Here is a 237,137-nt window from a genome sequence, read left to right as displayed (position 1 = left end):
TTATCGCTGTATTCAAACCTTAATCCAGCTGGATTTAAATTTAATCCAATCAGATTAATTTGACCGTTAAATTTAAATTTTGGATTAAATCCGCTGCCAACACCAAACATATTTAAAATTGTAAATATAATTTGTTGGAACTAAGCATGACCTTTGTTACTTCACAGACACACTCAAAATTGAATTTGGAACTCAAAAGAAATTTTCAAAAAATTAATTTGCAATTTTTATCACTTTCTTTATGAACGCAAAGTAGATGTTCCTTCTGTGATTTTATTATCTATTTTCTTTCATACATTAGACGACAATATTTTAAATATTAATAATTTTAACTAAAAGAGATTTCATTTTTATTATACATATACATATAAATCTTAATGCAAAAGAACCTTTCTCTTGTCATTTATCATCAAATTAATTTTATTATCTATCTATACTTTAAATGAAAAAATTTTATAAAAAAATCTAGCTTGTATGGATAAAAATTTATGAGAAAAAAGGATGGACAGTAATCTAATTTATTATAAGTGTTGTAAATTATCAATTTGTGTAATGATTTAAAGGTAAAATATTTAAAAATAAATGTAAGTTAGCAAAAAATCATGCATAAAAATCGGGTGTTTGACTTCTTTTTGGACTTGGGTCTCTGGATTTCAGCTTGTCACTTGGATGTTGCTTGAATGTGTCTGTGACATCAACTTTTTAATCTCTGGATTTAAATTAAATCCTACGTTAATCCAAACATTCCTTTGTTCTCTGGATCTTAGAAATTTGTTTTAGAACCTCCCTCACAATCAATGTGATTCATACCCTCTCTTAGAATGGGCCTACAACTGACTATAGCTATGAATACATTGCTGTCTATTACCAGTCTCCTTCCAAAAGTCCTTTTGTCACCTACTGGATCTTTCGCCTTTATCAAATCCAGACCAACATCTCCTTACAGTTACCTTATTTATCAAAATTAAACAGCAATCCAGCACCTTTTCTTTGCAAATATACTTTATTAATTCAATAATCAATAGCTTATTTTAGTCATACAGCATAATATTTCAGATAATTTTGATTAGACAAAATAAAACAAATAAATCTCTTATACAAAAGATAATGATGAGTTTCTTAAACTTAGTAATCAGGCTTATCATTCATAGCTCATAACTTTTTCTTGGCAATATAAAATTTTCGATTTGATAAACAAATGACGTAGCTAAATTCTTCATAAGCAATTGTTATTCGTTGTACAGAATTCTTTGGGAATACTGAAGGATCGAGGCTGGAAGTTAAGATAATGATTATTAAAGAAAATAAAGATGAATTAATGATTTTTTACCTTGGAGCTGAATTTATCAATTTAAACAATATTCCACTGGTTCTTTCGTCATTCTCTAGTTCTCCGCTACTTGCTAAAACTGCTCCATCCTCTGTCATCACTAGATATCCTAATAGGTTGGGTCCAATAGTGTTAAAAATATTCATTTTTAATCAAATTTTGAAATTTTTTTGTCAATAAATTTTTTGTTTATTTTTTTTTCACGAAATTTGACGAATATGCCAGACAGACAATTAATAGCAAAATAAATGATCTAATGGGAAATTGTTAATGTTTCGTTAAGATTTTGAATTAACGGTAGTTTTCAAGCATGCCCTCATTTGTTTACAAAAAGTTTAGTTGAATACCCTTCGTTGAATTAGATTCTTTGTGAAATTTTGTTAATTCTATTGTATCCAGTGAAATACACAATTTACAGCCATGAAGCCAAGTAATATAATTGTATTAAAGTTTACAGTTTTGATTCCTGTTAAGCTATTTATCAATTTCTTATAAGAAAATTTCCTTAAAATTTGTTTACATTTGGTCTCCTGGATGTCAACAAAGATCCAGCTAAGCCGTCAATAATATTTTTTGAGGATTAGAAACTAGATGAATATGCAGTCGGAATCAAAATTTTTTACCCTATTTGTTATTTTTTTTGCAACATAATTTAGAAGTTTTATTTAATTTTGTTAGTAAATATGCTCCAACCAGATCCTTCCTTCCACCTAAAAGTGCAAGATCCAGTACATTCCCTCGACTTTCTCAGCCAGCAGCTATTAACCGGATGTGCAAGTGGCAAAATCAAAGTATTTTGTTTATCTGTAAGTTTTGATGACATTTCTTTTTTCGCATGATTTCTAAAAATAATAATTATTTTAATTTATTCAGTCACTTCGATCGAATTACGAACTAAAGGCAAGCTCAAGTCCAATCGTTTTTATTTCATCAAATACCGAAAGTCTGATTTGTCAGGATCGAGCTGGAATCGTTAAAGTTTATGACTTACAAAAGAATGGATATGTGATAAATACTGAAATACAAACAAATCATACTGGATTTGCAAGATCAATTAGACTTAATGGCGAGAAGGATATATTACTTACACCAAATGATTCATCTGATATTAATGTTTTTGATGTTCAAAACATCTCCACTGTTCCTATCCATAAATTATCTTTCACTTCTGAAGAAACAGGTCAAATTATGTGTATGAGGGAACTAAATTTTTCGACTGATTCGTCATATTTACTTGCTGGCTATGAATCTGGACACTTGGTGTTATGGGATCTAAAAGAGTTTAGAGAAATTCATTTTATTAAATATGATTTTCCTATTTGTAATGTTGATTATGATTCAAGTACAAATCGTGGAGTTGTGTCGTCACCAACAATTCATAAAATTCATGTTTTTGGAATTAACAGAATGAATTTAGAATTACAGCAACGAGATGCTGAGAGCATTGAACTACAACACAACGAAGGTAAAAAAGTTGCTGGCGTTAGCTCATTAAAGATTCGTTCTGATAAGAAATGTCTCTTTGTTGGATCATGCGATGGCGTTGTGGACATAGTTTCATGGAAATCATTAAGAAAATTGGCAACTTTAAGGAATCATCGCAGTGAAATTTCAGATATTGCATTTTCAAATACACAAATAGACAATTTCAAATCAAACTTATCAGCTATTGGATCAATTGATGGAAGTGTCTCACTTTGGGATATTTATTATAAGAAAAGTTAAATGTATAGACTGAATGAACGTGTATTATGTTGTTTTACGTACTCGTCTAAGACACGTTAAATCAAAAAAATAAATATATATGCTATAAATTATCTATAAATAATCCAAATGGATTCGCTGACTTGTTACAGATTATGTCAACGCCAGTATTGATTTCAAGAAGTGACACTAAAGGCATGTGACAAGAGGAGAGGAAATGAGGAGAATATTCTGAATCGTGACTCATAGCTTATCAATTAAGCATTAACAGCAGACAGCATGCGACACACATTTTTAAGACGCACTTGTCTGAAAGGAACAGCTTCATCTTGTGATACTATTTTAATAAAGTACACCTAAATCAATAGAAGTAAAACTGCTTAAAACCTTCAAAATTGCTCTAACTATTTCAAGTGACTATACTGGAATATTTCATATTAATATTCAATTAATTCCATTCCTGATTCTATCTGTGGATGATGAAATATTAACAACATTTTCTCTCAAATCTCAACAACTTCCAATAACTTCAAGTCACTGCATTCCTGAGAGATTCAAAAGGTCAAGTGCAATTTAATTAATTATGATACATCCCAAAAAATCCAATTATTAAAGCTTAAAGCTCATCATCCTCAACACCACCAACATACATAAAATAATTCAAGTCACGCAACAACCCTGAAAAACATCAACAACAGGTAAATTTTGAATCAACAGGTTTCAAACACAATCACAGATAAACGTAAAATACATTCTTGTGCCGCTCATAGGTATCAGTTGAATAAAAAAAATAATAAATATTTTTTCTCAGTCTCTGCTTTCATATGTTGAGTTTGAGTTGAGTTCAGTTTCATTCCAATCGCTATCCACATCGGACGTTCGTTGGAGGTAAAAATTGCTTTTGCGAAAAAAATAAAAAGCAGCATTAAGTGTCGACTATTTTGGATAATTTAACAAGCAAGTGTGTATATTTTAGAATCGGAGAAAGAGACAGTCAGTCAGTGTATATAAGAAAAATAAGATTCCGTGATTACATATTTGAGCTTTTGCAAAAACAACAGCAAGAGATTGTTTAATAAACGCAAAAAAAAAAGAATGTTGATAACACTTTTCCTTGAATAAATTACACACATTTAATGGTCATTTATGTTTCGTGAATATCTTTAACCAATTTTGTGCACAAAATTAAAAAAATAACAAAAAAAAAAGTGTGAGAAAGGAACAAGAAAAGATCAAAATATTTAAAGGTATATAACGTTTTAAATTCTTGCATGTGTAAATTCCTGTGACGATTGAAGGAACTGATTATTATTATTATTATATTGTTGTTGTAAAAGAAATTTTTTTCATCTCCCGTACATAACAAACGGGTTTAGAATGGGGCTCGTTTTTTAAATTAAAAATTTTATATACACATATACAGGAGATACAATATACAGGAATGCCTGAAATTTTTATTTTTATTTCTTCTCTGGATATCCATTAATAACATTATGTACTTTTTTACATGAATGAAGAAAGAATATAAAAAAAATAACAATCATTTGATGCTTCATCAATCTACGAAATTTGACGTGTAGCCGTGTAGCATGTTCAAAGAAAAAGAATTGACTTTAAAAATTGTTTCTTTTCTCTTGTTTGAATCATAAAAAAAAGAAGAACAATAAAAAAGGATTCAAAATAAAAAAAAATCTCAAAATATTGGTGCTTAATGATGAGGAGAATGAGAGACATAGAATAAAGAATTTTTTGGTGGTTGGAAGTAATTAACTGAAATGATGTTAATTTGTCTGTGCTTTAAACAATTCAATTATTGTGGATTTTTTTTTTCGACATCTTCAAGTATTTTATTTGTTTTCTTATTTTGAGGACACTTGCCAAGTCTGGAATAATCATTTGATTGTTCAAAACTGCTCAATTGTTTAAAATGCATTTGTATGGTTTTGTGACACAAAGAGGGAATTCAAGGGATTTAAAATTCATTCAAATTTCAAAGCATTTCAAATGTTTACTGAAATTTATGTTGTATGGTTTTGAAAAAGGAATTGTATTGTTCTGAATAAGAAATTGTAAGGTTTTCAAAAATTCTAATTCAAATCAAATTCGTTACAAAATTCAAATTCAAATTCAATCGGTTACAAAATGCAAAAGTAATCTGTTACAAAATTCAAATTTAATCCGTTACAAAACTCAAAAATTGAATTTTAAAATTACAAAAATCTTAAAACCTGTCCAATTACCCAACAAGTCACCAAAATAAACCCCTAGACATTACAAATGATTGTGTTTTATGTGATTGAATTGAATAGCATTCAAAAAAATTAATTAAAAAGATATGGCTTTAGTTAATTAAAACAAAATGTTCAACAAAAAAAAGAGACGCAAACTTATTTTGGAATTAAAATGCAAATAGAGCCTCATAAAACATTTAAAAAAATTATTTTTTCTCATCTTGGCGCGTGTATTTCGACAAAGAGAAATAAGATGGGCAATGCCTAGCACGAGATGAAAATTGGAGTGGAAATAATTAAAAATATTAAAGAATAAATTTATCATTTGGCTAACCCTGATGCTTACATATTTTTTGGATATTCCATATTACACGGGTCGTATGATTAATCATTTAGTTTTTATCTTCTGTGTTTTCACTAAGTGAGTCTATCAACACCACAAGCCTGTCTTGATAATATCAGTTAGTTATGCACTAAAAACATCCAACAGCAGCCTGGAGACTGCAGTTCAAAAAATTGTTTCTTCTCTTATCTAATTACAACCTGATATTTAATATTTGCCTGCCTCTAGACTTTAAGCTAGCTCTTTTCTAATTAATTTGCTTCAACGAACCTCGAAAAAAATGGGAAAAGAAAGAAATTTTCTTTATATTTTTTCGTTATTTATGATTTTTTATTTAATTTACTTTCTCCACAAACTGTACATATGTACATACCTTAACTTATTTTTTTTTGCTTTATTTTCATACATATTTTGCCGGAAAAACATTTAAAAAAACACAAGCAGACACAATATTCCAATAAAATAAGAATATACACAATATTGAGCATAATCAATAATAAAATGTATAAGTGCCCGATAAATGAGGTAAAATGGAAATTTTTCATAAGGTTTCATATCCATTATTTTTATTCCCTCCGAATCATATGTGAGATTTTTTAATGAAAAGTATATAAAAGTGAAATGTACTTAATGATTTGTCCAATAACAATGAGCAGTAGTTAAAAAGTCATTAACGATGAAACACTTTAATGTCTTTTTGCCTTTACACTATCTCTGTTTTTATCTCGGAAATTGATTTACGTAAGCATTATAATTGTTAATTTAACGGTTTTTTTGTAATTTAAATTTTCTGCATCTTTGTTGTTAATTGAAGCGAAAAAGTAATGAAAAATTCCTGATATTTTTTTTATCTTACCTAATTACATTGATGGTTATTGAGATTTTCCGATCAATAAACTTTGAAATTAATAGCTTTGAGTTAAATGATCTGATTCTTATGTTATTTACTAGATAAACTATCAAAAATAAAATTTAACGGTTCTAAAAAATTCAAAATCTTTGCATCTCTTTAAATGATGCGAGAATTCCAATAAAATTCCAAAAATAACCTCATTGACTTTAAATTGAGATTTTAAGCAGTTTTAAGCTTCATTTAAGTAACAAGAAGAATCAAATAACACAAAATTCTACAAGACAAAGTGGGCGTAAATCTGTTGCTTTTTAATAAACAAACAATTATCTTCAAAATATTTGTCAACAAAGCATTAGAAGTAGAATACATTACAGTTAAAAAATGATTTGACGTTTTAGCGACCTCACAATCCCAATAAGATCTAATGGATCCACCCAGTCATCAAGACAAAATTTTTAAGCAAACAAAGGCAGTAGTGCCGTTAAATTTGCACAAAAAATTTAAATTACCATTTAGAAATAATATTAAGCTACCGAGGTAAGATGAAAGAGTTGAGGAAGAGAAATAAAAAGGCTGGAAAAAACACAAAATTGCATCTCATATATGTGATATTTCACGAAATCTTGTTTTGTTAGGAAATCGATCTTGGCGCGCTAAATGCTTATGATGTAACGAGAAAAATATGCTGGCTTGTTCCCGAGAAATATTTCTTCTATATAGGCACATGTATTCGTATCGTGTGAGAAATAAGATGAGTTGAAATATAAGAATTCTTCGTGCTGCGTTTAATACGAGTAATGTGCTTGACTTGGTCATTTTTATTATTTTATGCATATTTTGTCCTATAACTTGTTGTAGGTTTTACGACAGTTTCATTCCGATACATAAATTAAGTCTGCCTTTGACAAAAAAGAAACTTTCTAATCTTTTTCGTCTACATTTCCATTTTTTCGATTCATAAACTGCATTTCCTAACATCTTAATGCTCATATTTACGTACGAGATAAGTTTCTGTTTGTTTTATGGATTATAACAATCAGTACATTGTATTCACGGCTAAACATCAAGAAGGTTAAGAAGAGTAAACAGAGAAAAAAAAAAAACTGAGTATACAGTGGCAATTACTTAGAATAAATTAGTTGCGTCTTTAATTTCCTTTGTACTACATTGCCTTGTTGTATTAATTATACTAAAGTAACAAAAATTAGATCCTACAAAGAAATATTTGCATGATTAATATAAAACAGGATTGAAAGAACATAATAAAATATTCAAGTACATCACATGATCTATAATTCAAAGTCCTCATCAGGTTTTTATTTGTTTGCTTAGCAATAAATAATTCACAATTCGACACTTATAGGTCAAATATAATTTAAGTTGATTAATTGAAAAATTAATAACGGTAATAAATTATTTAAATTCTAGAACCATACAATCAATGACATTTATAGGGTTCGCGTGATAAAATTTTCAAATTTAAAATGAACGTTAAACACGATAAATAAAATTTCATCGGCAATAAAAGTCAATCTGATGAAATTTGATTAATTTATGCATAATTGAACATTCGATTCACAAAATGAGATTAGAAACTTTGTTTTTTATTGCACAAAATGTGTTTTGCCATAAAGGTTTTACAGCTAAACAGCACGCTGTAATTTAAGCTCAATATTTACTAATTTGCAAATTTATAAAAAAACACACCATAGATAAAGTCCATCCAATACGTTACGCAACTATAAATTCGCTTCATTAATAAACTTTTTTTATGAAGTCACATATTGTACTTTACTTAATTAGTGTGTAAAAAATGGAAAGAAAGAAAATTTCTCCACAACAACTTTAAATTGGACATTAAAGTCGCTAGTTTTCTATTACGACGAAGTGTCAAGTGATTGTCAAAATATTCGCAATGATTTCTTTATATGCTTCCTAAAGCACAAACTTAGTCAACTTAACATACATTTCTTAACAGACATACTCTTACCTCTCTCCTTTCTTTTGAACTTCTTTTTTTACAGATCTGTTGCTGCTGCTGGATTGTTGTTGGATGCCATTCGACAGAAAATAGCTGCAAGGCATATTCATAAATGTATAAATTTTAGTCATTTACAGCACCGAGATAAAATATCAGCAATAAAAATAGTAGGAACGAAATTCTTTAGAAAAAAAGTATAAATAGAGACTGAAGAAGTGAAACAAAATTGAAGCAGCACAAGACGATAAAGGAAAGATTAAGAGAAACATAAGAGACCTATGGAGTGCTACGGCGGTGGTAGTATAGTTAGTGCCATATTTGGCACAATCGCTGTTATTGCCTTGTTGGGAGTGCTAGCATGGTGGATTTACAAAAAATATTTCTTAAAGCATCAAAAAGGTGGGTGACACTTTTGACTTTTTTTACATTACTTCTTCTTTTTCTAACATTTTCCGCTGCTTTGCGTCTCGCGCATTGTAAAATTTTCTCATCGATGTGTTAATAGCTGATGATGATATCACTTGAATGTATCTAATGTGGTGATTTAAGTGCATTTTTGTGAAGAGAATTCTGTTTATTAAAACAATATGTAAATTAAATGAATCGATATCACAAAACGAAAAAGATTTGTCCACCTATACACAGCTGTGTGTCGTCTATTCATGTAAATTCATTAGTTCCTCGTGTTCCGGTAAATTTCTCTTTTTCTGCCTCCTTCTGTTTGCTTTCCTCTCTTTCCTCCAGTTTCTTACTCTTTTTCAATCATCAATTAACATCATAATGTCATTATGTCCTCTCAAAGCCTAATACTCATAATATTGTGAATGGGACAAGCTGCTAAAGTAATGTTAATGAAATATACAAGCTCATTTCTATGGAAATTTCTCGATGAGGAGACGTATGAGTGGGTAATAGTCGTTAGCCTGTGGTATGATGGAATGAAATTCAAGTTTTTACTTTTCATGACTGACTGTGCAAATGCTCAATTATTTTTTTGAGAGTATGTAAACCACTCAACACGGCTGGTGCTTTTTTAGATAAGCTATATTAAAATCTATTTTATTGATATATTCTTGTCAAACTGTTTACCTGCTTTGAGGCATTTTTTATTTACTTTATATCTGCAAATCCTAAGTCAATTTTCTATGAAATGAGGATCAAATTAATTCCTGATTTTCGAAAGTTTTGATGTCAGCAATCATTTCTAATCATTTTTATGTGATTCACTTCACTGTTAGGACTTTACATTTTCTATAATTCAATTAAACTTTAAAGTGCTTTATTGTATGAAAATTCACGCGGTTGGACAATCTTTGTCACTAATGTAGATCCATGAGAAAGCTACATAATCTTAATAAGATTCAAATTTCTAAAAATACGTTATTATTGTAATCAAAACATTCACTTATCATTCAATTTCAAAGCATGCTTAGGTCAGCGACATTTCAAAGCATACTTATCGTATTTCCATGAAAAAGAGATAAAAACAAAATACAAAAAACGAAATTATGGGTAGCAACAGTTTTAACGGTTCAATGACTGACACGCATAATTATGTCCATTTATTGATTGGAGGAATCAAATCTGGTTATCACCTTCTTCTACTCATTTACTTCAATTTACATTTCGCCCTATTTAATTTGAACATTTTCGAGTTTGTTAATTGATTTCTCGACTATGAATCAAAAGATATTGATCAGGTGTTTGATTTAATGAGGATAGACATGCAGTTTATGCATAAATTAGAAAATATTTAGGAGAAAATGCTAAAAGATCAAAAAATGAAAGATTGCAGACAATAAAGAAGAAAAGATTGTCGATTAATTTATCAAGATATTGACTGTGGAAAGAAAATACAGCCAGAACTGTCAATTGAATCGTCATGGGTGATAAAACAAATTTTATCCGCTTCTTCTTGCTCTACGGCAGTGGTGAGCAACCTTTCATTATTCGGGCAGCACTTTAGTAGAAAGCCTCGACCAAAACCTCACACGGTATAAGGTTCTTGACAATCCCAAAATATTTTAGGGACGCATTTGTGTACCACAGCACACAGGTTGCCTATCACAACTCTACCGCATATTTCTGTCCATTTTCTTTGAATTATCCTACTCAGTATGCGAATCACAGACATTATTTTAAGGCTTATGAAATGCGCAACACTACCGAAAATATTAACACATTAAACATTTAAGCAAAATAGTAATTCGTGATCATATGCTGTTGGAACAAGCCACAACAAAATATTATTGCCGAAGCTCAATCTCATATTGCGCAGAATTATGTGTGTCGTTTATGACACGCAATTGTTTAACGCATTCCACAAAAAAATATAAATAAAGAAATAACTTTCCACTAGACGACGACCGATAATTATGTTTAACCTTCATGTTAAAGCTATGTGCAGTTAGTTAGACTTATTAAGTATGTTATGAAATTAAATAATGATGATTAGCAATTTCACCCGCTACGAGTGCATAAACATCTTCGCTTCCCTGTTATTTTCTTTCTTTCTGAGTCTTAACTCTTGACTTTTAGAGACATCGAGAGAAATTTCACTTTTAATATTTCTTTTATTATATGTGGTGTCATCTCTTAAAACTATAAGTTTGCATAAGCTATTATATTTATTTAACGATTTCTTGTTTCGCTGAAATTTTCTCTTCAAATTAATTTTACAACCTTATTTTATATACATCCAAACTTTGTGTCGCACATTCTTATCTCATTATGAATTTTGGCTGTAATTATATTACCTTATCATTTTTTAACAATCGACGATTGTTTTATTTTGAATTTGAATTATTTTCCGTCAATTTTTGCTGCTTTGTTTTGTTTCTGTTTGTTTGAATTTCGGTGAAAGTTCTTTTGGAATTCGAATGTTGAACCTTATTGACGTGACTCAGCTAATGAGTAAATTAAGCTGAAAATGTCGCTTTTATTAAAGCAGATAGCATTGAGTTATTTGTGTGAATTTGAATAATTTTGTCAAATTTTACTTCCGAGAAGATGAAATCATTTTGAGATGAACGAATTTGTATACTAGGAATGCATTCCTGAGGTGATTAGAAAGTTCTGAGATGACTAGATAGTTCTGAGATGACTAAAATTTCTAGGAATTTTTCAATAATAATGCATTTCTGAGGTAATTAAATTGTTCTGAGATGAACAAATTCTGAAGTGACTTTCAACTTCCCAAATTCCAAGATGACACAATTGAAAAATGTTCAATTTTTCCCAAAATGACAGAAAATGAACAAATAAAACTGATTTTGCTACTTAGATAAAGTCAATTTTTTAAAATTATTGCAACTTTTCGTTCATTTCAACACTACCGCTCATATATTTCAGTAAATTCTTAACTTTCGACATTCAATAAAGGTTAAATTCGTGAACTTTCCATTCAACATCAAAAAACCTTGAAACTAGGTGAAAATTACATTGCGGAAAATTTTTCAATTCGGTATTTTTCGCCATCAATATTAATTCGTAATATGTTTACTCAGTTCCAGTCATTAATTTTGGCACAAAAATATGCCAAATCTCGACATAGATCCATATTAAACAATTTTAATAATTCCCTTTGTTCTCAACAAATTGCTTTACATACTAAAATTAAAGTAAATCTCCATTGCAGGTTGTAAAAATGATCAATAATAATTAATCTTATGATCTCATTGAGACTTCAAAATAATTCTCAACATATCTGGCATCTAAAATCGCCATGTTTACTTAGGAAATACCAACCAGAAATCGTGTATATTTCTCATTATTCTAGCCACGTATGTTCTCATATAGAATATAAGGTTTTGATATATTTGTAACGACAGAATTTATTTGACCTTGTAATAAAGCTAATGAGAAGGGAAATACTGTTTTAGTGACATATAGTAACAACAGTTATGAATAAAAACAATTTGATGATAACATGACATTAAAATAATTTTTATTGCTATTTGTCACAGTTGTCCGCAAATTACTGTTAATATTGTTACGGTCGATTGTCTGTCTGGTGACTTTTATTATTTATGAAGGATAAGAATCAAACTGTACAATTTTAAAATGTTTGAGGTTATGTAAAATTAATCATTTGAATAAAATTGAATTCAATGCTTTTAAAACCAAAGCGTTTCATCATCTTCAAAAGATTATTACAACTGTAGCTGGAAGTAAAATAATAACAAACGACGCATTAACAGCAATACTCGACACTTACGTGTAAATTATTTAATTTCTTCAATAAATATTCATTAGATCATCTGTTTGAGTAATTGATACATTTATGATATAATGCGATCTATTAAAGAGTCACACACTCTCTCTATTTTTCTTTTCACCATGTTGTGCTTACTGTTGTACACATGATACATATCTACATAATAGACATTTTTTACCATGAGACTTCATGCCGACATGCTGTTGCCTTTAATTTAATTTCAAGTTTAAGTCCAAAACATAAAATTGACAACTGATTTGAAATTTGATTCATCACATACCATTATAATCGTATTTGACATGCCAATTCTAATGTGCCGTGAGACAAAGAACGAGAGAAGCAGTAATCAGCATCTCGATATATATGCAGAATGAGAATTATACCAACATTGTTGATTATTCAGTCTTGTTAATTCTTCTACATATTCATCATCATTAAAAAGCAACAAAAGCTTATCTCTTTTATTTAAATCAAGAATATTTTTCAAAAATTACTTGCTGCACTGCTGTGTGTGATTAAGAAAACCACAAAAGACCGAACGAATTATAAGCATGAAAAGCGTGAAATAAAATTTATTAAAAATATAAATTTTTACGTTATGTCAATGTTCATTTCAAGACAAATTTGTTATTTTTCGTAATGCTGCACTGACTTATGCTACATGTTCGAGGTATTTTAAATATAGACGTGAGAATTGGTTGCCTTAAAAATACCTTTGAAGGATAAATTAGTCGATGGCCGAATTATTGACCGAAATATTGCATAAATTCCGATGCTTCTTCAAATAGATACATTGTAAAATCATTTACCAAAGGACGAAAGGTTAACGCTTGTCACGGATCATTTAAAAATTTTAATGACTTCTCATGAATATTCATGACTTTACGAAAAATAATTCAAACATTTTTTACGATACATTACTCAAATAAAGCTCATCATTATAGATTCAAATGCTATGGGATTTATTATGACGGTGTCCAATTACTTGTCAAATACAAACCGATATACCGTAAATGACTATTTTAGTATCATATTAAACAGATGTCAAATGAGGCATTTAAATTTTATTACAGGTTAAAAAAGCATAATTTGTTTGTTTTGGCTAGATTTCTAAGAACTTGGACATTATTATTAATGTTTTAGAAGGACATTGACTGCTAATAGCATGGAATTTGATAATTTTAACTATTTTAATTGTTATAATTTAGATTTTTACTAAAACTCAGATCTTAACTGTCAAAATGGTTTTGAAATTTCTTCGTTAAATTTTTGAACTTTAGGGATTGTAATTTTTTGAACTGATTTGATCTTCAAAACAATTGGATTTAAATTTAAAGAAATTTTCCCAAACAAACTCAGATTAAATAATATTACAATATTCCAACGATTAGGCAGGCTTCTATTATTAAGGAATGCGTTACGGAAAAGGTATATAAAGAGGTAAACATCAAAGCATTTCATAAAATAGGATAAATTTGCATAAAAATAAAATTAACCTGAACTGGATCTTATCAAAAACATAGTTACAGATTAAATTTCACGTTAAAATGCTTTCAATTCGCTTCAGGTTGATATTTTAAGAAAAATAATCAGTACTCAAAGAAAATGTTGATTGAACTTGTTAAATCAAGTGAGCTTTGAATACTTTCAGTCAATAAATCTTGTAATTCATCAAAATAATACAAAACGATCATTTGCAGCCGCAGAAATCAATAAGACAATAAAAAAAATCAGTAAAACATTAGAAAACAAAGACAGATAATGCAGAAAATTATAGCTTTAGACAGTCGAACTTTCTATTCATTATTTCGAGTCTGAAATTTGATTTCAAAAAGGGCCCATCAATCAAAATATTTATTTCAAAAATTTTGAAATTAAAAGGAATTAAAAATCACTTTTCTCAATCAATTTAGACGATTTTCCAATTTAAAATAAAACTGCATTTAGAAACATAAAACAAAAAAAAAAATTAAAAATATTTTTCCAATAACTATTAAATATTTACACATGCACATTAAATGTAATTAATTTTTTTCCACATGAACTGCAGTAATTAATGAATAGTTTTATTTTTCTCCTCATATTTCAATCCACATATTTAAAAAAAATGTTGAAAAACATGTATAGTGAAAATATTGTGTGAAAATTCATTGACTTGTGAGCATATTAAATAGCAATTCATTGATATGTAGCAGTAAAATTTCTTTATGGACTTCAATTAAATTGGAATAATAGTACCACGTATTCATTTATCAAACTTAGCCAGCTGTATTGTCCATATCATACGATGATTGTATCGCAACATAAAAAGTAAAAATTGAATGGACATGATTATTGAGTCACATGAGTTGATACTTGCATATATTATCTGTTATATGTAATTTATTATTATGCCACCACTGCATTATTACTGCTCTCTATACAGATTCACGCTTATTAAAGCGATCATCATCTCTCTCCTTATTTAGCAGTCAAGAAAGTGTCGTAAAGTAATTTTCCATTTTTAACGGATTTCTAAAATTTGAAAAAAACTAACCTCAAATTAGCAGCAAAAAAGCGGAAATGGTTAAAGGAAAGTTCTTGTTCAATTCGGATGCCTATTCAAGTCACTCCAATTCGTCTATGGCTAGGTCTCTTAAAAATTGAATTGTTATTCATGAAATACAGAAATAAAATATAACCTCAAAAACATCCTTTCTCATTAAATTCCATAAGTCAGGCAATAAGCTTGATTGATTCTTCAGTAACGCTTCATTTCCATGATGGCATTAATTAGCTTAAAACCCCAAAATACCAGCAATATTCTTAAATTTCTCATAAATTAAGACATGCTGTCTGTAAAAATTGAATGTACACGCGCAATTATTTCGCAAAAAAAAACATGCTAGAAATCGAAAATTATGGACCGATGCTGTGGTACACCAGACTTTTTCTACATTTTCACAATAATGATGATAAAATGTATATCATGAAGTCAATCACATCATCTCTCATGAGATTTATATACAGTGAAGAGAAAACGCTTTCATCTTTATTATTATGTTAATAGCCATCATGATCATTATCATCTGATGAACTTGATCTGTTTGTTCCATTCCAGTGAATTTTGTTTGTTGAACAAAAAAAAAAAATGTATTTCATGTCTATAAATATATTTTGGTAGTGAGCAAGAGAGATAACCGCACTTACCACAACAATATAATATTATAACACAATTAAGACACAAGTTTTAGTTCAGGAATCCATAAAAGTTGTAAACGTTGGAACAAATTATAATTTTTTTTTTATTGGAGTTCCATTCCACACAGCAATTGATGTGTGAAAATAATAAAGCGCAATTTTATGTAATTGAAGACGGATGAATTGATGATTTAAGAATTGAAACAAGACACGAAAAAATTAATTAATCGTTTAACAATTCCTATTGTTAGTAAAGGGGGATGTTAAGCTCTTCATTATGTTCCTTCCTTAAACATACGATCGACCACAAAGGTTAGTGACAATCAATGTCGAGACGCGCGATAAATGTCGCATAAAATGCACGATTTTTGAATGCTACATAAGTCATGATACTCAATTTATCTAGGAAGCTACATGTGGTACACGATTCTGCGAATTGATTATGTTGAAATCTGCAAATAAACTTGTAATTGAATATTTTTTTGCATAATTTTCATGTACATCACAGTTTGTAGCCCTTCTATTAATGTCTTTGCCTACTGCGTAAATATCCATCAGCTTAAGCCTTCAATTCAATTTAGCAAGCTTGGTTGTTGAACTTGGTGCTGTGATTTACTGCTGTCTATCACTGTGCTGTTTATTTTTTTTCCTTTCCTTTATTTATGTTTTCAGTTTCATTTGAAAAAACATAAATTCTCTCTCTTTACTTTTCTTTTCATTTTCATTCATTCACTCATATGTGAAGTCATGGGCAACATCATAAGAGTTATAGGCATCATGCTCAAACATACCATTGTTGCTATTATAACATACTTTTAGCGCACTTTTTTGTTGAGCAAATGAGACACTGCATTTTTCTTGAAAATTGTGGACACAATTGTTTGTTAAATGGGCTGGTTAGAAAGCTTAAAGTTGACATGGCTTGCTTGTGCCATTCTTTTGAAATAAATTAAGTGGTTGTTTGATTAGGAAAATGGTTAAATAAAGAGAAATTTGGGAAATACTTTTTGAAGTGGAAGAAATTTTGCAAAATATTATTTGTTTAATTTTTAAAAGTCGTTAGGATTAAATGTAAACAATAACTTTATAATTTAGAATTTCCCATAAGAACTACGTAAAATGCGCTAAAAATCCATTCAATCTGATCGCAGCATCAACTCTCGAGCTAATTTTTGTTCAACATTCTTCTTATTTCTTCAATTATACACTTATTACGATCGCTAATTGCATCAAGTTGTGAATTGAAAGCAAAAGTATATTTTGATATAGCATAATGTATGTGTAATATAATATTATAATAACAATATCGATTGTGTATGATACTTTAATGCTCAGTCTGTAATTTTCTCTAATTAAAATTGGAAGATACCAGAAAATTTCACTTAGGTTACTTAGATTATAAAATTAAATTAAAACAGAAGAAAAGAAGAAAAATTAAAAATAATTTTATGTAACTGTGCATTAATCTACATATGATCATAATAAATTCAATAGGTTTAATTAATTTATAATATTACCACACATATACACAATACCATACATGTCATACTCAACTCCCTTATGTAAAATATTAAAAAAAAAATTGCATGTATACAAAGAATTATTACCATAAAGAACTAACTAACGTTGCGAGCTAGAAGAGAAGTCATAATCATTAAATTCAGTCAATGTTTAAATGTGTCACTATGCAATTTACTAGCTGTGAGACCTTCAAAGTGCGCCTTTTTTCTAAAAGCAGCTCTTTTCACTGTAACAAAAAACAAAAAAAATCATTAAAATTCCGTAAAGTTAATTTTTTATTTAATTTGTGAATAGATTCCGAAATTTTATTTTGTTGTTTCATTGAAATGGCATGGCATGGCATGGTGCTTTGCTCTCTCACTAAATACCGTGCCCAACTTACTTACTCACTTGATTTTTGTGCGCGCACTTGCTTCATAACAAAACATGAAGGAAGAAAGACATAAAATAAGTAGAGGTTCCGCACTAAGCCTACGTAATCGATTGAAAAATTATGTTAGTTGATTAATTTATGCTACATGTCATCACATAATTTGAAGATCTATCCAAGATTAAGTCTAAATAATTACTCAAAATGAAGATTTTGACAATAATAGAGACGTTGTACAAATGTTAGATGTTTAATGCTGATAAGTCCCTTCCCCAAAAGATCAAATCATAAAACAAAACACACAACTGGCATGGAACCGCTAAACAATAAACATTCGCATAGTCAAACAAATATGAATACGAAAAATTGTATTTTTGTATGTTGCTTTTTTTGTTCGATTTCGTAAGAATCGTTCAAATGTTACTTCTTGCATGAATAAAAATCACATTTTCGAACATATTTGTCGGTTTGGAATTATCGCATCAATAATAATGTACGGTGTAATGACATGACGAAATACACCTTAACCGATGTTCGTTTAATGCACTTTGTTTTCGATGCGAAAAGCGCAACATATACATAGAAATAAATTTTGTGACTGACTAAGTCACTCAATTGATAGAAAAGCTTTTTAATCTTAATCTATTGAAGAAATCTCTTTCAATTTTCAATTTAATAAATAATTTTTCATTATAAAAAAAATATTGCAATTCATTGTGGAATGTGGCGAGTTTTAAGTAGTTGTGCCATGTGCAATGCTATTCATTAAACTTCAATTTTTTATATTTCTTTCACTTTAATCATTTCTTTTTTACATTTTAAATATTTATTTAAGTATTTTTGCTTATAGACATTTGGTCGACGTTGTCATTTTTGCGCCTAATTTAAAGCGAATTCTCACGTAGATTGCTGAATTAATTTTAACAATTAAACAAATATGAATACACTTCTGTGACTTTAATTAAATAGTGAAGTTAAACATTGAAATTGTTTTCTTTGCACATCAATTGTTTATTTTATGTGTGATACGAAGAATGGATTGTATTCTCTTATTTTATATGGCTTTAATTGAGTCGTAATGGAAATTTCCCAAGTTTTTCATAGAAAGCTTTGATAAAAAATTATATTCAAATTTTTTGGCGGGAATATTTTGGTCTGTGATGTTTATTCTTCGAAGTTCAAATTAATACTGAACTTTTGTATAAAAAGGGGTTTCAAACTATACACAGTAAATAATATTCAAATCTCAAATGAACGTTATAGCGTCAATAATTGTAATTAAGCAAATTTTCATATTCTGACAATTCAATCAGTAGAAAGATAAGCAAAATCGCTCATATCAATTAAAAACAAAGTTAACATCGCTATCAAACTTGACAAAATCATTGCAATGTCATCAACAAGTTTAGAAACGTAATAAACAATGATCTCACTTGAATCTTAGATCATCTCAGCACAGATAAGTATCTAATATATAGCTTTGAAACACGTATAGAAATCAAATGGGACAAAAAATATGAGAATTATTTCTTGTCATAAATTATCCATTTACAGCTATAGATATTTTCATAAATTTATAGTTTGTGTCGCTTTCAAAAATGCACTATTGACCATCATATCAACTCATATGTACAATGAGGCACACAAAAAAAAGTGTGTTGCATTCATGAATGTTAATTTATGAAGATGGGGAGACATGGCACACATGTACTTACTTACTTACAAGTTTATTAGTAGAAAACTTTCTGCATATGCTTTACTTTAATTTTTTTCATATTTTTTTAACCAGAAACAGATTAAACAAAAGGAATTTCCTTTACTTTTTCGTTGTGTCATTTATTTCGGCGTGTCTATACAAGCTGTTATTACCACGGCTTTACCTTTATTTTCATATTTTTGTTTTCATTTCGATAAAAATAAAAATGAAAAGTAAAAGTTGATCGAATGCGTTGATCTTTTATATAATTTTCACGAGTCAGGCTCATACATATGTATAAAAATAAGATGAGAGTTATTTTCTTTCTTTCTTTATGCCTCTTGGTGAGATTATCGACCGACCAAATGCATTCAATTCTTCTTCCGCTGTGGTATTAATTCAAAAAAAATATTTATTAAAAAGGAAAACAAGATGAAAATTACAATCAATTAATTGTTACCAATTTGAATAATTTCATCATAAATATTTAAATTTTTTTCCATCTCTCTTTCCATCTTTCATTGACTGTTGTGACTCATTGACGGAGAGTTAGAGAAACAGGTAGACTAAGATTCCAAATATTACTTCTTTTATTAATGACAGCGCATTTAATATCAATAATCTATAATAAATTATGGCAAGGGATCCGAAAAAAATTAGAGAACATGTTTGATTCTCGGGCAAAATGTCGCAATTGCATTATCAACTTGATGATGCTATAACTCTTAAACTATAACAGATAGTATAGACATGTTATATATCGTTGGAATTGACATCCAAAATGCTATCTATTGATACTACTTTGAACCGGTTCAATCGGTTTAAACGGTTCAAAAACCGGTTCAAAGTTGAAAAACTAAGAACTTTAATAACTTTTTCAAAACTCAATAAAAAGCTTTGCTTTAAGGCTCCTTTTGAAGCTTTTAAAAATGCTCACAACTTGTAGGAGCTAGATTTTTGATTTTCGACTTGTGACGTTATTTATGAACCCTCAAATGTTGTAAATTTGACAGCTAATAACTCATGAGCGGTAAGTAATACAGTATTGTTGCTTATCTTAAAAAATTGCATTTTGATACTGCTTTTATGATATGAAGACATATTTAGGATATATTTAAATGTTTTGTCACAAATCGAATACATGTGATTTATAAGCACTCACAAATTAACATTTTTATTAAAAAATGTCCGAAAACCAAGTTGTTTCTAAATTTTTTTTCTTTTAACATAGAAAGCATTGAAATTGCTTTAAATTGAAGTATTAAGTGATTGGGGTCCATCCATCAATGATGCCAAAAAATAGTTTTTTACATTTTTTGCTCAATTTTTTGAAAGTTTTTAAGAATCCAAAAGCAGATTCATAATCAGTATTTAAAAACCTATCCAACGATGTATCATATGCTATAATTTAGCTTTTAAAATGGTTAAATATTAAAAAATATTTATTCGAAATTTTTTACAACAACAACAATGAAATCGGTTCAAAAAGTTGTTTATGAAAAAAATCATTTTAACTCTATTGAAATATAGCATATGATACATGGATAGATAGGTTTTTAACTACTGATTGCGAATCGGCTTTTGAATTTTTAAAAACTTTCAAAAAATTGAGCAAAAAATGTAAAAAACTATTTTTTGGCATCATTGATGGATGGACCCCAATCACTTAATACTTCAATTTAAAGCAATTTCAATGCTTTCTATGTTAAAAGAAAAAAAATTTAGAAACAACTTGGTTTTCGGACATTTTTTAATAAAAATGTTAACTTATAAGTGCTTATAAATCACATGTATTCGATTTGTGACAAAACATTTAAATATATCCTAAATATGTCTTCATATCATAAAAGCAGTATCAAAATGCAATTTTTTAAGATAAGCAACAATACTGTATTACTTACCGCTCATGAGTTATTAGCTGTCAAATTTACAACATTTGAGGGTTCATAAATAACGTCACAAGTCGAAAATCAAAAATCTAGCTCCTACAAGTTGTGAGCATTTTTAAAAGCTTCAAAGGAGCCTTAAAGCAAAGCTTTTTATTGAGTTTTGGAAAAGTTATTAAAATTCTTAGTTTTTCAACTTTGAACCGGTTTTTGAACCGTATGAACCGATTGAACCGGTTCAAAGTAGCATTAATAGATAGCATTTTGGATGTCAATTCCAATGATATATAACATGTCTATACTTTCTGTTATAGTTTAAGAGTTATAGCATCATTAAGTTGACAATGCAATTGCGACATTTTGCCCGAGAATCAAACACATGATAAATGGATCCACATTAATCATATTAAAAGAACAGACTCAAAATATTGTTATTTGGTTGCTGTACAGAAGCGATCTTCTTAACCTTCGAATTAATGATGGTGCTAATATAACAGAGCAACAGCCTACTATGCGAAATTCTTAATTATAAACTACCATTATTCTCTTATTGGCATACTTTATATGGTTAGTAAGAAGACATAATCGAATTTTTTGCACAAAAGAATCAAACAATAGTCAATCGGCCAAACAAATGCCGAACTCGTCTTCAGAAAAAAACTGGTTAAAAAAATTAGAAATTTTTTGTGCATTTTTTTATCTTTCTTCCTTCGTTGTCGATTACAACGTTACGGAAATTTCTACATAACTAAACAGATAAAGATATAGACACAAAAAGACGATTCAATCGAAATTGCTTTTTGTCTCATTTGTTTATGAATATTATTGTACGTCATTTGAATATTTTTGGATATTGGCAATAATCATAATAATTTTATTTTATTTCTTTTGACAAGTCTGAACAAAAATTTTTGGTATGGAAATGTATTCTCGGCAAAATAATCGTCTAGATTAGCAAGTCTATAAAAATTCAATACAAAAGTGCGCATCAAAAAGATCTCACGAGACTATCCACTTTTCATTTCATTTTTTCAATCTTTTGTCTTCATTTCCTTCAAGGGGAAATATGTAATTTAATTTACGTAATGTTATTTTCAAATTAAAATTTGAAGAATGCAGGTGAAATGTCATGGACTTACAACTCTCCTCATATCTCATTTTTGATGTACGACAATCATTTATAATGTGTAAAAGATGAGTTGAAAATCAATAGTAAGTTATTTATCTTGGATGATCAAAAACGCATTTGAAAAAGACAATACAAAGCTTACTAGATGGTTAAAAAATTAAATTTGTAAAGATTGAATTATGAAAATATTTATTTAGAGTTGAATTTCTGTTTGTTGTTTGATTTATCTTTTAAGTATCTATGATTCGATATGTTGACTGAGATTGCTGCTGAACCGATCAAATAACAAAATCCGATTGAAATTTGCAAAAGAATTTTCCCGCCAAAAAAGATTGTTTACATTTTTCTCAATTCTCTTTTTGACCAATTTAACTCTTACTTTCTACTTAAATATTCTCCAAACTGCCAAGAAAGCTTATTGATGAAAGCATCAATGCAAAGTGAACAATAAGACACATTAACTTCATAGCTTTGAGCTAAATGGATTAGAGATTCTCCAAAAAAAAACTCATGACTAGATATTTCAATCACGATAAATGCGTCGTCCAATTGCAAAACAATTCAATTTGCAGGTAAAAGTCATCTATCTTACATTGAATGGAATCTTTTTTTACATTAAAATCACATTGATGGCAATGACGATGATGACACACTAACTGATCTTTAGTTAAGTTATTGAAAAGAAATGAAAATTCGTGAATTCCATCGAATTTTTTACTTCTCCTTTATTTACTTCTTCTTTTGTCTACTTTAAAAACAATCTTCATTGAATCATCGTAAATAATAAGCTGAGTAAATAAATAACGGCAGCAATAACAACAGCAATAAAGAAATTTTCAGATGGTCGGTTTTTGTTGACGTGGGAAAATGGAACGAAGCTGCATGTTTATGTTGTTTTTTATGCACAGGAAGAATCCTGAATGCATAAAAATAAAAGATTTTTTTTGTTTATTGCTTTATTAGTACCTGCCACATTGGTAATGACATTTTAATGCAATGTCTCAATACTGTAAGGATCTACCTACCTTATTTATGACAAACAGTAGACGACAAAAAGGAAGATAATTCTTAGAGACTGATTTACATAATATTCATATTTGTTTATGTTTGAAATTTTATGACTCATTCTTGTATAATTTGCCTTGCTTGTGGCTCACAGTATGAAAGTGAAAGGTTCTCAGACACGAATATGTTCCGAGAATTGGCCTTTATTTAGTAATATTGCATGTACATCTAACTGACCTTTATGTCCAGTCTACTGTTTAACAAATAAAATAAAGAAGATCCCGGAAGATCAGAGCGAGGAATTAACACGAAAACCTTTGTCTTCTGACACTTTTTGGAAGATTTTTGTTTCTTAAGAAAACAATCAAGGCCTTAAATTTATATTTATTTGGGTTTAAAAATTATGCAAATTTATTTATTTTGGTTATCTTAAAATAAGACAAAAGGAAGGGAAACTCAATTGGAGGTGTCTGCAGATGATTTCGCATTTCCAGGAAAGGTAGCAAAATTGCAAAAAATGCATTTGAATATTCAGGATGATAGTTATCGTGGGCTACTTCTGTTTTCTCTTAGTATTAAGCTGCTGATTATGTAACTAACCACGCAAAATGAAACTGAAAGCTACTCAAACTATTTAGCATTTGAATATTTTAAGCAAAAATCAGAGATCGAAGTTAGAGTTGCAAAATAGGTTCCTGTTACAGGCAACTTTGACTTCTTATCTTAGAAAACCATACAAATTGTAAGGTTTTTGTCTGTGACAGGTGCCTGTTTTGCAACTCTGGATCGAAGTCGTCTTGAGTTCACCAAAAATCCATTAAGATTTGCATGTATTTTTTTTCTGCTGGCACTTGTGAAGTATATCATTTCATATAAATTTCAGTTGATTCTTAACAATTTGTGACGATCAAGTTGGCTTCGAAATCTGACAAAATCTTTACAAATGCTCCAAAAACCATTCAACTGTCATTAATCAATCTAAAAACCATACAAATGTAATAAAATTCAAATTTTATGCGTCGGTTAAACTTAAAATGAAAAGAAATTTTTTAATAGCCATTTTAAAATTAATTAAAAACTTCCGTGATCATAAAATCAACATGATAATCGGTAAAATATTCAAAGAATGTCCCAACCCCCGAAAATGTAAATATTTTTATCTATGATTCATTGATAGATATTTTTCGCCGATGACACACGATTGTCGATTTCTATAGGAAATCGCTGCCCAGCCAAAAGTGAATTTCACACCTCGATTTTTGCAATAAAAATTTAAAAAATTCTCACAAGAAATAAAAAAATTATGTAAAAAATTCTTTAAGCTGACACAAGTATGTCCTCAATTTCCTACAACTGGCTATGTAATAATTGCTGTAAAATGTGACAGAAATTCCTTAAACATTCCTTAAATCTCTAGCCAGTTAGTAAAGAATAATAATGAAATGAAAAATCTCATTCAAAGTTTCAAGGTAAACGACTTGCCAAGCTACAGCTTTGCAAATTTTTCTTCTGTTGAGTGAAATAAAAATAAAATGTAGAATTATGGAAAATGCTTTAAAAGAATTGCATCTCACATGATCGGCAATTATATGAAACATAAAAATGTTACAAAAGTTCTCGTGTTTGATTGAAGAACTTTAGCGCATTTTACAAAGTTTTACTTATTTAACGGTTTTTTGAAATTTGAATTTTTCAACAGTTTTTGTAAATTTTGTTCAAAAAGTTGTTTACTTTTGTGCTGAAATACAAAAATCATTAATTATTGTGTTAAACATACTTTTAAATACTTGATGAGTGGCTTAATCGATAGTAAAGGTGGTAATAAACCAGATAAGAGTCAAGCTTGACTTCTAGCTGAACAAAGTGAGTTAAAATAAAGCAAGTTTTAAAAAAACACGCTAAAACTAAGTTAGCAATCAAATAAAATTATAAACTCGACTAGTAAAGAGATAATTATTACTTCATAGACACTACTCATCATAACTGCGTCATGTTTTTGCTTCCCAACAAAAATGTTTATACCTCTGGCGGTACTCAATGAAGCTAATTACAAAACCACAGATAAAAATACAAAAATATTTTATTCAATTGACCGAATGACTGAATATCAAATTCATCACATTAGTTTCTCCTTCAAAATTCATCACCTGGCCATAAGATACAAGTATATTAATATAAATAATTTATTAGTAAAAAGCGAAATCATTTTGACACATTTTAGTATGTGTCCGTAGAGTCAAGTGCTTTTATTGAAAAGAAAGAAAGAGACTTAAGAGATCAAAAAGGCGAGAGAGTTGTCCGATGAACCGAAAGTGATTATAATGAAAATGAAATTTTTTGTTTCTCTATCGCTTAAGTGAAAGAAATCCGACATGTACACTACGTACGACTAACCAAAGCAAATCATTAAAAAATATTATGATGAAATATTCTGGTCGGCAATTTGTTAAAGTCACAGACGTGAAGGTGTCTCGGCAGTGTAATGGTTAGTTTTGGATATTAATCTATGTATTTTGTGTTGTTAGATGGAATGGTCTGTAAAGATTTTGAAGATATGACTCAATCGACGACAATACTGTCTGCAAAACAAAACAATTGACTATAATTAATCTTTAAGAACTGGATTATGTCTTGCCAAAATAATTTCGAGTTTTTATTTCATTTGAATAATTTGACAAATGTTCTTTATAGACTATTAGGAATTACGGTTCTTAATTCTAAAATATCTTTTGGTATATTGAGCTTTGATCTTGATGTCTGTCTTGAAGGCAATTTTTGCGGCTTTTGAGGTTTCTATTCTTGTTCTTCAAGTTTTGTCTTTTATTGTTTTAGAATAGCACAAGTCGGTTAATCGATCTAAGAACTGGCATCAGGCCGTGGTGTCACTAGCATGGTGCCAGATTTAAATCGAATCCGGTACTAATTCAAAGTAACGTTTGTCTGGGATCGGTGTTTGGATCGACTCCCAAATTGGTGTAATTTTGGTCAACTTTACTCAGATCCAGTGAAAGTTCATTTTTGTTGGAAATATGGCCAATCTAAAGGGAAGATCCCCGAAAAGTACAAATCGGTTAATCGATCAGAAATCATATCCCAGGCCGGCATGACTCTGACTTGTTGCCAAACTCGGCTTAAATGCAGCATCCTGCCAGATTCACACCGGCTAATTGCTGGATTTTGGATTAATTGATCCAATCAAATTCTAGGTTAAGTTCATTATTTTTATTGATTTCTAAGAAACTCGTCATTTTTGTTTAAAAAATTGCCAAATAACAATAAGATTCAGTACAAACATCCAAAATAAATCTAGTAAATTAAGCAAAGCTGCCAATTCTTGTGCTCTCTTCAACAAACAATCAATATTGTTAAATGAAGTGCAAATATCTCTTCCAAAAAGCCTTCAACAATCATGAAGAATTTCCTAATGAAACACTCAAACCTTACAGATATATTGATGGGATGAGAATGACATGGATTGTCATGTTCTTAGCAGAAAGCGATATATCCAATCTCGCGTACACAAAAAAAACGAATATGAAATGTGATCTTTGATGATCCAACAACAGCGTCAAGCCAAAAAATTCAGCTTTTCGAATATTTAAAAATAAAAAATACCTTTTTTGTCGCTCAAAGAGAAACCTGATGAGTAAGACAGGTTATGAAAGAAGGAGAAGAAATAAAAAAATGAATGTAAGTAAAGAGTCACAAAGAAAGGAGAAAACTTGAACTTGAAAAATAAAATCATCCATACACGCAATACAGCGATAAAATAATTTGAATATGTATAAATTATATGTTTCTGTGGCACATCTCATATGTATGTTGTGATATTAATTGTGGTGACTTTATCACGGATCGATCTGATCATGATAATCAAAATAAAAATTAAGTTATTGTGTGAATGAAATGAAAACTTTTTCGATTTGTTTTGAAATTAATTTTTTTGAGATCTACAAGGCTTTGGATTTTGAAATAAACAGCAGAACAGAAATAAAATTATATATTGTAGATGACTTCATTGAAGATTGATATTTAGTTGCCGGCATTTTTTAAGATGGGTTGAAATTATATTTTTTGGCGAATGAAGATTCTCTGTTTGTTTTGTTTACGAAATATAGTATTTTGAAAGGTCACAACTGTCTTGAAACACATTAATTATGATGTGTAATAGGAAATTCTTTAATAATTGAGAATGAAATTAGCAGTTACGGTATGATTTTAACAGATCTTAATTAAAATAACAAAAAAATGGATCTTTGATGTGATTTTTTGAACTTAAAATTTTTCAAATTTGAAATATCCGTTAAACATACATTAATTAAAGAACACGATTCTATGCATCGTAAAATGAAATAATGAGTTAATAATAATACACATCCTTCAATTCAACCTGCAAAAGTCGATATATTCAATGAATACATCAGCTTCTAAACAATAAAGAACAATACAAAAACATTGCTACATGAATAAGAAATACGAATAGTTTGAACGATCGTAAAATAGGAAATCAGAAGATAGTCAATCAATGTGCATGATGAATACTAAATATACTGGATATATGAATGTACTTTAAATGACTGTGACTATAATGATTATTAGATTTTTACACTTCTTTTCATAAAAACCGAGTGTATGTGCTTCGTTAGTCAGCTTTTTAAACACATTGATTCTTTAATCTACATGACTTCAGAAATGTTGAGAGGGTGTGGCTCTTTAGAAACATATAAAAATTCCACTATAATTCAGGAAATCTAAAAGGATCACACTCGATCATCATTACATGAGATTCACTTAATAAGAACCGAAGAAGTTCAGTCAATCTACAATAATTATTTTTTTTTATTCTCATTTCAGATACAAAACTTGTTCCAGACGACGATCCCGAAAACGCTAAGCATGAGTTTGCTTTCGATAATCTAGCTTTTAAAGGTAAATATTGCTATTTTCAGTATGATATCTCTCACGCGCGTCACTTAAAGTGATTCCGATAGAACGGTTTAGTCAGAATTCTAAAGAAATACGTTAAAATCAACTGTATTTAGACCAATAGCTGTAAAATTGATTATATTGAGTATTTATTTGCATATTTTTGTTGAAAGCTTTGTTGAAAGTGTATCAACTGTCGTTTCATATTCAAATTGTATTTAGAACTTCAATTGGTTGATTTTCCCCTTTTATAGTAGTTTTGATCCCTTTGTGAACTCCGAAGAATTAACATCTTATTATATTTTCGTCCAGTTATTATTTACCAGATTAGAACTTATAAGTTCCTTCATTTACAAGTTATCGATGTGATTTCAACAGTCACTTCTTCCAAGCACATTCCACAGTACACAAACTCTGCCAAATTCCACGCAATATTCACTCTTTTATGAGAATTTTTAACCATAATGTGAATTCGAAATATTTTTATATTCTTATGTGTACAATGAATGTGTGGAGCAAGAAGAATTAAAATTTAAAAAAGAAGAAGACACACGAAAGATTTCGATGAATGTCTAAGAAAGGAAACTCGCCCATTAATTTACATTTATGTCATAAACGACGATTGAACAGTTGGGATCAAGATTTTTTTTGATGATCTTCTTCTTCTTAATTCTCGTAAAATCTCCTTTGCATCGTTCATTTATGCATGATATGCCTTCAAAACATTTCATTCCTATTAAGAGCTCGCTTTCATGTGTAGGCGTAATTAATTAATTTTGATTTGAATATTTTTCTGTTCCTATTCTGATCATTAAAGATTCTTCTTTTTCGTAGTCTTGCGTGTTGAGTGCTTATTCTGTTGAAATTCTAAGTATAATGGCAATTATGAGATGAGATAGGCACAGCTAATAATGAGAATAAGTTAATTTTTTTGAGTTAAGCTCAATGGTCGCCTGTAACCATTAAGTTAATTATTTAAATCACCATAATTTGCAGCAATTGTAACCAACTATTCATGAATCATGTAAAGAAATTTTTTATTTCTGCAACAACAACAATCAAGTCAGTAGAAAGAGAGCTTTCGATTCAATTTATCAGCTCTTGTCAGTTGACCATACAACCGGTTATTTTTGTGAAATTTTTTTTTATAAACATTTTTATTTTTGTTGATCATTTTTTTCAAGTTTATTATCAATGAAATACGATTTATAGGGTATTTAACTTTCCTACGATACAAACATGTGAGTCTATTCATCCGAAAATTGATTTTTTATGCAGATTTGCTTTGTTACTCACATATGTTTGGTGACAATTCCTTTCTTTTTTTGATAAATCTCTTTTGACTGAATTTCGATGCGGGAAATTAGATATTATTCGTGATCAATTTGTCCTAATCTTTATTGACTGTGCGCTTGACATTGTGTAGATTTGATAGTGCGATTATTATTAATTGATTTAACAGAATTAAGATATCAAGATTAGGTAAATTGATTAAAATTGTGAAATTCAAGTTTTCAATATCAAGTTCAAAATTTGAACTTTGAATAAAATTCGAAGTATTCAAAAATTTAAAATCCGTTGAACTTAACTCAAGTTCAAAATTTGAACTTTGCGAATAAGATTCAAAGTTTTCAAAAATTCGAAATCTGTTGAATTCTACAGTCATTTAGAAACTCACTGACAGCTCACATCAAGTTCAAATTTTGAACTTGTCGAATAAAATGCGAAATATTCAAAATTTAAAATCTGTTGAATTTAACGAACATTTAGAAACTCGCCGGCATTTCACATTATTGCCTATTACCACTCACTTTATTAAATTTTCAATGTTTTATTGGCATTTATTTGGTCACTTCTTATATTTACAATAAGATAGACTCTATGTATGGAATAAAAAGTGAAATGGAGTTGGACGAAAGATCATAGATAGTAATAAAAATAATAAAATATAAAGAAGAAAATGAATGAAAATTATATAGAGGTGTATTTAAATATAGATAAAAATCAATAGATGAATAAAATGAAAATTAAAAGTGAATTTTTAATTTGGGTGATATTTGAGAAATTAATTAATTTTTACTATCTATCGAAATATAATAAAATATAGAGAAATTTCTTATTTCCTTAAATTAATCATAACAATCATTTTTACGACTCTTTTGTCACAGGTGATGGAAATAAATTGAATGCAAATTGGACATTGCCTAAAACTGCAACCACAAATGATAAACGAAAGCCACTAGATGACAGCTATGCGGGCGTAAGTTAATTTATATGATTTAGTCTAATGGAAAATTTAATTAATTTTTTGGTTGTTGCTGTTTAGATGCCAGCACCAAGATTGGTGTCTTTAAAAGGATCAGACTTCACAGGCTTAGGTATTGAAGTCTATGGAGGCTTAAAAGATGGAATATTTGTTAAGAAAATTGCACCTCAAGGACCAGCATCTGGCCACATAAATATCGGTAATTATAAAGCTTAAAGACATTCCTGGTAACGCACTGTTTGTAGCTAATGGCTAATGTGTGTTATTTGCAAAAATTATTAAAATTATTAAGCTACTCAAAAATGGCATTGTGTCGATAACTGTTAATTGGAATGATTATTTCAACACAAATGGCCACTTCCTGTCTTCAATATTATTTTACTGTCGACTCAGTCGGTGTTCTACAATATTATAATCGACCTAATTAAAAATGAATTTTCTGTTCTGTCAAGTCGACTTATCATTATCATTATCATTTAAATTCAGGTGATCGCATAACAAGTTTGACAATTGACTTTCGGCATATTGTTCAAGAGGATGCAATGACTTTATTAAGCTATGCATCACCATACAATGTCCAATTGGAATTAATAAATGGCAACAATAAATTGAGGTCATCGGGATCATCAACAGCTGATACAGCAAGTCCAAAGCCTGGTCGACAATCACCACTTGTACATCCATTAGTCAGATCGAGTAGCCAATCAGATTTAAATACGGTAAGCTAATGATTATGTCCATTAAAATTTTAATTGCTTAATTTTATTTTTGTCCACAAAAAAATAGATTGAAAGAAATTCCCGAAAACAACTCGGCAGCAATGACGACAAAGATTATCCAACACTCAAAATGGATAAGAATAACGAGGCAGCAGCCGCGGCATCAGCAATGACAGATACAAGTGTTGGTGAAAATGAAAAGAAGAGTCCATCATTATATCAGCAATTTAAGACACGAATTGCTAAAATAGAGGAGAAATTTCAGACGAGATCGCATGACAAAAATAAAATGCAACAAGAGACAATGAATATGGAAGAAGGAAAGAGTAATGACAACATGATGAAAACAAAAGAAGACGAAGAAGTAATTGCAGTTGATGCACAGGAACCTGATCAGACAAAGAAGGGATTGAAATTTGGCATTCGTGTATTACCGGCAACAATGAATGAGAAAATATTTGGTCGATCCAAGAGTAAGTCACCAAGTCCACCAGTCCAAATGGAAAATGAAATGGAGAAATCGAATGACGTAAAAATTGATGTTGATCAAATTGATGGAAGTAATAAAATGACGACGGAGGTTACAATTGAATGTGAAAATTTTAACAGACAAGGAAGCGTCACGTCAAGTGTTAAAAGAGATGCAAATGGAATACCACAAGAGTTACCATCATTTATGGCTAATGCTGCATATGCGGCAAGAGAAGGTCGTAAGTCATCGGCAGCAAATATTGATGCAGAGATGAGGAAGTCAAAAGGTAAAGCACCACGTCCACCAATGGTCTCAGTTGATCTTAATGAAAGTACACAGACAATGGACACAAATTTGACAGTATCAGTCGCAGACATATCAACAGAATCAATTAATAATATGACAGCAAATAACATGAATAATGTCAATATGGAAATTGAGGATGAACTCGATAGAATTACGGAAAAGTATCTGAATCAAAGTAAAGACAAAATGAATTTCTCTGATAATTTTGCAAACTCAAGTATGCTTAACAATACCGAAGGGAGTGTTACATTGTTTGACAAAATTGAAGAATTAAAAGATGACATTGATGATGTTATATTGCGTCGTAAAGAACCAAGCAATAGTTCGACGCCCAAATGCGATAGAAAAGAGCTAAATAAAGACTTTGCCTTGAATTCATCAGATCTTGATTTATCGAATTATGGTAATGGAATGGAAGTGCTTAATACAAGCGATATCACGGTACATCAATCTAATAATGTTGAAGATGACGTACAGAACGATGAAACACGACGTGCTGCAAGTTTGGGTGATTTATCATTAATGAAGAAATCTTTGACCGAAAAAGACTGCAATAATAGCAGTACATTGGAGCGAGCACAAAGTTTAGATATTACCGATAATAATAATTTGATTCCTAAACAATCATTGGCATTAGGACTATCGAAACCAACAGCTGATTTGACAGTCATTAATGGTGAATCAGATCCAACAATTTATACAATGACAAAAGCAGATGATGAAGAAGTGATTAATGAAAATGGCACAAACAAGACAGACCAAACAAAAATGAGCACGTACGAGTCAGAAACGAATATTCCGGATGATATAAAAGTCACACGTTATCCAATAACTATCGGAACAATGGAGAGAGAACCAAAATCAGACGTTTTGAAGAAAATCCTTGGTACACCAACTAACGTTGCCGCCAACATGCAAAAAATGAATGAAATGGAAATTGCTGCACCCTCAATTACTTTAAATAATCATGTTGCAACATCTGAAAATGTGCCAATGACATGCAATACTATTAGCAATTCAACTGTCGTTACCATTGAAAGTAATTCACGAATTATAGATCCCGCTATGGATGAATTGTCTGTTGACACATTGGAGCAACAACCTGTTAGCCTTACACTTGTTAATAATACAATTGATATAAATACAGCAACTGATCCCAATCACATGTCACCAATCTTCTCAAGTGATTTTAATGGCGTAAATAGCATTAAGATCTCATCTGTTGAAGTTAAGCCAATAACGACCACATCCACTATCATTAAAAATGGTAAGCAGTTGTTTGATGATTAGTTTAACTTGTTTCTATTATGAATGGGGTACCACTTTGTCTGTCTGTTTGAGAATCCTTTAAAATGACCGTTATTTTTTCAAATATTTTTTTGAACTTTAATTTTCAAATATTTTCTGACCGTTTCTTTTCAAATATTTTTTGACGGTTATTTTTCAATTCTTGACTTTTTCAAATACCTATTCTGGGCAAATTGCGCTTACGTCCATTATTAGTGATAGACCATGACCATGCCAATTCCAAACTAATCTATTGTTTATTGGAAAATTGATTGATTAATACTTTCTACGCATTAATTTATTTGCAGATGGATTTTATGTAAAAGAAAATGTAGTTACGATTTCCACAGACTCACAACCATCATCGATTCAATTTATTGATGATGTTAAATTAGATTTTAACATGCAAGTCTTGGATGATTTCGAGAAAGAAGATAAAATGATGAAAGATGATTTTAAACCGAAGATTATTGAGGCAGAAATCAAAGAGAAATTGAATGGAAATCATGCAGATATTGATTCCGAAATAAATAATAACAATGTATCCAAAACAACCATTAGTCATGAAGGTGCAAATAATCAACACCAAATGAGCAAATTCCTCACAGAAATTGTTTTTAAAGGTGCCGATGATTCAGCAATTGAGGATATGGCAACATCTGAAGAGACAGCAACCCTAACATCATCAACAATGTCAAATGCATCTTCAGAATCTTCATCAACATCTCCGCCAATTTTAACATCCACAAAAATGATGACCCTAACAAATGTTCCATTATCTACAGCTAATTTCATCAATAATGAACGAAATCACATAGAGAAGAACTTTATACCACAAAGTAATGAGATCAAATTCACAACAACTGTCTATGAGAATTCTACGACAAATATGAATGGAAATCATCGAGAACCAACAAAGAGAATATCACAAATTGAACAAATAAGACAGAACTTTGAAAAGTCATCACAGGAAGGAACAGCACCAATACCAGTTGCACGACGATCCTCAGCTCCATTAAACACACCGAAAACACCGTCCAAAATACCAGTATTTAGTAAGAAGTCATCACCGACAAATCGAACAAGTAGCAATAAGATGAACACGAGCAGTAGTTCCGATAGTGTTGGTTAATTATGTACATTAAAAATGTGAACTAATGCAAATATTTACTTAAATTATGTTAAACGTAATATCCTTAATAATCTTAATTGAATCAATTATGATACATCTAATACTTTTTGCAAGAAGAAAACGGAAACATCAAAATTATGACATAAGCTGTCTACCTACGTCTACATACTATTTTCTTAAATCAGACATTTCTAATACCTAAGTTAAACATTATTATTTGATTAAATTGTTGCAATTTTGTTATTACTTATTTTTCTTTTACCTTAAAAACATAAGCCTACATAAAATTATGTATCTATGTTATAAACAACAACAAAAAACTTCATGTAATGCAGAGCAAGTGAAAAAAGAAACGAAAGGAATTTGAGTCAGATTTTTTAAAAATGGAAAGCCATAATTCTGTATTTTCAGATGTAGTTTTACTGTATACCTTAATCAAGAAAAAAAAAATTATTAATAAATGTTAAATTTATATTTTTTTACTTATTTGTACGTAGTTCTTGATATGCTTTATCTAATATCCTTTTTGCCCATTCATCATATGTCTCTTCTGCCTCATGTCTTCTAGTATGAACTGGTTCTTGTACATCTTCAATACTTTCAGGTACATTCTCTTTTACAGCCTCTGATTCTTTCTTGGTGCTTCCTTTTGCCTTCTTGTTGAAACTGCTTGTCCACTTTTCCCATGACTTTTCCATTGTACCCCATTGGCTGTGAGTTAAATTACTTAAGTTGAGGACATTCTTTTTGAGAACTTTGACATTTTCATATTTGCATGCAAAATAGACGCTCATGACAAATACTGCTGGATTTATATCTTGATCTTCGTACGTTTGTTGCTTCATATAATCTTTAAATATCTCTTTTGCTAATTTTTCGACATTATTTGTATGTGTTATGCTTAATTTCCTGATGACTTCATCTATTGTAAGCTTCTTATTGAGATCCAGTACTTTTTGCAGAATTTTTTTGTTCTTATTGTAAATTGACTTTTTCAGACATGATTGCTGTATTGCCAAACTCGTTTCTGCAAATGGATAATTTAGTAATTCACAGCTGATGTCTAGGCATAAAATCACTTTTGCATTTTCATTCATGTGCTTCAATATTTCACTCGATTTCGCTTTAATTAACTCTAGAATTTCAATCGCTTTGCTGGAAGTTGAAATATTTTTTAAGTATTTGGATTAAATTGGTTTATTGATATAATCTTACCTGATTAATCTGTCGTTATGGTTCATTCCGAGCTTCAGAACCATTTCATTAAAAATTTTCTGCTGAATACTGGCCATTCTCGTTAGAATTAAATAAATTAAATTTTCAAAAATATTCTGATGTTTCGATTAAATTGGCGGGAAAATGTTAAACCATTCAAAATTGAAAAATACGTTAATGTTCAAGTGAAATTTACGAAAAATAAATTTATTATAATTAAGTTTTAGAACGGATTGAACAGAGGAGAATAATTTTAGTGATTATATCACATAGGTATTTTGACTTTTAATCATCTGCAAATCGTTCATCATTAATGTTCATTTGCTCCATATCCTCTCCATCCAAAAAGTTGTCATCCTCATCGGATTCTTCCATTTCTGGTCGTTCTGGATATCGTGACATTGCATAATAAATGTTATCAACATCATCGATGTTATCGGGAAGCATCTAAATAATTTAATTATATTAGTTTAATGACTCAATATTGAAATACAACAAAAATTCTTCATACCCAAAACTCAGTTATTGGCGAATCCTCATCACAATCTATATATTCCTCATTTTCATCATCATCACCATTTTCCTCATTGTCATGAATCTCTCCATTTTCAGTTCCATTAGCGTGATTTCCAGCTTCAACTGGTTCATTATTTGTTGGCCATACACAATCAATCATGAAATATATTGAACGAACATTTTCAGTACTAATAGCTTGTACGACAATTTTGTCCCATGGAATTGAAAATCCTTGTGAATTAGAGTCATCCTTTCTCCATGCTAATTCACTAGAATTGAATAAGAAAGGATTAGAAACGATTTAAAGCATGTAATTTTTGTTTACAATACGTTTTTGTTATAATTAGCTCTCCACGCTCAAATTCACCATTATTGATGCGCAACTTCATTTCCTTATTGAAATACTCAATATCATCTTGTTCATAATGAATTCTTCCAATTGATATCATCTTCCAAAACACTAAATAATTAACTCTTCAATCTCACCGGTTTTTTAACGAAAACTTTTTCTAGGGGAATGTCAACTTTCGTGAAATTTTTTAAAAACATTCGTTAAGTTTTAAATTTTTTCTTCAAAATTTTCATCAACACAAACAGTAAGCTTTTTATTTAATTTAATTAAGTGCAGCGTGTAATGGAAAATGAAAACAATAGAAGAAGGAAGTCAAAATCACGACAACCAGAAATAAGGTCACTGACAGGACAAAAAGAAAGCAGAAAAGTTGAAAAAATAAAGAAACAAAAGCAAAAATTTCAATGGAAAAAATATTTAATCTTCCTGACATCCTTAATTACATTAATCATAGCATTTATTTTATATCAATTAAAATATGGAAGCTGTGAATTTTGGAGTTCTTATGAGAGAAACTACAATAAAATCGTTTATGGCGATGAAAAGTATTGCTATCGGAAAATTAACACAGATCTCATAAATGAGAAGTTATTAGAGGAAATTGTTGGGCAAGATGATGCAATAAAATTAATTAAAGGCAGCCTGAATTTAGCAAATAATGACGAATACATCCAGATGATATTTCATGGATCTACAGGAATTGGAAAGACTTTATCATCTGAAATTATTACAAAGAATTATCCAAATCCAACGAATGTCCAAAAATACATTTGGAAAGTCCACGAATTCTTCAATTTAATTGAAATCGCTAAATCAAGACTTTCGAAATGTGGATTTAATTTAATTATATTAGACGACTTAGAGATTAATGAATACTCAATTGATTTTTTGAAAAGCTTCGAAGATCAATTACGTGATGAAGCTAGAAGGAACAACTTTAGAATAGTACTACTAACAATATTTAAGGATACATTGACTGACGAGATCAAAGAAGACTTGAGCAATTTTGTGATTATAGACTTTAATCCACTCTCCAAAGATGATTTTATTAAATGCATCGAATTACACTTAAAACTATTCAATATTACAATGAATGCACAAGAATTTGAGGAACTGAAAGAAATCGACTATAGTTCATCAGGCTGTAAGCTTATTTCCAAAAAACTAGTTTCTGTTTAATAAAGCTTTATTAGTATAATAGTAAGGAATAAATTATGTGGATTCAATTTTACTTATTCTTCCAGGAAACAAGCTTGGGAAATAATAACAAGGCTCATCATCACATTGACTGTCAACCCAAACAAGACCTTCACTGATTAATTTATCTATAGCTTGTTGAGTTCTCAGTTCATTCCATCCTAATTCCTTCATTAATAATGTTTTTGTGATTGCACCATTCTCGGTATTTGCTGCTGTGGTTAATGCTTTTGTTTCCTGTAAGTTTAATTCTCCAGGAATTGATTGAATAATGTATCGATTCTTTCCTAAAGGATGTACTTGGAAGCTATTGCCAAAAGCTTTCAATTTCTTTGTTGCTAATAATACATCTTCTGTGGTAATTTCTTGCTGCTTCTTTTGACGACGAGACTTTGCAAGTCTTTCCTTAATCTCACTTAATTCCATCATTCCACCTGTCGATTCTGCAGATGCTAAGCAAATTTCCACAATCTGTATGCTTAATTCGAAATAGAAGTCGCCCATTCCTAATACACTCCAAACTCCTTTAGAACTTGACAATGGATCCACACTAATTAATAGAAATCACCATTAATTATAGTTATTACTATACTGTATCAACAAAATCTTACCCAATTGCTGCACACATCTCTGTAAATTGTCTTCTGAATGTCGGGTTCTTCCTGATTTCTGACTTGTATTTATCGGAAAATTCTTCTAAATTTTCTTTCAAAGAACTGACTTGTTTGCTCATTTGTTCAAACTGTGAATCCTGCAACTGTGTTCCTTTGTCACGGAACTTGTCAGCTTCAAGCTTCTGTTTTTGGATTGCTCCAACTCCTGCTCGTCTTCTCATTTTGCTTAATTAATGATTTTGAATTTTCAACAAAATTTTGTAAATAAACAAGAGGGGCAGACAAAGTTTTGAATTTTATTTGGCAGTTACGGTTAGTTCATGTTTTACTGATTTTATCACCATATGTTGTATGATGTGTATCATAAGGAATAATAAGAGGTAGGGGTTGAAAAAGCTATTATGAAATTAATTGATATTGTTGAGTGTAAAGTTAAAAAATCTTTGAGAAAACCATAAAAATTCATAAAAATCTTGGTGTTATATGGTTTTGACCGAAACATTTGTATGGCTTTGTAAATTATGAAATTTAAATCTATTTCATCCGTTAATAAGCAAAATTTGAATGACACGTGTTATCAAAGCATAGAGACACAAAATCAATCAAATTGAATAGGAAGACATCAATGATAATACCTTTTAGTGAGGTCTGAAAAAATCAAAGATAGACGATGATTCGGCAGAAATTGAATTGGAGCGATTTAATCGTCAGGAAATAAAGCAATAATATTAAATGCTAATAGCATTAATTTAACGCAAACATGACATCAAAATATTTATAATCGAACGAATGTAAAAAGTCCTGTAATGTGATGCCGGAAAAATGAAAATGATGTTTACAATTTACACTATATCATCGATGAAAACCAGCCAGTCAAAAAATTAGGGGAGAGATAAATGAGCGAATGTATAGGAAGAAGAGTCAAATGAATCGATTTGCCTATAAAACGTTATGTAAGTAAAATAATAAAGGTGCTAAATTAGTACAAATGTCAATATTCAAACAATCCATAAAAGAAAGAAATACAAAACTTTTTTTTCGCTCGCGCGACTTGAATCAATTAATTTTCATCTAAAACATTCAATCGACCATAAAAGGAGTCTTTCATTCTCTCATAAAACTGTTCCAATCCTAATTAATTTTTCGAAACTAACATAAAAATGCTAAATGTTTGTTCATTCGTTCAATTTTCGTTGACAATATATTTTTTTCCCTTTTTTTTATCAATCTATCATGGAGTCATTTAGTATATTTAGTAAGAAGACTAATGACAAAAATTAATGATGATATAGACTGGAAAAAAATAGTGATTGTCTACATTTCGTGCCCAATTGCTTTAAAAATTATCAATCGATTTCATCAATCTCTCGCTTGTTATCAGTTTAAGTATGTTTAACCTATTTCCATATAATGCATCTATTTGCTGCCATTAAGAAGTGACATGAGAAATTTGCCACAATTTCCTTTCACTATAATTTTCTCATTCTTCGCCTTAACGATGTTCTTTTTGATGTTTGGTCTGGTTTATTGGAATGTCATTTTGTCTTGACTGGATATACAGTTTTACACAATGAATTGCAATTTACAAGTTTCTCGTAAATTTTAAAAACAAATTGATCAAAGTAAACATTAATTTGGCGCCTAATTTTGCTATTAAAGGGGAAATTTCTCGCAAATTCTTCTTTATTTTTTCAGAACTTCATAAGGAAAGGACGTCGATCTTCATAGCATTTTGAAGAAATTCATAAAATAAGTTAGCAAACAGCGAATAATATCGATTAATTAATAATAACCGTAACCGTGCTCCTATGAGGATTAATACTCAAGTTGAGAATATGGAACTTCAGTAATTGAACTGCAAATGTACGACTTCAAACTATTTTCTGCAGTAATCTCGTTTGGCTTCATCCTGCTCAAAACAATCAAACTAATCCTGCTCAGCGACACATCACCCTTCATTGGAATATAATTTAACAAAAAGCTCAGGAATCGATCTAATCTTTGATTTCGATCTCAATCCTTCCAAATGAAATATATGCGAAAATGATGGGAGCCAAAAGTGTCTTCTCAGAAGTCATTTCAAGGGCCTGATTGCAACACCCGAAATAGATGAGATGGACGAGATTCTGTAATCAATTTAAAACTGAAGTAAACTAAACTGATCACAAATGCAAACATTTAATTTGTACAAATTAGATTCTCAGATTCAGCAACAGAGTCATATGGAAAGCCTTTTGTTATAGCCTAAACTCCACCATCATAGGAACATGATTACAGTAAGTAAGTTGATATCAAATATATGCTAATAAGAAGGACATTAAAATAATATAATTGAAGTCATAAATAACCTCAAACATTAATCTTCATTATTGACAAAGAATTATCAAATTTAAATACAAAAAGGCCGTTAAAATTATTTAATGAGTAATAAAATAATTTGAATAATATTGCGCTATATTCATGCATCTCTAATGACATAGCTTCACCTTATTTTATTCTATAATGAGGGTGTGTGTTATTTCGCTTTAAATTTCTCACAAGGAGTAAAGGACAGAAATAAAAATGATAACAAAATCGTAGCTGTCAGTGCTTTTCAATATCATTATTACATATCCTTTTACATTTGGTTACTTGGATTCTCAATAGCTTTGTTAAATGACAAAAAGAAAAAGAAAAAATCAATGGTTTATTGCCACTGATAAGGACGAAATTAAATTCATGCTTCATGAGGGAGAATCATACATTCTTTTTTGTGTATTTTTCTATGAAAGTAAATGACAAGTCAGTAACCATTTTCATACACACCTTAGTTTATACGGTCTTTTTTTTCTGTATATATTCATTTAACATATTTTTCAGGCTTGGTTTTTTCACCTCATTCTCTGCACTAAATTAACTTCTAAGCCTTGGATACCAAAACGAAATTTATATATATAAATTGGAAAGGATGAAGAAGAAAAATGTAGGAGAGACAGCGTAAAGTAAAAAAAAAATTGAAATTAAGGTGAGGCGATGGACAAACATATTACATTGTGGCTGTTTGTAGTTTTTCCACTTCAGGATGAACGGCGTGTCCGACTTTTATCGATTCATTCTATAAATGGTATATTATGCTGCCTTCTATTGCCAACTCCTCGCAAATGAATCATGATGGAAGGTTCCATCACGACATATTGAGGTGCGGCTAAGCAGCACAACGAAATGTACATATAATAATATATCCTTATCCACCTTACCTGTCCATCATTTATTGCCAGTGCTGTAAATTCAATTAGTTAGTTCTTTTTTTTCAATTTTCTTTTTTTATTATTATGGAAAATTCAGTTCCTATCAAGCGAAAATCTCTTCATATGTTATGAGCCATGCGAAAATTCAAATTGTTCTCTCATTAATTCCGATAGAAAATAGAGAAAAGGATAATAAGGAATATAGGGAATAATAATAAAAAAGGGCGATAATGAAATTTTCAATTTGTGCCGCAGCGTAAATTTTTTATGACATTTTATTATCCTGACATTTTTGCTAAAAATGATTTTGTTAACCCCTCGTCCTTAACATTTTAACTCGCTCATAATAGCACTTAAATGTCAATAGACAAGTTAATATTGCCATTCATAATTCGTTACTTTCTTAAGCTTCTCATTCTCATCTATTTTCACCCATCCACGGCACATCATAAGTAAATTGAGTAAGAATAATGATTTGATGATTCATCAAAGGGATATATGGTGATGTTGTAAAGCATATTATGTATGAAGAGCGAAAAAATTGTGTCAATTGATGCTTTTTTTTTCACCATCATCATCATCATTGTCGTCGTTACAGCTAACTTTAATGCTAATGATATGGATGCACAGCCATACATGCCATATATGTATATTTATATTTGAGATGATAAATGGATAAATTTGTTGATAGAGCAGAGATTCAATTGTGACGATGATGATGAATACTTTTTTTTTCAATCCTAACAATCAATTTCTTCTCATATGACCGCAAAAGAAAAATCTATCTCGTTATTGATGTGAGCAAATTAGCTGTTGTTGATTGAATGACTTTTGAAACTGTTTTTAACGAACTTTTTAAAATTTGAAAAGTGTTTCTTGGAAGAAATTGAAAAATTGAATTCAAATAAACCGTTAAATTTTGAATTGACAATTGAGATTGAATTTAAATTTTTTAAATTTGAACATTGAGATTGAGAATTTAAATTGTTAAATTTTAGAATCATTCAAATTGACTTTTGAGATTTTTTTAAAATTTAAAAAGTTTTTCCCCAAAGAATTTGAAATTTGAATTTAAATAAATCGTTAAACTTTAAAATTATTCAATTTGACATTTATTGCCAATCCTCACGCTATTCACTTAAATCTCATAAAACGACAAAGTAATCAGCAATATACCATTTCAACCAAATTGCAAAAGTGCACCAAAGCGTCATAATGTGCCTTCATTAATGATATAATTTAAAAAAAATTCTCTATGATTATGCAATAATCATAAAAATAAGGGCATAATGACGTCAAAATGGCAGTAAATGATGAATAAAGAAAATCAAATTTATGATGCGAAAGATTTTAATAAAGCCTGGAAGTTTTTTTTATCGAGCATTCTATCCACATATCAAGTCATTGCTTTCTTCCTTTCTCCATATTCACTTATTTTGTCGAATTGGAATTGGGATTGTTTTGTGTGTCGGTACTTTTAAGCTTATGAAACAGGTGTGGATATTTATTATAAACAAAACATAGAATGAACAACAGATATGCATCCGGCAATAATTTATACTTCAAGTTTCCAATCCAATTATCCATATGTACACTTAGTGATGATTACTTGAAGTAGCAGAAGCTTATCAATTTAACGATAAATTACTGCTTGAACCGTTTGTCCATTCTTCCAATATATGAAGTCACATTATGGGCTTGTGAACAAACTAATTGAAGTAATTGCGATTCAGCTGACTGTTGTCCGTCCAAACGAATTAATTGATAGCCAACTATTTTATTGACCATTTTCGTCTTTCAATTTTTTGTATTTTGTGTTCTTTTTTTCGTCATTTTCATTTTCATTATATTAAAAACAGCAGTAGCTTATATACAGTTGATTCTCTTGTGATTCGAGTCACGCAAAATATATTCTTGTTTTTTATACATTTTTTGAGGTTCATTACTTAGTCAACTTTAGTAAATTTTTGACAAACATGCGACAAATCAAATGAATGGAAAAGAACTAAAAAATGTGACAAATTTCAAAGTGCAATAATGTGTCACAATACTTTTATTTACTTTATTTTGCATAGGCTCGAATATTCATTCTGTTTGAATAAATATTGCACTAGTATGGGCTTACAATTAAGCATGACTCATGCCATGAGAGCTAAATGTTTACAAATAAATGAAAAAAATTAGAAAAATCTCTCACTGTAGCTGTATAAGGCGCAGTGTGAGTCAATTTTCATTAATTAATGAGAGTATTAAGCGTTGTTGTTGGAATTTTTCGTGTACAAATTACATTTAACACTAAAAATAATATAAATTTTTAACTGTTTTTTTATATTTGAAATTTTCAAGCATGAACTGAAATGAATTGAACTTAAATTTCTGAACGAAACATTATAATCGAATTAGAAAAAAGCGTGTTAAAATCTGAATTGTGCTTGTATTTCGTGTTTTTAGACGTTGATAGCAGCCATAAACTAGAGGAACGTCATCAACATACTTAATTGAACAACAATTTGATAGAGGAAATCCAGTATTCATTAAAATCAGCTCAAAATTTTAAAAATTTGATAACAAAACATTAAGCTACCATTGGAAATTCTCGATTAGCATACTTTGAAATGTTGCATTCATGTTGACAAGGCAGTTGTATCTTTAGAACCAAGTATCTTCCAATTGGTTGTTTCCGTCAAGTGGTTGTCTCTTGGTAAGTATACCACCTCGTCGCTGTAGTGGTCACATTTCAATGTGTGGCGATCGTGATTCCGAATAGCACAATGTATTCGCCAGGACACTAGTACGTCGTGTTATTAATCGTTAGATCCAAAGTTGTCCTGACGGCTGATTTCAATCCATGTTTTGCGGTTCGGAGATGATTTGAGATGAGAAAACACTAATAGAACTCGAAATGATCAGAATTTTTATATCTGTAGATTTAAAAGGAACGAAACTTCATGTTTCATACATAATAGTCCTTAATACATTATAAATTTATTCAAAAGAAAAGAATTTCATCATCATAGTTACTACCTTCAATCCATTAATTTCATATAATTCAAATAAAAACAAAAAAATATTAAAACGAGCAAGCATATTGTATATTTCTCTTGAGGATCATAAAAATAGCAAAAGCTGCATGCACGACAACTCACATAATTTAGAAAGAAACTGCTATAAAATTATTTTACATTATTATTATTATTTTATGAGAGTGAGTATGTATCAATTGGGAGAAGTCAGTAAGAATTCCGAGAATCAACAGAAATTCAGAAATAATAAAAAAAAAAAAATATCGAGCGAAGAAGAAGCTAGCATGAAAAGAAATGTGCATTCTCTCTCGCTCTTCTCAAATAAAATATCGAATTGGAAAAAAGTATGTGCTGTGTGCAATATGAAAATATAATGTTGCTGCTTATGATTATCCACATTGCGTATTCACAAGCGCAAATTCTCTCTCATGTGCATTCTCTCCTCTCCTCATATAGAAGAAAGAAAAAAAAAATTGTAATACAAAAGAATTTATTTCAATGTTATAAAGATTTTTGTTTTGTGATATTTCAGTTTCTGGAGTGGTCGTTCGCGCGCGTGGAGAAAAGTCGCGGTTCAATATATACAAAAAAAAATTGTATATAAATTTTTTTCTATTCCTAAATCGTCGTCACACAACTCAAATCGACTGTCAAGTTAGTTGCTTTCAGTTGCTCGTGGTGAATAGTCGCATTTCTTGAAATGGTGGCGACATTAGCACATAGTTGAAGTTTAGTTTATAGTGTATAAGGCTTCTCATTATATTTCCTTTTTTTTATAACTGTTGTGTTTTGTGTATAAAAAGATAAGAATCTCTAAGTCCTTTGCACGATGGACATGAAACATAATAAAGAAGAAACGAGAAACTTAGAAACCGTGAAAGGTTAGGTGACCAAAACAAAAAAACTTTAAACATTAAAGGTTCTTTTCTTTTACCCAATTTTTTTTCCTTTTTCCTTCATTCCTTTCCTCTTAACAACACACGAAATTATTTTTATATATATTTATTGTGCGGTCTGTAATTGGAGCGCTCTGAAATCATAACGTCAAAGCGTGCACAAATGGAAAGGCTCATGGAAAAAGTGTAAGAATAATAAAATTGCCTCAATTTGCACGTTTGTTTTAGACGAACTATAAAAAGTTTGCTTGGTGCTATATACCTTTAACATAAATGTAGAATGTCCTTCAAGCACACATACTATTAATGGAGAAAATATATATCGGAAGGTAGAACTTTATAATTTCTTATCAGTTTTGCGAAAATCTTCCTCTGTGAATTTTCCATTCAATTTTCTTTCTTTTTTCTATTTGCGATGTAAGAAACTTGTTGATTTTTTCGTTCATTCCTTTCGTTTCTTTCATTTTCATTTTCAAATGTTTATGACTTTGTTGTCATCGATTTTCCAAAACCCCGTCTGCAATATTATGTCTTTCCATTTCATTCCTTTTTTTTTGTTGAATCTACTACTCACACTCTTTCCCGACTTCAAGCTGTTTTTATGATCTACATTTTTATTTTTCACAAGATGCTGTGTCGCCAATATATTTTTTTCTCTGTGCTGTTGCTCTTGTCGAAGAAGCATAAACGTTAAATTACTTTAAATGCGAGATGAGAGATAGAAGAGTAAATTGCGCAAAATATTATGAAAAAAAAAGTATTGGTAAATTGACTATCTCCGTTCGATACTTATTAGTTTTTGTCATTACGAATTCATATTTGGAAATATTTGAAAAAGCACTTCTTTGAAATTCAACGAGTGTACGTACCTAAATTTAGTCCGGCCGTTTTATTCATGATAATGGGCTATTCGTGTACATTTTGACTTGACTTCCTCAGTTAAATGTTATTAGTTTCCTTCCTAAATGCTAATTTGATTGTTTTTCTGTCCCAAATTTGTTGATTTTGCAAAATTGTGTTTACTTAAAACTTTCGTTAAAATTTGAATTTTTGAAATCCGTTAAACACTTAAATTCATTAACAATTCAGTAATGAGATTCAAATGGCAGTAAACAATCACATAGTTAATGTCAATACTTATTCAGTAAAATGCCATAAATAAAGGAGAAAAATATGTGTGTCATAAAAGCGTTCACAGTAATTTTCAGCATGAAAAACAAGCAGCATACTCGCACATATATTTTCCTCCCTCAGTCAACAGCAACAGACAAGACAAAAATAATTGTTAATTTACAAATGAAAAGAATATGTTAAATCAAAATAAAATAAAAAAAAAAGTTTTGCAATGGCACACAAAATAAAGAAAAATCAAAGATTTATTAAGACACACTGATGACTCATTCTCATACTCAAATTGTATGTATATATACACACATTTGAGTCTTGAAAGGCGGCAGTGGCAGTGAATTTATATGAGAGAATGGCTGAATGAGATAGCAATAGATGAGAAAAAAAAAGAACTTTGCGGTAGAGATCAAATTACTCGACAATTTACTGCCGCTTGTAAGTTGATGCAAAAGCCATAAAGTATGGAACAATAGCAATGGGAATTCTCATTGTTTATTTCCACATGGCTCATATCCGAACATTGAAAGGAAAAAAAAGCTCCATCAACATTAAAGAATGAATGAGAGAATTTGTCATTTTATTAAGTATTGTTGCTGCGAATAAAGAACTGTTGAAAAAAACGAACTAAAATTGACGACAGTTGACGAATTTAATTGAAATGAACGCCCACCTCTGCCAGAGAGCATTCACAATTCAAGTTTGTGACTCTATCTATCTAATTTATCCGCTAACTTTTCATTTTATTAATGCTATTTTACTTTAGAATAATAATAATGTGTGTGAGTAGTGCCATATATATATTTTATACCATAACTGGAACTTGTCAGTTCTCGCTCAACGACTTTCTTTCTAACGCGACATAAGCACGACATGGCTAATGGTTAATGTAAACATCAAACAATTAAAACTTTTTTTTTTCGACTGAAATTAGATATTTTTTTGATATTATTCGATGGGAGAAATATATAGCTTGCGAGTTTGTAGCATATTGGAACTCACAGCGCATATTAAATTCTCAAAAATATTTGCAAAATTTAACGGCTTCTAAAAATTCAAAAATTTACCGAAGTTCAAAAATTGAACCCGTTTTAACGAAGAAAATTCAAATTTTGCAATCAACTGTCAAAATGTTACAATGCCATCATGAATCATGTGCAAGGTCGCACTGTCAGCCAAAATGAGCATCATTTTCCAAAAGATAAAGTTCCATTAAAAAAGAAGAAGTTAAATCATGTGTAGGCGACGACATTGTGTGCTATTTTTGTATGTCGATTGTGCATTTATGAACTTTGCTATTTCATTTGATGATGTATTAAGCTCTATTGTTCAATGAACTGATGAGATGAGAGGCACATCCATAACTAAATTGTATATAACTTAAAGTAAATGGTTTTTTGGGGTTTCGTGGCATTTTAACTGCTGTTGCAATACAAGGCACAGCGATAGAACTTGACCGCATGAAATTAAGATGTATTCTGAGGCATGCATACACGCACAAGGAAATTTCCAAGTCCATAAAAAAAAGTTTATTATTTACTGCACTATTAATTTTTTATTTCCATGTTTTGCCTTTGATTTTCTTGTCAATTCCTTACTAAATTACTTGTTACTAACTGCCATATTGCTGAGTATATAGAAGGAAAAATAACATAGTTGTATGTCTAAAATGGGAAAACAAAAGAAAGAAAAAGAACTTTTAGCCAAAAGCCCGTCACGAAACTCTTTTTTTAAAATTTTATTAATGCCGTTCGCGATTCAAATTACGTAATTCTCTAATGAGAATTAATTCTTTTCATTCACATAAGTTGAATTCTTATTATTTTTTTCTCATGTGTTTCGTTTACTCCAATTTTCATTTGCTTATTGCCTCACTCTTTAGTTCATATTATTTAAAAGAATTAAAAAGCTTTTTTATACTGAAACAAAAGATAACATCGTCGTGTGTTGTCTTGAATTTGGTTCAGTAGTCAAGTAGTTCGGGAAGATTAAGATAGGTCAGTTTAAACAATGTTTGTGGAATTAAAATTGCTATTTAAGAATTTAGATTTATTCAAAACCATACAAATTCTTTCAAAACTCTTCAAATGTTTCACAATTTAAATTGAATAATTCCGTTAAATTCATCAAAAATTCAAACTCAATAAAATCATTCAGATTAAATTTTAAAATTACAATCATAGCAAGCATTCACATAAAAATCAAATTACCTTCAAATAACCCGAGTAAAGGATAAGAAGAATCAGACACAATAACATCCAATTCAATACACCTAATTTTTAACATTCCAGCACTTTAAATTCCTTTCTCACATTCTCTGTTCTCTGTTATTACAGTTCAAATGGCATCGAAACGTCACGAGACAAATAAAAATAAAAATGCAATTTGGCGAGGACTCTGCTTTTTTCCCAGCAAACATCAGTGATACCTTTTTAATAAATTTTTGATGAGGAAAAGTGATTTTTTTTTCTCGCACACGACCTGCAGTAAATTTTGCATAAACATCAATCACTGTCGCGCTATTAGAGGCTGATGAATAAATCTACTATTGTTCATCACTACAAATTGAGCGATACCTATTCGAATAACAATTTTATTCCAATTTTTTCACGTAAAATCTAACAACAACAACAAAAATTGGGAAGTACACTTGACTGCATCGCATAATTGCAATATCTCATGTGATCGACTAATTCATTTTATGTGTAATGAATACGTGCTCTTTTTGTGGGATGGATGATCATCGTCATTGAGGTACTGAATGATGAATGTAATGAGCAATGTCTATTCTTCAAAATAGACACAAACAACCTATTTTGAATATATTCCGTGACATGTGAGGAATGATTATGCAATAATCATACATAATTCAGTCAAGTTTGAGATTTTCACCCACGAGTAACAACACATAAATAAATTCCTTGTCATGTCTGCCTGCCAGCCAGCCTGTTTGACTAATGACTAATGAGCCTGAAATTTGCCTAAACCTGTTTTACGCTTTCCATGCCAGAAAAGAATTTTGCTATCGATTCCAGGTGTTCAACTGGATTAACATTAAAGAATTTCCATATAGTGAAATTATTCAGTTGGCGCCATGTAAGCAAGAGGCAAAATTCATTTCTGAACTCCTTTTATGCAATAAAGTCGAGGTGAGCAAATTTTTCAGGTGTGTTAGTTGTTGGGGTTCATCGGTGAGAAACATCTGCAGACCAACTACTTGATTGAGTGATCAATCCGTTTCAGTCAACAGTAAAAATGAAGAAGACGACGAGGAAGTTACCTATATAGGTTGTGGCTGTAAAAAGTGTTCTTTTGTGTTGAATTCAAATCACATTTTCGTGTTTATTTTAACATTTTGTGAATAAAAGCATGACGAAGAGTGTTTGTCGGAAAGGTATGTACTTGATTTATAGTATAGAGTAATTGAATGATTCATTGGATTAGAAGCAGTGAATACATTAAGCAGAATAATTGCTTTGTAGCTAGCTACAAAAAAAAATGTGTTTTAAAGCAATTTTCACAGAAAGAAAATCAATTTTTGTAAGGCACGGACGTGAAAAAATCTCAAATGGAATGGGAAAAATTAGCGAAATTGTTAATTTGTTGTTCTTAAGGTGTGTCTACTGCCGTAAATATGCTGCTATTCTCATTTTTTATGATTTTTTTGGTGTGGCACTTTCATTTATCATATTACACACACATTGCTTCTATCCACACGACATGCGAGTTCGACGACTTATGCTGGAAGTACATTTTAAGTACATACGGAAAAAATAGTACAAAAGGTTAAAAGTTCATATGAGTTGAGCGACATTGGCATCTTTTTTATGATCATCAATTGATTTTTTTCAATGATTACTTCTATTGTTAATGTTGGTAAGGGGTCATTCAGTTGTTACGTAAAGCAAGAGTTTAAATTGACAAATAATCCCCTGCCAGCAAACATTGTAAAGTTGAAAATTCTTAATTTTTGATAGAACCAAGCATGCTCATATCGATATTGTCATGTTTAATGCTTTGCTCACACTTATATAGTCCTTTCCAATCATTTTACCATAAAATAACAATCATATTGCTTCAAAAATTGACACCAAAATACTCAAGTGAGAATGTAAACAAATCACTTGCAAATTATTTTCAACACCTTTTTCCAACGAAAGTACAATTTAGGATAGAAATTCGAGCAGTAAGCTTTGTCAAAGAAACGTCAAGTTTTTTATCCAGTTAAATTCCAACCATAAAGCAGCATTATTACCTAAAATAAACTGAAAAAAATTTACACAATTGTCTTCATTCGCTTTTATTATTCAAATCATGTTTAATTTTTATTTTTTGAGAAATCTACATAAATATCTTGAATAGAAAAACATCTTTGCAGTCATACAAACTAGTACAAATCACACTAGCATAAAATTGTAGTAAAAGAAATGTTTCACACTTTGTAGGAAAATGATTTAATGGTAAATTTCATGCACTTCTTATCACAGTAAATAGTTATTGTTATTATTACTTATTAGATGTTCCATTTCAAAGAGGAATTAGAACTGTAAAGTTCAAATTTCAAGAACTTTTTATAATATTTTAAATAATTTAATTTTTATGACAAACTCGATCATTAAACGGCTTTTAGACTGCTGTATTGCTTTGTTACATTCTGTTAACTTAGTTAATCTAGAACTATATCTTTAAAGTTGTTACTCAACTAATGTAATTAACATTTAAAATGTTGAACACTCGTAAATTGTGTAAGTTTTATGAATTTTTATCACTTATTAGGTAGGTCATCATGAGTAACAGAGATCAATCACACTACTATGAGCAGTTTTGAGCTTATTGACTTATTTTTCAGCAACTGTCTTAATATTTCCATTGCCGTTCCACGAACTGTTGTTCTTCAGTGCAGCAATATCCATAGATCTTTTAGAATTTTGTATAAACTCCATCAGATTCCGACTCATAAAGTACGGCCTCGAAATTCCATCATTCATCTCACAATCCTCACAGAAACAAAGAAATATTGTGTCAATTGTCATCTCGTAAACCGTCAAAAAACAATGAGAAACGAGAAATGCAAATATAGCACATAGAACTATAGGAACAGATGGATGATGAAGACCCGGCAAGTTCTATAACAAAAGAATTTCTTTCATAAACTTTTGAATGTTGAAAAAAATTTAAATTTTAAATCTTACTTGTATCATTTCTATTCCAATCAGTACTGTTGCAACAACGACAAAGACCTTACCTAAAAATAATACAAAGTCGCCTACAGAATTTATGGCAATTACACGAAGTGCATTTGATGAGAGAAGTTGAAAGGCTCGCCTGCCAGCAATACAAAATGATGATCCATCAATGGAAACTATGATGTAAGCATTTTTACTTAAATATTGTAGGAAGCTTTCGAAACAAGCTAAGCAACACTGACACATTCTTAGGAGTGCAGTCGTTACTTGATTTTGATAGTTCTTTAGCAATGACTTTAATGAAAAAAAATTAATGATCAAAGAAACCTTTGTCTAGTTTATTTAATTCAATTATCCATACCTCAGTCCATTTTAGGATGATCCTTAAAAACTGTATAGTCGCAATGATAATCGAGCCAAGACAAATGCTCCCCAGATGATATCTTATCAAATGTCCAAAGGTCATTAAAATGGGTAAATGTAATTTGCCTTTATTGCGTGTAAAAAACCACTTTGATACGGAACCAGCTATAATAAAATCTTGACATCCATAAAGGAACTGTACGAACCATAGGAAGGCAAATAAATTCACCCACCGCGTAGCTGACATTACACCATCTTTTATGTAACTTATCTGCTAAAAATAATATAAATAAAGCAGACACAGAATTTTATGTTAATACTTAAACATTTTATGTTGTTTTATGATTTTGATAAAAAGGAATTACTGTTAAAAGCTTTATTGATTTGATTGAATGTCTGATAATTTTTTAATCATCAATTAAGCTATTAGCAGCTCTTCTTTGAATGAAATTATTGTAATTGTTCAATGTAAACATTAGAACTCTACAATTGTCAATACAGAACAATACAATTCCAAAATCAAAGCAATCTAAATTCAAATTTCAGTCATCAGTTGATGAAATCAAAAAGCTTTCTTATAACTTATGCATCAAGAACAGCATGCATTAATTCAAGAATTCATTAAAATAGAAATAAAAACTTTATCACCTTCATGGATGCCCCTGATGTTGATTCATGCACCTCAAGTTTACCGGCACTTTCAATCATTAATACAAAATAAAGCCACAAAGCTATTGTTCCAACCAAGGCAGCAAAGGTCTATTGAAAATGTAAAAGGAAAATATTTGATTGAGTTGTTCCTTCATGTTTTTTTGGAGGTATATAATTAAATAATGGAAAAGTAATAATGACTACAATTATATTATTCATTATGCATGACTATTTACCAATAAAGGTTCAAACAGCAATACAGGCATGTCCGTTAAAGCTTTTCCTGCCTCTTTGAAAAGCTCTACTACTAGTTTAATGCGTTTTCTCATAATAAGGAGCAGTAGTAAGATGACGACAGTTATACATGTTGCGATGATCGCTGCTACCAAATATGTCATGACCTTTTCACTATCTGGATCCTTTTTATATTGTGCATATTTCACCCATAAGAAAATTGATGCAATAAGACTAACGACAACGGAAGCAAAAAGAACAATCCAAACAACAAATCCGACGACAAATCGAAAAAGCACAAGTACGATGAATGAGAATGCAAATGAGATAATGCAGACATAAATAATTTCACGCCAACATTCTGTTAAGTCTTCTGAGACATCTTGAAAGTAATTGACAAGTCCTGTTCTCGATAAAAGATTCTCGCTTGTTACATCGCCTTTACTTTTCGGTACACATCTATTGAGGAATGTTCGATATCCGCTAACTGTGTCACATGATTCAACACATTGTCGATGGATGTAAGGATTGTCAGGATCATAATTGTTTTGTGTCTTTTCAACCAGTAAAAACTTTTCCTTCCTTTTGTCGGCACCCTGAAATAATTAATTATATTACTGCATGAATACATTAGGGACATATCCACATACCTTGCATCCTAATTTGTTATCCATTTCATTAATAACGCCACCTGAGATCAGAAAACATTTAAATCATGAATCACGATATAATCTAATAAATTATTTAATATAAAACATACAAACATTTCCACAGTCATCATATCCATTAAGGATCCGATAGATATTGCCATAGAGAAAACAATAGCTCACGAGAACGGCCTGCATACCAGTACAGGTGAAAGTATTAATTACATTTGAAGGAAATTGACAACATATAAATTCCATTGAGTAATCTAATGTAGATTATAATGATAATGAAAGTGCATTTCACTTACCAGTACGATAATGAATGCAATATGAAGAATTAGAAAGAATACATCAGTGCAGCCGCGATTTACAGGCAATACTTGCACGCTGTTTTGAGTTATTGTCGACTAGAAAAGGGTGGATTTAAAGTTTTTGCTTATAAATAATGCAAAAGTAATGTTATAGATATTCGAAAATTTTATTTGATAGCGCATAGAGTGCATTTCACGAATTAAAATAATTATAGATTGTTTGAAATATTGACTTCTAACGTTTTTTAAAAATTTGAAATTTTTAACGAAATTTTCTAAAGTTCAAAATTTTAACAAATTTAAAATTCAAATTTTTAACGAATTTAAAATTCAAATTTTTAACGACTTTAAAGTTCAAAAATTTAAATTTGAAAAATCCGTTAAAATTGAATGAAAATTCAAATTAACTTCACAATGAGCAGCGTAAAAGTAATCAATAAGGAACCACATGATATGCCGGTCAAAATGAACTTCTAAAATCCACTTTAAACAAATTCAAGGAATTTGTTATTCTGTGGTCTTGGCAACGACATTGCACTTTGCGGTTAGCAAACCCCCTACTTAAAAAATATGAAAAATCCGAATAAAAGAATGTCAAAGTATTCATTGAACATAGTTTCATTGATTGTCGAAATTACAAGCTAATGTCCTGTCTTGTTAGCACATTATCTGCCTCGGTCAATTGAAACTTAATTAACACTTACGTTCGTACTGCTTCCAATCAACTCCGGCGACACTTTTGATTCTCTTTTCTTACGTATATCGTCACTTCCACAACAGCACAAATAATCGCACATATTTTTTAATAAAACCAATTTAATTAATACTTTTTACACAACAGAATTTAATTAATGATATGACTGTGATTGATCCTTTTGTAGACCAAAATGAATATCTATCGAATCAAACATAATAGCTACTGCATTGAATGCACAACCGCTTTCCACAACATGCAAACTGCGACTGTCTTTACCATTCTGATTTACCACATATATGGTCTTTATTATTACATCTAATTTCTTTTATATGGTGGACAGTGAATGCCGTCGATATAGCTGCAAATATTTATTCATTGGAATGTCCAACTAAATTATTTGACTTGATAGTGTTTTATCGTGTTGCTATTGTTCTATTTTTATTGTAATTACTTTGAATTTTTTAATTAACAATATTGGATTCTAATGGGTTATTTTTATCCTCTATGTCCTATTTCCATGACCTATTTATTTCCTCCAAAAAAAGGGTCAAATATCATATTGAGCACTGTAAGTATGCGACACTTTCGATATGTTGTCCATCAAAAGAATGAATGTATTAATATAGTTGGTATAAAGGCATGTAAAACAGACAATACATTATTTATTAGTGTAGGATTTTCTACATATGTACATGCTTAACAAAAATTCTAATGCTCATTTGAATAGTCGATTTATTGATAAACAAAGCTATTCACCGATAGTTATGATTGATAAATGTATGATAAATGACCATTACGTCGAATGTTGGTAAAAATAGGACATGCTGTATATTTTCTGTTGCAGGTGATTAATAAATTAATATTTTTCTATATTTATGGAACTAAATGGGACAGCATAATCATGCAATCTGTTGAGGTATTTATTGTTTTGTGACAATTAATGGAATGATGGAATTGTAATTAAAAAAATTAGCTATTGCATGTAGTATAGGGTTTTTATTCTCGGGTTTCGTAACTGTCGTTGGGTGTAAATGTAATTAAGAACTAATTACGGATTTTAATATTTCACAATAATGTTTATTCTTCGGAGTTCAAATACAAACTGAAGTTTTGATTGAAAAGGGGCTTTCAACTATGTACAATGAATATTATTCAAATCTCAAATGAACGTTATAACAGAGATTAAAATTTACTAAATTCCGGGATCACAAATTAAAACCGCTAAAAGCCATTCTTTATTTTGCATTCATAATTATGAACAAATTATATTACACGTGACAATATTCCCACTTAGGTAATTATTCAAAGTTTTTATGAAATGAATAATGATTCTGTTGTTGTCCTTTGCTTCTTATTTTATTGTTCTTCAATAGATTGAGCATTACCACTCTCAGCAATTATTTTATTTAGTCTTTCCAAGAAAACTGAATCTTCCAAAATTTCACCAACGAGCATGTCGAAACTTGGTGGACAGTTTGATGTCAGTCGAACCTTAAACTGTGCGATTGTAGCTTCGTCAGCACTATTAATATAAGCGTCTGTACACATATTTTTAGCAAAATATGCATATTGCAGTGCAGTAAGTGGCTCCAACAATTTTGTTCCTGTATTTGTAAGCAAATTATTTTCAAAGTCGATGTAAATCAGAGCTGAATTTTGTGCAAAGACTTTTCCGTCAAGAATCTTAATTAAGTTATTCCACATAATAAGAACTTTCAGGTTTTTGAGAGGACTGATGTCATCTTGGGTTAATTCAGTGATCGATGTATTTTGTAGATCAAGAAGTTCAAGGTTTACAAAAAATTTATCAATATTGCTTGGAATCTTATGAGCTTGAAGTTCTTGATTTGAGATATTCAAGCCTGAAATGAAATGAATGAATGAGAACATCTTGCTTTATAATTATGAGCCATCATATTTACCAGTAACATCCGAGTTTTTCTTCTTATTAATGTGATTTTGAAAAACAAACTGAATAGCATCATCATTTTCAGCCAAAAATATAACGTTTGCACTGCAAGAGTAAATGTCTTGTAGAATCGAATAGTTTGAAACTTGAAAAGAACAATCCAAAATCATTCCATCAGCTTGTAAAAAGCTGGCTAAGATTACAGCAATCAAGATAAACGCTTTCCTGTAAAATTTACAATTTGGATTATAAATCTTGTGAATCCATAAAATTATCTTATACTCACATTTTAAGTTAGTGACTTTTGTTTAGAGCCTAAGCTTTAGTCTGATTGAAATGGCACTAGTTGCAAGCATTTTTATAGTCCACTCCATTATCTCAAAAGTGCACTATTTTCTCTGATAAGATCCATCAAGTATTAAAGGTAAATAGACATTTCTGAGAAATGTTTGTTTTAAAATAATAAAATTATTAACGTAATTAACTATTGAATCATTGTTTGGATAGTTTTGATTAAGCGGTGCTGTTAACTTTTGTAAATAAAAAGCTTTTCCAGGAAGATAACGAGGAAGAATATTCAAATTCAATTACATAGGAAAGCCTAGAGAAAAACAAAAACTGATTAAAGTAAGCTTTCGATTTAAATAATTAAAAATCCATCTAGTATGCGGTGTGTAATTCAAACAAACAAAAGCTTACATGAAAAAGATCAACAAGTAGAAAGAAAAACAACTTTTAAATTTAAATCGCAGGTGTAACGTATAATAAACATTTGAAATAAGCTTTGTATTCAGTATTTTGCGAATCGCAGGGCAATAAAGTGAAAAAAAAAGTCACAGGAACTTTTTATTAATTTACTGTCTTAAAAATGGCTCTTTCATTGTTAATTCGTTCATCATCCAGACTTCCACAAGGTAATTAATAAGATTATAAAGTTGCCGGCTAAGAACATCCTTAATTCGTGTTGCATAACATTTTGTCAATAAAAATTCGGAACGCAATAAATGTTTTCATTTTTTTCTTATTATTCTAGTCTTAATTAATTCATCACGAATTACCGGAGCATCTTATACACCAATTCTCGCAAAGCAGATCACTATTAATGTAAGAATCTTCATAATTAACACTTTTGGCAATGCCAAATTAATTAATAAATTTGTTTTTTAGAATGTTCGTCCAATTTCTGTATCTCCAATCCGTCAATCAGCAACTGGAAGTCACGTAGCAATGTGGCAAGCAGAAAAGGCTCTTTCACTTGGATTATTGGGAATTATCCCAGCATCTTTCCTCGTTTCCTCACAAGCCACCGATTATCTAGTCTCATTGGCTCTTGTTGTACATTTCCATTGGGGTATGGAATCAATTGTCACAGATTACGTTCGTGAATGTCTTTTTGGAAAATTCGTACCTAAAGCTGCACATGCTGCTCTATTGTTATTCTCAGCAGCAACTTTGGCTGGTCTCTTCATGATGGCTTACAATGATCAAGGATTGACAAAGACTGTCAAGAAAATCTGGGCTATTCAGCCAGCTAAGTAAACCAAAGTTATGTAAAATTTAATGTCTCACTATGATTTATTGTTTTAAAAGAAATCAAAATTTTTCACACATTTAAATAATGTAGAAGTCATGTTCAAAAAAGAAGTTATTATAAATGAAGGAACTGCAAATTGTATTGCTTTGAATTATTTATTTTCCAAATATAGAAAAAGCGAACAAATATTATAAAGTAACAAAACAAACTTTGGATATCTTGATCTATAGTTTTTAACCCGTCAATATACAATTGTCATTCTATTTCCAGAAATCACGTCTTTGTTCCTTTAACATTATCTCTATGAAACAATCTAAGTGCTTCCCATTGTGCACTATGCAAGAGTATATGTGGTCGGCAATTTCTCATATGATCCACTGCTTGTTCTGGACTCCACTTATTCCTCATCATTAAGTAACATCCAACTAATGTCGCCGAACGCGTCCTGCCTGCTTTACAATGAACATAAACGGTTCCATTCTCATTTGAATCATTATTACTATGAGTTGGTGCTAAATCCTTGATTTTTGACTCTTTCGTCAGGAATGAATTGATGAAATTAACACCATTATTAAGCTTCGTCTGATTAGGAGATTCAAAGATGTCCGTCGTTGGAAGTTGAAGAAACTTTACTCCTACATCTTTCCATTGCTAAAATTTTATATAAAAATTCTATTTTTAGAACATATTAGGAAAGAACATGCGGACTAAAGTACCTCAGCATTATTCGATAGAAACCATAACTCATAATCTTCATTCATCGACACGACACCTTTGATGTTCTCTTTTTTCAGCAGCTGAAAGTATTAAGAAGATATAAACATTTTGGCAATTAATTGGAGGCATAAGGAGTGAACTGGATGTTAAAAGTATTGTGTGCCTTGATTGTTGATCTATGCTATCGATTCATCTAACTGTTACTATTGGTCAACTGAATGTGTTAGGAACGAAATTAAATAAGTGCTTTGGATATTGAAGGTCAACCAATCATTCATATGACCAGGTGAAAGGAGTATGATTGTCAAAACCGTTATGTGCGTACGATTTTGTGCTCATTAACAATAACATCTCTCATCGACCATCACAGCTTTAATTTCCATAAAATATTAATCAACGCCAAATTGGACACAAAATACTTTTATACTGTATCCAATTTCACAAGTGAGCATGACATATCTTACCTCCGGTACCATGTATCGAAAAGGAAGTGCTCCTAGAATGACATTTTCATCGATTCTATTGTACCATTGTCGTGCTGACACCCGCTCCATAAAAACATTATAGAATAATGATGGATAGAAAGTCACACGTGCGAACATTGCCTAAATATGATTTATTCAAGAATAAGAAAAGTAGATATGATGTCAATGTCAATGAGATGAGTCTATAAACTCAATGGATATGAATTAAGTCAATATGTATATATGTACAACTTATTGCACAGAGTGATGAGTTAATACTGAATACATGATTGAAATGGAAGTAGAAAGTAAGAAAAAAAATGAGTTAGTGCTGCTCACTCACCAGTGTCATCTTCGATATATTATCAAAAATTTGTGACGTCATAAAAGCTGTTGAATCGGAAGTAAGAAAAACCAGTTGTTTGACCAACACCAATAAATATGTTATAATACAATAAGTTTCTTTGGAGATACTTCTTTCGGCACTGTTAAATGAAAATTAGCATAAATAGTATAGTCCCATGCTTTCCTTTTTTCCTTTAGATTATCATATGTACATCCTTCTAAATTTGTTATCACTGTATGGTTAATCCATGAAATAGTTAATTAACTTACCCTCAATATTTTCTAATTTAACAATAAATAGCTATTAAATACATTAAATTATTTAAATAAATACTCTTCAAAGAGAAAAGTGATTCCTTATGTAAAAGAAATAAGGTCAACAAATAATCTGTTACTTGACAAGTGCGAATCGCAAAGATTTCACTTGCGAATCGCAATTCGATGAAATGAAAATAAATATAATTTTCATTATTAATTCTTTTGTCTGATGATATTTTCTCATGATTTACATGATGATTATCCTAATTTCACCTTTATTTACAATCCTATAACCCATTTAAACTAGTTTACATAGATCCTTATCAATTATTCCCAACATCCTGTCTATTTTCAATATTTACATCATCCATGATTGAGGAGTATTAAGCTAGTGATAACAAATACATCATGCTGAAAAATCTAATATTTTCAAATTCAGTTAGCTCTAGAATTACACAGCTACTTAATGTAAATAATGCAGCACTGCAACAAGTGAGAGTAAGTATATCCATCAAACATATTGTCATGACATATTAACTGGATCTTCATTGATTTTTCAGACAACTTTTGTATTGAAAAGATTATATCCAGTTGAACTTCATAAGAAGAATGAAAAGCCAAGGAAGTTGAGAGGAAAGCACTTTAATTATGTCATGGTTGAGGACAGTAATACAAAGAAGCAACCAGATGTTGAAGTTGTATTGAAACAATTTGTCAGCGGAATCGGCAGAAAAGGAGAAGTTGTAAAATTACGTCCAAATTATGCTTATAATCATCTTCTATTGCCTGGATTAGCAGATTATGTGACACCAGAAAATGTTGAAAAATATAAGCCAAAATTAGGCGAAGATAATGAAGAAGAGAAGCACAGTTCACAATTTGCGCAAAGAGTAAGTAAATTTGACACCTTAAATGCTGTAATAAATAAAATTACATCCACTTACAGACAGTAAATATGCTTCAAAATCGAGTGTTTGCAATAGTTATGAATAAAGAACAGCCATGGGTCATCGAACCGTGGCATATTAGAGCTTCATTACGTAAATGTGGGTATTACATCAAATCAGACAGCTCCATTGAACTTCCGAAAGAGAAAATCACTGGACCAGACATGCAGAAACAAAATAAAGAGTTCTACGTAACAGTTACAATCAATGGACTAGAAAAAGCTCGAGTTAAATGCCGAATTCATCATTGGAGCACTGATCCTAGTGATCGATTGCCTTATGTCTATGAGCACTGGCTTCAATCAGCTGAGCCTCTTATTCCAGAAGATACACCACGAGCTGAATAGGAATCGATTATTATAAATATAATGCGTTAGATGTAAAAAATAAAAGAAAATAATGAGTTTAAAGTAATCTATTGTTTGTATTCTCTTATCTGAATAATTATCATTAATTATACTAATTGAGATTACTACAGACGGATTAATTGATTAAATATGAGTAAAGTCTATAAGCAATCGAATGATTTATGAAGAATTTGCTTGACATTCTGCTTTTACAGTGATTTATTCTCCGCTGTATCCTTCATCCTTATTTACGTTTTGCATATTTAGTTCTGACATGATTAGTAAATTATCAACAAACTTCCCCAATTTCCTGGATTTATGAGTTTACAAACACACATTTAAATCCAAGCAATTGTTCAAAACCCTACAAATGTTTAAGTGCTTCAAAACCTTACAAATGTAATTTAAATAGTAAAAAGCCGTTAATTTTTAATACAAGTTTTCTAAGAAATAGACAATGTCCTCAATTTAATTCAATTGAAAATAAACAAGCTTCAATATTAGGTCATAGAACGAAATTTCTACAATATATCCATAAGTGTATTGTTATCATACTATACAAATAAATAGAAGTCTCTTTTCTTTAAATATGTACTCTAGTCAGATATACTTAACTTTACGGCTTAATTATATAATTTCCCCAAAATCTACTTAATACGTTATCAGCCAGACCACCAAGAGTCGTGCAATCAAACATGTGTAATGACATATCGAATTGTTTTGATATTAAATATGATAATCTCTGTACTGCGCATTCCCAAAAAAGAAAAATATATTGTTGCAATCATTCCTTGTTTCCAGACTATACATTTTGAGTATACAATTTTTGGTATATGTTATCAGTTATTTCTCTCACTGAAGATGTTGAAAAATCAATAATTTTTATTATAGAAATTACGTTTTTTAAAAGGAAAAATAAAGCAATTTATTGCTTCCATAAGTGTTTTTCCGAGAGACTACTTGATTGACAATACAGTGGCTAAAGGAGAGTAAGAAAAGGCAAGTAGTTTATGAGATTAAGATAAGGAACTCTTTTCTTTTTTAACACGATTCGTGATTAGTAACAATTATTTGAGCTAATCTGTCTGAATGCCTTAAATATCTCAAGTGTAAGTGACTGATTTGTGTCTTGATTTATAGGAATATTGTGCCAATTAATCAAAATGGCGAGGATGATAAAAGATAAGACTTTCTGCTAGTCCCCAAAAAAGAAAACTTGAAGCTTGTTGAATTTATCTACATAGCAACATAAGCGGAGCTAAATTTGCCAAATTTTATTAAAGATATATACCAAAAATCAAGAGCCTGAAATAATCACGAATGGTCACCGACAGTGGAGATCCTTCTTTTTTGTTCACCTTAAAAATGAAACGTCAAAATATCCGAACTTTATCATTAGTCGTCTGTACCTTCACATATTTACTGGTTGGTGCTGCAGTCTTTGACAGATTAGAATCAGGTATGTCAATTTATTATGAAATCAATGACTAGATTACATTGTGGACTTTAATTGAATTTCACAAAATCACTTGATTTATTTATGACTAACTATCGTTGTGATTAATGTCTTTAACACTAAGCACTTGTTAATCATGAGTTTAGCAAAATTTCCACTGCTTAAACACATGATCGAAATCCTTAAAGAATTTCAACGGTCTTTTCAATTTCAAATGATTCAAAACCATACAATTCCATTCAAATATTCAAATAAAACCGTTAAAATTTTCAATTTTTAATCAGACTTTCCATTTAATTTTCAGAAAATGAAGCTATTAGGTGGGAATTCCTCAAATCAGCAAAAGATAATTTCCACAAAAAGTACAAGATGTCTGAAGAAGATTATAGGTACGTTGTGTTTGGCACGCATTCTCTATCTAACTAGATATTTTATAAATTTTAATTAACTTTATCTTTTTGTTGCAGAATGCTGGAAATTGTTATCATAGAGAATAAGCCTCATAAAGTAATATAATATTTCATAATTCTAATGTGATTTACATCATGACTCATCTGTTTACAGGCTGGTCCACAATGGAAATTTCTCGGTGCATTCTATTTTGCGACTGTTGTATTAGCTATGATAGGATATGGACATTCAACGCCAAATACAAATGCTGGGAAAGCATTTTGTATGGTTTATGCGATGGTTGGCATCCCGTTAGGTATATTTGATTGATTTTTAAGCATAAATGCACAGTCATGAACATTTGTTGTTGCCAAAATAGGTTTGGTGATGTTTCAGAGCATTGGTGAGAGGCTGAATAAATTTGCATCTGTAATAATTAAGCGATTCAAGATATTCATGAAATGCACACAAACGGAAGCGACTGAGATAAATTTAATGGCTGCAACGGGATTCCTTTCATCAATTATTATTCTAACAGGAGCTGCTGTTTTTAGCAAATATGAAAATTGGAGTTATTTTGACTCGTTTTATTACTGTTTTGGTAAGATCCACGTTTTGTGATATTCTCAATAGCTTGTGCTGTTTATCGCAAAAAATTCTTCTTTTTATCCCTAAAGTAACATTGACGACTATCGGATTTGGTGACTATGTAGCTCTTCAAAATGACCGAGCCCTTCAAAATAATCCAGGATATGTGGCATTATCGCTTGTATTCATTCTCTTTGGACTCGCTGTTGTTGCTGCTTCCATTAATTTATTGGTCTTGCGCTTCATGACGATGTAAATTTCATCATTTGATATATAAATTTCTTATCATTGATGATGACATTACAAAAAATTTTATTATTACTCATTTAGGAATGCTGAGGATATGAGGATTGAAAATGAAGAACTTCAACGTCAGCAATTAAAGTACAATCCACAAATTGTGACAGTTGAGGGTGAAAGAGATAACATATCGAATAAATTAATCAATTCATCGGTTAATGAAGACCAACAATCAGTATGTAGTTGTAATTGTATGGGCACGAGCAGTGAAAATGGACAATTAATTGATGGATATTTACCAACTGATCTCATAACAAGTTCTTTGAGCCTTAAAAGAGCGTCCGTGTAGAAAGTTCTTGATAAGGTCATCAAAGGACAAATAACTAAACTCGTTTCATCTGACCAATCAGTGTAGAGCATGTTAGAATATCAAATAACTTTAGAAAGTCAATAACAAGCCAATCAAAGTTGGCAACAAGAAAATTTTAATATTACAACGGTTTTTTAATATTTAAAGTTGTAACGGACATTTTAAATTTGAATCTTTTTGATCCTATGTCAATGATGAATCTTTATTTAAACAAAAAATGTTTAAAATTTCTTAATTCTAGTTAATCAGCTCATTTATTTACTTAACATGACATTTAAAACAATTAACCAGTAAAGTGAGCTCGCTCAAAGTCCAAACAAACACAAATTAATTAAGTGTCAATACAGAAATTCCAATCAAAAAATTTGTATTCAAAAAAGTCGTTAAAAACGAATTTTTCAGAAAAAAAGTCAAAGCTTGTTTATATCAAGTTAATTAAACTTTATTTATTACTTATGTACATAAGACATTTACAGAAATCATGCCAAATTTTGAAAAAAATAAAGAGATAAAAAAATTTAAAAGAACGCAGTTTTCTATAGAAAATTTATTACGTGTTTTAAGAAGGGAATATGGGAAACTTACAGCATGACTATTTTTACTACAAATTACTTTTTATTTAGTTTAATATTTTATAATTCATGAAAAATGGAAAGTCTTTCTAAAATACACAAAGTCAAATTTGACCTTTCTTTTTTTATTACATGGACTTATCACATTGATTTACTCAGTTTTTAACAAAAATTTCTCGGTGAATTTAATGCAGATTTTATTATTTCAGTACATAGCTATTTACTGTAATTTCTTATCGAACAAGTAGTCGGCTAGCTCGGCACCATTTTCCTTGATCATCTTTCCGAGAGTTGAAATCTTTCCGGCAATGTCACGTTTGCCTTGATATTGTTCTGTTAAGAAGTCACCGGTAAGGTAGTCAACGAACTGTTTTAAAGGATATAAAGCATTAATAATAAATCAAGATCTGTATATAAAAACAAGAATACATACGTGATAGTCATTGTAGACTTCGTTGGCTTTGCCATCAACCTTCTCAGCTTCACAGGCACTGATCAAGTTTCTGATGCTCTGAGTGACTGCATATTCCATTTTCAATGCGGTTCTCAATGCTTCCATACCAGCAGAAAGTCCATTGGAACGTGGTTCTGGTGATTTCATCCAGCCATGATCTAATCCAAGAGCTGTAGCTTTTTCTGATTCCTTAACCAATTGACCAATGTTGATGTTGCTGATGACGGTTTCTTGGATGTCGAAATATCTGCCACGCATTTGCAAGTATTCAATGAGTTTGTGTGCGTGCTCGCGTTCCTCAGATGCAGCATCGAAGAAGAATTTAGCATAACCAGGACGGTTGACATTGTCTTGGCTGAAGTATGCACCATAACTGAGATATTTCAATGAAGCTGTAATTTCCTTTTGGATTTGATCTTCTGTTAATTGTACACATCCTTTCTTCATGTCAACAAATTCAATGTTGTTGAAATGTTCCTTCGATGAGACATCGCCTTTATGTTATCAGAAGAAAGAAAAGGAAAAAAATATTTAGTAAACAACATTTATGCGATTCGGGGATTTTGGTGAACTATCTAGTGCCTGATGTTTATTTGCTTTTTTTGCAAAGGCAGTGACTTGTATGATTCATTTGATCTTTGATCTATTTCATGTAAAATCTATCAATGCGCAATATTAATTTGTGAGAGAAGAAATTAGAACTTTGAATGACTTTCTCTCACACATGTAATACAGCGCTGGATGTCATTTACAGAAAAGTAGTACGAACAAAGACATTGAATTTTCACAATATAGACAAATACTTACATGTATCAGCTGATACAGAGGCAAAAACGCAGATTAGAGCAGCTAAAATTCCAAATTTATTCATTCTGAATTCTTTTTTTTAATAAAATATTAAATAGATGTAAGTTTGTTCCTTTGTTATTTAATTTTGTGGAGTTTAAATTGATTTGTTCCTCACTAATCGCAAAGAGTAATAGATCTCCTATTCAAACTTTGACGACTATTCCTTATAAGAAGTCACACGCGAATTTAGTAAATTAAATATGAGCACGAAATTAAATAGCAGGACTGTTTTATTCAATGCCTTGATTACAAATAATTATGAATGTTCTCCACAGTCACTATACAAAACAAAGTGAAATTTCACACGGCACACTCAATACTAACACATACAAAGACTTGTTTTGACAAAGAAAAAGTCATCATTTCCAAAGCATGCTTTGAGCTCCTCGTGTTTTTTTCCATTGTTCATTTTGCGCACGACACTTTATTCGAGCTCAATAAGTTCTCGTCATTGTGTGCGAGAGATATTACTTTGTTTTTAGTTCCATTAAATCGACATTTCTAAATTTCACATCCATTAAGAAGGACGTAAATTTTTTAGTTCTGTGTGAGAGGCGCAAATTAAAAAGTTTAGTCGGTATCAATCCTTTAAATCAAGTCGATCAAATTCAGAATTAATTCTTTGTTGAATAAAATAATACAATTTTTGTAAAAATATAAAAACAGTGAACAAAAAAAGATCCAGTAAGACACAATGAAATCAATCATTATTCTCTGCCTTGTTGCTTTTGCCTCAGCAAACTTATCAACAGATTCTGGAAAGGTATGTGTGACACTTAGACTATAACTAGTACGGAGAACATGACTAATATCATAATAATCATGACATTCGACTAACATAACAAAAGATTGTGTATGGAAAAATACAAAGAAATAATAATAAAAATATATGCTTACTGTATTTTCATAGAGTCTCGAGACACCATGCCCTCCAGAAAATCTTTTCGGAGAAGTTGAAGCACAAGATTGCTGCTCAAATCCTGATAGCTGTGTTGAGGGTAAGTTTTTAGTTTAATTATCAATACGCACTTGCAAATTGACCTTAATTGGTTCTAAATTGCACGTCATTTGCAATTGTAAATTATTGTAATATCAATAATAGTTTAGTTAGAGAAAAATAATTAATATATTCAGGAAATAGTTAGTCATAGCAGAATTTGTATTTTTCCATACAGATGCCACATCAAGAATCATCGACGCCTCAAAAGTTGAAGTTTATGATGAATTCATTAAGTACGCCAATGAATACTTGACACGCTCATATGAATACTTCTTCTTGGCTGCTCAATTCGGAACATACACCAAAGATCGTCCCGGTTTCGAAAAGACCCTCCATGGATTATCAGACAGCGCATGGAACAGAGGTATTGACATGATCAAGCAAATGGCAAAACGTGGAGTTCCTCATAAGTACATCTTAAACAAAGACATTGAAAGTATCAAGTCAAGTGCCAATGTCACTGAAATGGCTGCAATGGCTAAAGCTGCTGATATTGAGAAGAATCTTTTGATTAAGGCCAATGACATCCATCGTCATCACTCACATGCCTCATTGACTGCATCACCATCATGCGGATATGACGGATCATTAGCTCATTATATTGCTGAAGAAATCATGGAAGAAAAGGTCGATACTGTTCGTACATTGACTGGATATACCAATCAACTCAAGAAATTGTTCAAACAAGATCCAAAATTATATCCATTGTCACTTTTCATGTTCGATCAACATCTTCAATAAATGTTCTTAATTATTTACCGTCGATAGTGCTGAAAAGCATGTTTAACATTCTAGGAAAGAAATAATATTATTAAAAATTGCTGTGTTATTTTTTCATCATCTCCTTAAAGAAAAAGAACTGCAGAATGAGACAATTGATGTGTTTTATTCCCCAAAAAAGTATGAAATTTTTGTTCCATTTTCTTAGTTTTTTTTTGTCACAGAAGATAATTAAAGTATAATAAAAAAAATTACGTATTCTTGTAAATACACATAGTAGATTTTTAAATAAATAATTCCATTTATAAACTTAGAAGTCAACAACATGTTTACAGCCTTTAATCATCAAATTTCGTCATTTTCAGCAAAGTTAAGAATCATTTTGAAAGCATTGATAATGTCATTAATGTTTGATGCGATGTAGCCAATAATTTTTGCATGCTCATTCCGCATGACCATTTCAAGGTGCCTTTTGTGCTGTTCATTGCTTACATCATCCATATTTTATTCTAGAAGGAAAAACAAGAAGATTGTGTAAACAAGTCTTAGTTCGAAACCTCGGATCAATGATATTTCACAATTTGGCTCGTGACAGTTCAAATCCTGGTTTTTTCCCACTTCTCCGTAAATTATGTTAATTTATTTTTTATGGCCAAAACACGTAAAGTTTGGGTACGATGTTGAAATCCGGGTTTAACGACTGCAAATATTTGAATTGCCATTTTGGAATGAGTCAACAAGATATTTGTTTAGCTTTTCATTATTGATTATTTAGAGTATTATTCTAGAAAATTCATCCTTCAAGGCATCTCAAGGATTTATCGAAATTTTATGCATCGATTGCTAGATTTTTAATTCAAAAATTATAACGGTTTTCAAAAATTCAAATCATCGGTTTTTGAAATTTCTAACGGATTTTTAAATGAACTGAAAAGAGTTGAACTTGAAACTGAATGAAAAAGTAACAGTTTTTTAATATTTGAATGAAACGAACAATTTGGAAGGTTCTTATGAATCTGGAAAATCCTAGAATTTTCCAATGGAATTTCATTCTAGTTACAACTTTCAAATTTAAAATTTCTGTTTATTACCCTTCAGTTGCAATAAATCTGGAAATTTCTGGAACTTTCCAATGGAATATTATTCCAGTTACCTCTTTCAAATTCAAAATGTCTGTTTAGTTTTATATTCCTTCAAGAAGTATTGAACCTGAAAATTTAATTACACTGCCATTCACCTTTCTTACAGCAATCAAAAATCAAGCCCTTGAATATTCGATCTATACAAAAATTTAGATTAGACAAATCAAAAACTCAAAGCCAATTTTGATTAGTTTTGTAATCTCAACAACTTTTATTTTAGTTTCATTTTTTTAATTAATTTAATAATCAAGAGAGAAAAGAATGTGAAAAATCTCACAATTTATGACGGTAACAATCTATCTTAAATAGAAAAATTAGTAGCTTTTTTTGACAATAATCGAGTTAAAGCGAGATTAAAGAAATAATAATAATGATAATGATAAAGTAGCTTAATTGTCATCAAGTATTCGCCAATCGAATTTTGAACAAGAATTGTGTGTAAGTGTTAGGCACGGAGGCTCAATAAATTGGTAACTATGATCATCTGTTTCCGTTATTGCAACCGTTGCAAGATATGGAATTCTCATTAATAAATTTCTTAATTCAGCTCGACTTCGTTGCTCCTTGCCAACTAATTCACGACTTAATGTCTCAATTGAAATTGCATGAGCCACAATTAATATATCACCATCTTCAGAATTGCTAAGAATTTTCCTCATAGTCGATAAACTACGACTATAAAAATCTTCTAATGATTCCTTCAATATTTCCTCTAGGTCATCCTTCTTCATAAATGGTATGTACTCCTCATTTATATTAAAAATTACAGCAAGCTCCTTTTCAGTTAAAAATTGTGGCAATCCAAGCTCATACCATAAACACCATTCAAATAATCCATACTCAACATTTAATGGAACATCATAAGCATCCATAGCACTCAATACTTCATTTGCTGTTTGGACACATCGATATGATGGCGAGACATAAACTTTTGAGAAATTTACACCAAAATTCTTTAACGATTGTCCAACTTGATGACATTGGAAGCTCCCGATTGTCGTTAACGGTGAATCCTTTTCCCAATCTTCAGTCACTCTTGGTGGTAAAGTTTCAGGCATATTTAAATCCATTCGGACATAATTTTGTGAATCATTGAAACTAAATTGTGTCCATGTGTTGCCAAATGCAAAATCCACTCTCTCACCATGCCTTAAAATCAAAATTCGTCGTCGTCCTCTTCTTGTCAGATTCGATGTCACACTTTCGTCCATTTTTGAAGTCTGACTAAATCGATTTTCATTGATATAGAAATCTAATATTAAATGAAATAAATGATAAGTTCATATCTTATCGATAATATTCAAGTGGTGCAATAATATTTACCCTCTCTTAATATATGTGACTGAACAACACCGTCAATTGCATCAGTGGATATCTCTTTATTATCTGACGCTTGACATAATGGAACAGTTGCATTCAAAGTCCATACATTTGTCTCGGATGTTCTTTCCGTATGATTTAGTGGCAAAAATCCAACATTTCCATTACAACTGATACCTTCAACCCATCCATCAATTGAATTTTGTATAGCATCACCATTAATATACACGTAATCTCCAACTCTTAATTCCAACTCGTCATGTTCACGAGATGAATGTGAATAAATAACTTTATGGACTTGTTTTGTTGCTAATCTTGGATCTCGTGAGTAAAGCCTCAATTCCCAGCTATTTGCATACGAGGTATCAATTTGTTCTACCAAATCTGCCAAGTTTTGGTATACATTTGATGGAAATTGATACGCAAGTGTTAGATGAAGATTCTTCACGTGCGGTTCCAATGATATTGCTGAAAAATATGAGATTTGAATTTAAATGGCTGTTTTTATTGATGTTTGTGCATTTTTGCATACTAAATTGGCTATTAAGTGTCTTGTTTACTTTTTAAACTGAAATTCGTTCAGTAAACTATCAAGTTCATTTCATTTCAATTCATTTGAATTTTTGAAAATCGTTAAAATTTAAATTTTTAATAGCCGTTAAATTTAATATTCAAAAATGCATCACGTCGTTAATATTGTAGCTAATTATAATAAAATGAATAATGTTAGACCGAAACCTCACCTACCTTAATTGTAGTAAAGCAAACTAATGAATAAATATCCAACTTGATAGGAAATAATTGATAATAAACCATAAATTAAGTAAAACCAATAGAGTGAATAGGTAAACTAAAGTGGTGATAATATGAAAGAAATTAAATTAACTAAATAAAATAAGAAGGTAATGATGAATAAATAAGTTAGTTGATAAATTGTGATTCTTACATCTTGAACTTTTTGGAATACACCGAGAAGAGGTTTTATCATTTACTGCACTTGCACAGTAAGGAAAGCAAGCAATAAGATGATCAATCCCGTCTATTGTATCACTAATTACTAGGATAAGAGATTAAATATTTTATGATAATCGATACCGTCCACCATTAATGTATCACTAGCCTACATATAATGTTTAATTAAGATACTCACTTGAATCCTGAATTTCCTTAACAAATTTCAGTGCAATTCTTTTCAGGACATTGGCATCGTCTTCCTTTACGAAAAAACCTATAAAATTTGAACTTGTGTACAACTCAAGTTCCATTGGTCGATTTAAATATTTTCCATCTTCAGCCAATGTTTTTAATGTGTCAAGAAAGTTGACGTCTTCATGTGCCTTAAAATCGATTTTGGTACATTTTTAATAGTTAATTGGGAATCAATAAATATTTAAAAAATATCTTATAGCTACTCACTTTAAAGAAGGACACAAGTGTAATGTGCGGAATTGAATAATTGTGAGCACTTCCATTAAACAGTTCCTTTGCCTGCGACCAGAAATTTTCTAGTCCTTTTTGAAAGTGATTTGTTGGACAACAATATAGAATATATTCCCTAATTCGTGTATGTTTGTGAATTTTATTGGATGTTTGGCTAAATGTAAAGTTTCGGCTTTGTTTCCGTGGTGGCAATGGTAAAGAAGCCATTTGGCTTAATTATTTTTTCTATAAATTTTAAAACGAAAATATTGCAAATGAATTTTTTCTCTAAAGGTATTTTTATTTAGGGTATATGATTTAGCACCTGCTGCATATTTTTACTCTTGCCGAAAATGTTCACTAGATGTTTTCATATCTTTTACCCTTTTCATCGAAATGCGATTCGCAAAAATTTTCAAATTTTATTTGACAGTTGATCAGTCAAAATAATTTTTGTACAACAATTAGTCATTATTATCGTTATCAGTTTGTGGAATTATAGAATGCATGTTAATAATACAAATAGCTGATTATCACAATTAGTCTGTGTCAAGTCTGTATTGATGGAAAATCAGATGTTTATGACGCTATAGAACAATAAATCATGGGAATATGACAAGGAAGAATGTGAATCTGTCAATAAATAAATTCTAAATAATTATAGTTCATTTGTGATTAGATATTTATTTTTTAGATTTTTTTCTAAAGCGATCTAGCACATTTGAGTCACTATCATCGGTATCTGCCTTCTTTTTCATCTTCTTTTGTTTCTTTACTTCAATGAATTCTTCCTGTTTTGCTGCTTTCAATAAATGTTGTTTTTCTTCAGCCTTTTGTAATTGCTTGATTTTAGCCATATCTACGCCTGAGCGCTTACCCTTTTTCTTCTCATTAAGTTTTGATATTGGAATCTGGAATTTAAAAATCAAGATTATTTAACGGCTTTTAAAATTTTAAATTTTTAACGGTTTTCAAAAATTCAAATTGACACAACGATGCAGTGATTTTGAATTTTTGAAAACAGTTAGAATTCTTTAACTTACTTGAACTTCGGGTTTCTTATTTAATTTCTCTTCTAAATGCTCAATATCCACATTAACGATTTGTGTAGCATCTAGAGTAATCAAATCAGCAGGAATCTTTTCAAGCAAAGCTTTAACTTCATGTTCTCGTCGTTGTTGCTTAGTTCTGAATGGATTCTGTTCGAGAGCATCGAAATTGGGTTCACCACATCCTGGTACGAGAATTGATGAGAATCCGTTCTTTGTTCCAATACCTAAGATATCTTCATAAGGCACATACTGAAGGGAACTGATTGGAGAACTTTCAGAATGCTTCAAATAACTGTCAATTGATTGAACATTTCCTGTACTGATTGTTCTGAATATTTCACATTTATCGCCAATGGCAAGTGCCATAACATTTCTCTGTGATAAGGCTATATTATGAACTATAGATTTTGTTTTATATTGTGTAAGAGGTTCCTTGAATGATCTTGTATCCCATAACTTAACTAATTTATCCATTCCAGCTGTAGCTAATTTAGAACCATCAGAATTAAATGCCATAGCAGTCATTGGTGCTACATGACATAAGATTCTCGCAAGTGGTTTTCTGTGAACGGCTGGTGACCAAAATGATACAATTCCTTTGGCACTTCCAACAGATATTGTAGCATTTCCTGGATTTTGTCTCATTAATGTGATTTTATCATCTAGTGATGGAAATTGAGCAACCATTTCACCAATTGACACATCAAGCCATTTTAACCAGCCATTGTCACTTCCACTAGCTAATAGAAAATGATATGGAAGGAATTCAAGTTGATTTACATCATTCATCTTTTTGACACAATGAATTTCTGTTCCTTTATTGTCATAGAAATGAACCCACTTCTTTTGTGCTACAGCAAACATTGTTTCGAGATGAAGCCACTTTACATCCATTATTTCCTCCATAACATTAAATTCACAATACAGTTTCTTTGATATCCAATCAAATGCTGCTAAATGTCCCTTCTTTCCACCAAGTACTAAATGTCGTCCATTTCTAGTATAATTAACACTATAAGAACCGAAATCAAGATTCAATTTAAAGCTTTTTGATGCTGAAGCAATATCGACATGTTGCTTGATATCATCTTGTGTGTATTCTGTTGTCTCTTCTCCATCATCAGCCATCAAATATCCACTGTCTTCATTGAGTAAAATTTCTGCTCTCGCTGACTGCTCAACTGCATATTGGAACTTCTTTTCTTGCTTAAATAATTTATTTTTGAAGAATCCTGTTCTGATTTTATTTTTATTGATTGTTGCATTTCCTCGTTGATACTTCTTTATTTGATGCTCCTCAAGATCCAGACTTTGCAATTTTAATGGTTTTCTTTGAAAATTTCTTTTCGGTGTGAATTTTTCAAATTTATTGAATTTTTTCTTAAATGGTTTCGTATCATCCTACAAATATATGCTCAATTAGTGAGGATTTTGTTTATTAATAACTTCCTTACCTTATCAATTTTAATTGTGTCTTCCATTCTGAATTATTTATTTATTTTACAAAAGTACAAAATGATGTTTTTGTTTATTTTGTTTTGAAATATTTTTAGGTTACTTTTAAAAGGCTAATAACGGTAATTTTTTAAATTTTTTCAAGGGGCCAAAACATGATTCTGAAAATAAATTTGAATTTCAATAGTTCGTTAATTTGAAAATGAAAAGGTATTATTATGATTGACTCATCATTGTTGATGCTTTCTGAATGAATGTTTCCCCATTTCTATGCTCAATATTTCTTATAGTTTATGCAATAATTGGTAAAAACCAAGTAATCTTCGAAAAATCAACAAAAATAAATTTGACTGATAATATCTCAAACATCCAGAGAAACTTTGAGAAAAATCGGGAATATATTGGAAAGTGTTTCATTTCCGTTATGTCCTATTTCATCAGAAACATATAGTTGGTGCTTTCTGATTGGTCCATTTCAAAAGTTATGCTGCAACAACCGTTAGAGTGGAACAAGGGATTTTTCATGAATTTAAGGAATTTAACTGGATTATGCAAGATCCAGTGAAATTTTTAGATTAATTTTACACTCATTTATGAAAAGAATGTTCATAAAAGTCTGTCTGGATATGTCTAAAATCGAGAGTAAAATGTTGAAAATGAAACATTTATGTGTAGCTATAGAGTGATTTACACGTCAGTCTTTTCAATCTATAGAGCGTATAAATTTCGCTCACTGTTCCAATTCCTTCGTATTTCATTTTTGTAGTTCAAACAGACAAGTCGTGAAAAAATTCTAATAAGACATAAAGAAGAAGAAAAAAATTATAAAAGTGAATTATCTAGTGAATTAAAGGATATTTATTAAATAAAATTATCAATTAAGAATAAATAGGAGATAATAAGTAAGCATAAATAGTTTAATTAATGTGAAATTGACTAAATAATTGTGCAATTTGTGATAGAATTTTCAAAAGCCGAATCACTGAAAAGAATGACGTGGCTCAAATGAATTCCTAAAAAAGATGTATTACAAGTCCACTGAACTTGCAATTTTCTTGCATAAAATTATGCTTACTAATTAGAGGAATAGCTTAACTAAAGAATTTTCATTAAAATTCTGGAAAATTGCACAAAATTTCGTCAATCCACATTTTTCGACTAGAAATTTCTATTTATTCCCGGACTAAAGTCTTATTATCTCATTTAAATTAGGTATGAGATTAACAATAGCATTATTTGTGACGGCTATTGCCGTACTGGGAGTTTCATCCAGTGAAGATAAAGACAAAAAAGATATCGGAACTGTGATTGGTATCGATTTAGGAACAACTTACTCATGGTATGTCTATTTTACAGTTAGTTTCTGATAACCTTATTCTAACAATTTCTTTTCTTCTTCTTTCCTTCCTCTTTTTCGTACGTACTTTACACACATCATATTCATATTCATCAATATAATTATAGTGTTGGTGTGTATAAGAATGGACGTGTCGAAATTATTGCCAATGATCAGGGTAACCGAATCACACCTTCATACGTTGCATTTACTGCTGAGGGAGAGCGTCTTATTGGTGACGCAGCAAAGAATCAACTTACAACAAATCCAGAAAATACAGTTTTTGATGCTAAACGTTTAATTGGTCGTGAATGGTCAGATTCAGCTGTTCAACATGATATTAAATTTTTCCCATTCAAAGTTATTGAAAAGAACTCAAAACCACATATTGAAGTTGCTACATCTAAGGGAAATAAAGTCTTTACACCTGAGGAAATTTCCGCTATGGTTCTTGGAAAGATGAAGGAAACAGCTGAAGCTTACTTAGGCAAGAAAGTTACACATGCTGTCGTCACAGTTCCTGCATACTTCAATGATGCTCAACGTCAAGCCACAAAGGATGCTGGTGTCATTGCTGGACTTAATGTTATGAGAATTATTAACGAACCAACTGCTGCCGCTATTGCTTATGGTTTAGACAAAAAAGATGGTGAAAAGAATGTCTTAGTATTCGATCTTGGTGGTGGTACCTTCGATGTCTCATTACTTACAATTGATAATGGAGTTTTTGAAGTCGTTGCTACAAACGGAGATACTCATTTGGGTGGTGAAGATTTCGATCAACGTGTTATGGATCATTTCATTAAATTGTACAAGAAGAAGAAGGGCAAGGATATCAGAAAAGACAACCGTGCTGTCCAAAAACTCCGTCGTGAAGTCGAAAAAGCAAAACGTGCCCTTTCAGCATCACAACAAGTCAGGATTGAAATTGAATCATTCTTTGAAGGCGAAGATTTCAGCGAATCACTTTCACGTGCTAAGTTCGAAGAATTGAACATGGATTTGTTCCGTTCAACATTGAAGCCAGTCCAAAAAGTCTTAGAAGATGCTGACATGAACAAAAAGGATGTTGATGAAATTGTACTTGTCGGTGGTTCAACACGTATTCCAAAGGTCCAACAATTAGTCAAAGAATTCTTCAATGGAAAGGAACCATCCCGTGGTATTAATCCTGATGAAGCTGTTGCTTATGGTGCTGCCGTACAAGCTGGTGTTCTTTCAGGAGAACAAGATACAGATGCTATTGTCTTACTTGATGTTAATCCATTGACTATGGGTATTGAAACAGTTGGAGGTGTCATGACAAAATTGATTCCAAGAAATACAGTCATTCCAACAAAGAAATCACAAATTTTCTCAACTGCCAGTGATAACCAACATACAGTCACAATTCAAGTATATGAAGGAGAACGTCCAATGACCAAAGACAATCACTTATTAGGTAAATTCGACTTGACTGGAATCCCACCAGCACCAAGAGGAATTCCACAAATTGAAGTCTCATTCGAAATTGATGCTAACGGTATCCTTCAAGTCAGTGCTGAAGATAAGGGCACAGGAAATCGCGAAAAGATTGTCATCACAAATGACCAAAACAGACTTACACCAGAAGATATCGAACGTATGATTAAGGATGCTGAACGTTTCGCTGATGATGACAAGAAACTCAAGGAACGTGTTGAAGCACGTAATGAACTTGAAAGCTATGCATACAGTCTTAAGAACCAAATTGGAGATAAGGAGAAACTCGGAGCTAAATTATCAGATGAAGAGAAGACAAAGATGGAAGAGGCTATTGACGAAAAAATTAAATGGCTTGAAGATCACCAAGATACAGACTCAGAAGAATACAGAAAACAAAAGAAGGAACTTGAAGAAGTTGTGCAGCCAATTATTGCTAAATTATACCAAGGACAAGGAGGACAAGGACCACCACCTACTGGCGATGAGGAAGATCTCAAAGACGAGTTGTAAATTCATTCATCTCAATCCATTTTTCTACAAAAACAAAACCTCTTAATTCAAGAATGATTTAATACCTAAGCCGTTATTATTTCCTTTTTTTTTATTGTTACATTCATTTATAATTTTTTTCATTCCGAGAATTTTTTTTTAAATTTGATCTTAAAGTGAGTTAGGGAAAAAATTTTCATACGTCGCATAAAAACACTTTGTCCTAAAAGTCTAATAATTTATTAGTAAAAACTAAATAAGAAACCAATGCACATGACTGAATGAGCGAATGAGTGCGTGATCTTTAAGTTTTTTTTGTAAATTCTTAAGCATTCGTTTCTATTAAGAAACAAATTGAATAAAAAAATAGAAATTAATCTAGAAGAAAAAAAAAAAACAACAACATTAAAAGAAACATGAACAATCTTTTATTTCTATTGGTATAAATAATTAACTTTACAGTTTCAACGGGTTTTTCAGCTTTTAAAATTGAATGGAAAATTCCAATGAATTTAACGGTTTTGAATTATTTTGAAATTCTTTTCTGGAAAATTCCAATAACATTCCAGTAATAAATTTCAAATCTCAAAAAACCGTTATTTTGGATCAAAATGCCTTTAATGAAAATCAACCAAATATTGCTTAACATTAAATCCAACAAGCTTTCCAATATTTATGGCAAAGTCTAGACCTATTGTGCTTTGAAGACGAGATGTTCCTTCCATAATATTATTTTCTCCAGACACGTATGTAAGGAAATTAAGATCCACTAGAGTTGATATTTGAGACAGTAAATTACATGTTAAGCCAACTTTCTCGTCCAAAATAGCATAGAAAATAGCCAGTAGACGATCGATGCTGAATGATTTCGGACCAAACTGAACATTCATCTTGTCTGAAAGCTAAAGTTAGAGTATGAATTAAAATTGTTACTGAACATAAGTTTGAGCTCCTTACCTTCGTTTGCTGCTTCCGTTTCCTTTCTTTACCATGATTTTTCATGAACAGCTTCTTGTCACTTTTAGCATCATTATGGCTGGCAAGAAAGCTAGCAATTAACAAATATTTGGCATAATAAGGTAATTCAAGTGTTTGAGCAAATGACTTCATGCTGCTCTGTTTCTGCTGTATCTCAAATCCATCCTCAGCATTCTCATCGTTCTTTACTGCTTCAGGAGCTCCGACATTTCCGATACGCATATAAATTGTATTAAGCGACGTTTTAAGCTCTTTATTGACGTGTCTCCAAAGATTTGTGACGTCATTGACCTTAATTTCACCACTCAAAACTGGGGAGTAATATGATGAATAACACTTTTCTAAGAGAAAAGTTAGTTCCTTTAAGTCACGACAGGCTTTATAAAAGACATTTAAAAATATATTGAGGTAATTTTTGAAGAATTCTTCATTCATGCTTTCGAAGATCTCCAATTGAGTCATTTTATCACTTTCATTGATATTACTGTCTTCAATCTGGATCTTTATTCGTGCATGTATATCCTCATATTTGGCCATAAATATCTCAGTAATGTCATTTTTATTATAATCAGGAACGTAAATTTTCAGCATATCTTCAACTCCAAATTTCTCAAAAGCCAGATGTGATACAAATAAGCAGGAAATGTTCAATCCAGTGAATTCTTGTAATTTCATGAATATTTGTAGTATATTTAAGTCCATATCTCTCATTTTCTCAGCTTTTTCAATAATTATTAGATAAGATTTGTCAGAATCAAGTGCTGATAATTCGTTAAGGAAGTCTTCCATACAATCAATTTTAGCATACGGCCCATAAGAGTTTTCCTCACATAATACATGATTATTAAATTTATTAATTATAACTTCAAAGAGAATTTTGTTTGCATATATTTCGTCTGCATAAATAATCACTGTTTCTAAGTAATCTTTGGCTTCTGCTAAGAATTTTTCAATGCACAATGACTTGCCAACTGATTTTTGTCCAAATAAATAACAGCACTCTGGAAAAGCTTCATCTTTTCCATAATAATTAATTAATTTCTTCACAATGTTTTCAATTTTATTCATTTTCCCGCGATTTTACTCAAAACATTAATAACGTTCAGAATATTTTTGAAAATAAAACTAGGGGAAAATCAGCGAGACTTAGAACTTTTTGAGTATACATCCCCCTCAGTTGAAACTGAGAAAATTTTTATTTTCATTAATTAAGGTAATATACACAATGGATAACGCATCAAATAACAATTGGTTGTCTTTATTAAGACGTAAAATACAGAAAAAGTTCAAAAGGAATCGTCAAAAAGCTAGTAATACATGTGAAAACATAGCTGAAGAAGTAACTGAGCAAAATACATTGGAAAATAGTCAAGAAAATCCACAGACACAAAGCAGCACTGCCGAAACAACAGATCAATTGAATAATATTAATAATAATTGTGATGAGATGAAAAAAGAATTATATAAATTAAACTGCTATTGGCCTAACTTGAGGTAAGTTTTCATTTTTCAAAAAGATACAGCATAAATTCCAATGCACCACTTTTCTTTCGTTATTTATGACTGCACAACAGTGGGAAATTTTTAAGTGTAATAATGAGTGTTGCGTTTTTTTTTATTTACAGCCGTGCTGATGCACAAAAAATCTTGTCAAACAAGCAAAATGGAAGTTTCTTAATTCGTGACAGCAGCACAGAAAACAAGTCCTTTACATTATCATTTCGGGCAAACTCCAAAACATTTCATTGCAGGAATCAATTTGAAGTATTAACACAAGGATCAAAAATTAATCATTCGTTGATTGACATCATTGAAGATACAGTTAAAAAATCTCAAAGTTCTGTTGTTGGATTCGTAAAGTGTGATAATAGTGATTTACTTCCGATAGCAGTACGATTAATCTATCCAATATCAAGAGAAAATAAAGTTCCAAGCTTACAGAATTTGTGTCTAAATCTACTTGTAAGCAATGTGAACAAATCAAACATCAATAGTTTGCCATTACCTCCGAAGATAAAGGAATATGTTCGGACAGCTTATAATACTCTTTAAATAACTTTTAATTGACAGTAATTTTTTGTTGGAATTAACGGAAATTCAACAATTTGAAAATTATAAAAATTCATTTTATAACGGCTAAAATTTGAAATTTAAAACATTTGTAATGTTTTCAAACATTTTGAAACAATTGAAAGGTTTTACGAAATGAATTTGTACGGTTTTCAATGGTAGAATTTCAGTTAATTTCAATTTCCCCAAAAAGAAAGAAAGTATTTTCAAAATTATGTATTTTTCAATGACATCTATCCTTAGTGTTAAGTTTTTTTTTAATTTCACCAAAGATTATATATCAACTAATATCATCTTTTAATGAATAAGACGAAAAAAATATTCAGACTATTAAAAAAATCTATTTTAAAAATGAAAAAAATAAAATTCAGAAAAATTTATGCCTTGCTTATCTTGTTTATTTCAAGAATATTTTCGGGAAATATATATTTAATTAAAGTATTAGTTAATGACTTCTACACAAAATTATTTACTTTTTTGCATCATCAGGTTTGGACTTGTCATTCATCGAACTTTTATCACTACTATCTTTCTGTAATGGCTATCTTCGTTCAAAATTAAGTCCTAAAATGTTTCGTGCTGTTGTGAATGCCGATGTGACTGCTTGAGAAAGTTGATTTGTTGCACTTTCTGATTGTATAAGGACATCGTGGACTAAACTTGCATCTGCGATTCTTCGTTCTAAAAATTTCCATGTAGCTTCATTATCAGGCGTTGAGTCTTGAAGAAGGTATAATTCTGTTGCTTTGTATATTGTTGCCAATCCTATTCTTCGTGCGTACCAATTGAACTATAAAGAGAAAGAAATGTTGTGAAATTAGGCATCATAGACACACTAAGCATTACTTACATCAACAGATCGATCTCCACTGTAATAGCAAATATCGTCGACGAGTGTCAGCATGTTAGCTAATGATGTTGGAACATTTGGTGGAAGCGTCATAATAGCTAAAGCTTGTGGCCATGTACTAATGTAAGGCCTCATCATAATAAGTCGTTCCTTGATCGCCCAAGTCACGAATTGCTTTGGATCTTCTACTTTCTCAACTCCAGCTACTTTCTCTTGCATTGTTTCGACTAATTGCTTGTTACATTTAAGGTAAAAATAATTAATAAGCTCAATTCCACCTTTTGGAAACATTCCATGAATTGTGCCTGGATAGCCTGCTTTCTCTGCACCTTTTGTTATTGCATTTCTCGTCCATCCTGCTGTCGACACAAATTCTAATGCAGCATCTAAAATTTTATTTTTTACTTCTGTTACTTTCTCATCTTCCTGATTTGTGGACTCTTCCTTGCTAGCTTTTTCTTCCTTTTCTATTGGTTGCTTATTAAAATCAGCCTCCTTTTCCTCTTCTCGTGCTCTAAAATCATCTAATTTCTTATCACTATATAATGCTAGTGAGGGAATACTAAGTTGTCGTGCACAAATGTGCGATTGAGGAATACAGAGATCATGACTGTTGACTTCAACGAAGCATGCTGTTAAAAATTTGTGCCGTTTTAGTTCTGAAAATTGAATAGAATTTTAACGGTTTAATAAAATTTGAATTTTTAACGGTTTCTGAAATTTAAATGAACTGAATTGAAATGAAGTTCAATTTACTGAACAAATTTTTTAATGCTTTAATTCAAATATCTTTTGACAGTTACTCAACAGTATAAAAAATTATGCGCAATTAAGTTTATTTTTGGATAATTCGATCGATAGTCTCAGTTACACGAGCCAATTGAAAATCGATAAGATCGAACATCATCAAAGCTGAATTCAACATTTCTAATTTTCGTTCCTTTGTTACTTCATTCAATCCTGCTTCATCGTTTAATATTTCAACATCCATGCTTGGGAATTTCTGGTTATCAGCTGCACCACTCCTGACTCTTTCGAATTCTTCCTTAAAATGTGCTCGCGAAAAGTCCAAAGCATATCTCAAATCGTTCAAAAATCCACTTTGTAATGCCTTAACATGATCCTTAATTCCAGTTTTGTTCTCTTTGTCACGTAATATTAAGCCAATTAAAAAGTTTAAGGCAGCAATAATTTGATCAGATGAATCTGTAAGATCACATTGAACGCCATTCTCTAACTTACAAATGTGATCAAAAAGCAATTGCTTAAGGTTGAAGCCACTTAAATGCTGGGATATAACTTGACAGTCAATATTCTCAAAAATTATGTCTTTATAAAGAGTTGTGAGGTAGCCAATTAATCCTTTATGTGTGGATGTTTTCATGACATTCTTAATTAGTAAGAAACGACCAGCAGTGTCGAATTTCAGGATATACATTCTCAGAACTTCCAATCCAAGCTTTCGATTCGGTTTTGATGGTGAATAAATTATTACTTTGATAAGGCTGTTACAGAAGTCCATGAAAATGTCATCGTCAAGTTCATCGGCCTTAATAAAATCATTAATATTGATTAACATCTTCTCACACAATTTAAGACCTTTTGGAATGATTGACTCATTAGCTGATACTAATTTATTGACCAAATATAATCCCATATTTAAAATATATTTTGGATTATAGACTTTAGGAACTGATTCATAGCAAATTCCCTCGCCGATAATTAAGTAGAATAATATTCCAACTTCATGTAATGGAAACTTTTCAGGATGAAGGAATATGTTGGTCATATCATCATCAATTTTATCCTTTGCTGGCCATCGATATTGAATTTCGACATATTTTAGTAAGTCATAGACATTGACATGAAGCTTGCATAATGAAGCAACAATATTCTCAGCTACTTCCCTTGAATATGTCTTTACTTTCTGACTTTCAGTGTTGAATGAAAGATCCAGGTGCGATAATGGCTTACCAAGCAAGCGCAATATGAAGCAAAACAGCACATTTCGGCGATTATACTTTGTTGATCTAAAATTATTTGATACGCCAGATGAATTTTCAACGACCTGCGTTAATATTGGCTTATAAAACAGATCTAGTGTCAGATAATTCATTAAAATGCGCCGAACTTTTTCATCATTTTCCAACAACTTTTCTTCTTCTTCTTCTAAATACTTTTTGTTGAATAATTTCGGTAATTCCAACTGCTGGATGTAATCTTCAATCGAGTTTAGCGTATATTCTAATGACCTTGTCTTGCTTTCACTTTGATTAAGCAAAATAACCTGAAGAGCTTTGAGTATGCTTCGAAAAACATCGTCATCCTTTACAGTCTCAATTAGTTCCAGAAATTCAAAGAGGATTCCTTGCTGATGACATTTTTTGGCAAATAGATTGAGTATATATTCACATGCTTCATATAGTTGTGGCTGTGATTGATAGTTTTCAGGTGTTAAGTGTTTCAAAACAACTTCTTGAATTACATCAGAATAATGGGACAATATAACTTTGCCGTACTGCTCTTCATCATCCAATAACTTCTTTGCATTATCAAATTTTTGATTGACCAAATTGTAATCCAATAATTTAATTAGTTGCTCTGCATTAGACATTATTTAATTCCTCCAATCACTGTCCAATCTCGTGCTTTTAATTATTTTTAATTTTTCGTTATTGCGCACAAAATTTTTCTAGAATGTTGAGTAATTTGTCTTGATCTTTATGATTTTTAATGATTTATCATTTTATGAATAATATTAATGATAATGATTTACCTGAATTTATTATGGATGTCCTTAAATTATTATTAATCCTGAATATCACTCGACGGAACATTTCTTAACAAACCAAAAATTCACTTGACTGATTATTACAAAACAATATTTTTGAATTTTAAATACCCGTTAAATTTATTCTTTTTTTAAATAATTTATGTTACAGCATTAATCTCCACAATCTCATACACTGTACTGTTTGAGTGATCTTTTTTATGTTGATTGAGATCTACATTGTATTTAAATGTTGCATGACAAATTTCACAACAATAAATGTTAATTTCACCATTATGTACCAGCCTCATATGCTGCCTTAAATTGGAACTTGTTTTACAGACATGATTACATGATTCTACCCAACAACTGAATGGTTTAATGTCTTGATGAACTCGCATATGAACATTAAATTCACCTCTTTGTCTAAACTTTAATGGACATTCTGTGCATTCAAATTTCTTGATATTTGAGTGCTTGTAAAGTTGGTGACCTCTCAAATGTTCCATCCTTTTAAATCTAGCTCCACAGTCATCACAGGAAAATGGACGATCGTCACCGTCCTTGTGTAATTTCTCAATATGTGCCTTTAGTTTTTCATCTGTTTTAAATCGTAGCTTACACATATCGCATTCATATAAACAGCTGTGGATTTTTACGTGCTTAGCATAGTCACCAACATTATCAAAAACCATTTGACATTCCAGACATGTAGTTTCAAAATTATCAAGCTTTGTTTGATGAAGCTTCTCTAAATGAACTCCTAGATACTTCCGACTAGAAAATTCACGATCACAGCTGTCTATAAAGCACTTGTACTTTTCTCTTGATCCACTGTGTTCCTTATTATTATTGCGAATTTTTGATACCCGATATGGTGAGATTCCATTGATACATTTCAGCATGTGATTCTTTAGTGTCGTTTTAACTGAAAATTCACTACCGCATCGATCACATTTGAATCGTACATTATTATGTACATCGAGGTGAAGCTTTAAAGCATACGACTGTACAAATGATTTTCCGCAGCCTTCAAAATGACAGCTGTATGGTTTTATTTGCTCATGAATTCTTTTGTGCCTTAATAGATCTCCACTATAATTGAATTCTTTCCCACACTGCTCACATTTGAATCGTTTCTCTCCAACATTGTGGATTAGTATATGCGAATTTAGTCGTCGGCTGTTTTTAAAGACTTTCCCACAATGATGACATACTTCACACTGCTCTTGATGAACATCCTTAAAATGAAATGCAAAGTAGCTCTTATAGTAAAATAGACGATCACATTTTGGGCATTTTATAGGCTCTTTCAGTCGTTTTCTTGGATATTTTCTTCGCTTGTTAGTCATGTCCTCTTCGAATGTTTCTTCAGTCTCATCAAGTTTCTCTGACTCTATTAATTCACTCTCCTCTTCAATTATATGCTCCTCTAAATATTCTATGTCCATTTCTTCTGGATGTTCAACATCTTCTTTGACTTGTTGTTCCTTAATATCTTGAACTGTAATTTCTTCCTTAGTTTCATTAGTTTGTGGCTCTACAGTTAAAAGATCTTGACGGAGTTTTTCTAGTGTAATTTGATTTTCTAATAATTTGGATCTGAATAAAATCACAGATTCTAATTCCTCTAGACATGGTTCACAACATATAAACTCACAATAAATTGTAGTATTAAGCTGGAAGAAATAATTTAATTAAATTGATGATGCAAAAAATTAACATTTTTATTTTACCTTTTTTCTGGTCAAATTAAAGAATTCCTGCTTAATTTTTCTAGTGATCGGCATCTTTAAATCTTCTTTGGTTTGAATACTTAAACAAAACTGGCAATATGCCTTTATATCCGTCATTTTTGATAAAAATCGGAGGTCTGTCGAAGTCTTTAAAATTTGTTTGTAAACAATGGGCAATTCCACAAGGGGAAACAACTACATTTCGTCAATAAAGTATGATTTTCTTTAAAATTGCTGTTTTCATTAAGAATCAGCCTACTGTATCAAATTAAATGAACTTTTGATAACAAATTATAATTGATGGACGGATTTAAACATTGAAATACAGCATAATTAAGCAGAACAGCAATATTAGCAAAAACATAGTCTGAAACCCCTCTGTGGATTTACAAAAAATTTAAAATAAATTTGACTGTTGATCAATTTAAATTTTATTAAGTAGAATATTTAATAAGGCACAAAACATTTAAAATACAATAGAATTAATCCACGACGAGTATTGTTCAATATCTTCATAAAGTACGGGAGCATTCGGACTACAAGTTCCATTTTGGAATCTCTTAAACATCGAACTCATTCCACGAAGATACCAAAGGCCATCAATTTTCACATAAAGTCCTTTATCATATCTACATGCTGTCTTTCCATTACTTCCTTTAGCACAAAAGAATCCAGAATCACTTGAAAATTTTTTATAAAATCGTTTACAAATTTCATCTGATTGAACTGTCATGATCGCATGCTTTCGCAAGAACGAAATACTTCCGGATTCATCAATACCATGTCCAACGCTATACATTATCATGTTATTGTGATTACTCATTTGATTGTCATTTGAATTCCATATACAAACAGGTTTAACAGAATCACTAAATGTTATAGGGCGTTTAATTTTAAGGAGAGCTATATTGGCAATGCGTGGTTTAGTTCCTTTTAAATTTGGGTGTAGTATTACTTTTTGTACAGTCTCAATAACTGTAACATCTGGTTCATTACTTCCTTTATAATTTGTGGAACCGAGAATTAATCGAATACCCTTCAACGGACGATAATTTCTTTCCGGATCCAATTCACCATTCTCTAAATAATTCTCATATGCAACAGAATTTGCAGCACATAGCACATAGTGATGAGATATTAAACTACCACTTCCAGCAAATATATATGCAAGAGTTTGTTTCGTAAAAATATTTGTGATCCATGGAAATTGATTTTTGCCAGAAAGTTGTCCACCTTGAACTAAGCCTGCTGACTCACTCATTACACCACAATTACGATCGTAATTAGATGATACATTTAATGTACAAATATTTTGAATTAAAATAATAAATACAGCACAAAAAATAAACTTTTTCATGATTCTTTCATGAAGACTAATAATTGATAACTAAATCCTTGTGTGACTTACGAATTATAAATTTTTTAAAGAGAATAAATTTGAGAATTTTTTATGTTGAGAAATGATCTCAATATTTTTTCTTCGCAAAACACACAGAGTTGAATGAATCATGTAAATATACAGCAGCAATTGTTGAAACTCAAATTTCCATGTATTTTTTTATTAGAAGGCAAAATAAAAAGATAATTAACAATATAACGGAATCAATTTAGTTTGGTGTGATTTATATGATATTTTGTAGACAATTAGCACGACGCTCGGTATTCTGAAACAAGGCACGAATTAAATGCTTAACTTCTTCAGCCTTAAATGAGGCGGAAATTTGATTGTTCTTCCAGCTTGCTTGAATATCGACAAGGGAGGCGTCCAAAATAAATTGTAGATTAATTAATTTCTTCCAATTGGTAACAAAGTTAAGGGCACTGCAATCAGCTTCAAACAGCAATTGACCTTTCTCCTCAAAATTCTTTATCATTTCAACCAGTCCATTAGCTAACGTTGTTGAAATGTCTTCAAGTCGCAAGACTTTCTTAATAATATCAATCGCAATAACATCCAGTAAATTTCCAATTGTTTTGTTGTATAGATCTGAAGGGAGAATTGTTTGCCAGACATTCTTCAATAAATCCATTTGACGTAAAGCTTGACGGATGGGCTTAAAATGTTCTTGTTGAAAGTTGTTCAAACTTTGATATGGATCTGTGAAAATACAAATTTAACGGTCATTAAAAATTTGAATATAATATAAACCAAACAGAAATGAACTGTGAATTACTGAACAATTTAACGGAAAAAATTCAAAAACATTTGTACGGTTTTAAATTCAAAATAATAACAACAGTTGGCTTTGAGGGATTACTTACCAAATTCCTTTAAAATTTCCAGCAATTGAATCTTTTGTTTAACAACTTGGCACTCGAAAAATTCCTCTCCTTGACGTTTTAAATCATTAATTATGACGTCAATATTGAAGCCTTCAAACTCGTCATTTAAAGCAATCCAATTACAGAGGTACATACAATTGTTGAAAAATAATGCAGATTGTTGGGGAATTTTCGACAATAAATTAGAATGATGTAGCTGAATTGTAAATGAGTAATTATCCAATACAGCTTTAATAGAATTTAATAAATTTGTTTTCTTCTGTTCATCTTCAACACTGCAACTTGATGCCTGTCTAATAATTTTCTCCAATAACTTGATTAATTCCAATGTGCTCTTAGAGATCATTGATTTCGGGAATGTTAATGGAGTTGTTGTGCTTAATGTGGCATCATCAGAAATGTGAATCATGTCATGAAGATCACGTTTTAAAATTTCATTAGCTGACGATTGAACATTCTTAGTAAATTGCTCGAAGAATAAATCATCAATCTTGTTACAAAAAGCTTCGACATCCTTGTCATCGACAGAATCAAAAAAGTTTAATTCAGTAAAATTCCTGCACAATTTTCCAATATCTGCATTAATTGTTGAATGATTCTTCTCATCATATGTTTTTGGAATATTGTACTTTAAGCATTCATTGAAGATCAAGTCAAAGATTTTAGGCTTAAAATCATTAAAAAGGTATGCCAGGAAGTGATAATTGTCTTGAACTTGGACATTCATGTGACGCATAAGAAACAAAACACTTCGGAGATTAAGGAACACAATTTCATAGTTTGGTCGTAATTCATCGCTTACTGGTTCTATGCTGTACATAAGAATCATTGTTACTTCTTTGTCATTTTCTTTAATATCCAATGAAACAGCTCGGCTTGCAATTGGTTGAAAAATATTATTAACGCAGAAATCGACAAACTTTTGGAAATCATAATCACATTCCAGCAATGTATGGATGCATTCAACAAGTTCTTGTGAATTCTTGGATATGATGAATGTGATTGATTGATTTTTTGGGAATGTCTTTTGCTTTGTCTGAACTAAACTTTCAAACTGCCCAATTAGGTTCTTCATCATAGTTTCACGTTCAACAGTTAGTTTGACTTTGAGATTTTTGTATATTTCAAGCCGTCTAATGATTTTATCATCTGGATCTCCAATTAACAGTTGAATGTCATTTAATAAATTATTGACTAGCTTAAAATTCTTTGCTTCATTGTAAGGTTTGATCTTATGGAGCAAATAATCGATTTTAACCAATTTTAAAGAAGTGATTAATGCAAGTTGATTCTCATTCAGTTCCTCTGTTAGTCTTGAGACTTCTTCACTGGCTGATTTAAGCATATTTGTGCTTTCATTGTTTAAGTTTTCTTTAAGATTAATCACATCATTTTCTAAAATGCTGCCTTCTTCCAACAATGTCTCATTCGATACAATCTCAGGCATAAAGTCATTATAATTCGCTTCCATCAATGACCGAACCTATTTAAATAATTTAAATCAGATTTTTGCATAATTAAATTTACAAAATTTTTTGTACCTTTTCTTTATGATCCTTTATCTCTTTATTGAGCTTGTTTATGTGTTTCTTTGCATCAACCATGTCGGATCTCTCGACTATTTCAACAATCTTCTTAATTAAAGACATATTTATCGCTTAATTTCACTAATATTCAATATTTAGATCTAAAAAACGTTCGTGTTGACAACTCAGTATTTATAATAATTTGAAAAATGTTCGTTGGAAGCAGGGGAATGTCGGCTTTTCAAAAAATATTGAATCGTACAAGTTGAAAACCCTAAGTCTGTATTTGTTGTCATTTTTTTGCAAAAAAGATTCAATTAATTTTTGTATAAAAAACTTAAAAATGGAAGGTAAATGTATACATTTTATGCTATAACTCATTAAATATAATCATAATTCATTATAGGTTGGAATGACCCTATGGATTTATCGAAATTCGAGCCAACTGGAAAGCTAAAAATTAATTTAAATAAACGAGTCGCATTTCCACTAAGTAAACCTCCTGTATCACAAAACTCCAGCAACTTCCCACAAGAGCCATTACAATTGCTTCCCACAGTTCCTTTTGGATTAGGTGAAACCAGTAACAATAGTGACAAATCTGATCTCCAAGAAACATCAGAATTTAATTCTGAAAAATCAAAAGAGAAAGTATGCAGCACATTGCAACAAAGTATTGACCAGTTGAATCCTTCCGTGCAATCTAATGTTAAAGCAAAGCTTAAGAATTTAGAAGATGAATGGGACAAATGTGATATTGATCTACAAAAGTTATTAGTGCAATTAGTCGAATGTAAGATTATTTTCTATGCTGCAACACAGCAACACTGATTAACTAAATATAATTAATATTTTTAGATGTTGAACAGAAAGATGCTAAAAATGCTGGTGGTATCCAACGCAAGATCATAATGAAAGGATATAATAAACCTTGGATGCAAGGAATTAGACAAATTATATTCAGCCTTGAGTCACAGGACTTGCAAAATAACGATAATGTTGACGCATAAATTATTTAATAATATTAATCTACATGATTTAATAAAGTACCGAATTTGAGAAACTGAAAAATTGTAGTTTTACTAAGAAGTATGCTTAAAGTTTATGCTTTTGTTGTTCTGACAAAAAACAGGTACACAACATAAAGCATATAACATGTGGAGAATAAAGAAATTTGGGTGATTTGTGCAACACCTTTAAAGAATCTTTAACATTTTTGTTTGTTTTTTATCCTTAAAAATATCGTGAAATTGGCCATTAATATTAAGTGATATAAACATGATAAAGAAAAGACTGACCACAGATAGTGATGATGAATCGGAAAGTGAATTAAATTTATGTGAAACGTCAGTAAAATTTCGTCGAAAACGAAATAATAAAAATATTTTATTGAATTTTGTCAATCGGTCCTTAACTGGATATTTCAACTATTCTCTGACTAAAAAATCCAATGTTCATGACTTCAATCACATTTCGTCGGATCTTAGATTCTGCTTAAAGGATATAATACCATTTTGTTATTTAGAAAATCAAGTTTTCATGGGACTTTCATTATGCGGCAATTTTCTTTTATCCTATAAGAGATGTTGCGAAAATAGTGAGACTTATGACTTTAATTCAGGATATAAATATGAATTATTCTTCTGGATCTTTAAACCTCATATGCCACTTCATAGATATGTGAGTAAAAAAAAAACTTTTTTGTTCATTTTTGGAATGTCTGCATAAAAATTACTTTATTTTTTTTTTATTTCCAAAACTTTCATAATCTAATTCCAATTCCATTTTCTTAATTATAGTATAAAGTAAATTTATTTGATGATCATGGTGTTGAGGACATAAAGTACGTCACAATGACACAATGGAAAAATGATGCAAGGACTTTAGTCATACATGGAAGTAGTGAGATTGATGATCAACATTCATTTCTGACAATTATTCGTGTCCCAAAATTAGGATGTTTGAGCTGTAAGAAATTACGTGAAAATGATACATCCGATGATCTATTCAAGGACTATGATTTATGCATAGAGTGCAATTTTACAATACATACAAAATATCGATTTAATGAGTGCACCCAAAAATTTCAACCTAAAATTCACCTTAATGCACCACATCATTTAATTATGTGTGAAAATAGTATCATACATACAATCAATGTTGATTTGGATCTACAAAAGACTCAAAGTATTGGTAAAAATTTCATAAGTCATAAATATTTATCAAAACCAAATACAACCTTTGAGGCAACAACGATATTAACAAACAGTAATGATATTGAGGCAGGTCATGACAACAACAATTTTCACCACAAAGAGCCAGCTTCAAAAATGGTGAAGCCGAATTCAATCGTGGAACAAATTCTTGCTGATTTTTCTGAATTTGATGACAATGAATGCAGTTCTGCTGCATCGACATCTACTGCCGATATTAATATTAATCCTAATAAAACAAATGAAGTCACTAAGAAAATTGGTTGTGATGATAAAATTAATAATACGCTTACACAGGATGATGATGATGAGCAACCAAAAAATGTTAAAAAGACTGATAATCCTATGTCCTCATCAAGTCGTCTGTTAAAGAAGAAATCCTATGCACCATCATCACCTGAAATATTAGAGGCAGCTGAAAAGACTTATGAATTTTCCGAAGAGAATGAAAAGTGCGAAAAGATAAGTATTTTTAGGAAACGACGTTTGGCTGACAAGAAATACGAATTTAGTGAGGAGAATACGGAAAATATAATTCCATTCAATAGAACTAGAAATAAAATATCTCAAAGATCTCAGATTGCTCAGATGAGACGATCATCACCACATCCAAGCTTCTTATCACCATGCAGTTCTCCCATGAGTAGTACACGACATATTATGTCACCAAATCCTGGTTTTAGATCACCTAATTATTATACTTATCGTTCATCTCCAACAAATAATTTCTTATACTCACCACCATCCAGACATATTACAAGAATTGGCAATATGTCACCAGCATCTGAAGATATTCATAAATATTTCTCTGATATCATGAATAGAATGAATGATGGACGTATGGAAGTAGGAAATGACTCGTCACATGAAGAGATAAAAATCATCAGCAAGAACGACACTCCAATATTCTCAAAGAAAATTGTTAATCATTATGTGGAGGAAGATGACGCAAATTCGGTTGTGACATGCGAGGAAGATGACTGTATTTCACCAGGCTATCATCTCTCATTGCCAATGGAGGTTCATGGTGCTTGTTATGCGAAAATGCAGATTGTATCAAAAATGTCATTAAATCGACTCAAAGGACATCCACGAGCTATTATTACTCAAAATTCTTTTGATGTCGAAACATTTTCAATTCATATAGCCAACTTACTGTGCAAGAAAAATGACAAAAAGTATGGGATACTCTTTGATCTGGCATTTGAAATTATTCACGTGAGTATAACTTCTGGACATTTTGTAATGCTTAAAATCGTCCACTAATCATGTCATTTCTATTCAACCAACAGGTCTGCCCATTGTCTCAAAATGTATTGATTGCATTATGTTTACAATTCACGGCGAGTGATTATGACAGACTTTCTCAATGCCTAAATTGTTCGAATGAATCAACAGCAAATTGCTTTTTACATCGTCGTCTATATGAGACAACAGTCCTATTTTCATGGAAAATGACGAGCGATGAATGGAAAATTTTAGATTCTGGTCAGTTGAAGCAGCTATCAACACAAATGAAAATAAGTCATCCAATACGTGGTAATCGTCAAGAAATGCTCATTAGGAAGCTCCAACGATTCATAAGGAGAATATTTGGTAAGGAACGGACTTTTCTCGACAAGTATGATCACTTACGTGTTCTGGATTGCAACGAGGATAAAAGTAAAGATTCTATAACTGATTATAAAAATGGAATTGAATTTTATCGTCGTCAACCATACGATTCACCATCGTCTATATCTTCCCTCTCATCGAATTCTTCAGCATCGACTAGTTCCGATTCGGCCGAATCTTGTGATGAATCATTGCAATAAATATATTAAAAGCTGCTGTAAAATATATTAAATGCCTATTTAATCTGCGTGTTTTTCAATCTTGTGTTCTTGAGCTTTTTAAAAATGGATATGATTCTTTTTTTGTGATTAATATGATATTTTAAGGAATAATAATTAATTAATAATAATAGACATGTTCAATTTCAAATAAATAATTTTATTATTATGCTTTAGCTCTTATTGTTTTAATTTTAAAACCTTTGAAGCTTTGCATTTATAGGTTTTGGAAGTTCACGAGCATAATTTCCTTCCTGATTTACTATTGTTGGTATGTCTGGCAATGGCGATTTTGTTGTCTCATCAATGTTCACCCAATTGTCAGGTCTTTCAATTCGTGTCAGTACTTTAAATGGTACAAAAAAGGTATTTCCAAATTTAGTCTTTGTCTTTGCGTCTACAAAATTTCTAGTCTTAATGTCTTCGTCTTTATTAGTTCTAGTCAGTCTCGTCCTAGTCTCAGCTTTGCTAGCAAGCTCGTCACTTTTGTCATTGTCACTGTCTAATGTCATGTCATGTAGTTCTGTCGAACGTTCAGTAGGTTCGTCTTCGTCCTTGTCAATTAGTCCTTCTTTAGGTTCACCTGACTTTACTGTATGGTACTTATGAAGTTTGTTCTGCTTAAAGTAATATTTAACGGTATGTACGGTCGATGTCTCATGCTTGTAATTGTCATTATAAGAAACTTTATAGTTGTTAGTAAGTGGTCTATAAAAAGTATGTTCTGGTCTTAAGTATCCGTCAAAATCGTCATTGTCTTGGTCATAAGATTCCGTATGATAAGATGGTTTATAGCTACCATAAGATGACAGTTTAACATGCGTAGGTTTATTAGTAAATCTTTTATTATTAGTAGCAGTAGAAATTAAGTATGTAAGATTAGTTCGGTCAATGTTTACATAGTCAGAATTAGAATAGTAATTGTCAGCAGGTGTGATAGGAAGCAAAGATTGAAGTATATGAGAAGATGAGATAGAAAAGTCTTTATGTACTGTCCGTCTAGTTGTACGGTCAACGTTTATGAAATAATGAGAATTAGCAGGTGATGTTCGTCTAGTCGTCTCAACAATTAGGAATGTCGAAAAGTTGGGTCTTTTTGTTGTTGTCGCGTAAGTCGGTCGATTTGAATAGTATTGTGCAGTAGGTCGTTTATTTTGATTGCGATCGGGTGACACATATAATGGAATTGCCATGTTGTCGTAATTAGAACCAGGAGTATCGTACGAAAATGGAGATAATTTGTTGGATATCGATGAAAAAACAGGGTTTTCACTTGGTCTAGGTCTAGTATAAGGTGTCTCATAGTTTGGTCGATTGTTCATGTATGAAACTGGTCTTTTAGTTGTCGTCAGTGTAACTATTGGTTCGTCTAAAGGCGGGTACAGTGGATAAAAGTTATTGCTAGGTCTTTTATTAAAGTTCGGTCTATAGTTGTCATTGTCATAGTTATAGTAATTGTCATATTGTTTTATTGATCCAGTACCACTGTAAAAATTATGATTAATTCGACTTTCAAGTTTGTCTTTTGTGTCTGTCTTATTATCGTTATCAGATTGTTCAGTCACTGTAATTGCCTTGTTATCTAAGTACTTTGTTGCATTGTCTTCATTACGAAATGTCTTTTGTCGTATTTCAGTTATGTTTAGTTCAGCTAAGTCATCAGTCAAGTCAATTGTGTCACTTCTATGTTGTATTTTTACGTCAGGCTGGTTTTTCTTTTTGTCAGTCGATCGTCTAACTATCGTCGAGTTTGTCTTGTCAGTCTTACTAAATGGACTATTTGATGGTCTTTTTGTCGTTTTTGTAGTCGAAAAGTCAACCTTATTGTCAATTATTGACGAGTTTGGTTTTTTTGTAGTCACAGTTGTTTTTCGTTTACGTTTTGTCGTTTTTGTCGCAACAGTTGTTGTCGAAAAGTCAACTAAATTACTAATAGTCATAGTAGGCTTTTTAGATGTAGCTGGTTTTGCTGTTATTACAATTTGTGGAAAGTCTACATTGTTGGATATTATCTGAGCGTTTTGATTGGATGAAGATGGTTTGCCTACTGTAAAGGTTATGTCACTAAATTGTAAGTTTGGTCTTGGTGTAGATGGAGTTGGTCGAGGAGTAGATGGAGTTGGTCTAGGCGTAGATTGAGGTGGTCGAGTCGTTGATGGATTTGGTTTTCCAACAGTAAATATCACCTCATTCAATTGTCCACTTGGTCGATTTGTGGATGGTTTTCCAACAGAAAAACTAATGTCATTAAATTGTAAGCTTGGTCGAGAAACTGGAGAATTTCCTAAATTAAAAGTCACGTCATTGAACTGTCCGAAAGGAAAGGGGCTTAATGTCGTCGTGGAATGTGTCACTGGTTTACGATTGTCAGTCACAAATATGTTAACTTCAGGTTCAATTAAGTTGTCAGAGTCAAAGTCACCCTCCTTGTTGAATGGATCTCTTTCAATCCATGGCTGCAAATTTATTGGCGCTAAGATTCCACTTCCACATCTAATTCGTTCATTTCCAGGAAATTCGTGCGGTAAAAATGAGTGCGGTTGCAAAACATTTATACTACCCAAACTTCTACATAAAATCTATAAGAATTAAGTTCAATTTCAAGTCACTGTGACTTTACATTTTAAATTGCAACAAACCTGTGACAGTGTGACTTGTCTAATAGAGTTGAGTTGTGCAAGTGTAAAAGATGACTCAAAACCAGAATTCTCATACCAAAATCTATCACCTTTACGTAAATTACTGAATTGTTGTGCAATAATACATGCAAATGTGGGCCCTACAAGACCTCCTCGAACAGGCCTCTCACTCAATCCACCAACAAATAAATCAATATCTTCAATATTTGTATACGCTCGTCTTATTCGATTTGCACTCTTTGGCCCAGTTACTACTTCCAGATCTTCCCATGTTCTTATGCTTGATAAACCACACGGTTCTCTCCAATCAACATATGGTGGAAGTCCATGATCTCTTCCACGTTGAATATTTATTGCTGCTAAATCCATACCAAATGGAAATATTCCAGATTGGAATAGATGATTAGTCAATTCCGGAGTCATAAATTCATCGCGTTTTAATGTCCTTTGTGTAGCTAGTCCTCTTAAAATTCGATGTAATGATCCAGTTTCCCCAATATCACCATGTGAATTTTCTTCATGTAGCGTGACATTATTATTGATAAAACGATAATTTGAGTCACTTCTTAAAATTGTTCCTTGAACCATAGCGTGACCGAAGCGAAATGCAGCTGCTGAGAAAGCATTTGCAATTGTTGGATTAATTTTTGGATCATAATCGTCATAATAACCTGATGTCTTTAACTCTAATTCAAATAGTCGACACACTTCACGACCCAGCACTAGAGGCAGAAATTCACGATACGTAATATGTTGAAAAATAGCAGCAATTATACGTCTGGTTTCTTGATATATTTTTTCATCGCTCCAATGATTATTCATGTCAGATAATTCGAGTGCTATACGATTATGTTCAGCAACAAAAACTGTGTGAAGTGCTAATAACCCTGGCTGTTCGCCAGCTCTTGAATCACCTGCTCGTATACATTGATGGCCAAATCCACCATGTAAGCATATATCTTCACGTGGTGGTCCTCGACCAAATAAAAGTAGTCCATCGCGTAGAATTCTTGCATTGTCAGCTGTTCTTGGACTACTTGAATAAACTGGTGAAGCATCAATGAAGCTTGTCACTTGATTCGTTTGTTCACGCCATGACAAGAAGCAATCACGACGTTGTGCAGGTGCTGATCTCAAAAATTCTAAACATTTAACGCCTAACCGTGCAAGAAATGGATCATCGCGAGGCACTTTCATTGGCAAACATGATGGATGTACAGCTTCTGATTCACAACATCTTGGTATAGAGCCGTTGATTGAACGAGGTTGCAATGTTGCTGTCAAGTCGTGATCAATCAACTGTCCCCATTGTAATAGCATCATAGTAACTTGTGATTCATCTTCTCTATAGCCATGAACAACTAGACTGACAAATCGTGCTGATGGTAAAGGTCCACCGTCCACAGAATTTCTGTGAATTTATGTCACAATTAATTTTAATTTGTTTAATTTAAATTTTTGTGGGACTTACCTTATTTCTTCTAGACCATCTGAGTAGTCAGGATGAAGAAATCGATGAAATGGCATGTGAGCAGATCCCCAACGTGGTTTACGGAAATTATTGCATGTGCCATCATGTGTTCGATATCTTTTGGTAGCTGGTACACATTGTGGTGGTTCTCTTGGTGGACATAGTCCTTCTAATGGAGTCTTCCTCAATGAGATCTTTTTCTTCGGTGCATTCTGCCTTCCAAGGCCAGTAAAATCCAAATTTATGCTGTAAATCACACATAGAGATCCGATTATTGAAAAACAAAACTTTCTTTATCGTTTCATGAAAATCGAAAGTTGTTGCTCTATTTCCATTTTCGGCATTTACAACATTATCATCACTTTTACTTATGTTTTAGAAGCGACTATCGCACGAATGTCATTTTTTGTTTTCACTTTTTTTATGCTCATCATTTTTTTATTTCTTTTATTTTTTTCATTTTTTTTTCAAATTTATTTCCATCACCATCCTCCTAATATAAATATGTAAAGCCTTAAAGTGGCTTGTGAACACAACTAAGGTTAATATAAAAATGAATCGCAGATCGTGAACGCCTCATGTATTTAAGCAACAGTGAAAGTGGGAGGCTCTATAGCTTTACGATCGACCTCATTGTTTCTCTCTCTCGTCATCGCTCACAACAAAAAAGCAGCAAGCTTTTAAGCATGTTAGTTTAACTTGCAAATGAACAAAACATTTGTTATTAATTCTTTCCCGTAGTTTACTGCGTTTTTTTCTTCCTTTTTTTTGTTACTTTACTTTGGAGATGTAACAATCATAAATTTGTAAGTGCCATAAAAAGTTAGTGAAGAATCATTGGAAGTAGAAAAAGAAATATTTGATCATGCATGAAAGTCCCATATTGAATGGATGAAATCGAAAGTGGAAAGTTGCTGCATCTACCCGCGTTAGCCACATGCTGATGCATTTCGCTCTTTTTTGTGTTTTGTTTTGTTTTAGTCAGTCGTATATTATATGAAAAGGGCAATCAACAGTTGTGAATGATAATAAAAACCGCAATCACTTTCTCCTTCACTTCTCGAATTACATCGTCTAGATCGTATGCTGGTTGCTCTTTTCATCTTCATATGGATGTTTTGGGGGCTTGAAAAGGTCATGGATGCGATCAGAATTTATAATCTTATGTATCATTTATTGAGCTCTAGTTGTAAAATTGAAGTCTATTAATATGGAGAAAGTTCCGCAATTATAGGAATAAATACAGTCAATATTATTTTCCATTAAACACGAGACATTATATCCAAATGATAGACCTTATTAGAAAATATTCTTTTTAATTCAAGCATGAAAACGATAAACTGTGCTGACTTTTACAACTTAATGGGTTAGAGTAGATGAGATATATATGGAGGGAGATCTAGTTCATGACATAAATTGATACACATCAATGTGAATGTTCTTGTTGAATGCAATTTTCTGTTGATTTTTATGCGGATTTGTGGTTTCGTTTGAAAACGAGAAAATTCATTTTTTTTTTATGGAAGTTTTATAGAGCTGGTCACTTGCTATGTGTGAGAGAAATTTGAATACAACATGTGGTTTTGAAGAGAGAAAAGGCAGAACTTCTGGGAAGATGAAGTTTTTGATAATCAAACATTAATCTTCCTGCAGGAAATTTGTCAATTATTTGCAGGAACATCCTCCCTCCGGGTGCACCCACTCCTAAGAAGCAATTCGTATTTTTGTTTTCATCCTGTGGTTATTGATCTAACAATAGAAAAGTGTGATTCCAAATAACGGATCCTGAGTGGGACTTAAAGAAGAGTCAAAGCGAACAGACTTCGATGGGTTGAACTTTTTATTAGAAGAACTGTAGAATCTCCATTGAAAAAGGTCTTTAAATCCGACTTTGTGGATGGCAATAGAGTTCTTGGAAGACCAAAGAATTCCTGGAAGGAAGCTGTCGATAGAGACAGACTTCAGGTATCATCTGAGGGAAGTTATGGATCACAGTTGATCTGTATGATCGAAGAACTAAATAAGAAAGTAGGAATGGAACTTGAACCCACGTTTTACTATTTCCGATCGCATGTTCTTAACACTGAGCTATTTCGGGCTATTCGACTATATGACAAAGTGTCAAATATAAATTACACATTTTACTGTGTTTCCTTACTACTCGACTCCCGATGATATACCGTTAGTAGGTCATTACAGGAATCCCATTCTAATCGTGATTGCTACAATGTTTGATATTGAAGAAGCCAGAGTCTGTTGATAGATACATCACTGCACTTGGTATTGGAAAGTTCCAAACCATAAAGTCAGCTTCAGACCCCATCCGAGGAAGACCACGGATCATAATTGACTTACAGACAGCGAAGTAAGTAAACAAGTAAGAAGAAGCCTCTTAGCATGATGGTACTTGATGCTGACTCTAACAAATTCACAACAGTTTCAAATTTCCCCAAACATGTTGTAAACATCCACATATCCACTGTGGCAAATTAAACAAATTGGCGAAAAAAATTAAAAAAAAATTAATGACTTTTTTCAATTTTCTCGCTAATTAATTAATCATCTGAGTATTAACTGAAAAAGGAAATCAATTGGCCCGGTATGATAAATGACTTAAAACTACAAAACTCATTCGACAGTTTACAGCACTGAATCAATAATATTTTTACGGTAATGAAAGTGAAAACATTGCCAAATTTATAAAAATATGATAAAAAAATGACGTCGCGCGGTCAATAAACTTTCAGTCTTTCTTTTAAGCATTACTTCTTTCAAGAGATATCAGTGATCAGCATCGGGGCAGTAATAATTTTATACACTTTTTCCTTCCTCTTTCATTTAACATGTTTACTTTTTGTAAATCTTTTCTATATTTTTGCTGTCCGATTCGTAAAAGAGTCTTGCAGATGTAGAAAGATATAAGGAAAAATTGAGGTAGAGCGATAATTTAATTAAAAATGTTTCCATTGCCTTGTTAGTCGTTCGTTTTATAAAAATATAAAAATCAACGTTAAGTAGTGAAACTTTTCACATCTCAAACAAGTTTAATCTCATTGCATTTAATCTGCGTTTTTCATAGTCAATGCTTTACTACTTCCCGGAAAATGCGATAATTTCAATTCCATTTTGCATGTGTACAGCATATATGAACTTTCATTATAATCATCTTGTTTGACAATTACCCGCGATCTTTCTCATTATGCTGCCTTTTTTGATGGAAAAGCTCTTTTAAGGCATTTGGGTATAGTGAAATCATAAATCGTGAATGGATGCAAATTAGATAAACAGAAAATCAATTGAATAAAGAAAAACTTTCACGGCCATAGACTTTATTTTTCTCTTTTGACATTCAATTTTATGGATACTTTGTTTGCTTGCTGGATGTTTTTGATGGAAATATACAGTTTGTCTTACTAGCATAACAGTTACGAGTCTCGTGGCATTTCTTCGTTAATAAATAGATAATTAAATTAATGGAAATCTATTTAAAATGATGAGCCATTTGCGAAATAAAGTTGAGTATTTTATTAATGAAAAATTTTATAGTTACTTAAATACTATTGCCTCATCATAATTAATATTTTACTTGAAAAGAAAGCTACTTTGGAAAAAACTTATTTCTTTTGTCCGTTATAATTAATTTTGAATTTTAAAATGTGTTGAAACATCACAACAGCCCATCATTGAAAACGGTACAACAGTCAAAAACAGTGAATAAACATTGAGTAAACAATTTGAAAAATTTAGAGCAATCTTGAAGAATAACAAAATATCTGGTGCTAATTCAACCTTAAGAGAAGTATTCCGCAACTTTGAATAACAACATTCTTGTTTACTCAAGGAATATACATGAAAAAGAATTTTCCGCCTACATATTTTAATGCAAAAACGTAATATTCTAAAAATAACTTTTACTATACAGGAAGAGAAGCGATAATCGAGATTATGCTGAATGTGATAAAGCACGAATCTCTTTGCTGAAACTATCATCATTCAAATGTTTCCGTATAACAGTAAATGCGCAGCATTCCGTAATTTTTACAACGGCAATGTTTTCGTCTTTTATTTTCAATTTGTGGCTTATTAAAAATGAGTTAATCGACTGTTACTGATTCTCTCTCTTTTAAAAGAAAGATACAGTCTTCAGAAAAAGTGAAAACTAGAGAGTTGAAAATTACTGCAAAATTGCTACAGGCTTAAGAGATGAAACGAATTTTCTGTCTAAGCTAATGATACTTTAATGCTCAAAAGCTTCAAAATGAAAAGAAATTATGTTAGAATTAAGGTATTCTACAGTAAATTGACAGTTACGTGGATTGTTTTGAAATTTCAGAAGAAGAAATTTAATTAACATGATGATGCAAAGTTTACGGCTTAATAAATCATCTTGAATTAAGATTAAGTTTGAGACAATAAGGCATGACAATGCAAGAAACTGAATTGCTTCACAAAAGAATGAATTTTGAGAATGCAACGCAATACAGACAAAAAGAGGAAATTCCGATGTACTTAAAATCAGAGTTGGTAAAAGTTGGGTTATGCTGTTGAGCAGGTCACATTCTGAAAATGCCACCTTCGGTGCTTTCAGCATTAGCAGCTAATTTTTCAAAAATTAGAGCTTGTTTACTGGATCTTGTTATACTGTATAAATAAAGTCCTGGATGTTACTGGATCTTAATATACTGTATGTAAAGATCGTTGGATGTTATTGACAGCAACCTAGGGAAATTGTCAGCTGCGAAAGTCGTTATTTGGCGGGCTTTTGCCCATCATATCAACATACACGTTAACTCTGCAGTTTTAAAACTTAACATTTTTCATCGTCGAAGATAACTCGCAATATATAATTTAGTAATCTCTTTAATGAAGCAAATTAATAAATTTTTTTGTTAAGTATAAAAGTATAAAATATTTTTCATACAAGTTACGTGACATCATCGAAATTGGAATTACTGCAACTTCTTTTTTTGTACAATTTCTTTTGCATTTAATCGCTTCACAGCTCTTTTTTCGTATGAATTACAGTTTACGACGAGTCGATCGAATAATTGGAATGAAAAAAATATATTTTATTGCTCAAAAAAGAATGAATCATTAATTAAGTTACCTAAAAAGTTTTGTATTTACAAAATTGTTCGCATAATAAAAAAATATCCAAATTTCACTTGATCCAGTGAACATTCAGTTCAAAAATTCACAACATACTATAATTAACCGTTAGCAAGTTAGAATGTCTTTTTATGTAAGGAAACGGCACAGCACGATTTTAAGAAATGAATTCTCAATTAACCTGGTCTGATCAGCCCGGGTCAAAATAAAGATTTCATTTTTGTCAATTACGAAATCAGCAAGATGGTCAATATTATTATTTAACCAAGAGTTTCAGAAAAAGATCTCATGTAATTGAGAAATAAAAAAATATCATCATCGCCAGCATCAGTGAGTGCTTAAAAAGCAGTGAAAGTTTTTATTTTCTTTCTTCTGCCTGCATATTCACATGCTATAAAATATTTTTCATGTTATTTTAATTTTTTCACAGCGGTCATATGTAAATTGTATATAGTCAGACAGAGAAAAGGCATTAAATAATCAATGATAAAAGAACCGAGCATCCATGGGTAAGTGATTCGGTGTAGCGGTGAGAGAGAAATAAAAATTTCCGCATAATGTAATAATCCAACATTAGATACCTCTTTTGTCTGCGTACAATGATAGGTAAATTTAATCATGTTTTTCTTTCTTCCTCGATTTGCGGCTACGGTTTTTTTTTTTCGACAATTCTCTTAAATCATTCAACTTGCTCTATAGAAAGTGAAATTATTCAGCTACCGTACTTTTTTCATTTAAATGAATCATTTATGATGATATTAAGTAATGATGCAATTTTCTCACCATAATCTCCTCGTCTGAATACATTCCAAACATAAGCTTCCTCTATTGTTAAGCGAACGCACTTTGTTTAAGCTGTTAATTACACTTTTTTTAGTCATGCTGCATAAAATTATATGCTGGTTATGAAAAAAAAAAATTGTTTGCATCAAAAACACACAGACTTTTGTGGAAAGGCTTATCTCATTGCTGACTACTAATTGGAATCTGTGGTGCATAGGGTAAAATTGATTATTAACTTCCTGTGCTGCATAGACTTCTCGTAATAATTTCTGAATAATTCCACAATAAATTTTGAAGTGAAATTTCAATTGAAAAAGGATTTTGGGTGTGCGGATGCATAGCTCTATACCTCACATCCCAAGCTGCATACTGCGACGTCATGGTGTCGTCAGGGCAACATCGCATCTTACCGTTAATACGGCGACATTGCGGTGCCCTAGAAAACGCATTTCGAGCATATTGTTTACCATATCGACAAGTGATTCCTTTAATTAATTTAAATCACATCCACCGCGTGTATATTTCCAACAATAAGCTAATTTAACAAAAGACTTTTAAAGAAAATCATTGAGACTCGAAAACTTTAATCAAAACACCTCTCAAGCATACTTCAATGTCAGATAATAACATCAACTTCACTCATGCCATCGTCTAAATTACACTCGTATATGAAGAAGGTGGAGAAAGTAGACAATAACATGTCTATACGTCTGCCTAATTTCTGTTGTATTCAATAATTCATAAAACACGTGCTTCAATTCGGCATAAAGCGTGAATATTGCAGAAGTCTGTGTGCAGACGGGAAGTGTCTTCGACGCATTTATTTTGAGCTTTTGGAAATTGTTTGAAATTGATAGTTTTGAGTCTGATGAGCTCAATGTTTTCGGTGGAGTGATGGCAAGGCATGGTGGTGACCCATTGACACCAGGAAGTTTGGTTATAGGCTATTTTGACGGTAATCAGGAATGTATTCCTTTTGATAGACCAAAGTAGCTCAATGTAGTCGGTGGGGTGATGATATGGCATGGAGATAACCTATTGACACCTGGAAGTTGAAACTTGTCCCAAAGTACAACTCAGGGATGTGAATCGTCTATGATAAATCAGAACAAACAAGACAAAATGTAAGCAATAACATGCTTAATTCAAAAAATGCTCACAAAAAGGATATTCGCTGTTTTATTTAATTTCTATAGATTTCATCATATATATCATGAAGCATTCACGTATTCATTTCAATTATTATTTAACTCGACATTCTCGTCAATTTGTAAATAAGAAATTAAATATCTACAGCCATCATAACACATCATCGATGTTGTTATATCGTTGAAATGTAAACCAACGCAGTTTGTAAAGTGTAAATTTGATTAGTAAAGCAAATAGCTAATTTGGAATATAACACGGGGAGAGAATAATGGCTTGCTGTTGCCAAACATAAAATGCTTACAATTAAGCATTAATTGTTTACCTCAATTATCATAATCTTGCACTCGTCCCAAAAAAAAATAAAATGTTTAATTGAATAAAAAGTGCTTTAGACAATGCAAAGTATTATGACATCTTGCACCAACGGTATAAGACATGAGAATCAACGATGGCTATTTCCCAGGTGTCTGCATTGTGTGATTTTTATCGCGTGAAAACCTTTTTCTTCTTTTTTTGTTGACGAAAGGAAATTTGCACTGTGAAAAATGGCTTGTTATGAATGTAATAAGTGACATATCGGTGAGAAAAAACGATTAAAAAGAAACCTGAGGCTATGACTGACATGATGTTTATATCTCTGATGACGAAACATTAACAATTAGTTACCAAAAAACAAAAAAATATAAAATAAAAACTTGTTTAACGCATTTAATAAGCAAGTGTGTAAATAATCAAATTACATGTAAAGCTGTACACAACCCGACTCGTTTGAACCGTCATTTCCTTCTTGTTAGGAGAAAGTATGCGTCTACATATGGACTGTAATTTCCATCTAAATACTTTTTTATTTTAAAGACATGCATATGTCCACATATTTATTTAAAGGCATACTTATGTCCACGCACTGTCACTGGCTGTTATTAAAAAAGTTATAATATCTACGACTGCTCTAACTTCCGAAACCCCAATGTGGATAAAACAAGTTTTTTCCCATTACCAATTTCATTGAGTTCCAGTGATTGCTAGATTGAACGATTTGCGCGGTAAATTAATTTTTGTCATATCGAAAGTTTGCTATCTAAATTTGACTTGAATATGATGCTAAATAGTGATTAAATGAAGGTAGTTTGTGTGAATTTTGTGAGCAAGACTAACAGAGGACAAAAGTTAGTTCAAGATTGCTTAAAAAGCCAAAATTCGTCAAAAAATAATATCGAATTTGTGATAAAAAATCCAAAAATTTAAAAATAACGTCCATCCATACAAAAATCATATTGCGATATAGAGGAAATGGTAGCAAAATTTCTTTTAATGCTTCTATTGTTATGATTGCGAAATTGAAGAATGTAAATCAAGTGGAATGAGTAATTTTCTTTTATTAATAATTCGTTCCTAAAAGGTTGCATCATAAAAATAAAGAAGCAATCAAATTGAGGCAATAAATTTTCAAAGTTTAAGTGCATTAGAAATAATAATAAAATAATAAAGCAATTGAAACATGATTCTATTGAAAGCTATACATAATGCTAAAAGCATCAATAAAAAGACTTTGAGCTACTTTAGAGCATCTTTTATGAACTTTTTTTGGTTTTTAATGGTGGGAGCATAGTTAAGTGACGTATGACATTCGTGCTATAAAAATTGACCGTCTACATTCTTATTTGTTACACTTTTTATAGCTTCCATATATGAGAAAAAGTTGTAATTAATGTTTATTAATGCTTGCAAAAAATTAATAATAATAAAGTAGTTGCAAAATGTCATGAATTTAATTGATTGATTCGTCATTGTGTAAAATTAATGAGTTCATTTAATTACATTGAATGTCTTACCTCTCCTGAAGCTTCTTTGCAACATATAGACTAGCATATGCCGCTTTAGCCTCATCAATATTTGAATCATTGTTCATTGGTGCACCAAATTGACTTAGTTTTGCTGCCGGATGATCGATTTCGAGAAGCTCGCCTGCAATGTGTTTTTAAGTTTTGACTTTCAATAAAGTTCAAAAGGATTTCATTAATATGTTTTAATTGCCCTGACCTTTTCTCAAAATTTCAGGTTCCAGTCGTTCATATAAATCGATCATGGCATTTAAGCCTTGCGTTGCTGCCACTTGAACGGCTGCATTTAATATTGGATTTTTACGTCTCTTGCTGTTATTCTTATTCTTTAATCCAACTCCTTTAATATCCTCACCATTATCGACAATCGCTGAAATATTTTTGTTGGTATGTCGTGACTCAAGTAAGTCAACATGCAATGGCTTGATATAATAAATGTCGGAATCATCTTCATGTAATGATTCAACTTCAATTGATGCATTCTCTGTTGTTATTTCTTCATTATGACACAAAATACGCGACGAGATTGAAATTATTATAAATAATTTAAAAAATGTTTGTAATGTTGCCGCAGATGTCATCATTGCTTATTAAAATCTATGCGAATTATTGTTTTAAATTTATTCTCAAGTAAAGAAGTAAGTTGATTTGATTTGGTGGATGAATAAGGTGAATTTGGTTACTTTTTGACCGTTTTAAGAATTTTTTGACCATATATCGAGTTTCTGTGGTAAATCTACTAAAGAGATGGAGGATACTGAATTATTGTCAGATTCGGTATCATACCAGAGTCACATCAGTCTGATGCCAGATTTTGGATAAATTAATTAACATGTGCTACATATTCGGATAAGCAAATGTCAATTTGATATAAGATGGTGTCGGGGTAGAGTAGGATCCGGGGTATTAGTCAATATGCAGACGAAACTGCCAGAACAAGAGTAATGTCTCTGTGGTCGACTGACAGAGTATCAGATCGGATATCTAGAATCCTCTCATTTGTCAGTATATAAGTTCGATTCCTACAATCGATTGATCTCAAAATTATCGTACAGAATGTAGTGGATATGAAAAGAAATCAAACAATGACCACGAAATTACCAGATACTCATCACCCAACCATTTCCATAGATTTGTTTACATAACCAACAAATCTTCAAAAATAATCCAAAATAGACAAAGCAAGCACAAAAGCTCAACTGTTCCTAATAAAAGCTTTAAATTGAAGACGATGTAATGAATAATAGTACTTAATGATGTGAATAGTGACAATTACAATCTGATTATTGTGCATGATGCTTCGAAATCATGTCCCATAAGCAGCTCTGCGTAATATTTATTCTGTGAACTTGTCAATACAGAGAAATTTTTTTTTTGCACAATTGAATAGTTGAAATGAATCACGAATTTTAATGTCTAGCACATAGAAAAAGAGGCAACATGAATGGTTAATAACAATAATAATTTATATGTCCATTTCGTCGCCTTCGATTTATATTATATTTTTATTATTTCTGCTTCTCATCAACAAATTGCCACATATTTCATGATGGAATGCTTATTATTTTTATATACTTTGTTGACTTCTTCACATTCAATCAAAATAATGTGCAAATATAAAGTTAAAAATTGACTAAAATCGTCTATAATGATTAATGGTTTAATATTATATTTGTTGAACAGTGATTGAATAACAAATAGGGATTTTCATGATATCTATATTAACCTAAATCAAGTGCAGCAATAGTCAAACAAGCATGATATTATAAGTCACCACCAAATAATTATTATTCATTCTGTTTTGACTTGAAAAAATGTTTTTAAGTTTCCTGTAGTTTGGCATTTGTGGCGCATTTCTGTTGCTTTTAATGACACAGAATGGACATTGATGTCTAGCATATGGACAGGTGGGTTCTGAAGATTTTTAGGGTTCTATACCCATCAATGAACCAAAAAATTAATGTTTGTCCAAAATTGCAGGCTTACAGACGAAATGCAGTTGTGCAGGCTTGGAAGAACTACGAAGTACATCCCGAAACTGCAGGGATGAAGCATCTCAAACGCAGGATATGCAGACATTCGGTTCATGGTCGAACCCAATTCGGTTCATGGTCGAATCCTATTCAGTTCATGTTCAAAATACCTCAAACCATCCAAAAGCTCCCAAATTTAAATATAATAAGCGTGTAAAAATCCATTAAAAATAAGCATCAAGTCAAAGCGTACACAACAGATTCACAGAAAAATAACCGAAAAAAAGCTCGAGGAACAATTTGAAATTTAACATAAATTGTATAATGATGAACTACATTTTTTTTATGTAGGTACGTCAAAAACAGCATAACCGGTAGTTAGCACGTCTTATTTTGATTGGCATTACGCAACATTTTTATTTTTGTGATATGAGTTTAATGTTGCAGCACGTGTTGATTATTTTATAATTTTTTATGTACCTTTATGTCATAAAAAAAAATTTTTATTTGTAGCACTTGAATAATTAAGATATCGAATAAAAAATGCGGATAAGTAAAGTAAGAGTCTGTACAATCGTTGTTGCTTTCTCGGTTCCGTTTTAAAACATTTATCCGCAAAGAGTGCATTTTTATGATATTTAATGGAATTCATTAAATTGAGTGGCAATTGTGAATTAAATCCTGAATTTCAATGCAATTGTGATTATTTTTAAAAAAGTTAAAAATAAACTTGGACATAAAAATAACAATAAATAAAACTCAGGGAGGTTATTGGCTTTAACAACTTAACTAAAGCTCATTCAGTGAGCTTTCAAACTTTTTTTTCAAAATAAAAGCTTTTGAAATGTATTCAAAAAATTGAGAAAAGCTTTGTAAAACTGTAACTACCAACAACTTTTATGTCTGATTGATGGCAATAATTTTTTTTTTTTTTTTTAAAATAAACTTTTTATTCATTAAATTTTTAACTTAATTATGTACAAAGTTTGGATACATTTTATTTGTATTTAAATTTTTAAAGGATTCTGACTTATCGCCTTCATCACTTAGTTTTTGATTTTATTTTGAAATTGTTTTGCTTTAATTTATGTTGTGGTTTATTCGGTGTTTCGCGACGCAAGACGAGTGTTGAAGTTCGCTTGCAACTTTCCGACGTAGTCCTCAATAGAGGGTATTTTTGCTTCAGTATGTAGATCTGATATCCTTTCATATCTTGTTTTGTTGAGAACAATTCTCAAGAATTTGTTTTGTAGTACTTGTAGTTTTTGTAGATGTGTTTTTGCCATCCGTTCATATGCTGGACAGCCGTATGTGAAGATGGGTCTCACGGCTAGCTTGTAGATGAGAAGTTTGTTTCGAACGTCGAGATGTGAGTTCCTGCTGATGAGGGGATAAAGTAGTCTTAGTGCAGTGTGAGCTCTGTTGGTCACATATTCTACATGCTGCTTTAATGTCACTCTCTTGTCGATTATCATTCCCAGATATTTAGCTTCGGTTTCCCATTTGATGTTTTCGTTGAGGAATTTGATGTTGTCTCTAGGAAGTTGCCTGGAGTACCTATTTGTGATGAATAAGGCTTGAGTCTTCTGTTTGTTGAGATTTATTTTCCATTTGTTCATGTATTGTTGTACTTTTCTTCCAGTGTGTTGTAGATGTGTTACAATATCGGCTGAGTTTTCTGCAGAATGATACAATGCAGTATCATCTGCGAAGAGTGCGATATTGTTGGTTGTTTCTCTTACAATATCATATGTGTAGATGTTGTAGAGAGTTGGTGAAAGCACTGCTCCTTGTGGTACTCCGAATTTGATTTCATTGGTTTCTGAGAACTGACCTTTAATAAAAACTGAGAAAGTTCTTTCACTTAGGAAAGATCTTACAGTTTTTATAAGTGGTAGTGGAAACCCTAATTTGATCATTTTAAACAAGAGTCCGTTATGCCAGACTCTGTCAAATGCTTTCTCCACATCTAGGAAGATCATTCCTGTTGATTTCTTCCTGCTTATGTTTTCCTTTGCTGTTTTGATTACTTTGATGAGTTGGTGAGATGTTGATCGTCCTGTGCGAAAGCCACACTGTTGAGTCGGAATGATGTTGTTATCCTCCAGATGCTCGTTTATTCTATTCAGCAATACTCTCTCCAATATTTTGCTTAGGGAACTAAGCAAGCTTATTGGCCTATAGCTGCTCACTTCGTTTGCTGGTTTGCCAGGTTTTGGGATCGGGATTACTTTAGCTTTTTTCCAAACTTTCGGAAAATAGTTAAGTTTGAGACACGTGTTGATGATGAACTTCAAATATTCGAAGCCTTTTGGTGGAAGATTTTTGAGGAGTATGTTGTTGACATCGTCTAATCCTGGTGCTTTAGGATTTTTCAGATTTCTTACAATGTATGAGATTTCCTCTACATTTGTAAGTTCTGTGCAGTCACTATTTTCTCCTTCCAATGCTTCCTTCACTGCGTTGTCTACTTCCTGGGTATGTACTGGGTTGTTGTCCTCAAGTGGATTTTCGTGAGCTTTACGAAAATAGTCACTGAGAACGCTGGCTTTTTCCTTATTAGTGATGAACGTTCTATCTGCATCAATCAACGGTGGCATCGATTTTGAACCTTTCTTGCAATGCTTTGCAATCCTCCAGACTGTTTGGTTTGATGGTTGGATTTCTGAAAGCCGCTTATTCCAGTTTGTATTTTTGAGTTCCTTAATTTTGTCTTTGATGACTTTCTGTAGAATGTTTAATTCAGTTTTGATTTGATTATCTCTGCTACGTTGCCATCTTCGTCGAAGACTTCTTTTCGTCCTGATTAAGTCTTTGATTTCTGGTGTGAGCTTTGTCGATTCAAAGTTGATCTTTCTCATCTTCACAGTTTTGTTTCTTGAATCCATGATGAGTTCTGAGAATACTTTGATATGATGTTCTATCTCCTCTACGGTGTTGCATGGGTTTTCCAGAGTGCTGTCTTCGATGCGACGAGTTATATACGATTTGAATTTTTTCCAGTTGGCATTTCTGTAGTCATATCTGTAGACTGTGTTGTCTGTTCTGTCAACTTTGGATGTCCTGATTTGAAAATACACAGCGCAATGGTCACTCATTGCCTCTGTGCATTTTAGTTCTGTAGTGTTCAGACTGGAATTTGAGAGCATCAGGTCGATTGTTGATACAGATTTCGTCGGATCTTCTGGATAATACGTTGGTGAATCGGGGTAGTAGATCATGAACTCCCCGGACATATCCTGTAGTATTGTCCCGGCTTTGTTTGCTACGTTGCAATTCCACTCTCGATGTTTTGCATTGAAGTCTCCGCAGATGTAGTAGTTTCCTCTGATGTTTGTTATTTTGTTGATGTCATCTCTTAGGTGATCGTCTATTTCCTTCCTTTGCTTCCTCCTGGAAGATAGACGGAGAGGATGTGGCAGCTTATTGATTCGTTGATGAAGACTTTTATTCCGATGCATTCTATTAGCTTTGTGTTGTAACTTGGTTGAAGCTGATGTTTTAGATTTCTTTTGACAATGATCGCAACACCACCTTTTGGTCTATCAATGCGATCAAATCGATGAATTACGTAGTCAGGATGCGAGTCTACTTTGGAGTTTGGTTTTAGGAATGTTTCCGATATGCACGCAACATCAACGTTTTGCATGCTGAGGTAGTCGAGAAATGCTAACATCTTATCTGCAAGGCTGTTAGCATTCCAGTAAATTACGTTGATTCTTTGGTGACTACAATCCATGTTGACTCATGTAGATTTTGGCAACTTTTTGGCCGATGGCTTGTTGTACCTGTTCCTCTTTTAGGTACTCTGGCTTTTTGGTGATGATTTCGATGAATGAGTTGATGAAGAACATGCATTCATCGATTGTGCCTTGGGCTGGTGAAATTTGTTCCTTTGTATTACCACTGGATGAAGGTTCAGGATCGACCTTGTTTGTTTCCAAGGTTAGTGAATTGAAGTCTAGGTCCATAATTTCTACAACCTGCGTTGAGTTCTGTTGATGATTGTTATTGGTCTTTGGCTTTGACCTGTTGTTATTTCCATTCCTTCCCCTTCTCCTGTTTCTTCGTGTTTTGTTTTGATTTCCTGATTTGAGGGTTTCTGTTGTGGATGATTATTTTGCGATTTTATGGTGACTGGTGCGGAGGTTTCAGAAGCTGGTTTTCTAGATGTTGTTGGTACCGGTTCTGGGATACTCCTAGCTGGTCTTTGTGATGTAAATTGATCAGATCCGCCTGATCGTTCACCTGCTTTTGATGTTGGTGGAGCATTCCTTTGTTGTCCAGCAGGATTTCGTGAATTCCTTTGTTGTCCAGCAGGATTTCGTGAATTCCTTTGTTGTTCACCTGATGGTCTGTTTTGATTTCGGTTGTTGTCGTTCATTGATTTAGCTTTCCACTTCTCGATTATTTGTTTCCTGATGTTGCATTCTTGTGAGATTGCTGTATGTTTCTCGCCGCAGAAGTGACACTTTAGTTTTTCGATTGGGACCTTGTTGGTTTCAATCGAAATGTAAGGACAGGTTTTTGAATCATGCTGTTCAGAGCATCTGAAACAGATTAGTGGTTTGTTACAACCACGTTGTCCATGACCAAACTGCAAACATTTCGAACAGAAAGAAGGTCCGTTACGCTTGTTGTTGTATTTAGCCCATTTTACTTTGAAGCCGTAGACACAGTTAACCTTTCGAAGGTTTTCCAAAATGTTACCTTCCTGTACTTTATTAAAATACAGAAGGTAGTTCTGGTCGTCGTCGTTTTCGTGTCTCCTTTGTTTCATTGTCATTTTGACAATTTTAACTGGTGATATGTTTTCCGTTTTCAACTCCTTTTCCAAGTCTACGATCTCCATCATTGGAAGTCCGTAGAGCACGAATTTCATCTGTGGTTCCTGGTTTGCATAGGTGTGAAAGTGGTGTTGTTTTTCTCTGAGGAGTTTGATGAATCTGTCGTAGTCGTCCCAACTCTCCGTTGATACAACTTTTGTTTTGAGTTTATCCTTTTTGACGTTGATCGTAAAACTCCTGGGTTGGTTGTTGATCTGGTTCATCAACCTTCTGATCTCCTGTCCTCCACCACTAGTTATATGGATCGGTGGTGGTTTTGGTTTCTGCTGTGATGTTACGTTGTTGTCTTTCGATGATGATGATATTTCACTTTGTTTTGGTTGTTCTGGTGCTTTGCTGTTATCTCCGCTGAAGTTGAACAATCTGTCATCGTACAGATTCGTCCTGGCATTTGAGAAGTCAAATTGTTTTTTGTTGTCATCTTTCTTTTTGCTAGCACTAGATATCTTTTTGGCTGGCGCACTGAAGATTTCAAGTTGGCTGCGACGTTTTTCTGCCCTTAATGGTTGGACGAATTGATCCATTGTTGTCTGTTTTGTTTTGAGATTTTCCATCTCAATGTCATGTTGCTTTTCGTTGTTTATATCCTCGGTGATGAGAGTTGTCACGGGTGCTGAATGTTGTTGTTGAGATTCAGGTTGTTTTTCCGAAAGTTTTTGGTTACTTTCCTCGTTGTTGAGATTTGTTGTTGTTTCTACCATTTTGCCGAACAAGTCAAAACACGTCTGAACAAGTTGAACTGAGATTCGAAACTTTAATCTCTGTTGTTGTTATCTGGAGCTTTTGAGAATTTTGAATTAATTGCGGAGCGAATCAAAAACACGTCTGTTCCCTTTGACGGACCGACGTGAACTGTGATTGATGGCAATAAATTTGTAATGAAATTTCAATTACACTAATTTCATAATTTCAATCAAATCTTGAAATTAATTTAATCACTTTTTAATGCAGGAAGCATTTCTTTTATGTGAAATCATAAATAAAATTGAAATTAAAAGTCAATCGACTTTTGTAATGATCACCAGACGTGAATTCAATGAACTGTTGCATAATGTTTATTTTTATTATCGGACATTAATTTTGGCGCCATTTTTTCGAAGCAAAAAGTTATTTTTAGAAATAATTATGGAATTTGATCTGTTTGATACTTTGTAGTAATTCTAAACTGCTTTTGCCACTTATTTTTAAAGATTAGTACAAGCTGCTTGCGAAATTGCGATCTATTTTTAGAAAAAATTCCAAAACAGTTTTCGAGGTGGAAGTTATTTTTATAAAAAGTAAAAGACGTCCGTTTTTGGAAGCAAAAATTACACCTTGATCATCCACCTTTGCATATTCAAGTCGAATTGTCCAAAAATATACTTGATCCACTGACCGAACTAATTTAACACTTGCATATAAAGTTTTGATTTTTTCCCATGAGCAGATATTAAGTATAAAACCAATCAATCAACTTCTCTTTACTCTTATTATTCATTCAATTGTAATTAAGATTTTTTAATGTTCTTCTTGTAGCTTGGTTGTAAAAATACAAAAAATATTGTTATTGTTATATATATACTTTCAATAGACCTCGACACAATTCTTGAGTACTTTCAAATAAATACGCGTGGATGAAGAATTAATTTGTTTTTAGCACGATCACACGGTGTGATCTTGAGCTCATCAGAAAGCTAACTGAAGGCCACAACTAATCCTCTTTTTTTTCGCTCTTATGTCCAGACTCTTACAGTCTATCCAGTTTTTTCTTTCATTTCTTCTTGATTAACAAAGAGAAAGAACACTCTCCCGAATCCAATTAAATTTGATGACGTGATGTAAATGAGATGAGTACAATGTTGAAAAACAAGGAAAAGAAAACCAACCGATGATGATGATGATGATGATAATGTTGATGATAAATATGTTTTATATGCTTTTTTCATACACTCATCCATAAGCGCGAATTAAAGCGTGGAAGAGAAATGTAAGAGAAATATATAATAATGAAAGAGTTGATCTGTATCTTAATGATTCTGGAATGACTTCAAGGCAGCTTTTTTTTTCTTCTGTCTCTCATTTCATCATAATAATCTGATCTGTGGCATGTAAATGTAAACACACATGTTTATCCAATGTGTATATTCAAGATATATATTCCAGAGTTGCAAAACAGGCTCCTGTGGTGGGCAAAAACCGTACAAATTCTTGATAACTTTGTATGGTTTTTCTTACAAATCTAGACAAAAACCGTACAATTTCTTGATAATTTATATGGTTTTTCTTACTAATCCATACAAAATATCAAATTTTGTAATTTGTATGGCTTGAATTTATAAAAAATTATCATAGAAATTTTACGGTTTTGGCCTGTCACCCTGTTTCACAACCCTGTTATATTCTTTCGAGTTGAGAAAGATTTTGTCCGCAATGTTGCACACGATTTTGATTAAGAATGGACAGAATGTGAGCATTAATGCTTATTTAATTATTTATGCACAAAATATGACATTGTAAGGAAAGAGAAGTAAAAAGTTGGATGTACTACAATGTTATATGCAAAAGAGCTGTATCTAAGAGTCATATTCGTGATATATTAGCTCAATAAATGTATGTTCGGAATCAGGTCTTTGACTTAGCATTTAAAAGTTAATTGTAATTTATTCAATTGAACTTTTTCAGGATTTACAAAGTATTGCCCGTATTTCTTGCACAAAAATTATTCAAAACTCCATAAATTATACATATTCTGCAGATTATAAATGAGGTGTATAGTCATTCTCCGAAATTGCGAAAGATCTAAGTTCTCCTAGATGCAAATTTGTATCAAATTCCCAGACAATCTAGCATATTCAACAGGTTCTAGATTGTGGTAGGAAGCCACGTGGTCAAGTCTTGACAAATCGCATTGACAACAATATTAATAACACGATTTATATCCATAATGTTAATTACAGCTGATTATCAAAGATCCAGTTGACTTCTGGTAATGCCACAGTTTCATTCATATTATAATAAATTCTGATCGTGCAAAAAATAATTCAGGAATGATATTAATAGTTACTAACCAGCGGAGATTAAGATATGATTTAAATTCGTACATGTTTGCCAAAAATAGCCAGCAGACACAAAACTTACAGTTAAAGAATTTCATTGCTGATGAAATCGTTGGGCAGCATTTTCTTCCTAAAATACTTCAAACTTCATGCAGACATATTATAATTAAAGGAAGTTCTAGTCGGCGCCAGAGAGAAATATTTTAAAAAAATTAAAGGTCATACATGAATGCCGGGTATCATGAAACACATTCTATTAGCCCGAATAGCACAAGTTTGATTGTCAATTCAAATTGCTGCACTAGGCCGGTTTGACCCTGGAATGGTGGCAGATTAAAGCCGGATCTGGAGCCAACTCAGAGTCACGCCGATTTGGAGGCTGATTTTGGATCGATTGACTGATTTGCACTGTTCGGATAAAGCAGTGGTGTGTCGTTTATTTTTGACCGCATTTCTAGGTGGTATGCCTCGACCTGAACCGTACACGACATACGGTTCATGATATCCCCAAAAACTTTTGGCGGAGCAATATTGTGCTGCGACATAGAGCAGTGTTGTTCAAACTTTTTTTGCTTGACGGCATACCTTGTTGGTAAACATCAACCGAAGCCCCATCAGGCAAACGGTTCATTGCTTTTCAAAAGACTTTTGATGGCACACTACAGTGCTGCGCCATAGAGCAGTGTTGTCTAATCTTCGATTTAGACTCAACACAGCATAACGTGCATGGTATATCTAAGGGAGTTCGGCGCCATACAGTTTAGACAATACTGGCATACAGGTTGCTGACCACTGGGATAAAGTCTTTTATTTTTTCAGCTTGACATAAGAAATTTCTGCTTGAACGCATTATAAATATAGCCAATAACCTTGCGCTTTTGCGCTTCATACACATATTTGATGAATACATGCCGCATCTATAGCTAATGCGCAAAAAAGTAAAGATTTTAGTTCAATTTTCTATAATTTTTTTTTTATTCAACAAGAGTATTTTTTGATTGAGATTATAAAAAAATTTTAGTTAACAAAAAACATTTGTTCATCAAAGGATGATAAATATTCTTTAAACTTTTTATTAGATACAACACTTAAGAACTAATCAATATAAAAATACAAATTGTATAAAAAAATATAAGAAATAATAAATAGAGCAAGTAACATGAACATGATCGAGAACAAAGAAGTTTTTATTTAATTTGATGATTTTATTCGATAAACCTAGAATAATCGAGTGTCTTTAGGTCAAGAACATTCTGTATAATTTGATTTTGTATAATTTTTCTCATAATATCAGCTTTTAACAAATCTCTATCTCGTACTATGTAATTTAAAATTCGATATTTTCACATTTATCTATCAATGAATCGTAAAAAGTCGTAGAAAAGAAAAAGTTTCAATGATTTTAAATGGTAAAAGTTTAATGACCGTCGAAACACCTTCACAGATTTCATCATCGGTATTATTATAATTATTATTACAAATATATATATATATATTTTCTAAAATTCACATTTTTTTTCCATGTGGGCTTCATTCATCATCTACAATAGAAAATGTAGTATATATCTCTTTTTTAAGAGCACTTTTGCAAATTAAAACAGGCTTTTGAGTGGCAATTTGTCTCTACATTGTATTGCTTTGTCTTCAATTTTTGATTGTTTTCTTTTTTTGTATTTCATTCTTGCCATCTTTTTGTATCTATTTAAGATATTCTAGATCGAATTCATTGTTTGGTTTTGTTAAAAATTAGAAAAAATCTTTTCGAGGTGGAAATGCATTTAACTCTTAAAATTTCAAATTCTATAAAACCGTTAAATTCTTCTTGTTTTATTTTGCTTGTATTTAATTCTTGCCATTTTTAAAACCTATTCGTAAGATTCTGGGTGCCATTAAGTGTTTAGTTTAGGTAAAAAAACAAAAAAAATTTTGATGTTGAAAATCATTTCAGTTGAAAAAATTTAAATTTTTTAATGCCGTTAAAGATAAATTCTTCTTGTTTTACTTTGTTTTGCTTAATTTTTGCCATCTTTTTGTATCATTTGTAAGAATCTTGACAAAATTAAGTGTTTAGTTTAGTGGCAAATGACAAAAAACTTTTTGAAGTGGAAAATTTGACTGGAAAATTTCAAATTCTAAAAAACCGTTAGTGGCAAAATTTTCTTTTTTTTTTAGTTTTATAGTTTTAGATTGCAGGCAATGACTTTTTATTTTGAAAATGTCTTTCATCTCCAGCTATATCTCTTCGGTAAAAGTTTAACATTCCATTTATGTTCAACAAAAATCTTATTATGTCATCGAATGCGTTTTAATCAATAAACTCCAAAAGTTTTTCTTCATTTTACGTAAGCTTGTTTAAGTGAGTGAGAATAATAAATTTCACAATGCACCACATATCTTTGCAGTAAACAAGAATTAATATTCACAAAAAAAGTATAAACAATCAACAAGCTTCAATCAACAGTAATAATAATAAAAGTACTGATCTTCTCTTAAGTACGATTATTGAGATTATGCATAATAATGAAGTATACTTGATGATGATTCACTCAATAATCTAAAAAATGCTATTTTTTATCGAACCTCGACTGCATCAGAGAAGTTACATATGTATATAAATAATTTTTTTTTATATTCCATGCTCACTCAATTTATTATTTCAAATTGCAAATTAAATTGCACAATCAGTGAATAAATTAAAAAAAAAAATTTTTTCTCTTAATTTTCTATGATTATGAAAGAGATATATAGGTAGGTAAATAAACTTTTGAGAATTATTGAAATGGACGAAAAAAATTTTTTTGCATCATCAAAAATTATTATTGCTGTTTTGTTATTCAACAGTATGTATAAGTATAAAAAAATATGTTTTTTAAGAATCTTGTTATTGTTATTATACTATATAGTGGATAAGAAGCAGTTTATGCGTAGTTAGTTATAAATGCTAAAGGTGTAATAATAAATTTTACAGCCCAAAAACACTTTTCCGTACTTGAGGCATATGCATACAGATACATGTATTTACGGAATCACATTATTTTTATTTATTAAAATGGAATTTGTGACACTTTCCACAACTTTTTTTTTCTCTTCTTTTCCATCTTTCTCTTTCTCTTTCTCTCTTTCTCTCTCACATTTCTTTGCACATTCACATAATGTGATTATTGTTAAATTAGATTAAGTTTTCAATTATTATTTTTCATCTCTTTTTTTTGTTTTTGTTTTTAACTTAATGCCTTCGTCCAGCTTGTGATGATCGTGTCTTTTCGGCATGCTCCTTTTCACGCAGTTCCTTTATAGCACCTAATGAACCAAACATAACTTTTGCTGTAATTTTAGGACCTTGCATCATCGTTGCATTATTATTGTTACTATTGCTATTCGTATTTGTGTTGTTATTGTTGTTGATACTCATCAAATTTGAGGAATTTCTGTTGTTATTATTATTTGTATTTGCAGCCATATATCCATTTGAATATCCAACGTAATTATTATTTAAATCGCGATCGCGATCACAATTTTTACACTGATTAGACATGATTTAGTGCTTCTCACTTCTAATGTACAACTGTGTGTGATCGTGTTTCCACCGAAAAAAATAAAGCTGCTGAACTTAATAGAGACTTTACGCTCTTGGGAAACTCTCAAAAAAATAATATATATAAAGTAAATAAGAAAGAGTTTTTTTTATGAAGCACCGACCCCAAAAATTATGAAGAAAAAAAAAACCTTTTGTTATTACTTTCTGCACACACGATATATGTATAAATGAGGTGTAGATACAAGAAGAAAAAGCTGGTTTGCACAATTTTTTTTTCTTTTTTTTATTTTACAAAATAAAAATGCACAGAAGAAACAGGTTGATTTAATTTGTAGTCGTAGTAGAACTAAGAAAAATTTATATATGCTTATTATGTATCACGTCTTATAAAAAAAAATAATAAAAATTATTACAATTTTTTTTTTCTTCAAAAACTAAATTTCATCTCCTAAGCAAGTTGAAGTACACCGTCGCACTGTCGCTTTGCTACGAAAAAAATAATTTTACCTTTCCGCTACTCTCTTGACGATGAGACCGCATACATGTAAGTGATACAAGCGAATTATTTGAGAGTATATATAGTTTTTTTTTCTGTTACTGCTGCTGTTTCTCAAATAATACAAACACAAAATAGCTTTACTTTTATTCAATAAAATATATTTTTTTTTCTTCTTTTCTTTTTATTTTTTTCGTCATTTAAAGTAATTTTGGTCTATCGTTTAACAGACGTAGGAAGCGTATACTTTCGAAGAAATTCTTAAATGTCTTCACTTGAACTTTCTATTCAGCACTTAAAATGTAACGAATTTATTAAATTTAAATTCTTGATCATGAATTCTTACTAAAGTCAAAGTCAACAGGTACGCATTCCGGATCATGGCATATGACTCAGCAAATTGCAAGTTTAAAAGGTGAATCAGCTTTGGAATGCAGAACGGATTATTCATCAAATTCATACGAAAATTGACCAATAAATATTGTGGTCGACAGAGTTGTCCTTGTAGCTTAATGTTCTGTTAATCAGGCATGACAGAAGTTATTAATTAGAGTTCTAATGATGCATAATGATGAAATTCTAAGAATTTTTTAATTCTTGGTAATCAAAGTGAGCTTATTTATGAGAAATGTTTGATTAATCTTGTATTTGACATTAGAATTGTGAAGTTAATCGAAACTACTAAAATGTGTCTTTCCTGCTTAAAATCATGCTTCAAAATGATCGATCAATTCTTCAAAATGATTAATTAATTCCAATTTAAAGAATTTTCCAAGAAATTTTTCCTCACCTCAAAAACTATTTCAAAAATTAATTCAATTAAATCCGCAACATTCACTTCATGTTTTACTTAGAATTACTCAAAAAAGTGGCAAGAGTTTTCTAAGAACCAAACAAAATATTTACCGTGCCGGATTTTTCATAATAAAAACACAAATATTATGTCATTTTTCTCAAAGTGAATACATAGGCGTAGCTATTTTTCTACAACTAAGCTAAAAAAACGAGTAAAAGATGAATGAAGTTTTGTTTTTGGAAAAAGAGAAAAAAATACTACAACATTTACCGTAGTTTACTCATATATGTAAATGCAAAAGGTTGTTAGTGCTTAATGCACGTTGATGCTCTAATAGAATTTTATTAGAGAAATATTTTTCAAGTCGTAAATAATTTTGTCGTAGATGCATTATATGCATGAGACTAATAATGGATATTACAGCATCTTCATTCTCAGTATATAGTAAGCAGGAGAGATATCTATGCAAAAATATCATCCAATTTGACGAAGTAGTAGTTGTAAAATAGTAGTATTTATGCAGATAGAAGGCTAAACGAGCAACGAAAAAAAAAAGATATTTTCTACTCAATTTCTTCTTACGGGAAAAATGAGAAGCGAAAGAAGTGGAAGAATAAAAGAGACCTACTTCTCAAACATCGACATAAAAGTTATACATATAGTTAAAGTGTGTCACTAGTTTCATATTCAAAAAAAAAAGAAAGAAATATATAAATACGTACTTCGTTTGTGATCAGCTCACACATTCAACTCTTTTTTCTTCTATACATTATGAAATGAAGTTGTGGGATAAGACTCATCGTATGTTCTTAGTATTTTCTCCATAAATTATGTCATGTATGTGTTATGAATGCTTTTTTCGCTTGTGATTTAGAGGTTAGTTCCATTAGTTATTAAACTTTAAGTATATCCCATATACACAAATATTTAAATTATTATAATGATGAAATATTCTTAATTCATTTCAATATGTTAATCAAGAATGTTCTTGAGATGATTTTGATCTTGTTGAGATTTGGAATGTTTTTGAAACAATTTTCAATGTTTTTTCATTAAAATATTGGAATTTCCAATAAATTTCCCAGCAATTACTTCCGAAGAAAAATGTTTTCATACTCTTACTTTACTATCGATAGTTTATTCGTGTAGAATAAAAAAAAAAGATCAAATGAAAGCTTTGAAAAAGCTTGGTTCATTAAAGCTGTTGAAAATATATCTCATATAAATATCATGAGAGAGAGAATGTATCTGATTGTGATGGTGAAATACATTAGTGAAATTTAAGTTTTTAATTATTATTAATTAATTAATTTTTCTATTTATTCATCTTCTATTTTCAAAGGAAAAAGCCCACTAAAATTTAATAACACTTGGTATTTTTGTAAGAATTTATAATTAATTAATTTTTCTAGCTAAATTAATCAAGGCATTGACACTGAATTTTATCTGGATGAAATTTATTTTGTTCGAACGAAAGAGATTCTATTGTTCCGGATGATTGTTTGTCTTTGTATTGGATGAAATAATTTTGAGTGTCAATGCCTTGAATTTAATACAAAATTTTTTCTAACTCATTGTTCCCAACTAGCATGATAATAGTTCATTCAACTCTTTTGCTAAGTTCAATGTCGTCAGGCATTGTCATCTTATCAATAATACTCTATAATCAGTAGTGAGCAACTGTTTATTTTTCGCGGTACTTGATAATAAGCCCGAAACGAAACTGCATGCAGCATACGGTTCATTGCATTTTTTTGACGACACACAGGTTGTCCACCACTGTTCTATATTATGATTGATTGATTGGTATCTCTGTTAAGAATCGAACCCAAGTGCTCACAAAATAGTGATACAGATATCTCGTTTGTTGCCTCTCAGCGACAGAGGTTTAACTCTCGCACTGATCGATTTGCCTATATATGGCTCGATAGCCAGGTACAGACACGATCATTTCTTTCATCCGGTGCAATGAAAAAAATCATCCGGAACGATGGAAATTTCAACCGGGACAAAAGGATTTTTAATCCGGTGTCCATGGCTGGATCGATACTTCAGATCCTACTTTTTCCAGACATCAGTCTTACCACTCGGTCACAGAGAACTTACTCTCTCACTAGTAGATTCGCTTACATAGGCTCGATTCCCCTGATTCTATTCTACAAGCATCATACTAAGCTAAGTATAATTCTCGATTTCTCGAAAAGCCAAGAAAATTGAAGAATTTTGAGATGCCTTAAAGGGATTCTTTCCTTAACGATTGTGCAATCTAAATCTGTGTTACCTAACTTATTACGTAAAAGGAGAAGAATGAGATAATTTCTATAATTAATGTTTCTAAGAGCTCTCGAGACCGAGTCAATTCCTCGATTCCAAGAATTCCCTTATTGTCTCGGTCTCGAAAATTCGACGAAACTGGATCAAAACCGAGACTTCGGGAAACTCTCTATGCTTTTATTCAATATTTTACGTAACAAAACCACAACATAACATCTAATAAGCGTAAGACTCAACTTCCTAACAACTTTTATAATTCTTAATAACTATCCCACACTTGAGAAAATCTGTCAACATAACAGAGTAATCCTTGGAGCTATCTTATTATCATTATGACCGCTTAATGTGGTTCTCACTAAAGAAGTGACAAATGAAGTAATTGAATTTTGAAAATGCTCATTAATTTTAATTCAATTGCGTCGCATAGTATCCATGTCTTACACAGCAACTCTTGTTAATTTATGTATGGATGCAGTTGAGATGCGAAATATGAGAAATAGACGCCATTAATATAACTAATGGTCATTTTGCATTTTATAATTTTCTTATCACATGTTTTCATCCTTCATTCTGTTTTTCTCAATTTTCTCACCTTGAAATTATGCTTCCATTCATGACTTTTTATGATATGATATCAAGCAAAAATGATAATAAAGATAACAGACAATTTTTCATTATGTAAAAGTGTGGTAGCTATAAATCTCAGAACTAAATTGGCAAGCTCATCGATTAAATTGTCTACAAATAAGCAACTTTATTGAATATTTCTATCCGTACAACAATTGTTTTTCATTATCATTGTCATTAAGTAAATTTGTTTTGTCACCCATACGCTTATCAGTTGATACAATTTAATGTGCGAGACCTAGAATTTCTATGGCTATTAGAAGATGTGACTTTTTTTGTTGTTGTTTGAATTGATTTGTTTTCGTGCGAAAACTTACGCATGACAAATTAAAGTGTTGAAAGGAAGCTACGGGCTGTTATCTACTTCTATTATGAAGAACTAAACTTAAGTCTCATAATTCATCAATTTTTATCGGTTATGCACAAAGTTCAAGTACAGGTTTACGTCATTTTCACGTCAAACTCGAAGTTGACTCGGAGTTTTTGAGACTATTCGATTTAATTTTTCATAGAAGGCGACACTCGACTCAAACTGACTTGAGTCGACTAACCCAAATACCAGATTCAGTTTAAATCTAACACCATGCCAGAGCACCCTGTCAGAACAAGCAACAGCTTATTGATTTGTTGCTTTGATGCGATGGCATTCAAAAGATTGTTGATTATCTGCCGTAATTGACGTTTTGTGTCTTTCCAACTCTGCACAGTTGCATGGCTTAGAGTATATCAATGCAATGTAGCTAGCCACAATGTGTGTGTCGCGAATACACAAACCGAGTTGGTTTGAGTAAATACAGCAAAAACGAATGCGAATCCGACTAGGTTTTCCCTGGGATCGAACCCAGGTCGTTAGCGTCAGCTGTCAGGCGCTACAAACACTATGCCGTTGATGCATTTTCGCTACCTGGATCGATTAACCAACTTGTTCTATTCTGATCATTTTAGGTCTCTATTCAAGACTTAAAGTCAATCGACTTTGAGCTCTGTTTTTACGTTTCACGAGAATTTTTATTAAATTCTATCCAAAAGCCTCTTAGTCCTAAGAAATAATACAAATTAGACAGAACCACAATACACAATCATCAGTCCAAATCTATTTTCCATTTGATAAGTCTGAGAAATTCTAAGTGACAAGTAAAAGAAAAAATTGTTAAGCAGCAAAGATGTAAATTTATTTGACATCATCCAATAATCTTCTTCAGTGAAATGAATTTTTTATGTGCTATGTACGCATATCGATAAGAAAATATGGCTGGCATACGATAAGAAAATTTACATTTTATGACTTTTTTATGTTTCATATTCGTTTCTACGTGCGATGCTTCTTATTATCTATGATGGGTAAGCTAAAAGAAATGATAATGTGATACGATGTTTGATTAAATATGATTTTTGTAATCGAATTTTTGTTATTTTTTTTTATCTTTATACACAGGTACATTTGTAATGCATTAAAAGTGCGTAAATTAAGGAAGTGCTAATTCGAATCAGGAAGGAAATTAGATTAGATATATCTGATAAATCTTATTTGATATTGAAATTGATATTAGTTTAAGGTCAATAGACACATTTTTCATTCTTATCATTTGCACCTGATATTCACATTGAATGTCAAGCGCTAAAATTACGCATATCCAAATGGAAAAAAAGTTATTAAAAACAATAAATTCACAATATTAATAAAAAAATCTCTTAAGCCAGTGACATATGTGATAATAATCTCAATGTTTGTTTTGGAAGGAAATTATCTTCATAATAGAGATGATAGATTTATATGCTTGATAGCTGAAAAACTATAGCACTGTAATATAAGGGAAATGGAATTTTTTTTTTGCTATTTATCTGTAAATCATTTGTTCAAAATGAGTCATATTCTGTATTTTTATCATGACTTGTGTATTTATGGATGCTTTACCATATACGGTCAAATAAATAATGTTACATTTGATATTGAAGACTTTTATCTTTAATTTACTGAAACAATCAAAGAATATTGTGAAATGTATGCAATGTCATCAATGACGTCAGGCACAACAGGATAGGGAATAATAAGCTGTGTGATACTTCTAATGAATCTTTATAAGGTAATTTTTTTAACGGTCAGGTGGGGGAAGGGAGGAGGGGACGGGGAAGCAATAGAAATTTCGAGAATTTAATGATTCATTTTTAAAAACCTTTGATATTTTTTAATGCAATAAGCCGATCTCTACAGGAATATTTGTAAATTACAAAACGGGGCCGTTCAGTTATTACGTTACGAAAAAAAACGAAATTTTACTTCCCTTCCTTAAAAAAATCTTTGAATATTCAGATCATTGAGATCCAGAGCTGCGCTAGGGCTTTTCACGGCTAATAATAAAACACAGTAGACATACAGACCTACAGTTTATAGTGGGATCAGAATCGCTCATTTTAAAACGCTACTGTCAACTCATCGTCTCTAGCCTACTGTGGCATATGATTCGAAAAAGAACATGTGAAAAAGTTTCCCCGAGTCTCGAACCCATATGACTGCTTGGTCGGTATCACAATAATTGACACCGAAGTACGAAACCATATCACTACCGAGCCACTTTGACTCATTTATAAAAAGTACTAAAAGGCCCAAGTTAAATTCGCATTTTTAACTCAACCTTCACTTCCACTTGGGCGTTACGTGTTCTACGAACGTCCCCTAATTTAAATCACTGCAAAGAAAAGTCAACAAATGCTAAATTATTTTACGTCCATCAACTTAAAATGATTCTTCCGAGAAGAATAACTTCAATCATTCAAACTTCCTCATTCATCAATATTGGAATCTTGGTTGCTTAGTATTGGTTGCTACAATTTTACGATCAATTCTTTGAAAACTCATAAAAATTATTGCAAAATGTGAATCAAATCAGCATGTTTGACCTATAAAACTTCATAGACTACTTTATTTATTTATATTTTTTTGAACTTTTACTATGCTACTCATTTAGTGGTCAACCCACAGTAGTCAAATATATAGCAAAAATGAGAGCATCCTCCTATTATATAGAAATATACATTGTTTGAGCATTTGAAATGGTTTTTTAATCTTCTTCTTCAATAAAACAAGGGATGAAAGGAAGCAACAACAACAAAAAATAAAAAAAGTTTTTATGTATATTTGCATTCATGATAAGTTTAACAATAAAACTTATCCGTACATCATATTTTGACTATTTATAAAGAGCACTAAGAGGGGAAAAGAAAGATTAATGTCATTGCAACTTCATCCACATATTACTGTACAATTTAATTTTCGAATTAGTGGAACAATAGACAAATGAAAATGTTTATTCATCTGCTATGATGATGATGATGATAACAATCTACCGAAAATCCCCCTAGATTTAGGTCAAATGATGAATTGTGACAAGAATTGTAATAATATTTCATATTTTATGCATTATTGCTAAACAATTTGCCTTAAATTTTAGTAAATATATATCCAGTGATATTAAATTGTCATGATACTGACTGAAACTTTATTAAAATCTTTCAATAATATAGTTTTATTAACTAGACAGCTGTTCTAATTACTAAATTGTCACAATAATCTAAATTTTTTTAATTTCTTCTACGTCCTCTATATTCATCGATACAATTAGCTTGTGTCAAAACCATACATCTTCCGGTATTAATGTCAAAGTGATGTAAATGAGGACATCTTTGAATAAATCTATTTCCATTCGAGCAATGAATGAATAAATTACAATCATCTGGATGTGGTAAACTGCCAATAAATGTAGGAGGACATTCTGGTAATCCATTTGGATAATTTCCATTATCATTTTCACATCCAGCATTTCTTGGATCATCACAATATTCTCTATCGGCATTCCAATGCTGTCCTGGACGACATTGCACCTCTATCGGCCATCCGTTACTGAATATATTAATTTAATTTATAATAAACAATGGGATATTTTCAAATTTAATTAAACGTACACGCAAATCTCGAATGCATCACAATACTCTGATGGCAAAAAGACAAGATCATTGGATTCTGGTGGAGGACAGCGTGGATCAGTCCTAGAAACAAACTTCTGTAAATTCTGAATTTATACAGAAATAATAATAATTCACCATCGAGGATATAAGCCTAAAACACAATCATAGTCCTCAGGAAAGACGCATGTGCGTGCTTTTGGATCATACACCAAATCGTCATCACAAACACCATTAATTAATACATCATTCCAGCAAACAAAGTACCAATTACAACCTGAATAGTTTTAGTAAGAGATTGATTTAGAAGTTGAGATGTATGTAAGGCATACTTACTATCTGGATGAGGGAAGAACTATAGACGAAAAGAAATGGTAATTTTTTTTATTTAATTGAAATAAGAACTGATATAATTCATGTAAAATTCATAGCATTTACTAAGGACATTTATTGCAGTTAAGGTCTAAGGACGTGTTGATAAGGAAGCTCAAGATCTTAATATCCTGAACTGACAGAAGTTATCAAGAGATAGAGTTGTCTATGGTCCTCACAAGGCAACAAAGAGTAAAATAAATAAAATCTGAATCAGAGTTGCAAAACAGGCACCTTCACAGCCAAAAATCGTACAATTTTCAGGTAATTTGTATGGTTTTGTAAGAAGAATTGTACGGTTTTTGCCCGTGACAGGTGTCTGCTTTGCAACTTTGATCTGAATATAGAAAAGGTATTGAAACTTAAAGTTTAAAACCGGTATTTTTTAAAATTCCGAACCTTGCTCAAGTTTAAAAAATGTTGCAAAAAAAAAAAACATACCAAGAAAATTGTCAAAAATTTATGAACTTTTTATCGTCAATAAATATGATTTTTTTCATGCACGAAGCAATCGAATCAAAAATATCACAAATAATTTCCATACCGTTAAATCAGGAACACGAAAATCTGTACAAAAGGTATCCCATGGAAAGTTTTCATTGTACTTCTTTATAACTGTATCATTCACGCGATTAATTTCAGCAGGTTTAATATCCGTGCGATTAAGCTCTATAGCCGGTAATGCATTTACTAGCATCAAATTGAAGACAAACACGAAAATTACTTCACTTTTCATCATTTTTAATTTTTTTTTGTGACAAGAAATCAGAACAGACAAGTTCAAAGAGAAACTAAGCTGATAATGAAGTGTGACTCTTGTTTAAATACAAAATTTTTGATATTTATCATCAATTACCAGTCATGTCAATTAATAATCATTAACATTCAATTAGTGACATAATCAAAAAAGCCCTGTGCTATCAAGAATTGTTCCCCCATTATGTTTCTGTCTACCGTACGGTATGAAATGAATTAGTCAGATTTTCAATAATAGAAAAACTTAGGAAGGTTAATTTTATCAATGAAAATTTACGATTTACAACCATTCAATCATCATTTGGCTACGATTTTGCACTATTTGTCCTTCACTTAGTTTGTTATTTTTTTTGGATCTTAAATTTTTGGCGCAATTTTGAAAAATGGCAGGTTAGTTAATCACTTTGTCCAGTCGATTCATTGCCTTTAATATTTCGTTAACCAAACATCGCAGAGAATCCAAATAAGTTTTGTAAGATCAGTTTTATTGAGTTATTGGCGCACCACATAGTCTTACATTTTGTTATCATTCCTAAATTCGATAATTAATTATTTTAATTTCATATTTCATTTGTAAACATACTTGAAGTTGGCTACGAATAAGAATTTGAACTGTGAAATATGCCTGAAGTTGGCTACGAATGAAAGATTTGAACTCGGAAATTCAAATTTTGAATAATCGTTACAAATATCATTTTCTTTATGGATTAATCGAAGGACGGTAAGCCTTTTATTTATTGCAACACATCTTGGTGGTAAGCCTAGACCGAAACCGCACACAACATACGTTTTCAAGTATTTGTTAAGGATTTTTGGCGGCACATGTGTTGTCCACTACTGGATTTGGATTAATCCAAATCTTATTAAAATCATGCTTTTTCAAGGAATTCGAATGAATTCAAAATTATCAATTTCTGATCACTGGGACAATAATGCGCTTTAGTCACTCGATAAGAATGAGTACTTTTCTAATATTTTAGTTATTTTTTTCTAGTCTAGTTAACATTTTTGATTGATAGATATTTCATTAGAATCGAGATATAAAAATAATTTTACTACGTATAATTTATCATATTAATAATCCAGATTATGTATTCATATCAAGTCCTAGTCATAATTTTTATTTCTTTTAACCGCAACAAAAAAAAAAGGCTCATAAAATGATTTACAACATATATGAAAAAGACTATCAATCCGGTGACGTAGTTTCCTTTTGTTTTTGTGACGTCATTGGAAGAAAATTGAACTTCACAGCCAATCGGAAGCGTTAACATTTTTTTTTCTGCTACAATGTTTCACTTTGAAGATGTTGCAACAATTTTGACATGTTGAATGTAAAGCAGCATATGTCATGTACACAGAGACACAAAACTTTCATATGTTACTGCATCGATGTGATTTATGTGCATATCCTTAAAATTTAATTAACTTTAAACTTTATCAAGATGAAGTGGCGGAAGCATATAATTGAAAAATATACATATAACCTGACCAAGAAAATCTGTTGCCTCAAAAATAAGACAGTGCTTTAAATGTATGATAAGAAGTAAAAGAAAAACTATCGTGTACCGAAGATTTGACATTCAGCTTCGTGTATTAGAAGTCATCAAAAGGGCGCATGCTTGGAAGCGATTAAGCGAACATCAAGTTGCAGAAAAACAGCATTGAAAACATGAAAAAGAAGCATCGGACCAATATAAATCGAATGGTATTATGTGGATATTCTTCAGTTGTATTCGGAATCTGATGGAAGGAACATAGAAAAAGGAACTAAAAATATAAAAAAGACTTCAACAACTGTAGTGTTCTTTCGGAGCTGAAGATAATTTTCATTTTTTTGAAATAAATTCTGTTTGTGACTTTTTTTGAGATATAACATAAAAAATAGGAAACAAAAAGTGCAAAAAAGTCTCGATTAAAGTCTAAAAAAAGTAAAAATCGTGGTGAAATTTAAATATTTTTTGTTTACGATTTTAAGGACAGAAGGTAAGTGAACTGAATTTTATGTGAGTGAGGTTTATGAAGAATTTTTTCTTTTATGATGAGCATAAAATAAGAACTGTTTCTTGTCAAATAATGTTGACTTTTTGTAATACTTTTTTAACGGATATCCAAAAATCCAGTCGGATTAATAAAAACTGATATATTCTTTCATTAAAAAAATATATCTTGTGTACCGTCATCAAAAGTGATGAAAAAAATTCAATATCAAGAAAACAAAAGTAATATTCATTGTGGGGTAAAAAGAAATAAAAGTCCAACAAGTGGTTGAGATTTGAATATAAAAGCACATTTTTAATGATTGGAATAGGAAGTTAGCAATTTAAAATTATAGTTTTTAAGCACATTTTGTAGCTTTAACTTAATTTTGTTTTTTGTTCCAAAACGAGTTGAATAAAAGAATTTTAAATTAGAATGAAAACTTTGAGTGAATAAGTCGAAGTGGCTCGATTGTGGAATTATTTAGCACTTAGGTACATGATTATTGTAATACTGACTCTGCGATCATGAGTTCTAGACTCGACTTGTACAATTTTTCACAAGTCCTTTTTCGAATCATATGCAGTGGTAATACGGCTCGCAGCCTTCCTTCATAGATAACAGGCAGTAATACCGTCAAAAGAGTAGTTTGGATCCCACTAAAAAATCTAGGTTCAGGTTTGATTGCGGTGTCTAGAACACGTTAAACTGCCCTGAAACGCTTATAACGGGAAACTCTGGATTTTTCAGATCTGAGAACGCCTCGTAGTCGTTTTAGCAATAATTTCAATATGTTCCAATCTAGATGTTTTCAAAACTTTGAAGATATTTTCAAAATATCATGCTTTATCTCAAAATAAGAAGTTAAATCAAAATATTTTATTGAGGTATTTGTCAAGTTTCTGTACATTAAAAAGAATGAATAATGTAAAAGAAATGCCAGTAATGGTGAAGCTTTAAATTCTTTTTTTTCAATCCAAAGGGCATGTTTTTTACTTATTTGTGTTTGGAATTAGCATGAATTTTTCATATGAGAAAAGCTCAAATGTCAAACAGCTCAGTAAAATTAAGATTAAACTTTTTTACACCACAATTTGCCATGCAGGGTACAAAAATTTTTCTTAATATGATTATAAGATTGAGAAGCTGTTTTTGTCAGACCAGTGTTTTCTAGCAGGTATGACAATACCTTTATTTTTTGGAAAAGTTTTTCTTAAATCTTAAGTTGGGAAGAAAAGGAAATTTGGCCATCACGGTTCAGACAGGGCAATTTCACGATAAATTCTATAAACAATTCACAATATTTTCTAATTTTATGGAATTTCCTGAAATGTTTAACTTGAAATTAAAATCAAGATGCGTCAATTTTTGACAATAACTTCCAAATTCCTTTGTCAAATTCGTCATTTTAAACCATCCAATTTTAAATTCTCAAAAAAGTGCTCAAAGAGATGCATGCTTAATGTGGGTATATATTACATATGTTTAGATTAAACTCTGTAAACATACTTCAAAATTGTCTGTGCACACTTTAACCTATTGCCATTTTGACATTCAACAGAGTTTTGTAATGTGATAAAATTAAAAGACATATGATATACACTCGGTACCTTCCTTTTTTGTCTACAGAATTTTAATCATAAAATCTTTAGAAATTTTTCTTTAAAAACAAAAATTTTTTTCTTATTATCTGATAACCATCAACCTTCGACGTCAACAATATGTTGGCTGTTGAAGACTAATTTTATGCCATAACAGAAGTTCAACAGTTTATTTTATGACAAACGACTTTCACGCCTTAATCATAATGATTATTTCCAAACTTCTATCACACAATATCAATACTCCATTAATCATAATGATTTGGCACTAACTATGAAGAGACAGCACAAGGATTAAAGGGCTTAAAATCGCGTATCCACAGTCTAACATATTTTTCGTTTACATATGTGGATAGCGTAAAAACGATTAATCTTGCCTTAATCTCATGTCAAGGATTTTTCTTCCTTCATTGTGTGGCATAAGCGATACTAAGACATTTTTGGTGGTCTTTGAATTGACATCTTATTACTTGCTAAATAAACAATTTTGTATAAAGAAGATCCTAAAATCAATATGCTGCCTTCGTTGCCTTTTAAAAACACATCAACAATAAGAACAGAACTTGTTTAGGAATTTCAATGCTTAGATAAATAAATGATTTCAAAGAGAACGTCTTATGGCTTCCGGTTAAATTAATACAAAGGAAATTTATTCTAAAAAATCGTTTTCAAAAAAAAATCACTTAGTATGCATGAGCAGTTATGACAATTATTTTATTGCCAACATCAATGGAATTAATTTTGGATTTTTAACTTTTTGGTGGGTGGATTTTTAAAAAGTTTTTCTTAATAATAACAAAAATATTGAAAAGTCTTTGCTTACTAGGAAATGTCAAACTTGATGAAATTGTTAGATTTTGTAACATTTGAAATTAATCAGAAAATTGTTAGGACTAACAGAAGAAGAATGATTCTGAATAACGGATTCTGAGTGGGACTCGAACCTCTTCAAACAATTCCCTATCACATGCTCCTATCATTGAACTCATCAATGCCAATTTTACTTTTACCAATAAATCAACAAAAGAGACAAAATTTTTAAAAATCTAAGATTCGTCAACATTTCCTTAATTGTATAATCAAATCTCTGCAATTTTTCTCTAAACCTTTCCTAACCAATTTTTTTGCAGACCTGCAGATTACTAGCAAACCCTTGAAAATTCCATTTTTGGAAATCTTTTGATTTATTTTGAGAAATGTTGGGAAAATTCTCGTCTTTTAATATTTTTATTATCTGCCCACAAACAATCTATTGATAGAAGTAAGCATATAAAAATAAATACAATCTTTCCGATCTCCAAAACGACCTTTTCATTCAAATCAAATCAGATTTAGTATTTTTATGTTAAAAGTTATCAATTTTGAAACTCGTAAACCTTTGTTTTCTATGAAATGGTTGTAAAAGATTTGTTGATACCGTTTTAATTTTGGAAAAATATTTGGTGATTAAGAAGAATTAAAATATTGTGTTTTTGATGTAATTCCTTTGATTTCATGTAAATATCCAATAAAATCCGTTCAAGAATAAAATAATATATTGCTATATTTAATCGATATCAATTCAAATCTTATGATGGCCTATGATATATCATAGTAATGAATAGACAAAGACATAATCTTTTAACATTTCCTATTTATCCAGCAATTTATGTTTCTTCCTAAAACGTTTATTTTTACAAATCCCTGACCCTCTTTAACATTTTGAATCCTTCAATACAAAAATAATATTATAATCGGAAGTTCATCAAAAGATTCATGCTCAAATGGATTTGGATATTCTAAATAAAGCTAAAGGATGAAGGAAAAAATAAGTTTTTATACAAATTGATCTTAAGAGAGAATTTAAAGGATTTTTAAAAACTTTTTGATGTTTAGAATTGGCGAGAATATTTTGAACTAAAGATTTTGTGATAAAATTGGATCATAAAATTATGTCAATTGCAGTTATTTCTCGAAAATCTCAAATTTTTCCCTTAAATCATCTTCTTTTCAACTCTTGATAATCTTTAAAAAATTGAGAAAATATTAACCTAATTCAATGTAGGTGACAACCGAGTTCAACGACAGAAGTAACCAATATCACATGTGTAGTTGTAATTCAATCATTTGTTTATATTCCAATTACACTTTTGTTATTTATCACATAAAAGATATTACATAACGTAACACAATGGAGTAACAAAATAATAAAAATACGTTATAAAAATTGTCTTTTTTCGATAACAAAATGCAAATTATTTTCTACAGGAGAAAGAAAAAAAAATCAGTCAACTCAATTTACTTTTTCCTATGCTCCACAACCACATACATCTCATATCACCTGTTGAATAAACACCCACTGTTAACCACACCAACTCCGATGCACACTGAACGAAATGTGAAACGATTTTTCAATATGTTCATACGTTTATAAAGTATTGGTATAACGACGTATTCCTCGTATTTGTTTTCAATATAAAAATCTCATTTCCGACCGTACCGTTCATTTCTTACAATGATTCAGTCGACCATTTGAGGAAGATGGGTAAATTGATGGTCTGAAGGAATGAGACTGCTTTGGTTTACTTTAACTGCTTTTTTGTTGTCGTTACTTGCTGAGTTTTTCATGAATTTATTATTGATAAATGAAATAAGGTTGAGGATATTCATGTTTTTATTATTATTTTAAAAGAAAGAAGATAATTTATTTACAAATTGAGTTATTGATTAACCTAGAATTGACCTATAACCTATTAACCTAGAATTTAAAGAGTTTGATTTGAATAATTTAAAATTTTAATCAAATTTCTGTTTTCATTCAAAAGTTATGGTTTTTAACTGTCAAAAATTTGAAATTGTTGTAAACACTAATACTATGAAAGATTATCTCAAAATTTCAAAACTACAAATTTTTTAATTTTTGTTGAATTTTGTTTGTTGAGAAGAGCTGGAAGTGCTTAATTATTGACTAATCTAACTAACTATAGCTAGAAAATGAAGTTTCTATTGATATTTGAGTTAAAAATTGAAAATTTAACTTTACAAATTTCATTGTTTACATTCCATAATGTCGAGTAAGCTTTGATTGAGAATATAAGTTCTTAAAAGTGAAAATTCATTAAATCTTCAATTTCAAATTTTCTCCAAATTTGAAGCTTTCCCAGAACACGCGAGAAAAAAGATCCACAAATTGAAGCTCTTCCTTGCATTAATTAAAATTTAAATTTCTCAGAAAATTACAAAAAAACTTGTCTAAAATTTTCAACAATTCTGTAATGAACTCATCAATTAAAACTCCCACGCCAAAACCAAACCAAATTGAAAATTCATTATCTACGCACGTCTATTATCAATTATTGTTTATTTACCTGTTGTACATTTCCCACAACAAAACAAAAAAAAAGAATTTCCATAGCCGAAACTTTACGTATGTACAAGAATCCTACACAGCCTTTATTTCGATATTTAAAATTCACGAAAAAGTGTAAAAAAATCTTAAAATAAAGAGCAACTGTGTACCTTGTTGTTGTTGTCTTTTGTTTTAATGTAAACTCATAAAACATGACAGAAACGGTCATTTATCCTTGTTTACAATTCTTTTCTGTTCTTTTTAAATTAACAACTTTGAAACTTGACATTCATGACTACAAGCAAGCATCAAAAAAATATAATTCTGAATGTTAATTAGCATAACAAGAAAATGGTTAAAGGAATCTCTTAAGTATTAGCCTTAAGAATTTCTTCGGTTCAAGCTACAAGATATACATAGATTCTGTGATGTATAAGAAGAGGATGTAAAGTAAAATAAGGAAAGTAAAATATGTACATTGAAAAGTTTATGTAAGCAAACAAAACGTAAGGAAATAACGGAATTCTTATTTCGATATGCGTGATGTCAAAATATCTTATTATTTAAATTCCTTACGTGTTACATCCACAGAATATTTTTTCCCTCCCCATTCATTCCATTCTAAATAACTTTCTAGCGTAAAATATATTGCTTGTAAAATTTATGTTTCTTTGGAAACATTACATGTATGTAAGAATGCTTTAATCACATGTAAGTTACATGCTTTAGCTATCTTCGCGTCTAATGAAAAGCTTTTAAACTTAAGTAGTTTGAACAGTAATTTGTAAGGCAATATTACTATCGAATCATTATACTTGTTACAAATTTATTATGATCATCAACATGGAATGTTGTAGTTTTAAGTGCTCATTGATAAGCCCTTTTGTAATGAGGTGAATTTGGGGAGTTTGATGTTACGAGTTATTTCGGAAGTATTTTTGAGCAGCATTCTAAGGATAGATAGGTGCACCTCCCTACCCTCCCCACTTACTTTAATTAAGTATCCCTACAGATCAATTGTGATTCATTTATTCCATCAGATGGTGCCTGAAACTGGCTTAACGGTGGTCTTGCTTACTAGCTCATTTCATTAGCCTTACAGATCAATTGTGCTATATGATCTCTCTCAGATGGTGTCTGAAATGGACTCTAACGCTATCAACCAGTTGCTAATTTCGAAAACCTAATGTAATACTCTCTCAACAGCATCCTTCCATGAGCTTTTTGCCGTCCCCATTGAATTTATCCCTGTTTAAAGAGTAATTTTGAAATGTATTCCATTCCGAGATAAACTAGTTGTGATTAGATGACCCCATGACATTTGATTATAAACTAGACATTTGTGCAACTTGTCATGATATGTAAACATAAAGTGAAATAGTCATTAGCACTTCCACTTGGTTAGAGTAACTTCATGAAGAAGTATAGAGACTAGGTAGAGGCAGGATAGTTGTTAGAGTGAAACAGATGTCAAAGCAAAATCTCAAATTTACCAAACGCCTTCTAGCAAGAGTTCTGGATTCTAGTAATCCTCTGGATGATTCAGTTTTACAAATCCTTTTTTGTCGTGCATTCGTTACACAGATACGTAACATCTTAGATTCCTCAAAGGTAAAACTACATTACATGAACCTCAAGGCACTTATCAACAGAAGATTATTCACCAAGCTTCAAAGAATCTACTTCCCACATAAAATATTGAATTTCACACATTAATTTCTTCCTCAATATCGCAGAGATTTCTTTTCCATTCATATATTCCATTTATCAAGTAAAAATGTGATGACAAAGTTGAAAGGAAAAAACAAGTTTAATCACATCGTCATGTCAAATTTCCATCTGAATACGATTTTCACAATATGGTAATGATATCGAAAAATTTCAGCATGTAGACTGACTTTTTCTTCAAAAAGCAAAGAACATTGGCGTGAAAAAATCAAAGAAAATGCAGCCTTGCCACAATGATCTCATGATTCTCATGTATTATACAATTCTTGACACTAATGTGATGCTATCTTGTAAGGCAATTCCTATCACATTAGATACATCAAAAAACGGAGAGAATATAAAAACTACCGAAGCATGAATGAAGACGCGAATGACAAATAGGAAAAAAGTATGATTTGTTTTCGACACGGAATGGAATGTTTGATAGGATGTTGAAAATTCTAAAATCTTATTTCGTCAATCTCATGCATGCAATTGAATTTTTCCACGCAAATATTTTTGTGTTAATTCTGAGAAATTGAAGATTCTGCTATGTGGGAATTTAAGATGAAGTAATTGAAGACAATGTAAATAATCAAACCAAGATACCGCGTAATGTAAAGTTAAGATTTCTTTTAAATTATGCTAAATTTTTCAAAAATTTACTCTTAAACTTAAAACTATTCTGAAGAACAAAGAGTTTATCTTACACAACTTTGTGGTTTCAGAACAAACCGCAGCCTGTTAATTAGTACATAACAGGAAAAATACATAACTAATTAAAAGTTTCTTTGGTTTGAAAATATTAAGGACGGAAATTTCAAAAATTCAAAACTTCTTTAAGTGATATTTTACTTTTTTATAACTTTGCAGAGTTGCATGCCTCAGGGCACAATGCAATGTGCTTAGCTACAATTTGTAGTGTCGCAAATACACAAACCGAGATGATGTGACAAGAAACACAGAAAAATCACACGAATTTCACTAGACTTTCGCAGGGATCGAACCCGAGTCGTTAGTAAACCGACGCTCGATGTCACTAGTGCTTTTTTGCTACCTACAATGAGCATACTCAATCACTTTAATTGGAAATGTACAATTTTGAGAGCCTAATCATGAGTTGCATGCTCATGTTGTGTGCCTAATCATGAGTTGTGTGTTAAGGTATCTTTGTATATTATCAGACATATAAACGACTAACCTCAATCTGTTCCATTTGTGTGTCTAATTAGTCTGAGTTTAAAATCTGTTTATCAAATACATAACAGGATCCATAATGAATAAATAGAAAAATCTCATCAAACTATTATGAAATAGAATTCAATTACCTTTTAAAGTAATTTTTCCACCCAGCAAATAATAAATATAATAATTAAATGTCTTTCTTGTCTATATACTATAATTTCTCTTACTCCAATACAACGTGATGAGAATTTATTTTCCTCCTTCTTTTTCCTTTTTTGTTACACTATAAGAGAGACAGTCTTAGTAAAAAAATTACAAGCATGGCAGCGAGACAGAATAGAAAAAATAGAAAATAAATGTCATCACGTTGTACGATTAAACAAACACTTCAATGATTTATGACACTTCACATGCATTGTTACTGACTTTTTTTATTAAAAATTTTTTTCTCTCAGTTAATAATGAACTATGAAATTGCGAAAAAAAGTATGTGGACATAAGTCTCAGAAATGGTTAATTTAGGATGATTTTTAATTATGAGATGAAAGTCGATAGACATGAAACATTGTGTGGTCAATTCTATGACTTTATAAACTGTATTTGTGGTTTCTATGGATTCAGTGAAGTTCAAAGCCAAAGAATCATCATTTAAGGATGTTTTGTGGTGGTTTGAAGGTTGTCTTATTGAAGTTAGTCAATGAATGTCAATTTCTTAATGGACCTAATTATAAGAATGGGCAATCAAATTTGGGAATTCATTCAAAATGTGCTTAGATTGCTCTTTTGAAATGTCCCACATTCAAGAAGGATTTAAAATGTTTAATACTGTTTGCAGAACTGTATGCACCAGATTAATTCTACATTATGCATCGACAAAATCAACCCTTACATGAACTTCACTTAATTATGATTTCTATAAGCTTCAGCAATATTAAAATGATACAATGTAACTATAATGTAAAATATGTGGCTTCTATGCTGCTCATCTCTTCTTCCTACTCTTTACAACTGATGCCTTTCAGTAATTTTTAATCATATAAAATCACAGTGCTTTTAAAATTCAAACTGTGATTCAAAAGATACAGCTGCTGACATTATACAATTCTTTGGTTATTTATGTACTGCTCCATGTGTGCATATGAATATTACAGCAAGTACAAAAGGATTCCTGAACCGCGAAATATTAAACTTATTTTTATTGTAAAAATGCCGCTATTGTTTAAAATTTCCGTTATTGCACAAAATTCATTTTAAATCTAAAAATAATTTTATTATTGTTGTAAAAATAAAGCACTACAGGAGCACACGAAAGCTATTTATTGAATCAATGTGAAGCACTTCCTCTAAATCAGTGTTGTCTAAACGTTTTTGTGTCATGGCACGCTTTAGTAGTAAGGACACGATACGGCATGTGGTTCGTGACATTTCTGCTCTGAATCAGTGGTGAGCGACATGTGTGCCGCGACACATTAGTGTTGCTATACTAGTGTGTCGACATACTAGTGTATCGCAACGATTTCTTGAAAATGTCATGACATGAATGTCACACGGCATCCGTATGCCGTGTGCGATTTCAATCAAAGCTTACCATCAAGGTGTGCCTCGAAAATATAAGGTTCCCCACCACTGCTCTAAACAACCAAAAATTTCAATCGCAGATTTTCACAGAAAAAATCTAATTTAAATTGATAATACTGATTTAAAGACTTACAGATTCTCCCCTCTTTTACGATAGCACAGCCATAACAACCGAAGTCTATGACCCAATAAAATTTCTATTTGACGACTATATAGATTTTTTTTTTCTAAGCGTAAATCTGTCAGTGTTTGCAAAGGAAGAAGAAAATTTTTACGATAAACAAAGAAAAACAATTTCCGGCAGTAGTATAATTTAGTATTCTAATAGATTATTTAACTTGTCAGGATTCCTCTGTTGACTTTAAGTCAATTTAATCAAAGTTTGCCAATAAAAAAATTAACTGAGATAAATGCGTAAGCACATACTCTTTCCTGTCATATACTTTAGCCCTTACATGAATAATAATAAAAAATGTCTTATTATGCGTATAAGCACATCCTCATTTACCTCCCACATGTTAACTCGAAAATGTACTTCGGAATCGTAAAACTATTCAAGGAAAAAGGATACATTATTGTCCGTCCACAAGTCGGTCACGTTTATGTAAATAAATTTTGAATCTTAAATTCTTTTCTCACATACAGAAAAATTTTTCATGAGAATTCCTACAACAACAAAGAAATGGCATAAAAATGGAATGTTTAGAAAGCTTTAAAATGAACAAAAAAAGTAAATATAGAAAGATAAAACAATTACACTCTATAAATATTTGAAATCCTAGTGCAATCTGTATGAGCAAACAAAAAAATTCAATTCTATGTGAGATAAGAGTTGGAAGTCTTATTTAACAACACTTTTTTTTGTTCTTTATCTTTTATAATTCTCGGTAGTGCGAGGAAAATTTTCACTCGAAGAGAGAACAACCTTTGATTTTAACACCTAAATCCTTACTTTATAATAAGGTACTCTAAAGAATGAGTATTTATGGGACATAAGAACTTTTACAGCTAAGATTTCTTTAATCAGCTACAAGGACGTGTGCATAATTTTATATTTAATTCCACAATTTCTTATTTACGTAAATCTTTTAGTATTTTAAAGTCAGAGATTTACTTCACAACAGTGTTGTCCAGCTTGTAGCGCCACAACACACTTTTGTCAAAGTGGTGTGCAACATTGTGAAACATGTGTCGCGCCACACAGTTTGTACAACACTGCTACATAGTATGAAATACAGAAACATATAAAGAGCACATTTGCGTAGTTTTTTGACCGAGAATTTCAAAAGAAAAATTTTTACACTTAAAGTTTACAAAAGAGGCATGAATTAAGAAGAGTCAAGTCTTTAAGAAACTTTCTCGTTTGTAGAATATTAAAATCTAACTTTTCGAGTATTTAAGAGCACCAGAAGTAATGAAAATTTAATTTTTGCATCTTCAACTCTAATTTATTACTTTTAAAGTTTTAAGGAAAGACTCATAACCTCAAATTAAACATTTTTCATGATGCTTTACAACTTTAAAGTTTGCGTTACATTCTTAATAATTAAAGAATTTAGACCTTTTTAAGGTTAATTTTCATATCTTTGTAGTTTATTGTCCTTATTAAAAACAGAAGCGGGTAAATCCGGTTATTAAAATTGTCGACAGCAAATTATTTTGCAACCTTTTTCAAAGTTTAATTGTTGTGTTTTGAATAGGCAGTAATGAAATTAAACGTAGCTTCAGTGTTGAATTCCTTTAGTTCATATATGGGTAATTCTTCACAGGGAAAAACAGCATAAAAGCAGCTTTCAATAGAATTTTAAAGCACAATATTACCCTGTAGATCAGCAATACGCAACCTTGATAGTTAGTCACAGCACACCTTCATGATGAATCACGGCACAACGTCATGGTATGCCACGACCGAAACTGCACTTGGCATTTTCAGAGAAATTTACCGGTACTAATGTGTCGCGACTGAATGGTAGAGCATGAGCCTTTCGTCCCAAAGGTTCTAACTTCAATCCCAAAATCCCTTTTAATTCCCTTTATTACTGATTTGAAAAACTCAAATCTATTTCTAAGTTCTTTCATCTTATTTGAAAACAATTTCAAAAAAAGCGCGCAAAACGATTCAACAATTGGTTTCATTGAGTAAAATTGAGATCCCGCCAACAGAAATATGAAAGAACATTTCGTACGTCGTTATTGAATTGTGCCTTTTATGCTGTATCAAATATCATCTTTTTGATGAATGTTCTAGTAACGAATTTAGATTCAGAAGGAATTTACGATAAATACAAATTATTATTATTGTTACGTCATAAAATTTTTGGATTTCTTCAATTTGTAAGCTGAGAATCTCTGATTTTCTGATATTTTAATGATCTTATCCGGATTAAAGTATTGAATTTCTCACAAAAATCAATTCATTACTTATAGAACATTCTCTCATTCAAATCTATGATATACTGCAGTATTGTTATGCGTAGGTTGAATGAATCTAACAAGTGTCGTACAATTGCGATATTAATTCTGATATAGTAGGCTGTGACTTAATGAAGAATATTTCTTTTAATATGCTTTTTTTACGCGCGAAGACAATAGCTCTTTCATCCCACACACTGTTCACATTCATAACTCTTATTTGCAGCATTTAGTACACACTTTTATGCTTCCCTTTGATCAACTAAATTTTTATGACTTTACCAAAATGCATTGAAAATAATTTAGCAACATATGGTTCCAATAACTCAATATACCAGGAAATAAGGCATAAAGAATTGAATTTGATTTAATTTAATTAAGCAATAATAAATTTTTATTTTAAGGATCATTTTAAAATTGAAAAATAAAATTAAGCTAAAAGCATAAAAAAAGAGAATTAAATTTTTGCGTGATTTTTTTTATAGCGTAAATTGAATATTAAAACCAGTAAGTCATGAGAAAAGTGAATCAAAGGAGAGCAGATGCTATATATGATTATACTTTATTATCATACATGAAATATTTATGTGCAAATAGCATTATCGCTTTAACATAGAAATTTTTTCTTTCTTAAAACTCAAGTTACAGTCGGGCTTTTTTTTAAATTTATGTTGACATGCACATAAAATTTATTCTCTTCCATTCGTCCGTGCAATGAGTTTGTGTTGGGGTTGATGATGAAAAAAAATAAGTAAATGAGAACAAGAAGGGAAGAAGGATAGGAAAAAAAGTTGAAATGGTACTCATATTTATTGAAATGAGATCTTTCAAAGGATACTTAAAATTCAAGATACATTTACTCACACTTGCATCAAACCGCACATACTTTTATTCTGTTTAGGATGTGTATAGAACTTTTCATGCAAATGAAACATAGTAAGAGAAGTTTCTGGAAGTTTTTGCATAAAATTGAGACATAAATAACTCTTAAGATGAGGTTAGGAAGCGCATTTTCAATTAGGAACCGTTCATTTATTCCGTAAATACCCGAGTGGCACAATAGGTCGTCAGGAAATCTTCAAGTCTTACTGTTAATACGGCGACGGAGCGACGCTTTAGCAAACACGTTGTGCTGTTGGGTTAAGCAATTAAGCAAGACCTGACGGGATTGTGTCGACAGACAAATCATCCATAACAGAACAATTCTTCCTAAATTTTGAAAAACAATTTTAAAAGGGAAATAACTTTCGCAACAAGACGTGAACAAATTCGAAATGAATTGAATGTTCAATAAAAATTAAAGGAGAAACAAAGTTTCTTTTATTCTGGATGAAGTAAGTAGAAAATTATGTAAGAAATAGAAATGAACAGTAGACGAACTGTGAAACAAAATAGGGTAAATAAAGCCACAAAAAAGTTCATAATAACGTCAATGTTTATACCGTCATCATTAAGCTCTCAGAAAATGTTCGTAACCACCTGTTGAATACCCCTTTTCTTGTTGCTCGTAAATAACAACAAGTGAAATTTCTTCTTACATCATGATATTGTATCCTTTTTAAATGGAATGTACTTGACGGATTATCTTACGATCTAATTCAATTTAGAAAATCAATTAAAAGTCACTGATGTGTGAAAATCATCCGAAAATTCTTCAACCCTTCATTTTGTCGATTCCAACACGGTGATGGGAAAAAGAAAATAAGATTTCCCGAAAACAAATGATTAAAAGTTTGAAATTTCTTCACGATTCAACTGATTTAGGGCGCATTAATTTCATTCTTTAAAAAATTCAAAGCCCTAAATGTTTAATAAATCAGATCCAAGAATCCATTGACTTTACAAACATCATAAAACTAAATGTACCAACAGTCTGCCACAAAGTTTACAAAATAAAGGAATGATTTCTAAGAATAAATACCATAAAAAGATTATGCGATGATATTTTGATGACTTTTTTTTTCTTCCTTTTTAATTTACAAAAGCTTTCCATATCGTATTAAAATTATCTCTCATCTTTGCCTTAAAGCTTTAATGGTGGCTGCATTACATTACACAATGGAAGGACGCTTGTAATTAATTTCCTCTCATTCACCCTTCATTCCTTTCATCCTTCTTTTAAATAATATCTACAGTAAAAAGATGTATTAAGTCATTTATCAACATTTGTTGTACAATGGAAAAAAAGAATTGAAATTAAATTAAGCATAAATTGGCATTGCTGTCTTATTTGTTATGTATTTGTGTCTTTTAAGAAGAACTTATTAATAACATTAAATTGTTTAATGTCAAATTAGGATGGAGTTATAGCTCAATAGATAGTTTTATAATATTTTATTAGAAATTGAAATACAAATAAGTAAAAAGAAGCAAATACTATTTTGGCGCCAAAAATATAAACGATTTGATCAAAAAATTATGAATGTTACGATTTGTCGCCTTTTCCACATGCAATTCTATCTTCTTTATATCGACACCATTTAGATCTAATACTGTCTTATATACTATTCTCTGTATCCCTTACAAATACTCCTCATGTTTCCCTTCTATAAGCTTCCCCAAGTTCAAAATTTGAACTTCTCTTTTGAATTTTGAACTTTCGTTACTTTTCAAATCCTGAATGACCGTTATTTTCTTTTGCCTTGAATTTCAATTTTTTTAAATTCGTTTTTGTAGCCAAACTTTGATTCTTTGTTAACATATGTTTTTCAATTAATATCAATCAAATCATCTGCACAATAACCATGAAAAAAGGATAAATCGATAAATAAGATTAAAGCTTGTAAGATGAAAATTAAACTTTCACTTTTATCCACATCACCACTCAAGCACGACAAGATATCCATCTTTAATCTTGGTATGTGATTCTTGATATATCAAGTTACTCCAATAAATCTTTTTCGTAAAGATGAAGGGAGAAGAAGTAAAAAAAAAGATTCAACAGTTTATCGCTCTTACAAGTTCTGTTAGCATTATCATGTAATCTAGAATGAAGGAAGACAGAAAGGAGAAAAAAAAGCTTTTAAATCATAAATTGTTTGCCGAGTACTTTACTCTATTATAGTAGATGATACGAGTAGAAAGGAGAAAAAACTTTTTTGTGCTGTCTTGAAACAAGGAATAGAGAGGAATTGTGTTGTAAAAATAATCTGACAATTTATATCTACTTACAACTCATTCCACTTATGTTTATACATATTTTCTTTATTATTATCGTACAGTATGTTTTGTTGCTTAATATGGATGGTGGATATTAACAAACTTTTTTAATACCACACTGAATTTTTTTTTTGCTTTCTTTTATTTCTTTGATAAATTAAACAATTTTGTAATATTGGCAACAAAACACCAAAATATTAATAGTCAATAGTAAATGATGGAAATTTATGTGTCATCAAGGGAAGCATTAGAAAAGGCTTTTTAAGCTTTAATGAGCAATTTTCAATTAATTAGCTCATAAAATCAATCTTCATTCAGTTGGCATTGAACAGAACACAGCAAAAAAAAATATATGCTTACAATCAGGAAGCACATAATAGAGCCTGGCGTTGCTGATTATATAATATAGTATTTATTGCCATAACGATAATACTGTTTGGTGCTACAATGGGAATGATTTGCTAAATTTGAACTGTTTATAGTGCTTTTGAACTTCAAAGGATTTTAATTGCATAACTATTGGACTATTTTGATGAATAAGAAGACTTAAAAGCTTGCAAATATGTTTGGTAAACAGGGAGATGCTATTACTGGTTTAAAACCGTTAAAGCTTTAGAGTAAATCCATGAGTGAGAAAATGTCACAAAAAAGTTTAAATTTGCAATATTTCTTTAAATACGTCCTAATTCCTTACTTTTTCCGACTAAAGTTGTACAAAAACTTGGCCTGTAGCTTTCCTTAACTAAACAGTGTAGCATTTATGCTTATTAAGGGAGATATTATCAAAAAACTTCCGTCAATCGGTTAAACTTTTGTAAAATAATTTTACAAAAATTAGAATATTTCGATAATTACATGATTTTGGTAAGATGAAATCAATTAAACTCATAAACATACCCTAACTTCATTCATTTATGTCCTTTTAAAGTTCATTAAATACTTAATTAAGTCAAAATTTGCAAAAAACTGCGTCAATCGGTTAAAACTTTGGTTTTTACGTACGTAAAAACGTAAGAAAAATATTTCGATTTTTTTAACTTAATTAAGTTTGTATGCACTTAATTACATTAAATACAATTGCTTGTCATCCCACCAGCACTACTTAATAGTCTGATAAAAGTTTAAGTTATAGATATTAGCAATTATTGATATTTTTGGAAAAATTAAAAAAACGACAAGTTGAGAAATATTGCACATCGAAATTTTCAGTTCCGTTTACTCGTGGATTTACCCTTTACTAATACTTCAAATTTTTGGTACAAAAATTTAAAATTTTGAAAGTCGTTATGAATTTAAATTTTTGAAAACCGTTATGAATTCAAACTTTTTAAAGTCGTTATATATCCAGAATTTCAAATATGCTATTATTCAAGTAATCATAAACTTTACTCACAAATCATTATCAACGCTCTTTTTACATAATCTAATTACACAATCTTTCATTTGTAACTCATTCTAGTGATTCATTTCGATGAAATATTATTTAGATAGTTTCAAGATGAAAATTCAATGCTATGTGATTCTGCTAACATTGACTTATACAGCTACATTGGTGCTGTCTGATACAGCCTCACAAAATTCTGCATCAGATAAATTATCATCATCATCATCTCTTATTCTTCCTATTGATAATGTACAGCGTGTTGAGCGCTCACCGAAATATGGTATGATAAAGAATCCTTATCTTTTATCCACTTAATGACATTAATCATATCATAATACATATTCATATTCACAGATTTTGGACTTGGAAAGCGTAGATATTTAGTTACTTCAGGAGGACCGGGCAAAAAACGACTACCGCACTAGTAAGTCATGAATAATACTGTGTATTGCTTATGATAATAAATATTCTATTTCTCTTATTTACAGCAATTTCGGTTTAGGAAAGAGATCAAAGTAAGATTTTGTTACTATCACTATGTGACCCACATTTTTTTCTTATTCCTTTTTACGCATATCAAATGTCATTCTTACACATTTTCTTATCTGTCTTACGCAGTCCTTATGCCTATCAATTTGGTCTTGGAAAACGTGCTGATTCTGATGACTTCTCGAATTATGAGGATGATGGTGACAATTATAACAATGCAAACTATGACAAGGCAAACATTAACTTAGAAGATTGGAATGACGGCGGATACATGGATAACAAAAATGATATTGATGTGCTGGATTATGGTTATAATTATGGATATCCAAGAGGTGATATATCGTTCATGAATCGCAATTTTAATTAATTCGTGCTTCGAATAATTGATTCTTGCTAATTAAATTATTTTGTAAAGCTTTTTCCTTAATTTGATTGATTCCGTATAATTATATTGTAGTTTTTGTACTTACGTTTTTCGTATCGGTATTTATTGATCACAAACTTAATTATTCACTGCAATAATTGATAAAACACACTTAAATTTTAAAATTACTTTGAAATTGTCACTGAGATTTGAAAATACTAAAACCCTACAATTATAATTTTGAAAACCGTACAAATGTTTAACATTTGTAAGGTTTTGTTAAGAAATTCAAAAACTATTGTAACGGATTTTGAAAAACAACAATTTTAATTAAATTTATTGATTTTGCAGAGTTCAAACGTGCACGACAGTACTCATTTGGTTTGGGAAAGAGAAAATACGCAGACGAGCTTGACAAGAGACTTCCGAACAGGTAAATCTCAATGAAAATGTACATTTAAAATGCTGGAAAAAATTTAATTAAGAAAATTTTTAATCACACAGATATAACTTTGGACTGGGAAAATAAAATGAGGAAGATTATTAAATGTATTCATACAAGGCAAAAATGACACCAGCGGATCATATACACAACACAATTTACCGGATAGGATTTTTCGTTAATTCCCACATTAAACGTGTGAATATTTTTAGTTAATTATTTTATTTCTCATCATAAATCCAAAGAACATAAATTTTTTCCCCATTCTTTGTGTATCTGATTGTCCGTTACTTACCTTCTTCACAACTACTTTTCTTCTTACCCTTATAAAAATTGCTTGTTGTTGTTGTAAATAATATACAAAATAATTAAAAAAAAGTAATAAATGAGGAAAAACTAAGCAAGAATAAATAAAATGATGTTTCCAGAAACAGACGCAGCAATTTTCCCTATTTAAAGGCAGCTCACAATCAACATAAATCTGCTTATACAATATTTTTTGTGCATATTCTATGAATCTAAATATTTTAATGAAAAAAACAAAAATATATTTACTGTATTTAATAATATGAAGTATAAAACAAAAAATTGTTGAGAGATGAAAATTGAAGGAAAATGTGAATTATTTTTTAAAATGAAAAATCAAATTTTTTAGTGCTTTTAAGTCACTTTTCCATCGGATTTCACACACACACACGTACATAATTATGAGAGAGCCAGGTGATTTACGAGTTATTGGGGATCAATATTAACTTTTTGTCTGATGGAGGAATGACATGAAAGCATGAAACTAAACAGCCCAAAAAAAACGCAAAAAAACATTGTAAATTTTATCAGAAAAAAATCAAGAAAGACATAAAAAATGGGAGATGCCAATTAAAAACATTTATGGAATAAACAAAAAAAAAATTAAGAAAAATAAAAAGCATTGTGTCTAATGATGTTAAAAACGCATCTAATTGTTAAAGGATTAAATCTCATTTTTTCTTTTTATTAATCTTCTGTTATTATTTCTGTGAACGAGTTGCAAGAAAATACACAAATACAAAAAATAATTAACTTCTGAATACCAAATTAAAAAAAGGGAAATAAAGAAGTGAAAATAATAAGTAAATAATTAGCAACAACTTGTAATCTAAATCTGAATAATTAATGATTTCTTTAAGGGGATAATAATAATAAAAAAAATGAAAAAAAACATAAAAATAATTAAGGATAAACTGCTAAGAGATTGACTTCATTTCACTTAACATTATTAATATCCAGCGCATTGAGGACGCAATCGAACGCAAATACAGATGAATAAAAGATGTATGGATGCATTCGTACGACGCCATAATCAGGTTCTAATGACGGAAGTTGACGACATTGTTTTAACATTTCAGCTGTAATAAAGCCTGAACTATACACCGTAGGTTGATGACGTAATTGCAATTGATAATCTTTCTTATATTTGATAAGAGAGATCGATTGGAAGCCAATTGGACGGCGTGAATTCTTTCTCATGTTCTCTTTACGTAATACATTTTGTTTAATTTGACTCATTATATATTCACCATCCTTCATCATCATAAAGTTACGTATAATCTGTAATTACATCGAATATTTTATGTCATTAATAATTCTTGTTGTCATAATCTTATCTTTCATGACGCTAACCATCCAACAAGTCATTCACAGAGGACAAATTATTGAATGTCAACTTTTCTGATTTTAACGGACTTTTGAAATTTGAAAAATTTTAACGAAAGTTCAAAAACTTAACGAACATTTCAAATCTCAAAAAACCGTTAAAATTAAATTTGAATTAATTTAAGGACAGTCACTTACCCTCTTCTTCTTCTTGCAATGAGCAAACACCCAAATTAGTGTGCACAATGTGTTGAAGATTCCACAGTCTTTATCGCACCATCGAAGTAACATTTGTGCAATAGTTATGAGACCACTTTCCTATAATAAAGAGACATAACATGATTACGAATGCAGTCTTAATTGAACTTTAAGCTACATAATAGTTGGTAACTAAAGCCAACATACTTTAAACTCAAATTTGGTCTATAATTTGACAAAATATCTAAAGAAATAGCAACATACCTGAAAAGCGTCTTCCTTTGTTGCATGATATCGTCCCAAATTCAATATGATGCAACTGCACAGCTCAATAATTTGTTTATCGACTTCAGATCGAATTGCTTGACCCATAATACCCATACAAAATGCCGAAATAAATTCAGCATCATCAGTCAATATCCATGGTACCGTTCTCGCCATATATTCCAATTTAGCAAGAGCTGAGATAGCAACACTCGAGTCATATCGATATTTAAGGAATTCAATCGATACCTTAAGTTTTGCAGCAAGCGTTTGTGTTGGATCGACATTCTTACTGACTTTCATCAATCGCTGAACAATGGCAACAAAACATTTATTGCTCTTCTTACTTCTCTCTTTATATCCACGCCATGCTGCCTGTATTGTTCGAGCTGACTTGTGTCGTCTCCTTTCTTCTAATCTTTCGGGTGTTTTCATCTCTTGGAATCGCTTTCGTGCTAAATATCCTCTCGAATGAGTCTGAATTTTAACAATCAATTCTTTTGACTTTATAAATTGTTGATGCATTTTACGAGTTTCAATCATCGAACGGAATCGACGTTGAATGAGAATTGTTGCATTTTTGAGTTCATTGAATCTCTGCTGCTCAATTTTCTTCAATTTATTTGCAATTATTCGATTTTCCATCACTAAAACTGTCTTCTTTAATGTCAAAAATTCATTTCGAATTTTCATCATTTCCTGATAAGACCTAAACCACGTTTGAATCTTAATTATGGCACATTTTTGTTTTGTGTACTCCACAACTGCTTGCTGCATTGCTTGTTTTGCACGGAATTTTCTCTGCATCCAAACTATACGACTAACAGCATTCTTATACTCGTCTCTCTGCCTACGCATCTCTAATAATCCACGCCAATATCTCTGAACATTTACTATAGCTGTACGTTTTTGTAAAAATTCCTTACGAATTTCTCGCATTCTCAATTTACTACGATATCTTTCTTGGATCATTTTGATTAGAGTAATTTCTCGGATGTATAGAGCTGGGGAAGAGAATGAAAAAGTTTAATAACATTAAATTAAAGTTCAAATTGGGAAGTTTAGTTTTGACCGTTATTCTTCAAATTCAAATTTTGAACCCGTAATTTTTGAAATTATTTTTACCGTTAGTTTTTGAATTTATTTTTAACCGTTATTTTTGAAGTATTATTTTATCCCCTAAAATACCCCAAAAATGACATCATTTATCTATACTCACATCTACTCTGTTTCATCAGCAGTCTTCCTCTCCAAAATCTTTGAATTTTTATTGCAGATTCCTTTTGATTTAGGAATTTTCGTCTTTGTGCTTTCGATACAAGCCGTTCACGATACAGCTTCTGAATTGACATAACTGCAGACTTTAATTCCAAGAATTTCGTCTTCTCTTCCTTCATTTTTAGATAACTACGATAGAATGTCTGAATCTTAATAGCTGAGGTTTTTTCATTCATAAATTGAGCTCGATCCTTCTTCATAGCGCGATTAGCCCGGAATCTGCGCTGCACAAATATTATCCTATTCATATCATTTTTATACAATTGACGCTGCTTCCTCATTTCCAATGTGGCGCGCCAATATTGTTGAATTTTAATTATAGCAGTACGTTTATGTGAATATTCTTCTTTAATTTTACGCATCATTAGATATCCTTTAAATCTCAACTGAATTTTTGTCACACATTCTCTCAATGTCATGAACTCATGTCGCTGCTTACGCATTTCCAAGTAGCTTCTCCAATATTTCTGTATCTTTATTGCCGATTCTTTTTGTTTTAAGAATTTTGTGCGTTGAATTTTCATTTCCAGTCGCGCTCTGTAATGCTTTTGTAATGCTGATGCAGCTGATTTCATGTCCAAAAAGTTCTTTTGGTCTTCCTTCATTTTTAAATAGCCACGGAAATATTTTTGTATTTTAATTGCTGAATTTTTTGTATCCAAAAATTCTTTTTGTATCGATTTTGTCAATAATTTTGAGCGATAAAACTTCTGAACGAACACAATCGTACTGACAATTGTTTGATATTCAATTCTCTGCCTTCTCGTTTCAATCGTGCATCGCCAATATTTTTGAATTTTAATAATTTCTTGACGAATATGTAGGAACTCTTTTCGGCATTCACGCATCATTAAATTAGCTCGGAATCTGTTCTGAACTTTTATCACATTTTCTTTCAGTTCTACGAAATTGCTACGCTCTTGTTTCGTGACTTGACGTGATCGCCAAAATCTTTGTATGACTATTGCTGACTGTTTTTGTTTGAGGTATTTTTGACGTTGAATTTTCATTGCAATTTTAGCTCGATAATTATTTTGGAAAATTATTGCAGCTATCCTTAATTCGAGGAATTTTCGTCTTTGTTCTTTCATTTGCTGATAGCCTTTCCAGTATTTTTGAATTTTGACAATTGCAGTTCTTGTTTTTATGTAGTTTTCTCGTTCCTTTCTCATTGCCTGAATTGCACGTATTTTTCGTTGTATGTAAATGACTTTTTGCATATCCTTTTTGTATTCAGCCTTTTGCTTCCTCATTTCAAGTGTTGCTCTCCAAATTTGCTGAATTTTAATCACTGAATTTCTTTGTTTTGCAAGCACTTCCATATCTTTGCGCATTTGAAGCTTTCCACGATATAATCTTTGCATTTTTATTGTCATTTCCTTTAATTTAAAGTAATTATTTTGTTCCTTTTTCATTTGTTGGTAACCCTTCCAATATTTCTGTATTTTTAATGCTGCTTGATAACTTTTATCTCTGACTTCTTCCTGAATCTTCTTAATAACTACAGCTGAGGCTTGAATTTTCTTAATTAAAATTTGTCTTCGCCACCAAACTTGAATTTTTACAGTTGACACTTTCTTCTCGATGAAGACTTTACGGACTGACTTGGTGTGTTTTATGAGACGATATCGTTTTTGAACAAATTTAATTGATTTTTGTGTCAATTTATATTGTTTTCTGGCTAAATATCTTCGGATATATTTTTGTATGATTATACAGGAATTGATTATTCGTTGACGATATAGTTTTACAGCTTGACGTTCTTTATATCCACGATAATACTGTGAACGATAAATAAGAATGATAAATGAAAAATATGTAGTAACTGACTTATCAAATTTGAATTTTTAACGATTTTTTCAAACTTGAACTGAACAAAAATGAACTCATAATTTATGAACAAACTTTAATTTACCTTTTGTATAACAATAGCTGCATTGTTAAGTTTCTCTTCTTCCTTCATCCTTATTCTCCTTTCAATAACAATCTTCAACCATTTACCTCTCCAAAACTTTTGAATTGTCTTCGCTGCAGCATTAAATCTTGGTGCTCGAAACTTGTAGATAATCTGCCATAATAATGATAAAGTTTTCTCACGATGTCCATCAGCAATGTCTTTTGCAGTGATATTTCCGAGAATTTTATACTCAGCTGATTCTAAAGCTTTCAATGCCAATTCAACGTTGTGGACTTTTTGAAGTCTTGAGATTGCTATAAAAAGTTTTATGAAATAAAAATTGATATTAAAAGGATTTATAACTTTTTAAAAAAATATTAACAAATTTAATTTATAAGATAAATGTGTTACAAGAGTAATAAGCGCGATTCCACTTCAAAATATTGATTCAAAATAGATAATAATTTTTTAATAAAAGTAAAAAAGTTTTTAAGGCACTTCAGACAATAATAACTCGTAAGGACTGTTGTAAGACGTAAGCTGAGATGGTTATTTTTTCTAATAACACCCACGAAAAATTTAGCAAAATTTGATACTTGACATAGAGGACTGTTATGTCTGATTTAAACAACATGCTTGTATTTTCCTCAAGCCCCTACGCAATTTAAAACAAAGGGTTATATTACAATTTGAAATAGATTAATATCCTAAAATAACTTGATGTCTTCTACTTCTAATTTAATATTTAGAACAGAGATTATGCTCTAAGGCATTACAAATGTTTTGTTTTAAAAGAAAACCACACAAATGTGAATTAGCATCAAAACCATACAACAGTTTTTTGAATACATAGATCAGTGATGGGCAAGCAGAGTTGCAAAACAGGCAAACAGTACAATTTCTTGGTAATTTGTATGGTTTTGTAAGAAAAACCATATACATTGTTAAGAAATTGTACGGTTTTTGCCTGTGATAGTTGCCTGTTTTACAACACTTCATGAAACCATTTATTTTTCGCAGCACAGCTTAGCCTCTACCTAAACCGCACAAAGCATACGATTTATGACATTTCTTTAAAATGCCACCATATGCTTTGTCGGCACACAGACTTCCCATCACTTCCATAGATTATATCGAGAACCTTTCAAATGTTTTCAAAAATAAAGGAATTGAATTAAGTTGCTTACCTGGAACTCGAACTTTCTTGACCAAATCATCTCTCAGAAGTATAACTTCCATGACTTTTGTAAGACGAACACCATCACGTAAATCAATTGCCAAGTTCTTGAATGCGAAATCAAATTCATCTATGGATAGAAATAATTCAATTAAGGATCATTCTCATTCAGAGGTCGAAGTTGGTGATGTGAAGTCGGTATCAGTTCAGTTCACTTCTCTAGGAACGAGTTCACTCGAGTCAACATGAAACCGATTTTACTTTCTTGAAAGTCATTTCTGATAGCGTTTGTGAAGTATGTAATTTCATACAAAATAATATTACTTACCAATGACTGTTTGCTTATGTGTTAGAGTATAGTCGAGACGTTTAAGCATCCTCACAATATCACCATAATTAGCCAGGACTAACGATGCAAATTTCTTTAATATTTCGGCAGTTTCCTTATAAGGAGCAGATTTAATGAACAGACATGGATTCTGTTTAATTAATCGATGTTCCTTTGCATGATCCAAGAAGAAAATTAGGAAAAGGAAGTGCTTGGCTGTATGTTTCTTTAATTTATCAAGCAATTCCTGTTGCTGATTATATCTTGAGAATTTCTGTTGTAAATAAGGTGACTTGAACATGTGTGTGATGATAAACCTGCTCATACCCAAAATATCCTGATTTGAATGCAAATTTAATTGGACATTAAAGACAACTTCTAATCCAATACGAAGCCACAGTGGATTGAAACATAACAGCAGTTCCAACAAGCTTCTTTGCAGCACTACATCCAAGTGAATATTTCGAGCTGAATTCACTTCCAACAATTTCTTCTCATTGATAATTACAGCCAGTTTATTTAAAGGTTTGGCAATTTCCTCAGAATGGAACAAGCGAACAGCCATCGAACGTAATTGATCTAAACGTGCTGTATAATATTGTGAGCATACGAGCTCCTTTGTGGGCGCCAAAGTTAATTCCTTATTTTGTACATCATTGAATAATTTTGCTACATCAACTTTCTCATTTCTATCAGTCTCAAGATCCGGTGGAATTGTAACGAGTGCATTCAGCCATTTCTTAAATGACTTTTCTATTCCATCAAGCGTAAGTTCATCTAAATACATTGAGGATGTTAAGAATGGATCTTCTGTTGTTGTTGCACAAAATGGATCCTTTTGTTTATAGGCATTTATGAAATTTTCATTGTATAATTTTCCAGTACTGACTGGCATTGAGCATGTTGATGATATTGATGTAACACTAGATGACAAGGATGTTAAAGATTGCGAAATTGTTGAACCTATTGACCTATAGTTAGATTCACGATTTGTTGGAACTTTTGGTACTGCAAACATTTGTTGATTCTGCTGTTGCTTCCAAGTTGTTGCCCTTATGTCACGACCATGAGAATTTGATGATATAAAAAATGTCTCTCTTGGATTAATATCATAAAGTTTTGTTCGTGGCGGGGAAAATGTCATAAGCTTCTTCTTTTGTTGTGTATTATTACTTTCAAGTTCTTGTTCTTCCTTTATTCTTTGGATTGTCGGTGATAAATGCATTTTCTCACGTTGATATTTTGCTGGTGAAATAAATTTCTTATTTTGATCAAATTTCAATGGACTCTCAGTTGGTTTTAGTTGTTGCTGTGGCGATGAGCTCTTTGATGACTTTCCAATTTCATTTAAATTTAATCGAGATGATTGTGCACATGTTTCTAGTTCCTTAAAATCTGTATTGCTCATAACACTTTCCATTGATAAATTTTGATTCCGTTCCTGATTAAAATACCGATTATGCTCAATATGACGTACACTTGTGTCATTTAAATTTGGCATTGATCCTTGATTGGCTTTTAATTTCTCCTTTTCAGATTGTGTTGGCATATCGACTGATTCCTTCATTGATTCCGATAAAAGTCTGTCTGGATGTTGACATTCAAATGTTTCAGATGCAAAATTTTCATTAAAGGATCGTGACTTATTGATTTTAAAGGTTGTTTGTAATTTTGGAGATTCTGGGAAAAATTCATTTCCTGTAGGCGTTCGGAATTCTTCATTTTTAGGAGTTGATACAGTCGGTGTTAATATAATTTGAATTTCATTAATTTCCTCCACACTTGGACCTTTGATGTACGTTAAATGCTCATCAATTTCATAATCCATGACCAATTTTGTTGGTAAGCTGTTTTGTTTTACTGGCAAGTGTCGTTTTGGTGTCTCATTAACGACTTTTTGAGTTGTTACTCTTTCTACGACAAAATTTCTTTGCATATCCGGAGATATTGCATGATTTCGCATGTCATTGTCCTTTGGAACACGAATATCATCTCTTTTTACGGTAACAGGCGTTGGCAAAGACGATAAATACTCCAATTTACTCTCACATTTTGGCTTTGTCTCAGTCAATGGTGTGAATTTGATACTATCAAATAATGATGTAGCATTTGTCGGTGTCACATGTTTGCCATTTTCTTTTCCTGTATTCATATTTGGTGAATTGTATGTTTCTTCTTCATAATTCTGAATATTTGTAGCATTTCTAAGCGGTGATTTAACGGAATTTGATATTGAGATTTGTTTACGTTTTGGTGACATTGGAATCGACAAATATTCTCTCTGTTCCTCAACAATATAATTTTCCATAAATTCATGACGAACATTATGTGATACACCCGATAAATGACGGTTGAGAATGATTTTTGGCGGTGATGGTGCCTTAAGCTTTAGTTTCTTATTAAAATCGACTGGACCTGTTTTTCTTTTTATTGTCTTCTTTAGTTCACATGATTTTAAAATAACAGCAATACTCTTTTTGTTTCCAAAATGGTCACTTATCTCAATAACTTCACGGCAACTTACAGCTTTTAAAGGATTCCAAACAACTTCCAAATCAATTCGTCCTTCGGGTGAAATTTCATGTTGAAGCCATTCTAATGCAATATTATGTTCAGCTTTTGGTCTTTTTAGTACTGTTACTTTAAGAATTTCAGGAAATGGATTTATAATTGTAATAATTCTTCTTGCAGTCTTTGTGATTGGAACATCTTCGAATGTTACAATTGACTTTCCAGTAAACGGTCGAAGATCCACAATCGTAGGTTCCCTGTCTTCGATCCGCTTTCTAGCATTTCTAATTCTTGTTGGAGTTACATTACACTGGAAGATATAGTGTAATTAAAGCATTTTTTTGAATAATTTTTCAAATAAAAGCAAAACAAAAGATCAGTAATTGTTTAATGACAATAATTACCTCGAATGCACTCATTTTATGAGTTTATTATTGTTAGAAATGATAAAAGGCACTAAATTTCACTTATTATTGATCTTTTCTACTTTAATTAACTACACAATATTTAATTTATCAGAGAAATTAAAATTCCAGTTTTTCAAAAATTCCTTTAACGAAAAATAATTCAAATTTTTCCGTTAGGCAGGGTTTGACGCTATGTTGAATTTCATTCCGCAGCCAACTTCACGAAATTTGAAAAATAAAAGTTCGTTGAGATTATATTTAACGGATTTCTGAATTTAATGAGAATGTAATTTATTTAAGCTGTAAATGGCTGTAAATAGAAGAAAATGACAAGAATTTTTAAAGATTTCATTAAATATTATTAAATTTTTATTATCATAGATAGTTAGTTTAAATTTCTGTAGAGATTTCACACATTACATTACATTTATTCATTTTATAGGAAGATAGAAGGATATGAATGGAATCATTAATTGATATAAGAGAGAGACAAAATAGAATTAAGAGATCAAAACCACTTAATGAAGTAACCTAGAATGTTATTACTCTAAAATCCTGTTCAATCGACATCTTCATCATCATCATCCTCAACATTTTTCTTCTTATTGTTCTCAACTATTCGACTATTTTCTTTATTAATTCGATTAGAATTAAAGATATGATTATCCTCATTGTCGGTAACTAAATCTTCATCCAGGTCTTCGGTTTCTTCTGGCTTTTTCTTATAGACTTCTTCAGGCTCCTCATAATCATCATCTTTTCGTTGATTGACTCGTAAAGATCCTCCAGCGTAATAGCCTGGAAAGTATGTCGGTTCAACTTCGGCACTTTCTTCTTCCTCAACATTTTCGGAATTGTCATCGGGGCCAGGAAATGGATCTACTGCCAAATATGACAGTACAAATCCTTTGAATCCCATCGAATCATCAGAATGGAATCGAATCATTAATTCTTCATGTTCTGAGATTATGTCTGATGGAAGCTGTTTGGAAATGGAATCAAATTAAATATAAAATGTCAACAAAAACATGTTTGTATGTTACTTACTGCATTTCCACAGAATCTACCATGTAAACGACCAGACGAATCATCAACGCCACTATAGACTTCGAGATAGTCATAAGCACAAGTCTTTTCCTCTTCAATCTCAAAGGACGTAAATGTAATTTGGATATTACGACCCCGTGTTGCTTCAATGACCCATTCACAGTCGGAACCCTCATATATTTGATCGCCATATTTTGCGTGCGAATAAATATGTTTTAATTTATTTGTTGCTTGTAAATGTCCTCCACAAACCGTTGAATGTGTTGCAAAAAATCCTTTACGATGAACACTAGCATCAGAATTAAAAATCATATACATTGAATTTGTTGAAGATGAAATGGGGTGCGGTAATTTTGAACCACAAAATCTGTCAAAGGATATAGAATAAGAAAAAGGGATTTTATGTTGTATTTATTTAGGCAGTTGACATTAATCGTGAATAATTACCTTCCCAAACTGTGACTATCAGGAGAATTTCCATCATAAATTGCAACATGGTCGTATGCGCACTCTTGATGGGGTTCAATTTCAAATATATTAAAGACTAAGCGAATTCGATGACCGGGTGTTGTTGTAAAATGCCAAATGCAGTCCTTTTGTGGTGGATAAAAGTCAGGATAGTTTGGCGACGAGATATGACCATTTGGTGAAGTTATTTCAAATTTACATCCACCCTCCTTACAATCGTGTCCATTATCATGCAGCGTGAAGCCATTATGACAAAAACATTGGTACGATCCTAAAGTATTTCTACATTCATGTTGACATCCACCATTATTCTCAGAGCATTCATCAACATCTGTCAAATAAACTGCAGCAAAACCCGTTTTTTGTATAGTCTTATCCGATTTAAATTCTATTCGCAATATATTTCCTTCACTTGTAATTGAATTAGGTACTTTACTGCCACAAAATACGCCATGCTTCTTCAATGAATCGTCATTCATTTTTGAATATACGGTGACTGAAATGTAGTTTGTATCATGTCTCAATAAATTTAATTTTTCATACCTATTTGCATTTCATATAAATTTTATATTTATTTTTTTTATACTCGATACACAACTCACCTGCATCATATTCACAAGCTGCTGGCTGATAAAATGCATTGCCTTCCAAATCAAAATGAGTGAAATTCAATGTGATTTTATGATTTTCAGGTGCTATTATTTCCCAAACGCATTCCTTATTTATCGGATATTCACGTGGAAAACTATAAATATGATGACGATAAAGAATGAAAAATGTCACATTTAACAATAATGCTTTTAAGCAATAAAACTAGTCTTTCAAACTATGTTCAAGGGATTGTTCATTAATGTCTATCGTGTTTTTGGGCACTGTGAAGTATAAAGTGGTGCATCAGGAGATTGAATCAAACTCTAATTTGATAGTTTTGCCAAAATCTAGTCGGATAAATGAATTAAACTCTAGTCGGATAATTGAACTAAACCCTAGTCGGATAGCTACATGAGTCCAAATCTAGTCGGATAATTGAGTTAAACTCTAGTCGGATAATCGAGTCTAATCGGATAATTAAGCCAAAATCTAGTCGGACTATTGTGTCAAACTCTAGTTGCGCAATTGAGTCAAACTCTAGTCGGATAATTGAACCAATCCCTAGTCGGATAGCTACCTAAGTCAAAAATCTAGTCGGATAATTGAGTCAAACTCCGATTGGATAGAGTCGGATAATTGAATCAAAGTATAACAGAGTTGCAGATGTTGTTAACCATGCTATCGAAAAGTAGAATAAGCAATTGAAGCCTCTCTTGATTTCCAAAAACAAGATTGACATATTACTTCAAAAATTGACAATCGCAATCCCTTGACTGCACAACATAAATGTTATCTCACCAACCTTGGAGAATAAATGGTACCATTTGATGCATCTAAAATACCTCCACAAGCAGTCTCACAAGATTTTTTATTACTGTGTAATTCATAGCCTAACTGACATGAACATTCGTATCCTACACGAGAGAAAAAAATGAAAAAATTTTGATTAATTGATGTGAAGAATTTTTATATTTTTTGTTTAGTTTTTTTTCAGGAAGGAATACCTACCACCCAATGTATTAATACACTCGTGTTCACATCCATGTTCATTTAATTCTGAAATGTAGAAAAACAGGGATAGATTGTTATTTTTTTATATACATTAAAATTGATATCGGTCGGTTGCTGCAAACTTTAGGGCAATCAAAAAAATTTAACTCACCACACTCATCAACCTCTTTCATAAAGGTCGCTGAAAATCCAGCTTTTTGTACGGAACCATCAGATACGAATTTAACAAATAGTTTATTTGAGGAAGATCTCATGTCAGGTGGAGTTTTGTAGCCACAAAAAACGCCAATTAATCTTGAATCGGGTGTATCACCGTCTCTCACTTCCACATAATCATAAACGCAATTATCATGATTTTCAACTTCAAATGATTGGAAGTGTAGCGCAACTTGGTATTCTCTCGGAACTGTAATTTTCCATATGCATTCTTTACTTGGTAAATATTCGAGTGGATAATTTGGTGATTCAAGTCTTCCGCCTGTTTCTAGATCCACTTCACCGCCGCATATTGCTGTTTGGGGGAGAAATTTATGTCGATTAAGTAATTTGTCAAGTGGAAATAAAGCGCATTTCATATTTAATATGATTTTGACTCTTAACAAAAATAACGGCTTTTTAATTTTTGAAATTTTAACGGATTTTTTGAGTTTTGAACTATTTTGAACTTCTTTGAATTTCAAATTTTCAACGTATATTTTAAAGCTTTTTAATTGTCAAACATTTAAAATCATTAAATAAATATTCAATGTGCCAAGTTAAACACATAACCGCATTTCCACAACAGAAGTGTGCTCGGAAATGTCATTAAAAAATTTTAAAGGACATTTTATTTCTCTTCCATAATGAATAAAATCTCATTTAAATATTTCGGTGTATTGCTGTATAGAATATCCAGAATTAAATCAACATTCATACCCTCGTAAGCTGCAGCAAAGCCTCTCATTCCTGGTTGTTGCAAGGAACTGACAAAAGTCAACAACATTCTCGATCCAGTTGTCGTAATGAGTTCATTGACTTTTCCACTTCCACAAAATCGTCCAAGTATCGGTGACTTGTGCCAGTATCCGTCTCGAATCTCTAAGTAGTCACTACGGCAATTATCTGATTTAAAAATGTCCTATGTGGGCGTAGACAAAAAGCATAAATGGTATAAAAATGTCAATTGCATTTTAGTCAAATTATGTCTTACTAAATCGGTTATATTGAGAACAATTCGTTCACCGTGAGTTGCTGTAATTCTCCATTCACATCGTTCCGGCTCGTTTGTAGATATGTAATAGCTAGGCGATGTAAATGAACCAGAATTTTCTTGGAATGTTCGTCCGCACACTAAAAAAGAGATTTTTAAATTAAAATTTATTGCTTAATTGACCAAATTAGCAGCTTACATGGACATTTGTAGAGTAGATTTGCTTGCGATACATCCCCTTCACTTAATCGAATTCTCTGACCTATTTCAGGACGTTTTTTACCGGGTATATCAATTGGAAGAATTGTTTCAAGATATGTTCCCTTTGAGAATGTATTTTTGGCATAGTGCATAATTGAGTCATAATCGTATGGCTGACCTAATGAATTAACATCCTCTTCAGTTAATTTATTAAAGTTATATTCCTGTCCCGTCATTATATTTGGCTTATTAATAACAACATGATTCTCACGATCCGGTCGTGTATGTTCATGCCAGAATCCCACTACATGTCCCAATTCATGAACAACAATACCAAATTTATCACAATTCTTGCCAATAGATATTGCTTGTGGACCTTGTCCTCGTTTGCCAACGAATGAGCAGCAACCGCATTGACGTTCAGTGAAAACAATGTAATTAGGATGATCAATTGGATTTCGTTCAACGAATTTTATGCATGTGAAGTTTTCCCAATGTTTCATTGCTGTGAATATGTCGAAAATAGTAAATTCTGTAATTAGTCGGAATTCTTTGAGTAAATAAACAATATTTTACCTTGTTTGAATAAAGCTTTGTGTGCACCGCTGAAATTAGCATCAATTTCATATGGAATGACACCAAAATCCCATATTCTGTCTTTTTTGGCTGTTGCAGCACGAGTCACACGATGATGTACTGATGACGATAAATCAACAGTTGCATCCTGTTGCGTTGCAAAAATATCAGAAAGTTTGAGTTCCGATGCCTTCTTTTTATGTTTCTTGGTACGCTTATCAAGTTGTTTTGATTTAACTTGTTTTTCAGGAGGTGATTCGGATGGTCTAGTCAATTCATGACGTAATCGAGCAACCTTTGCCTCATAATTATCTTTTGCATTTTGAACAGTCACATTTGACTTTTGTTTATTTTGTCGTCTATTCCGATGTCGCTTTCGATTATTTCCTTCAATGCTTAAAATTTGAACATTATCTATATTTCCAGCATTACCGCCTGAGTTTGAATATATATTTGGCAGTGTCGTTCTCGGAATAGGCGTTGAAGTTGCTGGTACAATTTTACGATAGCTATTCAGCACTATATTATCCCCATCATCATCAACAATATCTTTTGTATTCGATTGTATCTTGTTTGCATCAATATTTCTCAATGTGAAATTTTCAGAATTCGTCTTATTGACTTTTTCACTCAACAATTTTGTCTTTGAAGATGTCTGATTGCTGTGCTGTGATAAATTAAGAATTATATTCTCATTGTTTTCAATTACTGTTGCATTAATTTCCGGTTCAAATTCAATATCCGTCGACAAGTGCTGTGCTTGATGATGAATTTTATAAGGGATTGAGGATTTTGTTGCTTCGTTGCTTGATGATTCCTATGGTTGTAAAATGGATAGTGTAAAACAATATTAAGACCGAGTGATACATGAAAAATTATGTTTACAAATAAAATAACGGTCAATCAGGATTTAAAAAGTAATGAAAGTTCAAAATTCAAAAGAGAAGTTCAAATTTTGAACTTCGGTACACTTTAATCCTGAAGTAAAAAAGAGTAAATAAAAAGATCCAGAGGACAGAATCACATGAGGAAACAATGTTGTTAGGAAGCACTGTCGTTGCTGTGATGTTGTCACAATTATTTCATATGTCGCTCGGGATAGATACTTGAAAATGAGAACAAAATTTATTGCTGCTTACCAACGCTTCATTTAATATTTTATCATCGGTTCGTTTTGTCTCTTTATTCTCAATCGTTATTGCTTGTTTGATTTTCTTCCGTAAAACGTCTGTTAATCCTTCCTCTTCGACTTGTAAGCCCTCAAGATATACTTCCTTTTTAAGCTTCTCAAGTTCTTGTTGTGTACTTTTACTCCTTTTCAAATCATATTCACTTTCATAATTTGTATCAGGCAGTGCAATGTCTCCAAGAAATTGTCCTAATAAAATGAAAACACACAATGTCATTTATTAAATTTACATGAAACAGATCATATTCTACATCTCTTGACAATTTTTTTGTTGATAGCTATGAAAAAACATATGACGACCTCTTAACCTCAATTAAATTAATTACAAATATCGTAAACAGCTAGCAAAAAAATATATAATATGTAATCATTTAAATTGTTTTGCAAATGGAAAAGTTATGAAAAGGAACGTTGGGGGAAAATTTTCATTGTTTCTGGTTTATGTTGTACGCACACACTTTATGTTGATGAGATGAAAAAGATAGTAATGAGAGTGTATTTTGCATAAAATAATGAATAAGTGCTTTTTAGTGGCTTGAACGCTCAGTAAGCATTGATTTTAATTTAAATAATTGTTGTTTTGTTTAAAATTTAAAGAAATCTTCAGTTTTTAACGAACTTTCAAATTTCAAAATTTAACGAATTTTGAAATTCAAAATATTTAGAAGTTTGAATCTTTTTCAAAAATTAACGAATTTTTCAGTTCAAAATTTAATTTTTGGTTCTTTTTTAATTTCAAATCAAATTGAGCATTCAAATTTCGAAATTTAAAGTTATTTTTAATTTCAAAGTTTACTTTCTTCAAATTTGAAATTTTACCGAACTTTTTTCATTTATTGTACCAACCATGTAGCAAAGCATCTATCAGAATGCTCTATTAAATGGTGTTTATTCTCTAATTTAGAACAAACTTTAAAATTAATTTTCAATAACAGATTCGTATTCATTTTCGCGTAAACGCAGAGAAATTCATTTAACCACATGCAGCAGACAAACTATATCACATATAAAGGCTTTAAATCCATAATTCATATTCAGTGAAACCACATTAAATGAAAGTTCATAAATCTTGTAATTAAAAATCCCTTTTTTCGTGTATGTACATCCTCCTACCCCGCATGTTATGTCCTTAAATTATTTTCATTGGACTCTCTTTTTTCCCACAATTTATTTTGTATTTTGGCATGCTTTTAATCCGCGATTATGCATTATGTAGTCAATAAATCGAAGTGCACACATTGTAGATTCACAACATTATACATTTATTGATGACAATATTACCGTGTTATGTTGTGGCAAAAAATACTACTATCATTATTATGCATATTAAATTAACACCTGAACACGTTTTTTTGCGATGCTCTCAATTTTTTATGCTATTTCAATTTATCATTGTTACTTTATTGTTATTGAATTTTAATTGAAATTGGATAAAGTCATTTTCACATAGTTAATCATCTGTGTAAATCCTTTTTAGAATTCATTAAATTTCTAACGGAAACTTTTCAAATTGTAAACATTTGAATGGTTTTAAGGGGAAATTATGAGGTTTTGAAACAATTTATTAGATTTTAAAAATTAATTTACCGTTAAAAATTTATAAAACCCAACATTAATTTTGTAACAATTTCTATCCACTTTACAGTCTCATGGATTTATTTATAACAATAAATTTATAGCTCAACACAACAAATACTCGGAATAATCACTCAAGAAACGCAAAAAGGATTTTAAAATTCGCTTCGAAAAAGGGAAAATTTCTTAAAATTTAATTTCCTCTTTACATGAACCGCACAGAGCTTAAAAACCACATTTAGGTTTTAAATCTTTCTTACAAGAGAAGTAGCATAAGTTAAAATCTAAAGACGTGTACAATGTGATAAATTTCAGTAACTCTTCTTTTGTTTATTTTAATATTATTACGACTTTTTATTTGAATTTTATCATCATCCTTTTAGAATTTATTTAATCAAAGCTTTCCTACGATGCATGCTTGAAGGTTAAATATGTATTTACTGAAATGTAAAAACATTGATAAATGTAATGATTTTGCATTATCAATAATGCAAATATTAAATGTTTGAATATCACTTTGTATAGTGAAAATAAATGTAAGTTTTCTTAGAAAAACAAATATAAACAGAACGCGGAAAATCTGTAAGTACGAGAAAATTTCAATATTTATTTTTATAATGTTAACATATTGTACATCTATAAATTTTCCTTAATTTAATGTCCCTTACTCGTTTATTGTATTTTCTACATTATTAATGTTGATCATTTATGTTTAACGAATAAAATTTAAATTGTGTCAGATTTTTCTTCAAAATCTTAGCAGTTTACCCTTTGACATTATTTTTGATGAAAATCTTTTTCTTAAACATTTTAATTTAATCAAGGAAATACTGCTTAATTCAATAAGATTAAGAGGTGGAATGAGACTTTGTACATCAAACAAACGTAATTGATTAAAGGTAAGTAATTAAATTAAGCAAAAATGAATGAAATTTGAAAAATTCCAGATCAACTTGTTTTTTGTTAATAAAAATTCAAATGCAAACAATTCGTTAAATTTCTAAAAAATTAATCTAAGTAATCAACTAAATTACACAGCATAAAATCAAAGAAAATGAGTTTAAAGATTTTTCCAACTATTTTCACATCATCTTCGTATCTGTGTGGATATATAATATGTTAGTAATATATTCATATCTGAAAATTTAATGAAAAATCATCAGAGAAGGGAATGAAGAAAATCACAAAGGAATAATATGTTAGGCTGATTACAGAATATTCACTAATTAAAATTTACGAAGAAGGATAAGTCGATAGCATTAAAAGTTTTTGTATGTGGAAAATTTTTCTTTAACACAGAACAGATGAAGGGAAAATCAATGAAAATGTGTGTAAATAAAAATTAAGAAGTGTAAACGAAGAAGAAAAAAGTTAAGTAAAATAAATAGCAATTAAAAATATTCGGCAAAGAATAAACTTCGGGAATAAAAAAAGAGAAAAAAATAATTATTTAAATTTTTTTAAACACCTGCGAAATGTTTGTTGGTGAACATTTAAAAGAAATTACTCTGCTTATGATGAAGGTATACATCTCGTTTATATGTATATGGTTTATATTTTAAATATTTGGAGGAAAAATGAAAAAAGTTTTGAGTTCGTTTTCTTTACTTTTGAAAATACATTTTCGAAATAGAGAATGAATTTCTCTTTATGAATGTGCAAACTCATTCATAATTTTATTAAGAGTTGCAAGTTGGATAAAAGTTCTGAAGAATTTATATTTCGAATCGGATCTTTGAGAGAACTAAAGCATAAATTCATCGCTTTTAGATGACGGATGGAATTACTGATGCGCTTTAATTTTATAATAAAATTAAGGAAGTTGTGCAGTTTGAGATTTTTAAAATGTAACGACTTTTTTTAATTTGAAATCTTTTGAAATTTGAAATTTTTGACGAATTTAGATTCTCCAGAGATCGGAGTTGAGTTGAATTCGTTTCAATTTGATATAAACCGATCAAAGTTTTCAAAAAAAATTTCTGCTATCACTTGTGAAGTATAAGATTTCATACAAATTTAAACCTCTGAACATTAAATATTCATTTGAAAAATCGTTAAAAATTCAAATTTCAGTCACCAAGTCATAATTAAATCTAAAATATCATTCATTCTCAGTATGCACTGAAAAATTTTCTCATGCAGCATTTAAATTCCTCTCGATAAAAAAATAGTATCAAAGAGTAAAATGCGATTACGGTGTCCTTGAACTAAATCTTTATGGATCATTAAGGCGTTATTAAAGTGATTTTCTCAAATTCTATATAAAAAGAAAACAAATAATTAAAATTTATTGATCTAATGAAGAAAAAAAAAATATTCTTTGACTATACGAGCTGTCAGATCCTTTTTATGCTGTGAGAAAATTTTAAAGATTGATTGTTTTATGCTTTTTACTTATTTTATCTTCTTGAACGTACTATATTTTATGATGTTTATCAAGATAAATTTAAGGAGTTTTGGAATTTTCTTGCTCGTATACTTTCCTCGCATTTAATACAGGAAGATTTTCCGAGTAATTATTTAAAAGATTCAAATTTTCTTATGCATAGTCGGTAGTATGAGAATGATAATAATTTGAGTCAGTTATGTTAAAGCTTTCTAATAAATTGCTCGAAATGGTTTTTGATAAAATTCTTGCTATAAAATTTATGATACATTTATTAGATTTGAGATAAATTTTAACGTATTTAATTAATTTGAAGTGATTCTAATGATGCAAAAGAATTTAAAATTCAAAAATTTGGATTTGCTATAAAATTTATAACGAGATAGTTAACTTATTTTGTAAAGGTAACTTCCAGACCTGAAACACAAGCTCCAAGCTCCTAAGATCCTAAATTTAAGAACTTCATTTAAAATAATGCAAGTGATGCAAAAGAATTTTAAATTCAAAAATTCTGATTTGCTATAAATTTTAACGTACTTAATTATTTCGAAATAATTCAAGTGATGCAAAAGAGTTTAAAATTCAAATATCCGTTAAAATTCCAATTAAAATCAAAGTCAAGTATTTTTAGGTAATGAACATAAAACAGCCCTAAACAAGATTAAATTTAATAGGAGGACTCTTGATATTATAAAAATTTATGCTGAAACTTATATCAATAGAGCTAGAATACTAAAAAATCTCCATAAATATAAATTAAAACCTTAATCAAATTAATTAATTTTCATCCTACCAAATCTCTTTTTATGCAAAAAAAAAAAACAACAAGAAGCACACACACAAAAAATAGTCTCATATCCAAAAATTATTTCCCTCTTTACTTTTATTTTACTTCATCTCTTACATTAGGTATATTTTTTTTATCATAGTCATCAAATAGAATGAAAAAAAATATCATTTTACGACTATTAAAAATTCAATAATATAACTAGAGACCCTTTGCATTTACATCCACATACTGAAAGAAGAGGATATTCTATAAAGGACTACCAAAAAATTGGGTTAATTATTCAACGAAAATAATGCTCCAGGTTTTGTTTTTTTGTCTATATATGACAAATTTTTATGTGCTTTTAAAAGTATAATTAAAATTGAATTATTGTCATTTCAAATGCCTATCTATAGTAACAAGGAATACTGTAAAAAAAGGGGAGATATATGAAATGATTGTGCACGATTTTTACGAATGTGAAGAAGAAAATTCCTTCAACATTTTTTTCTATTCTGTTACACATGTGGAACAGTAAAGGAGTTGAATCAGTTTCTGAACTCTTGAGTATTTAAAAAATCGTAAACTTTTGAAATATTAAGACATAAATATGAGAGCAAAAAGAGTTGTTGGGGAATTGTAGGTCATTAATTATAGAATGTGTTACAAATAATCTCAATGTAAAAATGATAAGAATTTGTTGCATTACTTTTCAGGGTTCATGTTACTTCTTTTACTTTGGTGAAGTTTTTCAGGGGATTACAAATTTGTTTAACATTTTAATTTATGTTTTTTAGTGATTTTCTTGTTATCTCTTCGTGTTTTTTATGAATTTAAATTATATCTCTAATCTAAAGATAACTAAGTTTAGGAAGATATTCATTTCAATGATAAATAGATCCATTTTGAAATAGATATTTTTTTGAGTTTGAATACATTTTTAAACTTTTGATTTCATAGACAGATTTGAAGATTATAACAGTTTATGCCTAGATCTAAAATCTTGTTTTTGTCAAAGTCTTGGTTTCAATCAGACTTTGAAGTTAACTTGAAATTTGTATGAAGTCGAGTCGACTCAATCTGTCTATTCTATCCAAAAAGTAGACTTCAAGTTCTGGTTTAAAAAATTTTCGAAACCGAGACTTTCCTTATGGTCTGTATTTGTCACTATTGAGCATCATTACTACGTTCGACTAATTACACTCTATATCACTTAGATAATTCATTCAAATTCTGCTTAAACATCACTCATTCAGTTGAATTTAAAGATCAATATATCTAGTTTACTTTAATAAAAATAAACTAGACTACTGACATTCAACTACAAGAAAATCTATTATTGAACAAGATATTATCGATAAAAGAAATAATCCTTTCAATAACTAAAGTGAAAGGCTTCACACAAGTTCAATTCAACACTTCTGTTAGGTTGCACTTATCTTATCTTCAAGAAACAAATCAGACTTGAATGGAATTCTCAAAGAACTCTAAGGAACAATAAGGAATAGGAAGATTTAGGAATCATTTCATATACTATGAAAATTCAAAAATATTTAAAATTAAATTTCCTGATGTATTAATCTGGATTGTTGACAAAATATCAAAAGTGTTTATGATTTGATTTCCTGATGTATTAATCTGGAATGCTTAATCAACTTAACTAAATAATTTTTATAAATTCAGCTTAATTAAAAATATTACTTTGTGTAATCATTTATTGAATTTTATCAGCTAAACCACTCTAAACCGAATTATTCTCGTTAACGATGTGAAGCTCACTAGCTATTTAAAATCAAAATTGTCAAAAGTCGTAGATTTTCCATTAATGAAAATATTGCAGTCTAGTTGTAAATGGAAATTGGAACAGATTAATAAAAGCAATAACTTTTCATTATTAATAGGAAGCAAGATATTCCAAAATAATTGAAACTGTTTTCATTGCCATTTGATTCATATCTGGAAAATTACTAGGTTAATTAAATGATTTGTTACTAGTAATGCCTGTAAAATCACTGGTTAAATTCAATTTATCTATACAATCTTGTAATTTTATGTGTAATTTAATTAAAGTTGTCAAATATCCAAATTTTCCCATTTACAACAATCATAATGGATAATCTACGATCATAAATATGAATCATTTTACAGAATCAATATTTTATGAATCATCGGTAGGACCTTCTTATATGTTGTCATGTAATTTTCAAATATCTCGAAGTCTACTACAATTTTATATGAAGTTGAGTCGACTTTTCGATACAAAAGCTGAGTCGATTTCGAGCTCTGATTCTATATAAGAGCAGAGCTTCGTATTCAATCTAAACATAATGAGTGACTTGATCTTTCAAAATAATTCTAAAGTTTGCATTCTGAAGAATACGGTCTACGATTTTCTGTCTGTGAGGAGGTTGTGTCTTATTGCCTAACGTACTTAATGTGTGAACAACCCTCAAACGTAAACTAATTTTAATACTCTATGCATAATTGACGACATCATTTTGTTTACAAATTTCGCAAATTCCAATGAATTTGATTATTACTTTTCATTTATTGATACGACTCTGGGGTACGTATCGTACAGAAACTTCAAAGAAATCTGTTGTTCCTTATTTAAATCATATTTTGGTCACATAGCTTCAGGCTCTCTCTGGATGAAGCCATTATTATGTAATTATGGTGTACTCCAGACAATTTTGGTAGAAAGGAGGGAAGGGGTTGTGTGCGGCAGTTTTTGTTTGAAATATTGAATACAGTTCCCAGACCTCCCATTGAACACTCCACCCTGGCTTTGCCCATCTTGGACTCTTTCGCGACTGATGTAGAATTGATCAATTCCTAACAGACAATGAGCATATTCATGAGTATACTCAATCACTATAGTAGAGTATGCTTAGTTTTGTGAGCATACTCATAAGCCTGCTCTTTGTCTGTTCGGTAACATCAGTGAATTATACACAAAAATTCAATAAATTAGAATAAAACATTAGCTCACCTGATTTACATGGATCCATATCATATTGTGCATCGGTACGAGGATCAGCATAAGGGAAATTAGTTGTTATTAAATCCTCAATCGTGAACTTGTGTGAGGACAATAAATTTTTCGTATGCTTCACATGTTCATTAATAATTGAACAATTTGTTGATGTCATAAAAATTATGGTTAAAATAATTAAATTAAAATTCAAACTCGTCATTGTTTATGCTGCTTCTTGCTATATATTAATATTTTTTTCACATAAAAATTTTAAGCATCACCGAAAACACAAATTTCTTTCATGAGTCTCGACTCAACTATATGAGACTTCCTGCTATGGTTTTGATAATGAAATATCAACATATAGATGATTTCCCTATTTATTACAATTTTCCTCTTCGTTGCTTAAAAATTCATATCGTATCGAGTCGGAGAGTCGCATCTAATACACAACAATGCACTGGCAATTATTATGATTATTATTATTATTATAATTTAAAAAGATTTATTAATTTCATTTATTATTTATTATGTCTTAATGTGTGTTCGAAAGACCGTGAATGTCGTAAATGGGGAGGAACAAACAGAGAAGATTAAAAAAATTTGTATTTTAAATAATTTAATGCCACTGAATGATGAATAATTATATTTATTGAACCCTAAACGGGTGAATGGTGGTAATAGCTTGCGTTATCACTTCGCATTTCACTGTGTTTTAAGTCATGAGTCGTTCTTTTCACTTTTTTTTTTATATTATTTTGTGTCACAAATCTCTTTTCAATAAATCCTCACAGGTATCATAAAGATTTTTTATTGTTATCCATTTATTTTTATTTATTTTTTTAAAAAAATTACTCATAAAAATATTTATTTTTTATTTTTTTATTTTTCAATCATGCATTTATGCTGAAGATAAATAAGATTTATATTCTGTTATCTAATAAGAATTATTATCTCTCTCTCCCTCTCCTTCTCTCACTTAACTTTACACTTTATTATTATTTTTTTTTTTTTAATTTTACACACAGAGATTTTTCTGCAGAACACGTAAGAATAATTTGACAGTCGAAGGCAGACTGAGAACATGAGTAAAATTTTATATATGCATGAAAAAAATAAAATAAAAGGCGAAAGAACATAAATGATGATGATGATGATGAGTGAGCATGGAGAGAAAATTCTCATCATCAACTTGTTGGTTCCTTTTCTCCGCTCAAATAAAAATCACATGGCGCATTATTATGAAGCATGTGGAAGCATCACAAACTGTTGTAAGGGGTGGGTTATCGGAATTATGTTGAATTTTAACATAATTAATTCAAATTTTTAAAATTTATAAATTAAGTTCATTTATTGAACATTTTATTTCAGTTCTGTTCTGTCTTAATCGAGGATATTTCAAATCTTTAAATTAAAATAAAAAATTAAATTTAACAAACTTAAGAATTTCAGATAATTCGACTTCTTAAGTGTAACAGTTTAATGACGGGAGTTAAAAATTAGTCAATTTAAGATGTTAGAATGGATCATGAGCGATGTAAGAAGAATAAGAATAGAATCGAGAGCCTCAAATTGAATTAAGTTGGACTTTTATGGGACGCATACTTCTCTGGCCGAACATATCAATGGTGAATCATGACTCATGGATGCATTGTAACTTACTGAATAATTGGAACGAAAGCTTACATTAATACCAAACCTTATCATCCTTGAGTTTTTAATTGGTTACTCACTAATGTGTCACTTAAAGTATATTATGCTCTGTGTGACCTAGTCTTATCTATACCTATTTATATGTAATTTAAATCAGTGGTGGGCAACCTGAGTGCCGTCAAAAATTTTTGGACATGCCGTGTGCAGTTTCGGTCGAGTCTTATCACCAAGGGGTACCGTGAAAAATAAATGGTTGCTAAACACTGATTCAGATTTACGAATTATTGTTATGGATAAAATGAGAAAGAAACGTCGTCAATCGATTTAAGAGCAACAATGAAAATTAACGTCGGTTTTAAATCTTTTTTGAAATTGAAAAAGCAACAAATTTTTAAAATCTGAGTTTGAAAAATCTTAAAACTTGAATTTTAAAAAGGAATTAAATTTGAAATTTAAATTCACTCCTATTATCATTAATTGAAGCAAACTATTCAAATTTAAATCTCAATCTTTAATTCATTTTTAAATTCATCCTTCGAAGACAGCAGACACAATATTAAACAAACTCAATAAATAATTAAGAAGAACTTCCAAATTCTTTTATGCACACAATAATTTAATTTAAAAAAAGCCGAATATTAATTAATCATGCAGAAATCTCAACGATTCATTTATTCTGCATAATATTTCAAAGAAAATGAGATTGAATGAAAATTCTTTTAATTTCTGTCGTCACAATCAGCGACATATGGTGATCCTTAATAAACGAAATATTCTCAATGCACCATATTTTTTGCATTTTTTTTTTCTCATTGAGTCTCAACAAAAGGAATGTTGACGCTGTACGATTTTTTTGAGAAAGAAATTTGTGTGAATGAATGAATGAATTGATGATAACGTCCTATTTCTTCTCTATTGAGAATCATAGAGAATGGAGCAGACGAGACAGGCAATGACTGGAAATGGTGATTGTAGACTAGGTTGCATAGTTGTTGACTTTTTGGAATGTTTAAAAATGGGATTTTCCGGCAATTAAATTTAATTTTTTAAACAAATTAGGAAAATTTTATAAACTTTTTGTACCTGAACTAATTGATTGACCTGATAAGTAGCCCCTGCAACAAGTTATAATCTAAAGTTAAAATAATTGTATAAATTCATTGTTTTGTTTTGTTTTTGTTTATTGTATCATAAAAATCGTTTCTCCACAAAAAATCTTGAGCTTTGTGCTATGAAAAAATAAGTTCATTTCTTTACATTATTCATTTAGTTTTTTGTAGTCTATTTTTGGACCTATTCAAATATTAATAAAATAATAATAATAATAAAATATTAAATAAGTTTGATTTGCACATTTATTTGATTACCTTTGATACTTTCTGTTCAAAATAAACTTTTGTTTTTTAGTTTGTGGATAACAAAAAAATAAAAATAAATTATAATTAAACTAGATATAATCGTCCATTTTAGTCTATAGGTAGATATACGAACATAAAACAATCTTTTTTTTTTCAATTTTTTACTAAGTGAAACACACACAAAAATTTAAATAATAATAATAATTCATTTTTTTATGCACATCTGTTCGACATATTGCAGCTCATTTAATCTAATTTACTTCTCCTCTATACTTTTTTTTCATATATATTTTTTTAAGCCTTAAAATCTAAAAAAAAAAATTATATAAAATGAAGGTCTCATGCACGGATTAAGATAATCCTTTTTGCATGATGATTGCACACATAAAAATATATTTTTTTTTGTAGATCAGGAAAAAAAATCGAATTTGACCTTTGCAATTGAAAGTTCTAAAGAGTGATGACTAAGGCGTATTTTTGTGATGAAATTTAAGGATTTTTTAAATTTTTTGAAATTAGAATACTATTTAACGGTTTTATAAAATTTAAATTATTTGAACTGAACTGAGATGAAGTTGGATTACTGAACAATTTTGATTGATTCTTTGTCAATCATTGTTTTGATTGCTTTTTTTACTTTATTAAGTTCACAAATGTTGTGTTTGATAGATGGATTGCTGTGGATATCTAATGTCCTTGAATATCCACAGATAGTAATTTAAATTTGTTTCCGAATTTTCCTTAAAAAACATTCAAATCATAATTTGAATTCCAAAAATACGTTATAAATTAAACTAAATTTAAGTAATTTGTTTTAATAGAAATAGGAGTATGAAAAATAATTTCACTATAATTGGATATCTAGTTTGTTTATCCTCCCGGCAAAGACTCAACAATTCGATTTCTTTACAAGTTTTTCCCGTAAATTTTCAATTTTAGTTAGAGTGTTATTAATTATAATAATTCTTGCACAAATAAGTTAGTCCAAACGACATTCAATAATAAAAAAATATGTATTAATTAAACTAATTTGTTAGTACGCAAATAAATCGTTTCATCGTCAACGATGATGATGATGATACTATATCGTATTAAATCTTGAACACAAAACATGAACAAACAATAAAATAAAATTTGTATGAAATAATAATAATAATAATAATAATTATAATAAAATAAAAAATGCAATTAGCAATGCATATATAGCTTCTTCACTTTAAACTAGAAAAAAAGTATATTAATAGTCGACAAAATTTACTACGTACGTGATGGTACCATCACCATAATCATCCCTATTTAATACGCTTGAAAGACGATTACGGTCGATTTCTGTACCATCTGAGAGCATATACATCGGCTCTTCCGTTATTTCTTGATAAGGTACCGTTGATAGTGGTGTCAAGAGTGTCTCATATGTAGACGCTTGAAAGCTCGCTGAAGTTGCAATTGTCGTTGTTTGAACAATTGGTGTTGTGGTTGGATGATATTGATAATTATCGGGATTCAATTTCACCTCATCCTGATGATGATGATAATCGTTATGATGATGATTATTGTTATTAATAATATTGTTATTATTTGCAATTGTGATGACTTGTTGTGTCGTCGGTATAATATGTCCCGAATTCGAATCGGATGTATGATCCAACGACACAAATGATGAAGACGTTGTATTTTCAGGCGAATCGGATCGCTCCGTTGACGAATAATTTGTCATTTCAGTCGGAAGATTTTCAGAGGGCACTGCTGTTGGTCTTAACATAAGTTTCTTTTGCATTTGATGCCCTAAATATAAAAAGTATAAATAAACACATTAAATCATGTTTCAATATGGATGGAAATGGAAAAACATACGTGGAAAGAAATCCGACGGCTTGAAATGCTTGCTACATATTCGAAAATGTCGTGGTACATCACGCTCCACTTTGAGTACCTTAATCCACTGTTTTCTAAGAGAAGAGAAAAAAAAAATCAGCTTTAAAACGATAAATACATACATAGAATCATAAAACACTGATCCAATAAATATTCTATAAATAGATGTAGTTATTTATAAACATTAAAACATCCGGACAAAATTTGAATATGGTGGGCACATCACATATTAAACTAGATCTCATTTTTGAGAAAAAATTAATTAAATTCTAGTTCCTATTTACCTTCGTGGATCCCTAAAATATAAAAGATAATGATAATAAAAACTGATTAGTTTGAGTATATTGAGGGTGTATTATGTTAATCTTATAAGATAAATGTCGACTAAATATTTACGCAATTACGATAACTTTACTTAGCTCACCTCTCATTTGGAAATACGTGTAAACTGCAACTTTCCGATATTGCTTGACGGCAATTTGGTAAGCTGCAATTTGCAAGATGCTTCCTACTTTGGCCTGTGATCGGTGCCATCAAAAATATAATTTTGATGAAAATAAAATATAAACTCAAGAGGGGGTCGACTGTTAAAGGAATAGAGATTATACCCGTATCGATTACTGTTATGTCGGTACGGATTTATAAACATAAACTTTTGTATGAAAATAGTCTGGAAATAACTTTTGTGACAATTTAAAAGATTCAGATTTTTATGCTTTAAATAATGTATTAAAAATAGTAACAGAATTGTATTTAATTTGTCGCATAAATCATAACAAACTGTACATGATAATATCCCGTTATGTGGAATCTCTAATGGATTATGAAGGCGTTCAGAAATTTTAGCAAGATTTTAAATTCTTTAGTAACGTCTAAAAATCATTCTTAACACGATGCAGCTTCTCGAGATCTTGTTGTGCCTTCATACGATCACCCTTTGACTTTTTGCCAATTCCTAATTTCGGTAAACCTCTATTAAGCCCTTCCAATAAGATACAAGCTTTGCAAGGCTGACAAGACGACGTAAATCCACATCTTTCACAAGTTCCGCGAATTTGCTTCTTTATAGTATCTTTAAATTGCATCTGTTCTCCGGAATGAATGATATCCATAATAACTGATGGCTTGACTTTCTCTAGATCCTTTAAAAATGCTCTAGCATGTCCTCGATATGCATTAGGTGCAAATATACATTCAGTGGAGAAATAAACTAGCTTCTTAAAATGTGCGTACATGACAATTTCCTTCTCATAAGTATATTTCAATGGCTTAACTCTTGGAATTGTATCCTCGCCTCCTGATGTGCAAATATCTGTACATCGTCGAAGTCTTGCTACATCTCCACGAAGGATATTCATTATAACTGTCTCTGCAATATCATCTGCATTATGTCCTGTTGCCAAACAATCTACTTCCAACATTCTTGCTCCTCTATCTACAAAATAATCATAAATACTGTGATAAACTCAGGAAATTGTAACGGTCATTAATATTTTGAATCAGTTTCGTTAAATTTAACGAAGATCATAAAATGTTCCATTTTAGCGGATATAACTATAAAGAGGACATTACCTAAAGCTTGACGACGAAAGACACCGCAAAATGTACAATTGTTGCTCCTTCCAATTTGCTCAACAATTCTGTCCATCGTCCATCCATAAAGTTCCTCATAGGAAAGAATTTTTAATTCCATTTCATAGTCATCGCGATTCTGTTTAACTGTTTCTAAACTGTCATCTCTGTATCCTGTAATTCCTTCATCTATAGACAGAAGTATTAACTTCAAATTGTAGTTGTATCTTGCATTAAGGGTTTTCATAACATGAGCAAGAACTGTCGAATCTTTTCCTCCACTTGCTGCTATCGCAACTCGCTGACCACTTTTAAATAATTCATTTCTTGTTATCGTTTCATGAATTTCCAGCTCAAAAGCTTTAAAGAAACATTCCTTGCATAAAACATCACCTGTTTTTGGCCGCTAAAATTGATCTTTGATTAATTCCTGTGATGACTAAGCAACTGATCATTTACCTTCAATGCAGCTTTATTTCCACAATTTGCTTTGCACATAACCACCATGATTAAGATTAATTAAAGTATATTTTTGAGATTAAAAAATAATTTTCTGGATGTAAATATTCCTTTTGTTTACCTCGTGGTACAGTGCAATCTGCTCTAAAAAGGCATGAAAACCTCTTTAAGAACAAATTTCATCATTTTGCAAGGTTTAATTCAATCTAATCAATACACTTAAATTTATTAAAAAATCCTTGATTATTACATCATCCAACTGCTGGATATAAAACACAAAGCAACAAAGATTAAACCATCATTCAAGTTAATATAATTAATTATTGAAAATCAAGAGAAAAATGAGTGACAAAAATATTGAAAATAATGAAGAAGAAGTTGTCGAGAAATCAGCAAAACAGCTGGAAAAGGAGGCTAAGAAGGCTGCCAAGTTAGCAAAACTTCAAGAGAAGCAAGCAAAAATAGCAGTCCAACAACAATCGGCTCCAAAAGAGAAGGTTGAGGTGAGTTAAATTAAACTTTTGTTTGTTCACATGTTCCACGAAATCAATTTTATCTCCTCTATTAACTTACTTTCTACTTTATATGGTGCAGAAAAAAGTAAAGACAACAATCAAAGAAATTGTGTATGAAGGAAAAACCAGTGATGGAGAGAAGAAAGACACGTCTGGATCAATGCCTGAGGCTTATAGTCCACAATATGTTGAAGCTGCTTGGTATTCTTGGTGGGAAAAGCAAGGATTTTTCAAACCAGAATATTTCGTAAGATTACTCATTCGGTCTATGACTCAAATATCAATATTAATTGCATCATATTATTTTCTAGATGAAAGATGGAAAAGTGTCGGATAAAGGCCAATTTGTTATGGTAATTCCGCCACCAAATGTCACTGGATCCCTTCATTTGGGTCATGCTTTGACTAATTCAATCGAAGATGCAATCACTAGATGGCATAGAATGCATGGAAGAACAGCACTTTGGGTTCCAGGATGTAAGTTCTAACTGCTTTATAGAATTTCAATTTTACATATAATTTAAATATTTTTTATCCGTTATAGGTGATCATGCTGGAATTGCCACTCAAGTTGTAGTCGAGAAGAAGTTATGGCGTGAAAGTAAATTAAGCCGACATGACCTTGGACGTGAGAAATTTATTGAAAAAATCTGGGAATGGAAAGAAAGCAAAGGTGGACGAATTTATCATCAATTGAAAAAGATTGGATCTTCTATGGATTGGGATCGTGTATCATTTACAATGGATCCTAAATTATGTAAAGCTGTTACTGCTGCATTTAATCAATTGCATGAAAAAGGTTTCATTTATCGCGACAAGAGATTAGTAAATTGGTCATGTACACTTAAATCGGCAATCTCTGATATTGAAGTCGATAAAGTTGAAATTCCCGGCAGAACGTTCCTGTCAATTCCTGGATATACTGATAAGGTTGAATTTGGTGTTTTAGTATCATTTGCATATCTCGTTGATGGTACAGACGAAGAAATTGTTGTTGCAACAACTCGTATTGAAACTATGCTTGGAGATACAGCTGTTGCTGTCCATCCAAATGATGAAAGATATAAGCATTTACATGGAAAATTTGTTAAACATCCATTTGCTGATCGAAAACTTCCAATTGTTTTGGATGACTTTGTTGATATTAATTTCGGTACTGGTGCTGTAAAAATTACACCAGCTCACGATCCTAACGATTATGAATGCGGTAAACGACATAATTTACCATTTATTACTATCTTTAGTGATGATGGATACATCGTCGGTGATTATGGTGAATTCACAGGTAAGAACTTTTAACGGCTATTTTCATTTTAAAATTTTACTGGCTTTCAAAATTTTGAAAAATCAATTTTGAATTTTTGAAAACCGTTGAAAATTAATATTTTAATTATATTCTTTTTAATCACACAGGAATGAAGAGATTTGATGCACGAAAGGCAGTTTTGAACAAAATTAAAGACCTTGGATTATATAAAGAAACTCTTAACAATCCTATGGTTGTTCCAATTTGCAGTCGATCAAAGGATGTTGTTGAGCCTTTAATCAAACCACAATGGTACGTAAAATGCGATGGAATGGCTAAAAATGCTATCGATGCTGTTAAGAATGGAGAGCTTAAAATCATTCCTGAAAATCACGTTAAGACATGGAACTATTGGATGGAAGGAATTAGAGATTGGTGCATTTCTCGTCAATTATGGTGGGGTCATAGAATTCCTGCATATTTGGTTAAATTTAAGGATGCATCGAAAGCTCCAAAAAATGTTGATGAGGAATATTTATGGATTGTAGCTAGAGATGTAGAAGAAGCTTGGACAAAAGCTGAAAAGAAGTTCAATGTCAAGAGAGACGAAATTGAATTGCATCAAGATGAAGATGTGTTGGACACTTGGTTCAGTTCTGGTCTGTTTCCATTCTCTGTCTTTGGATGGCCAGATAATACTGAAGATTTAAAGCTTTTCTATCCAACAACATTGCTTGAAACTGGACATGATATTTTGTTCTTCTGGGTAGCTAGAATGGTCTTCTTTGGACAAACTTTACTTGGTAAATTGCCTTTCAAGGAAGTCTTCCTTCATCCAATGGTTCGTGATGCTCACGGAAGAAAAATGTCTAAATCTCTTGGAAATGTTATTGATCCAATGGACGTAATTAATGGAATTTCATTGGAAGGACTTCATCAACAATTGCTTGATTCTAATTTGGATCCAAGAGAAATTGAAAAAGCTAAAGCTGGACAGAAACAAGATTTCCCTAACGGAATTCCTGAATGCGGAACCGATGCTATGCGATTTGCTTTGTGTAGTTACATGACACAAGCTAGAGATATTAATTTGGATATTTTGCGTGTTCAAGGATATCGATTCTTCTGCAACAAATTATGGAATGCCACTAAATTTGCTCTTTTGTACTTTGAAAGTGGTGAAACTTATGAAGTTCATAACAAAATGGTGAGTTTATTTAACGACTTTTTAAAATTTAAATGAACTGAAACGAAATGAACTGTGGATAACTGAACAAATATTCAAATTTAATTTATTTACAGACATCAACTGAAAGCAAAACGGACTTATGGATATTATCAAAGCTCTCAAACGTCGTTGAAACTGTTAATAAATCATTTGAGAACTACGAATTTGCGACCGCAACTCAAAGCTGCTACGCCTTTTGGCTTTATGACTTATGTGATAATTATTTGGAATGCTTGAAGCCAGTTTTTGCATCTGACGATAATGACAGGAAGGCAGTCTCAAGACGTGTATTGTTTACATGCTTGGATTATGGTTTGCGGCTTTTATCACCATTCATGCCGTTCATTACGGAAGAATTGTTCCAACGTTTACCAAGGAAGAATGTTGAAATTCCTAGCATTTGCGTAGCTCCTTTCCCAAGTAAGTTCCTAATTATTTCGAAAAGGACTCATTTTAATTTTCAATTATTTTTCAGCAATCGAAGAATTTAATTTCAAGAACGAGAATATTGAGAAAGATTTTGAATTTATCCAGAAAGTAGGAAAAGAAATTCGCTCAGCACGCAGTGACTACAATATTCCAGCAAAGATCAAAACTGAAGCATATATCATTTGTTCCGATGAAACAATGAGCAATGTCCTTAAAGACTTTAAAATTGAAGTTCAGACACTTTCGTACTGTTCAAGCATTGAAGTCGTTCAAGAAGCACCAAAAGGATGCGCTATTTTAACTGTTAATGCACAATGTGAAGTTCATTTGATGCTTAAAGGTGTTATTGAAGCTGATAAGGAAATTGGCAAGCTTGAAAAGAAGCGTGAAAATCTTGAACAAACTATCTCTAAATTAAAGCAAAAGATGTGTTTTGAGGACTACGAAATTAAAGTTCCAGAGAACATCAGATTAGATAATTCGGAGAATTTGAAGCAATCTGAGATTGAAGTTGAACGCATTAAAACAGCAATTGAGGCGTTGAAGCTAATGTAATTTTAATCACGAATTTGTGAATTTTTTTTACTATAATTAATCTAAATAAAATATACATTATGCTTTCATGCCTACACACTTTGTTTATTCTGATGCATTATAATCATTTGTTTTTCAGAAGTGTCTAATGACCCTACGTTAATGACTTTTTGACGGGATATTTAATTAGGGGTGTTAATTGCTGATCTGAGTATTTAAAATTTAACGGTTTATTAAAATTCAAATTTTTGAGTGCGTTTAGTGTGTAAACCGAACATTTAAAAACATCGTTTTTGTTTTATATTTTGATCGTGTTTTCATTTATTTACTATGTTAATTAATCTATAAAACAGTGTTTTTCGTGCACAGCTTGTGCTTTATCGAATATACTATCGTTTAAATCCTCTCTCATAACAAATTAATTCATAAAAGTGTAAAAATTATCAAAATATATCTGTCGTAGTAAAATTAACAAAATTGCCGCTAAAAATGTATTGTCATGAATCTGTTCAGTTTCTTAACGTAAGTTATGATTACTATGATGATATCTTTAATATATTTATGTCTAATTCTAACAGCACAGAGACAAAAAAATCATTATCGAATACAAAATTGAATCATCCAACTTTGACAGATTTAAGAACTCATTCAAGACAGACAAGTACATAAGTTTAGTCCAGTGGGAGTATATAATGTCAAAATTTAAGAGGGCTATCAATGGAGTCATGAAAACCCGAGATGATTGGAAGAATAAGAAGAATAGATTCACACTTGATGACTTAATAATAAGTTATGAATTTGTGGACAAGGCAGAAGGACTGGTTAATTACGAGAAAATAAGCTACGAGTTTGACTGGATTGTTAAAGTGAAGATTATTAAATCATCAACTATTCGAGATAGTTGCAGCGTCCAGGAATCTCAAAACAGCACATCCAGTCCAAAAAAGAGATCCTCATCCTCATCAAAAGAATCAAATGCTCAAAATGATGAAAACCTAATAGTTGATGACCATGATGAACATATCCATGAAAGTAAAAAGGCAAAGATCGATGAGAATGATGATTTAAAGTCTTCTGTTCTCCAACAATCTAATCGGTATAATTTTAAGAATCGAGTAGAAAAGAGCGAACCATCCCGGCAATCATCCATTACAAACTGGGTAACTAACAAAAAGGAAAAGCTTAAATCACAAAGATCAAAGGAACCAATTCCATCAACTTCAAAAGATGCATTAGCTCAAATAAACAAGGAAAAACTCCAGCAAATGCAAGATTTCGTTGCTCGATCAGAGCAAGAAGAACAGAAAATGCTGCATCGCAAGGAAGAACTCAAAGATTATGCAATTTTAAATTGCTATGATATGCGTGATTATGAGATTAAAGAGTAAGATATTGAATAATTTAACGTGTTTTTAAAATTTAAAGAAACTACAAGAGATTTCAAATTTTAAAAAATCGTTAAAATCTTATTGCAATTTAAATAATTTTAACTGTTTCGTAATATATTCACAGAACCATAAAGAAGCTAAAATTTGAGATTAATAACTTGTTTGAGAATGACACAACAGAACTGGAAACAAAAAATAACACAAAAATACATCCATGTGACATAACAGCATCAAATATATTAACAGAAGCACAATCAATGCTTGTGTTAAGAACCATTGAGAAATTACATGCTAAGGATGGCAAAGAGCTATGCGATAATATTTTACATAATGTCGCTCTTCCGCGCGTCATTATTGAATTATTTAAAAGTCATCATAACTTGCGAACAGACGAAGCTGTAGAAAGAATCAAGACACAAGAAGAAAAGAAAATCTTGTTTAAGGAAGAGTTCAATGAATCGTACTGAATATAAAAATTGAGAGAATTTCGTGAGTAATAAGGAAAAGCTCTCTAAAAGCTTTTAAGTAACTTTTGAGCCAGAAAGCTCATGTCGACTTGAAATTATTGAGTACTTTTTAAACCCTTTTTGTTGATAGTTTAAGGCAGACTAGATACATGCAAATTTAATGAAGAATCACTTAATATTTTGTCATCTGAATAAGTTCATGTCAATAATTTAGTAGATAATTATTTATGATAACAAAAAAAAATCAAAAAAATAAATTAAAGAGTCTCAAAAGAGAGGAACCAAAAAAAATAGACGAAAAAGAAATTTTTCTCTCTTTGTGATCCGCAGAAGACTAGACAGCCGATCACATACATTCGTGTATAATAAGAAAAAAAAATGAAAAACAAATCTTTTAGTTTACCTGACAAGCATCCCCACTTCACAAAGAGATACGAGAAAACTATAAAAGAAATGTGTTAAGCGCTCAAAAAGCTCATTTTAATTTTTAAATTGTAAGCGGCTACGTTGTGCGTGATTTTTGGTGTCAAATTTTTATTTTTTTAAAACATATTTCTGGTGTCTTATGTGTTGAAACTTCAGGCTAATGATAGTCTCGTCAGACTAAATTTATCTCGGATATATTTAAGTGAATTAGAGAAATTATTGTGCGTGTCAAAAACAGTTTAAATCACATAAATTAATGTTTATGTTGTAAATTAATATTGTTTTTAGTTTGTAAATAATTTTTTGAGACACTTGTTGAGCCTAACAATAGGTGATATAAATCACCGTAATAAATCGTTAATTATTCTTTAAGTGAAAATAATAAGCGAATTATAAAAGGAGTCAAGGATTGAGCGATTATTATATTAGCAAAGGTAAGGATATTGTGAAAGTGAATTATTGCATATTTTGTGGTTAAGTCACACAGTTGAAATTTTTATAAAATGCTGCAAAATTAAATGGATTTTGAAATTTTAAAATTTAACGGAATCTGGCAATTTGAAAATTTAACGAAACATTTTGAACTTCAAATTTGAGTTTTTTTAAAATTAAAAAATTCGTTAAATTTTATGTTCAAAATTTTTCTCTTATTTCATGGTGTAATTAAGCATTTCTTTTCTTTACAAACATCTGATATCCAACAGACATTTTGTAATTGATTCGCCAATTCGCAATGCTCTAATTTTCAAGTAATTTGAATATCCACACCGTGAAACAATAAAAAACGCATAACCTGCATTTAGTTTCCTAAGCTGCTTCCAGAATTATCTCACTAATAATATGGAAAAATTCTGAATTAATTAAAATATTATGCAACAATCTTGCAGCCTACCTGAAAAGTATGAATTGTTCTGCTATTTTTAATTTATTTGCTCCTGTCAATTAATTTGCAATTCAAGGTTAGGAATAATGTGTAATAAAAATGCAATTGCAGTTCTAAACGTCAGAATTGCAAAATACTGCGTTTTCTGGAATGTTTACATGTCATCCCATTAATGGAAATGCACTTCATATTTTATTAATGGGATAATATACAGTAATTAATTTATTAGGCTTGCCTGAGACAATAATTATCAAGTGTTAGATTATTGAGTAGCTAAACTCACACATTAAGCTGATTATTTAACATACAAATTCATAATTTCGTCAATTACAAACTAAACATATATCATCTCCCTACCATTCATCTGACTTAATAAGAGTATCCAATATGATTTATTCATCATGTTCATGGAAATTAATGGATACTTAATTAGTAGTACATTGTTGTGAAAAGAGAAATTTCGGTAATATACCCGACCAGTGCAACGTATTCGATAGGGCAGCGCTACGTCGCTGTCGACAAGACACGAAGTTGCCCTCATGGGATGATTTTGACCAATTTTTATGACAAAACCTGCAGTTTGTCACATCTTGCTGCTCGGGATATAAATTAAAATTTATCGTCTATGACGGTCATCTTAACAGATGTCTTTATCGATGTAATATCACTGACTGTGCTGATATATATGACAATTTAAATGGAAATTATATTGACATTTCGATGGAATTTCTTCAATAATAAAAATTATTATTTTAAGCTATTCGAGTAAGCTTGCAACTGCACAGATTATTACTTAACATTTGACTGGCTTATCTTTATGCATCTTCTAGAAATACTAAATATTAAGTATACGTGATATCTAGAAATCATTAAAAATTCTTATGACTGTTAATATTTTTCTTAATTTATGCTAATTTTAAGGAGTTGTGTATAAATTACATCTTCCACGAGGAGTTTTTTAGCACCTTTAAATCCTGTATTCCTTAGCACTTATAACATTCTAAAAGAAATGTCAAAAAATTAAGGAGCTGATCATTTACATAAATCTTGAAAACAGAACAAAAATTTATTGATTTGCATTTTGATTTCAAGCAATATAAAAAGGCTGTTTGAATGTCGAATCTCATAAGTGAATGATCTCTAGAACCATGATAAAATGGATATCCATGCATTTTACGATTTGTTTTTCGTTTCAAATGTCAAAAATGCGAGTTTTTTTATTTTTCTTAGAATTGAAATTTGATTAAAGAATAGGTTGTTATGCTGATGCCTTCATATTAGCTATGCTGTTAACAATATTTGCTATGCTGTTACATAAACATTTGGCAATTGTCTGCTAGAATCATAAAAAAAATTCACAGATTGCTTAGATCAAACATTTTCAAAAATTCAAAAAGTTCAAAAGTTTGATCGAAGAATGCCGAAATTGTTCCCGAAGAACACACCGTGTTTGCTAAAGATTCCATCTCGACCGGAACATATGAAAATGTTCCTACCACGGCGACTAGGCGGCAGAATACTTAGAATCAAGTGGCAGCCATTTGACGAAAACATCCAAATTTGACAAGTGGCTACCACTTGATTCCAAGTATACTAGGGCCAGGTCACCATGAATGCAAGCTTTCAATATTTGTCGATCTGTACTATGTCAACATATTAACGGAAATAGGTAAAATTGCTCTGAAGCCATCTTGATGGCTGATTTCGACCAAAGCTTACAGTGAAAAATGCGATTCGCCGCATTGTGCTTCTCGGTGTTGTAAGTATACAGCAATACAGCACATCATCAATTTCAATTTATTACAACCCATTACAACAACCTTCATATGATCTTCAATGATAAGCAATCAACGCACCCACCTTGATCATTTTGACTTCCTATTATCTTTAAGTCCATGACCATAATAACTTTGTCACCTGCGTGATTGGCACCAAAATTCTATCCATGTCATCGATAAAAAATTCCAACTTATGTCATGTGTTTACAAAAAAATTTTCTTCAAATCTTCATTGCCTTATTCTTTTTCACATAAATTGACATAAATCACGGTCGAAAAATCCGGTAAAGATGTAAATAGTTGCGATGTTTGTTACATATCCAGGTGTTTTTGAAGTTACGACTTTTCTGCTATTTTTAAATTGATATTGAATTCAAATAATTATGGAAATTTCTTGTAGGCTTGCTTTTGAGCCATATTTAGGCTTTATTTATGATATTGATGATGCTCGGAATTCCCATAAATTAAATAGTTCTAAAAGATATTTTTAGGGCCAAAAATATCTTGTAATTGGCGCTTATACACAGCTGTGTTATCAGTCGTGGAATTTTCGAACACCTGAGCATTTATAATCATGATTGTGAATTGGAATCAAGTTGTTGTAGGTTATGGTAATAAGATGATGCTGTAATTAAAGCAAAAAAAGTTTGATAAAAATTAAGATAAATCAGTATTTATTGCAGAGTCATGGTCAGTTAAGTGGTTACAGCAGATTGCTTATTATCTACCTTATAAAGTTATAGAGATGTTAAACCTGATATGAAGTAAGACAGAATGAGGTAATTCCAACATGTATGAAGTTTATTCCATAAGAAGTAATGGAAATGAAAAGAAAATTAGATCAAGTTTAACTGTGACCTACAATTGAACATTACGGACTCTCTTGCTGTGCATTTAAATGACTGCAAATGGATGCTTCAAAACAGCTGATATCAGATGACAATTCAAAAAGAAGAGAATGTTGTATTTTCGTGAAACCTTGAACCTTCTTTAATTTCTGAAGATTGCATACTTAAAAATAACAATTAAATGTCTCAATACCGGTTTGGTCAGTGCTTCGAATATTTCAGGATGTCAAATACATGGCCAGTTACAAATGATGCTTAACCCGCGATATTTGCATTCAATGACTTCACATTCTCTTGGTAACATAAATTTCCAATAAGTAGACTGACTAGATTACGGATATATGATTTATTCCACTGGATCTGCCTATATTTAATGTCAGACGATGATAACAGATAGGCTTAGTTCTTAAAATGTTAAAGTTTTCTAAATAGCATAGAGATAAGGGAAGTCAACTACGAATGGTGAACTCAAATATTTTGACATTTTGAATTCAAATTTTCAGTTAATTTATTAAGTCATCATTGGAATGCTTAATGTTAGCATGAACTTAACAGATGGTCAGCCTTTACCGATGTCGATTCTTAATATGGTAATTAGTGTAATATGTAAGCGAGCGTTGTGAAAAGGAAAGGAATTACCTTGAGTGTCCTTGAAATTCATAAAATAAAGAAAAACACCTTTCTCTTCCACTAGAAAGAATTCGTCTCTTTCACGTGCACAATTTATCATTTACGTTTAACCTCCAAACAGTACATACGGAGACAGACACTCTTACACTCTCTATTGCATAATAGCTCTCATTTCTTTGTTATTTTATTTATTTTTAAACTTAAAGGTACATATCGTTATGGGAAATAATACGAAATATACAAACCTTATTATAATAATCAATTGATTTCTCTTTCACATCTGTCTATTGTCTCTCATAACTGAGTGTGTACCACGCTATGACACTTAACATACATATATTCAAAATGACTAATATCAAGTCGTGGTATCTTTTGCATGGTTTTGACAATATTGTCATGAAAATGAAGATTAACTCTTTTGTTCATCAATTCTGGGATGTTTTGCCCAACTATTGATAATACACACCCTAAATTGTAATGCCTCGTGACTTTTTCTCATATCTCATACAATTTTTTTTGAAACAGGAATTAAAGAAAGAAGAAAATCATTCAAAAAGAGAAATTATGTGTGTTATATTGCGTAACGTGATCATCAATCGAATATCACACAATGAGTCACTTGATATTCATCGATACAACAGTATTAACTTCGGTCACTGAAATTTTTTTCAATCATATTTCCATTTCCGAAGTGTTGGATAAAAGTTCGGCGTACTTCCAAAAGGTGAAACTTCGAATGATTGATTGCTGATTATGGAATGAATCTAGTTATGTTAAGTAAATGAGGGACCGACGGATTAAAAACAAGTCGGAAAATCAATCTTATGTCTATTTTTCAAACGAAATGTTTTTATCTAAAAATGACAATGACGTTGATGCCTTGTTTGTGTCGTACGGAATCAAAATAGATTGAAGGATATCTGCTAACATAGGTTTTTTTGTCATATATGATTTTTTTGAGGAAGTTTGGATGTCATTCCTTTAATTTTAGATGTCAACACCTTACCTAATGGATTTGATTTGATGAGAGAATCATTGAATATTAATAGGAGTTCTGCTTACCCGAGCGGCACAATGTTGTTTGTTCGGAGAGTCTCATTTTCTCCTTTTATATGAGTCAAACTCAACAGTCATGGTGACCAACGACTGCTTCACCAACCTCATGTCTTCCTGTTAATACGACGATGTAGCGATCCCCAAGCAAACACATTGTGCTGTTCGGGTTAGCAACCAAAACTTGAACACAATTAAGTTTTGTGGGAAGCTCTTTTGTCTAAAAATTCAAGTTCTTTTTATTGCTTTTGCTAAAAGTCCTTCTAAAATCACATCAATGTGCTATTTTCGCGCCGATGTTGTTGTGATAATTAATACAATAACCTTTTAGGGATATACTCAAAGAAGGTTTTATTCATCATTTTATAGTATTTGCAATCTTATTTTGGGCTGATTCAAGTATTTTGATACTTAAACAACATCCGGATTAAGATATTAAAATCCCTCATAATCCTTGAGAATATTACAAAAGGAATACGTGCCAAACGGAGCATCCAAATCATCTTTGATATTCTATTTGCCCCAATAAATGAATTTGCATCTGATTTTAATCTTGTTTAATGCCAAAATACTTAATTAGAATTTCCAAATTCTATGGATCTTGTTAATACGGTATAAATAGTAGTACTGATATATGGACAATAAATTCGGATGCTGTATTTTCTTAAATTTACGTAGGTACTTAACAATTTTAACAGATTGCTCGCGTAAAAGTTGTTGATATTGAAGAAAAAAAGTGAATGGAAATGATCATATCATCCAATCAAAAGAATATAAAATTACAAAAGGACTCGTTCCAATCGAGTGATTTCAGCGCATTTCTGGTAATGCGATCTGTTATTGATTAATAAATAAATTCGCCAATCTTGATTCAGTAATCACTTTAGACAATAAATTTTATCAATTAACGGCTTTTTAGAATTCAAAATTTTTAACGAAAAATTTTTCTTGCAAAAAGCTTGTTTCGTTAAATTAGAAATTTGTGTTGAAATTGAAAATTAATAAATACCGCATAAATACAAAGTTTTTAAATTGCTAAATGATCGTCGCTTCAAGAACTAGTTGGAATTGAGGTAATGCAAAAAACCAGAGCTCTCTACGATGTCTGGTTAAAAAGTTATTAACTCCAGCCAAACAAAGTGCATCAATATGCTACTCTTAGTAAACAAGTTTGCCAAAATACGCTAAAAAAGGAGAATGACAAAAGGAAAATAAAAATTTCAAATGCAATCCCGTGTCACAACCTGTTCTGAGATAAAGAAATTGTATTAAGAATTTTCGGAATGTCTTTGTCCAAAATGGTACAACATCTCAGTAGTTATGCAAATTTTTTATTTAGTTTGCATTTCTTAAATCAAAAAAGGAGAAAAAGAATTAAAAACACTGAAGACGATCGCGAAAAAAAATCGGGAAATACAGGAAATTATTAGCCAGAACGAATCGTATGGTAAAAAACTTGTTAGTCAAGAAAACGTGCTGAATCTTTAGCATGATGTTTAATTAGACGAGAATTTGTAAGATAAAAATGCAAATCAATTTTTTCCAATCAAAATAAAGAAGCAAAAATCAAGGATACAAAAAGTTCAAAAATGCAAAAATTTTCCTGATACAAAGGTCAGTAGAAGTTTGTCATTAAGCAAGAAAACATCACTTCACGACAATGAATAATGTCATAAATATTTTAATTACAATCCATAGTTAGTAACTGAATGATTTACATAAGTAAGCACGAAAGCAGATGAGAAAATATTTAATATCACTATGACATAGAATAAATTGAGTTCTATTAAATAAGATGCAATAAACGAGTTTTCTGTGTATTTCCGCAATATCATTCAAAAAAGAATCAACATGAAATTAATACGTCGAGTCAATGTGAATGCACTGCATATTAACAGTAATGGATTTCTTCAACAGTAGCGATGAGAAACTTGTTGATTTAATGACACAATATCATCGCTATCCTGCATTTAAAGAATTCGTATCGATAAACAATCTGGTGTGTTAGCTATAAAATGACAATATTGTCTATATCTTGATTAAAGCAGGTTATTCTTGAAGCATGAAACATAAAATTGTTATAGCGAATCTGCTTTTTTTGTTTTGGTCACCAAAATACAATGTAGACGACCGTAGACAAAAAATACTATTGAATTCAAATTAACAAAAATTAAGAAGCATCAAGAGGAGTGTCATAACTTTAGAATATAAATGAACAATAATGAGATGATAAATTGAGAAATAGTATTTTGTACGCAAGACATCAAGCTTCTTTCTTGACTGACGAATAATTGTTTTTATGTGAAAATTAAGTCAAGTGCCTCTGTGGAAAAATCAGCAGGGTGTTTGGCTCAAATTTGTTGCCAACTGCTTACTGAACGAGATCAAAATGAAATTGGAGCTCTGGGGAGCTTTAGATTAAGAAGTGGGTCAGGAACATGAAGTGTTGCTAAAAAAAATAAGAACGAGAGCTACAAGATTACCTTAAGAATTGAGTATTGATAGAACGAAACTGAAAGTATCACTATCAAATTGGCATAACGAAGATCGAAAGAAGAAATTGTAATAATGTTCACGTTAAATTTAGACAAAACCATATAAAACTGCTTGAAACGTTGAGAAATTGCAGGTTATTGCAAATTTACTTAGATATTGCCAAAAAAACGGTCATTTGGTTTTTAAAAAATTCAATATTTTTACTGCACGCTAAATTCTTGCACAATTTTTCTCAATTCTAGATCACAGTAAACTGAAGTGATCAGTAGCTTGCAAATTTGCGCATTATGATAACTAACTGCAATTCATTAAAAATTGTATAATTTACACTTGAGGAGTGATAATTTGCAACTAATTAAATACAATTAATTAAAGAATATTTCTAGAAGGTCCGACGTCCTTTTAACTATTTAGCTAATAAACATGCGAATATTTTGTATCAATTAATCAACATATTCCACATCTATGTCTTAATTTTTTTCGCAACTCAAATGTGCTAATATGTAAATTTATTTAATTGATATTAAATCTACAAAAAAAAAGTAGCTATGTTTAAAGTTAGGCAGTATTATTTAATCACAATTGACCATGACCGCTGTTCACAGCAATTTTCATATTTCTCTTTAAAATTTTCATAGCATGACGTACAGCAAAGACATTGAATGGCACATAAAAAGTGTTTGTCTGCGCTGGAAGTTATCATTCAAGTTCAATATAATTTCCCACAATTTTAGTGCCTTAAAAAGTAGGTCAGTTTTTTTGGGGACCCACTTTAAGATCGCACGAAGGGTCAATTATGAAATTTAATGAATTAATCCCAAAAAACTTTTTAATTTAAAAAACAAATGAGAAAATATGTAGGCACTAGAAATAACGCAATTCATGTAATTAAGCTTTTCTTTTTCATCAGTTTTAAAAATGTAACAATAAATCCGATGCGGTATTCAGTGGAAAAATAACTTTTTATGTATTACGCCACATTTCTCATACAGCCGAAAAAAAAATCACTTTTACTTTCACAAACCACATCTCTCATTGACCAATAAAAAGAAGCAGGAAATTGAGATGCTGTGCGAACAGTAACCAAAAAAAATAGTCATGACAATATCTTTAGACCAAATAAACATTTCACTTCAATCTCCCTATTGTTGTCAATAAAAGTGTTAGTGACGTCTCGCCTCTAGTATTAGGCACATGTATGCATGCATATTGAGGCTTTTTTCTTTACATTAAGTAACTCATATTTGAACACTAGACTTAAATGCGCGAGACAAATAAAATAACATTTTTGTGTATATGAAGAAGAAACGCAGTAAGGAAATGAATAGATATCTCTTAACTAAGCAGACTTTGATAACAGCGCTGATTTAAATTAAGTTTGAAAACTTGATTCTTAGCTTTAAAATTATAATTTTTTTTATGCTTAATAAATGTCTTGTCAAAAATCAATAGTAAATAGCTGAAAGCCTGTTGCTATGATAAATTGACTGAAAATGTATCCGCAGACAGTATTTTTCCACAAAACTGCTGTTATATAGTCACGTAAAAACAAATCAATGCATAAATTAGACCAAATTTTACGGTTAAGGTCTGGAAACTTTGTTTACAAAAATCATTCTCGTTTTTGGCAAGGAATTCAATTTTTTAAGATTCCCAAGCCAGCAAAAACAAATGTTTACGTCTGCACAGTCCATGTTGACCTATAACTAGTTTGTTTATCAATTCCTATTTGAAGGTTGCTTAATATTAATGTAATGTTGCGAGTATTGTACGATTCTTTATCATATTGACAACATCCGAACGACACTGTTCACTAGCACACATCCTACGTCACCGAGTTAACGATAAGCAAGAACAGCACAAGCCGGTTTATACCGGATCTATAATCCGGTATAGAGCGAGACTCCGACACAGTGCCGAGTTTGAAGCGATTCCGGAAGCAAATCAGAGTTACGCCGTCCTTGGGCCGGATGTTTGATCAATTAATCGATTTGTGCTTTTTGGAAATACTCGAAATCGCTCTGATGAATAATTTCCACTCATATTTCCAGCGAAAAGTGCGTAATGTGCCGCTTGGTAACACTGTATAATGATGTAAGGTTTGAGAGAGTTCGCACTTTCAGATTCATCTCCATATGACCTAATTCCCCAAATTTGGCTCTACTTCGAAAACGCATTGAATTTTCTAACCTAAAAAAATTGCAAATTCTAAGTCAAACTCTTGATTCTCGTCATTCTGACAATCGTTCATCTTACTTCATCCATACAGATCTTTAACCACAAGCAAGACCATCAAAAATGAAAGTATAACACAGACAAATACGTTCTGACATGAAAATAGGCCAAAACTCATTAACCTTGACCGCACAAGATACAGACTCACTTTCATTACATTATGAGCTTAAGTTTGCCACCTGATTGTCTCTTATGCTGGCATTTGTTATTTTTTAAGAAAGGATTTCTGTACTTTAATTACATAAATCATATTTTGTTGATATCTTAACTGACTTAAAATTGTCTGTAATTAACAACATTCATCCGAAGAAATTGTTGTTATTTTAACAAGTCAATTGACTCAGTCATCTAGTCAAGTACATTGGGTAAATGTGACACAACATTTTACTCGGCGAATAAGGTACTCAAATAAGTTATTAAGTGTGATAGATGAAAAATTAATGTACGCAATATAATTGTTTGCATGCTTGTTATAGCGAATATTTGCGTCTATTGATCGGATCGAGAGTTGCACGCGTTGACGATGAATTGCAAAAATTAGATTTGAAAAATGAGATGAATTGTGAGGGATCGGGGATTGTTTACTTGTGATGTAACAAGAATAATAGATTTTTTGATCCTCTAATCCAGTGGTAGGCAATCTTAGTACCGTGACTTAATAGTGTACCGCCAAAATTTTTGGAAATACCCTGATCGGTATGCCATTTACGATTCTGGTCGAGGAATACTACCAAGTTGTACCGCGAAAAATAAAAGAATGCCCACTACTGCTCCAACACCTTTCCTCGTTTTGTAACGTCCTCAAAGAACATCACCCCGTAAGGCATACAGCATAGGAAAAAGCTAAAAATCCAGTCCAAGACTTGCGAGTATCTAATCCAGATTCTAATCCCATGTCAGATAAATTCGATGATATCCCTCAAACCAGAGTCACGTCTGTCGTGTACTCCGGGTCACGTAATTAGTGAACGGCCCCTTTATTTTGCTACAATTTCCATTTCTATCTGACATGCGTAAATGAAATTAAATTAAATTCAGAAATTTTGAATAACAAGGTATGCACCCCTCCCCCTCCCCCTTTCTGGTTATGCCTAAAAAAGCTTTTATATCTCAATGAATAAGCCTTAATTTTACATTTATTTTGGATAATGCCAAAATAAAGTTTACATTTAATAAGAGATTATTTAATCCGGCAAAGAAAAGAAAAATTTAAAAATTCATTTCATTTGAATGCAGCAATAAGGCAATGAATTAAACTTTTTTTAATATACATTTTATTTTCTCTACTTATTATGCTTGCATAAGCACCTTAATTATAACAATAACATATTTTTTTTGGGTATTTCAGATGAATTACATAAATCGCTTTTGTGCTGGATGGCGAGACTTAATGGAAAATAAATCAGATCCAAGAACGTCAGAATGGTTTTTAATGTCATCACCTCTACCAACCGCAGCAATTTGTCTAGCATATGTAGTCATAGTCAAGGTAAGATGACATTTTATTTACATATAAATTAGATAAATATCGTTCATTTACTTTTCGCAGGTTGTCGGACCTAAATTAATGGAAAATAGGAAGCCATATAAGCTTAAAAATGTACTTGTAATTTACAACTTCCTGCAAGTGATTTTTAGTACTTGGCTTTTTTACGAGGCCAGTGCGACTGGATGGCTAACAGATTACAGCTATCGATGTCAACCGGTAGATTATTCAAGATCGGAAAGGGCATTGAGAATAGCATCGGGATGTTATTGGTATTACATAAGTAAATTTACTGAATTCCTCGACACATTTTTCTTTGTTATGCGCAAACGATATGATCAAGTTTCAACATTACACGTCATACATCACGGAATTATGCCATTTTCTGGTAAGTTTGCGATCCTCATTATCACATGTACAATAAAAAAGAGTTTCATTAATTTATTTTTTTCTTAATTATAGTTTGGTGGGGTGTAAAATTCACTCCCGGCGGTCACAGCTCATTCTTTGGATTTATTAACACATTTGTGCACATTGTTATGTACTTCTATTATATGTTAGCCGCAATGGGACCACAAATGCAGAAATATCTATGGTGGAAGAAATATTTGACACTCTTACAAATGGTCCAATTTATCATGGTCATGGTTCATGCCTTCCAACTACTCCTCTACAATCCCTGTAATTATCCAATTGCATTTGTCTGGTGGATTGGAGCTCATGCAGTCATGTTTTACTTCTTGTTTAGTAATTTTTATAAACAAGCTTATAAGAAGGTAATTTAGTTAATTTCTTTATATCCACTTAATTGTTTTTAATGTCCAACCATAAATTATAAAATTACAGAAGAGAATTGCTGCTGAACATAAGAAAGATAGACAAAATAAGTGCATCAATAACAATGATAGTACTAAAGATTACAATTTAGGAACTACTCAGCTTTATTATTCACCAACAGATAAAATGGAGGAAAGTTATAGTACGACAAGACAGAGAGTATTTATTGGTTCCAAAAATTAGCTTTAAATGATAAATAAAACAAAATCTCAATATTTTATTAATAAACATAACCTTATAATTAAAAAGCAATGTAAAAAGCTCATTTTGTAGGCGGATGTGGACTAGAGTGCAATTTTTGTTCGACTCATTATTAATTAAATTAAATTTTGAAGTCATCTGTAAGAGTTCGGCAGACAACAGATGGCTTTGAGATAATTTGAATAATTTTTGTTTTGAAATGCTTACTATAATTAGATTTTTGTAATTTAAGATGTTTTTTGACAATATAAAAAAGTACCAAAATTTTACTCAATGATTGAAAGCAACTTTCTAAAATTTGGCAACAGCAAGCATAAGTTGTTACATTCACATGTCATTTTGAATATTTTATCATATCTTTTATTTAAAATTTTGACATAACTTGTGTGCTCCTACCTAAAATTTTAAACAAAATTGGTCAAACATACTTCGGTGACCTGAATTTGGCGATAGGCTGACTTCCTCTTGAATATTTCCAAAACCAAATTCAATACTGTCTCTGTCGACAGATTCCTTCCATGAATCCTTTGGACGTTCTTGTGACTTTGTAACAATTGGTCAAAATTGACGCAAAATCCCACAAATAAACAAAAAAGAAGGCAAATCCAATGAGCGAACTTTCAAAATCTATTAAAAAGTAGCCAAATTAACTCGCATTAGTCAATCCATCCAGCCATTAAATGTGAATATAGTGCATAAGCAAAAAAAAAATGCTCAAATTTAATGCATGTTAATTATTAAGCCTCTTTTGGAAGAAGATGAAGTTTTTCTTATGCCATTTGTAAACCTCATATTTCTCTAATTCCATCATAATTGTTAATTAAATTGAATCGAAAGAAGAAAAAAAACGCATTATAATTTTATAATAGAATTTAAGAAGAAACAACATAGCTTTGTGTAGTAGAAGGTATTGATTGAAATAAAAATAAAAAGAAAAATAAAATATCGGAACTGATGAAAGAAGAAATTGGTGATTTCATTTTACCTACGTTAATATGAGTTTTTTTTTATCCAAATACCTAGCTTACATCATATGGTTATGAAAAATAACAAAGATAATAAAAAAATGTATTTAATTGTATAGGTAGACGTGAAATTCAGATAAACTGATGAAAAGGTTTGATACTTGAATGCATGAACAATTGACCTACAATTATCGCTTTATTATAACAATGTGATAATCTTAACGACTTTCTATAATTCAAATATATAACGTTCATTTGAGATTCAAATAATAAGGTAACTAAACCGAAACGAACAAAGTTCAATTAACTGAACGAATAATTTTCATAGCAATTTCAGCAACAAAGTTTTCTTCATAAATTAACTATTAATTAAGCAATTATCATATGAGAAAACGAGCTTGTGCAGATCTATGGTATGGTCTGTGGATTCCAATTCAGGTCATCAGTAAGCACTGGACTACTCTAGAGTATAGATTGACAAACTTTTGTTTACAAAAAAGGCAAAACACGAAAAAGAGAAGTTAACGGTCGATAAAATTTTATATCCAGTTAGACGAAAAGCACGATAAAGGTCTAAATAGCCAGACTCGTCTAAAAGAGGTATTTTTTTAAGTTACATCATTTTAACATTTTCCAGTATGTATATGAATATTGTCGAAGATACATACGGTTTTTCGGTCCATAGAATAATTTTTACTAAATTAAGCATTTTAATAGCATTTTAAGCTGTTAATAGTTTATTTATTAAAGAATAGTTTCAAGTTTAAGAATTTTAGTATCAAAATAGTAAGAAGTGAGTATGTGAACCTAAGTTATTTATCAAAAAAATATCAGGTTTATGAAGAAATTGAGTTAATTTGAATAGAAAGTGTGCGAAGAAAGAAAGTAAAATTAGTTTTCGACAAAAAAGAGAAATATTCAATAACATGTAAGAGATTTCCTTATGATCTTTATTTATTGACATTGCCTCAATATCTCTCAATAATTTTGGTGACCTACAAATTCCTTAAAAAAATTTTTTTGTTTTTGCTAAAATATTTCATAAATTTATTTTATTTTTTTTTGTTTCATTCATTTCTGGTTTGAGGAAATTCAGAATCAGCTATTTTTAACGAAAATACATTTTCGAGGTTTATGTAGGTGACCATAAACTATACATACATGCATCATAAATACTTAATACACTTAATTTAGGCCCAACAGAGAAATTTTTTTTTTGTGAGCTTCATACGATTCCGTATCAGAAAATTTTCGTAGCCGTGAGTGATTCACTAAATAAAAAATTCAACATTATAATCTCTTCCAATAAAAAATAAAAAATGGAAAATTAAATAGTCGATCAATTTTCTAAACCGTATCATGGACAAAAAATCCTTAATTACGCGATAAGATTCGGAATTGTGAGATAAAAATAGATAAAATTATGATTCATTACTATTATGAACCATGTCAAAAATAAAAGATATTTTTTTGGCATGAATTTATTAATTTATAAAAATAGGCAGTAGAGTAAATCTCTTCTGCTAGATCATACTTTTCAATGCTAAAAGATTCTATTTTTCTCTACATCATCATCATCATCATCTACTTTTTTTTTCTACTCATTCATATGGTACACGACGAAAAAATTTATTACAAGCCACAGCTCTACGTTATTTTATAATCTCGATCTATTTACCATGTTCCATTATTAATGATTATGATCAGCAAAAAAAAAAAAAAGTTCACTTCCATTTCGCAAAATCACCGCTAAAATCGTCATTAATTTTTTGTTTTCTTTCCACAAGCTCTTTTTTTAATGTAGAGATGAAACTTGAAAGTTACTATGTCAATATTTCGCATAATTTTTTCTCACACATTCATTCAATAATATTTTTTAGCGCGATTCCATTCATGTATGAATGAATTTGAGGAGGTTTTTAAGTTTGTCATAATCATTTGAGTGTGGTCACTTGTTGGACTAACATAATATAAATCTCAAACATCTGTCTGGAGTTGTTCCATATAATATAAAAAATACAAAAGTCTTATGGTATTAAAAGTACTTCCGTTATCTTGAAAGAGTTACAGTTGCTAGTATTAAATAGATTTGATAACAGTGAGACGGATTTTCAGTATGTTTAGACATCAATTCTTCCGATACGTACTGACTGAACATCAAGATTAAGTTTGATTCTTTTCGTTATGTTCAACATGTGTCTCCTTTTTAAGATTCATTTACGCTTTTTAATTTATCTATGTGATACTCATTTTTGGCTAGCATTTTGTCTGTGCGACGTTTTAAGTAGTGCGACAAGTTTCTAAATTAAATATTCATTAATGTTTTAAGGCTTATAGTGAAATTAATGAGCAAATAATGTGTTTCGTCATTTAAAAGAAATAATTCAAAGATTGTCAAACCTTTTTCGCATTAAAAAGTTATTAAAAGTGCGTTTAAGTGTCTGGCACTTAAACGGTTTCTTTGACTCGAGCTCTTCTTGGTAGCAAAATTAAGAAAAATGTCGAAAATCCTCTTGTTATTGATCGAGGGATTTAAGCGCATTTTTGTCCAGTTATCAATATTTGATAAGCAAAAATTAAGCTTTATTAAATTTAAATTCATTTAAAAATGAGCTAAAAATTGTGCAAAATTTAACGGTGAAAAATAATTTAAAATTTTAAAGAGTTGAAAATGTGAATTTTTTGCATGGAAAATTGAAAAATCGTTAATTAAAGCACTTAATCGTGGTTCTAAGCTACCAAACCAATCAATAAGCCAGTACCCCGATGGTACGGAGCAAGTGCTTCAAACCCGATCTCTCTACGATGTCTGGTTGTTGAGATCTCGAATCTCATCCAGCAACCCAACCAGCTGATCAAAGTGAAATTAAAAGCGTCATTTTCTTTTAAAAATGCGTTAAAAAATTACACATTCAAGAACTCGTGTAAAACTAATAGAATTCACAGACGTAAAAAAATCATCACATGGGTTTGAAGAAGAAAAATAAATTTCCTATGCTTCCTCTTCTTCTTTTCTGTATATTTTTTCTGAATTTCTTCATACGTCTTTCCAAATTTATCGGCTTTAAAGAAATCTTATCAAAAATAGCTTCTAAAGATTTCCATGGATGAAGACGTAATAAGAAAAATATATAGGTGACTGTAACTTGACATTATTTTATTTTTATTTTTAGTAATTATCAACCTTACCCACAAAAATGGCTTATCTACTGCAAGACTTGTACGACTGGTATCATGATTTAATGGACAATCAATCAGGTATGGACATACTTATAAACATCCATAAATGTTGTGCTAATTTCTTCTCTTCTGTTGATAGATTCTCGTGTCAAAGACTGGCCTATGATGCAATCACCGGTACCAACACTTTTACTCTGTTTAAGCTATGCATACTTTTGTAAATCATTAGCTCCTCGCCTTATGGAGAATCGAAAACCTTTTGATCTTAGGAAAACTTTAGTAGTTTATAATCTGTTTCAAACAGTATTCAGCGCATGGATATTTTATGAGGTTCGATAGTACTTCTTGATAATTAAATATTTAAAAAATTTTAATACTATTTTTTCTATTTTTAGTATTTACAAAGCGGTTGGCTTCGTGATTATAGCTATAGATGTCAACCTGTTGATTATACACCAAAAGGATTAAGAATGGCGGAAACATGTTGGTGGTATTACATATCAAAATTCACCGAATTCTTCGACACTTTCTTTTTCATATTGAGAAAAAAATATGAGCATGTATCAACTCTACATGTTATTCATCACGGAGTGATGCCGTTTAGCGGTAAAGACAAAACGAAAATGAAAATGAAACTCGCATTGTCAACCTTTGCGGGGGTTATTTAAAGCGCACATATTTGGGTCAACGATGTTTTGAGTCAATTTAATGATTTTTTTTTTTGGAATTTGAATTTCAAGTTCAATTTTTAATGAATTTTTAAAATTCAAAGAAATTTCTCAGTCCAAAATTCAACGATTTTTTAAAATTTGAATTTCAAGTTCAATTTTTAGTGAACTTTGAAATCAATATATATATATGTGGTCATATGAAAAAGTGACCGTTAAATTTTTGAAATTTACTAACACCATCATTAGTATTTTACACGGAGAACAATGGAAAAATGTGATGGTGTTAGTTTTGTTTGGGGCGATTTTGGGGCGAAGTTTGTCTGCATGACCACATATATATATATTGTTTCAAATTTTAACGAAAGTGCTAAGTTCAAAATTTAACGAATCATTTAGTTCAATATTTGATCATTTTAAAATGTGTTATTTAACGACTTAATTGCACCAAACGCGATTTAATTAAAGTAATGCATAAAATATATGACTTAAGCACGAAGTCGGCCATAAAGATAAAAGCATGTTGATCAAAAAAATGCGCTAAAAAGTCGGACTATACATATAATTTAAATTCATTAAATTACCTTTCTCTCTTCCCTTTTAGTCTGGATGGGAATGAAATTTGCTCCTGGTGGTCACAGTACCTTTTTTGCCATGCTTAACTCCTTTGTTCATATTGTAATGTATTTCTACTATATGCTCGCCGCAATGGGCCCACAAGTGCAAAAATATTTGTGGTGGAAAAGATATTTAACAGCTTTCCAAATGGTAAGATTTTTTGTTTCTTTTCATTTTAATATTAAAATAAAAAAAAACTTTCCAATTTTTTTTAATTAATTTGATATGAGATACGGGAAATGGCGCATCATCTTAAATAAATTTACAGTTATTTTTTTGGTTTTCCTCAACCGCTGATTTCATTGAATCATATTTAATGCTTATTACTTAACTCAATAATTATTCATCCTATTAATTATTCATATCTTTTTATTTCCTTTGTAGATTCAATTTGTAGCCATATTCACTCATCAATTCCAACTTTTGTGGACTGATTGTGATTATCCAAAAGGCTTTATGGTTTGGATTGGACTTCATGGAGTCATGTTCTTATTCCTCTTTTCTGATTTCTATAAACAAAGTTATCTTAAGAAGAAAGAGAAAATAAGAGCGGCTGAGAAGAAGGCATCCGAGAACGGAAAAGTTTATCTCAATGGAGATAGTAAACCAAATGTTTTGGTAAGCATTAAAATTAATTTTCATGAAATTTTGTTCTGAAAAGTTCTCGTCAGAATTTTCTTTAATTCAAAATTTTTAACGGTTATTCTAAATTCAAATTCAATTTAGAATTCAAAAATGTAGAGTTCAAAATTTGAACTTTCCCAAAAATTTTCGAAAATGCCAAAGACGTTAGAAAATTCTGACGATATTAATACTACTACAAAACATCATTTCTCGTTCAAAATTTTGAGAATTCATTGATGATTTGATAAATCTTTCTTCAAGTTGAGTCAAGAGGAGCATCTAAATGGAGGCAATTATCTCAATGGACATATAGAAAAGAATGGCCAAATCACCAACGGAATCACATCAAATGGTTCAATTAGATCGAGGAAATAAGATGACAATTGTGTTCATTACATAAAAAGAAAAAAATATTAATATACAGATATAAAAACAAAAATAATATATTTAATTTTTATTAGATATAATATAAAAGAACAAAATTAATGACACACAAGATCAAACTTTTCTTTTTTTAAGGAAAAGTAAATCATTTTTTTAAAGAAAGAAATTAACAATATTTAGCTATGTATCATAAATTTATTTAAACGAAAATGAAGGGTAATTGTTTTTTTAATATTGATAATGATAATAATATAAAGAGGAATATTTTATTATATTGAAAACCTTATGTATTATATTTAGGTAATATAAAAATGTTTTTTGAGTTATTCTTTTTTTTTAAAAAAAAATCAACAATAAACGAAAAAAATGAGATGTTATAAAAAAATAACTGATTTTTTATTTTTGAAAATTTCACAAAAAATGCACCCCCTGCTTGGACATGTCCGTGTAAATAATGCACAATCATACTCTCATATATTTTCCTTATTCGCGGATTTAACTCGGAGAAAAATTTATTGAAAAATTTTTTTTTCAGTGAAAATTATTAAATTATGAAACAGTTGATTTGAAAGACTTAAAGCGTTGATAACGGTGTGTATTGGTTAATATTCTGTTTGTGAACGGTGATATTAGTCGTATCTTCGGGAATTAACAGAAATTTAATACAGAACGCCGAAAAAAAAAATATAGATCAGAAAAATCTGAAAATTGAAATTTTCAAATAAAACTTATATAAGATTTATTCGTGTTATTTAAAATAATATACATTTATACTAGCCGGGTGAAACATAAAATATCTTTGGTGAGTCAATGACGTGATTTTATTAAAATAGTGTATTAAATTATGGTGAAAATTTCTTTAAGGGATCTTTTTTTCTCTCAAAGCGGTTAAAATGTGTGTGCTGTGCTACATTTATATTGATTTTCGACTATCCTTGAAAAAAAAATCTTTCTATACAAGCCTCTCTCGCACATGATGATAACAAGTTTATGTAATACAAAAAAGAAAGACAAGAAAATGAGACGAAAAGCAACAGCGAATGGGAAGATAAATAAATATTGTTCTGTTGCACTTTTTGTGCTGCTTCTTCATTCCAATTTATCATACGATTCACGATAAGGTGTTGCCCTTTTTCTGCTAGTTTTCTTCATCGCATTTCCATTCGATTTTTTTTTTCATTCCTTTCCTCTTCATATTTTTCATGCACATTTAAATGCTCGACTCGAAAATGTTTACTCTTCACATATTTACACCACTTTATTCGCTCGTTTCGTTTACTTAAAAATGTGCATGAGTAATCGTACTTATCAATATAAAAATTCATTAGTTTTTTTGATTTACTCAACATATTTTACTGTATTACTTTAGTTGACAATCGCAAACTTTATGACGTTTATTACTCGAATGACCCCTATAATCACTAAATTTTTGTTACCAATCATATGTCATTAACAGAAGTTGTGCTGTTTTCACAGGAAAAATGAAATTACTATTCAGCTACTTAAAGTTTTAGTTTATTAAAATATTGATCCATTTTTTCCATCAATTTGGCGTCACGATGTCTAGTAAATGACTCATGCACATAGAAATACTCCCTAAATCATGTATTTTAAATACTTTTTCGCTGATAACAAGCATTAATGCTTCTATCTTTTAAAATAATTTACATTAAATTGCAGATACCGCATAATTAGACTACCTCATGACTTACTTTTTTCTCCCTCTTACACGCGCATTTTTTATACTTTTATTGATCAATCACATTGTGTGTTGTTCTTAGCGTAATTTTGGAGAAAATGTTGAGGCGTTTGTTTTGACTAGTTGATAATGAGAGGCGCGTGTATGTGTTACACATTTTATTAGATGATGATATAGCTGGTGTGCATGAATCTTCGTTGTAAAGTGTAGATCTGTAACAGTGGTTGACAACATGTGTGTCGTGACACGACCATATGTTGTCACACTGACTAATAACGTTCAAAATGCATGTAAGATAGGGGCTGATTCAGATCTCGATTCATTCAAATAATACTGACATAAATTTCCACTAATTTTTAAGTTTTTGAACTTACGTTCTGTAATCTTTTAAATTCAATTCAACTCAGTTTTTAAAATCATTCAGTAACACTTCATCTAAGTTTGGTTCAATGAAAAATTCATTCAAAATTGTTCATTTTATTTCAGTTCATTCGTTCAGAAATCCTTTGAAAAGTTCAGGTCAATTTATTTGAATTTTAGAGAGTCGTTAAAAATGAATTTCCTTTAAATTTTGGAATTTGGGTAAAAATGAATTTAATTTGAATTTTGGAAAGTCGTTAAAAACAAATTTCGTTTGAATTTTGAAAAATCGTTGATCCTTTTCTAATCTTGTTCAGGCCATGTCGTATCAGTTAATTCATTTCATTCTTTCCCTAAACCTCTCAAAAAGTAATACAATGTATTAAATAAGAATGCGCTCTGTCCATCATCAAAACGCCTACTTATCATTTCCAAATTTTTCCTTTTGTCTATGAACGTACAGCAACATTTGTCATAACTGAAAAAGAGAGTATATGTGTGTGATTCATCTAAAGTGAAGACTCACAGAATAGCGTATATTATAAGTATAATTATCAACACATTATTTGATTATACGACAAAAAAGGAAAAATGATGTGATATAAAACAGTTAAACAAAAAGGCATGAAGAAGTACTTCCTATCAGCAATCAAACAATGAATAGAGAGAGTGAGTGAGTGAGAGACATAGAGAAAGAGAGAAATATTTGTTAAATATGCCGAATAGTTTTTACGTGTGGAATAAATTTATGTAATCGATATAACGATGAGTGCTGAATGAATATAGTTTTTTTTGAAGGTGTGCTTAAAGGCCAGAAAAAATCAAGATGTACATTGTCATAAATGGATACGCAGTGTGTTTTCGGACAAGGGACATATATTTTCATTAATATCAATACATGGATAAAAAGACCAAAAATGATGAAAAGTGAAGTTCATCGTGTTAAAGCTTGTTGCCATTATTATTTTTTTTTTTGAAAGTCGAATGCGTACCAAATGCATTCTACAGTAACTCGAATTGGTGTACACGATATGAATTATAATCATGTGATTAATTTATTTATTTTATGATGTGCAATTCGAAATATTTTGTAAGTAATTTTAACTGACACACAAAAAAAAAAACAAACAGAAAACAAACTAATTTAATTAAATATAGTATATAATAATAAGCTGTAGTATGCAAATGTTGAAATACTTTACTTTATTGTTTAACAAAATTTTTTCATAATATTATTTTCATGATTCAATAATTATTATGTCTTTAATTATATATTTTTAATTAATCGACTATTTAATGTTCAAAAGACCATGCGATTTGATTGGAAATCCATTTAAATATAGTTTAATGAGCAAAACCCTTTAACATACCATGTCCGTGCGATTAGAAACCGTTAAAACGGTGCTGTCGGAGATAAAAGCATTAATCATGGCCTATAAGCTGACAATCAATCGGGCAGTGGGTCTCTAATGAGACTAGTTTACAGCATGCAGTTAATTATTTACAATTTATTCTTTAATGCACATTTATAGCACACATGATTAGCGCGTATTTATTGAAGAAAATTGCTGCAATTACTTTAAATGGTAACTTGTTCATCCATAGTTGGATTTGGATGCAAAACAAAAATTTTAAAAATGTAACGGTTTTTAGAAATTCAAAATTTGAACTTTGAGTTCAAAGTTTAAATTTTAACGGATTTTGAACTTGCAATTAATTTAGTGTGAAAATACAAAAGAAATTCTACTTCCACCTCTGTCTCTTATTATATCTATTAACTTCCTTATCTATGTCAACAAATGTCCAAAAATAAATGTACATTGAAGCACAATACTTTTTAGAAGCATGAGTGCTCTTTCAAGAAAAAAATGGGAAATGCGCAATGATCTTCTTAAAATATTTAAAATGTGAATTTTGCCAGGGAATTTGCATAAACACAGAAAACACAACAATTGAGATTTTTCTTCATCCTACACACAAACATGAGTGGATAATTATTTATGAACTACACAGAATTTATGTGGAGATGTTTCTTTCGGAAAATGTCTTGGATTGGCTTTGAGAAAGGCATGAAAACATTGACGCTCTGATAAAAAGGAAGTCGAAATGTCAAAATCATTTTTATGTAAAGGATGATTATAGCTTCTGGCTTACAGATATTCTACAATGTAATTATAAAAACATGTTTTATTATTTTTGATGTTAAAATGTTAATTAATGAAATATTCCTAAAGGTCAAGAAAGTTCAAAATTAACGAATTTTTAAAATTTAAACTTATAAAGCATTTCGAAAATTCAAAATTATCAGTTTTCAAAAACAAAATTTCAAAATTAACGGCTTTTTAAAGTTTAAATTTGTAAAATATTTCTAAAGTTCAAAATTAACGGCTTTTTAAAATTTGAATTTGGTAAAATATTCTTCAAGATCAAAGTTAACGGCTAATTAAAATTTGAATTCAGTAAAATATTCTTCAAGTTCAAAAAAGTTCAAAATTAACGAAATTTTATTAAAATTTACATTCGCTTGCAGCTTGACAAAATTTGAACCTGATAAATCATTCTAAAGTTCAAAGTTTATCGTCTGATTTCTATTTCCATTCGTCATTTTTCTAAAAATAATAAATTGAAATATTTATTTTCGGACAGAATGACTAACCCCTAATCAATTAATAAAATCTACTATACAAACATCTACACACAATAGCCCAAAAATAATTTCCATGTCCTTTCACTCAATCAATAAAAATAAATGAGTTGATTTTCGATCGATTTATAATAAAAATATCAGAATTTTTGTTCCTTAAATAATTTTCTCGTAAATTTTTTATGAATCCTATTTTTGAAATGTCATTTCCATTCCGGAACTAAAAAAAATGATCATTTCATTACACCCAAAAAAAGAAAGAAATTCAAGTTTATGTCAATCAGTAGAAAATGCGTTAAAATTGAGCTACTTACAGCCCAGCAACTATTTTCTTCTTTTATTTACTTCACAGTAACCGGTAATACGACTAGAGATAGATTGGAGCTAATCGAACACTTTAGAGACTCAAAAATTCGATCAGGTGCTCAAGCATAGCTAATTTTATGGCTGAATATTTTTGCATGCTGATAAATTCACCCTCAACTGTTTTACAAGATCGACGACATTCATGCCAAATTGAAGATTCTATGATATATTTGATGATAGTTAATTTCTATGCCAAAGGAACTTGATGAATTTTATCGATTATATAATAATTTTTATTATTATTTCATTTACATTATTTAAGGCTGTGTTGGTTACACAAAGTGTTTCGAGAGCGCAATCAGTTAATACTTTCTTTCTTTTCACTCCCTGTTACTCACTTTTTTGCCGCGTCCAATGAGAAATCTCATTTTTTTATTGTTTATCAGTAATGACTTTAAGTCATGGAATGAGAAATCTTTAAGACATAACAATCTATATGTCCCTAAGTCATTGATTCTTATGTTTAATTGCTCACATCCATTAGCGTTTAATAGATGTGATTAAAATAATTTATTTATCCAATTCAGGCTGTGTGTTTGTTGCAAATGTGCGTGCATCCACTGGTCTCCTCTCTTACTCTCGTCCGCATCATAGTCTCTGAGTAAAGTCGCTTTGCTTTTTTTTTTCTCGTGACGTAATCTGTGTAAGCTCACACCGACCAAATCAACATATGATATTTAACAAAAACGCGAAAAATTATATTCAGTCTGGTGTTGGATTTTGTAAAGTGAAGTTGAATTTCTCCCCCTGCAAAGTACCTGCCTGCTGTATATATTATTATATTTCTCATAAGAAAATATTATAAACATCCAGCGTTCAGCTAACTGGCATAAATAATTAAAAATATTTTTATTATTTTTCGTGTGGATTTTTTAGAATTTATTTTACAAAAATAAAGCACAATTAAGGAATAAAATTTTGCCGCTCAGCCATCCTGCCGCGACTTATAAAAATGTAATTATTTTAATTTTTTTATTATTTAATATAAATTTATATCATTGTATATGATGAAAAAGCTACGAATTGAAAGTCATTGCAAGGAATTATGTCTGTTTACTTACCAAAAATAAGCGATAAATGTGAAGCAAAAGTTTAATTTTTTAAGGAATGAAGAAGTGGAGAGAAAAAGTTAATATTTATGCGTGCGAGTGACAATATACTTGTGTGAAAGTTAGTTTATTATATATTAAAAAGCGATAATGGTATTCCAACTCTTTTTAATGCTTATTGTCTCTGTCAATTTATTCAAGTTTCAAAAAAATATGAAGAAATGAAAAAAAAAGTTCGATGAAGAAAAACTTTTAAAAAAACAATAATAGCAATAGTAATAAACGTGAAACGGAATGTCCGAAATTAAAGAGAAGAAAAAAAAGACTGAAAATATGTGTGCAAGTGCCAGAAAACTGTGTGTTGGTAAATCAATGCAAATAATAAAAGAAAAACCTAAAAGGCCAATTAATTAATACTTTCAAAATGCGTCGATCGTCTTCAAATCATGTAAACCTGAATGTAGTTGTGATATTTGTTTGATGAGACTGCAATCGACTGTCTGATTCAATGTGGTGACACTTGTTGAATTTTAAAATTTTCAAAAATTCTAACAGTCGACAAATATTCAAAAATTGAACCAATTCTAATGGTCAAAAAAAATTCAAAAATTGAACCAATTCTAATGGTCAAAAAAAATTCAAAAATTTAACGAAAGAATTCAAAAATTTAACCGTCAAAATAAATTTGAATTTTTATAGCAAATTTTATAGCATAAATTTCAAATACTTTTGCAACGAATTCTGAATGTCAAAATCACAAGAATGTCCTTAAACTCATTCAATGCTAATTAAGTCTCATTCAGTAACGACCCCAAATTGTCCTCGCCTTGATCGTGCCTTGTTTTATAAGCTGTTGACCAAATAATTTACTCTTTTCTTTTATGCGATCTTTTACTTGGAAATTTCGTGTCTGAATTTTTGATTTCGCCATCATCCTTGCAGTATTTAAATTAGAATAAAATTATCTAGTTCCGACTCAACACGTGTACGACACAACTTGAACTTGATAATGTCCATAAGACTTTTCTAAAAGAAAAATAGAAAAACGTGTCTGAGGATTGAATGTCTTTCATTCGAAAAGTTCAAGCTGTTACAGCAACTGGCCTGATTAACATGGAATTTATGTGATCTTTATGATTAAATAACGATAAATTAATAGTGTTGACATGCAATATTCTTCGTAGTTTTGTTTAAAAATGAAAATTTTATTACTTTTTACACGAGCATCAGCTAACAAAACTTTCAGTGATGAACAAGATGTTTTATGTCATTGGATTAAACTACTTGATAAACATAAAATGTATAATTTTTCCATTTATTTCCGAATTAATCATCAACACTTTTTAAAAAGCTAAGTGTATTAAGCAGGAGACAGTTATTCAGCTACAAAATTATCATATTTACATTATTTCTATAGTAAACTTATCATTAATTATGAATACAGTGCTGAATCATTGAGAATTTTAAGATAAAATTTACTTATTAAAATGTCAATATTTAATATTTTAAATAATTGGATACACATATGATGTATCTGGTTTCATTTATTTGTTTTTCATGAAATGTAGAACCAACTGACAATTGTTGAGGAATTCCCTACGTTAAATTCACAATAAGCTATCAATTAACAAAGTTCAATTTGACAAGCTTTCCAAATAACCGTTATAGTTCAATTTCAAAATTGCATTTGTATGGTTTTCAAGCATTTTGATTTTGCGTTGTGGCATTTCTAGGCTATTGATAGTTTATTGAGTGAGGATCGTCCAAATCTCCCACTCAAAATCTAGAACTACAGTATACAGTGGAATCCGAACCACTGAATGAGGATCGTTTCCTCACAGATCAATTGTGATACATGGACTCCCTCAGATGTCGCCTGAAACTGACTCTATCGTTGTATCCTGCTTTCCAATTTTCAATACCAAATGGTTTACTACCTTTCGTAGCAGCTTTCTTCATAACATATGATTCGAATAAGGACAACTGAATTAGGTACCGAAATACTAAATCATTCCACCACCAAGTCACCTTGACTCGATTTTTATACTATTTAAATAAGCCAAAGTCAACATTCAATGACCCAACGCGAAACTCAAAAGACACCAAAACCATCCTTTTGAAATCAATTTCATAATACAGCAAGAACATTTCACAACAAAATTAATTTTATTCAACGATTATCACGAGCATCTTCAGTGAACCTTCAAATAACTTTTAACTTTTTCCCATCAAACGACTGTAGAATTGATGCTAATATAAATAATAAGATTACAGATAACAAAACAGCAATTTTATTGTAAAACAGAACCTTAGAATGAAATTTTATGCCTAGATAATTCCAACACAGTCATCGTGACTTAACAATTATCATCAAAGTACATAACATGATTATGACATTGATATATAATACCTATAATATTAATTAGGTATGTAAAGTAAACAAAAGATGAATTTTTCTTAAGTATGAGGAAGCATCAATGCTCTGTCATTTATGATAACACGAGATTGTGTCCGGGCCATCTCAATCGAAGGTCGAAGCTCTTTTCTTTTATTTATCATCAATTTAATTCAAATAATATACGAAAAGAAGACACGTGGGGTAAGATGAGGATTTAAGTTCCAAAAGTTATACATAATATTAGAGTTACACAGGCCTTTTTTGCCTTTTTATGACTTTTGAAATTGATTTCTTTCTTCTCTTCTTGCATAATTTTTTCATATACGAATTTCATTTTCTGTTGTTTCTTTCGGACATTTCTTCTCAATAACATCATAACCAGCCAGCCTGCCTACTTCATATCAGATGCGTAAAAAAAATATTTCACAAAAATGCATTTAATGAGATGATCATCTTGTTATGTTGGAGAAGAGAAGCTTAATTCATTCATTGAAATTTTAAACCGCAATATAAAAGTGTGTACTAGTGCAATAGACCGTCAAGCATGACAGAGGGGGTATTTTTACGTAGTTTTGGGAAATTTTATTTGTAATTTGTAAGGTAATTAAATATATCTGGTAAATTAGGTAGTTGCAATCTTTAGATGCAGTAACAGCATGCTTGGATTTAATCAGTTTTGTTCATATAATAAGCCATAATTAGGAACAATTAGTAAGGCATTTCACATTGACTCAATGATGTAGGATCAAGAATTTAATATTCATAACTAGGTTTCTAAAGAATTAATGATCTCGTTTCGATTTGCTATGGACATTCAGTTCCGTTCTATCAATATCCCATTCGTAAAATAATCCTATATATCATGCTCCTGATTGCGATTAGCACAATATTGTCAATATAGTCGGTAGATCAGCACAAAAAAATCGATCGCTAGGAGGATAGTCGTTTTGATGACAAAACGTGGGAATATGTAGGGCCCTCGATCCTGAGATTAAGACACCCCGGAATAAATCTTGAGATTTGTTAAGGGGCCGTTCACTTATTACGTTACGAAAAAAAACGAATTTCTAGATCCCCCTCGTTACAAAATTTCCTAACAAAAAAATTTTTTTGGTTAATCTGTTACAAATTCGTAGACCCCCCTAAAAAGCGAACGAGAATTTGTTTGAATCGAGACTTCTTGAAACCCTGAAGAGTACCCTGAAATATGTAAACCTCATAAAAGACACAAATCTGAAAATGACAAGATTTGCACCCACAACCTTCGAGAATGACCATATCAATTTCGAATCAATGAAGCGATTACTTCGAAGGGAGGCCAATTACTTTAGTAACGCATTTAAGCGGTCATGACCAATTCTTATATTTATATCCTCTTAATTTTACGCTCTTAATACCTTTAAATGGGGTTTTATAAGTCTTTTGCATTGCTTTTCTACTTCCTTAAAACTGGATCTTGGTTTTAAAAAAATCTGATTTGTTTAGTGGGTGGGGTATATTAACCATTAGGGAGCGTTCGGAAATAACGTTACGCTAAGGGGGTAAGATCGGGAGCGGTATCTAATTTTGTTGCAGAGTCAAAAAAATGGTTCATGCTTAGGTTGTTTAAGGGGAAAGTCTGAAAATGCTATTTTCACGATCCCTAATATGACTTTATGGTAGGTTTAGCTCCCCAAATCTAATTTATGAATGCAACAAAATAACCAATTTTGACTTCTTTAGCTTCATATATAATGGGAAATCCCCGATAACTATATAACAAAACGTATCTGATACAATTTGTGGATGAGAATAAGTAAGTAAAAGAGAGCAATTTAATGAGAAGTAGCAACACATTTTTTTTTACCAAACATTAATTATAATTTTCGGTAAGAAAAGAAGTAAAAAAATTGTTTAAAAAGCTCTCTGATGTAACTGCCACTGCCAAACAGAGAGAAATGAAATGAAATGAAAACGTATTTTGTTAAAGAAAAAGTAAATCCAACAATTGGTAAAAGAAATATTGCGAAATAAGGAAAGTGTTTTTTTAGTTCAAGGTCTTTTTTGCACCATTTGTCTTCATTTGGGTGAATAAGCGCTAAATTATTTATGATATATTTTAATTCACGGATATTTTTTGATGGCAAACTGTAACAGTAACAATAATTTTACATGATTACCGGAGTGTGAAAGGGAAATTTTTAAGGAATTTGATGCAATGTTGTATAAGAATTTGAAATATTTCATTTCATTTCTTTTTCTTTGTTTGATAATTTGAGGCGGCAATGCTGTAACTTGAAAGAAATAACAAAAAGTAGCGCAGTGAATGAAATTGAAAGTTTTTTTTTCTTCTCTTCTCTCTTCTGTTTTGACTGGAATTCCGAATTTTGTGTTTGGGGATCTTTTGTGTTGAATGCTGTTTCGTTTCTTTTATAATTTTGTGTATTTTTGTGGTTGGCTTTAAAGACTTAGGTCCGTTCTCTGTAATATGACAAAGCTTGATTGTTTATTTTATGATTTCCGCTTATATGCTTTTACCTCGGGCATCACCAAAGTCACACTGAGTTCGAAGTCAATTTATTGAGTATCGAGTACCACGAAGTATTTACGACAAGTCAGGACTCAACTCCAATAGCAATTAATTTCGTTACCAATATATATATATATATGTGGTCATACGAAAAAGTGACCGTTAAATTTTTGAAAATTACCAACACTATTATGTGTATTTTACACGGAGAACAATGGAAAATTGTGATAGTGTTAGTTTTGTTTGGGGCGATTTTGGGGCGAAGTTTGTCTGTATGACCACATATATAAATATTGTTCACAATCAAAACTTTAATTAGATCATAGCAACTTTGAAGATCAATTTTCTTCGTTAAAAAAGCTTTCAAAAAAGTCAAAGTTCAAAAAAAACAAATCTTTGTTTACAATCTGAATTAATTGTTGTTTTTTAAAAATAAGCCTTCCTGGACACAATTACTTGTCATATTATCGATCTTTTGTTAGTATTCAGCACGAAGATGTGAATTCATGTAATGAGTTTGTAAGTTGTCCAGAAACTACTTAAATTTGTTGAAGTATTTGATGAATTAAACGAACGTCAAATTCCTTTAAATTCTAAGGAACACAGTCGGATTTCTTAAGCTAGCTATTAGTTTCATCACCAACTCTATTATCTAGTTCTTTATTACATGACCTTATTCAATGTATGAAAATTCCTTCCTAGTTTCTCTAATGATGATTCTAGAAGCATCAGAACCACCAAGATGCAGAAAACATGATTATCGATCAAGTTTTATTGAATGTGAAATGGGAATTAAGAACAGCAATAAGAAACTGAGTAAATGAAGTTTTGTAGAGGGAATTCCATGCCTATCATGTAATATTTCTTGTAATTTCTTCTTTATGTCAGATTTAATGAGAATATAAATATGTAAGTCTCACGCATAGATGATGAAGATCCAGGAAATTGCATTATTCTGACCATGTCAGTTTGTATCAGATTCGAACGGGACTTATATCAATCTAGTGTATATGATTACATGCTTTATAATTTACATTAGTCATGTGATTAATAATTTTGCGGTCAAGTTGGGAAAATACGTCTGTTAAAGTCAGCGAAAGGAGTTTCAGGAAACGATTCTATTCTTCCGCACGAACATAAACATTGTAATGACTTCTTTAGCTTCTCTCTTGCAAAATGTGAATGAAACCATACTTTCATAACTGCGCACTACGGTATTGACACAGATGGTATTTCTATAGCCAATTTCACATTGAAATTCTGTAAATAATATCGGGCAAATAAACTTATTAAGTAATTTTATTGTATTAATAAGGTAATTTTTATTGATGTCTGCAAACTTGTTGCTTCACATGTGTGTCGTGTGGTGAGAGAGAAAAAGGAGCGTCAACCGAGCAGCACAGGTGAAGAAAGCTCAGCCGTGGAGCTTTTAAAGTTTACGGCTATAGCTCTTTTATTGACATCAAATGGAAGTGGCTTCCATGTGTCAGCCACGTGACGGACCTTTCTTCACTTGTGTCGCTCGGTTTTATATATAAAAAAGTCATTGCAATTTGTAGATTACTTCAGTTCCAACAACATTTTAATACAACTTCTCTTTTTATTCATTCCTTTTTCAGATAAAGAAATGGCCTTAATAATGAAATATATTGACAGTTTGCATCACTATTTGGATAAATATGGCGGTAAGTATCATCTTTAAACTGATGTTAAATGAAAAATCCATAAAAGAACTGAATGGACGCACATAAAAATTTTATAATGCAGCAAAAAATGTGTGTTAACTTTATTTTATATAAAGATTCATGACCTTCACAACTTACAAGTAATTGCTTCTCTTTCCCACCTTTCTTTTTCACGATCACTTACTTCCATTGAATACTTTTACCAATTTCAAGTTAATTTTACGCTTTAATGTCTCAACATTTTGTTGTTGTTGTTGTCGTCTGTTCCTTTCATAAATTTTCGCCCTTATAATTTCATTTAAATTAATTAATTTCGGAAATTTTGATTGATTTGTTGAAAATAGTGTTTAAATAAACACACTGAGAACCGTGATAATTCCATTAAAAATTCCTAAACGACTTGATCTAATTTGTACGGTTTTGAATAAATTAACATCTCTTTATGATTAATGTGTTATATAATCTTGATTATGTTGAACACTTTACTTTAAGGGCTAACATTTCAACATGTTTTTATGAGCATTCATGCTTTAAATCGTTAACAGAGTTATAGCTTTGTAATTTTTAAGTCATGAGATTTTATTATTATTAGATTCAAAGTTATTATCACGTTCAAGATTTTAGGCAATTGAATTTGCAATAGATAACCGTTGAGTGCTTTTCAAATTGAATTAATTCGTGAAAATTTTGAACTTCAAAGAGTCGTTAAATTTGAATTTGAAAATCTGTTAGAATTTTGAACTTCAAAAAGACGTTAAATTTAATTTGAAAATCTGCTAGAATTTTGAACTTCAAAAAGTCGTTAAATTTGAATTTGAAAATCTGCTAGAATTTTGAACTTCAAAAAAATGTTAAATTTAAAATTTAGAATGCCGTTTGAATGTTGAACTTATAAACTGTTATAAACGCTAAAATTGACAAACTGCTTGAATTTTGAACTTCGAAAATTTCATTAATTTTGAAAAAGTCGTTGAATTTTAGAAGACAAACTTCTGATTCCTCAAATTTATTACAATGTCGAGAGAAAATTAAGATTAAATAACTTCATAATTATTTTAAAAACTGATTCAGAATTCCCCATTCAGATTAAAAATTCAAAGGCACATAAATTCTGAATCACTTCATGATAGCAACTAAAGAATTATTCAGCATGTTTTCGATTCACCCACACATGAGTTGAAAATATCGTTATAATCTAGAACTTTTCTGTTAATCCATCAAAGCTTCCTTCCATCCATTTTCGATCTTAATGAAAAATTCAATAAAGTTTGATTGATCTTTCACGAGTCAGTCAATCAATAAATAAACAAACAACAATGAAATTAATGAGAAGAAATAAAAAATTCAAAATAAATGTAAAGTGCCGACAGAACTAATGCCTATATCAGTGAGAAATAATTTAATTGTATACAATAAGCTTTATAATTTCCATTAAATTAGCTTTTTATGAATGGCTAGAAAAAAAAATTATTAATAAGCACATAATTGACCTAAAATATTTCTATAATTATTATTAATGCAATTATTCACTCTCAAGAGATTGAGACCTGCCTACGAATTAGATGTAAGTGAATAAAAAAAAAGTTGCAGTAATAATCTTATGCAATTCTCTATTTTTGCATTCAATGGACTCCATTGAAGTCAAGTGCAATTATGCAAAATAAAATATATGTCAAATTATTTAGTAATGACACTCTTTGTGTAACCTTGAACATGTAATAGCTACCAATTGATCATGATAATGTATTGCACATTAATTTATTCATTAATTAATATTTCTTTCAGATCCACGCACCAAAGACTGGCCACTAATGTCATCACCATTCCATACACTAGGAATTTGCTTAGGTTATGTTTATATTGTAAAGGTATGTACTTTTTTGCTTATTTTGAGTTGATATTGAAAATAGCAAGGATGAACATGTTCAACTTTGCGTGATTTGCTTGAAAAAGTCCGTTACTGTAAAATTTGAATTTTTATAAAGGGAAACCAGCTATTAAAATGTAAAGTTCAAATTCAAATTTTGAACAACCGTTAAAAATTTAAATTTTTAAAAGCTGTTGAAACCTTAAAATTTGAATATTGCTGGTAGCTTAATACACAATCAACTAATGAATCATCCCATCTATTACAGGTTCTAGGTCCCCGTCTTATGGAAAATAGAAAACCATTCCAGCTGAAAAATACGCTAGTAGCATATAATTTATTTCAAGTTTTATTTAGTACGTGGTTATTTTACGAGGTAAGTTGATCATAAAGTAGTCTACAAGAAAAATATATCCGCAAGTGTGTGCTTCTTTCTTCCTTGATCATTATTCGTTTTCATCAAGAAATGACGATCAAGAAGAAGAATTAAAGTCGACGAAAAAACTCTTACTGTTCATATACAGTGCCATAACTCATTCGTACGAGTCTTTTTTCCTTTCATTCTACAAGGTTAATGTTAAGCTGAGTTGTGTTTTTATCATCATAAAGAACTAGATTTTATCGATAATAATATAGTATGTGCTTTTAACTAGATTTTATACTTTTTTTGCAGTGAATGCTTTGAGTTCTATCGGCAAATAATACTTAATTTTCAAGCTGATTATTTGTCTTTTTATGTGAGAAGTGGATGAGTTTATTTTATTTCTATTTGCTCTATAAAAAGCGACTCGATAAAAATTGGTTCTAATTTTATAACACATTGATGCCGTTCAGTCACAATATTATTATTTTTGTTATTATTATTTATATACATTTATATTGAAGAATATAATGAGCTTAGGATTCATTTTTAATTTAGTGTTTGAGGGGTGGTTGGTGGGGTGAATACAATTTTCGATGTCAACCAGTTGATCACTCCACAACAGGCAGTGCAATGAGAGTAAGTTTGAGTTTATATATAGTCAAAATTAACAATTTATGCTCTTTTGGATTGTCGTATTTATAGTCATGTTTTATTGCAATTTTATACTTTTATGTATATAAAGGAACATAAAATTCTTTCAATCATGTTAGGAATCTGATTGAATTTGTAATGAATTTTAAATAAATTTTAACGGAAAAATAATTTTTGAATTTGAAAATTATAGCAAATTGTGCTAAAATTATAGCAAATTTATACCAAAATGAAAGCAAATAAAGTTCTAGAATTATAGCAATTTTGCCCTAAAATTATAGCAAGTTAGTGCTAAAATTATAGCAACCACAGAAATGAAACTTTAAAAATTAATATTAAGCATAAAATAACAGAAAATACACATCCAGAAGAGCTGCAACGAAAAAAACCAAAAAAATTGATTCAAAAATTAAATTTAAAATTCTTAATTGAAGCACGTAAAGTAAATTGATTGAATTAAGTCAAGAGCAAGTACATCAATTAAACCGAACAGAACAGAATGATTAAATTGTAAATTAAAAAGTCAGTGATTCCGCGAGCATATCATGTCGTGATACAATTTTAAATACTCATGTGATCATGTGAGAATTTTCTGCGCACTCTCAAATGGATCTCTATATAATATATTGCAAATTAATTAACACATACACACCCAATACTGGTGTATATATTTTAAGGAAGGTTGACAAGTATAATTCTGAAAATGCATTAATACTCTAAATTTTATATATATAGGTATAAATCTAAAACTAGAAACACTATCAAATAGTGTAAACTTAACGCCTTATTTACTTTACAATATTCCATATTTTTAGAACTAAAACACAAAATTTTAAACTTAAGCATACATGGGATATTCGATTGCGTGACATTTTCCTTCCTGTTTAATATTCTGTATACACAAAAAAAAAGTTTTTCTACTTTCTATGTTGTATGTAAAAAGGAAAATTCTTTTCTAGCATAATTCATAATTAATACTATTTTTAATCAGATCATCAACCTTTCTAGCTACTGTACATTATTTTCTTCGCTTCTATTTCTCTATTAGTCTCGTAATTTTAGTCATTAAAACAACGATAATGTCATTGCAATGTGTTTTATCCACATGACGGGGAGTCTTATATATTATTGATTTGTGAATGGCTGTGTGTGAATGAAAGAAGCATGTGACTTCTAGCGAGATGTGAAAATTATTTAATTTAATTTTATTATTTTTTTTTATTTTATAAAATAAGAAGGTATTATATTAACACAATAAGGCATTTAAAAGTGATAAATTAACAAATTGGTCGTAGATCAAATAAATTAAAATGCTTACAAAGTGAGTTACGACTGACTTGAAAGGGAATTGAAATTGATGAGATATTGACTACTGGATTATTTTTGTAAGATTCAAGGATCATAACGGGCTTTTGTTTAAATTTTTAACTTGAACACTTCAATTGTTTCTAAAACATTCAACAGCAATTCATTTGTGCTTCAAAACCATACAACAGCTTAAAAAAATTTGAATGCTTCGAAGTTTTGCAACGTCGTTTATATTTTATATCTTAGAGCAATACAACAGTTTTAGTAACCCATTGTTCTAAAACACTATGAGAGATTAAAAACCATACAACAGTTAAAATTGGACACTTCAAAACTTGTTTTTCAAATGTTTTTCAACACTCACATTTTAAAAACGTTACATCTTCTACGACTAAAATGTTCTAGAACCATACAACAGATTTAAAAACAATACAACAGATAAAAATTCCAAAGCTTTTCAAAAGTTTTTTATACTCAAATCTTAGAGTGTAACAGATTCTTGAAATGTTCATTTTTTTAACATTCTCAATCAATGAATGAGTTCTTGCCTAATTGAGCTCAATGCTAGCCACTTCAATTAATTCACACAAAAAATCCTTCAATTTTTGCTACAGAATTTTCAGTCACTTATCTTAAACAAATTTCATTTACCCCTTAAACTTACTAAAAAAATTGAATTCTCATCCATAAAATTGGTAAATATTAATTTAAGATGCCGAAAACGAAAATCTCCAATAATGACTCAGCTTCATGATGACGAGTTGAGTTGTGTGACCAGCAATATTATTATCACCTATCTATCTATACAAGTCAAAGGCTCAATCTTTATGGAACTCTATTTGCACAAGAGTATTCCATATTGACAAAAAAGATTTAAAAAAACAATTTACAATAAACAAAACTATTTCTTTTAAATCATGTTACTTACAGATCGGAATATCCGGTTGGTTAACAGGTCATTATAATTTCCGATGTCAGCCAGTTGATTATAGCAATCACCCTAGCACACTAAGGGTAATATTTTAATTCTAAATCATCAATTATATTTTTTTGTGTTGTTATTTGTTTGTAAATAACGAAAAAATTTACCTAAAGTACATCAAGTCTATCCATAATGTTGTGTATCACAAGAGACTAAATTTTGTTTTTGTTGTTAATTTTTTTATGTAAATAATTAAATTCATTGATGAATTTTTTCGGCTTAATGACTTTTGTATGTTACGCTATGTTATGTGTGATAGCTTTTAATCTGTTTATGTATGTTGGCTAGTTACTCTACATATTATTTTAATTTCATAATCATATTTTTTAAACAAGTTCCGTACTAACTTACATTATCATGGCTTTTATTCATCATCATTATCATGGCTTTTAATATCCATACCTTTTTTGTATTATCATTTAGTTTAAGCTTGAAGCAAATTAACTATAATAATCCCACCTTTGGGAAATTTATGTCAGATTGTGCTATTTGTTATGCAGTGATTTGTGCACATTACATGGTGTTATTATGTGCTTGTGCTGATTAGGGAATCGCATGTAGATCAAGAGATTTGTCTTATTAATTAGATTAGATTTAAATGTTGTCAAATTGAGTGACCTTCTTACTGGATAAAAGTGACCTGGAATGGATCTTTGTTTTTAGGTCTGGAAGTGATCTGGATCTTACTGGAATTCTTCCTGGATCTTACCCGAAAGTTCTGGAAGTGACCTAGATTACCAGATCTTGTTTTGTGGGCTAGGAAGTAAACTGGATCCTACTGGATCTCGTGCAAAGGAAGTGACCAGAATCCTACTGGATCTTGTTTTTGAGGTCTGGAAGTGACATTTCAATTACTGATCGCTGGGACAAAAATGCGCTTAAGTCCCTCGATCATAACACGAGGACTTTTGTAATTTTTTGTATTATTTTAGTTTAAGCTTAAAGCAAATTAACTATAATAATCAATGGGAAATTTATGTCAGATTGTGCTTTTGTTAAGTGATTTGTGCAATTAACAATGTTTGTGCTGATTAGGGAATCTGTAAAAGAGATTTGTCTTATTAATTAGAAAATTAGTGCTATTAAAATTTTCAAAAATCATTTCAAAGCTCTAATAATTTTCAAATTTCAAAAAACCGTTGAGTTTGTCACGCATTTAATTTTTGTTGAAAACACTTTTTCTCATTAAAATTCTCTTCTTCAAAAAATTTAACAAGATAAATTGCTTAAAAGATTAAGAAAATTTAAATTAAAACCGTTGAAAATTTAACGGTTTTCTAAAATTTAAAAATTATTGAAATCATGAAGAATATTTTGAATTTTCGAAATCCGTTATTTTAATACACATTTTGTCGAAATGTTCCTGACTTTCTATTAAAGTCTTGAAACAAGATATTCAAGTTACATTCCAATAATGTTAATAAAACCTGAATATCCCTTAAAATGTCCAAATCTCTTTCACGTGTGTTATCTTGATGAATACATCACCATTCCTATTACAGCACGTGTCAATCATCATGTAAATTTTTCTACTCTTTTATTAATTTTGTCCAAATGTGGCTTTTATTGACTTGTTTTTAAGTCCAATTTTAATAATTCACACCTCAAAATTTCCCTCCTGATTTATTCATTAGTCCATGATTTTCTCATGAAATCTCCACGCAAATCATATATGATAGCATTAACTTCTGACAAAAATTTCTCGAATATTTAACACCTTAACAAAAAATTAGCTTAATTTCCGAGAGATCGCAGTTTTTTGATAAAAAGAAAACATTTCTATGTATTATTCTGTAATACAGTCAATTATTGGCACTTGAAGCAACAGATGGAAATTCGGTCATTTTTCATTTTCATGGAAAATGTCATGAAAATCCTGTATTGAGTGTCAGTACTTCTGTATTATTAGATTTCCCTAACAGACAAAGAGCATGCTTTTATGGTACAGAAATACAACTTCGGTACCTAAAAGCGGTCTTATGCCTGTTAGAGTATTGTGTAGTGAAATGATATTTTTAGCAAAGTAGTTGGAGGTTTAGTGTCATACCCGATCGGGACACATTAATATGTTACCATCAAGATGCAGAGACGGCACTTTTAGAACCAAGTAGCAGTCAATTGCCAAAAACGACCAAATTAATCTATTGGAGTTATTTCTAACAGAGTTTGAAGTCGACTTGACTCCGGACAAAATCCGAGTCAACCTCGAACTCTGGGTTCTAAGTATGCTGTCGTCTCGGCACCATTATAGCAACGTATCAATGTAAGAAGATCAAGAAAGGGGCGGATTCTCATTATTCTTTATTAAATGCTCTAGAGTATCATCAGGATATAATCTTAATAACGCTAACTAAATCCTAGAACATCCATTAAAGAATAACGAGAAAACAGCCTTAAATTTGGCACTAAGCAATGCTTAATTCCAGTTATGATATTCATTTCTGGATTGCTTGCTTGAGTGCCAATTTCTAGACACAAAACCTCTGATAGTATCGCATGATTCCTTCCTCATAAAATGTAAATGAAAAATTTTATATTAAAATATGCTCAAAACATTTAGACACGTGCAGAATCAACATTTTAAAACGCCACCGTCAAAATTTTCTGTTTGTATTTTTTTGTGTTGTTTTTTTCGCAGCATGCTAAACACTTTTTTGCAATTCTATCTAATTTTTTTGTTTTATACATCACATTTGTGTGTAATTCCTTTAAAAAAAATTTTGTTGCTTTTCACGAAAAGCTAATAACTTTTTATTATTTATATTTAGTGAACTATTTTAAAATAATTTTTTGTAAATTTATGACATCTAATAGAAATTTCTTTTCTTATTTTGTTTCTTCCTGCAATTATTCACTTTAATATTTATACCATTAAGATGTGTCACGCATGTTGGTGGTATTACTTTTCAAAATTTACTGAATTCTTCGACACTGTAAGTATCATTAATGTTCGTGGACGAAGTTGAGTGAGAATTGTCATATTTACTGGATCTTGAACTTGTCTAAAACTTTTAAATTTGGAAAAATTGAATTTTACCGGAAATTTCAAATTTAAAAATTTCATGTGTAAAAATTGAACTTTAACGGAAACTAAAGCTCAATTTTTACACATCAATTTTTCAAATTTGATATTTCCGTTAAAATTGATTTTTTTGCAATCTATAAATGAATCCACAATCATCACTCAACTTCAGCCTTCCTTAATCATAAATAATAGCATCTTGCTAATTTTTCACTTAACATGACTATGTAAGTAATAAATCATATATAAAATTTTATCACCTGTTCACCTGCTAGCTATTCTTTGTGCTGCGCAAAAAGACAAGTCAAGTGTCGACACTTCATGTTATCCATCACGGCGTTATGCCTATGTCTGGTATGTTTGTGATGATAAAATAAATTATATTTAATGCGATTACTTATATGTTCCTCTATTTAAAACAATTTACAGTATGGTTCGGTGTAAAATTCACTCCAGGCGGTCACAGTACATTCTTTGGCTTGCTGAATACATTTGTACACATTATTATGTACACATATTACTTACTGACAGCAATGGGTCCACAGTATCAAAAGTATTTATGGTGGAAAAAGTATCTCACTGCCCTTCAAATGGTATGTATGCTGACATTTATTATGTTCCTGTATATTGACTTAATTTCCTTTATTTTTGACAGGTACAATTTATTCTCATCATGGTTCATGCTTTCCAACTCCTTTTCGTCGACTGTAATTATCCAAAAGTTTTCGTTTGGTGGATAGGCGCACATGCAATCATGTTCTTCTTCTTATTCAAAGAATTCTACAGACAATCTTACAATTATAGAAAAGTGAGTATCTAACTTAATTTAAAATTTTAAAATGTTTTGACATGTAGAGGAAGTTTCAAATTTCAATGAGTGAGTTAGATTGCAACAGAGTTCCTGTAAGTTCTAAACTAATCTGAACATCATAAGTGAACGTTCTAATAAAGTGTTTTCCAAACTCTGTGTTGCGGTACACTGGATGCACGTCGTAAACGGTTTTGGTCATGGCATGTACTGCGGTTTCAGTCATGGCTGTGGCACAAAAAAGTTAGACATCACTGTGATAAAGATTATCAAGTAGAAAACCTTCAAATCAGCTCCCGAGCGACACATTATGACGATGACGTGACAAATGCGTCTCCAACGTCGTCGTCATGATGTGCCGCTTTGTGTTAAATGATTGACCTGGAGGTTTAAATTCCTATAATCATCGATTTGACTTTAAGAATTATTTTGCTAATCTTTCATGCAAGTTATTAGCTTAATTACATTTAATTGTAAATCCAAGATATAAATGACAGTATCTGAAAGTGGTTTCAAAGAATCGTCGTCAATTTGCATAAAACATTTAAGCATTAAGAACCCCGACATTCCAAGATAATGTTGAAACATAAACATGCAATTAGAATAACATTAAGCTTCCATTACTGTGCAATAAAAATGAATATTTTACTTCACAGCTCAAATCAGGGAAAACACAATCGAATGGCTATTCCAATGGTACAATAACATCGAAGAAACATGACGGTGACACGATTACAAATGGTCACTGTAATGGAGTCTGTAAAACAGAGACGACAGAACAAAAGCATCAAAATGGAACAACAAATGGTGCTGTAAATGGATGTAGTGTTTCAGATTACTATGTAAAAAGTGAGGATATAACAACGAATATGTCATTAACGCAAAGAAAAGTCACTGCTGAGCAATAAAGTTAATTTTTTTATACTTTTGAAGTTTAACTGTTAGAGATAAACAAAAAAATGAGAAAAAAACTTTAAAAGTTAGGCCATAGAAATGAACGAAAGGAAAATTAAGAGGAATGCAATCTTAGAGATTAAGTCATAAAAAAGTTACATGAACTGAAATCTGCGTGAAAACTTAAAAAATGATAATTATATACATAATAAACTATTGAATGCAGCTCCTTTTAATTTTATATTTTGGATTGTTTGTGTACTTTAAAATGATGAAAGATGATGACTATTAACCGTTTTTGTACATTAATGAAATTATGAAAGAAGATGAAAATATTTTAAGTACCGAATGAATCTTATAAAAGAATGAAAATATTTAATTATTCAAATGTTGTTGAGTTGAGATGAGGAAAAAATTGTTACTTGATTTTTAAAAGTTTATTAAATTATAAAATGATGTAATATTAGTTAATAATCAGGCGTTGAAGATTGTTGAGTTGAACTTTATAAATGTTAGGTTGTTCGAAAAATTTGTACGGTTTTGAAAAGTTCGTTAAAAATTCAAACAAAAATTGATTTTTTTTGAAAACTTTACAATTCCAAAATGAAAAATTTGTACGGTTTTGAGTCTGAAAGTGCAAATTAATGTTGAAAAACCATGCAATTCCAAACAAAAATGTGTATGGTTTTAAACTGTTCAACTAAACTTCAACTGAAGATTTATTTTGAGAACCTTACAATTCCAAATGAAAAATTTGAAGGGTTTCAACTTTGAATTTGAAATATCTAATTAATTTTTAAAACCATACAATTCCAAATGAAATTTGAAAACTTTGTAATTCCAAATAAAGCTTGAAAACTTTACAATTCCAAAACCTTACAATTTCTGAGCTTGTGAGAAAACCACATAAATTCAAATTTAACGACATTTTAACAACGAAAACCACATGAATGCCTCTAGAAATTGAAAGCCATACAATTTCTTTTCAAATTCAAATTTTAACGGATTTTTTCCAAGAATATAATTCAATGGAATTAAAGCCCTGATTACAATAAGCTAATACAAAATATTTTGTAATTTTTCCATCAATTTATTTCATCTAAGTGTCATTAAATTCAACATTTATTGCATATTTGCATATATTTAATCAAGTAACAATTTTTTGTGCGACGTCAATCAACAAAAAAACAAATTTTTTTCTACTTGAATTGGTGAAGAATTCCTTCACACATATAGAGTAAATGCTTCATTGAACAAAAAAAAAACACAAAATCTCATTCATTATTCTCCTCAAGTATAAGATGATGTATGAAACTATCATATTTATGCGACATGTAAGGCTTTTCTGATGATGATTTTAACCCTCCTCCACTTCTTATGATAAATTTAAATGAAGGCAAACAAAAAAAAAGTTTAATTATTTTAATTTTCTCGAATAAGAAAAAAACTACAGATTAATAACCGAGAACAAAACATCAATAATTGAATCCAAAGTTATCAAGTTAATGAATTAAGCAAAGCTTCAAAGCGAATGTAAAAACAAATTATTAACATTAAAAAAAATGAAATGGAATTAAGTACTATGTGAATCATGTAAACAAAAAAAAAAGAGTTCATTTATTAGTTTCTTTCCTTTCTTTTTGATATATGCAAACAAGTTTCTTATGATCTTATTTTAACGAATTTTAATTGTTGACCCGAGCGACACAAATGAAGAAAGTTCCGTCACGGAGCTTCATAGACTTCCCTAGAGCTTATTTATTGACATCAATATGAAAGTTGCGTCTATTTGGTTGTCGTATGACTGTCACATGGTGTCATGGTGACATAGTTGTATGGTCACATGGTGTAATGCTCATATAGTGTCTTTAAAGAGCTTTATCGGACCTATTTGTGACATATAGTGTTATGATCATATGGTCACATGGTGTTATGGTCATATTGTCATATGGTGTCATTAAAAGAGCTTTAACAGACCTCTCCGTTGCGGATCCTTCTTTACTTGTGTCACTCGGTATATTTAAACTCAATTTGACCACTTTTAATGATTGACACAGTATTTTGTGTAGTTTTTTTTTTAAAAAAAAATCCACATTCCTTTATGGCTTTTCCCTTTCTTTTGCCTCGCTATCGAATGTTTCTTTTGTGTCGTGTTTTGGGCATTTTTGCAAAAAAATAACAATTACGTGATATGTTCACTTTTGTTACGTCTTATTGGATTTCTTTTTGATCGTCTGGAATGATTATTGTATGTGAAAACGTCACCTGTTTGTTGATAAACATCACAAAGTTACTCTAGTTAAATGTAAATTTAATTTACCTTACCCGACATCAACCTTAAATTCCGGAATCATATTTACTTATTTTTTTCATAGTCTTATTAACTTTAAGTATGTTATTTTATGTAAATAATTCGTATTTAGAGGACTTAATTAGTTTTTAGGTTAATTCCTGTGATTTTTTTGTAATTATCTGTTGTGATTCATTGAGATGGATGTCTTATATCCTCCAAAGCATGTAATCACACCAGATAATGACGATAAATCGCCCTAACAATGATAGTTCCGGTTATTCAATGATATTTTATGTTTAATAAGAGGATAAGCTATCAATTTTGAGGTTAACACCATTCCTCAAGCACAAAAGCCCTAACAAAGACCATTAAAGTGTTCATTATATGTCATTATGCCCACCAAACTTACTGATCGGTTTCCTAGCAACAAATGCCCCAAAATTTCCAATCCCTGTGACTATCTTATTATTATATTCCTTAATTGAGGTTGGGATGAGAGACGCTTATTATTTCCTATACGTTAATTGATTGCTTTTGGATGTGAGAAAGTGCAATAGCTAATTTAACTGATTGATATTGTCTTGCTACCCTTGAATATTCCTGGATCTGTATGATTTGCATTTAGAAAAAGTATTATGGCAATTAAATGCATAGAGAATCTCTTGTGTACTCAAGCAAGCCTGTAAAGGATATACTCATAGAACTATGCATTTATGGTATTAACATCGAGATCTTTTTGTGAATTCTCATCCTCGTCCAACCTTAATTGTCCCTTTTTTTAATTTTATTATTTTGCTTTTATGAAGAATCTTTAAAAATCAATGAAAATGATTGGAATTTTATAAATATAGAGATATTATGTGTAAATTTTTATATAATTTTTTTGCTTTAACATGAGTATAAAAAAAAGAACTAATTCATCGCTTTGAGCATTGTACTGTAAATCAAATTGTAACGTTTTGAAATAAAAATGCTAAAAAAATAGAATGAAAAAAATTGATATTTGGTGTTATTTTTCTTTGTGACTTTACTTGATATGTTTTGTTTCAGATTTTTTATTAAGATTTTACAGATATGAACGGATTACAGGTTTGTATTAATTAGGTTAGTTTGAAAAATACAAATTCAAAATTTAACGGATTTTATAAATTTGAATTTTACAATCAAATTTTAACGAATTTTAAAAATTTAAATTTCACTCATTTTTGCTCAAAAAAATTCTAACGGTTTTCAAAAATTTGAATTTTAGTTGAAAACCTTACAATTTCAAACATTTGTACAGTTCTAATTTCCAATAAATTGAAGCACAAATTTCAAAAATCGAAAATCGGTTATTGAAAAATCCTCAACTTCTGCAACATATTCACCTGTTTCACCGTTAACGGATTCTGTTTTGAAAAAAACTCGTCGAAATGCAACATATACAGTAGACATGAGCTGCGCGTAGCATTAAACTCGTCGAAAAAAATCTGAAAATCTTGCCCATCTTTAATAGCGAAATTGTTAAGCGAATAAATATTTTAAAATTTAATTTAATCCTGTATTTTTAAGGTTTTCATTTACAAAAGTAGTTTAATTCAGTGCACAAAGTGTTTAATTAAGTTATAATAATCAAATTATCATCAAAAAATCAAAGTTTTATTCATATTTAATGATTTTATTTTAATCGTCCATTATCCAATCATAAATAAACGTCGAATAAGGGAAAACAAATGATTCCATATTCTAAAATTGTATTAAAAGTGTCAATAAAATTATGGAAACAGAATCAGTAAAATCGGAAAGGAGTAATCGATCGCATAAAAGTCGAAATTCAGGAATAAATTCCCATCGCTCAAGGCATTCGAATAGAAATCAATCGAGTAATAAAGGAAAAATGGCACCGTTTCAAACAACAGTTAATCTAGCTAACGATGATTCACGCGAAGGACATGGTCAGGAGGTGATTGAGGTGCAAATTCTACCACAAGATGAGAATTGGGGAACGGAAACACATATTACGGGAAATACATCAGAACAAAGCATTTCGATGGAAAATGTTAATTGGCCTACGAATGAAAGTGGTGCACTCGCTTGCCAAAAACATTTTGAACAGATTATCGCACTTCTATTGTGTATGGCATCGTTTTTTAGTCCAATCAGTATGGCACTATTACCTAAATTGGGGTTTTTCCCATCTACTTTTCAAAATGAAGAACTCAATCAATTGACAAAATTTCAATTATTAGACTGTAATGCTGAATGTAAAGGTAAAAATTCACATCTATCACTGGATCTTAACTTAAATTAATCAAAATATTTTTTTTGTCATTATAGGATTACTAGTAACATTAACTACAAGACAATTATTGCTTGCAATTGCGCTTTGGGCGCTTTTCTTCCGTAGACCAGTAGCAATTATGCCTCGAATTTTTCTATTTCGATCGATAGCACTTCTATTAGTTTTAATAGTGACATTTTCATATTGGTTGTTCTACATCTTCCAAGTAACAGAAAGTATTAGGAAAGCAATTGTCGATGGAACGGAAGTGGCAAATTACAAGACTTTAGTGTCATACGCGATCAATTTTAGTGACACTCTTCTTTTTATACACTATGTAGCGGTCATATTACTTGAAATTCGACATTTACAGCCACTGTATTATGTGAAAATTGTCAGATCACCGGACGGTGAATCTAAGAGTTATCCAATTGGACAATTATCAATACAAAGAGCATCTGTATGGATTCTACAAAAGTATTATACAGACTTTCCAGTTTATAATCCATATCTCGAAAGAATTCCATTATCGAAGCAGCAACGTAAAGCATTATCAACAAGTTTCAAGTATTATGACGTCGATGGCTCAATTCAACCAACACAACAGCAGCAAAGCCAACGAGCTGTATTGGCAGCACATGCACGAAGACGCGATTCATCACATAATGAGAGATTTTATGAAGAACATGAATACGAGCGTCGTGTGAAGAAGCGACGTGCTAGATTAATAACAGCTGCTGAAGAAGCTTTCACACACATAAAGCGTGTTCATGATCAATCGACATCGAATACATTAGATCCACACGAAGCAGCAGCTTCAATTTTCCCATCATTAGCAAGAGCTTTACAGAAATACCTCAGAGTAACTAGACAACAGCCGAGATTCTCAGTCGAATCAATACTAAAGCATTTATCTCATTGTCTTAAGAATGACCTCTCACCGCGTGCATTTCTTGAATGTTACTTAGTTGAGGTTCCTGTACTGCAGAATGAAAAAGAACGTCACAATCAGTCATGGTCATTAATATGCGACGAGTTACTCTCACGTCCCATTTTCGATTCATGTGTGTTTCAGTTAGTTCAAAATGATGTGTCACTTACCGTTTCGGTGCATAAGATACCACACTTTAATATCACTGAAAAAGTCGTTGATCCAAAGTGTAACAAGTTTGTGTTGCGTCTAAATTCAGAAACGAGCGTTTGACACGGCGTATATGAGAGTGAAAATGAAAAGAGAATTATTGTATAATTAGAGTATATTTATAAATAATTGATTTTTTTCGATGATATTCATATCTAAAATTAAGTGATTATCAAAACATATTTGACATACTCAAAGTAGTTTCTGTCTTTCTCAATCTTAATCTCTTCTTTAATTTTCTTTTGATAGAAATGAAAAGTTTAATATCTTTTTTTTAGAAATCTTAATTTAATTTAATGTACGAAGAAGCATTAAAAATTTTTGTTAATGCTGAATAATTATTATCGCACTATTTTCTATGAAAAACGCATATCTTTCTCGAGTAACAGTATGGAATGTAAAAGTTTATAGATAAAAATGATGCAAGTACTATTGAATATAGATGATTAAGACTGTCTTTCCGAACTGAATCTCTATTTTACACCAATTTTACTTTATTTATGAGGAATATGCTTTATTTGGTTTCATATGGAATGTATTTAGTTGTACTTATGACATTTTTTAATGTTCTGCATCAAAAGTATTCTTTTGAAAAATTAACGGTTTTTGAGAATTTGAAATTCAGACTTGAATTTGTACGGTTTTAGAATTGATCACAAACATTTGTACGCCTTTGATAGGGAATTTTAGAACTTAGAGCTATTCAATTTTCGATATTATTTAAAACCATACAAATGTTTTAAAATTCAAAATAGAAAAATCCGTTAAATTTTAATATTTCAAGCATTTATAATTTTTATTTAACACTCCATAATTAAGAAAAATTTTAAAAGAATCTCAACAACTAACACACTTATTAAAGTATTTTTGCTCAAATTTTAATCAAAGATCTTCAAAAAATCCATATGAATTCACTTTATGATTATTGATATTAACTTTACAACAAAAAAAAAATTTAAAATTAAGTAATTATTATTATTGGCACTATATAAACTTTCTTTAATCACGCACAGCAAATTGGATGTCAATTTGGATGTATGTGCTGGAATTGAAAATTAGGTAGCAATTATCTATACAATTTTGTACTTAATGCAGCTTTTTGAGATTTTTATGAACAAATAAAGAACTTTTATAAAATTAGTAAGAAAAAAAAATACCTGTTTTTATAGCACACATACAGCATTTGATTCGACTGACTTACCTACTTCCTTCCACATAATTTATTCAACAAAAACATAGAAAAATTACGCAATAAAGATGAAAAGAATTATAAATTATTCACAATTGAAATCTCAACAATTAATAACAAACAGTTTTGAAAATGAGGGTCGCTTCTATTTACCATAAAAACGCCTCATGCACGGAAATTCTCATAATTGGCTTTTCTCTTCAAAATAAAGAAGTAACAAAGATTTAAGTGCATAGCACAACATAATTAGCCATGCATAAAAATATTTATTTTTATTTTTTCTACGTATGATTCTTCTCGATAAGTTGCTCCGGCTGATAAAGCTGCAACATTGACTTTCACTTTTTTATCATATACTCACTATTGATAATAGCAGAAGTATGTAATAAAATGCATCTAAAGCTGTGTTGTAATACGTTAAATATAGATGATCAAAGATATATTATAATTACATGCTTTTCACCACAATAAAGAAATCATTAATCATCATTATAATTGATACATGAACTTATGTATGCATAAAAGGTATTTATATTTCCTCGTAATATTGAAAAGAAAGCTTCAATATTTCTATGATTGTGCTTTTTGCTGTTATGATTCTTTTTGTAACAAATTTGTTTCATTGGTAGATTCGCGCGTGGTAGGGCTTAATATCTCTAAACATGAAATTCCTTCAATTTCACTTTTTAACCGTTAAATTTTATTTTTGAATATTTCTGCTGTTGTATTGTTTTAACGGTTAATAATTTGAAATTTCTTAAGATCTTTACAAATGTCAATGTTAATTTAGCTGTTGTAAGGTTTTTAACGTTTTAGTTGCAACAACAACAAAGCAAGCTAAAAATTCTACCAAATTTTGTGAATTTTAAGTAATTGAAGTACAATTAAGCATAAAAAGGTAACTAAGAACAGAACTTAACACTCATCATAGCCAGCAAGCATCAAATTAACAAGAAATATCCAGAACAGCAACAAGAATCAGAAGAATTAGCAAAATGCCGAAAACAAGCATAAAATACACACAACATAGCCCATCCAAACATGTATACATACATTAATAGCTACTGCCGAAGTAAAAAAAATCTTCCCACCAGTGCGATTGAGCTAAGCTGTGCAATTTTTTTTCTAATTTACTTCAAAAAATATTTCTGTTGAATCTCAATTAGTTTAGTTTAACGTTAAATTTCTACGCATAAACATCATAATTTTAAAGTAAGAGATACCCCATAGGTGTAATATATCAGTATCATTAGCTAAATGCTCATGTGATGTGCACTTGAAAACTACAATTTTTCTGATTCGTGACGTGAGAAATTTTCCGAAAGTTTAATTTAATTAAATACAAAAAAAAAAAAAAAATAGAAAAGATTGAAAAATCAAAAAAGTGAGCATAATTATGGCTTTTCATGATTTGATTCGTTCGTTAATAATTGTAAGTTGGTATATTAGTAAAGCATAATGGCTTTAATTGATGAAAAGTATATAAGACGTGATTCATTCCAGTGATAGTGGAGAAAATAAATGAATTAAATAATTGTATAATTTCAGATACAATTTCCAATAATTTGTCTAAGTCATGGCTTTCAAGATGTGATATTATCCCCAAATGAATTTAGTGGAAAATATGTAAAGTTTAATCGATTAATCGATTTGTCAACTAAGGTGCCTTGGGAAGAGCCGTTAAAAGAAAGTGCTAAAATAGCCTTAAGCAGTCCAAGTGTCAAGTACGCAATATCATGCTTAATTATAAACTTGTTTAGTTATCTAATATAAAAATTATTCACAGTAAGGATATGCTACAACAAGCACCATATGTTGGATTTACAAGTTATGATCCATCGGCTTTTGGTGACATTGTCATCCTGGCTAAAGGAAAATTGAAGAAATTTGCTAATGAGACATACTTATTTGAGGAAATACACGATGTGTGCGAATATCAGTGTCAAAATAATGCTGACAAATATTTGGAGAATGTAACAGCTTTATGGATGGTTGAAAGAATAAGACATCGCGATGCGGAACGACAATATCGTTATGACTTGAAATTCACTATTGTGCCCATCTTTAGTGGCAGAAATGCTCTGATTAAGAGCAATAACTTGGAGGAAAGATTACGAAATATTTTAAAAAAGACATTTATTCTTAGAGACACTGACTATCCAAAGTACTTCCAACAAATTGTTCCGAAAATTGCAAGACGTGCTGATATTAATCGAAGCATGCCTGGTTATGTGACACCAAATCACTTGAATCATCATCCTTATAGCTATTCTCATCCACCAAAAATGCATCATTTGAATATGGGAGAATTTATGAAAAAACAAGCATATGTAGTTCCAAAACCACCATCACTAAATAATTATTATGTCCAAAATGTCAATCGATATCCAATAAGATTTCCTGATTCCCGTGAAAACTTTTCATCATTAAAAGCTTCACCTTATCGCGTTAAACTGCCAATCAAAGAAGAGGAGGAAAGACAGGAAGCTCATATAGTTAATAATGTTGTCGATCATCGCGGTGCTGTTGATCTGGGTAATAAACAGACAGCACAATCGTTTGCCAATTTCAATTCTCAACAATCTCATTCAAATGTCAATAATTCGCCACTTAAGCCACTTCCTGCACGATCTACTGGCTTATTTATGTCACAACCAGCTATTCTGCTTCCACAAATGCCAATTTCCCTATTCCATGTAGCCCCATATACCATTCCATTACATCTTCAAGTATCTACACCAGCT

The 237,137-nt window shown here is 30.7% G+C and overlaps 36 protein-coding genes and 1 long non-coding RNA gene across 53 annotated transcripts in view; 17 read left to right on the top strand and 20 right to left on the bottom strand.

Moving 5' to 3' along the window:
- Positions 1-1,944: 1,944 nt before the first annotated feature.
- Positions 1,945-3,147, top strand: LOC139094326 (guanine nucleotide-binding protein subunit beta-like protein 1). Its single transcript, XM_070645359.1, has 2 exons — positions 1,945-2,136; positions 2,204-3,147. The coding sequence occupies exons 1-2, from the start codon at positions 2,014-2,016 to the stop codon at positions 3,053-3,055; spliced, it is 975 nt and encodes a 324-aa protein (XP_070501460.1). The 5' UTR covers positions 1,945-2,013; the 3' UTR covers positions 3,056-3,147.
- A 728-nt stretch (positions 3,148-3,875) lies between these two features.
- Positions 3,876-35,039, top strand: LOC139094070 (uncharacterized). Of its 2 annotated transcripts, none has more exons than XM_070644981.1 (8): positions 3,876-4,281; positions 8,486-8,841; positions 28,300-28,374; positions 30,540-30,631; positions 30,698-30,836; positions 31,124-31,356; positions 31,424-33,401; positions 33,730-35,039. In XM_070644981.1, the coding sequence occupies exons 2-8, from the start codon at positions 8,721-8,723 to the stop codon at positions 34,551-34,553; spliced, it is 3,462 nt and encodes a 1,153-aa protein (XP_070501082.1). In that variant the 5' UTR covers positions 3,876-4,281; positions 8,486-8,720; the 3' UTR covers positions 34,554-35,039. The 2 variants fall into 2 exon arrangements, with proteins under 2 accessions (XP_070501082.1, XP_070501091.1); XM_070644990.1 differs by having other exon boundaries at positions 3,905-3,922.
- Positions 34,930-35,907, bottom strand: Orc6 (Origin recognition complex subunit 6). The gene is made up of 2 exons (XM_070645001.1): positions 35,769-35,907; positions 34,930-35,708 (listed from the first exon to the last, which is right to left on the bottom strand). Exons 1-2 carry the CDS (start codon positions 35,843-35,845, stop codon positions 35,033-35,035), a joined length of 753 nt encoding a protein of 250 aa, XP_070501102.1. The 5' UTR covers positions 35,846-35,907; the 3' UTR covers positions 34,930-35,032.
- Positions 35,908-35,948: 41 nt separating this feature from the next.
- Positions 35,949-36,788, bottom strand: icln (chloride nucleotide-sensitive channel icln). Its single transcript, XM_070645916.1, has 3 exons — positions 36,615-36,788; positions 36,280-36,553; positions 35,949-36,215 (listed from the first exon to the last, which is right to left on the bottom strand). Exons 1-3 carry the CDS (start codon positions 36,731-36,733, stop codon positions 36,054-36,056), a joined length of 555 nt encoding a protein of 184 aa, XP_070502017.1. The 5' UTR covers positions 36,734-36,788; the 3' UTR covers positions 35,949-36,053.
- Positions 36,789-37,804: 1,016 nt separating this feature from the next.
- On the bottom strand, positions 37,805-38,720 carry lsn (vacuolar-sorting protein SNF8). Its single transcript, XM_070645229.1, has 2 exons — positions 38,445-38,720; positions 37,805-38,383 (listed from the first exon to the last, which is right to left on the bottom strand). Exons 1-2 carry the CDS (start codon positions 38,666-38,668, stop codon positions 37,849-37,851), a joined length of 759 nt encoding a protein of 252 aa, XP_070501330.1. The 5' UTR covers positions 38,669-38,720; the 3' UTR covers positions 37,805-37,848.
- A 12,612-nt stretch (positions 38,721-51,332) lies between these two features.
- On the bottom strand, positions 51,333-54,908 carry LOC139095065 (choline transporter-like protein 1). Its single transcript, XM_070646316.1, has 9 exons — positions 54,815-54,908; positions 54,108-54,206; positions 53,913-53,991; positions 53,803-53,843; positions 53,155-53,748; positions 52,916-53,026; positions 52,266-52,541; positions 51,911-52,198; positions 51,333-51,844 (listed from the first exon to the last, which is right to left on the bottom strand). Exons 1-9 carry the CDS (start codon positions 54,905-54,907, stop codon positions 51,557-51,559), a joined length of 1,869 nt encoding a protein of 622 aa, XP_070502417.1. The 5' UTR covers position 54,908; the 3' UTR covers positions 51,333-51,556.
- A 1,096-nt stretch (positions 54,909-56,004) lies between these two features.
- Positions 56,005-56,935, bottom strand: LOC139094925 (uncharacterized). The gene is made up of 2 exons (XR_011544807.1): positions 56,730-56,935; positions 56,005-56,669 (listed from the first exon to the last, which is right to left on the bottom strand). It is a non-coding gene; the product is annotated as an uncharacterized lncRNA (long non-coding RNA).
- A 543-nt stretch (positions 56,936-57,478) lies between these two features.
- Positions 57,479-58,458, top strand: SdhD (succinate dehydrogenase, subunit D). The gene is made up of 3 exons (XM_070646222.1): positions 57,479-57,630; positions 57,750-57,820; positions 57,884-58,458. Exons 1-3 carry the CDS (start codon positions 57,585-57,587, stop codon positions 58,253-58,255), a joined length of 489 nt encoding a protein of 162 aa, XP_070502323.1. The 5' UTR covers positions 57,479-57,584; the 3' UTR covers positions 58,256-58,458.
- Positions 58,375-60,182, bottom strand: PTPMT1 (protein tyrosine phosphatase, mitochondrial 1). Of its 2 annotated transcripts, XM_070646201.1 has the most exons (5): positions 60,047-60,182; positions 59,775-59,916; positions 59,432-59,572; positions 58,967-59,047; positions 58,376-58,901 (listed from the first exon to the last, which is right to left on the bottom strand). In XM_070646201.1, the coding sequence occupies exons 2-5, from the start codon at positions 59,814-59,816 to the stop codon at positions 58,524-58,526; spliced, it is 642 nt and encodes a 213-aa protein (XP_070502302.1). In that variant the 5' UTR covers positions 59,817-59,916; positions 60,047-60,182; the 3' UTR covers positions 58,376-58,523. The 2 variants fall into 2 exon arrangements, with proteins under 2 accessions (XP_070502310.1, XP_070502302.1); XM_070646209.1 differs by lacking the exon at positions 59,775-59,916 and having other exon boundaries at positions 58,375-58,901; positions 60,047-60,171.
- Positions 60,183-60,408: 226 nt separating this feature from the next.
- Positions 60,409-61,395, top strand: mRpL9 (mitochondrial ribosomal protein L9). Its single transcript, XM_070645501.1, has 3 exons — positions 60,409-60,532; positions 60,595-60,924; positions 60,981-61,395. The coding sequence occupies exons 1-3, from the start codon at positions 60,443-60,445 to the stop codon at positions 61,326-61,328; spliced, it is 768 nt and encodes a 255-aa protein (XP_070501602.1). The 5' UTR covers positions 60,409-60,442; the 3' UTR covers positions 61,329-61,395.
- A 763-nt stretch (positions 61,396-62,158) lies between these two features.
- Task7 (TWIK-related acid-sensitive K[+] channel 7) lies at positions 62,159-64,875 on the top strand. The gene is made up of 8 exons (XM_070646171.1): positions 62,159-62,327; positions 62,469-62,787; positions 63,089-63,173; positions 63,252-63,291; positions 63,349-63,490; positions 63,554-63,775; positions 63,852-64,014; positions 64,093-64,875. The coding sequence occupies exons 2-8, from the start codon at positions 62,649-62,651 to the stop codon at positions 64,349-64,351; spliced, it is 1,050 nt and encodes a 349-aa protein (XP_070502272.1). The 5' UTR covers positions 62,159-62,327; positions 62,469-62,648; the 3' UTR covers positions 64,352-64,875.
- Positions 64,876-65,028: 153 nt separating this feature from the next.
- Fer1HCH (Ferritin 1 heavy chain homologue) lies at positions 65,029-66,506 on the bottom strand. The gene is made up of 3 exons (XM_070646179.1): positions 66,206-66,506; positions 65,378-65,892; positions 65,029-65,311 (listed from the first exon to the last, which is right to left on the bottom strand). Exons 1-3 carry the CDS (start codon positions 66,267-66,269, stop codon positions 65,165-65,167), a joined length of 726 nt encoding a protein of 241 aa, XP_070502280.1. The 5' UTR covers positions 66,270-66,506; the 3' UTR covers positions 65,029-65,164.
- Positions 66,507-66,740: 234 nt separating this feature from the next.
- On the top strand, positions 66,741-68,239 carry Fer2LCH (Ferritin 2 light chain homologue). Its single transcript, XM_070646190.1, has 3 exons — positions 66,741-67,010; positions 67,158-67,245; positions 67,423-68,239. The coding sequence occupies exons 1-3, from the start codon at positions 66,942-66,944 to the stop codon at positions 67,986-67,988; spliced, it is 723 nt and encodes a 240-aa protein (XP_070502291.1). The 5' UTR covers positions 66,741-66,941; the 3' UTR covers positions 67,989-68,239.
- Positions 68,240-69,354: 1,115 nt separating this feature from the next.
- Positions 69,355-72,151, bottom strand: Epp (Ecdysteroid phosphate phosphatase). 6 transcript variants are annotated; one of them, XM_070645559.1, is made up of 5 exons: positions 71,846-72,151; positions 71,580-71,766; positions 71,376-71,486; positions 70,433-70,897; positions 69,355-70,361 (listed from the first exon to the last, which is right to left on the bottom strand). In XM_070645559.1, exons 1-5 carry the CDS (start codon positions 72,074-72,076, stop codon positions 69,499-69,501), a joined length of 1,857 nt encoding a protein of 618 aa, XP_070501660.1. In that variant the 5' UTR covers positions 72,077-72,151; the 3' UTR covers positions 69,355-69,498. The 6 variants fall into 6 exon arrangements, with proteins under 6 accessions (XP_070501660.1, XP_070501670.1, XP_070501679.1 ...); XM_070645578.1 differs by lacking the exon at positions 71,846-72,151 and adding an exon at positions 71,173-71,215 and having other exon boundaries at positions 69,358-70,361; positions 71,580-71,715; XM_070645569.1 differs by lacking the exon at positions 71,376-71,486 and having other exon boundaries at positions 69,357-70,361.
- A 355-nt stretch (positions 72,152-72,506) lies between these two features.
- LOC139093943 (WD repeat-containing protein 46) lies at positions 72,507-74,434 on the bottom strand. The gene is made up of 3 exons (XM_070644809.1): positions 74,355-74,434; positions 72,892-74,301; positions 72,507-72,759 (listed from the first exon to the last, which is right to left on the bottom strand). Exons 1-3 carry the CDS (start codon positions 74,379-74,381, stop codon positions 72,532-72,534), a joined length of 1,665 nt encoding a protein of 554 aa, XP_070500910.1. The 5' UTR covers positions 74,382-74,434; the 3' UTR covers positions 72,507-72,531.
- Positions 74,435-75,119: 685 nt separating this feature from the next.
- Hsc70-3 (heat shock protein 70 cognate 3) lies at positions 75,120-78,059 on the top strand. Its single transcript, XM_070645242.1, has 3 exons — positions 75,120-75,257; positions 75,568-75,694; positions 75,820-78,059. Exons 2-3 carry the CDS (start codon positions 75,570-75,572, stop codon positions 77,663-77,665), a joined length of 1,971 nt encoding a protein of 656 aa, XP_070501343.1. The 5' UTR covers positions 75,120-75,257; positions 75,568-75,569; the 3' UTR covers positions 77,666-78,059.
- A 60-nt stretch (positions 78,060-78,119) lies between these two features.
- On the bottom strand, positions 78,120-86,190 carry Orc5 (origin recognition complex subunit 5). The gene is made up of 4 exons (XM_070644798.1): positions 86,049-86,190; positions 84,483-85,991; positions 78,602-79,702; positions 78,120-78,546 (listed from the first exon to the last, which is right to left on the bottom strand). The coding sequence occupies exons 1-4, from the start codon at positions 86,163-86,165 to the stop codon at positions 78,262-78,264; spliced, it is 3,012 nt and encodes a 1,003-aa protein (XP_070500899.1). The 5' UTR covers positions 86,166-86,190; the 3' UTR covers positions 78,120-78,261.
- Positions 81,054-84,441, bottom strand: LOC139093787 (ubiquinone biosynthesis protein COQ9, mitochondrial-like). Of its 2 annotated transcripts, XM_070644625.1 has the most exons (3): positions 84,319-84,441; positions 81,543-82,201; positions 81,054-81,482 (listed from the first exon to the last, which is right to left on the bottom strand). In XM_070644625.1, the coding sequence occupies exons 1-3, from the start codon at positions 84,377-84,379 to the stop codon at positions 81,234-81,236; spliced, it is 969 nt and encodes a 322-aa protein (XP_070500726.1). In that variant the 5' UTR covers positions 84,380-84,441; the 3' UTR covers positions 81,054-81,233. The 2 variants fall into 2 exon arrangements, with proteins under 2 accessions (XP_070500726.1, XP_070500718.1); XM_070644617.1 differs by lacking the exons at positions 81,054-81,482; positions 81,543-82,201 and adding an exon at positions 82,289-84,234 and having other exon boundaries at positions 84,319-84,422.
- A 271-nt stretch (positions 86,191-86,461) lies between the features above and the next one.
- LOC139094798 (CLIP domain-containing serine protease B4-like) lies at positions 86,462-87,484 on the bottom strand. Its single transcript, XM_070645978.1, has one exon. The coding sequence runs from the start codon at positions 87,403-87,405 to the stop codon at positions 86,515-86,517; it is 891 nt and encodes a 296-aa protein (XP_070502079.1). The 5' UTR covers positions 87,406-87,484; the 3' UTR covers positions 86,462-86,514.
- A 92-nt stretch (positions 87,485-87,576) lies between these two features.
- On the bottom strand, positions 87,577-90,037 carry Zw10 (Zeste-white 10). The gene is made up of 3 exons (XM_070645967.1): positions 89,873-90,037; positions 88,311-89,814; positions 87,577-88,146 (listed from the first exon to the last, which is right to left on the bottom strand). Exons 1-3 carry the CDS (start codon positions 89,978-89,980, stop codon positions 87,671-87,673), a joined length of 2,088 nt encoding a protein of 695 aa, XP_070502068.1. The 5' UTR covers positions 89,981-90,037; the 3' UTR covers positions 87,577-87,670.
- A 62-nt stretch (positions 90,038-90,099) lies between these two features.
- On the top strand, positions 90,100-90,928 carry LOC139094630 (uncharacterized). The gene is made up of 3 exons (XM_070645760.1): positions 90,100-90,207; positions 90,264-90,650; positions 90,716-90,928. The coding sequence occupies exons 1-3, from the start codon at positions 90,201-90,203 to the stop codon at positions 90,865-90,867; spliced, it is 546 nt and encodes a 181-aa protein (XP_070501861.1). The 5' UTR covers positions 90,100-90,200; the 3' UTR covers positions 90,868-90,928.
- A 138-nt stretch (positions 90,929-91,066) lies between these two features.
- LOC139094185 (uncharacterized) lies at positions 91,067-94,030 on the top strand. Its single transcript, XM_070645163.1, has 3 exons — positions 91,067-91,537; positions 91,657-93,288; positions 93,363-94,030. Exons 1-3 carry the CDS (start codon positions 91,136-91,138, stop codon positions 93,882-93,884), a joined length of 2,556 nt encoding a protein of 851 aa, XP_070501264.1. The 5' UTR covers positions 91,067-91,135; the 3' UTR covers positions 93,885-94,030.
- An 11-nt stretch (positions 94,031-94,041) lies between these two features.
- LOC139094169 (uncharacterized) lies at positions 94,042-115,447 on the bottom strand. 2 transcript variants are annotated; one of them, XM_070645144.1, is made up of 6 exons: positions 115,090-115,447; positions 107,094-107,491; positions 106,886-107,018; positions 98,013-98,258; positions 96,542-97,952; positions 94,042-96,481 (listed from the first exon to the last, which is right to left on the bottom strand). In XM_070645144.1, exons 2-6 carry the CDS (start codon positions 107,476-107,478, stop codon positions 94,097-94,099), a joined length of 4,560 nt encoding a protein of 1,519 aa, XP_070501245.1. In that variant the 5' UTR covers positions 107,479-107,491; positions 115,090-115,447; the 3' UTR covers positions 94,042-94,096. The 2 variants fall into 2 exon arrangements, with proteins under 2 accessions (XP_070501245.1, XP_070501251.1); XM_070645150.1 differs by having other exon boundaries at positions 115,276-115,447.
- Positions 115,448-118,873: 3,426 nt separating this feature from the next.
- On the bottom strand, positions 118,874-120,751 carry LOC139094196 (AAC-rich mRNA clone AAC11 protein). Its single transcript, XM_070645174.1, has 2 exons — positions 120,701-120,751; positions 118,874-120,633 (listed from the first exon to the last, which is right to left on the bottom strand). The coding sequence occupies exon 2, from the start codon at positions 120,282-120,284 to the stop codon at positions 119,976-119,978; it is 309 nt and encodes a 102-aa protein (XP_070501275.1). The 5' UTR covers positions 120,285-120,633; positions 120,701-120,751; the 3' UTR covers positions 118,874-119,975.
- Positions 120,752-127,949: 7,198 nt separating this feature from the next.
- Positions 127,950-129,592, bottom strand: LOC139094698 (probable chitinase 10). The gene is made up of 5 exons (XM_070645841.1): positions 129,357-129,592; positions 128,777-128,795; positions 128,579-128,717; positions 128,441-128,524; positions 127,950-128,378 (listed from the first exon to the last, which is right to left on the bottom strand). The coding sequence occupies exons 1-5, from the start codon at positions 129,549-129,551 to the stop codon at positions 128,060-128,062; spliced, it is 756 nt and encodes a 251-aa protein (XP_070501942.1). The 5' UTR covers positions 129,552-129,592; the 3' UTR covers positions 127,950-128,059.
- Positions 129,593-131,285: 1,693 nt separating this feature from the next.
- Positions 131,286-150,172, top strand: AstA (allatostatin A). Of its 2 annotated transcripts, none has more exons than XM_070645398.1 (7): positions 131,286-131,554; positions 147,978-148,182; positions 148,257-148,326; positions 148,391-148,417; positions 148,521-148,723; positions 149,107-149,188; positions 149,241-150,172. In XM_070645398.1, exons 2-7 carry the CDS (start codon positions 147,990-147,992, stop codon positions 149,263-149,265), a joined length of 600 nt encoding a protein of 199 aa, XP_070501499.1. In that variant the 5' UTR covers positions 131,286-131,554; positions 147,978-147,989; the 3' UTR covers positions 149,266-150,172. The 2 variants fall into 2 exon arrangements, with proteins under 2 accessions (XP_070501499.1, XP_070501491.1); XM_070645390.1 differs by having other exon boundaries at positions 131,287-131,554; positions 149,260-150,172.
- A 90-nt stretch (positions 150,173-150,262) lies between these two features.
- Positions 150,263-159,012, bottom strand: asp (abnormal spindle). The gene is made up of 8 exons (XM_070645383.1): positions 158,887-159,012; positions 155,972-158,792; positions 155,654-155,773; positions 154,485-154,780; positions 152,511-154,350; positions 151,292-152,295; positions 151,028-151,147; positions 150,263-150,784 (listed from the first exon to the last, which is right to left on the bottom strand). Exons 1-8 carry the CDS (start codon positions 158,899-158,901, stop codon positions 150,440-150,442), a joined length of 6,561 nt encoding a protein of 2,186 aa, XP_070501484.1. The 5' UTR covers positions 158,902-159,012; the 3' UTR covers positions 150,263-150,439.
- Positions 159,013-159,235: 223 nt separating this feature from the next.
- tok (tolloid-like protein 1 tolkin) lies at positions 159,236-173,920 on the bottom strand. Its single transcript, XM_070645793.1, has 13 exons — positions 172,884-173,920; positions 165,112-165,350; positions 163,973-164,789; positions 163,395-163,901; positions 163,196-163,335; positions 162,922-163,123; positions 162,158-162,517; positions 162,004-162,051; positions 161,798-161,909; positions 161,007-161,149; positions 160,384-160,900; positions 159,937-160,303; positions 159,236-159,871 (listed from the first exon to the last, which is right to left on the bottom strand). The coding sequence occupies exons 1-13, from the start codon at positions 173,086-173,088 to the stop codon at positions 159,449-159,451; spliced, it is 4,080 nt and encodes a 1,359-aa protein (XP_070501894.1). The 5' UTR covers positions 173,089-173,920; the 3' UTR covers positions 159,236-159,448.
- Positions 173,921-176,570: 2,650 nt separating this feature from the next.
- On the bottom strand, positions 176,571-178,338 carry LOC139094094 (uncharacterized). Its single transcript, XM_070645012.1, has 4 exons — positions 178,179-178,338; positions 178,039-178,050; positions 177,734-177,828; positions 176,571-177,664 (listed from the first exon to the last, which is right to left on the bottom strand). Exons 1-4 carry the CDS (start codon positions 178,286-178,288, stop codon positions 177,117-177,119), a joined length of 765 nt encoding a protein of 254 aa, XP_070501113.1. The 5' UTR covers positions 178,289-178,338; the 3' UTR covers positions 176,571-177,116.
- Positions 178,339-178,461: 123 nt separating this feature from the next.
- Ctu1 (Cytosolic thiouridylase subunit 1) lies at positions 178,462-179,922 on the bottom strand. Its single transcript, XM_070645537.1, has 3 exons — positions 179,786-179,922; positions 179,327-179,732; positions 178,462-179,189 (listed from the first exon to the last, which is right to left on the bottom strand). The coding sequence occupies exons 1-3, from the start codon at positions 179,831-179,833 to the stop codon at positions 178,627-178,629; spliced, it is 1,017 nt and encodes a 338-aa protein (XP_070501638.1). The 5' UTR covers positions 179,834-179,922; the 3' UTR covers positions 178,462-178,626.
- Positions 179,923-179,967: 45 nt separating this feature from the next.
- On the top strand, positions 179,968-183,758 carry ValRS (Valyl-tRNA synthetase). The gene is made up of 7 exons (XM_070645961.1): positions 179,968-180,288; positions 180,380-180,547; positions 180,612-180,777; positions 180,845-181,585; positions 181,714-182,753; positions 182,849-183,194; positions 183,250-183,758. The coding sequence occupies exons 1-7, from the start codon at positions 180,127-180,129 to the stop codon at positions 183,756-183,758; spliced, it is 3,132 nt and encodes a 1,043-aa protein (XP_070502062.1). The 5' UTR covers positions 179,968-180,126.
- Positions 183,759-184,095: 337 nt separating this feature from the next.
- On the top strand, positions 184,096-185,934 carry LOC139094586 (uncharacterized). Its single transcript, XM_070645705.1, has 3 exons — positions 184,096-184,259; positions 184,316-185,121; positions 185,250-185,934. The coding sequence occupies exons 1-3, from the start codon at positions 184,227-184,229 to the stop codon at positions 185,590-185,592; spliced, it is 1,182 nt and encodes a 393-aa protein (XP_070501806.1). The 5' UTR covers positions 184,096-184,226; the 3' UTR covers positions 185,593-185,934.
- A 166-nt stretch (positions 185,935-186,100) lies between these two features.
- LOC139094597 (very long chain fatty acid elongase 7-like) lies at positions 186,101-199,432 on the top strand. Of its 2 annotated transcripts, none has more exons than XM_070645718.1 (5): positions 186,101-186,452; positions 197,290-197,430; positions 197,491-197,815; positions 197,890-198,203; positions 198,274-199,432. In XM_070645718.1, exons 2-5 carry the CDS (start codon positions 197,290-197,292, stop codon positions 198,445-198,447), a joined length of 954 nt encoding a protein of 317 aa, XP_070501819.1. In that variant the 5' UTR covers positions 186,101-186,452; the 3' UTR covers positions 198,448-199,432. The 2 variants fall into 2 exon arrangements, with proteins under 2 accessions (XP_070501819.1, XP_070501827.1); XM_070645726.1 differs by lacking the exon at positions 186,101-186,452 and adding an exon at positions 192,860-192,932.
- Positions 199,433-200,081: 649 nt separating this feature from the next.
- On the top strand, positions 200,082-205,160 carry LOC139094126 (very long chain fatty acid elongase AAEL008004-like). 3 transcript variants are annotated; one of them, XM_070645061.1, is made up of 7 exons: positions 200,082-200,223; positions 202,604-202,688; positions 202,750-202,940; positions 203,006-203,216; positions 203,883-204,046; positions 204,281-204,514; positions 204,782-205,160. In XM_070645061.1, exons 2-7 carry the CDS (start codon positions 202,628-202,630, stop codon positions 204,893-204,895), a joined length of 975 nt encoding a protein of 324 aa, XP_070501162.1. In that variant the 5' UTR covers positions 200,082-200,223; positions 202,604-202,627; the 3' UTR covers positions 204,896-205,160. The 3 variants fall into 3 exon arrangements, with proteins under 3 accessions (XP_070501162.1, XP_070501169.1, XP_070501179.1); XM_070645068.1 differs by having other exon boundaries at positions 200,223-200,358; XM_070645078.1 differs by lacking the exon at positions 200,082-200,223 and adding an exon at positions 202,527-202,545.
- A 249-nt stretch (positions 205,161-205,409) lies between these two features.
- On the top strand, positions 205,410-228,141 carry LOC139094104 (very long chain fatty acid elongase AAEL008004). Of its 4 annotated transcripts, none has more exons than XM_070645033.1 (11): positions 205,410-205,706; positions 217,549-217,614; positions 219,400-219,482; positions 219,750-219,857; positions 220,401-220,481; positions 222,735-222,818; positions 225,663-225,719; positions 226,084-226,162; positions 226,238-226,401; positions 226,464-226,616; positions 227,273-228,141. In XM_070645033.1, the coding sequence occupies exons 2-11, from the start codon at positions 217,557-217,559 to the stop codon at positions 227,522-227,524; spliced, it is 1,119 nt and encodes a 372-aa protein (XP_070501134.1). In that variant the 5' UTR covers positions 205,410-205,706; positions 217,549-217,556; the 3' UTR covers positions 227,525-228,141. The 4 variants fall into 4 exon arrangements, with proteins under 4 accessions (XP_070501134.1, XP_070501125.1, XP_070501151.1 ...); XM_070645024.1 differs by lacking the exon at positions 205,410-205,706 and adding an exon at positions 210,574-210,927; XM_070645050.1 differs by lacking the exons at positions 205,410-205,706; positions 222,735-222,818 and adding an exon at positions 210,579-210,927.
- Positions 228,142-231,304: 3,163 nt separating this feature from the next.
- Vang (Strabismus domain-containing protein Vang) lies at positions 231,305-234,001 on the top strand. The gene is made up of 2 exons (XM_070645090.1): positions 231,305-232,052; positions 232,120-234,001. Exons 1-2 carry the CDS (start codon positions 231,560-231,562, stop codon positions 233,265-233,267), a joined length of 1,641 nt encoding a protein of 546 aa, XP_070501191.1. The 5' UTR covers positions 231,305-231,559; the 3' UTR covers positions 233,268-234,001.
- Positions 234,002-235,927: 1,926 nt separating this feature from the next.
- The window catches only part of LOC139093925 (uncharacterized), a 2,440-nt gene continuing 1,230 nt past the window's right edge, over positions 235,928-237,137 (top strand). Inside the window, exons 1-2 of the mRNA XM_070644785.1 lie at positions 235,928-236,117; positions 236,180-237,137. The exon at positions 236,180-237,137 is cut by the window's right edge and continues 1,230 nt beyond it. Coding sequence (XP_070500886.1) covers positions 236,187-237,137 — 951 coding nt within the window. The 5' untranslated portion in view covers positions 235,928-236,117; positions 236,180-236,186. The remainder of the gene's footprint in view (positions 236,118-236,179) is intronic.

Source organism: Chironomus tepperi, unplaced genomic scaffold (genome assembly GCF_022539635.2).
Source record: "Chironomus tepperi strain 1889 unplaced genomic scaffold, CSIRO-AGI_Ctep_v1 contig_33, whole genome shotgun sequence".
Lineage (NCBI taxonomy): Eukaryota > Metazoa > Arthropoda > Insecta > Diptera > Chironomidae > Chironomus > Chironomus tepperi.
The sequence above is the reverse complement of the archived record's forward strand: the minus strand, read 5'-3'. Positions and strand labels throughout refer to the sequence as shown.

What these genes read in the sequence shown, in the direction of transcription:
- LOC139094698 (XM_070645841.1), bottom strand. Translation starts at nt 129,551, where the DNA reads ATGATGAAAAGTGAAGTAATTTTCGTGTTTGTCTTCAATTTGATGCTA. An exon ending in TTAGGCTTATATCCTCGATG is followed by an intron (nt 128,525 to 128,578) that starts GTGAATTATTAT and finishes GTTTGTTTCTAG; the next exon opens with GACTGATCCACGCTGTCCTC. An exon ending in GATGCATTCGAGATTTGCGT is followed by an intron (nt 128,379 to 128,440) that starts GTACGTTTAATT and finishes TAATATATTCAG; the next exon opens with TAACGGATGGCCGATAGAGG.
- Zw10 (XM_070645967.1), bottom strand. Translation starts at nt 89,980, where the DNA reads ATGTCTTTAATTAAGAAGATTGTTGAAATAGTCGAGAGATCCGACATG. An exon ending in TAAAGGATCATAAAGAAAAG is followed by an intron (nt 89,815 to 89,872) that starts GTACAAAAAATT and finishes TTATTTAAATAG; the next exon opens with GTTCGGTCATTGATGGAAGC. An exon ending in GGAAATTTTAAAGGAATTTG is followed by an intron (nt 88,147 to 88,310) that starts GTAAGTAATCCC and finishes GTATTTTCACAG; the next exon opens with ATCCATATCAAAGTTTGAAC.
- LOC139093787 (XM_070644617.1), bottom strand. Translation starts at nt 84,156, where the DNA reads ATGTCTAATGCAGAGCAACTAATTAAATTATTGGATTACAATTTGGTC.
- Fer2LCH (XM_070646190.1), top strand. Translation starts at nt 66,942, where the DNA reads ATGAAATCAATCATTATTCTCTGCCTTGTTGCTTTTGCCTCAGCAAAC. An exon ending in TATCAACAGATTCTGGAAAG is followed by an intron (nt 67,011 to 67,157) that starts GTATGTGTGACA and finishes GTATTTTCATAG; the next exon opens with AGTCTCGAGACACCATGCCC. An exon ending in TCCTGATAGCTGTGTTGAGG is followed by an intron (nt 67,246 to 67,422) that starts GTAAGTTTTTAG and finishes TTTTCCATACAG; the next exon opens with ATGCCACATCAAGAATCATC.
- LOC139094586 (XM_070645705.1), top strand. Translation starts at nt 184,227, where the DNA reads ATGTATTGTCATGAATCTGTTCAGTTTCTTAAC. An exon ending in AATCTGTTCAGTTTCTTAAC is followed by an intron (nt 184,260 to 184,315) that starts GTAAGTTATGAT and finishes TAATTCTAACAG; the next exon opens with CACAGAGACAAAAAAATCAT. An exon ending in CGTGATTATGAGATTAAAGA is followed by an intron (nt 185,122 to 185,249) that starts GTAAGATATTGA and finishes ATATATTCACAG; the next exon opens with AACCATAAAGAAGCTAAAAT.
- lsn (XM_070645229.1), bottom strand. Translation starts at nt 38,668, where the DNA reads ATGAGAAGACGAGCAGGAGTTGGAGCAATCCAAAAACAGAAGCTTGAA. An exon ending in GAGATGTGTGCAGCAATTGG is followed by an intron (nt 38,384 to 38,444) that starts GTAAGATTTTGT and finishes TCTATTAATTAG; the next exon opens with TGTGGATCCATTGTCAAGTT.
- LOC139094597 (XM_070645718.1), top strand. Translation starts at nt 197,290, where the DNA reads ATGAATTACATAAATCGCTTTTGTGCTGGATGGCGAGACTTAATGGAA. An exon ending in CATATGTAGTCATAGTCAAG is followed by an intron (nt 197,431 to 197,490) that starts GTAAGATGACAT and finishes TACTTTTCGCAG; the next exon opens with GTTGTCGGACCTAAATTAAT. An exon ending in ATAAACAAGCTTATAAGAAG is followed by an intron (nt 198,204 to 198,273) that starts GTAATTTAGTTA and finishes ATAAAATTACAG; the next exon opens with AAGAGAATTGCTGCTGAACA.
- tok (XM_070645793.1), bottom strand. Translation starts at nt 173,088, where the DNA reads ATGACGAGTTTGAATTTTAATTTAATTATTTTAACCATAATTTTTATG. An exon ending in CTTTGCTGCAGCTTACGAGG is followed by an intron (nt 162,518 to 162,921) that starts GTATGAATGTTG and finishes TCCCCCAAACAG; the next exon opens with CAATATGCGGCGGTGAAGTG. An exon ending in GAAAGAGGTTGATGAGTGTG is followed by an intron (nt 162,052 to 162,157) that starts GTGAGTTAAATT and finishes TCTACATTTCAG; the next exon opens with AATTAAATGAACATGGATGT.
- Orc5 (XM_070644798.1), bottom strand. Translation starts at nt 86,165, where the DNA reads ATGACGGATATAAAGGCATATTGCCAGTTTTGTTTAAGTATTCAAACC. An exon ending in TTAATTTGACCAGAAAAAAG is followed by an intron (nt 85,992 to 86,048) that starts GTAAAATAAAAA and finishes TATTTCTTCCAG; the next exon opens with CTTAATACTACAATTTATTG. An exon ending in AACGGAAGCAGCAAACGAAG is followed by an intron (nt 78,547 to 78,601) that starts GTAAGGAGCTCA and finishes CTCTAACTTTAG; the next exon opens with CTTTCAGACAAGATGAATGT.
- LOC139094326 (XM_070645359.1), top strand. Translation starts at nt 2,014, where the DNA reads ATGCTCCAACCAGATCCTTCCTTCCACCTAAAAGTGCAAGATCCAGTA. An exon ending in TCAAAGTATTTTGTTTATCT is followed by an intron (nt 2,137 to 2,203) that starts GTAAGTTTTGAT and finishes TAATTTATTCAG; the next exon opens with TCACTTCGATCGAATTACGA.
- AstA (XM_070645398.1), top strand. Translation starts at nt 147,990, where the DNA reads ATGAAATATTATTTAGATAGTTTCAAGATGAAAATTCAATGCTATGTG. An exon ending in TGAGCGCTCACCGAAATATG is followed by an intron (nt 148,183 to 148,256) that starts GTATGATAAAGA and finishes TCATATTCACAG; the next exon opens with ATTTTGGACTTGGAAAGCGT. An exon ending in AAAAAACGACTACCGCACTA is followed by an intron (nt 148,327 to 148,390) that starts GTAAGTCATGAA and finishes TCTTATTTACAG; the next exon opens with CAATTTCGGTTTAGGAAAGA.
- Epp (XM_070645559.1), bottom strand. Translation starts at nt 72,076, where the DNA reads ATGGCTTCTTTACCATTGCCACCACGGAAACAAAGCCGAAACTTTACA. An exon ending in CACTTGTGTCCTTCTTTAAA is followed by an intron (nt 71,767 to 71,845) that starts GTGAGTAGCTAT and finishes ATCGATTTTAAG; the next exon opens with GCACATGAAGACGTCAACTT. An exon ending in TAAGGAAATTCAGGATTCAA is followed by an intron (nt 71,487 to 71,579) that starts GTGAGTATCTTA and finishes CTCTTATCCTAG; the next exon opens with TAATTAGTGATACAATAGAC.
- LOC139094798 (XM_070645978.1), bottom strand. Translation starts at nt 87,405, where the DNA reads ATGAAAAAGTTTATTTTTTGTGCTGTATTTATTATTTTAATTCAAAAT.
- PTPMT1 (XM_070646201.1), bottom strand. Translation starts at nt 59,816, where the DNA reads ATGACGTCACAAATTTTTGATAATATATCGAAGATGACACTG. An exon ending in ATATATCGAAGATGACACTG is followed by an intron (nt 59,573 to 59,774) that starts GTGAGTGAGCAG and finishes AATCATATTTAG; the next exon opens with GCAATGTTCGCACGTGTGAC. An exon ending in TTCTATCGAATAATGCTGAG is followed by an intron (nt 58,902 to 58,966) that starts GTACTTTAGTCC and finishes ATAAAATTTTAG; the next exon opens with CAATGGAAAGATGTAGGAGT.
- Hsc70-3 (XM_070645242.1), top strand. Translation starts at nt 75,570, where the DNA reads ATGAGATTAACAATAGCATTATTTGTGACGGCTATTGCCGTACTGGGA. An exon ending in TTAGGAACAACTTACTCATG is followed by an intron (nt 75,695 to 75,819) that starts GTATGTCTATTT and finishes ATATAATTATAG; the next exon opens with TGTTGGTGTGTATAAGAATG.
- icln (XM_070645916.1), bottom strand. Translation starts at nt 36,733, where the DNA reads ATGATATCAATTGGAAGAATTCATTATGAACAAGATGATATTGAGTAT. An exon ending in GAGCTAATTATAACAAAAAC is followed by an intron (nt 36,554 to 36,614) that starts GTATTGTAAACA and finishes ATTCAATTCTAG; the next exon opens with TGAATTAGCATGGAGAAAGG. An exon ending in CGCCAATAACTGAGTTTTGG is followed by an intron (nt 36,216 to 36,279) that starts GTATGAAGAATT and finishes TAAATTATTTAG; the next exon opens with ATGCTTCCCGATAACATCGA.
- LOC139094104 (XM_070645033.1), top strand. Translation starts at nt 217,557, where the DNA reads ATGGCCTTAATAATGAAATATATTGACAGTTTGCATCACTATTTGGAT. An exon ending in GTACGTGGTTATTTTACGAG is followed by an intron (nt 219,858 to 220,400) that starts GTAAGTTGATCA and finishes TTTTTAATTTAG; the next exon opens with TGTTTGAGGGGTGGTTGGTG. An exon ending in TTACTGAATTCTTCGACACT is followed by an intron (nt 225,720 to 226,083) that starts GTAAGTATCATT and finishes TTCACCTGCTAG; the next exon opens with CTATTCTTTGTGCTGCGCAA.
- LOC139095065 (XM_070646316.1), bottom strand. Translation starts at nt 54,907, where the DNA reads ATGTGCGATTATTTGTGCTGTTGTGGAAGTGACGATATACGTAAGAAA. An exon ending in TGATGACTGTGGAAATGTTT is followed by an intron (nt 53,844 to 53,912) that starts GTATGTTTTATA and finishes TTCTGATCTCAG; the next exon opens with GTGGCGTTATTAATGAAATG. An exon ending in TCATCCTAAAATGGACTGAG is followed by an intron (nt 52,199 to 52,265) that starts GTATGGATAATT and finishes TTTTCATTAAAG; the next exon opens with TCATTGCTAAAGAACTATCA.
- asp (XM_070645383.1), bottom strand. An exon ending in ACATAAGCAAACAGTCATTG is followed by an intron (nt 155,774 to 155,971) that starts GTAAGTAATATT and finishes TTCTATCCATAG; the next exon opens with ATGAATTTGATTTCGCATTC. An exon ending in GCTGATGAAACAGAGTAGAT is followed by an intron (nt 152,296 to 152,510) that starts GTGAGTATAGAT and finishes TCTCTTCCCCAG; the next exon opens with CTCTATACATCCGAGAAATT.
- SdhD (XM_070646222.1), top strand. Translation starts at nt 57,585, where the DNA reads ATGGCTCTTTCATTGTTAATTCGTTCATCATCCAGACTTCCACAAG. An exon ending in ATCATCCAGACTTCCACAAG is followed by an intron (nt 57,631 to 57,749) that starts GTAATTAATAAG and finishes TTATTATTCTAG; the next exon opens with TCTTAATTAATTCATCACGA. An exon ending in CAAAGCAGATCACTATTAAT is followed by an intron (nt 57,821 to 57,883) that starts GTAAGAATCTTC and finishes TTTGTTTTTTAG; the next exon opens with AATGTTCGTCCAATTTCTGT.
- Fer1HCH (XM_070646179.1), bottom strand. Translation starts at nt 66,269, where the DNA reads ATGAATAAATTTGGAATTTTAGCTGCTCTAATCTGCGTTTTTGCCTCT. An exon ending in CTCTGTATCAGCTGATACAT is followed by an intron (nt 65,893 to 66,205) that starts GTAAGTATTTGT and finishes GATAACATAAAG; the next exon opens with GCGATGTCTCATCGAAGGAA. An exon ending in AAGTCTACAATGACTATCAC is followed by an intron (nt 65,312 to 65,377) that starts GTATGTATTCTT and finishes CCTTTAAAACAG; the next exon opens with TTCGTTGACTACCTTACCGG.
- Vang (XM_070645090.1), top strand. Translation starts at nt 231,560, where the DNA reads ATGGAAACAGAATCAGTAAAATCGGAAAGGAGTAATCGATCGCATAAA. An exon ending in CTGTAATGCTGAATGTAAAG is followed by an intron (nt 232,053 to 232,119) that starts GTAAAAATTCAC and finishes TTGTCATTATAG; the next exon opens with GATTACTAGTAACATTAACT.
- ValRS (XM_070645961.1), top strand. Translation starts at nt 180,127, where the DNA reads ATGAGTGACAAAAATATTGAAAATAATGAAGAAGAAGTTGTCGAGAAA. An exon ending in TGATTATGGTGAATTCACAG is followed by an intron (nt 181,586 to 181,713) that starts GTAAGAACTTTT and finishes TTAATCACACAG; the next exon opens with GAATGAAGAGATTTGATGCA. An exon ending in TTGCGTAGCTCCTTTCCCAA is followed by an intron (nt 183,195 to 183,249) that starts GTAAGTTCCTAA and finishes ATTATTTTTCAG; the next exon opens with CAATCGAAGAATTTAATTTC.
- LOC139094169 (XM_070645144.1), bottom strand. Translation starts at nt 107,478, where the DNA reads ATGATGACATCTGCGGCAACATTACAAACATTTTTTAAATTATTTATA. An exon ending in ACCTGAAATTTTGAGAAAAG is followed by an intron (nt 107,019 to 107,093) that starts GTCAGGGCAATT and finishes AACACATTGCAG; the next exon opens with GCGAGCTTCTCGAAATCGAT. An exon ending in GCAAAGAAGCTTCAGGAGAG is followed by an intron (nt 98,259 to 106,885) that starts GTAAGACATTCA and finishes TGTGATTTACAG; the next exon opens with CATAAATTTGGATTTTACTG.
- Task7 (XM_070646171.1), top strand. Translation starts at nt 62,649, where the DNA reads ATGGTCACCGACAGTGGAGATCCTTCTTTTTTGTTCACCTTAAAAATG. An exon ending in CTTTGACAGATTAGAATCAG is followed by an intron (nt 62,788 to 63,088) that starts GTATGTCAATTT and finishes TTTAATTTTCAG; the next exon opens with AAAATGAAGCTATTAGGTGG. An exon ending in GATGGTTGGCATCCCGTTAG is followed by an intron (nt 63,491 to 63,553) that starts GTATATTTGATT and finishes TTGCCAAAATAG; the next exon opens with GTTTGGTGATGTTTCAGAGC.
- LOC139094185 (XM_070645163.1), top strand. Translation starts at nt 91,136, where the DNA reads ATGATAAAGAAAAGACTGACCACAGATAGTGATGATGAATCGGAAAGT. An exon ending in ATATGCCACTTCATAGATAT is followed by an intron (nt 91,538 to 91,656) that starts GTGAGTAAAAAA and finishes TCTTAATTATAG; the next exon opens with TATAAAGTAAATTTATTTGA. An exon ending in TGGCATTTGAAATTATTCAC is followed by an intron (nt 93,289 to 93,362) that starts GTGAGTATAACT and finishes TTCAACCAACAG; the next exon opens with GTCTGCCCATTGTCTCAAAA.
- LOC139094070 (XM_070644981.1), top strand. Translation starts at nt 8,721, where the DNA reads ATGGAGTGCTACGGCGGTGGTAGTATAGTTAGTGCCATATTTGGCACA. An exon ending in TTTCTTAAAGCATCAAAAAG is followed by an intron (nt 8,842 to 28,299) that starts GTGGGTGACACT and finishes TTCTCATTTCAG; the next exon opens with ATACAAAACTTGTTCCAGAC. An exon ending in TAGATGACAGCTATGCGGGC is followed by an intron (nt 30,632 to 30,697) that starts GTAAGTTAATTT and finishes GTTGCTGTTTAG; the next exon opens with ATGCCAGCACCAAGATTGGT.
- LOC139094630 (XM_070645760.1), top strand. An exon ending in ATTAGTGCAATTAGTCGAAT is followed by an intron (nt 90,651 to 90,715) that starts GTAAGATTATTT and finishes TAATATTTTTAG; the next exon opens with ATGTTGAACAGAAAGATGCT.
- LOC139094196 (XM_070645174.1), bottom strand. Translation starts at nt 120,284, where the DNA reads ATGTCTAATCAGTGTAAAAATTGTGATCGCGATCGCGATTTAAATAAT.
- LOC139094126 (XM_070645061.1), top strand. Translation starts at nt 202,628, where the DNA reads ATGGCTTATCTACTGCAAGACTTGTACGACTGGTATCATGATTTAATG. An exon ending in GCGCATGGATATTTTATGAG is followed by an intron (nt 202,941 to 203,005) that starts GTTCGATAGTAC and finishes TTCTATTTTTAG; the next exon opens with TATTTACAAAGCGGTTGGCT. An exon ending in CGGAGTGATGCCGTTTAGCG is followed by an intron (nt 203,217 to 203,882) that starts GTAAAGACAAAA and finishes CTTCCCTTTTAG; the next exon opens with TCTGGATGGGAATGAAATTT.
- LOC139093943 (XM_070644809.1), bottom strand. Translation starts at nt 74,381, where the DNA reads ATGGAAGACACAATTAAAATTGATAAG. An exon ending in ACACAATTAAAATTGATAAG is followed by an intron (nt 74,302 to 74,354) that starts GTAAGGAAGTTA and finishes ATATATTTGTAG; the next exon opens with GATGATACGAAACCATTTAA. An exon ending in ATAAGAAACCCGAAGTTCAA is followed by an intron (nt 72,760 to 72,891) that starts GTAAGTTAAAGA and finishes TTTAAATTCCAG; the next exon opens with ATTCCAATATCAAAACTTAA.
- Ctu1 (XM_070645537.1), bottom strand. Translation starts at nt 179,833, where the DNA reads ATGGTGGTTATGTGCAAAGCAAATTGTGGAAATAAAGCTGCATTGAAG. An exon ending in GAAATAAAGCTGCATTGAAG is followed by an intron (nt 179,733 to 179,785) that starts GTAAATGATCAG and finishes GATCAATTTTAG; the next exon opens with CGGCCAAAAACAGGTGATGT. An exon ending in CTTTCGTCGTCAAGCTTTAG is followed by an intron (nt 179,190 to 179,326) that starts GTAATGTCCTCT and finishes ATTATTTTGTAG; the next exon opens with ATAGAGGAGCAAGAATGTTG.
- mRpL9 (XM_070645501.1), top strand. Translation starts at nt 60,443, where the DNA reads ATGCTGAAAAATCTAATATTTTCAAATTCAGTTAGCTCTAGAATTACA. An exon ending in CAGCACTGCAACAAGTGAGA is followed by an intron (nt 60,533 to 60,594) that starts GTAAGTATATCC and finishes TTGATTTTTCAG; the next exon opens with ACAACTTTTGTATTGAAAAG. An exon ending in GTTCACAATTTGCGCAAAGA is followed by an intron (nt 60,925 to 60,980) that starts GTAAGTAAATTT and finishes ATCCACTTACAG; the next exon opens with ACAGTAAATATGCTTCAAAA.
- Orc6 (XM_070645001.1), bottom strand. Translation starts at nt 35,845, where the DNA reads ATGGCCAGTATTCAGCAGAAAATTTTTAATGAAATGGTTCTGAAGCTC. An exon ending in CATAACGACAGATTAATCAG is followed by an intron (nt 35,709 to 35,768) that starts GTAAGATTATAT and finishes TTCAACTTCCAG; the next exon opens with CAAAGCGATTGAAATTCTAG.
- LOC139094094 (XM_070645012.1), bottom strand. Translation starts at nt 178,288, where the DNA reads ATGGCACCGATCACAGGCCAAAGTAGGAAGCATCTTGCAAATTGCAGC. An exon ending in GCCGTCGGATTTCTTTCCAC is followed by an intron (nt 177,665 to 177,733) that starts GTATGTTTTTCC and finishes TTTTATATTTAG; the next exon opens with GGCATCAAATGCAAAAGAAA.